This window comes from Xenia sp. Carnegie-2017, unplaced genomic scaffold (genome assembly GCF_021976095.1).
Source record: "Xenia sp. Carnegie-2017 unplaced genomic scaffold, XeniaSp_v1 HiC_scaffold_20, whole genome shotgun sequence".
NCBI classification, from domain to species: Eukaryota; Metazoa; Cnidaria; class Anthozoa; order Malacalcyonacea; family Xeniidae; genus Xenia; species Xenia sp. Carnegie-2017.
In genome coordinates this window covers 4,567,031-4,852,710 of record NW_025813483.1, presented here as the reverse complement: position 1 = coordinate 4,852,710, position 285,680 = coordinate 4,567,031, and the positions used below count along the sequence as shown (strand labels likewise).

Genomic DNA, 285,680 nt, shown 5'->3' with positions numbered 1-285,680 from the left:
ATACAAAAATGCTAATATACTTTTAAGATTCGTAATTAAATCTACTACACATAGCAATTAAAAGTGAACCTATTTTAATCCGATTTTATTGCAATAAAGTATAGTGTTGCCACTGAAATAGTTTAATTCAGGTTACACTAAACTTCATGCATCTTTTCGACGTCATAAGCCGTGAGTAAGAGCATGTTGCCCATAATTGGTGATAAACGACAATTTTTTGTGAAGATTCATGATGTAAGTTGTTTTACTAATGTGAAGTATATACGATAATATACTTTCTATTATTGCTGACACAATACTTGTTAAGACATATTAAAAACATAGTCATAAATTACAAAAAAAAATTTACTTATAAAGACATTTATCTCTATCTCATCCTGTAATAGTCGAATATTAATTAGTCCCCTGTATATAATTAGCATATATACTATAGGCAATAAATATAGACTGGAGGCTTTGCAGTGTTGCCAGATTATGAACAATGTTCATGAATTTATGGACTTTTGATTTTTATTTTGAATTTTTGCGAACAAAAAGAATTTGTGAGCATTTCATGAACTTTTACTAAAAATTAAAAACTTTTTATGAATTTATCAGTTATAAAGGACAAGGTTGTTTACAATGAATATACACTGGTTTAGAGATTCGAGACAAAGCATAATTCATTCTTCAATGTTGATGTGAAGAGAATTTTTTCTTCTGTGAATGCAATCAAAACTAAAGTAAGAAATAGGTTGAACACAAAGTCAGTCTGCAGTATTCTAAAAGTTAAGCAAGGAGTGAAAGAGTCAGGAGGCTGTGTCAAATATTCTTCTTCGACCAATGCTTTATGTCATATGACACCCGAGTTCTTTATGCTCAAGACTCTGACTCAAGCGACAAATCTGAATCGAACTAAATAGTTGTTTTTCATAGTTATTTTTTTGAGTTATTTTGTACAAATAAGCAGTGTGCGTCATTATAAATTTACGTGTGATTTAGCTTATTTCATTCATTTGGTGCAAATTATGCAATTTTTGTTGATTTGTGATCATTGAAGAATATTATGTGAACTTTTGAGCATACCGACATGAACTTATTTATAATTCATCTGGAAACACTGAGGCTTCGAGCCCTCCGGTTGTTGTGTATAGATCTCATTACATGGTGGCAGCGAATCCTAAAATTTTCAAGCAATCCTGCGTTATAAAGACGATTACCGTAACAGAATAGCTGCAAGAAGGCTTAAAAATTTTTTTTCAGTAAACATTTTTCTATTTATTATAGAAAATATGAGTCAACTAAAACCTCCCGACCCTCTTGTTTTCACAAAAGCTGACACTTGTTTGCGAGATTGGAAGAGACGATTTGAACGATATCGAACAGCAACTAAATTGTTCGAAGAAGACGAACACATCCAAGTGAGCACACTTATTTATACTATGCCTGAAAGCGAATATGTCTTTACACAGTTTGAACTAAGCGAAAAGGACGCAGGAAATTATTCACTTGTGGTTGGAAAATTCGACGGACATTTTAGACCCGAGAAAAATGTCATTCATGAACGAGCGATGTTCTACCAAAGATTTCAACAGACTGGCGAGTCAGCTTAGTCCTACATACGAAGTCTTCACGTGATGGCCGAATGCTGTGATTTTGATCTAGCAAAAGATGATTGTATTTGTGATAGATTAGTGAATGGCGTTCTTGATAAAGACCTATCAAAACGGTTACAGTTGAGAGAATATTTCACCCTTTGCTGAAAATAGTAAGATCATTAGACCAGCGGAAATTATAAAAGGTCAATTATAGACGCAAAATGAAACAGTGAAATCTATGGAAGACGTTGCAGAAGAAAAAATTCAAAGCAACATGGAGAAGCTTATCATCAAAAAAGAAGACGTGATTGGAGTCAGTCGAAAAAGAATCAAAAAGAATGCACTCGTTGTGGCTTGAAACATGGAACTTCATGCCCGGTAAAAGCCGCCAAGTGTAAGAAGTCCAGAAAGATTGGCCATTATGAAAGATGGTGTCGAACAAAGCAGTTAACCAAGATATGTTGCGGATATGGTAAAGAGCCTGAGTCTTTGGAAGGAGAACTTTTCATTGGAGCGATATCTGGCAATAAATCTAATCCAAATCACTCGGGATGGTATGTCAAGTTGCCTGTAAATGAGTATGCTGTGAAATTCATGATAGATTCTGCAGCTGACGTGTCGATCATGTCGCAGAGTACTTACGAAACGATGGCTAAACCACCGGATCTGCGAAGCAGTGCACATAAACCCAAAGGCGATGATGGAGCATTAAAGTGTAGGGGACATATATAGCCCATAAAAAATTCCACGGGAAAGCGTACACGTTTGAGATCTATGTCACTGATTCCGAAAGTAGTTTACGCAGCAGAACGATGGCAGAGAAAATGAATCTAATAAGATTCGAATTCCACGAATTACAAAAGAGAAAACAGTTTAGGTTAGTGAAAGGGGAAAATTTCCAGATACAATTGAAAGAAAAGGCTACTCCATTTCATTGTAACACCACTAGAAGTTACCAATACCACTTATCCCAAAAGTTAAACAAAAACTGAAACGAATGCAAGAAGCTGGTATCATCGAGAAGGTTACAGAGCCAAAAGACTGGTGTTCACCCATCATAGTAGTTCCAAAACATTGTGGTGATGTTCGAAAAAGTGTGGATGTCCGGCAGCTTAATCGGGAAGTTCGTCAGGAAAGATACGTCCTACCAACAATTGAAAATATAGTTACTAAGTTGGATGGTGCAACAGTCTTCACTCATCTAGATCTTACCTCAGTATACTACAATCTCCCACTTCATCCAGACAATACTAGATTAACAAACTTTATCACACCATTTGAAAGATATTGTTTTAAGCGTCTCCCGTTTGGAATTTCCTTTGCTAGTGAGATCTTTCAGCACCATATTAATGAGACATTGGAAAATATTAAAAGAGTAGAAGCATCCAAAGAGGATATCGTAGTTGCAGGTTGCACTATGGAAGAGCACGATGTAAAGTTGAAGAAAGTTCTGATGCTATCAATGAAACTGGTTTGAGGCTTAAGCTGGAGAAGTATGTGTGGAGACAAACTGAAATTGCTTTCCTAGGACACAGATTTGGAAAAAACAGTGTGCGTCCAGACCCAGTAAAGGTGAAAGCTATTGTTGACATGCCTGGACCGACAAATATCAACGATATCCAGCAATTCGTGGGATGATTAATTACGTTGGATGATTTATTCAAGATTAAGCAACCATGATAAATCCGATGAATGATCTCATAAAAAAGAATACGCAATGGATATGGGGTCCAGCACAATAGAAGCATTTTGCAAAGTAAAGGAATCTCTTGTTTCAGCAGTAACAATTAGCATATATTATTAGGCAATAAATAGACCGGAGGCTTCGAGCTCTCCGGTTTTTGTGTATATATTTCATTACAACTCTAGTTGGTTCTTGGTGTTGACTATTGTTTTGATGAAGCAAAAACTTCTTTTAAAGATTTTCGACAACATATTTTTTGTGAAAAAAATGTTATGGTATATAAACAGTAAAATATGTTGAATATTTCCAGCAAGAAAACTGCAAGGCTAAAATTATATTCATATTTGATATTGCTAAAAGTTTCATACGACTCTTAGTTAAAAGCTAGTTATTTATATGGTGTCGTTATTCAAATAATTGTCATTCAGTCACAAGCCCCGAATTTGACATTCATTGTCAAGACAAGGGCATTGAGTAAAAGTTACTAAGCAAATAATTTAATTTTTTGAATTTTCATATGCCAAGTTGAATAGTACTATATCTTATGAATTAAAGTATTTAAAGATAAAAATATTCACGTGATTATATAAAAAGGACTGAGGACAACAATATACATAATTTTTGTATTGTGGATACGGTTTTCTCTTCTGAAACTGTTATGTTTTATAGCATGTAATATATATAGACATAACAATTTTAACAAACTTTTAAGAGGTTACTTTTTTGTCTCTCAGGAAACAAACTGTGTTTGTTACAGTCTTTTAGACTTCTTTTAAAGATCATCAATATTTTTGTAATTTTAAGGAGCTTTATGGGGGATGATCAATATTTTAAGAATATTATGGTCACCCCAAAAATATTTAAAAACATTTAAAAACAAAAAACTGGCCAAAAATAAATTCATAAGTGTCATACGATTTTTAATATAGCGATTTAGATTTAGAATCTTCATATGAAACCATTTCATTTTAAAACGAATAATCGTTTTTTTCAGTAAATGTTCAATTGTCGTGAACAAAGTTTGATGCATAACACCTATATAGGCTATATAAAAATAGTAAACTCTTGGAAATCGTTATTTAAAACAAGACGAGTGCAGACAGAGCAACAACTTTTAGTTGATCAAAGTACTTTTCTGGTACAGCTGGCAATGAAATTTTAAAAAACGCATGATGTTTTTTACAGTGAAATATCCGCTGTTAAAAGTTCTTCAAAACAAGCCTTGCACACAAAAAATAATCATCGGACAAATAACTTAACCAACCTGAGTTTAGGTATGAACTGTGCTGTACAAGCTATCAAAATTTCAAGCAATTTAGGACAAGTGATGGCCAACGTTATATTTTTATTGTCGTTGGAGTTTTGTCCTCAAACTCGATTGGAAAAATAAAATTTTTTCGATAAAAAAATACAAGTAAACAGAACAATCACAGACTTCAAAAAATGCTTTGACTTCAAATTATTATAACGCTTGCATTCTCAAATTTTTTTCCTCTTTTCAAGGCATCAATAACATATATGTTAATTAAAATCTATTCGTACGTTAAACCCTGTATAAATCCCAGCATTTGATTTCAATACAAACGCAACATCACTAACTCACCCTTAATGTCGACAAAGATTTATACTGCCATACTTTGTGATCAAGTTTAATGCTTGTTTGTCGTTTATCTTTCACCTTTTCTAATGATGATGAATTAAACTTCCCATTTCCCTGACAAACTTTAAAAGAAAAACACTTTATAAGCATCTTTCACTTTTCTCTGTGATTTATCAAACTGCGCAATGGAATTTAAATCCTCCTAAGAATACATTGTTATGTAAATCAAAGATACACCTTATGATTTTAATTGTTTTTGTTCGTGATAGCTTTGATGTATAATGTAAGCAAATTTACAAAAAGTTTCAAAAACTTTATTTTCCTAATGCATTGTTACAAAATGCATGGTTTTCTTTCTATGAAGCGGATTCTATAAAACGTTTGTCTATGTCTTCAGTACTTTTATATTCTAGTGTTCTAATTGTATTAACCCAATTGCACAACACAGGAAGATTGAACGCAATAGAATGACAGCAATTAAACAATGATCATAGTGAAAATATTCCAACCTTTCAATGTAAAGCTCAATTCAGGTTGCACTAAACGTCACATGTTTTCAAAATCATAAAATTCGAGTGATTGTTGCCCACATTCCCAAAGATTTAATTATGTTAGAAATTGGTTTAATATTAAATATTTTTTATCACAATATTAAAGTGATAAGTGACATTACAGTGATAAATGATGATTATTTTCTTTTAGTATAGTTAATTAATACGATGATGTTTTCTTTTTTAAAACATTTATATTTTCAAACCATACTTTTTATGAAAAAAGACATTTTTCACATTTTCTTTCTAGATGTTCATTTTTGGTCTCAGAAGGCAGGTTATACTTTTTTGTCTTTTAAACTTCTTTCAAAGATTATCAAATCAGTTGAAAACATTCATTATAAAAAAACGGCCAAAAATATATTCAAGGCGCTAAAAGTTTCATATGCTTTTTAAAGTACCAATAATTCAAGGTATGTTTGGTGTCGTCATAATTCGTCAGCAAATATGACTTAAAATATTTTCGTTCATTTTTATAGTTCGTACTATTGATGATGACTTAAACCACCGGGAATCGACTCAGCATCATTTTTTTTCTTAAGATGAAGTATTCCCATAGTCTTATAAAAAACAAAGCCATTGACATAGTCTGTTTTAGCGAAGGTTTCTTTAACGTATCGCTATGGCAACAAACGCTGCGATTAAAAAAACATTCCGTAAAAATTATTACTCAATTCTCAACCGCAATTATTTACATTGTGAAAAGCTGCAATTTCATCTACCTACAGAAAATTGAGTAAATTATCTCATGGCTTACTCTGTTTTGCCATATCTACAACATAAAGCTTTAAAATTCCGACTAACTTGGGGTAAGGGTTTCATTGCATTATAATTACGTATGGTGTTGAAGGCAGAGAAACAACGATTTTAATGATTATAAAACATTTCCTAGTACTAAAATTTCTATCACCAGAAAACCCTTATTGCGGGCTATCTAATGGTGTAATTTATTTTACAAAAGCTTTAGTATTTAATGAGATATTTGTGATAAAACAATCACTTCCGGAAATATATAAGTTATTACAAAATTTTGCATAAATTTTCGCCGTCGACAACGAGTTAAAGTAATGTTCGATTGATAAATTATGTCATGCAGTAACATGCAAATTTAATTTTACCATGAAAGAATCTATTTTTATGTAAAGTATAAAAAACAGTTAATCATTTTTCATAATAAAATAAATAATAATGTTGATCTATATGTCGAATTGTCGTGAAAGAAATAAAATAAACAACAGTTCTGCTTAAAGTGAGTTTATATAACATTTAAAACAACTGTCAAGTAAGCAACCAAGAATAGCGAGAACGACGTCGTTTTCACAAAAACATTGCTCATGTCAAGACTTTTTATTGTTTCATAAGAAGTAAAAATTTAATTCCTTATCGACAACTTTGTCTTTCATGAATAATTTTTATTTCAATACAAACACAACGTTAATAACTCACCGTTTTTGTACAACGATATTTATTTATTGTTGTGTATTTTTTGTCACTTTATACTTCATGATTAGGTACATGTTTGTCCATCGTTATCTTAAACTTCACTTTCACAATAATCTTTGAAAATAAACTTTATACTTTGACCTTTACATTGATGTGACAAATTAAACTGCGCAACAGAATTAATTATTCTTAATGTTTTTAATTTTATTCATGCATTTTTCTTCTGTTTTGTGAGCAAATTATTAAGAAATATATAAGAACTTTAATTTTGCATTGCGCAAATTATAGCATGCTTGGTTAGAACTGTATAAAACGTTTTTTCTCTTCTCCAGTACTTCTATATTCATACGTTTTGATTATAAAGTCAATTTCGCAACACAGCAATAATTACCGCAGCAGTAACCATACACGTAATGTTCAAAATTGTGAAAATTCGAGCAATTGAACCAATGAATCGATATTAGCAGATATAGACTGCTTTAAACTGTGCATCTTTTGTGGATCATCTAAACCTCGTGTGATTTTTGATCATATCATTTCATATAAACTGTAATTTTTTGTAAAGATTTTCGTGAAGAATGGTTTACATACTTAAGCCAATCATGCATAAAAAGAGAACGACGACAAACACTAAAATGTTTTCTCTTTAAAATGAATACTTTGTAACTTAGTCTATAACTCTTGTAAATCAAAATTTTTTTATGTTGATAGAGACACTTAATACAAACTCACGTTTTATCCAGTGACTCAATTTGTTTCTTTCTGTAATATCACTGACTCACTTCCTCGTCTTAACTATATACATTATGAGCAAGGAAATGTATGTCCTCGATGGTTTAACAAATTTCGAATTCATGCACATTGTTAAGATAAAAGTGCACTTAACAATTCTCAAGTTGAAACAAACTATAGTTTTGGTCCGTATGTATATGCAATGCTTATGATTGAACATATTTTTTTGAACGAACTTTATAAATAACGAAAGAAACTGATTTATTTGTTGAAACTCTCAGCTTAATTTGAGTTGTGATTTTGAATTATAGCGAATTAATTTTTTGAGGAGACGTAGTTAGAAACACGTTTGCAATCTCGAAGTTTGTCACTTTGTAATGCATCAACTTTCATATGTCAGTGAAATTTTGTCTGACGACTTTGTGTCTTAATAAATTAACACTATTTCAAATTTCCAAATTTTACAGATCATAAAAACTTACCTTTTTTTGAAGACGATATTTCTTGTTCGTTTCAACCTCTTCTATTGATGATGAACTAATTCTTTACCTCAGATTCTAGACACGTTTTCTTGGAAGATGCGCTTAATGGCCAACCTTCATGCCGGTAAATGAGAAATTAAACTGCGCAATGGAATTTAAATAATCTGAAGAATGGATTGCTATGTAAAGCCATAATACACCTTGTGATTGTTATTGTATTTATTCATGATAGCTACTTTCGATTTGTAGTCAATATTATCAAACTCATCAAAAGATATAAAAATTTATTTTGCGATGTAAAATTACTGTTTTAGGACAAAATAGAACGTTTTTCCTTTTCTACGCGATGCTTCTATATATACATGTACTTTAAAGTCTTTGATTTTAACTCAGTTTGTACGTTGTAGCTGTGTTACCATGGTTGTAACCAAAAACTTTGTTTGGATATCTAAAGCTCGTTCGTCTCATGTCACAGTAGACCAAACTCAAATTTTTGTACGTTGTCGCTATACTAACATGGTCAGGTCCAAATGCTTTCGTTTGAATTTCTATCGCTCGTTCATAACAATCGTTTTGCTTTTTCGTAATTTCCCATGTCACAGTAATAAATAATAATGTTGACCTATATGTCGAATTGTCGTGAAAGATATATAATAAACAACAGTTTTTATAGTAATAAGGATAAACTAATATTGTCACGGAAATTTTCTGCTTAAAGTGAGTTTATATAACATTTGAAACAACTGTCAAGTAAACATCCAAGTATAGCGAGAACAACGTCGCTTTAACAAAAACATTGTTAATTTAAAACATTTTGTTGTTTTATAAGAAGTAAAAATTTAATTCTTTATCGACAACTTTGTGTTTTCATGAATAATTTTTATTTCAATACAAACACAACGTCAATAACTAACCGTTTTTGTACAACGATATTTATTTATTGTTGTATATTTTTTGTCATTTTATACTTGATGATTAGGTATGTTTGTCCAACGTTATCTTAAACTTTCACTTTTACAATAATCTTTGAAAATAAACTTTATACTTTGACCTTTACATTGATGTTGCAAATTAAACTGCGCAACAGAATTTAATTATCTTAATGTTTTTAATTTTTTTCCTTTCATTTTTGTTCTGTTTTGTGAGCAAATTATTAAAAAAATATAAGAACTTTAATTTTGCATTGCGCAAATTATAGCATGCTTGGTTAGAACTGTATAAAACGTTTTTTCTCTTCTACAGTACTTCTATATTCATACGTTTTGATTATAAAGTCAATTTCGCGACACAGCAATATTTATCCCAGCAGTAACCATACATGTAATGTTCAAAATTGAGAAAATTCGAGCAATCGAACCAATGAATCGATATTAGCAGATATAGACTGCTCTAAACTTTGCATCTTTTGTGGATCATCTAAATCTCGTGTGATTTTTGCTTATATAATTTCATATAAACGGTAATTTTTTGTAAAAATTTTCTTAAAAAATTGTTTACATATTTAAGCCAATCATGCATAAAAAGAGAACGACGACAAACACTGAAATGTTTTCCTTTAAAGTGAACATTTTCTAATTTAGTATATAACTCTTGTTAATAAAAATTATATTTATGTTAATAGAGACATTTATTACAAACTCACGCCCTATCTAGTGTCTCAATTTGTTTCTTTCTGTAATATCACTAACTCACTTCCTCATCTTAACTATATACATTATGAGCAAGCAAATATATTTCCTCGATGGTTTAACAAATTTCGAATTCATGAACATTGTTAAGATAAAAGTGCACTTAACAATTCTCAAGTTGAAACAAACTATAGTTTTGGTCCGTATGTATATGCAATGCTTATGATTGAACAGATTTTTTGAACGAACTTTATGAATAACAAAAGAAACTGATTTATTCGTTGAAGCTCTCAGCTTTATTTGTGCTGTGATTTTGAATTATAGCGAATTAATTTTTTGAGGATAACGTAGTTAGAAACACGTTTGCAATCTCGAAGTTTGTCACTTTGTAATGCATCAAATTTCATATGTCAGTGAAATTTTGTCTGACAACTTTGTGTCTGAATAAATTGATATTATTTCAAATTTCTAAAATTTACATATCATAAAAAACTTGCCTTTTTCTGAAGACGATATTCCTTGTTCGTTTCAACCCCTTCTATTGATGATGAACTAGTTCTATACCTCAGAATCTAGGCACGTTTTCTTGGAAGATGCGCTTAATAGCCAACCTTCACGCCGGTAAATGAGGAGTTAAACTGCGCAATGGAATTTAAATAAGCCAAAGAATAGATTGCTGTGTAAAGCCATAATACACACTGTGATTGTTATTGTATTTATTCATGATAGCTACTTTTGATTTGTAGTCAATATTATTAAACTCATCAAAAGATATAAAAATTTATTTTGCGATGTAAAATTACTGTTTTGGGACAAAATAAAACGTTTTTCCTTTTCTACGCGATGCTTTTATGTATATGTGCTTTAAAGTCTTTGATTTTAACTCAGTTTGTACGTTGTAGCTGTGTTACAATGGTTATAACCAAAAGCTTTTGTCTGGATATCTAAAGCTCGTTCGTCTCATGTCACAGTAGACCAAACCCAGATTGTTGTACGTTGTCGCTATACTAACATGGTCAGGTCCAAATGCTTTCGTTTGAATTTCTATCGCTCGCTCATAAAAATCGTTTTGCTTTTTCGTAATTTCCCATGTCACAGTAATAAATAATAATGTTGACCTATATGTTGAATTGTCGTGAAAGAAATATAATAAACAACAGTTTTTATAGTAATAAAGATAAACTAATATTGTCACGGAAATTTTCTGCTTAAAGTGAGTTTATATAACATTTGAAACAACTGTCAAGTAAACATCCAAGAATAACGAGAACGACTTCGTTTTCACAAAAACATTGCTCATCTCAAAATATTTTGTTGTTTTATAAGAAGTAAAAATTTAATTCCTTATGGACAACTTTGTGTTCTCATGAATAATTTTTATTTCAATAAAAACACAACGTCAATAACACTCCGTTTTTTGTACAACGATATTTATTTATTGTACAATATATTAAATGGTTTGAACCCGGGAGTATCGTTACATGTTTGTAGATGTAGGTCGTCCGGTGTGGTATAGTCCTGAGAAAGACTGTTTTTGTTGTTGTTGACTGACGTTTCGACAACATTAGCGGTAGTCATCTTTAGAGTCAAATGAGGAGTAAACGTCAGGTTGGCCGTACTTGTTATCTGGTTCTTCGTCATTGTATTGCGGGTATTTCCTGTACAACATTTCTTCAACATTTTCACGTTTTCACAGGTATGTCATCAAGGTAGAAGAATCTTTAATCTCAAAACTTCATCTTTACTAACTTTTACAACGTTTTTATCTACAGCAATCATCTCTCTTACACATAGCTCTTATTTTTCTCATGCCATCTTATCACACTTTTGTTATCTGTTATTAGATTTCCATCGTAAATCTAATTTATAGCATATCTTTTGCATCTCTATTTTTTACCTTGCGAATCTATATGAATCATTCTTTCCTTCTCTACAATCTTATTAATAAAACAAGTCATCATATACCTTATATTTTGCTTTTACCACTACGAATTTAACATCATGATATTGTACTTGTGCTCCAGTTTACTATCTTTAGCTATTTTGTTATATTCCACATCTTCTTTCCATTCTTTTTCTTATGACCCACACCTACACTTATTCATACTTCCACCGAACGTCCTTATGTACTTTACTTCCTCACAACATACAAATATTTTTCAACCCGTACTCCAGATCACATTTGCTTGAATAGCCAGTTCTCTGGAAGCACATCCTGATCACTTACAGCCTGTTTCAACTTCTCCACATAAACTACACAACACTCTTCATTTTTCAGTCTCTAATACTTTCTTCTTTTTAATATCTTTGTCTAATTTATCATCCTCTCAGCTATAGCTATCGCGCACACTATTATTTTGTACTGTCTAGCTACACGCCATGGCTCATCTGCCACCACATTCACCTGATGTTCGTCTCTCTTATGAAAAAATCTATTTAATGCAGCCATTTCTATTATTTTCGTAAACTTCCCCACCAACTGTCTTTCTATGTTCTTATTGTGAACGCAAAACCTGCTCATTATTTCTTCATCACCTCGGTTGCCTGCATCGACATGTCCTCTGAAGTCAGAACCAATAACTATCCTCACACTTCATCAAATTTTCTGTACCATTTCATCATTGGCACTAAAAAAATATCTTCTTCTAATTTGCATTCTACATTTGGAGCTCAATATGAACCACCTATTGCATTAAACATCAAACCTTTAATTTTTAACTTCACGCACATTACTGAATTTCTATTCTCTAAATAATGAAACAGAGACTTTCTCGTGGTGACAAACTTAAAGATGGATTTCAAAATAGCAAATACCATGGTGAATGGTAATAATAACAATGTAATAGTTCTTAAAAGGACTGTTTTAACCAGAACACTAACCCAACAATTTAAAGGAACCGTTATTTACAGCTAGAAAGAGACACTATGCATTTCGGCAGACTACTCGTCAGGTGTCAACGTCTGCTAAATGAGAACCTCCAAATCATGCTATATTTATAATGTTACAAATGGTCAATGTCATCCCTGTTTTTAGAGATGACACTTAAAACAGAGACAGATTAAACACGTAATCCTTTTGTCGGCAAAGGACAGGATTAGTCAATTTAATTAATACCGATTCCAGCTACGCGTCATAGAGTTAGATATTTACTTTTTCCCATTAAATTATCACCAACTGTCTAGCTTTTACTTACACTGTCCCAACATTTAAAGTTCTTACTTCATGCAGTGCTCGACACTGTCATTCGTCTACTTTTTCTTTGTGAAGATACGTTTTCTCCTCTTTGCAGACCTACAGTAATTCAATTCCATTTTCAGCAGGCTGTGCGACTGATCTGGTATGGAAGACAAAGAACTGATTTACATATTTTTAATGGCAATGGTTTTTAAGCCGGATGTTCTTCCTTAAGACGCAACCCTCTGCATTTTTCAGGCATTTGACTGGCACATGTAAAAAAATATTGATGTATAAATTTTAACTTTAATTAATTTCCTTAAGATCTTTCCTTCTACAAATTCATACAACTGCATGATATATTGTTATATATTGTATAAAAATATTTGAACAGCGAGTGAGTTAACTTCAAAACAAAAATGCAGCTCTCAAGAATTGTTTCATTCTTTTTTATTGCTAAAAGGGCATATAACTTTCCAGTTTTGATCCTCCAGTAACCTTGGACACAATACAAAAAAACAATTCTATATTTCAGTGATTAATCTATTATAATAAGTGTAAGGCTAAATATAAAACTCTCCTATATAAATTGGAGATGTTTTGAAATTGTCAATACGGGCGTGGTGTGTAATATACTTCAACAAAATATAAGTAAGATGACAAGATGCTTTCCAATCAAGCGCCATCATTGCATGGCATTAGCACATTCACGAAAACAGCCACAGCTCTCACAGTTTTCTTCACCAAATAACTTTTTTAAAGCCTTACTCAGTTTGAAGCATATATAATACCTATACTCTGGCTCGTAGAGTTCCTCGTGATAAACTTCAGCAATACCATAACCAAAGGGAATTCTTCGTCCATGCTCATCCCGAAAATATACTAGCACGCCAGACTCACCACTTTTAAGGAAATGTTCTTTGCTTTTCACTAGAACGGCATCCTGATACACGACCTTCCCTTCAGGATCATTACAGGAAAAAGAAACATCATAAATTTTCCCAATTTTATACCTCTCATACTTTTTTACTTCAACTGTCTCGTGCTCAACATGAACTCGTTTATTCAGCTCCCTCCATACATTATTCCATGAAGGTCTATGTATTTTATTTCGTCTGCAATTTTCTTTAAAATCTTCATTGACTTCTATTGACAAAATGTCCATATCAGTTTGTAAATTATAGTCGCTGAAATATCCTAAGTGAATATTGGGTTCTGAAGATGATGTGTAGTTGTATTGATTTGTATTCAAATGTGATTTGAATTCGTTTGGGTCATTTTTGTTTTGATTGAGCATTTCATAAAGTTTGTCATCACCATCTCCGTTGTAGCAAACATGACAACAGGTCAACGCGTAATGTTTCCCGTTCTGATAACAGAACATCGTTAATGTGCCTCTTGAAACTGTCCGACTGTTTCTTTCTACTGCAATCTTTGATAGCAGTTGAAGCTTTGGTGTTTTCGATGGTTTTGGACGAAATTCAAAGTACCTCGAAGCATTCGGTCCAAACATTTCATCGATTTTATCTTTCAATTCAGCTTCATGAACATTCTTGTAATCAACTGTGATAAACAAATGGAAATATGGTAGTTTCTCGTTTGGACCGACTTTTCCATAAATGCCCCGCATCCAAAGCAAACTGTAAAATAAAAGTGAAAAACAAGAAATTCGTCGTGCTAATAAATTTAAAAATGGCTCTGAACAGCGTATTTGTCATGGTGAATGATAACCCGTCATGTAGCCACCTGGCAGGAACCTGGCTTAAAAAGCACATAATTTCCGAAAAAAAAATAAAAACTCTTAGCTGCAAATCCGAATACACTCACTTTTGCCTCACCATCTTAGACACTGTCAACACTCAATTTTCTCTCAAACTTATAGATCTCTACACATACGCAAACACAAACCGATCTCAACCAACAAACGTGATATTTCAATTAGTGTTTATGACACTCACAATGCATGCCATGTAAATATTTATGACACTCACAATACATGTCATTTGACTCTGAAGATGCAAAACGTTTGTAGTCGTTAGCAAGTTGTTCGCTCTGTCATCCAAATGATCATAATAAAGTAAATGGTTTGAACACGGGAGTATCGTTACATGTTATAGTCTCTGAAGATGACTACCGCTAAGGTTGACGAAACGTCAGTCAACCACAACAAAAACAGTCCTTCTCAGGACTATACCAACCTGGTTGATCTACATTTACAAACATCTAAGACTTTATTATAAAAAATTATCCCTCTACTGATTACTACTCCATATGTGTCATATGCATGTCCTACTGTATATTTAACATTGTAAATACTCTCCTTCATTTATAAATTGGTGATGACTTAATGTTATAAGTCGATTGTCTATATTTTAAATGCTTAATTAATCTAGTACTATTAAGATCATACGGAATATCATCCTCTTTTACTAAGAGTAAGACCCTAGACGTGACTATCGAGAAAATAACCTTTTGAGCTTTATGTGCACATCTTCTTTAATGTCATATTCATCATCAAGAAACATCTTTTCAAATAAATGATCATCATCGGAATTAAAGAGATCATTTGACGCACCATAATCAGGGCCATTATTGATGAGATTATCATCACTAGAACTGTCATCTCTAGTAATGTCATCATCAGAACTGTCATCTCCAGTACTGTCATCATCAGAACTGTCATCATTAAAGCTTTCATCATTTTTATGACGACTAAGAGGACCTTTGAAAATTCAGAACAAATAATTGAATTGATAAATTAACGAAAGGAAATGCATGATGTATTAATAAACAAATATTACATAGATCAGAAAAAATTTTAAATCGTTTGAAGCCTAGCAACTTTATAAACTTAATATGCTCGCATATGATTAGCAAATTCAAAATGAAAAGCGCTTACGAATACCGATTATTTGGGTAGCCCATTGGGGTAGCCTCTCAAATATATCGCCTCAAAATGGACTAGAATAATGAGCACAGTTTGAATACTGTATGTGTTTTGTTATTAAAAGTACCAAACTTCTTCAAGGCTTGAAAATGAGCTTTTTGCTCATTGTTCAATTGAATGACTCAGTTGAACTGTCACAAACCCTTTCTGTATTTTCTGAAATTCCTCACTCAGAATGCGTAATACGTGACTGGGGTCACATCAAGGAAATTACAGCCCTTAAGATTTCTCCCCAAATTTTAATGATAAACTTTTGCCACAAATACTACATCGTCAACAGTTTGTTTTCAATCACTTTTCTAAGGTATAAGAGATGTCATTCTCTTTACTGATAAATGATTGATTAACGTATATACGACTTGTATTTCCATTTTGGGGTCAAAGAGCTATGTTTGCGTAATATTAAAGTAATAACATTTTGAACAAAAAGACTATATTTTTGACGATTTTATGCAAATAATGTTTAATCTTTGAAAATGAACGCTTGGTAAATCCATTCATTCAGACAATATTAGCTAGTATTCTGCCCTATATTTAACATACCAACAAAGGACTATGATCATGCAGAATCGAACTTCTTTTTATTTTGGTATTAACAGATGACCACATCCAGGCAATATAACTTCAAGTGTATGTTCTGGGTTTTATCTAATACTTTTCAACAACAGTACGATAAGATTAGGGCTCTTACCATTCTTTGCCGATTGCAAGTAACTTTTATTTGATCTTTGAACGCTGATGGAGCCTTAATATCATGCAAATATTTCATTGAGTTTATTACACAAAGATTAACAGTTGTCACGCGCTAAATTTGTTCTCGTTGTGACCTCACTTACTTCGACATGCAAAATTTAGTTTTGCCTCACAAAAGTTTAACGATGAGCTGTGGTCATGTGTTCGTTTATTTCAACAAATGCCAAAGAAGTTCATTGTAATGAGCTTCGCAATAAAATGACCCTAACAGTTTTCAACTCTCACACATAGCTGCGCATGCGCAGCAGCTACTAATGAAATTAAAAAATAATATGTATGTATTCAAAGCAAAAAGTGGTTTAAAACAACTATATAGCTACTATTGATTAGTAAATTACTTATTTAGACAGAGCGGTGTGCCGAAGGCAAATTATGAAAGTAGTTGGAAATAAGTCCTTAGCAATCCATTTATTTAAATATAATTTTAAATACCAAAAAACAGTGGTACATCTTCTGTACTCCTGTAAGTTTTCTGAACTAAAACCGCTTTCTTTGTTATAGTCAGAAAAATGTTTTTTAAAAAATTATCATGTGTGGTGAAAATATGAGCAAAAATATTGGAATATTTTCTGATGGATTAAAATATTTTACATATTATCTTACAAAACAATATACCTAATGTAGCTACTACAAACATGAATTTTTATTCATTTTTAAGAGTAAATCTCTAAAATATGAATTACCTGGTTGAATCTTAATGAATTACTTCAATTCATATGCTATATTCAGTGAAATATCTAAACAAGACGTACACATACCTTCTTTTCTGTTTTCTGCACCATGCATATGACTTAGCAGAACTTAAACCTTTACAGTGTGCTATCTATCGCCGCTGATAGTAAAATTTACTAACGAAAAAAAACATACCTCGTTTTCTGTTTTCTTTACCTTGCGGAGCTTGTGGAGTTGAATGACTTCCAATAACTTCATCTTTATTCAAAGCTATAATAATAATTATACAATATTATCTGGAGTAAAATTTCACAATATAAATGTTATATTTTTGATTTTCTGCAACCTAAAAACCGCAGGCTACAGCAGTGGGCAGTTTTTTACGATGTCTTGGCGATTGTCTGAAGGTGATGTTTTTTCGCAATAAATTTGTTTACAAAGTGAAATTTTAATGTATTCAGATGGTAATTGTTATATCGAAAGTTAATTTTACTATCTAGACGAAGAGAACGTTGTCAAAAGCTCCACTTAACAAGCTGCATCGGCCATTTTTCAATGTGAATTTCTTTATAATAAAAACATTATTTACCGTTTAGGTCAGTAAGTACTGACGTTTTAGTATTAACGTCCAATCAAGCCGTTAAATAATACATATATTCATGACAAACAATGCATTTAACGAAAAAGATATTTTCCTGATGGCTAATATGTACAACTCTGAAGCAAAAATGCAAGGTCAGAGAAAATTATTGGTTAAACGTTTACTCTGCATTTTATTGGTATTTATACAAAAACGTTTGCACGTTTCATCGCAGTAATTATATATAAATTGTGCATGCACCAACACGTTTACAATTACTTCAAAATATTAACATCTATATAGTAATACAATTTAGTTTGCTGTGCTATAAAGGCAGCGTGGAGAGTGATTTACATCTTATATGGAAAATGTTTTCCTCTTTTCAGCAAAATATATCGTTCATCATGTTGCTCATCCCTAATTGTCACGTCAAAGAATTCACAAATGTAATCATTGTTGACATTAAAAAACACTATAATGTCAAACAGACAAAAAAATGTGTAGAAGACTCGACTTTGTTTTAAAATCAATAGTTTCACATTTTCATCATTTTCAAAAAAGTCATCGATCAGATTTTTAAATTTCTGTAAAAAATATATGAAATCATCAAGATTTTATCATTATTACTCATTCAACTTATCTCACACTTACTTTCATCATCAGCAACTAATTTGTTTTTTACAATTTCAATCGCTCGTTCATAAAAATCTTTCGCTTTTTCGTACTCTCCCATATCATGGTAAACCAAACGCAGATTAATGTACGTTGCCGCAATATTAATATGATCAGCTCCAAATGCTTTTGTTTTAATTTCTATCGCTCGTTCATAAAAATCTTTTGCTTTTTCGTACTCTCCCATTTTACTGTAAACCAAACCCAGATTGTTGTACGTTGTCGCAATATTAATATGGTCAGTTCCAAATGCTTTTGTTTGAATTTCCATCGCTCGTTCATAAAAATCTTTTGCTTTTTCGTAGTCTCCCATATCTTTGTGAACCAAACCCAGATTGTTGTACGTTGTCGCAATATTAACATGGTCGGATCCAAATGCTTTTGTGTCAATTTCGATTGTTCGTTCATAAAAATCTTTTGCTTTTTTGTACTCTCCCATTTTACTATAAACCAAACCCAGATTGTTGTACGTTGATGCAATATTAACATGGTCTGGTCCAAATGCTTTCGTTTCAATTTCCATCGCTCGTTCATAGAAATCTTTTGCTTTTTCGTACTCTCCCATATCTCTGTAAACTGCACCCAGATTGTGGTACATTTTCGCAACATCAACATGGTCAGGTCCAAATGCTTTTGTTTGAATTTTCATTGCTTGTTCATAAAAATCTTTTGCTTTATTGTATTCTCCATTTTTCCACAGCAATACACCCAGCTTGTTGTACGAATATGAAACATCAATATGATCAACACCTAACACTTTAGTTTGAATTTCTGTTATTTCATAAAGTACTTTTGTTGCCTGTTTGTAGTAGCAGAATCTTTCCAATGCAGCCACAAAATATTTGGCAATTTTCCAATTTTTTTCATTAAGTTTTTGTTTCAATAATTTTACATCGATCAACTTATTTAAAAATTGTTCAAATGACAAATTTTTGATGAATTTAATTAGATGTGGAATTATTTTGATTTCATCTTCTCTGTCTTCAAAATGATATAGTGCCCAAGCAACGTGACCGGCAAGATCGGCAGAAGATATCGCAAATATGTTTTCTTCATGATAATTTATAATGGCTTCATGTACAACGCTGTGCAGGCGGATGTCGTTGTTTTTAGATTGAAGAAATATCGAACATTGCTTTAAATGAAGACAAACATCTTCGGCAGATTTTTGGGGATCAATGCTTCTAATAAATTTGATAATGATATCTTGTGGTAAAGGATCGAAAGATATTATTGAGAAAAGTTTAAAAAGATGTTCCAACAAGATGGATTCTTTAACACTTTTTTGTACTGCTAACTTTAAACTTTTTGCTCCTAAGTAAGCTGAATTTATTCTTCGAAAATTGACATCCATTTTCTGTCGCTTTCCTTCATTCAACTTATCTAAGTATTTCTCCACGTTTATGTCAGATTTGCACTTTTTACACTACATACGTTGTAAGCAGCTCTTGCCAGGACCAACGGTTGATGATCTAATTTTCCTAATAAATAATTCAAATAGTAACTTGTTAAGACGTTGGTGTCGTTAATTTTCATTTAAGGCAAATTTTGTCTAACATTTAGCATGCTGCAAACATTTATAAGTCTTAGATCATACAAAAATATAAGTATAGTTAAGATATTAAAAATTTGTCTGGTAACTTTTTCCAAAGAATTACACGTGTAAAATGTAAATATGGCAGACTCTTAGATTTTACACCGTGGTTTTAACTCAAAGATTTTGCCTTTCATGTATCTAATAAAGATTTATATCTTAGATGATAACAACCCTAATCGTAATATCGGAATATTATAACTGGTGACTCTACAATGCAATCAAAACAATATGTAACCGTACATTCTGTGTTGCAAGTGCAGGAGAATAACACGTCAACTATGATGATAGCCGGGAGGGCACATTGTTATACATGAAGTATAATACGCTTACTTCGCATACGCTGTTTGAACAATCTTGGATTGTGTTGAACGCCTCATAATAATACGTTCACCACATTTGTGATCTGCAAAACTCTCCGTCATAGGTTTGAGAAGTTCGACGAATTTGCAAATCAATTTCTGTGAAAGGCATGAATAATTTAAATTCTGTGATTATTTTGATACAGCCTTAATTTTGTAGCATAACTTATAAATAATATCCAAAACAATCTATTGGAATGTTAATGTGTAAAGGTCAGGATTGCTAATTCAGGATCACTATTCATAATGTATTTGTGACAGTTTAAAAATCCCACTAAAATCAACAAATGTTATCCATAATGTAAATGGTTTGAACACGGAAGTATCGTTAAATGTTTGTAGATGTAGATCGTTCAGGTTGGTATAGTCCTGAGAAGGACTGTTTTTGTTGTTGTTGACTGACGTTTCGATAACCTTAGCGGTAGTCATCTTCAGAGTCAAATGAGGAGTAAACGTCAGGTTGACCGTATTTGTTATCTGGTTGGTATTATTCACTTATAAGTTATTTACGACAATTAAATCACAATATTCAGGACACAAAAACAAAATAATTGATAAATGGACATAAAACATTCAATCACAAAATTAGAATACAGTATTACAATGACAAGTAAACTTAAAATCAACATACTTTCACAAGTTCAGAAAGATTTAAAAATACGCTACGTACTACATGATGTATTTGTTTCTCTTGCTTGATAATAAAGAAATTGAAATGTTCACTAAATGCTTAATTTTAATCACCTGCTGTTTTCATTGTAAAATATTCATATCTGTTCATAACAGCGAGACGATAGATTTAGAAATAAAAGTTTTATATATTTTATATACTGCATACACATGACACAAAAATTACTAGATTTTAAATGCTTTCTTGATGACAAAGTATACATGAATGATCTCTTTGAGATAAAATTTATAAGAATTTAGCTCAATAAAGTTTCCACTTTCCCTGTAGATTTATTTCAGTTTGTCAAGAAGCTCTAAAAGGACTTGAGGGCTATATAACTTCACTGCTATCTTTGAAGTCAAGACTAAAGCTTTTTTGAGGAAAAAATATTCGCAAAGCATTGTTTTTTCTCATCGTCACATCGAATTTGATCAAGAAACAGACGATGAACGAAGATTGATAGAGAGATAGATAGTTTATTTGCTGAAAAACTTTGCAATTCTGATATGGCTTTAAAGTAAACGGAGCGCTAATTACATACAAGTGAGCATTTCTAAAATCAATTCATGCACCTTGTCGGACATTAGTAAAAACTGATCCATCATGCTGTTGATGACGATATATGTAACCTCACACTTATTTTAAGTTAACTTTTATATTTCAATACAATTACATCATAAATAACTCACCGATTCTCTTAAAGACGATGTATTTAGTTATACTTGGCAATCAGGATTGACGAAGTTTGTTTGTAGCATAACTTACAACACTAATTCTACTGTCGATGACTATATATCTTCACTTCTACAGACAAAGTCGATACGTGGCCAATTATTTTGTGCAATGGAATTCAAAGCATCTCAGCGGATTGTCATGAAAGGCAAAATATTTACTTTATGAAATTTATCACATGATATTTTTGATCTGTAATGTATGAAATTGATCAAAAAGTATAAGAACTCAAGTTTGCGATACGTTTTTTTAGGATGATTGCTTTAGGATCTCATAAAACGTTTAGTTTTTTCTCCATTATTTGTACACGCATATGCATGTGTTTTAATTGCAAACTGTAGTGCATTGTATTGCACAGCAAGACTTAATCCACCAGTAATCAAAGCATCTGTACTCATGCAATTAACTCATGCAATAATTGCTCACTAACCTCACTTAATCCTCTTCTATCCCTCCTATTTTCCTCAAGTGATCCTTATTTATAATCATCTACTAACGATTTGACCGAAATTGTGAAAACGAGAATTGGTTTCTCGTTTGATTATAAATTAAAGTTAAATAAATTTGAACAATACAAGCAAATCGAACTTTTATCTCCAATGGTTTCAACTTACGGCTTTTAATTGAGTAAGAAAAGACCATCGCTCCGAGAAGATAAGGAACGGTTGCTGCTTTCACTATTCGGAAAAATTTACTTAAAAACATACACCAGTTTAATTCAAAGATTAAAGATTTGCTATATAAAATTTCAATGAGACAATGAATAACAGTTTTTCTTTCTTACTTTGATGTTTCATGGAATAATTCAAGTTCTGCCCATTGTAGTCTGCGAATGACACGTTAAAATGTTGATACAAAACTGTGGTGATATTTTTCAGAACTAAAGTTTCAAATAAGAAATAAGAGGCAAAAGAGACATTTTTCTAGGCAAGGAGAGCCCCTCTCCGCGGTTGCTTCTTTGTCCGGCGTACATGGACAAGATAGAGTTTTTGCTACACAAAACATGCAAGAAAAATTTTGATTTTAGCTTGAATAAACGTTGGTTGTATAAAATATCTTTTATTACATAATTCTCTGTGTATTTAAAAGAGCTATCCACTGTACCTTGATTCTACAATTTCTTGCCAGTTGTACTTGGAAAGCTTATCTCAAAACATTTTTAAAAAAATAATTTAACCAGAATGCTGAAGATGGCATGTTTAGAGTCGTCAAAATCTGTGTTAACCACAGTCAGTAACAACTTCATGATACAGAAAGTGCTTCCAGTCATTGGCAAAAGCTGCATGGTTTTTTAAGATGGCTGAAATCCCAAAAATTGATGTCACAACTCACGCACATGTTTTACTTCATTATATTTTTATTGTAGTAAAGAAGATAATGATGTATCATTATACTTAGTATTACATGAAGTTCCCTCCATTTTGTAACAGTGCAACCAAAACATCAACGTAAAAATTATTTTGTAAAGAAATGATCGAAACTGTAGAAAAATCATGTTTCTTTTACCGTACGCAACTCATATTGTTAACAGTTTACGACTTGGCATGCTAGAAGCATCAACGGCCAAAAAAGTTGTGCGAAAAATGTCAACAAGACCTCCTAATGTACTTATTTACACTGGGAAAGGAAAGAACTCTTCAGCTCCGTTTCAAAATCTCAAGGATTTCTTCGGGCGATGTTTAAGTCGGGATAAATATGTTTTATATCAGCTCAAAGATGAATCAATCTTGCGAGAGCCTTGGCAAGAAAACACTGAACTGTTGATAGTCGCTTCAGATTTATCTATAAACCTTGAAGAATCTCACAAAAAGTCGTTTGAAAAGTTCTTTCGTCACCAGGGAAAGCTGTTGGTATTTTCTAAGAACATTTCATTCAGTGATAACATCAGCTTGGGCCAACTTCCTATTCCTGATGATGAAATATGTTTTACTGAGAAAGTGAGAAAGAAACGATGTAGCATTGTGGCTGATGTAAATACGTACGTCAAAGGTAGGTTCAACAATGAACATAAAGGGATATTTATGGAACTTGTGATACAATGCGATAGTGAAATAAGTTGTGCAAACCATTTTGATTCTCCTCAAGAATTGTGAAAATTAAGATAAGTTGCATGAAACTAGTGGAATAGAAGATTGAGTTGTCCATTATAAAATTCAAGAACATCAAATTCTTTAATTCTTTAGAAATTTATAATTATGGCTACTAGTGAACACAATCCCATTTGCATACAGCACAACTGAATACGTGGACTGATAGTGCCATTGCATGGAACATTTACAAATATAAAATAAACACAATGAAACCCTTGCACGGATTGGTCTAGAGCTGTGTTTGCATTAGCCTATGCAAAACACATCTGAGCTCAACCAATCAAATCATTCATAACAGTCAATCAGTCAAAGAGAACTTGCAAATCGATCATGAAAACTTTTTAGAGTAAAAAGTAAAATGTTTACTTTAAATTTGTCTGTTTCACATTATTGTTAATTTATTAAAGAAATTAAAGATATTTTTCGTGTTTGCACTGGCTTATGCAAACCTCGGAGACATTTGTGAGAACTCTTGAGCAGGTGCAATCCTGGACCTTTGGTATCGGGCTTGCACTGATCTGCTCTCTAGTTCTCCCAAAGGTCTCCTTGGTTCGCATAAGCCTGTGCAAACACAGTAAACATCTTTTATTTCTTAAATGTAGAGTCTACTTTGTAGCATTTTGTGTGAAATGTTTTAAGTTCATCCATCATTTGTATGATGACTCTTAGTCAAACCTTGCAAAGACTTGGAAGTGTTGGCTGTCACCTCAAAAACATCTCAACCTGTTATCATCCAGGAATCTCGTGGAAAAGGCATACTGATATTATCAACAGTAACTGAACTGATCTCTAGTATTGCACTGAATGGAAGTACAGACAACAACATTGAAAATTAATGAAAATCCTATTTTGTAATCTTGGTATGATGTGTGAAGATGTCCCAGAGTGTCCGCTTACCCCTGCAATGTTATTGGTTGATCAAAAGGTAAAGGCTCAACTCCATTTTTACATCTCTTTCTCCTTGATTGAAATTAGTCATGCATCAATTTTTGTTAGTGAATTGGTTATATGTAAGTAGTCCATAGTTAATCTGGACAAAATAGTAAAAATATGTTATTGGTCTTCAAGATACTCCATAAGTTCTCTACATAGTTACATACATATAACCTTTGGAAGATCAAAATCATTACTTGGGGGGTGGGGAGGGGGAGGCTCGTATTCATTAATGAATGATATTCAAATTTATATATGTTCTATTGAAGTCCATTATTTTCTATGGATTATTACATTCATATATGAATATGAGTAACCTTTTAAATATCAATCTTTCAACAATCTTAGTATGAAGGTCTTCATGTACCATGGCTTTGTGTCTGGAGAAAACAATAATTTTGATCATATTGCTATTGAGCTCATTCAGACCATAGTTTAATATTTCATTCATTTTAATACCTAGAACAAAGACCTCTTTCTTCGTTGTATACAAGACCTTACATCTGATTATTCTTTCCATGGTAACGGTGTGAAGGTTTCATTCACGGAGGATCAAGATGCCATCGCTACTGTTGAAAATTTTTCAGTCATAACAAACCCCATTCCTGAAGGCTACAGTACTGTCAAATTTTCTCAATACAAAGAATTATTGAATACGAAACATTTGGGTCACGTGATGATCTATACTGACGTCATCACATCCACACAGACGATCGTGAATGGGTAAGGTAACAAGCTAAATTCGTGGTCTTAGTATTGCTCCAGTCTGAGTTTTCCCTTTGATACTGCAGTTGGATTGTGGGAATTTTCAGATCATACATAGTTTTAACATGATATCTTTCTAAATATATTACATGTTTTTTTATTTAACCATTTTTCCTGCCCAAACATTTTTCCCCAAAAAAGAAGGTTCGTTGTACTTTTTTAAAAAAAGGTTTCTTTGTTCCTTCTTTGTTCCTAGTTTTCAGTCTAGTAACTTCGTTAAATTCTTTTAAACCGTCCGAAGTCGAAAGAAACCATTATGTTTTCAATAAAGGCCCTCAGTTTAGGAAGCTGATTTTCGGTTGTTTTCATGATAAATTCAAGTTCAAAATATACGTACTTGCATAACTTTATTTCAGAAGTCTGAGATTACTGAAAGAATTACCTCATGGTCTTGGAGTTGTTGTTATTGCAAGACAACAGACTGTTGGAAAAGGTTTGTAATATGTTTTTGATATTTTCTTTTCAGTACCATTCCAACATCCCATTAGTTTCCTTTGTCTTACATTTTTTTGTATCTCCCAAAAACCATCCACCAATTATTGCTGTTCTTTGAGAAATAAGTGTTTAAGTATAGTGGGAATGATGTTTTTTCTGTAGGTCGTGGAGGAAATGCTTGGCTATCTCCGGATGGTTGTCTTTCATTTTCATTTCCTTTGGAAATTGAACTTAATTCTAATCTTGGTCAACGTCTTCCATTTGTACAACATATCGCAGCCCTAGCCATTGTTGATGCTGTGAGGGACATATCTGGATATCAGGTGATTTATTTTTGCGTTTTTCATGTGATATATTAGAACATAATGCATGGAATAAAAGGATCTGTGAGAGATAATGGAGGATTTAAATTAAGAACTCGACGTTAAATCTTTCCTAAAGAAGACTGGTGTCTTCTGTAGTAAATGCGAATTAAAGTTTGAACATCAGATCATTTCTGATGAAGACATGAAACATGAGTATTTAAAGATGTAGATCGTCCAGGTTAGTATAGTCCTGAGAAGGACTGTTTTTGTTGTTGTTGACTGACGTTTCGACAACCTTAGAGGTAGTCATCTCCAGAGTCAAAATGGCTACCGCTAAGGCTGTCGAAACGTCAGTCAACAACAACAAAAACAGTCCTTCTCAGGACTATACTAACCTGCACAATCTACATCTACAAACATGTAACGATACTCCCGGGCTCAAACCATTTACTTTAGTATTTAAAGAGTCGAGTTTCAACAACAAAATACTTTTAACGAAGTTACTAGACTGAAAAGTACTAAAGTTTTAGTGTTAAATCATTCTTGACAAAGAGGTTAGACTGGAATATTCAAATTCAGGGAATGAAGTTTGATGAAGGAAGATTTATGACTGAAGTATAGCACGCAACGCAAATTTATGAAATTCGTTCATAAGCAACCAAAGACAGTATCATAATTTCAGTCATATTCTTAGGATTTAGATTTCCGAATCAAATGGCCCAATGACATCTATTTTGGAAATAAGACAAAAATTGGTGGTGTTCTGGTCAACTCTATTATTCAAGGAAGATGTCTTTGGGCTGTCATAGGTATTTGAACTTTTCACTTGTCTTTTTTTGTGTCCAATGTTAAAGTAGATGTGTGTATGACACGCAATATCTTCTTGTCGCAAATAAAAGAAAACTATTTTCTAAAATGTGACTTTAAAAGGTTTTGTCTCTCATTCCGCTCGTTTAACGCGTGTTTATTTTATGTGATGCTCAAAATGAATTACATTTTGCAAGTCTTTTGTCTCATCAGCAGTTTCTAAACTGAGAGTGAACATAGAATTTATAGCATGACATCCGTTTCATTGAGTTATGACTGCAGGCTAATCGTGGAAGAAAATTATAATATTTCAGTGTTCTCAAAAATGTGATTTTTCTCAATCGCTGTCGAGACGTTTTTATCCAATTCTTTCCAAGACTTGTAAAAACATTTTCTCATACTAAATCCTTTCCATACTTAGCGTAAATGGTCTAAATACCCACAGTTGTAAACATGAGATCATTTGCAATATTTAGAAATCTATTATTTATACAGTGACAGAGTAAACACCAAACAAAATGACTTTGCAGACCAAACTTGTTGGCTGACTATGTAACAGATGCCTGCATTCTCCCACAATTTTTATCTTTTCAAACTTTTCAATTTTAGGGATTGGAATAAATGTTGACAACCATCAGCCAACAACTTGTATTAACGAAATCATCGAGCAACACAAGTTATCGAAAAAAATCAGCAAAGAAGAGCTTCTTGCTAGAATTCTTAACAAAATGGAAGAACTTGTAGAAGACTTTCAGCTCAATGGACCCGAAATGTTTCTTCAACAATACTACTCACGCTGGCTACACAGGTCAGTTTATGATTTTCTTCGACGATAAAAAACAGTGAGCTTTGTAAAGCATGAAAAAATTCTTCCGCCGAGCTAAGCTACAAGAAAAACTGCGGTTTCTGACTAAACCGATTCTCGAATTTTTTATGACCCCTCAGCATCGAAAACTGTGGCGTAGCAAGGCGAACCTTTTACTCCAGATATGGAAAAATTGTTAGGTAGTTTCACTGATTATATGAACAACTGAAGAAATGATTAATGATAAGGTACAATAATTTACATAGTACGACTATATCTGCTGGCTGGCTACGCTATTGATTGACTTAGAAGTTAGATTTAGTAAAGACAATCGCTTCGTCGCTTTGGTCTTTAAAAATTGAAAATTTGAAATCAACCTTGCAGGATATTTAACTGGCGTAATCATCAATCAGAGTGTTCATCGAAAAAAACAAAAGCAATGAGTTTGTGAATACGTAAATAATTTTACTTTTTCATCCCATTTTAGTGAGTCCAAAGTAAGACTGGATAACGAAGATGGTGAAATAGTTACAATCAAAGGTTTAGATGACATGGGTTTTCTCTGTGTAGTTAATGACTTGAATGAAGTTAAAACACTTCAACCTGATGGTAATAGTTTTGATATGATGAAAAACTTAATAACAGTGAAAACAAGAAAATAATTCAAATTATTCAAATAAGGTGTTTAACCAGTATAATTGTTGGTGATGACAGGGAGGAGTGACTTGAAGATGAGTGGCAGGGGGGGTGCTATTTTCTTATACTCAAATTCACACACCTCAGAAACTAACTTCAAAGTTTCAATGCATGCTACTTAGGAGGTGAAAAGTGCCAAAAATGTTTTCTTATTGGCCATTCACACACCGTAACAATATGATGAAACTACCATTAAGCAAAATAAGTTACAATACTGGTTTGAATTTAATATTATTTGCCATATAAGTTAGAAAAAGTCTATCCATGTATGATGTGCTATTAATGTTATGTGAATCTCTATTTTATCAATTAATATTTCATTTTATAGTATATCTACGTATTGAACACATTATAATTTATAAATAAAAAGGTATATTTATTAAATAAAGGCACTATAAATACTTTCTACTGACTGTCAATAAATATCTATAACATGAGCACAAAAGCTGTGTTAACTTAGCATAAACCTCACACTAATTATAACGTAAGTACTTTGTATTTGAACTTTAAAATGCTCTATTTCTACAACATGAATGTAGCCAGCACAATAATTGTGGGAGACATATATTCATTTATGAATGTTATTGTAGGTAAAAATGGATTTCAAAGGAACATAATATGTAAGTGTATGCATATTGACCCAACTATTGAGCTTCTATGTCTCTGCTCTATATTCTTTAAAAAATGCAAATTTTTTGACTTGCAAGTACACCATCATTCTCAAATGGACTGGTGATCAAACAACAAGATTTAGTCTTTCCCCATGTTGTATGGGTACATTAAAAGCTGGAATGAGGAACTGCCACCAACTTTCACGTGAATGCCAGAACATGACTTGAAATCGACTTTTCTTGCTTTTAAAAATTCTCTTAAGGATAAATTGTAGGAAATCTGTGAGATTTCGAGATCTTTGCATTTTGGTGAGAAGTTCAATAGTTGAGCAATTGGTTGCCAGAAGCAAAGACTGTAACAGGAACATTGAACCACAAAACATTGCCATGAATACTACAGGAATAAACAAGATGGCAAAGTCACCAAGCTTTTTGCAAACACCATTATGGTACCATGACAGGGTGTCCAAGCGATCACTTGTAGGTACCATGCATTGGTAAAATGGTTCATATGTCATGTACATTGCAAATAGTAAACCAACGTTACTATAACAGATAAATAGGAAAAAATATGAATAATTTTTGAGGCCAACACAGTTGCTTGTAAATGGACAGTGATGACACATCAAGGTAACGCATGTTCCACACGTGCTGCAGTGATGGGTATCAATTGATTTCATTCGATCGCATTTACAACAAAGGACGCTTCCTTCGTCCATTTTGAAACCGTTTTCTTCCATTTCGGACGCCGTTAACGGATATCCAGGAGACTTAAGCATCGCCGCGAAATAATTGAACGCGACATTTAACCAGAGGTAGCAAGCTGAAGCGATTAAAATAATCCCTTCTCTAGATGCGTACGGTTTGTCAACTTTAACTGGCAGAAATATTAGGAAAAATAGCCCAATAGCTGATAGGACCATTAGGATAATGGGACTGACAAGAATGAATCGGATGGTTTGTCGAAATGCTTTGTGCCTTGCTAGACCTGGAAAAGCTTTCTGGATTGTGCTGATAATAAATGAAAATTGAATTATACCCACTCCGCCAGCTAACAACATCACAATTGCCATTTTTTGACAGAAATTCGACTTTTCACTTGACAATAAATATGGATGTGTAGTAAACAAAAAGAATTATCCAGTTATATGTATACAGTTCAGTGACCATTATTTTGTTTATGACATACACTTTATTTGCCTTCAGTTAAAAACCAAATTTTCTTCAGCTAAGATGCAGCCAAACATTTCACATAACTTTCTTAAATAATTCATAGGATTTGGACAAGCCAGTAGAGAGGGAGCTCGTTTTATAAAATCAAGCACTTGAGTTACTTGGGCACCTGTGACGTGCCTTAAACCCATGTCTTGAAACTACGCCTGAACATCGATCATAGGAAAGCTATATGTATGAGCAATTAAAAGATTTCCTCAATCATTGAAGACAAGGGTTGAATTTCCACTTTTTTACACTCCTATAGATTTCAACTCGTTTTATATATGCTTTTTTCTTTCAAATTCAAAATTTCTTAGCGAAGCAGTCCAAATTTGAAGCACATCAGCACATGGCGAAGATTAACCAATGGCAACTATTGGCGCCTTGTGGTGTATGGAATAAATTTTGGCGGTAAACTCAAGTGGAATGTGGCATAAACATTTTCTGAATTGATGATTTGTTAGTTTGTCGGCAAAATAAAAATATGAAACGGAAAATCGACTGTGTGTCTAACTTCAACTACAAAAGGCGTCTACCAGCATTGGGCTTTCGCCATGTTCAATCTAATGGACGAATTTCAAATTTTAACAACGGAAATAAAACAAATAATAAAGTACATGATATTGATAAAATTTGCAATGACAATAATTCTACAAATGTACAGACAGATGATAAGTATTCCACAATATGCATGTTGGATAGTGACAGTAGCGATGATTTGAACGTGCGCTCCGTGAAAAGCAAGAAAAATTACAAAAATTTGCCTCTTGGGGGAAACTGTGGTAAAGATAAAGATGTCCATGGTGATAGTGTTAGGACGGTGAGCTCGAAGATGGGTAAACTCAGAAAGATGTTTGATGAGGATAGGAGATTGAAAAGCAGAGGAAAAAATGGTAAAACTTTTAAATCATTGTTTATGAAGTCTAGACTAAACAATGCTATTGGTATGGGCATAATTTGTTGTTATGTTTTATGTGTTTTGGACTAACTGTAAATTTTATTTTCTTAATACCATTGCATAATAGCAGCATTTGCATTTGTGGCTACCTAACTAAATGAGTAATGAGAATTGTTATACCAGTATTGGTTTGTGATTTATTTATTGGCAAAGCTTTTTTTATTTGTTTGTGTTTTTGAATAATTTTAAGTTTCATGATTAATGATAAAGTGATTTTATCTATTTCTTGTGTGTACTTGAATTATAAATTTGAAGTTCGCATAGAATATCTTGTTAAGAAGAACAATTAAGCTTTTCAGATTGGGTAAATGAGTTTGTAGTTGTATATCAAATGTTATATAATAAATATGTATTTGAGTATGCTAAATGAAAGGTTTATGTTGTACTCGTGTATGGCTTATATCATTTTTACAAAACAATAAATAATATTTTTTTGTTGATTTTTACAGAATGTGGTGAACCATTGTTGGTGGTTGTACGAAGTGGTAATCCTGGCAAGAAAAAGGATTGGGACAGAGTTGCGTTATTGGACAATGGTGACATGAAAGAAGAATTAGAGAATGGTTGGAGAATGGAGACAGGGTGGAAATGACAGGGAAAGTTGGTGACAGGCGGAGAATTGGAGAATGGTGACAGGTGGAGGAATTAGAATGGTGACAGGGTGGAGGGTGGAAAATGGTGACAGGGAATGGAAAATGGTGACAGGGTGGAGGAATTGGAGAATGGTGACAGGACAGAGGAATTGGAAAATGGTGACAGGGTGGAGGAATTGGAAAATGGTGACAGGGTGGAGGAGTTGGAGAATGATGGAATGGAAAATGATTATAGCAGTGATGAAGAAGAATTAGCAAGCTACTCTGAGCAAAAATCCATAATCAAATTTTTGAACTCAGCTAACATTAGCGATTTATGTCGAGTAAAAGGATGTTCATTGGTTAAAGCAAAGAAACTTTGTCACTTACGTCCATTTGATTCATGGAATGATCTGGTATGGGTTTTTTTATCTGATGATGATTTTTATAATTGGAGAGGCATTAGAAATGTTGTCTTTCATCACTGAGATGATAAATTTGTTTTATCTTGACTTATTTTTAATTCACAGTATGACAATCACAATAAAACAAATTAAGTGACTACATGTTTATATTTTGCACAGTGGCGAAATGACTTTGCACAAACTTCCACCAAACACAATGTAACAAATGTTCAAGTCTTTGCATAAAAGGCATTAAACCTGTTAATAATAAATTGTCTACAAATGAGCTAATATCTTAGCAAGTTAAGCTCTTATAGTAAACATTTCTCAGGAAAATTGTCTTGTTTTACATCCGATCAAACTAAGAAGAATTTTAACTCAGTAAAAACCCCTTTAACTTTTTAACAAATCACAAGATCAAGAGTAGTTCAGTACTTTGAAAAATTAGAGAATCCATGACTTGTACATACTCTAAATTCGACTGTTTTACAGATGGATAAAATATCACAGGCAAAGCACCTGACTATTGAGGTAAGAGATTATAAGGAAAGTCATTTAACCATTGACGTTACATTTTTTCTTTACGTCATATTTTTCTTTACGTCACCTTTCATTACGTCACCTTTCATTACGTCAGAAATTTTTTCCCAACGGTGTAATCACGATTTTTTTCACAAAACGATTCACAGGAAATATTTTTGTATCTCGCTGGAAATTTTTGCAAAACAGACTTAGAATAGAGAATACGGGCATAGTATTCTGTATTCTGTATAGTAAGCAGTGAATATACGAATTTGCTGCCTGGCAACCGCCAACTGCAATGCGCGAAGACTTGTTTTCAATAGTTATTAATGAAAAATTTTGCTGTAAAGATTTTATTTTTGAAATTTTTGCTGGGAAGTGAAATGCTTTAAACAGGTCTGAACTATATCACAGAAAAACCCAGTCTGACATTAGAGAATGCGTTAAAAAAACATATGGATTATTCATTCAAGAGAAAATTGAGGACTTGTGAGAAAGATTAATCTTTAAATTGCAGTGTGAGCTCTTGTTGATTGGAGAGGGGGGTCGTGGGGACTTGTGGTGTTTCGATTCCTAAGTCCCTCAATGACCCCCTCGACCCTCGTTGTTATACCGTTATATTGATATAAATAAGTCATAATTAGATTATAACATTTGTTTCTATAAATGTCTCCCCCATTTCTTTATCTCAAACATTAAGTTAAATTCACACATCATGCAACCGGAGCGTGTTTCTTCGTTGTACTTTAAGTTGAAATCAACGGCCGGTGATTAATTTTAATGTATGCGAGTAGTATAGGGACTACTATGCGTCTCTATACTACTATGCGTTTCTTTATTTAACTTCAGCTTGCCTTGGAGTGTCTAAATGTATTAAAACAACGAGAAAAGATGGAAGAACTAATAAAGAAAAGTGAATGTATCAGTAAAAGCATCGAAGGTCTCTTTGAAATGAAAAGATGTAATCACGAGGTTAATGTCGCTACCTTATATTTCTCTTTCTCAAATATTTGCTTTTTACAAAGCAATTTTTCTGCTAAAGCTTACCAGCAAAAAAAACACAAGTTTGTAGACAAGTGTTTCTATTTTATTTTTCGAAGTAGCTGATTAGGTTCCAACCCTCATTCCATCCCGCTCATTTTCTTTATATTTTCTTTATTGTAATGTTTCAGAATAACGGGAGTGACTCGACATCGTCCATGTTAGTTGTTAAAGAAAAATACGCTGTCTCTGAACCAAGTCTCGTGGCTTCTGGGTAATTTATATGTAGACTATGACATGATATTTCAAAACACAGTTGTAGTTTCTTTTATATCTTAATAACAATTAATTCAGTACATACTCGCTTGCTTTTGCGGAAATTATGTGAGAATATTAAGCTGATCAAACTTAATGCAATTAGTAATTTGTGAAACGCCTTAATCTTGTTTTTCTTACACTTAAGCAATCATAATATATTGAGTCCTCTCACTCCTTAGTACGTCATAGAGACACTTTATTCTCAGGAAAGACCTTCCGCGTCAATTGTAAAACGGATTTGTGCAAATTAATGGTTAATGAAACCTCTATTTTTTCAATTTACTAGGTTTAAACTCAAGTCTTATCAACTAACCGGTCTGAACTGGCTTATTGCGTTACACAAACGAGATGTTAATGGAATTTTAGCTGATGAAATGGTATTTGTTCTCCTCTGTATTTTTCACTCTGCTTCCACGTTTTGTCATCCATTGTCTTTTCTTATCAATGGTCTTCTCTTATAGGGATTGGGTAAAACTATACAGGCAATTGTCTTTCTAGCGTATCTAATCGAGCAGAACGAAGGACCTCATCTTATTGTAGTACCATCTTCAACACTTGGTGAGTTATAAGATAAAAAGTTGATATGTTGTGCCTAAATAACCACAAGACTTAGGGCCTGTTTATATGGAGCCGAGTTACCCGGCTAGGCGAGTAACTCGGCCCTTATATAAAATGAATGCATTTCCCGGTGAATCGTTTATATGACACATCCGAGTAACTCGCCTTGCCGGGTAACTCGGTTTGTGTAAGCGAGTTACACGGCTAGGCGGGATGAATTTTTCCATATAAACGCATTTGCCGGGTAACTCGGCGAGGCGAAAAAGTTGCCTCTGTTGGTACGCATGCGTACTAAGCCTTGTACTTGCAGCATTATTATACAAAAACATACACATATCATAATTTTCAATTTTATATTCACCCTTTCCATTTTTGCTGCGAAACTGTGAGGCTTTTTAAAATCTCGCGCCTTTACTCGAAGTTAGCATAGCCAAACTTCATTTAAGAAAATTGAACGGAAGTACTAGCCGAGTTACCCGGTGCCATATAAACAGATAACTTTTTCAAACCCGTTGAGCGAGTAACTCGCTTAGCCAGGTAACTCTGCTCCATATAAACAGGCCCTTAGCTAGGATCATTTACACATACAGCGGTCTTTTTGTTGTATTACCAAAAGTTCCATTTTCCACACATTTGTGACAAATAAGGTTGAAGTGTGTAGAATTTACAGCCCGGAAGTAAAGGGCTTCCTGTCAAAGTTTGACTCTCCCTCCCCTGGATCTATTTTTATTTGTTGTAATGGCTTACGGTGAAACATAAAATCGACAAAAATATTGGTGGGTATTACGCACTTCTAAAACGTCATTTTTTCTTCCTGAACTGATCGCAGATAATTGGAAAAGAGAACTGGAGCGTTGGTGTCCTTCAATCACGTGTTTACTTTATTACGGTAAGATTTGATTTGTATAACGGTATTAACGACTGAAGACGAGAAGAAGCTTTACACGAGGTCAGCAATGAAGCTGAACACACGAGTAAAATATCATACTTTACTTCAATGGGTGAAAGAAAACGAACTTTCGCACATGGGTTGATATTTTGCCTGATTTCAACCCGCCTGTTAGACTTCTTCTAATTTCCACATCATTTTTTCTCTACAGGGTCGCAGGCCGAGAGAAGAGCATTTAGAGACGAAGTGCTGTATTCCGAACGCAAATTTCAGATACTGCTTACAACGTTAGTACACAGGGGGTTGTTGCAGTATATTATTGACTGACGACGTTAGTACACATGGGGTTGTTGGAGTATATTATTCATTGACATCGTTAGTACACATGGGGTTGTTGGAGTATATTATTAATTGACATCGTTAGTACACATGGGGTTGTTGGAGTATATTATTAATTGATATCGTTAGTACACAGGGGGTTGTTGGAGTATATTATTGACCGACAACGTTATTACCCATGGGGTTGTTGGAGTATATTATTGACTGACATCGTTAGTATACATGGGGTTGTTGAAGTATATTATCAACTGACAACGTTAGTGAACATATACCGTTTCCAAAGCACACAGTTAGACTGGCAACGTTAGTCACGTAAAGAGGGCGGGTTGTTAAAGTGTATAATTGCGATTGCTATGTTGAATTATCGATTGTAATGCTTTCTCTTTTTTTTCTCTTTTTTATTCAGTTACAACATGGGAGTAAGTTCATCATTTGACTCAAATTTTCTAAGGAAATTGAAATTTCATTACGCTGTTTTTGATGAAGCACACATGCTGAAAAACATGAAATCTCAACGTTATCAACAACTCATGCGGATCAAGGTACATGATACTTTGGGAAGATTTTAATGATGAAATCATTGCAAATTATTAAACAAAACATTAAAACACGTGCGTTGATTGGTCTATAGCTGCGCTTCCATTAGCCTGTGTAAACCGTTATGAGCTCAATCAATTTGATCATCAAACAGAATTTGCAAATCAATCGTTTCAGAGAAAAAATCGAAACGTTTGTTTTCAATTTATCTGTTTTGCATTATTGTTGTTTTATAAAAGGAATAAAAGATGTTTTTCGTGTTTGCACTGACTTAAGCAGACTTAAATATTTATTCTGTAGTTGCGCAATGATAAACTGGAGGAATGGAGCGGTTAACAGTAAGATAATGATGTTCTCATCAAATTTTTTTTCTTTTCACACATTTATAGCCACGTAGGATGCTGTTGTTGACCGGTACTCCGATACAGAACAATCTTCTTGAATTGATGTCATTGCTGTATTTCAGCATGCCTGATGTATTTGCGCAGAGCATGGATGGAATTATTTTGTTGTTTGGTGAAAATCACAAGGTAAATAAATGTTGAAGTACACCCCTATTTAAAGTGAACGGTTTGAACACGGGAGTATCGTTACATGTTTGTAGATGTAGATCATCCAGGTTGGTACAGTCCTGAGAAGAACTGTTGGTGTTGATGTTGACTGACGTTTCGACAACCTTAGCGGTAGCCATTTTGAATCTGAAGATGACTACCGCTAAGATGACAACCTTAGCGGTAGTCATCTTCAGAATCAAATGAGGAGTAAACGTCAGGTTAGCCGTATTGAAGGAGTAAAGAGTAAGAACCAGATAACAAATACGGCTAACCTGACGTTTACTCCTCATTTGACTCTGAAGATGACTACCGCTAAGGTTGTCGAAACGTCAGTCAACATCAACACCAACAGTTCTTCTCAGGACTCTACCAAACTGGACGATCTTCATCCACAAACATGTACCACCCCTATTTAGTTAACCCTGTCATATCAAGAATAAACTTTAGTAGAATTGAATAAGAGATCAAGAGTACATAGAACTTAATAATACATTATTACATCAAATTTTAAGCTTTTATCGTCATGACATAAAAAGTGCATATTACTTGTCAATCACATCAACATTACACGTCACTACACCCAACATCAATGGCATTTTAAAAAGCGCAATTGCCATCGTGGAAGGCAAAATTATAGAGTTCTCAAAAGTTCTGAAAATTAAGAGAAACCCAAGAGTTCTAAACTCTAGAAATTTTTCGGCCATTCACCATGGCAATTGCGCTTTATTTGTCACCCCGACGAATTCTCTGTACATAATGTCACTTAAAATTTATGGTGTTATTTATATTTATCGTGCAAATGATATGAGGGAACTTGACAAGAAGCTACAAAAACTTTAATCGTGAAATTTTATTTTCGTGTATTTTAATGTGAAGAAAAAAAACATCGAGGATTCTCCGTATGAACAGGAAACAGTTGATCAAGTGAAGCGTATAATGGCACCATTTGTTTTAAGACGATTGAAAAATGATGTAAGTTGATTTCTATTTATATTATGTTATATTCTTTCAGTCTTTGTAAAAGTGTCTCCGTCTTTTCGATTCTTCAGGTACTTTATGACTCTCTACCTACCATAACATGACTACTGTTTTTTTGTTCTTCAGGTTCTTTGTGACTCTCTTCCTCCCAAAACATGACCACTGTTTTCTATTTCTCAGGTTCTTTGTGACTCTCTACCTCCCAAAACATGACCACTGTTTTCTGTTCTTCTGGTTCTTTGTGACTCTCTTCCTCCCAAAACATGACCACTGTTTTCTATTTCTCAGGTTCTTTGTGACTCTCTTCCTCCCAAAACATGACCACTGTTTTCTATTTCTCAGGTTCTTTGTGACTCTCTTCCTACCAAAACATGACCACTGTTTTCTGTTCTTCAGGTTCTTTGTGACTCACTTCCTACCATAACATGACCACTGTTTTCGATTTCTCAGTTTCTTTGTGACTCACTTCCTACCAAAACATGACCACTGTTTTCTGTTCTTCAGGCTCTTTGTGACTCTCTTTCTACCATAACATGACCACTGTTTTCTGTTCTTCATGCTCTTTGTGACTCTCTTCCTACCATAGCATGACCACTGTTTTCTATTTCTCAGGTTCTTTGTGACTCTCTTCCTACCATAACATGACCACTGTTTTCTATTTCTCAGGTGCTAGGTAACTCCCTTCCCCCGAAACATGACCATGTTATCGAATGTGAGCTCACTCCACGACAAAGAACTGTGTATGACAACGCATACACTGAACTTCGTAAGAATCTGGAGTCGGGAGAGGCATTTTCAGGTAACGTATATGTATGTGATTCATTTCATGAAATGCAAATTTCTAGATTGGATTATACTACGGTTCACATCAGTCATAGTTGTCTTCATAATCCACTATAGTCATGTTTTTATTTGACCAGGTACCTATGATATCTTGAATATCTTTGTGTACTCGCGTGTACTTTTTCATACCGTAGTGTACTAAGTTGTACTCAAGGTACCATCATGCACAATTAGTGGTACGCTCAGGAGGCCATTCATAACATTGTGTACTTTGATGTACCCTAATCTTGCCCTAAAATTATACTATTATTTTCTACTATTGCAGGCAGTAGCGGTTTGGGTTGTCTTACTGAGTTACGAAAAGCTGCAAATCACTCCCTTCTCCTTAGGTCCCATTACAATGATGAGATTCTGCATAAAATGGCAGTAAAATATTGCAAGGTAGCCTTTAACAAGTGTCCTGTTGATTGTTCGTTTTGTTCATTTGTCTCATTTCGATAGATCTTTCCCACAGGATCCATGTCATCGCGATTCTGAAGTGAAATTTGTTTTCGAAGATCTACAAGTTATGTCAGATTTCGAAATCAGCAGATTTTGTCGCACAGAACGGGTAAGTCAAAACCTACCATATTTAACCTGATTAACCATTGTTAAACCAAAATAAAGATGGCGATAACATTGAACGACACGATGCACTGCGGCAGACTTCTCCTCAGGGGTCACGTCTGCTTTGATGAAAACCAAATATCTACTTCTAGTCTTCTATTTATAACGAAGACAAGGAACAATGACATCAACCCCTAAACTGGATATTGACGTTTAAAATATGAACGTATCATGGAGAGCCCTAGTTCGGAATAGCTTCTACTAAATTGAGAAAAGAAGACATGTATTTTGAATTTTAAATGCCTGGTCACCATTAAAGAAGTTTGACATCACATAATAATGAAAAAGTGTAGCATTCCTTGAACTTATAGTTTGATGTATTGTATAAAACATTATGCAGGTCCTTGTAATTCAGCTTTCGGTCTTTTGAACGCTTTGCCGTGAAGTTGAACTTTGAGTTTCGAATCAAACTAGCACACTACAGCTATTTATTTTGTTTTTATTTCTTGTCGACCTATTCGGACGTCTCTGTCAGTTTTAGGTTCATCTGTAACGGGGGTCGCCACGTATTACAAAAAATAACCTATGGCAGTGCTTCGTGCATTGACATTATCTGTATAAAGTCGGGACTTTAAATTCTTTATCATGTAATATATTGATATAAAACATGATTAATATACATTTATGCTAATTCTTATCTATAAAAGAAACCAGTAGTCGTGTACATAGGTAGTAGTCTGACTGACAGAGTCAGAGACGTATCGAGAAAAATAAAGAATATTACATGGTGTCAGGAGTAGGATCGCAATAATGAACGATATGAAAGGACCAGGCGAACTCAATTTTGAAACGGCAAATCTATCAGAAGTTTTGTCGAAATGGAGGCGGAGTATACAGTATTACTTAACCGCGACATGTAAGAATAAAAGCGAAGAATAAAAAGTCACTATCTTCATGTGCATGATCGGTCGACAAGGACAAGACATCAGAGATACCTTTGAATTCGAATTAGATAAAGATGGCCTAGAAATAGTGACAGTACCAACACTATTTCAGAAATTCGAACAATATTGTAAACCACGGAAAAATTTAATCGTGGAGAGACATAGATTCTTGACAAGAAATCAGAAAAAGTCGGAAACCATCGACCAATATGTAACTGAACTTAAGACCTTGGCAGCAAGTTGCGAGTGGGGTGAGATCAAGGAGGACCTAATTTGCAGCAGAATTGTCAGTGGTATGATCTCAAAGAGTCAGAGAACGACTTCTTCGAAAACCTGACTCGAGCGATTGAAATCTGTCAAGCGGACGAATTATCATTACAACAATTAAAACTGTTTGATAACGACAAAGAAATCGATTCTATCCACAGTCCTCATCATCCTCGACGAGTAAACTTCTCTAAAAGACAGCACGTTGATAAGGCAAAAGGAAAATCGTGATGAAAATAGCATAGAAAAGAAATGCATGCATTGTGGAAACAAACATCCCAAACAAAAATGTCCAGCGTTTGGTCTGCAATGTAATAAATGCAAGAAATTCAATCATTACGCTAATATGTGTCGCTCAAGTGGAAAATTAAACTCAATTGAGACAAAGGGATCTAACAATGGATCTAATCAAGAAGAAGGAAGCGATGGTTTTCTTTTCCTCAATACAATACAAGCTCAGTTCAGTGGCCATTATTGTATTTATGACATACACTTTATTTTCCTTCAGTTAAAAAGCAAATTTTCTTCAGCTAAGATGCAACCAAACATTTCATATATTTATGCAATAATTATTACATAATAATTACAATTATTTAAGTAATAATTTATAGGATCTTGACAAGCCAGTAGAGAGGGAGCCTATTTTATAAATCAAGCACTAGAGTGACTTGGGCACCTGTGACATGCTTTGAACCCATGTCTTGAAATTACGCCTGAGCATCGATCATAGGAAAGCTATATGTAGGAGCAATTAAGAGATTTCCTCAATCATCGAAGACAAGGGTTGACTTTCTACTGTTTTACACTCCTGCAGTCAAAGCGTAGTGTTTCTTGTCTTTGTTACAAAATATTGTGACAGAATCTTTTGCCCTTGTTTCATGGATCACTCATTGGATTAGGACCGTTTTCTCTTGATGAAAACGAGCTCCAAGTCTTATTTCTTCATCCATTAAAGAATGATAATAATATTCGTTCTTGTCTGTTCTTTCTGTTGTAGAAATTGTCTCGTATATTTGCTTTATTTCCTCCCAGTCCTCGGAAAATTAAATTCGTAATTAACTGCTCGTCGTTCAGTGATACAGCTAGTGTGGAAGCAAGTCAAGGCGTAATGTTTGCTTTCTTTTCTACAAAACATTGTGACTGTACCTTTTCCTCTTGTTTCATGAATCTCTTCACTCATTGGATTAGGACCGTTTTCTCTTTTTACTACTTTAAGGTCTGATAACCATCGAAACTGCGATTTTCCTTTTGGTTCTGGTTCAAATTCAAAGTAAGGAGAAGTTTTCCATCCAAGAGTTTCATCAATTTCTTTTCTTTATGCATCTTCATCATTCTGTCTTTCAGCTGCCACAGTCACATACAAAGATAGATAGGGTTCCCATCGTACACCATATCCACCACATATCCAAGGAAAACTACATAATATACAATGATATTCAATAAATTGGGTACAACAAAAACAACATGTATTAATTAGATTATGTTTAACAATTTTCCTGTCATTCATAGAAAATGCTAAAATCAAATTAATGATAGAATAAGTAAAAGTTGTTCAGAGGTGAACGTAGCACTAAGTCATGTTGTTTTTAATGTTATTACCCACTGAAACTTGATTTTGAGCCTATACTCAGTATAGCAGCCCGCAAAAATTAAACCTCGTCAAGTTTACTCAAGGACTGAAATCACAAGTATCCGATGAGAGCGCGTCAAAGTCAACACAACATGCTTCTACAGATGAATATTCAGAACAAATTCGAACCAAATGTGAAGATGTATTTACAGGTCTTGGCTGCCTCTCAAAACTATATCACGTGGAAGTGGACCCTGATGCACAGCCGGTCATACATCCGCCACGAAAAGTTCCACATCCTCTGCGAGAGCATCTAGCCAAAACCATCGAAGATATGGTGAAGCAAGGATTTGGTAAAAGTCGATGAGCCGTCGGATTGTGTCAATTCGATGGTTGCTGTCAAGAATAAAGATGGAAGTTTACGCATCTGTATTGATCCTAAAGATCCTAATAAAGCTTTGAAAAGAGAACATTATCAGCTTCCGACTATCGAAGAAATCACTGCTCGAATGCCAGGTGCATGTTTCTTCTCCACGTTAGATGCAATCGGGCTATTGGCGAATACCTCTGGACGAAGAAAGCTCCAAGATCACGACTTTCAATACACCGTTTGGGCGTTTTAGATTACCCGAATGCCGTTTGGAATCCGAAGTACTCAAGAAGTGTTTCACAAAAGAATACATGAAATCTTTAAAGATGTAGCTGGCGTCGAAACAGACGTCGTTGACATTCTTGTTTGGGAGGAAACACATAAAGAACACGATGAGCGTCTCAAGGCAACGCTGGGTCGAACTAGAGAGTGCAATCCAAAGTTTAAGCTAGAAAAAAGTCACTTTAGAAAAAAAGTGTGGTGTATATTGGACATCAGCTCACACACAAAGGTGTCAAACCAGATCTACAGAAAATAGAAGCAATCGTGAACATGCTACAACCCGAAGACAAGAAGGGAATTCAAAGGCTTCTTGGTATGGTCAATTATGTTGGAAAATTCGTACCAAATTTATCGGCAATCACTTCACCTTTACGACAGTTACTTAAAAAAGACATAGCGTCTCACTGGACCGTGAGACATTCTCATGCTTTTGAAGAGATAAAGATCTTACTCTCAAGTCCACAGCCTGGCATCTTGGCATATGAAATCAGTTTATGTTCAAGTAGACGCCCCGAAATCGGGACTAGGAGCAGTACTTATTCAATCGAATAGACCAGTAGCATACGCTTCAAGATCTTAGACACAAGCAGAAACCGGATATGAACAGATAGAAAAAGAATTGCTAGCGGTCGTGTTTGAGTGTAATCGTTTCTATCAGTACATTTATGGCAGGCATGTTATAGTAGAATGGGATCATCAGCCACTGGAAACCATCAGCTAGAAATCGTTGGATAAATCACCACTTCGCTTGCAAAAAATGATCCTGAATTTACAGCGGTTTGATATTGAGGTAAAATATAAACCGGGAACTGAATTATACATAGCAGATACGTTGTCCAGAGCCCATTTGTCAAATTACAAATCAGAGGAAGGTACACTTGATTTGCATTATCAAGCGATTGCTATGATCTCAATGCTACCATTGTCTGACGGCAAACTAAGAGAAATTACAGAAGAAACTAAGAAGGATGAAATGATGAAAGAGCTAGTGAGAGTGATTACTGAAGGTTGGCCGAATGATAAGAAAAATCTTTCAAGCTTCTTAAAACCATTATGGAGCTACAGAGAAGAACTGACAGTAATTGAAGCTGTGCTTTTCAAAGGAGAAATGACCTTCATTCCACCCTCACTGCGAGAAAGTGTTTTAAATAAAAACCATCAAAGCCACATGGGCATTGAAAGACGTAAACAGCGTGCAGGTGAGCTGGTATACTGGCCAGGTTTAAATAAGGATATTCAGACAGTTATTGAAAATTGCTCACTTTGTGCTGAATTTAGATGCAGCAATAAAAAAGAACCTATGTTACCACATACAATACCTAAATACCCATGGCAGATTGTGGCAACAGACATGTTCTATTGAAATAATGATGATTACCTTCTGGTTGTGGACTATTACAGTAGATTTTTGGAGATATTTAAAACTACCAACACAAAGAGTCCTGCAATAATAGATAAAATGAAAACACTCTTTGCACGACATGGAATTCCAGAAATCGTTAAATCCGACAATGGTCCACAATACTCCTCAAAAGAGTTTGCTGAATTTGCCAAAACGTGGGGGTTCGAGCACATAACGTCCAGCCCAGGGTATCCACAATCCAACGGTGTAGCAGAGAAAAAGGTACAAACGGCAAAGTCCACTCTAACGAAAGCTCGAAAAGATAATCGAGATTTAAATTTAGCCATATTAGAGCAAAGAAATACACCAATTGATGACATTGGATCACCAGCACAATTAAGCATGGAAAGAAGACTCGATCAAATATGCCATCCTCGACAAAACAACTTATTTTAAAAACAGTGAATCCTGAAATCTTTCAAATAAAATTTGAAATGAAGCAAAAACATACTACGACAGATCGTCGAAATTTGTCGAAAACTTGATTGAAGTTGAAAATATTTATGTTGAAAGAGAAAGGAAATGGAAACCAGCCGTTATCATAAGCAAAGCGGACACCCCAAGAAGTTATAATGTGAAAACATCTGAGGGTGCAGAATATCAACGAAATAGAAGACATCTGAGGAAAACTAACGATCAAAATTTGCAGTCTCCCCTTCGTTCGCAATCAAAGAAAAATGAAGCAGACACAAAAGAACAAACACAACTTAAAGAAACAAGAGTAAAAGACAAGCAATCGACATGTTCTACTGGAACCACTTTATCACCAATGAAGACAATATCAGGATGTATCGTAAGTAAGCCAATACGATGAAAAGACCATGTTTAACCTTTAATATAGACATTTATAAAATCAGATCATTAGTTACATTACATAGGGAATAGTTAGTTAATCGTTTATTTAAACTAGAATGAAATTGATAGATAAATCAGACAGAAAAATACAAGGATACTAGTTTTAAAACAGGGGTTGTAACATATTGATATAAAACATGATTAATATACATTTATGCTAATTTGTATTTGTAAAAGAAACCCGTAGTCGTGTACCTAGTTAGTAGTCTGACTGACAGAGTCAGAGATGTATCGAGAAAAATAAAGAATATTACGGACTTTAATTTTTTATGAAATTTTTATGAAATATCGGACTTTAATTTTTTAACAACGGATTTTAATTTTTTATGAAGTTTCATCAAATAGCAAAATCATTAATGAACACCATGATGTGTTTGTACTGTTATAGAGCGTTAAAGATTATCACCTGTACGAAGACTTCCTGATGGAAAGTGGGAAATTACGCTACATTGACAAGATTCTACCGGATTTTAAAGAGAAGGTAATAAAGGCGAAACTTGTCTTTGCGGTAATGTGCAGGAAAAAGCGATGACGCGATCTACTTAACTTTCATCATATGCTGAGAGAAGATGATTGAGATACACACATCATATGTTTATTTGGAAATATGTAATTTGTGTGTAGAAGGTTGTAATTTGTTTGTTATTGATATTAACGTTTTACTATTCAGCCTGTGAGCTCCTCTTGGCGAATAAAGTCTTCGGATGTCCAACATGCAGGAGTAAAATATAACATGGTTGACATATCGCCCAAATGCACTGTGAATGATCACAATAGCCGATGTTTTATTGTCACATTATATCTGTGTAGGGAGATCGCGTTCTTCTGTTCAATCAGTTCACCTTGACGATGGATATTCTTGAAGTTTATTTGCGAATCAAGGGTTTCAAATACTTGAGATTTGATGGATCTGTATCTGTGGAAGAAAGGTGAAATTATTTAGGCCTCCTTTACACGACATATAGGATTCCCTTCTCACGAAATCTTTGTTTGTCATTGGAGAAATTTAGCAAACGCATCTTCTTCCTTACTTTATATGCGAGCCTTTTTAGTTATTTGTTTTACATATTCTTTTATCTTGGTGTTATTTGTTGTTTTTTATGAAACCGTAATATTCGTTAAGTATCATCTTTTCTCTCTTACTTTATAGGCAAACTCTTATCGATAAATTCAACGCCGATAACAATATATTTATATTTTTGCTGTCAACTAAAGCAGGTGAGAGATTTTGTTGGTAACTTTTGAAATATTTAGCGCATTTATTCTTTAGTGGAGAGGCGTCCTTCCGTTGTACCATAATTGAAATAGTTTAACCCGTGATGAATCGCCTCGTCTGTCAAAACGTCAGCATGAGCGCCAACCTGAAAAATCAAAGTCTACAATCATATGAAATAAAGTTTAACTCTTATGAAGCTTTACTTGCTACAGTTTTCAAACTTTGTTGACTTTTCGTTTAAACGGTGTAAACAATATATTTTCTCGACCGTAGGTGGCCTGGGTATTAATTTAACTTCGGCGAACGTCGTTATCCTCTTTGATTCCGACTTTAATCCTCATAATGACAAACAAGCGGAAGCTAGATGTCATCGTTTGGGACAGACAAGGTAAAATGGTTAGATTCAATGACTTAGAACCCAGTCTACTAGATATCTGACTCCACCAAAATTGCATAGTATTGAGTGAGGCGAGCCGCCATCTTGAAAGGAGGCAAAATTGACGATATTCACGACCAATATCTGCTTTTGTTGAGTTGATTTAGAGATGCAAAGTTGATTGTCTAGGTTTGATTCTTAAAATGTTTGATAGGATGGGTTTTTTAAACTTTGTTTTGACTTATTTTTCATTTTGAGTTTTACTTTTCGCCACCTTGAAACGGCAGTTAGACATCTAGAAGATTGGATTCTAAATCATTGGGTTTGATTCTATTCAAAGGGAGGTGTATATTGTAGTGAAGACCGTGAATGGAGGGAAACATTGACTGTACTAAAATAGAACCGTACGGTAAACATTGACGGTACGGGAAACTGAACCATATGGTAAACATTGACCGTACGGAAAACTGAACCATTTGGTAAACATTGACCGTACGGGGAAGTGAACGTTTTGGTAAAAAATGACCGTCCTAGGAACTGTACCATACGGGAAACTGAAAGTATAAAACTGAACCGTTTAAGAAAATCCACCATTCAAAACCTATTAGTATGTAAAGTTTACTTTTTAATTTTTTTTGTATCTTTCATACGTTTTCCCTTGTCTGCAGAGAGGTGAACGTTTATAGACTGATTTCGACAGATACCATCGAAAATACGATTTTGAAATGTGCCAATGAGAAAATACGTCTACACGAAGATGTTTCAGGTAAAACTGTTAAAGATGGATGGCTTCAATAGTGGCACATTTATCAACAAAGCGTACAAATTAACGTATAATGCCCTTCACGATGCTCAAACCCACGGGTTCATTAAATATTGGCAGCAAAGTGCATGACATAAATTATTTTACTTTGTCACTGGCACAAAAACAGAACATCTAACAACAAAACCTCTACTGTAATGCACCAATGAGAATAGCATTGGGACAAGGGATTGAAATTTCACTATAAATTAACATCAAGAGGTCTTTTTCTTTGACACATCCTATATGTATCCATGTTGTTTAGGTTATATATCAGGCTGTGTAATAGCCCGTCATGTATTTTGTTTGACTTTTTCAGGAAATCAGAGCAGTGATCAAAAGAGTATTGAGGGTTTTCTTACTTCGCTGTTCGGATCGACGAAAACTGAGAAAAAGAATATGTATGAATGAAATTACGTAAAATTTCAATAATTAAATATATAATAATGTAAAAACTTGACATTTTCAAAGAAAAACTTAATAATTTTTGAGGATTGAATTTTCTCAATGAAAGCAATGAATGTGAAAAACATACGATTGCTATTATGGATATAAGTATGAAAACACGCGATATTTATCACGGTTTGTGTATTTTAACACGTGATGGTGATCATAGAAGTATATTCACACGTGTTATTACTTTACTTAGAGGTATATGGACATTAGATTTTGTTATTATGACCCAGGCCTCTAAATGTCACCGATCGTTATCCAGTAATATTTTTCATTTTGACCAGCAAATGAAAATCTCATGATTATATACACGTTCCACATAGTATTTTTTCTGAATGTACTCAAGTTTTGTTTAGAACTTGGCATATTTAAATCATCTCTAAATAATTATCATTAATCATAGTAATCAAACCTGGAAATTTGAAATTACAGAAATTAAAATAGGTTACAAACAAAATCGGAAAATCTAAAAATTGAAAGGTGATCAAAATGAACTGTTTATGCTTTCAAAATTCACTTCTAAACCTGATATGAACAAAAGTTGATATTTATCCTGTAAGTTAAGCAGGCAGGCTCCTACATCGCTCAAAAATTTATTATTACACAAAATAGAAATAATTAATGTTAAATATTTAGTTATACAAAATAATTACCCACGATATATTATAACCACATGCAATGTGTGATATTCGCATCACACTAACTCAGTTCAAATGCGCTCAATTCATTATATTTCCAAGAAACATTAGTCTGTTAAAACGCAGACTTCTTTAAATTCGGCACGCTTTCATTTTTTGCCTCGTTTTCATTGGACGTTTGTTCTTTTCTTGTTACGTCATCAGGCATGTTACGTTCGAGTCCCGTTTTCCCATTCAATTGTATGTCACTATCGGAATTGCTCGTTGCTTCATCGGAAACGTTCGCCATGTCTTCAGTAGGTGTTTTATCGTCGTCTTTTAACTTTGGATTTCTTTTCGGTGGACTGGAATTTCTTTCGTGGGCGTCCGTCTCATCTTCGCAATCACTCAAATCTATATCGTATCCATTATGTTTTTTAGGATGGTGAGCTAATTTTTTGTGAAGATAATCAGAGAACTTTTGCAGGCGTTCCGATATATGAAGTCCGTTTGGCCAACGGCGTCGTGACTCGAGACCGGAATCCATCGACTTCGCGTTTACTTTAGTCAAGTTTGTTTTGTTGTGAGAATCACTTTCAACGTTGTTTTCGTGTTTACCCCTACGACTTCGACGAAATTTCTTGAACGGTGATTTAAACGGTAATTTGAAATCTCGATGTTTTTTTCTGGTGACGAACTTGATGATGTGCGTTCTTTTGCGTTGGTTATCCGATCTGAGGCCTCGTTGTCGTCCTTTGTTTCTTCACCCTCGGAAGTTTTCCGCAATTTAAACCCTGTCGTAGGACTGGGTAGTTTCCATCCGCCAGAGGGCTTTGGTGGACGTGCGGGCTTGACTGGCGAAGTCTGAGGTGTTTCTCCGTCATCGGAAAGGTTTTCATTGGTTATCTCTGTGTTCACTTCTATAGGGCCTGGTATTTTCTTGTTCAACTTGCTGAAGGGCTTTGGGGGAGGTGTCGGCTTTATTGGCGAGGTCTGAGGTGTTTCTGCGTCATCAGAATGGTTTTCATTGGCTATTTCTGTGTTCACCTCTTTAGGGCCTGGTATTTTCTTGTTCAACTTGCTCAAGGGCTTTGGGGGAGGTGTTGGCTTTACTAGCGAGGTCTTAGGTGTTTCTGAATCATCAGAAAGATTTTCATTGGCTTCCTCTGTGTGCAAATCCGTATGTTCCACCTTCGTGCTTTCTTCTTCGTCATCCTCCTTAATATCTTCAGATATGACAAAGTCAAAGTCCAGGCTAGCTTGAGACTTCACGAAGGCTCTTGATGGAGGTCGTCGCTTTGGTCTCATTTTCACCCTGTCTTTGTTGATATGCTCCAGTTGAAGTTTTGGTACTGTAAAGAAAGATATTCTAGACTATATGACGTTTGTTGGGTTAATTAAATTTTCACGTTTTTCAATATCAAACTGTTGAATCTAAGTTCAATTACCCACAACAGAACTTGTTGTGCTGCTAAATTTTCTTCCTGATAACTTCTAAGTAATGTGTGATTGAGTAGGATACTCATCTCCCCTACTTTTTTATTTCATCTTACTGTACATTTTGATTCGGGGGGGAGATTGGTTGAAACTGTTAAGAAAAACATTTCGCAATTTTGCCACCACATATTATTCCCCTTACAATGAACCATAGAGGCTATTTTATATCTTCATACCTTCCTCCATGAACGAGATCCCCTCTTCATCCATGTTTTCTGTTCGTCTTACCCACGTGCCATCCTCCATACTCCTTCTAAAGGAATCAATGAACATGTGAACTAGAATCTCGGGAAATGCTTACTTAGGGCTACCAAAGGTAATCTCAAATACGTTTTTTCCTATCGTGTCGGGAGATGACAAAAATCACGCGTGACTGACACGAAGTACGTAAACCAATCGAAATCTTTCTTGGATCCTTTCACACGTGATTTGTCACTAATTACACGCATAATGAACATGATCGACATGACATAATGCCACGTGTGAAATTACTTTGGACGGCATTTATCGTAAAGTGTTTGAAATTTTTTTTGCCAAAAATCGGAAAATTTAAGTATACCAAAACGGACTGTGACTACAATAATGAAATTCACACACACAAAAACTTAACTTGAAACAATCATTTTCTCTTTGTCCCTTGTCTAAGGAATTTTTTTTTATCACACACGATGCAACAAATATTTCAATAGTATATACACCCCCGGCCCTTTATCACACAACAAATTTGTGCATAAATTATTATTATGATAAGTCCAATTTACCGGCTCGATTACCAGATTATATATTTATCGATATTTTGTTTGATTGCTTAGGCTTGCCTTGGTGAAGTTTAAATTGACAAACATGAATGAAAGCAAGATGAGTGCTTGCCTTGTTCAAGCAACGTCTTTCCTGACCGCCCTTTCCCTCTTAAAAAAATCTTCCTAAGCCTCAAATAAAGATTCCTGTGCGCACGAGAAAGACGTAGTTGTCAATTTTCGATAAGTGTTTTTGAACTATGCAACAGGCCGTGTTAAAAATCAGAGAATTTCCGTCGTACCGTAGTGGATAAAAGCATACCTAAATTCACCCACTACACACTGATGCCCGACGCCATAAGTACAGGAATCATCAAATAAATACACATTTATACATATATATATAGCATGCGAAACTTACTCAAGCAGATTTGGTTCAGACATCCATTTTCTTGTCAAATTAGATTGAGCTTGTTTCTATACGAAGGGAAAGCTTCTTTATAATTATAACTATATGAAATATGAATGACTAGTATTGTTTAGATCACTACACAAGACATTAGTGTTCGCTGAAGTCGAACATGAATGTCAGGTATTTCACCATCGCTGCATGTTTCGTTTGCCATATGCAGCGTATTGTTTTGTAAATATTGCTTTGTTCGCTCTACCGCAGCGTTAGGCAGATTGCTATCCACCATATATACACATGGATCATGTCAAATTGTGGATTACAATGTGTACAAAACTTAGTTGTTGAACATATCAATGACAATTAGTTCGAGTATTACAATATTTTAATTTATGTGATAGCTTAATCCTTATAAGAGAAATTTAAAAGTTAATTTGATACATTAAGTCAACAAACATAATATTGTGTAGACCTTAGAATTAATCTAAAACAAATGCTTTAGTTACTACAGTTCGTCCTCGCCAACAGTTTTCAGTTAAAGCCTATCATTTGAATGCCACATTGTTCTAGCAAGTGTACAACTACATACAAACTCTCTCCTGTAATTTACATGCGGGGGATTATGGCATTCTTGCCAAAATCTGACAGTGTTTACTCAATACGATACTTTTACAACGTGTTATGTAGAACGGCAGTTTTCCTAGGAAAAAAAAAGACATTTCTATCGCAATTATTGTCACACACAGAGTCTCAGACACGTAATTGTTAAATATTTTCGCAATATTATGTTAACTTTGTATTTACAATGGCTATTTAACTGTAAGATTCGATGTCGTGAAAAGTCGCAGGTGCTTGAGGTTACGGCTAAACACAAATCTCGACGTATAAACTACATTTGCAAGTTTCACAATGGCAGTTTCACAAAATATAATAAAACACTTCGTCCGTCTTGCCTAGGTCTTGCCTTGCCAAGCTCAGATCAGACCGCTTAGCAACATTATCGCTTCTACATACAAGAGCAGATTTGTGAATAAATAAATGAAAAGGTTGCGTCGATAATCAGCTGACTTATAACTGTCATAGATTATTAATCTAAACGTTCTCCAATAACAGACGTCAACCGCGAGATTTGTGCATTACAATTTCTAGCTGTTCTATTATTCTTCTGTGTATACAGCATTATTAACATCAATATGTCATGTCGAATGTAATAAATTGCCGTCAAAATAAACATTAATATAAAATGAAAATTATCTGAAACAATGACTAGGAAATTAAAAACATATGGCGCACAAGAAACGAACAACAGATACAAATATAAATCCACACGGTTGCGTCGCAGACAACGTAATCTCTCGCTGATATTTGAAGTTTTGAAGTTCTTTCCCAGTAGCCTGCTGTTTTGTACTACATATACAATCAACAGATCCATTTCATAGCAATTGCAATGTGTAACTCAAAGTGAATACTGTGTTCATGCGTATATTGCAAACAATTACCTTGGGTGATCCGCTTTCAGTGTTTGAAACGTCAACCATTTTCATTTAAAGTTTAAACTTTCTTCTGTATGATTCGAAATCTTGCTTCAAATGACAGTGAATTGTTTTGCTGCCTTCGTTGTTTCCATTTCTTGGCGTTGTGTATCAATTTTCGTTTAAAGGCACACTGTTTTACATTCTCAACTTCCGTGATATTATGTCGCCAGTTTGCATTTCCTTCGCTCAAACCGTGTGCTTGTTTGTGTTGTAATGTCGTAATGACACCAGCTTGTGCGGTAACTGTTAAATTCTTTCTTTTGCTATTTGTTTTTTAATCTGTATATTACCTTACAGGTGGCATAGATAAACACATTGTCGATTTCTAACTCATAATGACCGACATTATTCATACGTCATTTGTTCCTACTCAAGCGTTTGCAGACAGCTGTAGTTCTTTGTTCACATAGAAGAAGGGAAATAAATTAAATAAAGATGTGGTTTTGTCCTGGCCACACTGACACATTAATATTTTACGGAAAATTTTTGCAAATGCCGTGAACATAAGGTCAGCTTCTGTGAACTTTGGTTGGTAGCAAGTTCAAGGATTTCCTTCATTCAATGTCCCATCAATTTATACAAGACCAATTGTGGACTATGAAGATATTTCAAAAAAAAGTTCTAGTTTCTTTCAGATTATAATATCATTGATAATAACATCACGTTGTTTTGATGCATGAGGATAATCATCGTCTCCTATGTTCTAAGTTTTACGGTTCTAATAACTTATGTGCAAGACCAACTACAAAATTGTACATTTTGTAAAGTGTATAGATATCTTATCCTCAATATGCAATTACTCTTATTAATGTACGTCAATATATTCTACTCTTCAAATCTTACAGATACTTTGTGTAATACCCAAAGACCTGATGAAAGAAATGTTTAATTTTATGTACGTAGCAAAGTTGTAGACCTTGAATTTCAAACAAATGTTTTGTTTAATATAATTCATATCTGGTTAATGATTTATTTAACGCTAAATGTTTAATAGTACGATGTGAATTTTATGATGGTCCCAAAACTTGCAAGTGAACTCAATTTCTTCACAGGTGATAAACAACAAACTCTTCTGAAATTTTTATTTTGAGAATGATAACTGGAGATTATACTTATGACGTTTAGTCTGATGCTTTCGAGTAATCAGATATTTTTCTCTTTCTAATCCCTGACGATGGAGAAAGTGACATTACAACACTTTGACAAGATTCGTCACCACAAAATTATCTCTAAACTTTTATTTCCACTTCAACCTTGAGGAAAATGTTATCATTTTTCAAAAAACCGCGTGTATGTAATTCTTCATGACTGACAAAATTGTCAAATCCTACAATTATCGATCTATCATCGCCTAGAGGACGGGGGATACCGTTGCCTGTTTTATCCTTCTCGTTGTTATCTCGTTTGATCTCGTGAACCTTACGGCGTCTCACGATGTCACTACGATGCATGTCGCCTCGATTCTGTTCGTAGAGTATGAACGTGAACTGAGGCCGTATGGGCCATTGCATGATGGGGTCATAATCTCCGGCCATCACTTTCCCGTAGACAGATATTGAATCCCTAGATAGTGTCCCCGACCGTTCAAATACACCCATACGCATAGCCTGTAACCAGGCAGTCCCGTGTAAAAAGGCTCACTTCTAATTGGATCATCAAGTTTGCCGGAGCGGATGCGCCTTAAACGTCTCGTGTAGTTTCTAATTATCCAAAGATGTTCTCCATACCACGGGCTATCCCTGAGATCAACCGTACTCTTGAAAGTGGCATATTCAATTAAAAACTGATCAAATTTATCGCTCAAATCTTCAAGCGTCTCCGAGAGATTTTTGTTCTGTTTTGTGTAGTCACACGTAGTTTGGAGACATCCTGTTGTACATCTTTCAAAGTTGCTATTTCAAGGTCTACATGCTTTTTTTTCTCGTCTAATTCTTCCTTGTATTTTTGAAGACGTTCCTCTACTCGAATAATGTATTGCTTTTGTTCTGCAATCTTCTCATTTAGTTCCTTTATCCTCGTCTCTTGATCTTTCACAATTGTCCGCAACATTGCGATGTGATAATTCAATTTCTTTTTCCGTTTTTGTCTCATTTCCTGTTCATCGTCCAGCTCCTAGAAGATTTGGAAAGAAAACTATCATCATTAGTTATCCTAGATATTTGGTCATCCGGTTATTAATCTTATCATCCTTATTTAAAAGTATTTGATCAGTTTCTTTCGGAAGAAAACGAAGTACTTGCTTTAACTGTTGCTTATTCTTGGTGGCAAAGCAGGGGAGGTAGGGAAGAGGATATTTTTTCTATTCTTTTTCTCCCCCTCCTTCTCGAGTTTTACTCAATGTATTTGTCCATTCACGGCTTAACGCGTTTAAACGAATTTTAAACTTACAAAACAAAACCTGTTTTAAACTTTACACCTGTCACTGACATTTTAATCGCTTCATAATGCCTGGTTTCCATATGATCGTTTCTGTCGCTAGAGTCGTTTCTGTCTGTTGAAAAAAGTCCCCTGCGGTGATCAAACGACAGAAGCGATTATTGCGATGAACTGGTTTCCATTAATCGTATGCATCGTATCTAATTTGAACTAGTCACCATACACTTACTGTATGATATATTCAAAATGACGGCAGTCAATCGAAGAGGAAGACTTGCAGCGTGTTATTTTCTTTTGCGTGTGCTGAGAAGAAGGAGAGAGCGAAAGAAAAAAAGAAAACATCGTTTTGGGTTTTAATATTTCGAAAATTTGTTATATAAACAATCATACTTTTGTACTTCTTCCATAAATGACATTCATACATCGCTAACGTAGTGTAAAGCTCAATTGAATAAGTTTGAACAATCTTGTGAATGGTGACTCCACCAGCAACTATGGTTTGATACATTGGCCAAAAGCTCTAATCTTACGTCCTTTTTCCAAGTACAGGAGTCACAAATTTACTTTGGAGATAACCGGGAGGACACATGGTTTATACAGCACATATATTTATTGTTTTTTTGCATATATGTCTTAGTAACAGTCCTTATGTTGATGACAAGGTATTAAATGGGATATAAATAAGATTAAAGGTGTTCATCTGTCTTTTGATATCCGGAAGCTGTTTAATAAATCTGGCGAGAGCGTGAAAATAACAAAGAAACGGGCGACCTTCAATCAGCTGGAGATCTAATGATCCTGGGAAATACAATTATACAGATCTCAATAGGAAAACTGGATCTGTTTAAGCGAGCCCTGAATCATACATTATTTATAGGATTCAATCTTCTCGGTCATTTTGATTTTTTACACATAAGGTTTTGATTTTAATTACCATTCTCCTTTCCGCATTGAACAAACCGACCGACCATCAAACGAATTCCAGTCATATTTTACGAGACTGATTCTCATAGTTTACTTCAAAAAATATTTGTACGAATTACTCTTGAAAGACGCAACATATGAATTCGTGAGATGGGCTAACGTATATTTGAATGTAAATATACAAAAAATAGAAGTTGATGTGGTGTATAAGGACTTTTGTCTCTGTTTTTCATTGATCCTTACAAACGTCATTGCGTGTTTTGATCATTAATCTTTATACTACATTCAAATACTAACGATTGAATCTAACACGTTATACAAAACCATCGAGATTCTAACAGCCCCATGGGAACGTCTATAAACTTCTGTGGGGAAGCAATTATTTTTAAAATAAAACTGCCAATTCCTCCTCAACATATACAACATCAAATAGTGCTATTAGTAATCTTACTCTGTCGTCAAGAAACAAGCTTATCTTCAACAGCCAATTGTCGCTATCTTCCATTTCTTTTTATCAAGTCTTTTACGTAATTTTAATCATTCTGGTCATTTTCTTTTTAGATTCTACACTTTGTGTTTATCCAAGGTCAACTTTCTCTGCCAAGTGCTGATCATTATTAAAGAGGGAAGCTGTGCAAGTGTTATAATCTTCTCTATCATTTATTAATTAACTTCTACTATTGTTTAACAATTGAGTGAAGTTTTAACAGCTTGATAGCTTGTTACTTTGCTGCGATTGTGTCATCACTTCTATCAACAGCTCTTTTTTCATCTCATTCAACTTTTGCTTTGAAGACTAATTATGTAGTACCTTATCTTCTCACAAAAAATGTTCTATATATCAGACCTTTACGAGCAATGTGTCAAAACAGATACTTTTGCGCTAAGAGGAGAATTCGTCGAATTCTCCTTCATTTCTGCTTGGGTGGCAGGAAAATGAAAACGTTTGTTGAGGCAAATTGTCTTGAGTCACTAAGGTTGACCCCGATTGACCTTTAGAATGAACAATTTCAAAATTGAAGGAGCTTCTCAAAGTATTACAAAATATTTACTCAGTTAAAAATTAAGTCTGAAGTCAACGATAATCAAATTTAAAAACATAAACACAAAAGTCTGACGGTAGATTTCACATTGATAGAGTCCACCAGCGTAACCAGGCCAGATTTACCGTTGGTTCTATTGAGTAGACACCAATGTTTTTATCAATGAATTAACTACTTTAGATTATCGAACATGCCGCTCTAGTAGATCCATAAACTTATAACGAAAAAGCTATTATGGATAAAGCTTTAAAAGCGTGCTGAATTGAGGTACTTGTTCCCTTCGTGTTTTTTTTATGAACATCAGTTTATACTCCTGTCCGGTTGATAGACCTTTGTCACTGAATATTTTAAAAAAACACTTGTTTGAAAACATTGATTTTACAAGATTTTTATAAGGAACTTGTGATTAAATTGAAAAGATTTCGTTGTTTTCTTCACCTCCCCACACAACCCTGTTGCTGTTTTAAAATTACCTGTCAGTGACGAGTCAAACCGCAAATTATAATCCTGCTTCCTGAGTGCCAGTTCGTAAATTAATTTATCTAAGCCAGCTATGTAAATATTGTTCATTTTCTTAAAAATCAATTTATTTTCACAAGGACTGCGTAAAAATATACTCCCATAACATGACTACAGGAGTGAGTAAACAAAGCTGTTAACAAATACTAATTAAATATAAATAAAACAGTTGGATCGTGGTGTTGTACTGAATTTTTCCATGTAACTTTTTGGGTAGAGATTATTTCTGAACGTTCGCTTAAAATTGAAGGACGGCTGTTTATAGCAATTTTATTAACATGCGTAACACTAGCCTTTAAGGATTACTAGCCATTGTTAAACATAATCTTTAAGCTGATTTCCTCCGTGCGGAAGATTAATATGAATTCCACCGAATCTGTCATAATTCCACAGCTCAAAATTAGTTTTAAAATCCGATCAAATCTATTTCGGTTGGGAAGTCATAGCGATATTTAGTGTAAATTTTTCATTGTTGGCAAGGACGAGTTTGCGTCGATAAACGGTAATTAATTTGACAATTTTTATCACGATCTATCCTGCCAATTTGTTGACGTGTTTGTCTGTGCTTCTCTCTAAAACCGTACACCTCTATGATAAGTGTTTTTTTTAACTTGTTCGTTAATTGCACTGAAATTTAATGAAGAAAAAAGCAAGGATTAGCAAGTACTTGCTTGTTTATTTAAGGAGCGCAGATATGTTTCTAATCTGAATTGGTATTTGCCTTTTTATTTATAACCAAAAATAGAATTTGCTGTCTTAAGTAATTTCCATAATCTGCGTAACCAAGACGCGTGTACATCGACGGGAGTAAATCCCCGGGATTTAACATCGTATTTTTGAAAGCGTTCCACGGTTGTCAATGTAATGATGTCAGACAGGAGAAAAGTAAAACCTCTCACAAAATGGGAATAGCTATTTCAAAACCAGGTTTGCTGTCGTGAATTCTTTGTTTGCTAGTTGACGCTTGCGTTTTTATTGCTTGTATTTTTGCTTTGTAACAGGAAAGCAAAGTTTTGTGCAAGAAAATCCGAAGTTCAAGATAGTCCTTGTAGGTCTGTAAAAATGTGCATGTCCCTTGCATGTATATATGACCTGCCTTTTTTACGTTTTTCTTGGCGGCAGATTAATACCAAGGGATGCAAGTATTGTTGCTAGTGTTGTCTAGAAGCATTCGAGTGACAAATCTGCCTGCCAATGCCAGAATAACGTAATTAAGTGCCAGGCATGTCGTCTATTGCAGCGTTACCAGACTTCCAGTCATGTACTAGCGTATGCTAGTAGTTACTTAGTCAAAACTGGAATGCCTTTAATTAAATATGCCTTTATTTGCATTAATCCAAAGTAAAAGTCTTCTATTTTTAACTCACTCTCATTATAAACTTCACTTGGCCACAAAAGAAAGAGAGCTTGTTGTATGTATTCTAGGCTTCAAATTTTGGCAGAAGTTGGTCATTCAGTTTTATGAAATAAAAACATTAAAACGCATGCTGTGATTGGTCTAGAGCTGTGTTTGCATTAACCTGTGCAAAACACATCCGAGCTCAACCAATCAAATCAATCAAAGCAATCCATCAGTCAAAGAGAATTTGCAAATCGATCATGAATACATTTTAGAGGAAAAATTAAAATGTTTGTCTTTTTCACAGTATTTTACTTTATAAAAGAAATTAAAGATGTTTTTCGTCTTTGCACTGGCTTATGCAAACCTTGGAGATGTATGTGAGAACTCTCGAGCATGTGCAACCCTCGACCTTTGGTCTCGGACTTGCACTGATCTGCTCTCGAGTTCTCCCAAAGGTCTCCTGTGTTTGCATAAGTCTGTGCAAACACAGTAAACATCTTTTATTTCTTAAATATTGAGTTCAATTCAATGGATGTGAGTTTTCATCTTAAACAAATTTTAATCCCGCAGGGGAACCTTTTGTTGGCAAGAGCAGTATATTCCTTCGATATACCAAAAACCAGTTTGACTACAGTTATCAACCAAGCGTATCTGTTGCAATTGGTAATGTGGTGAAAAAGGTCAATATACCATATCAAGAAGTGGTATCTGTGGTAATATGGGATATCCCAGGACGTGAGGAAATGGATCTGCGAAAGAGCTACTATAAAGATGTTGATGCAGCAATTGGTTGGTTAAATACAGTTTGAAAATGCAAATATTGAAATATTTAGTTTATAAGTTCAAGAAGTGTTTGTTTTACAATTGGCCTTAAACTTGCATGTCATTGGTTGTTCAATTCTATGAATGACCAATCATATAAAGACTTCAAAAACAAAGTAAACTAGTGTAGAAGAAACTTTAAAAGTTTGAAAATGAGCCTTCAAGACATTGTGCATACTAAATTTTGAAGGAAAAGGAATGAAAAAGGGAAATGCTGAACAAAATATTTGTTTTGTAAAATTCATTTGCAATAAAGAGGGGGACATGATTATATCGAATTTTTTACTCATATGATAATTTATATTTTCAACTGAATAGATGAATATACACCCCCCTTGCTAATTCGTATTCTAGGCATGGCATAATTATATTGATTTTCTTACTTAGATGATAATTTATATTTTCAACTGAATAAATGAATATACACCCCCCTTGCTAATTCGTATTCTAGGCATGGCATAATTATATTGATTTTTTTACTTAGATGATAATATATATTTTCAACTGAATAATATGAATATACACCCCCCTGCTAATTCACATTCTAGGCATGGCATAATTATATTGATTTTCTTACTTAGATGATAATATATATTTTCAACTGAATAATATGAATATACACCCCCCTGCTAATTCACATTCTAGGCATGGCATAATTATATTGATTTTTTTACTCAGATGATAATTTATATTTTCAACTGAATAATATGAATATACACCCCCCTGCTAATTCACATTCTAGGCATGGCATAATTATATTGATTTTCTTACTTAGATGATAATATATATTTTCAACTGAATAATATGAATATACACCTGCTAATTCACATTCTAGGCATGGCATAATTATATTGATTTTTTTACTCAGATGATAATTTATATTTTCAACTGAATAATATGAATATACACCCCCCTGCTAATTCACATTCTAGGCATGGCCCTGATCAATTTCCTCTGCTATTTGTAGTGGTAATAGATCTTCAATCCATAATCCGCAATTTCCTTTTCCAATGTATCACTGGATTGTAGTGTTTAAAAACAATTTTTTCTCTCCAGTTGTGGTGGATGTTTCACAAATAGACACCATTGGACTAGCTCCCACATGGAAACAAGATGTTTTAAATCATGCGCAGTTCACTGCATCCCACGATAGTTCAAAGTCTATCCCAGTATTACTCCTTGGAAATAAAGCAGACAAGTTAGAGGTACTTCATGTTATTATCTTCTTTGCTTCTTTGTCGTTTTGTTTCCACGTTTTGTGGGTCGGTATCTGTATGATCAAGGTGTATAATTGGTTCAAACTGCGTACAATAAAGAATCAATACAAATCTAAACAGTGAATTGTTTCTGTTCATCTCTATGACTTGATTAACCCAACCACCCATTTATATTTTCTGCTGGACTGACTCCCGCCAAAATTTAAAACTAGCAATGTAACTAGTTCTTGTCTTTTCACGCTCGACCAATTAAAAGATAGTTCATTATGACGAAAAATACATCAAGATATCAAGTTAAATAAATTTGTGGCTTTTAAAGTGAAACTTAAAGTTAGCATTTTTAAAACTGAGAAAAATTGTTTGCGTACGCGTCCTCTTTGAATTTGTGGCACCTTTCCACCCTAGAAATATCTTAAAACTTGCAATCCAAACTATACTTGGGTTGAAATCTAACAAAGTGGAAATATTTTAGGAAAGTTGTTTTTCATAAAATAATGTTTGCTTGTTTGAAATTTTTATATTGACCTTTAAAGGAACGTCCTTCGACAAATGAGGATGACAATGTTTCTTCAAAAATATCCTTGAGTTCTGTCTTAAAAGAAATGGAAGAGACGGCCGTTCAGCACGGTTTCATTGGAAGGTAATGTTATATGAAATGTTCATGTGCATGGAATGTATAAAGACTTGCAAAGAAAGAAAAAGCTATTTCCACTAAAGAAAGACCCAGTTTCCACGATACAGTAAAGCCTGTTTTCCACTAGCCACTTATCGTAACGTATCGTAGCAAAACGTAACATGGCGCATGCGTACTAATGAATTTGATGGTCAATAGGCGCAAGCACGCATGCGCCATGTTACGTTTTGCTACGATACGTTACGATAAGTGGCTAGTGGAAAGCAGGCTTAATACTTTGAAAACGGTACAAATCTATACCGTTTCCTTTGCGTTACGATTCGGCGAAACTTTTTTCTCTTCTAAAAATGACGCGATAAAATACTCGAACGTAGTTGCCACGGCGATGGATATGGTCAGCAAAAATAGATAGACTTCAAATAAATATAACTCAAATAACGTTAAAGCCAGCGTCAATCCGGGGTAGTGTGAACACGACGCCAAAACGAAACAAAACTCTTACGGTATCGTGTGAGCAATAGGTACAAAACGTTACGAAACTCTTCCGGTAGAGTTTATTACCGGTATTGTGTGAACAGTAGCTATAAAACGTTATGAAACTCTTCCGGTAGAGTTTATTACCGGTATCGTGTGAACAGTAGCTATAAAACGTTACGAAACTCTTCCGGTAGAGTTTATTACCGGTATCGTGTGAACAGTAGCTATAAAACGTTACGAAACTCTTCCGGTAGAGTTTATTACCGGTAATGTGTGAACAGTAGCTACAAAACGTTACGAAACTCTTCCGGTAAAGTTTATTACCGGTAATGTGTGAACAGTAGCTACAAAACGTTACGAAACTCTTCCGGTAGAGTTTATTACCGTTATTGTGTGAACTTTGTCTAAATGTCAATAATTATAAGACTTTATTCTTAACCCATTAGCGTAACTGTATCAGCGAAGGATGGAGACGGTAGTATATATACAGCAATTCAGACTTTGGTCCGTCATCTTTTAAATGGTAAAATGAAGAAGAAAGACAAGAAAGTGGTCCTTGAAAATTTCTTTAACGCGAAGAAAATGACTTCCAATGAAATGGACGATGTCACGGAGTCCTTTCAATCTTTTCCAAAGACTGGAATCAAGGAGGTACGTATGAGGCTGTAGTCTGTTTTATTTACATCACTAAATGTTATGCTTTTGTTTAAAAAAAATGAACAGGTTATAGCTAGTGCTGTGGCTTTTGTTTAAAAAAAAATGAACAGGTTATAGCTAGTGCTGTGGCTTTTGTTTAAAAAAAATGATGAACAGGTTATAGCTAGTGCTGTGGCTTTGTTTAAAAAATGATGAACAGGTTATAGCTAGTGCTGTGGCTTTTGTTTAAAAATGAACAGGTTATAGCTAGTGCTGTGGCTTTGTTTAAAAAATGATGAACAGGTTATAGCTAGTGCTGTGGCTTTGTTAAAAAATGAACAGGTTATAGCTAGTGCTGTGGCTTTGTTTAAAAAATGAACAGGTTATAGCTAGTGCTGTGGCTTTTGTTTAAAAAAATGAACAGGTTATAGCTAGTGCTGTGGCTTTGTTTAAAAATGAACAGGTTATAGCTAGTGCTGTGGCTTTTGTTTAAAAAAAATGATGAACAGGTTATAGCTAGTGCTGTGGCTTTTGTTTAAAAAAAATGAACAGGTTATAGCTAGTGCTGTGGCTTTTGTTTAAAAAAAATGATGAACAGGTTATAGCTAGTGCTGTGGCTTTTGTTAAAAAAAAATGAACAGGTTATAGCTAGTGCTGTGCAAACTGGCCTTTCATTTCGAGTTCACAGCGCTATTGCCTGCATAAAATTTCAGAAATAGATAAGCTCTAAAGATCGCAAATACCATGGTGAATGGTAAAAGTAGTAAGTTAATAGTTGTTAAAAGAACTGTTTTAAGTAAAGAGCACTAACCAATAGTTCTAAATTAAACGACACGATGCATTTCGGCAGACTACTCCTTAGTTGTCAACGTCTGCAAAATGAAAATTTAAAATCTACCGATATTATAATGCCAAGAAAAAGTGTACTTCATCTCCAAAATGGAGATGACGCTCAAAACAACGATAAATTGAAAACATAATTTCATAACATTTCTTTTAGAAGTATTTGTGTTGGTGCTCTTTACTTAAAACAGTTCTTTTAAGAACTATCACCTTATTACTTTTACCATTCACCATGGTATTTGCGATCTTTAGAACGATTTTCAGAATTGTCACCACGAAAATGTCTCTATTTTATTAAATAGATTAGCGTAAAAATATCCTTTTAACTAAGTTGCTTTTGTTGGTAGCTTAAAGTTACGACTGCTCTGTCTTAAAGGTTTAAATGAACTTCATATTTCCGTGGAGAAAGATGTCGTTGAAAAATATCATTGCAATCTTCCCAGTCCAAACTTGTAAATAGGGGAAGAGCAATAATACACTTACCCTCCCCTCCCTGTGTGTTTGCTAACAAATCTGTGTCATGGCATGGCATCATATTGCAGATTGATGACGTATTCAAACAGTGCGAAGAACCAATGAAACTTATTGAGGGAACTATACTAGAGTATACCCGAGCACTAATCATATTTCAACGAAGTTGTTGCATTGCCGATCTTACACCAAGTACTCGATCAAGCATTGAAGAATGCATTATGGCGCTGAAGGAAGTTACTGTGGATAGTGAAGAAAACAGTGGAATGAAGGTATGTTTATGGATATGTGAGGATATTATATGGTGCTTATAGGTTTGCAATGACTTTGCCTTTTTTTATTGCTTAGTGGAGTCGCCTTTAAGCAGTAACGCATCTAATGTAGCTCAGTACTTGAATTGTTTTTAGTTGTTTTGCATCAACAAAAGAATACCTAAAGTTTTTGTTGAAACCTTTAATTGTCCCAATCAAAAGTAAATATTCAAAAATCGCTTCAGCTTACAGTTTAAGGAATATGCAATAGGTTGCAGGTTGCAGAACTTTGTTGTGAAACTTGTCAGTGACGTAACCAGCCCGCAAATTCAGTCCTGCTAAGTAAATTTTACTGTGCTTACTCATTGTAAAAACAATAAATTTCTAAAGAAATGATTAATGTTAATGTGAGTAATTTACATAGCAGGACCAAAACTAGCTACTGTTTATTTGTACGGTTAGCAATCTCAGTGTTCCTATTGGTCAGAATATGTAATTTACTGACTGTTATAGTGTTATTCACATGCGTAATAAGATATGCGTAGCTCAAGAAAATTAATGGAGTGACCGTACTGTTTCTTTCCTTTATACTGAGATCTAGTCAGCCGAGATATGATGTTCAATGTTGAGCATGCTTGTGCGTATCTATATTAGTGTTCTGACCTGTACTTCGTGTAAGCGTTCTGTTCTTTACTTTCTAGGTATTAGTGTACTGATTTGTACTTTGCATAAGTATACTGTTCTCTACTCTGTATATAAATGATCTACCTTAACTTTGTACAAGTGTACTGACTTAGACATTGTATTAGTTTATTGACGTTAACTTTGTAGAAGTGTCGTGATTTGTGTATATTTTTTGTATTATTGTACTTCATTGTCCTCGTGTATTTTTTAAACTATTTGTTTTTAAATGTTTAGTGCGTAAATGACGGAGGTTTCGTAAAGATTGTCGTCCTGGATGATGTTATTGAGGATCTACCTGGACCAGTTAGCAAAATTCTGCGATTTTTCCACACAAAGGTTGGTAAAATTAGTTTAAAATATCACTGCTTGTGATTGCTCTTACGTCAGGGATATGAAAATATTACATTGCCTAGTTTTACTTTGGCAAGCTTTAATTGATTTGAGATGTTGAAGCTAGATGGAAGCTAGATGTGCGTCTATTGTAGTTGTAACAAAATGACGATTGTGAAAGTTACGTTCTGGCTGCTGTAAAACATTACATCAATCATGCATTTCTTTTTTCTATATTTCTGTTGTATGGAGAACACTTAATTTTATTTAGGCGTAGGAATTATGACGTTATAAAGATCGCAAATACCATGGTGAATGGCGGAAGTAATAAGTTAATAGTTCTAAAAGAACTGTTTTGAAACTAAAAGACACGATGCATTTCGGCAGCAGGCTACTCCTCAATTTTCATTCAGCAGACGTTGACACTTGACGAGTAGTCTGTCGAAACGCATCTTGTCTTTTAGTTTCATAACAGTACTTTTAGAACTATTGGGTAAGTGTTCTGTGCTTAAAACTGTTCTTTTAATAACTATTAACTTATTACTTTTACCATTCACAATGGTATTTGCGATCTTTAAAACGATTTTCAGATTTGTCACCACGACTAAGTCTCTATTTTATTATTATGACGCTTCGCTCTAGCAAGAACTACGTTGCGAATGTATAGTTGATAACCTGTTGTCTGACAAATCTAATGAATCGTTTGTGTCGAGTGAAATACAAATGTTGGAGCAGACTGCTCGTGCGCAGATATTTTCATTAGTAATGTGTGACTGAGCAAGCTTGTTAATCCAAACGCAGTGCAATTTGATCCGGTCGATCATTGCCATGACCATGAACTTAAACTGTTGGTCGTGTGGACTGCACATGCTCAGATAAGTTGTGATCTAGAAGCAAGCTACTGTACTCTCCAAACAATGCTAGGAGATACAGTTGATTGGTATGAGCTCCGTTAATTAGTCCAGTGGACTACGCAAGAATTCAGTCTTATATGCGTGTAGTCTGTCTTCTTTAACTTACTGCGACAAATACATTTTCAAAGTTGATACCTGATTGACCCTTGTTTGGCCAATGTGCCCCCCGCCCCATGCGCAGACTTCGATACAGTAGCATGGTTGTAGATTTATTAAAGATGTTGTGATTAGCCATTAATGGTACTCTGGCTTGGGGGTACATAAGTCAAAAGTAAAGAGACAAATGTATTTAACATATCTAAGGTTGATTCCAATTACAAATGGAAAAGGCAGTGTTTGTTTAACACTTAGCTTTAACCTAAGATACATAGTTGTTTATACTGTTTTTAAATTTTAGTTTATTGTTTAGGTTGCGCTAGCTGCCAAGGATCTTCTCAGATTATGTACATCCTCGATCGTCTCTCTTCAAGACAACGAGAATGAATTACGTCATCTCCTTGATACGTACGATGATCTCGCCGCGAATTCTGGACTGACCGCTAAACGACGACGTCATGTCTGGATTGATGTGGAGACTAATCGTTCTCGTGTTGAGGAATCGCGGCTTGCGGCTGTGAAAGGTTTGGAAGCAGTCGAAAACGATTGTGCGAAGATCAAGGCTGCAATGCTTTGGTAGTTGCATTTATTTCTATTACGAAGGTAGGTGATTTCATTTTTTGTGAGGGTTAGCCCGAGCCTTGACTTAAATTGTATTTTTTGGAAAAGGAGGCCTGGTATTGAAAGTGTGAGCACTGGCTCATAAAATTAAATATTACTTAAGTTGTTATGAAAATTGCTTCCGTTATGAAAAAAAGATGTTGTATTAAATAAGACTGTTTTGTCAAATTAGGAAATTCGTCATTCTGAAGGCACTAAGCAATAGGACTTTGACTAGCGGTTTTTTGCTATGTTTGCTTTAATTGTTTGGTATTAATTATCTTCACAATGTAACACAAACATTGTAAAGACAAACAAAATGTCTTCCTCCATAGTCATGAAATTTTACACTTTACGTATATCAAATTAAGTTCACCACATCTTTTTACACCATGATTTCAAACTGCGCAAGAGCCCAAGCTCCAAGCTTTTAACATTCACCTGCTATTATATGGCTATTACGACAAAAAATATTGATTTTGTGATATGAATAACGCCGGCCTTCCATAGCCACGCGGGGAATGAGAGGTGCATGTATGAGGAAGCAGTTGACCTGTGTGTATGTGTGTAACTTTACAAGCCATAGGGAGGAAGAGATGAAGGTGGAATGAAGCGATTGACTTGTGTGCTTGTGTGTAACTATAGCAGGTCATAGGGAAGAAGAGCTGAAGGTGGAATGAAGCGATTGACTTGTGTGTTTGTGTGTAACTATAGCATGTCATAGGGAAGAAGAGCTGAAGGTGGAATGAAGCGATTGACTTGTGTGTTTGTGTGTAACTATAGCATGTCATAGGGAAGAAGAGCTGAAGGTGGAATGAAGCTGTCGACTTGTGTGTTTGTGTGTAACTATACCATGCCATTGAGAAGGGGAGGTAAAGGTGGGCTGAAGCGGTCGACCTGTGTGTTTTTGAGTAGGTACAAACGATAGGAAAGGAAAGGTACAGGTGAGGGTAAACGTTTGAGCCATGTTTTTCATCCATCGACCACAACTCATGTTACCTAATACATCGTTTGTGTCTTAGCGTCTTCAATGAACATTTCGTTTGTTGTTTTTTGTACAAGATTGAAAGTCATGATTTTATTAGTGCAACGCATCAGTTTCTTAGGATTTACTGTTGATTACCTAAGATGAACAGCTGATGTCAAATTTAGTCGGTTTGATGAAGGAAAGCTATTGATTATTTTACTGAATTTAATGACTATTATTGATGATAAAATTTAACGTCAAGTCTACTGATTTCACCTTATGATGGCAATTTGAAGGTTTATATCTTTTTGGATTTCGTTTTCACGATGTAGTGTTATCTATTAGCAAACTACCGTGTTATGCTAGTATTATCGGTTCGAGATGAAATTATACTGTTTGCACTGCGCTGTTGCACACAGATAAAGTTTTACTGTTTGTACAGCGCTGTTTGTGCGCAGGTGAATGTTATCAAACTCCGTCCTTTTTTTCTTCAAAATTTGCATGATAATGCTGTTGTTTTTTTTCTACATTTAAATGTTGTTGATAAATGTTGTAGCCAGTACATTGAATGCATTGCTAGCTAAATTGATGTTTGTTTTAAAAGCGTGGGAAAGCAACATGCTAAGTTTCATGTTTGTTTGTCTGTCAATAAAAGTCTATATAGTTTTGTGTGTTGTCTGTTGGGAAATACGCACAAGTTGAGATTATATAACGTGTAAACTTTATGTATAATATGTATTGTCTTGCCTTCCACATTGTCATCAAAATAATCTGTTTAGGCAAACTATTTTTCTGTTTTTGTTATCGAAAATCTATGATCTAATGGAAGCGCAGCAAGATATTTTGTGAGTATATGTTTGTGAGAAAATCCATTTAGTATATTGGCTGAAATAATTGTGAACTAAATTAGATTTTCGTTTCATCTATATGTATGAAATGTGAAGATAAACCACTAATAACTCGTTATCGATTTAGCTATGGGTAGCTATAGTCTTTGCTTTTTGTTATTAAAAACTCTTGATAAGCGACAAAGTGTGTATAATATCTGACAAAATTTATCAGATAAGACTCGTATTTTTTTGGGTACTAAATCAAAATATCAATAAATATATTTCGAAAATGAAAACCCTAGTACTTAAGATGGCCGTAGAACGCTTAATATATTACTTTATATGCAAATACTATTCGGCACACTGTGATTAAATATAAATTTAATTTGGCTGCTTCACAGCTTTCTTGCTAATATCGAATGAATTTTTTCAAACATATGTCTTCTGAAAAGTTGGGCTTCGGCATTTGTCATAAATACTCATGTTCGGTAGTCGGTTGTAGAAAAAAAAGCGTTTTTAGCTAGCTAAGTATCTCTGTTAGTGTGTGGCTACATCCTTGATAGTAGTGTATAATTTAAGAGACACACATTACTCTGCAGGCGTCCTCTGAATTTTCACATCTTTAAAGTTTCTGAAGTTGAATAAATAGAAAGAACGCGGCAATTTTTAACTGCTTGCAGGTAGCTATGCCATTCATATAAATACATATATTTAAAAATATTGTGTGTATAGCATACGTTTTGTCTACACGAAAACTTTTTTACGACTATATATAAAATGAGTCGATTAAAAAATATGCAAAATCGAATCTACAAAGCCAAGTTCAGGTTAATTCATGATGGAAAATTGCAGTTTAATATGTGTACTTCGACGTCACGAAAAATAGACTGCATGCAATCAACACGCGTTGCTAGCGAAATGTTATGTTGATTTTTAAATCTATTATTGCGAACACGATTTAACTAAAAAATACGCAAATCGCCAGACAAGATTGCACAAAATGTTCTCTTTCTATTTACATGTATATGTAACTTCTATTTTTATGGACTTTGTAGTATTAGCGATTCTTTTATCTCTGTAAGTACAGTAATTAATTTTGGCTATTTTTACTTTTTCGTCGCGTCTTTATACGACATGTAAGTTTTGCAGAAACAGAATTGAAGAAAGACCTTTGCTTTGCCACAATTATATGAAATGTGGAAATTTATGTACTCAAGAAATGAAAAAAAAAATGGTCAAAATGGTGTAAATATGATTAATTCAGTAAATAAACTCCTTGGAGAAGGTGGAAGCTTCTTGAAGAATGAAGGATGCATGAAAGACTGAAAATGCCTGAAAGATGGAAGTTGCCAAAAAAAAATAAAGGATGCTTGAAGATGCTCGAAGGTTGATGATCGAAGAGTGCTTATGTTATGGAACATGCTTGAACGATAAAAGCTTTGTGGCATTGAAGATGCTTGAAGGATGAAATAATCACAAAATTGTCGAGTCAATCATCTTTTTTTTTTGTTCAATTTTTTTTTCACTACTTCATTTTGCCAACACTTAAAAATGAGAATCATTTGGTCAAAATCTTCTCCATGCAAAGCGATTTACTGTTTTTGCTAACTTTGCTAGCTTTATTAACGTTGTACGGTGCTAACTTTTTGCAATGCGTTATGAAGTGTTTTGATTTATGTTGTTTTAATATTTTTGCGTCGGTGGATACTATTTAAAGCTTAACTTTTTTCAATGCAAGCTGTTCAAGCCGTTTGTCTCATTATAAATCCCATTACCGCATGTTATACGTCTGGTTTTTGCATGTCAAACGGCACGTTGATTTTGATGATTGGCTGCTTAAATAAGACAAATGATCATTTTTAAATATTATTTCATTTCTCCGCAGCCTTCTTGTGATAGAACAATTTGAAATTTGATTTGCATTTCGAGGTAAGTTTCCATTTTATGTTGTACTATATATCGTAGTTTTTGTTGATTATATGAAAGTAAATTTTATCTGCAAGTGCTTTTTTTAGTAAAGTGAATGATTTGAACCCGGGAGTAACGTTACATGTTTGTAGATGCAGATCGTCCAAGTTAGTACAGTCCTGAAAAGGATTTTTGGTGTTGATACAGACTGACGTTTTGACAAACTTGGCGGTTGTAATCTCCTTGACTTTGAAGATGACTACCGCTAAGGTTGTCGAAACGTCAGTCAACAACAACAAAAACATTCCTTCTCAGAACTAATAACCTGGACGATCTACATCTACAAACATGTAACTGCTTTTTGTATTCATTATGTCGTGCAGATTAATTTAGCTTGTTAACTTGTGGAAACATTGCGTAAGAAATTTTTTCATCTCCTTATATCTCTGTCGTAGTGAGAATGTTACAAAAGAAATTAGTGTACATAATCTTTTTATATTCGAGTCATAGTGAGGATGGCACGTAAGAAATGAATGTGATCATGTCTTTATACTTATGTCATAGTGAGGATAGTAAGAAGTCAATGTATACTTGATCTCCTTATACTTATGTCATAGTGAGGATAGTACATAAGAAATCAATGTACTTTATCTCCTAAACTTATGTCATAGTGAGGATGGTACATAAGAAATCGTTGTACTTTATTTCCTTATGCTTATGTCATAGTGAAGATGTTCCATGAGAAATGAATTTCTTTTATTTCATTATACGCAATCTCTTTAATGTTAACATAATGGTTCTCATTCTCGGTGTTTAAAAATAGTTTGCAATCACTAACATCTCACAGATTATTATACTTTAACTCTTATCTTTGACAGCATTAATCTCGTTAGCCTCACTTTATTTTTAGATCTCATACGATTGTCTTGTCCTTCCATTAAAATGTCCAAAGGTTTGAACGCAAACGCTATGCGATGTTTTGGGGTGTGGCCAAACCCGGAAATATCCTTTACAAACGCTATTGTGTCGTCGCTATTCTCCGTGGTTACAATCCCCGGTAATCTTCTAGTCGTCATAGTCATCTTCAAAAATCCCAACGGTAAAATGCGAACGCCTTTCAACTGGTTCATTTTCAATCCGCCGTAGCCGACCTTCTCGTTGGCATGATTGTCGAACCACTGTCTATGGTCGTACACATCCGTGAGGACTGGGTCTTGCTATCAAATATGACGTATATCTGAAGCCAATCTACTTCACTTCCTGTACGGCATCCGTCTTTAGTCTGGGCATGTTGACGGTCGACCGCTACATTGCCATAGCAACACCAATGGAATATCGCGCAAAGCTGAGTAATAGCCGCGCTGTGTACAGTTCTTTGGGTATCTGGTTTGTTTCTATTGCACTTCCTTTTCTTCAAAGGGAAATCGGATTCCTTTGGTACTTTTCGTATTTGGCAACGCGTCTGTCTTGGTCACTTTTTTGTATTGCTTTTCACATACCTGCGCGTCCATTTCAAGTTGCGCTTGCAGATAAAGCAACTCGAAGGTGTCGTTATACCAACGAGAAAAATCAGCGGCGAACAACTCCTTCACATGGAAGCACGCATTACGAAAATACTCATGCTCATGCTTCTAGCTTTCATGTTTTGCTACACCATCGCTAGTCATGATATATTTAATGAATCTATGTACGATTTGTTCTTGTCAATGGATTCATTGGTTCCGTGATCTATCGTACATCTTTATCGTTCTCAACTCAAGCGTCAATCCATTTCTACGCATGGCGTTTACCGAATTTTCGTGAAGCCATCAAAACTCTTGTAACACGAAGTAATCGACGTCCCTCGACCACCACCGTCATTCCTACATCGCTTTCCTACTTGGAAAGTTGTCGTGCGCCCCCTGTTTCAATGGAGAACCACTGTCGAAAGATTTCTTCAAGTCAACACAATGAACGGAATGTTAGTGAAAATACGCGAAAGGATTCTAAAAACAACAATAGTCATGCTAGTGATATAGAAGGTGCTACGATCAACGAAGTTGCTATTCAGTTAGAAGAAAATTTATAACTTTTTTTGTTTTACTAAAGTTTGGCGCTGTTGTGGGCTGCTGTAGGTTAAGCCACCTTTGAAAGATACGAAAAGTTAGCAATTCATCTATTTGCAATATGTCGTAGCAATAATATAGGACAATATAGGATAATATAGGATAATATAGGATAATATAGCATTTATTTGCAATATGTCGGAGCAACAATCCCAAGTTTGTTGTCTGACCTCTCAATTTCACTCAGATCTCTCTGACTGGGAGAGTGCAGGACAGAAGTAGAATGCTTCCTTTACCAACAACACCTTATCATTTTAACTTTTTCTTTAACTTCCAAATACGTTTCCGAGTTAACTTGGCGCTAAATGATTTTTAATTTTTCCATAATTTTCTGTTGCATGTTTTTATTATTTAGTCATTTTATTCAAATGTTTCTCACTCTCTACAAAAATATGACACAAGAACTACACTTGAGAAGTGCTACTCTACCTATGTTACTGCACTGCACTCGAGACTGTGTGTAGTTTTTTTGGAAATAGTGCGATGGAAGGACAACAGTATGTTTATATCTAACTTATGAAAGGAAAGTTGTGTATTTATCCAAACTAAAGTAGTATGAATGTATTCATTAAATGTAATACTAATGTAATAATGTAAAGTAATGTTAAGAAAAACCTTTTAGTAGCTATAACAAAGTAAATAACAGTATTTGTTCATTGAGAAAATGCGCATTATGTACATACTCATGGCTGTTAGATGTGAATGTTTTTTTCCAGATAGTTATAACTTAAAGGTTAAAGAGTAGCAAAATTCCATCAGAGGGCAAAGCATCCAAAATATCTCTTCAAACGTAGCTCGAACTCCATGCATTAGTCCAGGATCATTAAAGATAATTTCCTCCCCCTTAGAAACTAATGGATTGTTTATCAATGCTTGTGGTTTTGTCTGTGATCGAGGAAGTTATTGTGGTAGATCTTGGGAAATTTCTAGAAGATCCAAGAACGAAGAAGACTGCGACGCCTATATGTGTCTATGACCTAGGCTACGCATCAGGCGTTCACTTGGGCTACTCAAGAACATTGTTTGGTTATTTGTGTACAATAAAGTAAATGGTTTGAACCCGGGAGTATCGTTACATGTTTGTAAATGTAGATCGTCCAGGTTGGTATAGTCATGAGAAGGACTGTTTTTGTTGTTGTTGACTGAAGTTTCGACAATCTTAGCGGTAGTCATCTTCACCTTAGCGGTAGTCATCTTTTGACTCTGAAGATGACTACCGCTAAAAACTTCAGTCAACAACAACAAAACAGTCCTTCCACTTATCAATATTACAATGATAGTTACTAAATTCCACAACAACGAAATTTGCGGCAATGCGATCTCACCTGTGGCACAGATTAAATATCATAACAGAAGGTCCACTCGTATCGGAACCTTTTAATCGTGAGTTATTAGTAAAATAGCATTCTCGTGCAATACTACTCCATATTGATTTTGTAAAAGTATCTTGCTGCGAAGTAACGCATGCGTAGTGAAAAAATACGCTACGATTTTAGCCGAGTGGGCCTTCTGTTCATGTTTCATTATTCATTATATTTGTCATTAGTGACAATCACGCGTGAAACGGTCTAAGAAAGATTTTGATTGGCTTAAGGTCTTCGTGTCACGCCTGCTTAGTGTATTCATCTGGTGTAATCTCGCGACAATACACGAAATATCCAAATATCAACCAGTATTAGCTGAAAATGAAAAATAGATTATTCACATGGTAATTCAAAGCATGTAATATATCATAGATCTATGTGAGAAGTGTATTAAATAAATCTTAAAAACTTTCCCAACTATAAGTCATTGTAAGAATGAAGGAACTTTTTGAAGTGAAATAGAAAATATCTTAAAATGTAGTGAAATGAAGAGAGATGAAAACCTAACCCCTAAAGTCCTAAACTTGTCAGGCAACATGTACACCCAATTGTAGGCGACGTAAACAAAATGTCCGCGAGGTTTGCTTGTTGCTAGATAACTGTAAACAATCAAAACAGAACAGTTAAAGTCCTTGTAAAAGCAATGCTGTAGTTCATACGCTCACTGGTAATGAGTTCCCCTTTTGAGAGTCTTAAAAACACAAAGAAAGTGCCTTTGAACGGTCCGAAAAGTTTTGGGAGGTACGGTCCTTAGGTCCTGTAAGATTTACTGTTTACTTGGTCGACTTTTTAGAGTTTTGAATACATTTAATTTTGACATATTCGTGAAAAATTGGCATCCACAGAATAAATGAAATTGTTAAGTTTATGATTCATGTTTAATAGATCAAGTAATGCACCGTACAGAAAGGCAACGATCAATCCAGGTCTGTTGTCTACAAGATTTTTTGGAAATTTTTCACCAAACTGGCGCGTGGTTTTCATACGTATATCTTTTATAGACGAGATCTTAAACAGACAGCTGAAAGAAGTGAAAACTGACAGAAATTGTACCACAAATGTCAAAGGTATCTTCATCATAGTATTATAGAAACAATTCATAAAATTTTGATTAAAAATATTTTCTTCCCTAGCACCATCTGATGTTGATTTACTAAGCAGCATGGCTTCAAGACTGTCTTGGGCAGAGCAACAGTTAGGACTCTCTACCAGGGAGATTATTGAGAAGGTAATTCGTATTCATAATAATGAAGTTTTAGGCCTCATGCAGTCTTAGTGAAAGTTTATTGTGGCTTTTTGGTGCAGTATTTTATCTTCTTGTTTGACTTGATGACTATTTCCTTTTGAAAATGATCTGTGTGAAGCTTTGAAATAACTTGAAGGTTCACAATTTAACTGTGGTGTGGTTTCAACTTTATATTAATTGTATCTTTTATCTTGTTCAAATTTATTTGTCTTATATCATTCCTGTACAATGTTCCAAACTCTGTATGTTCGCCTGTTCCTTAGCTGATACAGCAAAGATGTGTACATCATTCAGTTGTACATGCATATTATGTTCCCCTGGTCCTTAGCTGATACAGCAAAGATGTGTACATCATTCAGTTGTACATGCATATTATGCGGAAGAAGGACCTAAAGCAATCTTTGTTCAAGTAACAAAATGTGGGTGTTATCGTGATTTGAGTTGTGAGAAAGTACTCATGATCTTTTCCTGCATCCAACATGCCCTTTCTTATGCAATCTTGCTGTTATTTTATGATTAAATTTCATATTTTTTATTATAGAAAGACACTATTCTAACTTTAGATTTGTTATTTAATGGTCCGGTCTGTTCAACCCTCCAATATTATCTGCACAGCATTGTGAAACAATCCATTAAATTTTTTCGTGCCACATGTATCTTATTACGCATGTGTTTTTACCATAGTGGCAGCTAGTCAATTGCTTTTTTGACCAATAGGAATGATGAAATAGCTAACGGCAACCAGTAATCTAATTAAATGTACAGCAGTCAGCTGCACAGCTTAGTAGACTAGTATTTTAACCAGGTACCATCATATCTGGGGGGGTTAGGAAAAAGTTGGATAAACTAGACTAGTTGGGCAAATGGTTAACCACCTCCGAACAATTACTGCCCATTAAGGGTAGGGGGGGCTGTTGCAAAATGTTGGATAAACTAGACTACTTGGGTAAATGGTTAACCACCTCCGAACAATTATTACCCATTAAGGTTAGGGGGTTGTTGAAAATGTTGGATAAACTAGACTAGTTGGGCAAATAGTTAACTACCTCCGAAAAATTATTACCCATTAAGGGTTGGGGGTTTGTTGCAAAATGTTAGATAAACTAGACTAGTTGGACAAATGGTTAACCACCTCCGAACAATTATTACCCATTAAGGGTAGGGGTTGCAAAAAGTTGGATGAGCTAGACTAGTTGGGCAAATGGTTAACAACCTCAGAATAATTATTACCCATTAAGGATAGGGGGTTGTTGCAAAAAGTTGGATAAACTAGACTAGTTGGGCAAATGGTTAACCACCTCCAAACAATTATTACCCATTAAGGATAGGGGGGGTTGTTGCAAAAAGTTGGATAAACTAGACTAGTTGGGCAAATGGTTAACCACCTCTGAACAATTATTACCCATTACGCCCATGATCGAAGACAGTCAGACATTTTCATTCACAGACCAACTAACATCTACTACAACAAACAAGTTTCCACATCCTTTGCAAAATCTTGTCAAATCCATTCCTTGTTGTTTTGTTTTATTAAGTCAACATTGTGAGGCTGCTTTCCTCATAGGATAAGAAAATCAAAATTTTGGAAGAGAAAGTTTCATTACTTGAAAAAGCACGATGTTATGGTAATGATAATGTGAAAGATCTCGAGAGGAAATGTTTGGTTTTGCAACAGCAAATTCAAGAGATGGAGGTAGCCTTATGTCCTGTTTTTATTAACTACTCTAACATTCTTCCTTGTCTTTGCACATTTGATGTTAACCCTAACAACCATTCTACAGGATGTCTTAAACAGAAAATAACTCTTCGTTAAAATTAGCCGACGTTTAGAATTTGTATGTTCTCAGACATTTTTGCCTTTAAGAAAGACATTGATGCAAACGTTTTCATCACAAAATAATTTACTCGGCGACTAATATGTCTTTTTTATTATTATTTATTCTGCATATTTAATTTTAGGAGTTTTTGTCTGATTATGGAATGATATGGGTGGGTTCTCAAGGAGAAGATGAGCAGAAAGATGAAGGAACTGGGTCAGAAATTAAACAAGATACATGTAAAGTTTGGAATCCAGGTACAGAAAATTGGTTTAAATTGTATAAAATTTCAAAAAACATTTAACATTTTAGCATTTCCATAATTTATTAAAATAAGTAACTGTTTTTAATTCAAACCATTGTGAACGGCTTTGTGTTAACGCTAATTTAAAAAATATATAGTGGCACGTATAATTATATGTTTGACTCTTTCTCTCAACGGCAGAGGTCATTAACATGCCTTGGAATGATGATGAGTAGTGTGCTAAAAAAAACTGTAAATCCCAAAGGTTACAGCATATAAAAGGCCAAAGAGCAGCTGGTTTTGGTAGATTTATCCACGAGTCATGTTTAATAAACTACATTTTGGCAAAACTATGGAACACTTAGGATACGTGTAAAATTTTTTCAAATTTACGCAATATCAAGTAAAAAAGTTCTCAACTTAATCTTTCGAGAGCCAGCTCATATTTCATAAAAAGAAAACTTTTATCAAAATTTTTCTTATGTCCAGCACAATGACCATGACCGATGACCAGCGGTCTCCACCATGCGTTGACCATGACCGATGACCAGCGGTCTCCTCCTTGCGTAAATGTAAAGTTGAATGTTCAAGGTGATGCATGTTTAAATCTTTTCTATCACAGACTCTTCAATACCTCACAGACAATTCACTGTCAACTTTGATCAGATCATCAAGAATACTCAAGAGTTGAATCTCTTAAACGGAAGTGATCAAACTGTTGTGTCACGCACTAAAGCTGGAGCGACATTTATAGTATGAAAAATATAATACTTAACATGAGAAAACATTGCATGCAATGTAGATTTTACTAAACACCAAATCAACGAATTTCCATTGCTATGTACCAACCTCGCTGTACTACCATCACCAGACTCACCATACTAACATCATACTTTGCACTATATCACCACTACTAGCCTCACTTAGCCTCACCTTACCACCTTCAGACTACATATGCACGGTATCACCACTACTAACCTCATGCTAATATCAGACTAAGCACTGTATCACCACTGCCTACTTCACCATACTACCATCATACTATGCACTATATCACCACTACTAGCCTCACCTAGCCTCACCTTACCACCTTCAGACTACATATGCACGGTATCACCACTACTAACCTCATACTACCATCAGACTAAGCACTGTATCGCCACTGCTAACTTCACCGTACTATCATTATACTATGCACTATATCGCCATTACTAGCCTCACCTTACCACCTTCAGAATACATATGCACGCTATCACCACTACTAACCTCATACTACCATCAGACTAAGCACTGTATCACCACTGCTAACTTCACCATATTATCATCATACTATGCACTATATCACCACTACTAGCCTCACCTTACCACCTTCAGACTACATATGCACGGTATCACCACTACTAACCTCATACTACCATCAGACTAAGCACTGCATCACCATTAATGGCCTCATTATACATCCCCAACCATTGTATACTTACCAACACACATCACCGTATAAAATCTCTCAACCTCCATTCCTTAGTATGACTAACTACATCCATTCTCCATCAAAGGCATCTGATGTAGTTCCATTGACGTTGTATGCAAATGGTATTGTAATGTTTGCTGGACCATTTCGACCATACACCGATGTGACAACTAAGGTTAGTCATTTTTTACTTGTTGGCAAATATCAAAGTGACTTTCTTGAGAAGATATTCTTTTAACGGATCACATAGACCTGACTTATTTTTTTCTTTTATCATGTTGACCCAGTTTTCTTGTGAAGTTTATGTTGTCAGATAAGCTTATAAAATTTCTTTTCTAAAAATCAAAAATTCAACAAAGTACATGTGGGCGTTGTTAATAATTGAATTATAGACCCCTCCTGAACTTGATTTAATTTTTAGTCATATCAGGGGGGAATATATTTTGGTTAATAAGTTTCTCATTTTCAGCGTTGTATCAATGACTTGATGGATGGTTATTTTCCGTCTGAACTTCAAGACAGATACCCAGATGGCGTTAACATTAAGGTGAGTCATATGAAACGTTACCTTTATCATTCAGCTGTCACGTGCTTTTATGAATGATGTCATAATTATGACGTCATCAGGTTATCGATAGAAGAGATGTGGAGTACAAAGACAGACGAACGGAGCTCTTGTTTCCTGGCTCTGGTCAAACTCTAAATGATGTCGGTGGTCAGAATATTGCGGCTGATGCTCAAACACAATCTTCTAGAAATAAAATATGTTCACTGCATATAGATGGGAATAATAAAGGTATTCCCACCAAAATGTTGGGATACTCTGTGTTGAGACTTGATCATAAAGATTTCTTGTGTAGAGAATGTTGAAAATTTCCTTCATCGCTTACCTCCGTCTTTGATCGAGAATGGCAAAATTATCGATGTAAGATATGGTGTCGAAGAAACTCTGAAGGTTCGATGTATTATGATAAATATCTATTGATAATAAACACTGAAAAAATTATGCTTGTTGTCGTCACGTGGTCACTTACCCCCCCCCTCCAAATACAATGAAAATGACAATTGTAGGATTCCAACGAAAATTGATCTTTGGGGGTGGGGGGATATTTCCATTTGTTTTTGTGTGGTGAATCATTGACGCATAGTGATTTAAAAAAATTCAAGTAGATGATTTCTATTTGCTATTGTTCTGTAATAGATTTGAAATACTAATAATTTTGGTTTATTGAGCTACCTTGAATCGTTCTTAAATCATGATATTGCGGTTTCTTTAACTGATCTTATATCAAACCAAGTAATAATACAATTTGTGCTACCTTAATTTAGGGACCCTCCAATCTTTCTACCAAAAACGAAGTTCGTGTGATAAACACTCCAGTTGTTCAAGAGATCAAAACAAGGTACGAATACATGGGAAATGAGAAAGTATTTAGATGAAGCATGGATGGCAAAATGAATTTTAAAAGTTGGTATCCTATTAACGTCGTGGTTTGTGCCTAAATATCCTTCTGCTATCCTGTGAACTTAAAACAAAATGCACTTATATCGTTTTGCCTTCTTTCAGGGCTGAAAATATGGGTGGACGACCTGAATCTGCCCGCAACAATGTCACGACTTTACGTATCAAATCAGAAAGAGGTGATGAGGTAGTTACAGTAAGTTTATCATTCTATAGCCGAAAAAAGGGTCTGTATCGAGGTTCGATTTATATTCTTCTTCGTATGCCAAAATTACGTTTATTTATCAATTATGATCTTGTCATCAAAAAAATTCATAAACAAAAATTTATACTTCATCCAAATCTTTTCTTTAGACGTATATTTTAAAAATGAAATTCACAGACACGATTGACAAAGTTCGCTATTTTATCAACAAAGAAAGGTTATACTATTCAATTGTTTTATTTTACACAAGTTTAACGCGACTTGTTGGATCTTTTTATGCATTAAAACAATTTCTTTTAACATATGCAAACATAACTTAATCCTTGAGCGCACTGGTTCACCATACATCATGTAGACTTTCTTTTATCTTGTCAGACCCGAACTGCATGATGGGTACCGTATCAAAACGTCATTTCCAAATATGGTATATGATGACGTAATGCAGACCTTGGAGGAAGCGGGACTGGTACCAAATGCAATTTTACATATTCTTGTCTAAGATTTTAGCAACTGATTCTTTGGATTGAAAATTTAAAATGTCTGAAAGTATCGTTAACTTTCACCTCTGAAAGTTAACTTTATTATTTGATGACGTTACAATCGTATTGCGGCCATCTTAATTTATGAAATGACGTCACAATTGAGTGATTTTTTGAAATTGCCAATTGTTTTGGACGTTTAAACACGTATAACGTTGCGTTCGCTCGATATTCTTGACATTTGACAATTTTGACGGTTATTGTCTTTTAAAATTGTCGGCGTATTTTGGAGAAACATTGAATAGAAGCCTTATCATCTGTCAAGGTTGTAGTTGAAAAAGGCGGTAGTCTAGCCCGACTCTGGGAAAGTTTAGAAATATGAGTATAGTTCGAGGATGTTTCGGCAATGTGAATGGTTTCATCTCTTATTTATGGCATACTTTGTTATCAAGAAGATACGGTAAAAAACAGTCAACAGATGAGCTACTTCAAGATGATATTGGTGCCATTGTTGACGATAATTACTATAAACGTGACATACTAATTGTTGGTAAGAGAATGGCCTTGTCTACCAGCGTTGAAGAACGGATCAACGCTGTTCGTGATATTGGTCATATAGCATGGTTAGGTGGACCTGCTGTCGCCAGGTTGGCTGCCAATCATCTCATAGAGTTTGCACGCATGCTCCAAGATGATGAAGCGCCAGATGCTATGAAGATACAAATTTTATACACCATTAGCGAAATTTGTATGTGTAGCATTGATAATCAAAATACAGCACGATCCTACGGTCTACTTGATACCATTTACAGCCTACTTGAATCGGAAATACCGCTGATACGTTGTGGTGCAGTCGCATGTCTTGTCGTGCTTATCAACGAAAATTATGAAAATCACATATCTGTTCTACGTATGGAAAATATTGTAGAGAAGTTAATTGATTTGTTACAAGAAGACTGGAGTTCTTGGAAACGCAACGAAGCCAAGCGGTTGATTCTAATGCTGGGACTGAATCAGTCGGAGGATAACGTTGATGATGTCGATGAATTTGATCGCACTTAATATCTGGTCATGATTGTTGTCAGTCATATGTGATGTCGGGTATTAGAAAACGTTTGGAACCCATTATTTGAAAATTGTTTTTCTTAGAATCGTCTATATACTATCTTATGATTTGGAGATGTACATACATTTCATACTTATGTTTATTTCAAGGTTTATTTTGTAAATTAAACGTAAAACTTTGATAACTTATTGAGATTTGATGAATAAAGAATCCATATCTTTAACGTAAATTTTATTATCACATTTTATGTTTACAGTGAAGGTTGCAAGTTCGTAAAAATAATTATCAACAGTTTATTTTTGAATGAATTTGTTGTGTTTCAAAAAACTTTTAAAAAATTTTGTGTGATAGGATATAAAATCCTATTCGTTGTGAACTACGAATACTAAAATATATTTTATGCTGCAGCGCCTAAATATATTCGTGATAAGGCCAAACGCATAACTGACACTAACCAATCGCGTCGTTAGAAAATACTTTTAAATTTAAAATGGGCTTCTATAATTAATTTTGACCCACCCTATATCTACCACAGTGAAAACACAGGCTTATAACTACAGAACGCATTTTAAAAGACGGTAGCTACTTTTTGGGATCATCTTTTATTCTTGATTTGCACTGACTACTAAAAGAAATTTATTTTTTAGACATTTTTCATAAAAATTCGTAAAATGTAGCTAGTTTTGTTTTCAAAATCGAAATCAGATTTTGTCTACGTTTGACGTATTTCTTCCAACCAAGGATTAAAAACAAAGTAGGCAGTAGGTATACAAGGCAGGCATATGAAGCCATGAACTATTTTCCTTATGACACATTTTACTAGTACAGACATGCATGATATATGCAGCTGTCATATTACTAACAAAATACAAAGCGCATTACAAGACAATGCAGCAGTTGACCAATTTCTACCATTCTAAAGATCTTTATCATTTTTATGAGGTTTACAACGATGAACTTACTAAGATTGAAAATGAGCACTAGTAAACCTCACTAGTAAGGCATGCGGAGAGTATCTTTAGAAGATTAATGAAATTTGAAAAACTTTTTTTGCTTAATAGTTCTTATGGTCATCACATTACTGTAAAAAGTGTGAAGTAAAAGTACGAGTGTATAACAAGACACAGAAGTTTGCTAATTCTACCATTCTGATCTTTATCTTAAATTATTTTTTCTTGTTGTGCTATTAATTTTAATGCAATGGTTATTCAAGCAATTGATTTCAAGCAATTTCACTATATTCTGATTCGACAACGAGGCAAAACATTTAAAATTAAAATAACCAATTTGCCCTAATTTGAGAATTACAACCGGAATGACGTGTAGCAATTTGCAAACAGTTGCAATTTCTAACTTTGAAATTTTGGCATCTTTTAATCCCTTGAAATCATTGGGCTAGCTCGCTATCAGGGCCAGCTCGCCTCCATATTATTAGACCACTTTGGCTGTTTGTGAGGCAAAGAAACTTCAACGAGAGCTTAAACACCTAGAAAGCGCAAAAAAAGAAAAAAGCTATAAATATTTTTGTTTTTTTCTTTCCATTATGTACCTATTTTTGCGTCAAAACTCGCTGTTCAAGACGAGTTCTTTTAAATACAAAATAAATGTTCTTGAAATTGATATGACTGTCATATGATGTTTTTTTGACGGTGATACATGTACTTTTATTAATTAGTACTTAATATCATTGTTTATAAGATAACAGGCTTGTAAGTCATTGACGATTAGAAAACTGTCCATCCGTGCAGGTTATTTGTCATAATATTTTCCATTTTTTTCGATAATGCTTTATCTTTAAGGTTCTTAAGATTGACCAAGTCGTTGTTAAAGTTAAATGGTTTGAACCCGGCAGTATCGTTATATGTGAAGTTTGGGGTGTATTGGGGGAAACTCAGTCTAAAAGACTACAAAAACTTCAAAATAGAGCTGCAAAAATTATCATAAGCATGGGCATTGATGTCGATTATTGTAACGCATTACAAGAATTGATGTGGGAACCTCTTGAAATACTTAGAAAAAAAGCTAAAGCAAAGCTGATGTTTAAATTATTAAAAAATGCTGGACCAAATTCACTTACTAGATTGTTTACCTATAAAAAAGACATCACTGATTACAATCTACGCAATATTACAAGTTGTCTAAATGTTCCTATGCCTAGTACTAACTCTTTGAAGAAAAGCTTTGCGTATGATGGGGCTTCTGTTTGGAATTCAATTCCAGCAGAAATCAGAAATAGCAAAAGCGTGTCACTTTTTCAAAAGAAAATTGCTGCTTGCATTTTATGATTTAGTTTAACATGTAACTGATGGAATAAACTAAACTCTGTAAATATTTAAACTTCTCTTCTGTAGATAATTTATTTCTTAGTAAATTTTGTAATTGTTTTTGAACAAAAGCACGCCCCTTGTGGAAATCAACCCCAGTTGACAAGGCCAGCGTGTCAAAATAAAGATTTTCATTCATTCATTCATTCATGTTATATAACTTGGAACAAACCCCCCTAAACAGATCACAGCAATTACCGGCACCTTACAAACGACTTATTCACAATACAAACAAACGATCAACTAAAAACACCACACTTCAAACTAATTCACAATGACAATACACAATTGACACCCACACATTACAACTAAATATGTCACACCTAAATCACACATCGCAACTAAAAATAAAATATTTCACTTCACACTAATCCACAATGACAATACACATTTCCTGAACACACAATACAATGACGTAAGAACCAGATAACAAATACGGCTAACCTGACGTTTACTCCTCATTTGACTCTGAAGATGACTACCGCTAAGGTTGTTAAAACGTCAGTCAACAACAACAAAAACAGTCCTTCTCAGGACTATACTAACCTGGACGATCTACATTTACAAACATACAAGTCGTTGTTGTTATTCATCTTTTTGATGAGCAGCACAATAGTGCGTACACAAACAAATGTGATCATAGTTATTTATGTCTTTGATTTATAAATTACAAAATGTTACTAATCTTCCTAATAATTTGTCCACGTTTATGGCGGGAGATGGAGAGGTAGAATTGGCTCCGACGTTTTGAATATTTGATCTAGTGTTTGGGTCCTTTTAACGAAATAGCTCAAAAAGTTTATTGTTGGCCTATACAGGTATTTTGAATAAATTTTACCTCTCTCAGAAGAAAAAAAGTAACTGCTGGTTTGAGATGGCGCTTTGAAGCTATGAATTTTAGCAAAATATAGCAAGCTAAATCATTATTTCATTATGAAAAGATTATAAATAGTCAATGTAATATCAAGTTTGAAGCGTCTTTAAACAGCGGAAAAACCGTATTTTGATTCAGAGATTTAAATTTAAAATTTCATTGAAAAATGAAAGGTGGTGGCCAGCAAAGCGCAGGAAAGTCAAACAACGTGGACATTAAAAACCTTTGACTAAATACTTTACAGATGTGTTTTTATATCAGGAGTATTGCTGTTCTAGCATGATTGAATAAAACTGATTTGCCATGATCTTTTCTATCAAATTCTAAATCAAAAAAAGTTTTTCTATTTCTGCTATTTATAGATAGTTCATGCTACTTTATAGCTTTTGCAATATATATTTTAGTTTATAAAGAATAACTTTTTGAATTTTTGGCCCTTGAAATTAAAAATAGACCATTTTTATTGTTTGCATGACTGCCTGCGTAAAAAAGATTGTATCTAATAGTGCATTGACATCACAACGGAAATTTGTCTAATGTACTTTGTTTCAAATTAAATTTTTTAAACAGGCATGACACAAGATATCAGACTCGCGTGTTATGCGACAAAATTATTATGCTTTCGCGTAGATTGTGGGTAAAATACAGTATTTTCTTGAAGGAAGCCGGTCTCGCTTCTAGTTTTCTTCAATATGGCAAAAACTTCAAAACAACAATATGCAGTTGAAAAATAAATTTGAAAACTTCATGTAATGCTACTGAAATAGTCGGTACAACTCAATGACAGCAACCATATTGCTGTAATGTGTGAGTCTAAATACATTTTAATTTTTCCGCAAAATTCACCATTTGTTGGCAGAAATTAAATAGAACATTTCAGCCAGTCCAGACCACCTCATATGAATGCAAATACAAATTTGCCCAGCAAACTAGCTAGCACAACTTGAGCGGGCTGGCTCGTCTTCTATAAACATACCCTAAATCTCTTCTAGTTTATGGGAAAACAATTTTGTGGATGGGTAATTCATCAAAGATTTGAATGCGATAGCCAAGAAACATGTTGTGAATTTATTCCAAGAATACAACGTCGTTTTTATTGTTGCCCTCTTGCACGTGGAGTATTTTGTTATAACGGCAACTGCTGTCGACCTGGTGAAATTTGCCATGACCCTTATCTTTGTTTCATCAAGATAACACGACCAAAAACTACGATAAATGAAAGCCTTTTTTTCTTCATATCAAATTTTATGATTTGATTTCTAACTAATTGTAAAATGTTGTGAGTTGTTTGAAGTACATATGTATGAATACCAACATCTGATGGATGTAGCTACTTACGTATTTGAAGAAAGTTTAAATAAAAAGTGAAGATACTTGTTATAGAAATGAATCAAATTATGCGTTTCTGTTTTTGTTTGTTTTCTTTGTTTAAATGGTTTAAATTTGTTGGTCTTTGTTGCGCCTGCTTGCAACACCTGGCACTTTGGGATTGATTGCACTATACTTGCTTGTAATTGCATTTTTGTAGTTTGCAAACAAAAAACATGCAAGAAGTCTTGGATTCTTTGCCGATAAGCCAAAACTTATCGCAAAACTGCTGATAAAATTGGGGAAATTGGATATTTTATTATCTTTATTTGCGATACACGAAAACATGATACTTGAAATAGTTCACACGTACAGACATGCATAATGCATGCAGCTGTAAATTTACTAACAAAGTACAAAATGTTTAGTAAGACACAGCAGTTTACTGATGTCCACAATTCGAAAGATTTTTTGAATCGTATTATGATTTACACAGCTAAATATTTGTATAGATAATAGCCATCGAGCTAAAACATATGGAGCGCGCTACCTGCCCTAATAATTTTTTGAAGCCGTGATTTTACCGAGAAACTTTACCCCAGACACGTGTGTGTAGTCGTTGTTCACTCCGTGAGAGAATCTTGAAACAATACACACGCGTGTCTGGGGTAAAATCTCGCATGACTAATGTAAGATTTGGCTTCAATTATTTGCTTCAGGTAGCGTTCCATGTATTACAGTTCAGTGGTAATAAGATGGTTTCGAGTGCAACTGTACAATAGCATGATTTTGCACAAGTCTGCTGTAAACTCGTTCGCCAAAGAAAATCTACGAAAACTTACGCAAGCTTTTGTAATTAGTTTGTTTACAATAATTTAACCTTTCTCACTTGCTTTTGAAATGTTTTATTTTGTTGTATCTTAGATCACGTCTTTGTTTGACTAACGAATCTGGATGGCAATTTTCAAAAATAAATTACTCTGGTGTTTCAAATTTTTACACTGGCATTTACAAGAAAATGAAACTGCTCTTAACCAATCAGAATTAAGAAATTGTGTTCAAACATTCCAGGTGCACGAGCAATTATAAAGTATGTATTTCGTAAACATGCGATCTCACGAGAATTAAATGGTATTTATTGTGAATTTCGCTGTCTACAGACTATAAAAAGTTACATGGCCAAATACTTGTACAAAAAGTCACTAATAAAGTCAAATAAAGGGTGAACAAAAAGTAGGAATAAGCTCATTGTTCATGAAAAATGTTTCTCTGAATTTTATCAAAAAAATGCGCGTTAATGCAGTCTCAGCAGATTATAAAACTATATATTTCTAGATATCTTTATCATACAAAAAATGTGCTTTCCAACATTGAAAAAGAACAAAAACTTAAATAATGTGGTATTTAGATATAATTTTTATTTGCAATTCGAAATCATGAGATATGAAACAGTTCACTCTTTCAGCCATGCGTGATGCATGCAGCTGTCAGGTTACTAACAAAGTACAAAGTACGAAAAAAGACACAGCAGTTTGCTAATTTCTTCCATTCTCAATATCTTTATTATATTCAATCCTATTACGTATCAAATTTCTTTAATTTCTATAACGCGCCTTAATGCAGTTGCAGCGATTTATGAAACTTTATATTTCTAAAAAGTGTTTATCATATAAATGATGTGCATACTTTCATTGAAAATGAAGTAAAACCTTAATTATGAGAAATTTGAACATCATCTGTACACATGACATAAAACTTGCAATGTAAAAGCATGTGATATTAAGACAGAGCACACATACAATCATGTGTGTAACTGTAAGATCACTATAAAAAATTACGTTGTGTGATACAACAGAGTCATATGCATCACTCATATCCATGGAATTTGCGCATCACATGATCCAGTCTTCATAAATAACAGCAATCTTACAGTACCAGTTCAAAGCACCAGAGCTTCAAAGGAGGAATATTCTTGGAATAAAGAATACGAGGATATTTTCTACCATAGTCAGGTACACTTACAATTCTTACAAGGGAAACAAAAATAGGAAAGTGAAGTCAGATATTGCTACCTGAAAGTTCGAATGTAGGCAACATAAATATGACTTATCAAATTTGATAAAATATTGATTGTTAAACTTACGGACAGTAATTATTATTCTATTTACAACAACTTCATTTTCTAGAATTGATTTTACAGTGAAATGTGTCCGTTTGCATGCAGTGTATACACCTACTAACTAGGATATACATTAATTCATTTTGTTTTAGCGATGAAGACACTCTGCATTCTTTTGATTCTGATGGTTTGTTATAAATCTGGCAAAATGGAGCAAATGATAAATTCAATTTCGGAGATAAAACCAACTGAGGTTGGTGTTCTTGCTATATTTTGCCCAAATCTAGCTTATGTAAGAATAGTTCCGACTTCAGAGGATACTAATGTGTGTTTGGAAAGTTGATATTTTCAAATCTTTTATTTATTTGCTTTTTAATCATTAGATCAATGAGTGCAATTTATACAAAACAATCTCAAATTCACTTCTGTTATAGTTGTGAACAGGGTGTAAATGATTTAGTTACTTGCAAAAACATTGTTATATATTTATACAAAGACACAAACCAAACTTCACTAAAACATTATTTAAGTCTAACAGATATAAATTAAGACTAAAAAGCTGTACAATGCGTGTTTTAAACTAAATCCTTCAATCATTTTTAATTACTATGTTTTGTGTCATTCAATACTTGTTAGTACAGGTAATGGTTTCAAGTGCAATAGGCCTTAATATGAACATGAACAGGCCCTAAATCTCTTTTAGGGGAGGAGAGGACCATTTTGTGGATGGGTAAACCATCAGCGATTTCATTGCATAAATGGAGAATCGTGTTGTAGATTTATTCCAAGAACACCACAACGCTATTATTGCTGTCCTATTCGACCATCAGTATGCTGTAGTAACGGATTCTGTTGTCCAGTTGGTTCCATTTGCGTGGGCAATCATTTATGTTGGCATTATCCAAACATGACCAAAACCTACGTAAAATGAAAGCTTTTTCTCATCCATAGTACTTTTTATGATTAACTTTTTAAATAATTGTAAAATCTTGTGAGTTATGAGGAGTACATATGTATGAATACCAACATCTGATGGATAAAACTATTTCCGTGTTTGAAGAAAATTTGAATAAAAAGTAAAGATACTTGTTATAGAAATGAATCAAATTATGCGTTTCTGTTCTTTTTTGTTTTCTTTGTTTGAATGATTTGATTTCGTCGATCTTTGTTGCACCTGTTTGCAACACCTGGCACGTTAAGATTGATTGCACCGTACTTGCTTGCATTTGCATTTTTAGTTGTTTGCAAACTTTATCAGAAAGCATTTTTCATTTAACTCGGTGCGGGAGCTTTTGTTTACGTGTTCATTAAATTCGATAAATTCGTTGAAAAATACAGTCCCCATATAGTGATACTGAATCAGCATATGGAAAGCTAAGAGGAGTTTTAGAACATGGCCATCATCACATCATTTTAAAAAGTGTTGCTTGGAGCCAAAAGCTTTTTAACTCATCATTTCAATATTTTGTTAACAGTTCGACATTTTTCGCCCGTTGTAAAGCAAACTTGAATAGTGTATCACGCGCAACAATGTATCTGTCTATGAAGTTCTACTATTCTAAAGATCTTTGTCATATTTAATATTATACATACATTATTACGCGAATCCTACACAAAGTTCATCTAATTGCAACAATGTATCTGTCTATGAAGTTCTAATATTCTAAAGATCTTTGTCATATTTAATATTATACATACATTATTACGCGAAACCTAAACAATGTTCATCTAATCGCAACAATGTATCTGTCTATAAAGTTCTAATATTCTAAAGATCTTTGTCATATTTAAAATTATACATACATTATTACGCGAAACCTAAACAATGTTCATCTAATCGCAACAATGTATCTGTCTATAAAGTTCTAATAGTCTAAAGATCTTTGTCATATTTAATATTATACATACATTATTACGCGAATCCTACACAAAGTTCATCTAATTGCAACAATGTATCTGTCTATGAAGTTCTAATATTCTAAAGATCTTTGTCATATTTAATATTATACATACATTATTACGCGAATCCTACACAAAGTTCATCTAATTGCAACAATGTATCTGTCTATGAAGTTCTAATATTCTAAAGATCTTTGTCATATTTAATATTATACATACATTATTACGCGAAACCTAAACAATGTTCATCTAATCGCAACAATGTATCTGTCTATAAAGTTCTAATAGTCTAAAGATCTTTGTCATATTTAATATTATACATACATTATTACGCGAAACCTAAACAATGTTCATCTAATCGCAACAATGTATCTGTCTATAAAGTTCTAATATTCTAAAGATCTTTGTCATATTTAATATTATACATACATTATTACGCGAATCCTACACAAAGTTCATCTAATTGCAACAATGTATCTGTCTATGAAGTTCTAATATTCTAAAGATCTTTGTCATATTTAATATTATACATACATTATTACGCGAAACCTACACAATGTTCATCTAATCGCAAGTCTTGACTATCACTGGTGATGTCGTTTTATATTAGATTAACATCTTAGGGCGATAATCATGCAGTTTTTGATGAAAAGGATATTGAATTCATCGTTAAAATTTAAAATAAGTCTTAAGGTAATCAATATCTATATGACGTTAAAATAGTCATGTTACATGCAGTAAAGGTTAGTGGAAAAAGTTAGGAGTTACTGAGCAATTTGACTGAATAGTGAGCACAAAACACATTTCTCTCAAAAATTTATTTATTTGAAATTAATTTAATCTGACTATTATTCTGCTCTCAGACTTTTATTAAACCTCTTTCGGTTTGCAAAAATTCAACATGCATGCTAAGAATTTTCTCCACAATTGAACGATTTCACAGCGTGTGAGCACGTAAAGGTCTATGAGCTCAGTAAATGCTTTACATAGACATGCATGTGTACTTTCATAAATCATAGTAAATTATTTGTTATCTCACATGTAAAAGGTAATTTACCTGGGGATAAAGTTCGCCCATCTTCATCTGATAACGAAGAGTTATTTTACGAATAAAACGAAGATCATTGAGAGCTGCAAACCAAACAACATGCATGAAGTCTGAGATTCATTGCCGCCAAGCAAAGATTATTGCAAAGATTATTAACTGCGAATAAATTTGGGGAAATTGGATATTTTATTATCTTTACTTGCGATATACGAAAACATGATACTTGAAATAGTTCACACGTACAGACATGCATAATGCATGCAGCTGTCAAATTACTAACAAAGTACAAAATGTTTAGTAAGACACAGCAGTTTACTGATGTCCACAATTATAAAGGTTTTTATCATATTTAATCGTATTATGATTTACACAGCTAAATATTTGTATACATAATAGCCATCGAGCTAAAATGCATGGAGCGCTACATGCCTTAATAATTTTTTAAAGCTATGATTTTGCCCAAAACACGCGTGTGTATTGTTTCAAGATTCTCTCGCGGAGTGAACAATGATTGACTACACACACGAGTCTGGGGTGAAATACACCTATTATTGAAAATGAAGAAAATGTAAATAATGTGGTATTTAGATATAATTTTTATTTGCGATTTGAAATCATGACATATGAAACAGTTCACTCATACAGACATGCGTGATGCATGCAGCTGTCAGGTTACTAACATAAGAAAGATCAGACTAATAATTATAAATGCACAGTAGAAAGAAAAACATGTCATCATACTTCAGTAAAAATATACGTATCGAAGGCCAAGACATCTTGTTTATTCGGTCAAAAGATTTGTGAGAGTATATTTTGAACGATCATGAAATGGCCCAACGTGGGGCGAGTTGTATACGACGGTTTTCTAGAACAGCTTCATTCGAAAACCAAAGAAATGTCGAAGGGTAATATTGAACGACTTAGCGCCAAACGAGGCGGTTATCGTGGCGTGTGCACAAGGCTTGTAAAAGAAGCACTCGAGCTTCTGGATGCCACTGAAGTAGACATGGAAAGATGTAATGTCATCGCTGAACAACTCGAGAGTAAGATGAAGATCTTAGACGAAATAAACGACGAAATCATTGGGATATGCGATGTAACGGATAATGAACACAAATGGAAGAAGCAGCCGCCGTCTCGGATAGAATTCTAAGCACTACACGTAAAATCGAAGCAGCAAGAAAATCGGAGATTTGTCAAGAAACTATAAAAAGAAGGCAAAGTGCTACACCACAAGTCGAACAGATTCCTTTAGTGGTCGAAACAGCAAGAACGAGTAACACAACGATAAGCAACGATGAGAATAACACGAACACGAATGCGGTTAATACGAACACGATTGCGGTTAATACGAACACGAATGCGGTTAGTACGAACACGAATACGGTCTATACGAACACGAATGCTATTGATACGATTACGAATGAAGTGATTAATGCGAATTCTACCATTTTGAATGCCCCTACGAGAACAACACCAGCGATAATGATGCCAGAGCTTCCCAAATTGCCAAAATTCAGTAAAAGATCACCGAAGAAAACGCATTTTGGGACTTATACAATGCTACGATTCACAGCAACGAGAGTATGTCTAAGGTAAACAAATTCAATCATCTATTCTCATTAATTGAGGGTAGTGCAGCACGTTCGATAAAGGGACTTTCTCGAAGATAGATTCTGCAAGATAGATTTGGTCGAACCCAACAGGTATTGTCGCACATATGGATCAAATCCTTCAAATATCTGCATGTTCTGAAAATCGTACTGGGCAATTGAGATATATTTTCGATAAAATAAGTGTTCAGGTGCGACGACTTGATTCGCTTGGGGTATCTGCAAACCAGTACGGCAGTCTGCTAATACCAATAATTATGTCCAAACTACCGAGTGAAATAAGATTGCAGGTAGTACGAAAAGCTACTGGTGATGTTTGGCAAATTGGCAAGCTGCTCAAAACCATAAAGTTTGAAGTTGAGGCACGTGAAACGAGCGAGTCATCGCGTTTGATTGAAAAACCTCAGAAGAAAGATAAGCCCAACAAGCCATCGACAGCTGGAATATTTGTAGTGACAAAAAATGATAAAGACGGTGCCTGTAGCTTCAAGGTTAAATGCGTATACTGTCAAGGATCACATTATTCAGCATCTTGTGAAAAGGTAAAGGGAAGGGAAGCCCGAGTTAAAATTCTAAAGGACTCCAACCGTTGCTTTATTTGTCTGAAAGGGACACCAAGCAAGCAAGTATATTGTCACAAGAAAATGTCGACATTGTTCCGGGAGACATCACCAATCTATTTGCAGCAATCCTGCGACCAACAGTCAGGGTGTCCAAAATGAGAAAGCAATTGATAACGCCAATCCACAGAAAGTATTAGAAGGTGTAACCTCTCCAACCACAACAGCTGTCACACGAACTGTCAAGGGAAATGTTCTATTGTAGACGGCCAGAGCTCTCGTATAAAATGGATCAAAATCGGTTCCAGCACGAATTCTCTTTGACACTGGAAGCTAAAGGTCTTACATTCGAAGGTCACTTCAAGGCCGGTTAAGGTTAAATTCAATTGGTAAGGAGACATTTCAATTAAATACCTTTGGCCAAAGCAAGAGTAATGAGAAATCCGCGAAGTGTTCAAGGTAAGCTTTGCAAACAAGAGTGGAGGTGAGGCAGTAGAAATTAAGGCAATCGCATTTACAAACATATGTGCATCACTTCCTACAAGGATAAATATAGACGAATATCAACATCTCCATGGTTTAGAACTTGTAGACTTTGATTCTTTTGATGACAATTGTAGCTGTGATTCAATCGACATCTTGATAGGAGCTGATCATTATTGGGACGTAGTCTTAGGTGATGTCGTACGAGGAGAAAATGGTCCAACAGCGATGAGCCGCAAATTGGGATTCTTGTCTCCTTTTACGATAAGGCTCAAGATTGTGTTTCAAATCATGTGTTTGGATAGACTGGGATGGGACTGTGAACTGCATGGCAAGCTACGTGAACAGTGGAACGTTTTATTGTCAGAGTTATGGTTTCTAAATGATGTTCGTGTACCGAGGTGCTATTATCTACCCCAACCGAAATACTTTACTACACAAGTTCTTGGATTCAGTGATGCATCTGAAAGTGCAGTTGGTGCTGTTGTCTATGTAAGAACAGTCTATGAGAATGGTACCATCGACGTAAAATTAATCGCTTCAAAGACAAAGGTCGCACTAGTGAAAAAGCAAATGATTCCCCGTTTAGAACTGGTGGCAGCGACTGTACTAGCGAAGTTAGTAGAGTCTTTGTTAAACGCACTCAAGTGGAGTCTGGAAGTTTTTTATTGGGTTGATTCGATGACAGCACTTCACTGGATACGAAACGATCGAGCATGGAAACCATTCGTGCAGCATCGAGTGAACAAGATTCGAAGTATTTCGTTGACTGAATCTTGGAACTTTTGTCCTGGATCACTTAATCCTGCAGATTTACCCTCGCGAGGTATTTCTGGGCAACTACTTTCGAATTCTTCCTTATGGTTCAATGGACCCAAATTCTTGGCAAGGGGCGAGGAAGAGTGACCTAAACGTCCAGTTATTAACCTCTCACAAAGTGACGAAGTTCTAAGGGAAATTATAAAAGAGCATCCGAATGTCGTGAGATCACTAGTTTCGAATGAAATTGAACAACGAGCAATGCCAGATCTTAACAAAGCGATCGACATTACTCGCTATAGCTCCATGAAGAAACTTCTTCGAACGACTGCTTATGTAATGAGATTCATCAACATGTTAAAGAAGATGCAACGGTGCTAGCGAACAACAAACAAACTCACAACCTCAGAAGAACTAAGCTCAGACGAAATAAAGAAGGCGCAGCTGCTATGGATAAGGTCTATTCAACAACTATCCCTTGAAAAAGAAATATTATTCCTATTGTCAAAGAATGCGAATTCTTCAATACCTATTTATGTTAAGCATTTTGGGCTATTTCTCGACGGTGATTAAGTGCTGCGGTGCCATGGGAGACTGAAGAATTCATCGCTGAATCTGGAGAGCAAAAATCCTGTATTGCTTCCAAAGAAATCAAGATTTGTGGAGTTATTTATATGCAAGTTCACAACAATGTGAAGCACAGCGGGATTCGTGACATACTAACAACCATTAGAGATCATTGTTGGATAATCCGTTGTCGAGAGGCAGTAAAGAAAATCGTCAGGAAATGTGTTGTTTGTCTTAAAGCTGAAGTCCTTCATTATGTGGAACGCCTTCTCCAGATCTTCCTGTTAGCAGAGTGTCGGATGATCCCCCTTTCACAAACGTAGGTTTGGACTTTGCCGGACCGGTGTTCGTACGAGAGAGTTGCGAAAGGAATAATTTGTCGGATAATCCAACAAAAGTGTATATTCTATTGTTTACGTGTGCGTCTACTAGAGCCCTTCATCTAGAGCTCACTCCTTCCTTAAGCGTTCCAGTCTTTCTCCGCGCGTTCCACAGATACGCAAGTCAACGAGCACTGCCAGCTCTTCTTATATCCGATAATGCTAAGACTTTTCGAGCTGCATGCTTAGAAATTCGCAAGTTATGCCGTTCTGAGGAAGTGTTACGCTTCTTGCAAACCATCCCATCTTGCAAACCATCAGATTACATGGAAATTTATCTTCGAAAAGGCCTCTTAGTGGGGAGGCTTCTGGGAACGTTGCGAAAAGTTGTTGGTAGAACCAATCTAACCTACGACGAGTTGCATACTATTGTGGTTGAAATCGAGGGCGTAATAAATGCACGACCCCTAACCTACGTGTACGACGATGAAGAAGCTGTATCTCTTCCGCTAAGCCCGTCGCACTTGGTGTATGGAAGACGAATAATGACCATGCCAAACAGTGAGAACTTTGAAATTCAGAGCACTTATCAATCTTTCACGAGAAAGGCGAAACATCACAAAAATTTGCTGCAACGTTTTACTCTTCAATGGAGAAACGAGTATCTTTTAGCCTTACGAGAGCAATACACTTCAAAATCAAGAGGTAATCAAATCCCGAAATAGCAGTTGGAGATATCGTCATTATTTGCAACGATTAAACAAAACGTATCTTTTGGAAGGTGGCAAAAGTTGAACAATTGTTACAAGGGGACGATGGAATTACACGAGCTGCACAAGTCAGAGTCCTTCGTGGAGACTCTAGTCATTCACACTTGTTGCGACGTTCTATCTGGCAACTTTTTCTAATTGAGCCTCATCAGGAAGAAGACAGTAACGAAAGAGTAGAGAGCGATAAGAACGGCGAAGAAGAACAAGTGCTTCGTCCAACTGATCGACCACAACGCGGCGCGGGAATAACAGGACAGTTGCAAAAAAGTTGCAGAATACAAGCAAACTCTAAATAACTGTACATTCTTAGCTAAAAGCAGTTTTGTTTTTTGTTTTGTTTGTTGACAAAATTTTATTATGTCAACCCTGGGGAGTGCAAGAAAGATTAGACTAATAATTATAATGGCACAATAGAAAAGAACAACATGTCATCATACTTCAGTAAAAATATACGTATCGAAGGCCAAGACATCTTGTTTATTCGGTCAAAAAAGATTTGTGAGAGTATATTTCGAACGATCATTAAAGTACAAAGTGCGTAAAAAGACACAGCAGTTTTCTAATTTCTTCCATTCTCAATATCTTTATCATATTTGATCGCATTACGTATTAAATTTGTTTAATTTCTATAACGCGCCTTAATGCAGTTGCAGCGATTTATAAAACTTTATAATTCTAAAAAGTGTTTATCATATAAATGATGTGCATACTTTCATTAAAAATGAAGTAAAACCTTAATAATGAGAAATTTGAACATCATCTGTACACATGACATAAAACTTGCAATGTAAAAGCACGTGATATTAAGACAGCTCACACATACAATCATGTGTGTAACTGTAAGATCACTATAAAAAATTACAATGTGTGATACAACAGAGTTTACATCATCACGCACTGCATCAATCATATCTGTCTCACTTCAAACATCCCCGTTGAGCATTTATACACACTTCGTAATCATCTGATGTCACGAGAGTAGAAGGTCGTTGTTAATAATTTTGCCACCTATAGTTTTACAAGAGTTACACAGCTAAATATTTGCATAGGTAATAACCATTGAACTAAAATAAATACATGGAGTGCTACCTGCAATAGAAAAACCTAATAATTTTTTGAAGCCGTGATTTTACCAGAGACACATTGTGTATAGTCAATGTTCACTCTTGAAACAATACACAAGCATATCTGGGGTAAAATCTCGCATGACTAATGTTAGATTTGGCTTCAATTATTTGCTTCAGGTAGCGTTCCATGTATTTCAGTTCACTGGTAATAAGATGGTTTCGAGTGCAACTGTACAATAGCATGATTTTGCACAAGTCCGCCGTAAACTCGTTCGCCAAAGAAAATCTACGAAAACTTACGCAAGCTTTTGTAATTGGTTTGTTTACAATAATTTAACCTTTCTCGCCTTTGAAACATTTTATTTTTATTGTTTCTCAGACACGTCTTTGTTTGACAAACCAATCAGGAGCGCATTTTTCAAAAATAAATTTCACTGGTGTTTCGAATTTTTGCACTAGTTTTTCCCATTTTTGCGCTGGTATTTATGATAAATTACACTGCTCTTAACAAATCAGATTTGAGAAATTTTTCATGTATTGTCATTTTCTGGTACAAAAATTTCATTCCAAATGTCCTTGGATTTGTATGTGTTCAAACATTCTTGCTGTATAAGCAGAGTTGCAGTATCGCACATTGCATTACTCATATCCATGTCGTTTGAGCTTCATATGATCAAGTTTTCTTCAAAAGCAACGATCTTACAGTATGCATATCGTAAACATGCAATGTCACGAGAATTTAAGGTCATTATTATGAATTTCGCTGTCGACAATTTATAAAGAGTTACATGGCTAAATACTTGTACAAAAGAGTCACTAATAATGTCAAATCAAGGGTGAACAAAAAATAAGAATAAGCTCATTGTTCATGAAATACATTTCTTTGAATTTTATCAAAAAAATGCGCGTTAGTGCAGTCTCAGCGGTTTATAAAACTTTGTATTTCTAAATATCTTTATCATTCAAAAAATGTGCTATCTATTATTGAAAATGAAGAAAAAATAAATAATGTGGTATTTAGATATAATTTTTATTTGCAATTCGAAATCATGAGATATGAAACAGTTCACTCATTCAGCCATGCGTGATGCATGCAGCTGTCAGGTTACTAACAAAGTACAAAGTGCGAAAAAAGACACAGCAGTTTGCTAATTTCTTCCATTCTCAATATCTTTATCGTATTTATGAAACTTTATATTTCTAAAAAGTGTTTATCATATATATCATGTGCATACTTTCATTGAAAATGAAGTAAAACCTTAATAATGAGAAATTTGAACATCATCTGTACAAATGACATAAAACTTGCAATGTAAAAGCATGTGATATTAAGACAGCTCACACATACAATCATGTGTGTAACTGTAACATCACTATAAAAAATTACGTTGTGTGATACAACAGAGTCATATGCATCACTCATATCCATGGAATTTGCGCATCATATGATCCAGTCTTCATAAATAACAGCAATCTTACAGTACCAGTTCAAAGCACCAGAGCTTCAAAGGAGGAATATTCTTGGAATAAAGAATACGAGGATATTTTCTACCATAGTCAGGTACACTTACAATTCTTACATGGCAAACAAAAATAGGAAAGTGAAGTCAGATATTGCTACCTGAAAGTTCGAATGTAGACAACATAAATATGACTTATAAAATTTAATAAAATATGGATTGTTAAACTTACGGACAGTAATTATCATTTTATTTATAGCAACTTCGTTTTCTAGAATTTATTTTACAGTGAAATTTGTCCGTTTGCATGCAGTGTATACACCTACTAAGTAGGATATACATTAATTCATTTTTTTTTAGCGATGAAGACACTCTGCATTCTTTTGATTCTGATGGTTTGTTATAAATCTGGCAAAATGGAGCAAATGATAAATTCAATTTCGGAGATAAAACCAACTGAGGTTGGTGTTCTTGCTATATTTTGCCCAAATGTAGCTTATGTAAGACTAGTTCCGACTTCAGAGGATACTAATGTGTGTTTGGAAAGTTCATATTTCCAAATCTTTTATTTATTTGCTTTTAATCATTAGATCAATGAGTGCAATTTATACAAAACAATCTAAAATTCACTTCTGTTATAGTTGTGAACAGGGTGTAAATGATTTAGTTACTTGCAAAAACATTGTTATATATTTATACAACGACACAAACCAAACTTCACTAAAACATTGTTTAAGTCTAACAGATATAAATTAAGACTAAAAAGCTGTACAATGCGTGTTTTAAACTAAATCCTGCAATCATTTTTAATTACTATGTTTTGTGTCATTGAATACTTGTTAGTACAGGTAATGGTTTCAAGTTCAATAGGCCTTAATATGAACATGAACAGGCCCTAAATCTCTTTTAGGGGAGGAGAGGACCAATTTGTGGATATGTAAACCATCAAGAATATCGTTGCAGATCTGGACAAAAGTGTTGTACATTTATTCCAAGAAGACCACAACGCTTTTATTGCTGTCCTATACGACCAGCAGTATGCTGTCATAACGGCAACTGTTGTCCCGCTGGTACCTGTTGCGTGGGCGATCATTTATGTAGGCATCATTTAAACATTACCAAAACCTACGTAAAATGAAAGCTTTTTCTCAGCCATAGTACTTTTTATGATTAAATTTTTAAATAATTGTAAAATCTTGTGAGTTATGAAGAGTACATATGTATGAATACCAACATCTGATGGATAAAACTATTTCCGTATTTGAAGAAAATTTGAATAAAAACTAAAAATACTTGTTATAGAAATGAATCAAATTATGCGTTTCTGTTCTTGTTTGTTTTCTTTGTTTGAATGATTTGATTCTGTTGATCTTTGTTGCACCTGTTTGCAACACCTGGTACGTTAAGATTGATTGCACCGTACTTGCTTGCATTTGCATTTTTAGTTGTTTGCAAACTTTATCAGAAAACATTTTTCATTTAACTCGGTGCGGGAGCTTTTGTTGACGTGTTCATTAAATTCGATAAATTCGTTGAAAAATACAGTCCCTATATAGTGATACTGAATCAGCATATGGAAAGCTAAGAGGAGTTTTAGAACATGGCAATCATCACATCATTTTAAAAAGTGTTGCTTGGAGCCAAAAGTTATTTAACTCATCAATTCAATATTTTGTTAACAGTTCGACATTTTTCGTCCGTTGTAAAGCAAACTTGAATAGTGTTTCACGCGCAACAATGTATCTGTCTATAAAGTTCTAATATTCTAAAGATCTTTGTCATATTTAATATTATACATACATTATTACGCGAAACCTACACAACGTTCATCTAATTGTAACAATGTATCTGTGTATGAAGTTCTAATATTCTAAAGATATTTATCATATTTAATATTATACATACATTATTACGCGAAACCTACACAATGTTCATCTAATTGCAACAATGTATCTGTCTATAAAGTTCTAATATTCTAAAGATCTTTGTCATATTTAATAGTATACATACATTATTACGCGAAACCTAAACAATGTTCATCTAATTGCAACAATGTATCTGTCAATGAAGTTCTAATATTCTAAAGATCTTTGCCATATTTAATATTATACATACATTATTACGCGAAACCTACACAATGTTCATCTAATTGCAACAATGTATCTGTCTATAAAGTTCTAATATTCTAAAGATCTTTGTCATATTTAATATTATACATACATTATTACGCGAAACCTACACAATGTTCATCTAATTGCAAGTCTTGACTATCACTGGTGATGTCGTTTTATATTAGATTAACACCTTAGGGTGATAATCATGCAGTTTTTGATGAAAAGGATATTGAATTCATAGTTAAAATTTAAAATAAGTCTTAAAGAGTTCAATTATCTATATAACGTTAAAATAGTCATGTTACATGCAGTAAAGGTTAGTAGAAAAAGTTCGGAGTTACTGAGCAATTTGACTGAATAGTGAGCACAAAACACATTTCTCTCAAAAATTTATTGATTTAAAATTAATTTAATCCGACTATTATTCCGCTCTCGGACTTTTATTAAACCTTATTCGGTTTGCAAAAATTCAACATGCATGCTGAGTATTTTTTCCACAATTGAACGATTTCACAGCGTGTGCGCACGTGAAGGTCTATGAGCTCAGTAAATGCTTTACATAGGCATGCATGTGTACTTTCATAAATCATAGTAAATTATTTATTGTTGTCTCACATGTAAAAGTTAATTTACCTGGGGATAAAGTTCGCCCATCTTCATCTGATAACGAAGAGTCATTTTACGAATAAAACGAAGATCTTTGAGAGCTGCGAACCATACAACATGCACGAAGTCTGAGATTCATTGCCGCCAAGCAAAGATTATTGCAAAACTGCGAATAAATTTGGGGAAATTGGATATTTTATTATCTTTATTTGCGATACACGAAAACATGATACTTGAAATAGTTCACACGTACAGACATGCATAATGCATGCAGCTGTCAAATGACTAACAAAGTACAAAATGTTTAGTAAGACAAAGCAGTTTACTGATTTCCACAATTCTAAAGGTTTTTATCATATTTAATCGTATTATGATTTACACAACTAAATATTTGTATACATAATAGCCATCGAGCTAAAATGCATGGAGCGCTACATGCCTTAATAATTTTTTAAAGCTATGATTTTGCCCAAAACACGCGTGTGTATTGTTTCAAGATTCTCTCGCGGAGTGAACAATGATTGACTACACACACGAGTCTGGGGTGAAATACACCTATTATTGAAAATGAAGAAAAATGTAAATAATGTGGTATTTAGATATAATTTTTATTTGCGATTTGAAATCATGACATATGAAACAGTTCACTCATACAGACATGCGTGATGCATGCAGCTGTCAGGTTACTAACATAAGAAAGATCAGACTAATAATTATAAATGCACAGTAGAAAAGAAAAACATGTCATCATACTTCAGTAAAAATATACGTATCGAAGGCCAAGACATCTTGTTTATTCGGTCAAAAAAGATTTGTGAGAGTATATTTCGAACGATCATGAAATGGCGCCCAACGTGGGGCGAGTTGGTATACGACGGTTTTCTAGAACAGCTTCATTCGAAAACCAAAGAAATGTCGAAGGGTAATATTGAACGACTTAGCGCCAAACGAGGCGGTTATCGTGGCGTGTGCACAAGGCTTGTAAAAGAAGCACTCGAGCTTCTGGATGCCACTGAAGTAGACATGGAAAGATGTAATGTCATCGCTGAACAACTCGAGAGTAAGATGAAGATATTAGACGAAATAAACGACGAAATCATTGGGATATGCGATGTAACGGATAATGAACACGAAATGGAAGAAGCAGCCGCCGTCTCGGATAGAATTCTAAGCACTACACGTAAAATCGAAGCAGCAAGAAAATCGGAGATTTGTCAAGAAACTATAAAAAGAAGGCAAAGTGCTACACCACAAGTCGAACAGATTCCTTTAGTGGTCGAAACAGCAAGAACGAGTAACACAACGATAAGCAACGATGAGAATAACACGAACACGAATGCGGTTAATACGAACACGATTGCGGTCAATACGAACACGAATGCGGTTAGTACGAACACGAATACGGTCTATACGAACACGAATGCTATTGATACGATTACGAATGAAGTGATTAATGCGAATTCTACCATTTTGAATGCCCCTATGAGAACAACACCAGCGATAATGATGCCAGAGCTTCCCAAATTGCCAAAATTCAGTAAAAGATCACCGAATAAAACGCATTTTGGGACTTATACAATGCTACGATTCACAGCAACGAGAGTATGTCCAAGGTAAACAAATTCAATTATCTATTCTCATTAATTGAGGGTAGTGCAGCACGTTCGATAAAGGGACTTTCTCGAAGATAGATTCTGCAAGATAGATTTGGTCGAACCCAACAGGTATTGTCGCACATATGGATCAAATCCTTCAAATATCTGCATGTTCTGAAAATCGTACTGGGCAATTGAGATATATTTTCGATAAAATAAGTGTTCAGGTGCGACGACTTGATTCGCTTGGGGTATCTGCAAACCAGTACGGCAGTCTGCTAATACCAATAATTATGTCCAAACTACCGAGTGAAATAAGATTGCAGGTAGTACGAAAAGCTACTGGTGATGTTTGGCAAATTGGCAAGCTGCTCAAAACCATAAAGTTTGAAGTTGAGGCACGTGAAACGAGCGAGTCATCGCGTTTGATTGAAAAACCTCAGAAGAAAGATAAGCCCAACAAGCCATCGACAGCTGGAATATTTGTAGTGACAAAAAATGATAAAGACGGTGCCTGTAGCTTCAAGGTTAAATGCGTATACTGTCAAGGATCACATTATTCAGCATCTTGTGAAAAGGTAAAGGGAAGGGAAGCCCGAGTTAAAATTCTAAAGGACTCCAACCGTTGCTTTATTTGTCTGAAAGGGACACCAAGCAAGCAAGTATATTTTCACAAGAAAATGTCGACATTGTTCGGGAGACATCACCAATCTATTTGCAGCAATCCTGCGACCAACAGTCAGGGTGTCCAAAATGAGAAAGCAATTGATAACGCCAATCCACAGAAAGTATTAGAAGGTGTAACCTCTCCAACCACAACAGCTGTCACACGAACTGTCAAGGGAAATGTTCTATTGTAGACGGCCAGAGCTCTCGTATAAAATGGATCAAAATCGGTTCCAGCACGAATTCTCTTTGACACTGGAAGCTAAAGGTCTTACATTCGAAGGTCACTTCAAGGCCGGTTAAGGTTAAATTCAATTGGTAAGGAGACATTTCAATTAAATACCTTTGGCCAAAGCAAGAGTAATGAGAAATCCGCGAAGTGTTCAAGGTAAGCTTTGCAAACAAGAGTGGAGGTGAGGCAGTAGAAATTAAGGCAATCGCATTTACAAACATATGTGCATCACTTCCTACAAGGATAAATATAGACGAATATCAACATCTCCATGGTTTAGAACTTGTAGACTTTGATTCTTTTGATGACAATTGTAGCTGTGATTCAATCGACATCTTGATAGAGCTGATCATTATTGGGACGTAGTCTTAGGTGATGTCGTACGAGGGAAAATGGTCCAACAGCGATGAGCCGCAAATTGGGATTCTTGTCTCCTTTTACGATAAGGCTCAAGATTGTGTTTCAAATCATGTGTTTGGATAGACTGGGATGGGACTGTGAACTGCATGGCAAGCTACGTGAACAGTGGAACGTTTTATTGTCAGAGTTATGGTTTCTAAATGATATTCGTGTACCGAGGTGCTATTATCTACCCCAACCGAAATACTTTACTACACAAGTTCTTGGATTCAGTGATGCATCTGAAAGTGCAGTTGGTGCTGTTGTCTATGTAAGAACAGTCTATGAGAATGGTACCATCGACGTAAAATTAATCGCTTCAAAGACAAAGGTCGCACCAGTGAAAAAGCAAATGATTCCCCCTTTAGAACTGGTGGCAGCGACTGTACTAGCGAAGTTAGTAGAGTCTTTGTTAAACGCACTCAAGTGGAGTCTGGAAGTTTTTTATTGGGTTGATTCGATGACAGCACTTCACTGGATACGAAACGATCGAGCATGGAAACCATTCGTGCAGCATCGAGTGAACAAGATTCGAAGTATTTCGTTGACGGAATCTTGGAACTTTTGTCCTGGATCACTTAATCCTGCAGATTTACCCTCGCGAGGTATTTCTGGGCAACTACTTTCGAATTCTTCCTTATGGTTCAATGGACCCAAATTCTTGGCAAGGGGCGAGGAAGAGTGACCTAAACGTCCAGTTATTAACCTCTCACAAAGTGACGAAGTTCTAAGGGAAATTATAAAAGAGCATCCGAATGTCGTGAGATCACTAGTTTCGAATGAAATTGAACAACGAGCAATGCCAGATCTTAACAAAGCGATCGACATTACTCGCTATAGCTCCATGAAGAAACTTCTTCGAACGACTGCTTATGTAATGAGATTCATCAACATGTTAAAGAAGATGCAACAGTGCTAGCGAACAACAAACAAACTCACAACCTCAGAAGAACTAAGCTCAGACGAAATAAAGAAGGCGCAGCTGCTATGGATAAGGTCTATTCAACAACTATCCTTGAAAAGAAATATTATTCCTATTGTCAAAGAATGCGAATTCTTCAATACCTATTTATGTTAAGCATTTTGGGCTATTTCTCGACGGTGATTAAGTGCTGCGGTGCCATGGGAGACTGAAGAATTCATCGCTGAATCTGGAGAGCAAAAATCCTGTATTGCTTCCAAAGAAATCAAGATTTGTGGAGTTATTTATATGCAAGTTCACAACAATGTGAAGCACAGCGGGATTCGTGACATACTAACAACCATTAGAGATCATTGTTGGATAATCCGTTGTCGAGAGGCAGTAAAGAAAATCGTCAGGAAATGTGTTGTTTGTCTTAAAGCTGAAGTCCTTCATTATGTGGGAACGCCTTCTCCAGATCTTCCTGTTAGCAGAGTGTCGGATGATCCCCCTTTCACAAACGTAGGTTTGGACTTTGCCGGACCGGTGTTCGTACGAGAGAGTTGCGAAAGGAATAATTTGTCGGATAATCCAACAAAAGTGTATATTCTATTGTTTACGTGTGCGTCTACTAGAGCCCTTCATCTAGAGCTCACTCCTTCCTTAAGCGTTCCAGTCTTTCTCCGCGCGTTCCACAGATACGCAAGTCGACGAGCACTGCCAGCTCTTCTTATATCCGATAATGCTAAGACTTTTCGAGCTGCATGCTTAGAAATTCGCAAGTTATGCCGTTCTGAGGAAGTGTTACGCTTCTTGCAAACCATCCCATCTTGCAAACCATCAGATTACATGGAAATTTATCTTCGAAAAGGCCTCTTAGTGGGGAGGCTTCTGGGAACGTTGCGAAAAGTTGTTGGTAGAACCAATCTAACCTACGACGAGTTGCATACTATTGTGGTTGAAATCGAGGGCGTAATAAATGCACGACCCCTAACCTACGTGTACGACGATGAAGAAGCTGTATCTCTTCCGCTAAGCCCGTCGCACTTGGTGTATGGAAGACGAATAATGACCATGCCAAACAGTGAGAACTTTGAAATTCAGAGCACTTATCAATCTTTCACGAGAAAGGCGAAACATCACAAAAATTTGCTGCAACGTTTTACTCTTCAATGGAGAAACGAGTATCTTTTAGCCTTACGAGAGCAATACACTTCAAAATCAAGAGGTAATCAAATCCCGAAATAGCAGTTGGAGATATCGTCATTATTTGCAACGATTAAACAAAACGTATCTTTGGAAGGTGGCAAAAGTTGAACAATTGTTACAAGGGACGATGGAATTACACGAGCTGCACAAGTCAGAGTCCTTCGTGGAGACTCTAGTCATTCACACTTGTTGCGACGTTCTATCTGGCAACTTTTTCTAATTGAGCCTCATCAGGAAGAAGACAGTAACGAAAGAGTAGAGAGCGATAAGAACGGCGAAGAAGAACAAGTGCTTCGTCAACTGATCGACCACAACGCGGCGCGGGAATAACAGGACAGTTGCAAAAAAGTTGCAGAATACAAGCAAACTCTAAATAACTGTACATTCTTAGCTAAAAGCAGTTTTGTTTTTTGTTTTGTTTGTTGACAAAATTTTATTATGTCAACCCTGGGGAGTGCAAGAAAGATTAGACTAATAATTATAATGGCACAATAGAAAAGAACAACATGTCATCATACTTCAGTAAAAATATAGGTATCGAAGGCCAAGACATCTTGTTTATTCGGTCAAAAAAGATTTGTGAGAGTATATTTCGAACGATCATTAAAGTACAAAGTGCGTAAAAAGACACAGCAGTTTCCTAATTTCTTCCATTCTCAATATCTTTATCATATTTGATCGCATTACGTATTAAATTTGTTTAATTTCTATAACGCGCCTTAATGCAGTTGCAGCGATTTATAAAACTTTATATTTCTAAAAAGTGTTTATCATATAAATGATGTGCATACTTTCATTAAAAATGAAGTAAAACCTTAATAATGAGAAATTTGAACATCATCTGTACACATGACATAAAACTTGCAATGTAAAAGCACGTGATATTAAGACAGCTCACACATACAATCATGTGTGTAATTGTAAGATCACTATAAAAAATTACAATGTGTGATACAACAGAGTTTACATCATCACGCACTGCATCAATCATATCTGTCTCACTTCAAACATCCCCGTTGAGCATTTATACACACTTCGTAATCATCTGATGTCACGAGAGTAGAAGGTCGTTGTTAATAATTTTGCCACCTTTAGTTTTACAAGAGTTACACAGCTAAATATTTGCATAGGTAATAACCATTGAACTAAAATAAATACATGGAGTGCTACCTGCAATAGAAAAACCTAATAATTTTTTGAAGCCGTGATTTTACCAGAGACACATTGTGTATAGTCAATGTTCACTCTTGAAACAATACACAAGCATATCTGAGGTAAAATCTCGCATGACTAATGTTAGATTTGGCTTCAATTATTTGCTTCAGGTAGCGTTCCATGTATTTCAGTTCACTGGTAATAAGATGGTTTCGAGTGCAACTGTACAATAGCATGATTTTGCACAAGTCCGCCGTAAACTCGTTCGCCAAAGAAAATCTACGAAAACTTACGCAAGCTTTTGTAATTGGTTTGTTTACAATAATTTAACCTTTCTCGCCTTTGAAATATTTTATTTTTATTGTTTCTCAGACACGTCTTTGTTTGACAAACCAATCAGGAGCGCATTTTTCAAAAATAAAGTTCACCGGTGTTTCGAATTTTTGCACTAGTTTTTCGCATTTTTGCGCTGGTATTTACGATAAATTGCACTGCTCTTAACAAATCAGATTTGAGAAATTTTTCATGTATTGTCATTTTCTGGTACAAAAATTTCATTCCAAATGTCCTTGGATTTGTATGTGTTCAAACATTCTTGCTGTATAAGCAGAGTTGCAGTATCGCACATTGCATCACACATATCCATGTCGTTTGAGCTTCATATGATCAAGTTTTCTTCAAAAGCAACGATGTTACAGTAGGCATATCGTAAACATGCAATGTCACGAGAATTGAAGGTCATTATTATGAATTTCGCTGTCGACAATTTATAAAGAGTTACATGGTTAAATACTTACACAAAAGAGTCACTAATAATGTCAAATCAAGAGTGAACAAAAAATAAGAATAAGCTCATTGTTCGTGAAATACATTTCTCTGAATTCTATCAAAAAAATGCGCGTTAATGCAGTCTCAGCGGTTTATAAAACTTTATATTTCTAAATATCTTTATCATTCAAAAAATGTGCTATCTATTATTAAAAATGAAGAAAAAATAAATAATATGGTATTTAGATATAATTTTTATTTGCAATTCGAAATCATGAGATATGAAACAGTTCACTCATTCAGCCATGCGTGATGCATGCAGCTGTCAGGTTACTAACAAAATACAAAGTGCGAAAAAAGACAGCAGTTTGCTAATTTCTACCATTCTCAATATCTTTATCGTATTTGATCGCATTACGTATTAAATTTTTTTAATTTCTATAACGCGCCTTAATGCAGTTGCAGCGATTTATAAAACTTTATATTTCTAAAAAGTGTTTATCATATATATGATGTGCATACTTTCATTGAAAATGAAGTAAAACCTTAATAATGAGAAATTTGAACATCATCTGTACACATGACATAAAACTTGCAATGTAAAAGCATGTGATATTAAGACAGAGCACACATACAATCATGTGTGTAACTGTAAGATCACTATAAAAAATTACATTGTGTGATACAACAGAGGCATATGCATCACTCAATCTTACAGTACCAGTTCAAAGCACCAGAGCTTTAAAGGAGGAATATTCTTAGAATAAAGAATACGAGGAAATTTTCTACCATAGTCAGGTACACTTACAATTCTTACAAGGCAAACAAAAATAGGAAACTTAAGTCAGATATTGCTACCTGAAGTTCGAATGTGGACAACATAAATATGACTTATCAAATTTGATAAAATATTGCTTGTTAAACTTACGGACAGTAATTATCATTTTATTTACAACAACTTCGTTTTCTAGAATTGATTTTACAGTGAAATGTGTCCGTTTGCATGCAGTGTATACACCTATTAAGTAGGATATACATTTATTCATTTTGTTTTAGCGATGAAGACACTCTACGTTCTCTTGATTCTGGTGGTTTATTATAAATCTGGCAAAATGGAGCAAATGATAAATTCAATTTCGGAGACAAAACCAACTGAGGTTGATGTTCTTGCCATATTTTGCCCAAATCTAGCTTATGTAAGAATAGTTCGGTCTTCAGAGGATACTAATATGTGTTTGGAAAGTTGATATTTTCAAATCTTTTATTTATTTGCTTTTTAATCATTAGATCAATGAGTGCAATTTATACAAAACAATCTCAAATTCACTTCTGTTTTAGTTGAGGACAGGGTGTAAATGATTTAGTTACTTGCAAAAACATTGTTATATATTTATACAACGACACAAACCAAACTTCACTAAAACATTATTTAAGTCTAACAGATATAAATTAAGACTAAAAAGCTGTACAATGCGTGTTTTAAACTAAATCCTTCAATCATTTTTAATTACTATGTTTTGTGTCATTCAATACTTGTTAGTACAGGTAATGGTTTCAAGTGCAATAGGCCTTAATATGAACATTAACAGGCCCTAAATCTCTTTTAGTGGAGGAAAGGACCATTTTGTGGATGGGTAAATCAACAGCGATTTCATTGCAGATATCACGAATCGTGTTGTACATTTATTCCAAGAATACCACGACGCTTTTATTGCTGTGGGTTTCGACCAGCAGTATGCTGTCATAACGGCAACTGTTGTCCATATGGTTCCTTTTGCGTGGGCAATCATTTATGTAGGCATCCTGTAAACATGACCAAAACCTAAGTAAAATGAAAGCTTTCTCTCATCCATAGTACTTTTTATGATTAATTTTTTAAATAATTGTAAAATCTTGTGAGTTATGAGGAGTACATATGTATGAATACCAACATCTGATGGATAAAACTATTTCCGTATTTGAAGAAAATTTGAATAAAAAATAAAAATACTTGTTATAGAAATGAATCAAATTATGCGTTTCTGTTCTTGTTTGTTTTCTTTGTTTGAATGATTTGATTTTGTTGATCTTTGTTGCACCTGTTTGCAACACCTGGCAGGTTAAGATTGATTGCACCGTACTTGCTTGCATTTGCATTTTTAGTTGTTTGCAAACTTTATCAGAAAACATTTTTCATTTAACTCGGTGCGGGAGCTTTTGTTTACGTGTTCATTAAATTCGATAAATTCGTTGAAAAATACAGTCCCTATATAGTGATACTGAATCAGCATAGGGAAAGCTAAGAGGAGTTTTAGAACATGGCCATCATCACATCATTTTAAAAAGTGTTGCTTGGAGCAAAAAGCTTTTTAACTCATCAATTCACTATTTTGTTTACAGTTTGACATTTTTCGTCCGTTGTAAAGCAAACTTGAATAGCGTATCACGCGCAACAATGTATCTGTGTATGAAGTTCTAATATTCTAAAGATCCTTGTCATATTTAATATTATACATACATTATTACGCGAAACCTACACAATGTTCATCTAATTGCAACAATGTATCTGTCTATGAAGTTCTAATATTCTAAAGATCTTTGTCATATTTAATATTATACATACATTATTACGCGAAACCTACACAATGTTCATCTAATCGCAAGTCTTGACTATCACTGGTGATGTCGTTTTATATTAGATTAACATCTTAGGGCGATAATCATGCAGTTTTTGATGAAAAGAATATTGAATTCATCGTTAAAATTTAAAATAAGTCTTAAGGAGTTCAATTATCTATATGACGTTAAAATAGTCATGTTACATGCAGTAAAGGTTAGTGGAAAGAGTTCGGAGTTACTGAGCAATTTGACTTAATAGTGAGCACAAAACACATTTCTCTCAAAAATTTATTTATTTAAAATTAATTTAATCCGACTATTATTCCGCTCTCGGACTTTTATTAAACCTTATTCGGTTTGCAAAAATTCAACATGCATGCTGAGTATTTTTTCCACAATTGAACGATTTCACAGCGTGTGAGCACGTGAAGGTCTATGAGCTCAGTAAATGCTTTACATAGGCATGCATGTGTACTTTCATAAGTCATAGTAAATTATTTATTGTTGTCTTACATGTAAAAGTTAATTTACCAGGGGACAAAGTTCGCCCATCTTCATCTGATAACGAAGAGTCATTTTACGAATAAAACGAAGATCTTTGAGAGCTGCAAACCAAACAACATGCACGAAGTCTGAGATTCATTGGCGCCAAGCAAAGGTTATTGCAAAACTGTGAATGAAGTTGGGGGAATTGGATATTTTATTATCTTTATTTGCGATACACGAAAACATGATACTTGAAATAGTTCAACGTACAGACTTGCATAATGCATGCAGCTGTCATATTACTAACAAAGTACAAAATGTTTAGAAAGACACAGCAGTTTACTGATGTCCACAATTCTAAAGATATTTATCATATTTAATCATATTATGGTTTACACAGCTAAATATTTCTATACATAATAGCCATCGAGCTAAAATACATGTAGCGCTACATGCCTTACTAATTTTTTAAAGCTATGATTTTGCTCCAAACACGCGAGATTTTACCCTATACACGCGTGTGTATTGTTTCGAAATTCTCTCGCGGAGTAAACAATGATTGACTACACACACGAGTCTGGGGCCAAATATACCTATTATTGAAAATGAAGAAAAAAGTAAATAATGTGGTATTTAGATATAATTTTTATTTGGGATATGAAATCATGAGATATGAAACAGTTCACTCATTCAGCCATGCGTGATGCATGCAGCTGTCAGATTACTAACAAAGTACAAAGTGCGTAAAAAGACACAGCAGTTTGCTAATTTCTGCTATTCTCACTATCTTTATCATATTTGATCGCATTACGTATCAAATTTCTTTACTTTCTATAACGCGCCTTAATGTAGTTGCAGTGATTTATGAAATTTTATGTTTCTAAAAAGTGTTTATCATATAAAAGATGTGCATACTTTCATTGAAAATGAAGTAAAACCTTAATAATGAGAAATTTGAGCATCATCTGTACACATGACATAAAACTTGCAATGTAAAAGCATGTGATATTAAGACAGATCACACATACAATCATGTGTGTAACTGTAAGATCACTATAAAAAATTACATTGTGTGATACAACACAGTCATATGCATCACTCATATCCATGGAATTTGCGCATCATATGATCCAGTCTTCATAAATAACAGCAATCCTACAGTACCAGTTCAAAGCACCAGAGCTTTAAAGGAGGAATTTTCTTCGAAAAAAGAATACGAGGATATTTTCTACCATAGTCAAGTACACTTACAATTCTTACATGGCAAACAAAAATAGGAAACTTAAGCCAGATATTGCTACCTGAAAGTTCGAATGTAGACAACATAAATATGACTTATCAAATTTGATAAAATATTGATTGTTAAACTTACGGACAGTAATTATTATTCTATTTACAACAACTTCGTTTTCTAGAATTGATTTTACAGTGAAATGTGTCCGTTTGCATGCAGTGTATACACCTACTAAGTAGGATATACATTAATTCATTTTGTTTTAGCGATGAAGACATTCTGCATTCTTTTGATTCTGATGGTTTGTTATAAATCTGGCAAAATGGAGCAAATGATAAATTCAATTTCAGAGACAAAACCAACTGAGGTTGGTGTTCTTGCTATATTTTGCCCAAATCTAGCTTATGTAAGAATAGTTCCGACTTCAGAGGATACTAATGTGTGTTTGGAAAGTTGATATTTTCAAATCTTTTATTTATTTGCTTTTTAATCATTAGATCAATGAGTGCAATTTATACAAAACAATGTCAAATTCACTTCTGTTATAGTTGTGAACAGGGTGTAAATGATTTAGTTACTTGCAAAAACATTGTTATATATTTATACAACGACACAAACCAAACTTCACTAAAACATTATTTAAGTCTAACAGATATAAATTAAGACTAAAAAGCTGTACAATGCGTGTTTTAAACTAAATCCTTCAATCATTTTTAATTACTATGTTTTGTGTCATTCAATACTTGTTAGTACAGGTAATGGTTTCAAGTGCAATAGGCCTTAATATGAACATGAACAGGCCCTAAATCTCTTTTAGTGGAGGAGAGGAGCACTTTGTGCATATGTAAACCATCAAGACTATCGTTGCAGAACTGGACAAACGTGTTGTACATTTATTCCAAGAAGACCACGACGCTTTTATTGCTGTCCTATACGACCAGCAGTATGCTGTCATGACGGCAACTGTTGTCCAGCTGGTACCTATTGCTTGGGCAATCATTTATGTGGGCATCATTTAAACATGACCAAAACCTACGTAAAATGAAAGCTTTCTCTCATCCATAGTACTTTTTATGATTAATTTTTAAATAATTGTAAAATCTTGTGAGTTGTGAGGAGTACATATGTATGAATACCAACATCTGATGGATAAAACTATTTCCGTATTTGAAGAAAATTTGAATAAAACTAAAATACTTATTTATAGAAATGAATCAAATTATGCGTTTCTGTTCTTGTTTGTTTTTTTTGTTTGAATGATTTGATTTTGTTGATCTTTGTTGCACCTGTTTGCAACACCTGGCACGTTAAGATTGATTGCACCGTACTTGCTTGCATTTGCATTTTTAGTTGTTTGCAAACTTTATCAGAAAACATTTTCATTTAACTCGGTGCGGGAGCTTTTGTTTACGTGTTCATTAAATTCGATAAATTCGTTGAAAAATACAGTCCCTATATAGTGATACTGAATCAGCATATGGAAAGCAAAGAGGAGTTTTAGAACATGGCCATCATCACATCATTTTAAAAAGTGTTGCTTGGAGCCAAAAGTTATTTAACTCATCAATTCAATATTTTGTTAACAGTTTGACATTTTTCGCCCGTTGTAAAGCAAACTTGAATAGTGTATCACGCGCAACAATGTATCTGTCTATGAAGTTCTAATATTCTAAAGACCTTTGTCATATTTAATATTATACATTATTACACTTGAAACCTACACAATGATCATCTAATTGCAACAATGTATCTGTCTGAAGTTCTATATTCTAAAGATCTTTGTCATATTTAATATTATACATACATTATTACGCAGACCTACACAATGTTCATCTAATCGCAAGTCTTGACTATCACTGGTGATGTCGTTTTATATTAGATTAACATCTTAGGGCGATAATCATGCAGTTTTTGATGAAAAGGATATTGAATTCATCGTTAAAATTTGACATAAGTTTTAAGGAGTTCAATATCTATATGACGTTAAAATAGTCATGTTACATGCAGTGAAGGTTAGAGGAAAGAGTTCAGAGTTACTGAGCAATTTGACTTAATAGTGAACACAAAACACATTTCTCTCAAAAATTTATTTATTTGAAATTAATTTAATCTGACTATTATTCTGCTCTCAGACTTTATTAAACCTCATTAGGTTTGCAAAAATTCAACATGCATTCTGAGTATTTTTCCCGCAATTGAACGATTTCACAGCGTGTGAGCACGTGAAGGTCTATGAGCTCAGTAAATGCTTTACATAGGCATGCATGTTTACTTTCATAAATCATAGTAAATTATTTAACGTTATCTCACATGTAAAAGGTAATTTACATGGGGATAAAGTTCGCCCATCTTCATCTGTTAACGAAGAGTCATTTTACGAATAAAACGAAGATCTTTGAGAGCTGCAAACCATACAACATGCACGAAGTCTGAGATTCATTGCCGCCAAGCAAAGATTATTGCAAAACTGCGAATAAATTTGGGGAAATTGGATATTTTATTATCTTTACTTGCGATACACGAAAACATGATACTTGAAATAGTTCACACGTACAGACATGCATAATGCATGCAGCTGTCAAATGACTAACAAAGTACAAAATGTTTAGTAAGACAAAGCAGTTTACTGATTTCCACAATTCTAAAGGTTTTTATCATATTTAATCGTATTATGATTTAGACAGCTAAATATTTGTATAGATAATAGCCATCGAGCTAAAATACATGGAGCGCTACATGCCTTACTAATCTTTTAAAGCTATGATTTTGCCCCAAACACGCGAGATTTTACCCTATACACGCGTGTGTATTGTTTCAAGATTCTCTCGCGGAGTGAACAATGATTGACTACACACACGAGTCTGGGGTGAAATACACCTATTATTGAAAATGAAGAAAAAAGTAAATAATGTGGTATTTAGATATAATTTTTATTTGCGATTTAAAATCATGACATATGAAACAGTTCACTCATACAGACATGCGTGATGCATGCATCTGTCAGTTTACTAACATAAGAAAGATCAGACTAATAATTATAAATGCACAATAGAAAAACATGTCATCATACTTCAGTAAAAATATACATATCGAAGGCCAAGACTCTTTTATTTGGTCAAAAAGATTTGTGAGAGTATTTTCGAACGATCATTAAATGGCGCCCAACGTGGGGCAAATGGAGTATACGACGGTTTTCTAAAACAACTTCATTCGAAAACCAAAGAAATGTCAAAGGATAATATTGAACGACTTCGCGCCAAAAGAGGCGGTTATCGTGGCGTGTGTACAAGGCTTGTAAAAGAAGCACTCGAGCTTCTGGATTCCACTGAAGTAGACATGGAAAGATGCAATGTCATCGCTGAACAACTCGAGAGTAAGATGAAGATCTAGACGAAATAAACGACAGAAATCATTGGGATATGCGATGTAACGGATAATGAACACGAAATGGAAGAAGCAGCCGCCGTCTCGGATAGAATTCTAAGCACTAGACGTAATCGAAGCAGCAAGAAAACTGGAGATTTGTCAAGAAACTATAAAAAGAAGGCAAAGTCCTACACCACAAGTCGAACAGATTCATTAGTCAATAGTGTAACATTTAAAAAAATTGATATTTTGAATATGTGACCATATATGCTCATGTCCTGCTTGGCCCGGTTGGATTTGGATCAATCGTTCACATCGTAAATGTTGATATATCGGCATCTTGCATTACAAGCTCAATATCATTGGAAAATTATTTTTGTTTTAGGAAGCTGAAATTTTTAGTCAACTTGTAATAACCTTTTTTACTAATTCATTCCTTATTTTATAAATGATTCCAAAAATGAGCTGCAGTTATTTGTTTTGACGTAACCAAAATTCGTCAGATAAGCTTATAAAATTTCTTTTCTAAAAATCAAAAATTTACAAAATGCATGTGGGCGTTGTTAATAATTGAATTATAGACCCCTCCTGAAATTGATATCATTTTTAGTCATATCAGGGGGGAATATATTTTGGTTAATAAGTTTCTCATTTTCAGCGTTGTATCAATGACTTGATGGATGGTTATTTTCCGTCTGAACTTCAAGACAAATACCCAGATGGCGTTAACATTAAGGTGAGTCATATGAAACGTTACCTTTATCATTCAGCTGTCACGTGCTTTATTGAATGATGTCATAATTATGACGTCATTAGGTTATCGATAGAAGAGATGTGGAGTACAAAGACAGACGAACGGAGCTCTTGTTTCCTGGCTCTGGTCAAACTCTAAATGATGTCGGTGGTCAGAATATTGCGGCTGATGCTCAAACACAATCTTCTAGAAATAAAATATGTTCACTGCATATAGATGGAAATAATAAAGGTATTCCAACCAAAATGTTGGGGTACTCCGTGTTGAAACTTGATCATAAAGATTTCTTGTGTAGAGAATGTTGAAAATTTCCTTGGTCGTTTACCTCCGTCTTTGATCAAGAATGGTAAAATTATCGATGTAAGATATGGTGTCGAAGAAACTCTGAAGGTTCGATGTATTATGATAAATATCTATTGATAATAAACACTGAAAAAATTATGTTTGTTGTCGTCAATAGAACTACAAAATTTCAACGTACACGTGGTCACTTACCCCTCCCCCCCCCTCCCCTCCAAATACAATGAAAATGACAATTGTAGGATTCCAACGAAAATCGATCTTTGGGCGAGGGGGGGTATTTACATTTTGTTTTTGTGTGGTGAATCATTGACGCATAGTGATTTAACAAAAATTCAAGTAGATGATTTCCATTTGCTATTGTTCTGTAATACTAATAATTTTGGTTTATTTAGCTATCTTAAATCGTTCTTAAATCATGATATTGCGGTTTCTTTAACTGATATTATATCAAACCAAGTAATAATACAATTTGTGCTACCTTAACTTAGGGGCCCTCCAATCTTTCTACCAAAAACGAAGTTCGTGTGAAGTTGTTCAAGAGATCAAAACAAGGTACGAATACATGGGAAATGAGAAAGTATTTAGTTGAAGCATGGACGGCAAAATGAATTTTAAAAGTTGGTATCCTATTAACGTCGTGGTTTGTGCCTAAATATCCTTCTGGTATCCTGTGAACTTAAAACAAAATGCACTTATATCGTTTTGCCTTCTTTCAGGGCTGAAAATATGGGTGGACGACCTGAATCTGCCCGCAACAATGTCACGACTTTACGTATCAAATCAGAAAGAGGTGATGAGGTAGTTACAGTATTTCTATCATTCTATATACCGAAAAAAGGGTCTGTATCGAGGTTCGGTTTATATTATTTTTCGTATGCCAAAATTACGTTTATTTATCAATTATGATCTTGTCAGCAAAAAAATTCATAAACAAAAATTTATACTTCATCCAATCTTTTCTTTAGACGTATATTTTAAAAATGAAATTCACAGACACGATTGACAAAGTTCGCTATTTTATCAACAAAGAAAGGTTATACTATTCAATTGTTTTATTTTGCACAAGTTTAACGCGACTTGTTGGATCTTTTTATGCATCAAAACAATTTCTTTTAACATATGCAGACATAACTTAATCCTTGAGGGCACTGGTTCACCATACTTCATGTAGACTTTCTTTTATCTTGTCAGACCCGAACTGCATGATGGGTACCGTATCAAAACGTCATTTCCAAATATGGTATATGATGACGTAATGCAAACCTTAGAGGAAGTGGGACTGGTACCAAATGCAATTTTACATATTCTTGTCTAAGATTTTAGCAACTGATTCTTTGGATTGAAAATTTAAAATGTCTGAAAGTATCGTTAACTTTCACCTCTGAAAGTAAACTTTATTATTTGATGACGTTACAATCGTATGGCGGCCATCTTAATTTACCAAATGACGTCACAATTGAGTGATTTTTTCAAATTGCCAATTGTTTTGAACGTTTAAACACGTATAACGTTGCGTCCGCTCGATATTCTTGACGTTTGACAATTTTGACGGTTATTGTCTTTTAAAATTGTCGGCGTTTTCTGGAGAAACATTGAATAGAAGTCTTATCATCTGTCAAGGTTGTAGTTGTAAAAGGAGGTAGTCTAGCCCGACTCTGGGAAAGTTTAGAAATATGAGTATAGTTCGAGGATGTCTCGGCAATGTGAATGGTTTCATCTCTTATTTATGGCATACTTTGTTGTCAAGAAGATACGGTAAAAAACAGTCAACAGATGAGCAACTTCAAGATGATATTGGTGCCATTATTGACGATAATTACTATAAACGTGACATACTAATTGTTGGTAAGAGAATGGTAATGTCTACCAGCGTTGAAGAACGGATCAACGCTGTTCGTGATATTGGTCATATAGCATGGTTAGGTGGACCTGCTGTCGCCAGGTTGGCTGCAAATCATCTCATAGAGTTTGCACGCATGCTCCAAGATGATGAAGCGCCAGATGCTATGAAGATACAAATTTTATACACCATTAGCGAAATTTGTATGTGTAGCATTGATAATCAAAATACAGCATGATCCTACGGTCTACTTGATGCCATTTACAGCCTACTTGAATCGGAAATACCGCTGATACGTTGTGGTGCAGTCGCATGTCTTGTCGTGTTAATCAACGAGAATTATGAAAATCACATATCTGTTCTACGTATGGAAAATATTGAAGAGAAGTTAATTGATTTGTTACAAGAAGACTGGAGTTCTTGGAAACGCAACGAAGCCAAGCGGTTGATTCTAATGCTGGGACTGAATCAGTCGGAGGATGACGTTGATGATCTCGATGAATTTGATCGCAGTTAATATCTGGTTCATGATTGTTGTCAGTCATATGTGATGTCGGGTATTAGAAAAATTTTGGAACCAATAATTTGAAAATTGTTTTTCTTAGAATTGTCTATATACTATATTATGATTTGGAGATGTACATACTTATGTTTATTTCAAGGTTTATTTTGTAAATTAAACGTAAAACTTTGATAACTTATTGAGATTTGATGAATAAAGAATCCATATCTTTAACGTAAATTTTATTATCACATTTTATGTTTACAGTGAAGGTTGCAAGTTCGTAAAAATAATTATCAACAGTTTATTTTTGAATGAATTTGTTGTGTTTCAAAAAACTTTTAAAGAATTTTGTGTGATACGATATAAAAACTATTCGTTGTGAACTACGAATACTAAAATATATTTTATGCTGCAGCGCCTAAATATATTCGTGATAGGGCCGAACGCATAACTGACACTAACCAATCGCGTCGTTAGAAAATACTTTTAAATTTAAAATGGGCTTTTATAATTAATTTTGACCCACCCTATATCTACCACAGTGAAAACGCAGGCTTATAACTAAAGAACGCATTTTAAAAGACGGTAGCTACTTTTTGGGATCATCTTGTATTCTTGATTTGCACTGACTACTAAAAGAAATTTATTTTTTAGACATTTTTCCTAAAAATTCGTAAAATGTAGCTAGTTTTGTTTTCAAAATCGAAATCAGATTTTGTCTACGTTTGACGTATTTCTTCCAAACAAGGATTAAAAACAAAGTAGGCAGTAGGTATACAAGGCAAACATATGAAGCCATGAGCTATTTTCCTTATGACACATTTTACTAATACAGACATGCATGATATATGCAGCTGTCATATTACTAACAAAATACAAAGCGCATTACAAGACAATGCAGCAGTTGACCAATTTCTACCATTCTAAAGATCTTTATCATTTTTATGAGGTTTACAACGATGAACTTACTAAGATTGAAAATGAGCACTAGTAAACCTCACTAGTAAGGCATGCGGTATCTTTAGAAGATTAATGAAATTTGAAAAACTTTTTGCTCAATAGTTCTTATGGTATCACATTACTGTAAAAGTGTGAAGTAAAAGTACAGTGTATAACAAGACACAGAAGTTTGCTAATTCTACCATTCTGATCTTTATCTTAAATCATTTTCTTGTTGTGCTATTAATTTTAATGCAATGGTTATTCATACAATTGATTTCAAAGCAATTTCACTATATTCTGATTCGACAACGAGGCAAAACATTTAAAATTAAAATAACCAATTTGCCCTAATTTGAGAATTACAACGGAATGACTGTGTAGCAATTTGCAAACAGTTGCAATTTCTAACTTGAAATTTTGGTATCTTTTAATCCCTTGAAATCGATTGGGCTAGCTCGCTATCAGGGCCATATCGCCTCCATATTATTAGACCACTTTGGCTGTTTGTGAGGCAAAGAAGCTTCAACGAGTTTAAACACCTAGAAAGCGCAAAAAAAGCTATAAATATTTTTGTTTTTTTCTTTCCATTATGTACCTATTTTAGCGTCAAAACTCGCTGTTCAAGACGAGTTCTTTTAAATACAAAATAAACGTTCTTGAGATTGATATGACTGTCATATGACGTTTTTTTGACGGTGATACATGTACTTTTATTAATTAGTACTTAATATCATTGTTTATAAGATAACAGGCTTGTAAGTCATTGACGATTAGAAAACTGTCCATCCGTGCAGGTTATTTGTCATAATATTTTCCATTTTTTTTCGATAATGCTTTATCTTTAAGGTTCTTAAGATTGACCAAGTCGTTGTTAAAGTTAAATGGTTTGAACCCGGGAGTATCATTATATGTTATATAACTTGGAACAAACCCCCCTGTACAGATCACAGCAATTACCGGCACCTTACAAACGACTTATTCACAATACAAACAAACGATCAACTAAAAACACTACACTTCAAACTAATTCACAATGACAATACACAATTGACACCCACACATTACAACTAAATATGTCACACCTAAATCACACATCGCAACTAAAAATAAAATATTTCACTTCACACTAATCCACAATGACAATACACATTTCCTGTACACACAATACAATGACGTAAGAACCAGATAACAAATTCGGCTAACCTGACGTTTACTCCTCATTTGACTCTGAAGACGACTACCGCTAAGGTTGTTAAAACGTCAGTCAACAACAACAAAAACAGTCCTTCTCAGGACTATACTAACCTGGACGATCTACATTTACAAACATACAAGTCGTTGTTGTTATTCATCTTTTTGATGTGCAGCACAATAGTGCGTACACAAACAAATGTGATCATAGTTATTTATGTCTTTGATTTATAAATTACAAAATGTTACTAATCTTCCTAACAATTTGTCCACGTTTATGGCGGGAGATGGAGAGGTAGAATTGGCTCCGACGTTTTGAATATTTGATCTAGTGTTTGGGTCCTTTTAACGAAATAGCTCAAAAAGTTTATTGTTGGCCTATACAGGTATTTTGAATTAATTTTACCACTCTCAGAAGAAAAAAAGTAACTGCTGGTTTAAGACGGCGCTTTGAAGCTATGAATTTTAGCAAAATATAGCAAGCTAAATCATTATTTCATTATGAAAAGATTATAAATAGTCAATGTAATATCAAGTTTGAAGCGTCTTTAAATAGCGGAAAAAACGTATTTTGATTCAGAGCTTTTAAATTTAAAATTTCATTGAAAAATGAAAGGTGGTGGCCAGTAAAGCGCAGGAAAGTCAAACAACGTGGACATTAAAAACCTTTGACTAAATACTTTACAGATGTGTTTTTATATCAGGAGTATTGTTTCGCACAATCTGCGCGAAGTGCTGGTTCACTGTTCTAAAACTTCACACTAACGATGGGACTGTATTTTGAATATATAATTTTGACACTTCAATAAGATATTTACAGTGTTGTGCACGATTTTTTGTTCCAAGCGTTGGTTCTTCGCGATACGGAATGATTAAATTTGATCTCGTTAAGATTACGGACAACCGTCAATCCTAGAACTGCGTTTTGAAATTTATTGCCTTCTGCAATACAACTATAGTTCATCAAATTTGTATGACCAGTTCATACATCAACAACTACAACTTTTCCGAACCCCGAACCAACGCTTGCAAGCTCTTATTTATATTATAATTATTAGGATATGTTTTTTGGGCGTTTGCATGACTTGCAACTACGCCATTCCGTTCATAGAGTACCGTCATTACCTATATCCTACCGCAATGCCACATTGGGTAGAAAAAGTGTTCCTAAGTATTTTAAATTTACGTATAGGATTTCCACTGAAACCACAGTTTAATAACTATATACGTATTTTCCTATTTGTCTAGTAATATATGACTTAACATTTTACATAAACATAATATCCGTTATCTTAGTATCAAAAATATGACACAGTCACACTCTACATAACATAACATGACAATTTACAACATATTTCTGTTCTAGCATGACTGAATAAAACTGATTTGCCATGATCTTTTCTATCAAATTTTAAATCAAAAAAAGTTTTTCTATTTCTGCTATTTATAGATAGCTCAGGCTACTTTATAGCTTTTGCAATATATATTTTAGTTTGTAAAGAATAACTTTTTGAATTTTTGGCCCTTGAAATTAAAAATAGACCATTTTTATTGTTTGCATGACTGCCTGCGTAAAAAAGATTGTATCTAATAGTGCATTGACATCACAACGGAAATTTGTCTAATGTACTTTGTTTCAAATTAAATTTTTTAAACAGGCATGACACAAGATATCAGACTCGCGTGTTATGCGACAAAATTATTATGCTTTCTTGTAGATTGTGGGTAAAATACAGTATTTTCTTGAAGGAAGCCGGTCTCGCTTCTAGTTTTCTTCAATATGGCAAAAACTTCAAAACAACAATATGCAGTTGAAGAATAAATTTGAAAACTTCATGTAATGCTACTGAAATAGTCGGTACAACTCAATGACAGCAATCTTATTGCTGTAATGTGTGAGTCTAAACACATTTTAATTTTTCCGCGAAATACACCATTTGTTGGCAGAAATTAAATAGAACATTTCAGCCAGTCCAGACCACCTCATATGAATGCAAATACAAATTTGCCCAGCAAACTAGCTAGCACAACTTGAGCGGGCTTGCTTGTCTTCTATAAACATGCCCTAAATCTCTTCTAGTGTATGGGAAAACAATTTTTGTGGATGGGTAAATCATCAAAGATTTGAATGCGATAACCAAGAAACATGTTGTGAATTTATTGCAAGAATACCACGTCGTTTTTTATAGTTGCCCTCTTCCACGTGGAGTATTTTGTTATAACGGCAACTGCTGTCGACCTGGTGAAATTTGCCATGACCCTTATCTTTGTTTCATCAAGATAACACGACCAAAAACTACGACAAATGAAAGCCTTTTGTTGTTCATATCAAATTTTATGATTTAATTTCTAACTAATTGTAAAATGTTGTGAGTTGTTTGAAGTACATATGTATGAACACCAACATCTGATGAATGTAGCTACTTACGTATTTGAAGAAAGTTTAAATAAAAAGTGAAGATACTTGTTATAGAAATGAATCAAATTATGCGTTTCTGTTTTTGTTTGTTTTCTTTGTTTAAATGGTTTAAATTTGTTGGTCTTTGCTGCGCCTGCTTGCAACACCTGGCACTTTGGGATTGATTGCACTATACTTGCTTGTAAATGCATTTTTGTAGTTTGCAAACAAAAAACATGCAAGAAGTCTTGGATTCTTTGCCGATAAGCCAAAACTTATCGCAAAACTGCTAATAAAATTTGGGAAATTGGATATATTATTATCTTTATTTGCGATACACGAAAACATGATACTTGAAATAGTTCACACGTACAGACATGCATAATGCATGCAGCTGTCAATTTACTAACAAAATACAAAATGTTTAGTAAGACACAGCAGTTTACTGATTTCCACAATTCGAAAGATTTTTATCATATTTAATCGTATTATGATTTACACAGCTAAATATTTGTATACATAATAGCCATCGAGCTAAAATATATGGAGCGCTACCTGCCCTAATAATTTTTTAAAGCCGTGATTTTACCCCAGACACGTGTGTGTAGTCATTGTTCACTCTGTGAGAGAATCTTGAAACAATACACACGCGTGTCTGGGGTAAAATCTCGCATGACTAATGTAAGATTTGGCTTCAAGTATTTGCTTCAGGTAGCGTTCCATGTATTACAGTTCAGTGGTAATAAGATGGTTTCGAGTGCAACTGCACGATAGCATGATTTTGCACAAGTCCGCTGTGAACTCGTTCGCCAAAGAAAATCTTCGAAACCTTACGCAAGCTATTGTAATTGCTTTGTTTACAGTAATTTAACATTTATCGCTTGCTTTTGAAATGTTTTATTTTGTTGTATCTTAGATCACGTCTTTGTTTTACTAACGAATGAGGATGGCATTTTTCAAAAATAAATTACTCTGGTGTTTCAAATTTTTACACTGGCATTTACAAGAAAATTAAACTGCTCTTAACCAATCAGAATTAAGAAATTTTTTCATGTAATGTCATTTTTTTTTTTGTACAAAAAAATTCATTGAAAATGTTCACGTATTTGTATGTGCTCAAACATTCCAGCTGCACGAGCAATTATAAAGTATGTATTTCGTAAACATGCGATGTCACGAGAATTAAAGGGTATTTATTGTGAATTTCGCTGTCTACAGACTTTAAAAAGTTACATGGCCAAATACTTGTACAAAAAGTCACTAATAAAGTCAAATAAAGAATTGAACAAAAAGTAGGAATAAACTCATTGTTCATGAAAAATGTTTCCTGAATTTTATCAAAAAAATGCGCGTTAATGCAGTCTCAGCAGATTATAAAACTATATATTTCTAGATATCTTTATCATACAAAAAATGTGCTTTCCAACATTGAAAAAGAACAAAAACTTAAATAATGTGGTATTTAGATATAATTTTTATTTGCAATTCGAAATCATGAGATATGAAACAGTTCACTCATTCAGCCATGCGTGATGCATGCAGCTGTCAGGTTACTAACAAAGTACAAAGTGCGTAAAAACACACAGCAGTTTGCTACTTTCTTCCATTCTCAATATCTTTATTATATTCAATCGTATTACGTATCAAATTTCTTTAATTTCTATAACGCGCCTTAATGCAGTTGCAGCGATTTATGAAACTTTATATTTCTAAAAAGTGTTTATCATATAAATGATGTGCATACTTTCATTGAAAATGAAGTAAAACCTTAATGATAAATTTGAACATCATCTGTACACAAGACATAAAACTTGCAATGTAAAAGCATGTGATATTAAGACAGCTCACACATACAATCATGTGTGTAACTGTAAGATCACTATAAAAAGTTACATTGTGTGATACAACAGTTATATACATCACTCACTGCATCAATCATATCTGTCTCACTTCAAACATCCCCGCTGAGCATTTATACACATTTCGTAATCATCTGATGTCACGAGAGTAGAAGGTCGTTGTTCATATCCATGTTGCTTGAGCTTCATATGATCCAGTCTTCTTAAATAGCAACACCAGTTCAGAGCATCAGAGCTTTAAAGGAGGCCTAAGAATAAAGAATACGAGGATATTTTAGACCATAGTCAGGTACAATTATATTTATTACACATGGCAAACAAAAATAGGAAACTTAAGTCAGATATTGCTACCTGAAAGTTCGAATGTCGACAACATAAATATGACTTATCAAATTTGATAAAATATTGATTGTTAAACTTACGGACAGTAATTATCATTTTATTTACAACAACTTCGTTTTCTAGAATTGATTTTACAGTGAAATGTGTCCGTTTGCATGCAGTGTATACACCTATTAAGTAGGATATACATTTATTCATTTTGTTTTAGCGATGAAGACACTCTGTATTCTCTTGATTCTGATGGTTTATTATAAATCTGGCAAAATGGAGCAAATGATAAATTCAATTTCGGAGACAAAACCAACTGAGGTTGGTGTTCTAGCTATATTTTGCCAAAATCTAGCTTATGTAAGAATAGTTTGGTCTTCAGAGGATACTAATGTGTGTTTGGAAAGTTGATATTTTCAAATCTTTTTTTATTTGCTTTTCAATCATTAGATCAATGAGTGCAATTTATAAAAAACAATCTCAAATTCGCTTCTGTTTTAGTTGTGGACAGGGTGTAAATGATTTAGTTACTTGCAAAAACATTGTTATATATTTATACAACGACACAAACCAAACTTCACTAAAACATTGTTTAAGTTTAACAGATATAAATTAAGACTAAAAAGCTGTACAATGCGTGTTTTAAACTAAATCCTGCAATCATTTTTAATTACTATGTTTTGTGTCATTCAATACTTGTTAGTACAGGTAATGGTTTCAAGTTCAATAGGCCTTAATATGAACATGAACAGGCCCTAAATCTCTTTTAGTGGAGGAAAGGACCACTTTGTGGATGGGTAAACCGTCAGAAAATATATTGCAGAAATGGACAAAAGTGTTGTACATTTATTCCAAGAAGACCAGAACGCTTTTATTGCTGTCCTATGCGACCAGCAGTATGCTGTAATAACGGCAACTGTTGTCCAGCTGGTACCTATTGCGTGGGCGATGATTTATGTAGCCATCCTATAAACATGACCAAAACCTACGTAAAATGAAAGCTTTTTCTCAGCCATAGTACTTTTTATGATTAAATTTTTAAATAATTGTAAAATCTTGTGAGTTATGAGGAGTACATATGTTTGAATACCAACATCTGATGGATAAAACTATTTCCGTATTTGAAGAAAATTTGAATAAAAAATAAAAATACTTGTTATAGAAATGAATCAAATTATGCGTTTCTGTTCTTGTTTGTTTTCTTTGTTTGAATGATTTGATTCTGTTGATCTTTGTTGCACCTGTTTGCAACACCTGGCACGTTAAGATTGATTGCACCGTACTTGCTTGCATTTGCATTTTTAGTTGTTTGCAAACTTTATCAGAAAACATTTTTCATTTATCTCGGTGCGGGAGCTTTTGTTTACGTGTTCATTAAATACGATAAATTCGTTGAAAAATACAGTCCCTATATAGTGATACTGAATCAGCATATCGAAAGCTAAGAGGAGTTTTAGAACATGGCAATCATCACATCATTTTAAAAAGTGTTGCTTGGAGCCAAAAGTTATTTAACTCATCAATTCAATATTTTGTTAACAGTTCGACGTTTTTCGTCCGTTGTAAAGCAAACTTGAATAGTGTTTCACGCGCAACAATGTATCTGTCTATAAAGTTCTAATATTCTAAAGATCTTTGTCATATTTAATATTATACATACATTATTACGCGAAACCTACACAACGTTCATCTAATTGTAACAATGTATCTGTCTATGAAGTTCTAATATTCTAAAGATCTTTATCATATTTAATATTATACATACATTATTACGCGAAACCTACACAATGTTCATCTAATTGCAACAATGTATCTGTCAATGAAGTTCTAATATTCTAAAGATATTTGTCATATTTAATATTATACATACATTATTACGCGAAACCTACGCAATGTTCATCTAACTGCAACAATGTATCTGTCTATACAGTTCTAATATTCTAAAGATCTTTGTCATATTTAATATTATACATACATTATTACGCGAAACCTACACAATGTTCATCTAATTGCAACAATGTATCTGTCTATGAAGTTCTAATATTCTAAAGATCTTTGTCATATTTAATATTATACATACATTATTACGCGAAACCTACACAATGTTCATCTAATTGCAAGTCTTGACTATCACTGGTGATGTCGTTTTATATTAGATTAACATATTAGGGCGATAATCATGCAGTTTTTGATGAAAAGGATATTGAATTCATAGTTAAAATTTAAAATAAGTCTTAAGGAGTTCAATTATCTTTATGACGTTAAAATAGTCATGTTACATGCAGTGAAGGTTAGTGGAAAGAGTTCGGAGTTTCTGAGCAATTTGACTTAATAGTGAGCACAAAACACATTTCTCTCAAAAATTTATTTATTTAAAATTAATTTAATCTGACTATTATTCCGCTCTCGGACTTTTATTAAACCTTATTCGGTTTGCAAAAATTCAACATGCATGCTGAGTATTTTTTCCACAATTGAACGATTTCACAGCGTGTGCGCACGTGAAGGTCTATGAGCTCAGTAAATGCTTTACATAGGCATGCATGTGTACTTTCATAAATCATAGTAAATTATTTATTGTTATCTCACATGTAAAAGTTAATTTACCTGGGGATAAAGTTCGCCCATCTTCATCTGATAACGAAGAGTCATTTTACGAATAAAACGAAGATCTTTGAAAACTTCAAACCATACAACATGCACGAAGTCTGAGATTCATTGCCGCCAAGCAAAGATTATTGCAAAACTGCGAATAAATTTGGGGAAATTGGATATTTTATTATCTTTATTTGCGATACACGGAAACATGATACTTGAAATAGTTCACACGTACAGACATGCATAATGCATGCAGCTGTCAAATGACTAACAAAGTGCAAAATGTTTAGTAAGACACAGCAGTTTACTGATTTCCACAATTCTAAAGATTTTTATCATTTTTAATCGTATTATGATTTACACAGCTAAATATTTGTATACATAATAGGCATCGAGCTAAAATACATGTAGCGCTACATGCCTTACTAATTTTTTAAAGCTATGATTTTGCTCCAAACACGCGAGATTTTACCCTATACACGCGTGTGTATTGTTTCAAGATTCTCTCGCGGAGTAAACAATGATTGACTACACACACGAGTCTGGGGTGAAATATACCTATTATTGAAAATGAAGAAAAAAGTAAATAATGTGGCATTTAGATATAATTTTTATTTGCGATTTAAAATCACGAGATATGAAACAGTTTACTCATACAGACATGCGTGATATATGCAGCTGTCAGATTACTACAAAGTACAAAGTGCGTAAAAAGACACAGCAGTTTGCTAATTTCTGCCATTCTCAATATCTTTATCATATTTGATCGCATTACGTATTAAATTTTTTTAATTTCTATAACGCGCCTTAATGCAGTTGCAGCGATTTATGAAACTTTATATTTCTAAAAAGTGTTTATCATATATATGATGTGCATACTTTCATTGAAAATGAAGTAAAACCTTAATAATGAGAAATTTGAACATCATCTGTACACATGACATAAAACTTGCAATGTAAAAGCATGTGATATTAAGACAGAGCACACATACAATCATGTGTGTAACTGTAAGATCACTAAAAAAAATTACATTGTGTGATACAACAGAGGCATATGCATCACTCAATCTTACAGTACCAGTTCAAAGCACCAGAGCTTTAAAGGAGGAATATTCTTAGAAAAAAGAATACGCGGATATTTCCTACCATAGTCAAGTACACTTACAATTCTTACATGGCAAACAAAAATAGGAAACTTAAGTCAGATATTGCTACCTGAAGTTCGAATGTGGACAACATAGATATGACTTATCAAATTTGATAAAATATTGCTTGTTAAACTTACGGACAGTAATTATCATTTTATTTACAACAACTTCGTTTTCTAGAATTGATTTTACAGTGAAATGTGTCCGTTTGCATGCAGTGTATACACCTATTAAGTAGGATATACATTTATTCATTTTGTTTTAGCGATGAAGACACTCTACATTCTCTTAATTCTGATGGTTTATTATAAATCTGGCAAAATGGAGCAAATGATAAATTCAATTTCGGAGACAAAACCAACTGAGGTTGGTGTTCTTCCCATATTTTTCCAAAATCTAGCTTATGTAAGAATAGTTTGGTCTTCAGAGGATACTAATGTGTGTTTGGAAAGTTGATATTTCCAAATCTTTTATATATTTGCTTTTAATCGTTAGATCAATGAGTGCAATTTATACAAAACAATCTCAAATTCACTTCATTTTTAGTTGTGGACAGGGTGTAAATGATTTAGTTACTTGCAAAAACATTGTTATATATTTGTACAACGACACAAACCAAACTTCACTAAAATATTGTTTAAGTCTAACAGATATAAATTAAGACTAAAAAGCTGTACAATGCGTGTTTTAAACTAAATCCTGCAATCATTTTTAATTACTATGTTTTGTGTCATTCAATACTTGTTAGTACAGGTAATAGTTTCAAGTTCAATAGGCCTTAATATGAACATGAACAGGCCCTAAATCTCTTTTAGTGGAGGAGAGGACCAATTTGTGGATGGGTAGGCCATCAGACACATTTTTGCAGAGATGGAGAAACGTGTTGTAGATATCCAAGAGAACCACTACGCTTTTATTGCTGTGGATTTCGACCAGCAGTATGCTGTAATAACGGCAAATGTTGTCTAGCTGGTACCTATTGCTCGGGCAATCATTTATGTAAGCATCATATAAACATGACCAAAACCTAAGTAAAATGAAAGCTTTCTCTCATCCATAGTACTTTTTATGATTAATTTTTTAAATAATTGTAAAATCTTTGTGAGTTAAGAGGAGTACATATGTATGAATACCAACATCTGACGGATAAACTATTTCCGTATTTGAAGAAAATTTGAACAAAAAGTAAAGATACTTGTTATAGAAATGAATCAAATTATGCGTTTCTGTTCTTGTTTGTTTTTTTTGTTTGAATGATTTGATTTTGTTGATCTTTGTTGCACCTGTTCGCAACACCTGGCACGTTAAGATTGATTGCACCGTACTTGCTTGTATTTGCATTTTTAGTTGTTTGCAAACTTTATCAGAAAACATTTTTCATTTAACTCGGTGCGGGAGCTTTTGTTTACGTGTTCATTAAATTCGATAAATTCGTTGAAAAATACAGTCCCCATATAGTGATACTGAATCAGCATACGGCCATCATCACATTATTTTAAAAAGTGTTGCTTGGAGCCAAAAGTTATTTAACTCATCAATTCACTATTTTGTTACAGTTTGACATTTTTCGCCCGTTGTAAAGCAAACTTGAATAGTGTATTACGCGCAACAATGTATCTGTCTATGAAGTTCTAATATTCTAAAAATCTTTGTCATATTTAATATTATACATACATTATTACGCGAAACCTACACAATGTTCATCTAATTGCAAGTCTTGACTATCACTGGTGATGTCGTTTTATATTAGATTAACATCTTAGGGCGATAATCATGCAGTTTTTGATGAAAAGGATGTTGAATTCATCGTTAAAATTGAAAATAAATCTTAAGGAAATCAATATCTATATGACGTTAAAATAGTCATGTTACATGCAGTGAAGGTTAGTGGAAAGAGTTCGGAGTTATTGAGCAATTTGACTTAATAGTGAGCACAAAACACATTTCTCTCAAAAATTTATTTATTTAAAATTAATTTAATCTGACTATTATTCCGCTCTCGGACTTTTATTAAACCTCTTTCGGTTTGCAAAATTCAACATGCATGCTGAGTATTTTTCCCACAATTGAACGATTTCACAGCGTGTGAGCACGTGAAGGTCTATGAGCTCAGTAAATGCTTTACATAGGCATGCATGTGTACTTTCATAAATCATAGTAAATTATTTATCGTTATCTCACATGTAAAAGGTAATTTACCTGAGGATAAAGTTCGCCCATCTTCATCTGATAACGAAGAGTCATTTTACGAATAAAACGAAGATCTTTGAGAGCTGCAAACCATACAACATGCACGAAGTCTGAGATTCATTGCCGCCAAGCAAAGATTATTGCAAAACTGCGAATAAATTTGGGGAAATTGGATATTTTATTATCTTTATTTGCGATACACGAAAACATGATACTTGAAATAGTCCACACGTACAGACATGCATAATGCATGCAGCTGTTAAATTACTAACAAAGTACAAAATGTTTAGTAAGACAAAGCAGTTTACTGATTTCCACAATTCTAAAGATTTTTATCATATTTAATCGTATTATGATTTAGACAGCTAAATATTTGTATACATAATAGCCATCGAGCTAAAATACATGGAGCGCTACATGCCTTACTAATTTTTTAAAGCTATGATTTTGCCCCAAACACGCGAAATTTACCCAATACACGCGTGTGTATTGTTTCAAGATTCTTTCGCGGAATAAACAATGATTGACTACACACACGAGTCTGGGGTGAAATATACCTATTATTGAAAATGAAGAAAAAAGTAAATAATGTGGCATTTAGATATAATTTTTATTTGCGATTTAAAATCATGACATATGAAACAGTTCACTCATACAGACATGCGTGATGCATGCAGCTGTCAGGTTACTAACATAAGAAAGATCAGACCAATAATTATAATTGCACAATAGAAAAGAACAACATGTCATCATACGTCAGTAAAAATATACGTATCGAAGGCCAAGACATCTTGTTTATTGGTCAAAAAAGATTTGTGAGAGTATATTTCGAACGATCATTAAATGGCGCCCAACGTGGGGCGAGTTGGTATACGACGGTTTTTTAGAACAGCTTCATTCGAAAACCAAAGAAATGTCGAAGGATAATATTGAACGATTTCGCGCCAAACGAGGCGGTTATCGTGGCGTGTGTACAAGGCTTGTAAAAGAAGCACTCGAGCTTCTGGATGCCACTGAAGTAGACATCGAACGATGTAATGTCATCGCTGAACAACTCGAGAGTACGACGAAGATCCCGACGAAATAAACGACGAAATCATTGGGATATGCGATGTAATGGATAATGAACACGAAATGGAAGAAGCAGCCGCCGTCTCGGATAGAATTCTCAACACTAGACGTAAAATCGAAGCAGCAAGAAAACCGGAGATTTGTCAAGAAACTATAAAAAGAAGGCAGAGTCCTACACCACAAGTCGAACAGATTCCTTTAGTGGTAGAAACAGCAAGCACCAGTAACACAACGATAAGAAACGATGAGAATAACACGAACACGAATGCGGTTAATACGAGCACGAATGCGGTTAATACGAACACGATTGCGGTTAATACGAACACGAATGCGGTTAGTATGAACACGAATACGGTCTACACGAACACGAATGCTATTGAAACAATTACGAGTGAACTGATTAATGCGAATTCTACCATTTTGAATGCCCCTATGAGAACAACACCAGCGATAATGTTACAATAATGTGATAATGCGACAATAAAGCTTCTCAAACTTCAATTGCCAAAATTCAGTGAAAGATCACCGAGTGGTCGAGAAGCTGTAAAAAATACGTCAGGAAATGTGTTGTTTGTCGTAAAGCTGAAGGTCTTCCTTATGTGCGAACGCCTCCTCCAGATCTTCCTGTTAGCAGAGTGTCGGATGATGCCCCTTCCAGAAACGTAGGTTGGACTTTTCAGGACCGTTGTTCGTACGAGAGAGTTGCGAAAGGAATAATTTCTCGGATAATCCAACAAAAGAGTATATTCTATTGTTTACGTGTGCGTCTACTAGAACCCTTCATCTAGAGCTCACTCCTTCCTTAAGCGTTCCAGCCTTTCTCCGCGCGTTCCACAGATACGCAAGTCGACGAGCACTGCCAGCTCTTCTTATATCCGATAATGCTAAGAGTTTTCGAGCTGCATGCTTAGAGACTCGCAAGTTATGTCGTTCTGAGGAAGTGTTACGCTATCTTGCAAACCATCAGATTACATGGAAATTTATCGTCGAAAAGGCCCCTTTGTCTCATCCGATTTGGATTTGGATCCTAAAAACGGATCGTGTGAACACCTATAAAATGAGCTTCCGACAGTCGGATACTTCAGTCTAAAAACTCGGATGGAAATAGAACTTGCTCTATTTTCATCTGACAACATCAAAGAAAGCCGAACAGCCGAAGTACATAGATTTGAAAAAGACTTGGAACCAAGAACAAAAAATACGAAAAATATACAGTTAAATGTACTTGATAACTCAAATAGCTGTTCACACGACTATAAATATCCAAACGAATATAAATATTAGCAAAACTATCGAACCGTTTGAGCTAGCAACCGAAAGTCGGAACCGAAACAATCGGATCCGTCAAATTGTATCATGTGAACGTGCATTTAGATCACATTAAGCGAGTAAATCTTCAAAAAAAGTCATCATAAATCCACAACGGTATTGTTCCTCGCTTTGCTAAATTTGAAGTATTGAAGAAATGAGTTTGTTTTTCGTGGTTGGAGTACGATTTTGTGTCGAGCTAGAATGTGCATGTTTTCCACGAGATTCATTAGTCAAAAATGTAACATTTAAAAAAATTGATATTTTGAATATGACATAACTCATATATGTTCCTGTCCCGAATTTTTTGTTTAACTATTTTGGATTTGCATTCCTCTTTTTCTTATCTAATCAAAACACATCGTAAATGTTGATATATCATTGCAAAAATCTTGCATTACAAGCTCAATATCATTGGAAAATTGTTTTTGTTTTAGGAAGCTGAAATTTTTAGTCAACTTGTAATAACCTTTTTTATTAATTCATTCCTTATTTTATAAATGATTCCAATAATGAGCTGCAGTTATTTGTTTTGACGTAACCTAAATTCGCCGCTGTTAGTGGTCAAACAAAAAATTGTTTTGTACAAACAACCTCTTTAAGTTCTCAAGAGAAAATAGAGCAGATGAAAACAAATTTATGTTCATATTCATTTGTTCAGTAAAGAGCTATGAGTTTTGTTTGTTCGTTTTTTTATATTAATCTATATTGTTTTATCTTTTATCTTCAGTTCTTGTACTTACTTCGCAACTTGTTGGTCATTTAAATTAGTTTATATTGTTTTATCTTTTGTCTTTCTTTTTCAGTTCTTGTACTTACGTCACTACCTAATTGTGAGTCAGTAATAACTATGTGTCTTGTATAGTGTTTTATCTTTTATCTTTTTTCTGTGGTTCTAACACCACGTCACAACTTGTATATCACCAATGAGAAGCCCCAACTTTATTGTTCTATTGAATTTGCTAAATCTCTACTTCACCAATCAAAACTCGATATGAATTCTTTGATGTTAATGATTGAGGGTAATTAAAGGTACATATACGACAGATTTACATGCATGTATCATAGAGTCAAGAACATTACTTGGAAGGAGAATGCAGCTATCTTCAACAGGTGTAAGTTTAAGTATTTTGAGGAGAAGCAATAGGCAACTCTATAAAATCGAGGTTTTTTGCTTAACTTTTTGAGTAAAACTTTATCATCCTTCAAATGAATGAACCATTTTCAAATGAAAACGAAGTGGGTGTTTAAGCATTCTAACTCTAAAAGTTCCTCAGGGAATTTGCTCAAAACTTTCATAGACATCAATGGAACAAAAATCAACTGTGATGCATTTATTTTCTGTTTGAAACGAGATTTTTTTAATCCGCTTGAGTTCAAACGGCTATAGAGGTTCTGGTTGTGAAATGGTTCTGTTGTAATATAACTTTAGTCCTTTGTGTTTTGTATCGTGGTAAAAGTTTGGTACTTTTCTGTGATGTTTTAGAGAGTTCATTTAAAGTTGCAAATTATTTGGCGAGAAGAATATTTGTCTGTAGTTTAGATTCTCTGATGAATGCAGTTGATCGTACATTTGACAGTGATGGGCCCCACTGTTGTGCGTACGGTCATCTGTATTTAACTTTGAATTTATTTTACGGCAAGTGTTCTATGGAAATTGGGTCATCGAGGTAAAATGGATGTGAGGATAACAGTCTGAACGTTCTTCACTTTGATTGAAGTTGTGGAGATTCTTTCAATCAAAGTTCTAGTTTTACTTTGGATATGTGTTTGCAAATCAAACTCTGTCACCGGATATGCGATTAAGAAACTTATCTGTGTGCGACAATTTGATTTGTGTCTTATGTCCTGCTGGGCTTTGATCGCATTGCAGTTATAAACATCAAAGTATACAAGCTGAATACAGCTGGACATATTAAATGACGGTGATACGAACTGTGGCAAGTTATACTAGTACCAGCTAGGAGTTACTAAGATTCGTTCAAGTACGGCATTTGTGAAGTTTGCAAAATGGTGAGCAAGTGAAGAGGATGACTTGGAACTAGTTCAGGTTCATAGTTTATGGTTTGTTTGGATGATGCTTCACTATTGCGTATAATTGCACGTGCATGAAATGAATGTGATTGTGAATATCAGGAATACGGGGTTGTGTTGGAAAAATATTCCTTGTAGCATGAGCTTGTTTTACATGAAATCTGAGCTACTCAGTCATGCTATATACTTTTTTCCTAAAGCTAAGAAATTGGTAATCTTGACAATTCACTTTTTCGACATATCAAAAAACGTATTTAAACGGAGATATCGATTCTTTTTTAAAAATATCTTGTAGTTGGAGCTTTTTCTGATCAATCCAGGTAAAACAAACATTTGTTTTTATTTCGTCAATTTTTTGCCTCGTCAAGGTTTGTACAATAAAAAAGGACAGCTATCTTTAAAATGGGGAAACGCTTGAGTTTTCTAATACCATGCACATACTAGTTATAGCCAAAAAATTTTTTGTTTCGCATTACAATATTGCTTTATGATTTTTATGATGCTTTGGGATTGATGGATCATCATATGCTCTTAATGGAAATGCAACTGCTGAAGTAATCATTCCTGTTCATGAAAGGAAATGCAACTGTCGTGTTGATGATAAACGAAGCCAGCTGAGTACACAAATGAAAGGTTGTTCTTCTTTTTAATCATTTGGATAACGATCAGTCTAAAGCTACCACAAGAAAGAAAACATGTTTCTTTTTCTGAACGACGAAATTCTGCAAGAATCACTTTGTAATTCTTCAACTATAATTGTGGATTTCGATGATTTTCTCACAGAAGTCAAAGACAATTCAGAAGATCGTCACCTGCGCTCTTGGTGACATAGTTGAATCAGCTATCGAAGACGATACCAACCGAAGTTCAATAGTTTACAAACCTTCTCATCAGGTAATGTGTTTTTTGTTATGAAAATTATCTTCGTGGATACGTGAATAATTTATTTTATTACAATGTTTACCCATTTTAAAGATAGCCGAAACGAAATATATAAAATTCACATTAAATTCACAAAATTATAAATAAGTGCTATTTGACCCGTCTTAACTGGAATGATCAGTATCACTTCAACTTCAAATTAGCGGATCAAGACAGCTTACTTTTGATTTCAAATTTTGCAATATGGAGCGCTCAATTTTGTCTCCATCTGCATTTTATGACGTACCGTAATGTAGCTACAGCATATTTTAAACAACTGTTATCAAGAAAAAAAAGAAAAGTCATACAAAATAATCAAAAATTCTGATATCGTTTCCAAATAACGTTATATTTACAATTTCAAATAAGGTTTGTTTGGTTAGAAGGTTTTTTCCCGGATTCGCCGGTTTTCCTTCCTTTTCGTTTTGCCGTAAAAAAACTGTGTTCATGTTTTGGGGCCAAAGGATAGCTGCAACAATGTACAAATCGAATTATTTTCAATTTTATAATTCAGTCAGACTAATTAGTACGGAAGCTTCGTTTGGCTTCTGGGTTGAAATCCTAGAACACTACAAATTAGAGTTTTTATCGTCTAAAATCAATTAATAACTGGTGAAAAAATTTGCTTTCTTAGCTGTATTTACCGTGTAAGGAGCAAAATACGTAATATGATTCCCACCATTTTGTCTAACATATATATTTGTTAAGTATAAATGAAAAGAATCTTTGCGGTGTACGCCGTGCGCACATGTTTTTATGATGACCAGCACCTGAGTAAAGATGCAACGACTGTTTGAATCATTGAACTATAATAGATGGAAGGCTACCTGTAATAGAAAAGCCTAATAATTTTTTGAAGCCAAATTTGATACGGGTGTCCGGAGGTCAATTTACGTGTATCACACGCGCGAAGCTACACGTCACGCGAGATTTGTTAAAGAAACATATTTTTACCGAAGACTTTTTCTCATTTTGCTCAAAGAATAAACGTTGAAAAATATTGTGACATTAAAGGTGATGGGGCTTAATCGTTATTCAGTCAATTATCATGCTTTCTACTGAATACGTATTTTGAAATGGCAAGTACGGTGGAAACGTAAACAAACAATGATACATCGTTCATTTTATACACATCGGAAACGTTGCATCAAGTACTAGTTTAGTTCGAAAGAATTCAACTGGTTGTATTCAATTATTAACATGAGTTTCTCCTTGGAATATTTCGGGATTTGTATATAACCCTTTCTACAGAAGCCATTAGTTTTTGTAAAAAATGATGTTCGAAATCAGGTGGCATGTATGTTTTTCACAAAGCTAAATTAACTGAAGTTGTGAAAGGCGAAAAGTTATCAGATACATATAAAATGAAACGCTATGGGAGGATTTCCTTTGCTGGTGCATAAATTCATCCAACATATCATGGGTATAATTTAATTTATCTTTTAAAACCAAATCTCGTCTAAGTTCGTACTAAAAATTGTATTTTTTTCTAAAATTGTACGTCGAATTAATAATGATGGTTTCGTAGATCGTACAAGTTATTTTTTCGTTCTATACTATTGGCCGTGTGTTCACATTGCGTGGAAAGACTGGGCGCTACTGGCTTCAAAGTATCGACTGAGATAGCCTTCTTATCTATTTCCACATCCTACCATATCCACTTATATAGGTTTTATACAACAAACTGCTACTCTCGCATTATTTTGGATCATATGTTTTACTCCTGGGGCAAAAAAGAATTATTATGATGACAAGACTGTAATAGAACGGTTTGGTGCGAAAACTCATGTTTGCTAAATTTTATATAGAAATCTTCTCGCGTTGCTTAAAAATCATAATAATAGATTTGGCATGATTTCTGAAAGAGAAATTAACAAGAATACAAAATACAAGGAAAATTCATCATAAAATATATGCTAGAAGTGAATAGTCTAATATGGCCGCCGCTGTCAAAAATTGCCTTCAAAATTTTCTAGGCACCAGAATTAGTTTGCGTTTTCCAGTCTTTATATATATCAGTGGTCAGTTACAAATATAGAGAAGGAAAAATACTCCTGAAATTTGCATAAAACCGTGTTGAACTTTGCATAAACTTATCAAACTACACTGAAATGTATCAGAACGTATTTTAAACTATATTAGCTAATCCTTTCTTGAAGTATAGTTCTTCCAATAGAGTAGAAAGAAATGCTTTAAGAATCATAAGTTAACGGTCTTAGAGTAAAAAACGTTAACTGAAAATAACCAACTCTTTACAATGTAAAGAATCGCGAACTATTGGATACCTTCCATCATTTTTGATATTCTTTTTCATGATGTGCTTGATTTTGTTATTACTGGGTAGAATTTATTTCAAACGATTGAGTAAGTTGTGTTGCTTTTGAATCCCTACAGTAGTTATTGATGATAATTATTGTCATTCATTTCTTCATGTGTATATTTTGAATAAATCTAAGATCATTACATGAATTTAAATTTTCCATTTGAAATTATGCTATATTTTCAATATGTTTGAATCCATTTTATTTACGATAAAAACAATAATTTCTTGGCTTTTTTCGGGGCATGTTGGTGGCAATCTTCAAAAGTTGAATTCCTCATGAGGTACTGTAAGAAGAACAGTAATGGTAAACCACCTTTATTGTCGATCATTTATTTCTCTAGTTGTGTTTCTCTCTTTGTTGAGCAAAGCACTATAAATCTTGTATTCATTAGGACAACTGAAACCAAATTCCAACACCAGTAAAGCTGTAATCAAGAATATCACATGAGATAACCGTCTTGCTCTGGTGGGTTGCTTTTTCGCAGCAGGTGTCAAGGTGCGAAAAGAGCTATTCCTTCGTCATCAGCACTTATTTTCAATATTTTGCTGCTAGTCTATTTAAGTGATCAGTGACTTGAGCGATGAAACGATTTGCAATACCAGGAAAACGCGTGATCACTCATTTATGAATAAATTACTGAGGCTACAAACCACAAATGGAAAAGAAAAGTCACAAGAAAAGTTTGTTAAGATAATTACTTTGAAATGATATATTGAAGTAATTTTCAATCAGACATGAAAGTCATTCACAATGACAATCTCCTTTGATTTCCTCCAAATAGTCTACACTTTACCAAGATTGCAACACAGTTCGAAGAAATTCCATGTCCCATCTTCTTTGGAAGCTGTTTCCAGTGCTTTTCTTAGAAAATTAACACTTCTGATTAATAGAATTAAATTTGCTGTAATTAAACGTACATTTTAGCAGGAAACCATACAAGTTTATAAGTTAATGAAAAAAAAACGATCAAGGCTTGTTTCAGTGGAATTTATTGGAAAACAGTTGTATTATTGTCTGCTTTGCTTGCAAACGTACTAGCATTGCAGTACTTTAACTATCTCGAACAAGCACTGCCACTGTTCAAAAAAGCTGCAAGTTCATTGAATTAAAGCAAAAACAAGTTAATACAACTCATACCACTTGACAGTCATACAGAGGATGATCTGAGCAAGGTCGATAATAAAATCGTTAAAGTCAGGAGAGAAACAGGAAGACATGGCGACGAATTTCGATTTAAATTATATGACTTAACGGTTGGCAATAAAAAACGTCGATTTGCAATACAGTACGTTAAAGAGCCCTTGAATACCCTAAAAGAAATGTGCCTGATGAAGGACAGTCAAGCGGTGACACCGTGACACATGACAATCGAAACGAGCAAGTAAAATTATTTCAACGTACCTTGTTTGACATATTCAATCATCAACTCAGAAAAGTGTATAAAGAAGCCTGCTTAATTGTGTCATTTGATTACGAAGAACTGGAGTTTTCGAAGAATGGAGGCTTGACTAAAGTTATTATTGATAGTGTTGAAAATTCACAAGATGAAAGTGACAAAATTGATGGCGTTCCTGGGTTTGTTAAGCTTGAGAGACCTAAACAAACCGATGACGGAGGAAAAACCTTAAAAACGAAGAAAAGTGACTCGGATGTTTTGATTTCATCAAGCAAAAATAAAACAACACTTAGAAAAAGACAAAATTCACATTTAAGTGAAATAGTTATTGTAGCCGATCTTGATGGAGGTGATGTTGGGCAGTCAACGAAACATGGGGTAGAGAATAGTGACGTTTAATTTTTATAATTTTTCAGGGAATGTACAGCAAAAAGGGTGGAGGGCATGTTATTACTATTGCTATAACCCTCATAGTGATTTACAGGCATTTTTAATTTTTCTAATTTGCTCCCAGACCCTTAACTGCCGCCCACCATAAAAATGCTTCCCAACCTCTTTCATGTATTTCACATCAGAATTACAACTTTCTGGTTATCTTTCATCGTAAATTAAAATTGATTTAAACTTATTGAAAAATAGCGTACTTTCAAAATGGAAATTTAAATTTACATATTGATTTTAGATTTATTCAAAATATACACATAAATAAATGAATTATAATAATTATCGTTAATTGTGATTTATATGGAGTACAAAAACAACACGCGCTATCATTTATAATAAATTCTACGCAGTACTAACAGAAACAAACACATGCTAAAAATGAATATTAAAATCAATGAAAGGTATCCACTATTTTGTGATTCTGTACATTGTAAAGAGTTCTTTCTTTTCAGTTCATGTTTTTTACTCGAAGACCGTCGACTTCTCTTTCTTAAAGAACTTCTTTCCACAGTATCTGCCTGACTCTCAACTACATTTGTTTCATCTTGATTTGATACAATATTCTGTACGTTTTCACCTTCAACTGCATTGCCATGAGGAACATCGCCATTTTTCTCGCCATTGCTTTGCATCTTTTCCTCTGATTTTTTCTCGTTTTCACCCTAAAAAATGTTTCGAGAATCTTTCAAAAGCTCAAAACAGTTTTGAATTTTTGTAAGAAAGCAGTAATTCGGTTTATTCATAGAAATAAATCATACTTTGAAATTTATCTGTGAAGCTAGTTCTTTGTCTTCATTGCTTGTGCTTAAATCATTGTCACAATCCTCTATGGAGTTGAAATAAAGTCTTAAAAGACTGTAAACATTTGGAAAACTCTAACAATACATGTTCTTTTCTAACCTTTCAGGGAATCGGAATTACAACTGCCACAGACATTACAAGTCCAATTTATCGATCTGAAGGTACACAAATAAAGTTACTTAATGTTACAAAATATAACATAATTGGCATGGTTCTAATATTGCACAAACTCTCCATCAATCTACAAGCAGAATGAAAGTTGGTCATAAAATGTAAAATAAATTGATACTTTTTGGCCAAAATTTTTCTTTCATTGCTTGTATAATCCAAAGCACCAATAGCTCCTCCTCCTTTCGAAGGCATGAAACCAATGATGGCCAAAAGGACAGTTCGTACTAAAGTAACATGAATGTTTAAATCACATGCTAAAAGATGTCTATACATCTATAACAATGATAATAGATCTATGTTATGGAGTTCTTACTGCTCCACGAAGGTTGCCAGGTTTCAGGATGATGTGAAGACATACTTAGACAGATCTTTTTACCAAGTTCAAATCGACCATTAGGCTGCAAAAATAGAAATACTACACACTCTTGTCTAGACACTTTTAAAAGTCTTCTTTTTTATAAATGATGATGTGATAGTCCAAAGTTGCACAGTAACAGTTTAACAAATTTTCTTAAAAATCAAAGCTGTGTAGAAAATCCATTAATGATGACTTAAAATGGATGGCTGGTTGGCCAACTCCACCAGAAATATGAAGCCAGCAATTCAACTAACCAGTCTCTCTCCTCAGTCACTCTCCTTTCATGCACAGACCAGAGAAAGATTATTGAAACCAGTGGCATAAAAAACTTGATTATCTGAAGTAGTTGAGTCGTATTCATATATGCATGTTATGATTCCTAGCAATAAATTCATTTCAAAGGAACTTGATTTGGCAAAAGAAATATGAATCCCAATCATAGCTGGCTACGCTACTGTACTACTGATTATATGCTGGCTATGGTAAACTATGAAGTGACATGTGTATCCGGGTGCAATATTAGGCTTTAAGCAAGGACAAGCATCTTTACATAAAGTATTATGCATACATATGTATAAGTGGCATTCACTTGTCTACACACTTTTAAAAGTCTTTTTTATAAATGATGATGTGATAGTCCAAAGTTGCATAGTAACAGTTTAACAAATATCTTAAAAATCAATAAAGCCGTGTAGAAAATCCATTAATGATGACTTAAAATGGATGGCTAGTCGGCTAACTCCACCAGAAATATGAAGCCAGCAATTCAACTAGCCAGTCACAATCCTTTCGCACAGACCGAAAAAGATTATTGAAACCAGTGGTATATGTAAGAAGCTTGATAATCTGGGGGAAGTGAGTTATATTCATATATGCAGGTGACGATCACTTGCAATAAATTCATTTCAAATGAACTTAGTTTGGCAAAATAAATATGAACCCCAATTATAGCAAGCTATGCAACTGATTCTATGCTGGCTAAAGTGGCATGAGTATCTTGGTGCAATATTTGGCTTTGTGCAATTAGAAGCATCTTTACATGGAGTCTTATGCATACTTATATATAAGTTAAATCCACTTATAAAATTAGTTCAATGAGCAATACTTACAGTTAACAACATGATACTTGGGGGTTTCATGGGATATTCTGGTGGTAATATGATACGTCCATGATAGCGACCATTTTCAAAGTCACTATCAGCTGGACCTCGAACTGTGAAATGCCACTCAAAGAGATTATCCTGAAATAGATAAAACTTTATGTTCAAAAATTAGGATGAAATGTTTGTACAAATGGTCATACTTTACATACCTCAAGTGGTTGGGCATAATATTGAGCTGTCGGTTCTCGAAGTTCTTTGGCTTCTCGCATTAAACGTTTCACGGCTGTTGTCAAAGTTGAGCAAATATTTTAAACGTAAATTAGCACAAAGGAATGAAGGTTCAACCATGTACATTTTCATCACAATTTACGAAGAAGTACGACATAGTTTTAGAAGGAACAACACTTGACATCGTTATTGCAATCGGTTTATTTTTATAAGAGCAACGGAATAATCGAATTTTACGCTTAAACTTAAACTTTGTGATGATAATTCCAAATTAATAAGTCCGAAAAACATTTTCGTATATCCAGCGTACAAGAAACTGTATTGTGTGGAGAATTCTGTTTACATTTTTAATATTTTTACCTGGACTTTTTAAATTATATTTTCTTTCCATCGACTAACGGTAATCTCTTACGACAAGCCAAAGATATTATATTTATGACTAAAGAAGGAAGCATGTAGAAAATATTATGGTAAAATCCATCCAATGAACCAAATTACCATAAAAATATAAACAAGAAAGGAGAACCAACCAAAATATTACAACACATTATGTGTGGTGTCATCAGAGTTAAAAACGTGGATTGGATTGAGTTAAGACATGGATTATATTGACGGATTGCATCGTAGTTTAGATCACTGAACTATAATAGAGTTATAATGGTTTAGATAAAGACGAGTTAAGGATTAAGACTAGGAGTTACTAATTGAAAATACTGCTGCCAAAATTTTAGAGGAAAACCCGTGTTTCAAAAATCTTACATGATCTGATTGATTCCTCTCGAAATTTTGCTGCATTTACTGCTCTTTGTCTTTTTTCACTGCAAAATTAATGTAAGAACTATATTGATCTTTAATTGTAAAAATATCCAGGATGTATGATAAAGAACGTATGTTATATGTAATAAATTTATAGGCAATAAGAAGTTATGATAAACACTATGTTCCTACACCAATGGCTGCACGATACACAACAAATAAAAAATTATAAAAGTTAAAAAAATATTAAATACACTACAGTTTACCAAAGCAATTTCTGAAGAAAAGTTGCATACAAAGTAAATCGAGTTCGCTTATTTTTGAGCTGGTAGATCTCGTGGGTCGCGTGCTTTATTATAAACCTTTTTGTCGCTCATAAAGAGAATTGTAACATTCAAATTTTTCCATGCCCATATATGGTAATTTCTTTGGAATAGCTATCTCATATGCTCGTAGGAAAGCAGTCAGTCAGAACAAATATCTTCCGCAGAGGCTAGAAAGAGAGAATTGGTTAAATTTGCGGCCTTATCATCATAAAAACTCGAGATTACGTTTATGGCAAAGTTCTAAATGGCTAATGGCGAATTTTGGAAGGTCGTTTCAAAGAAGAATGTCAATGGCAACTACAGCGTCGCTTTAACCATATTGCTTAATGAGCTCTGAAAATGACTGTAATAGAACAAGAAAATTCACCGGTAATTTACACGCAGTTTACATCTCTTCCTGAAAAGCGAGGCGCGAGAGCCAAATACGTAACTTCTGTTTTATCTTTCGTTACTGCGTTAGTGGTGTTGATATTTTGTTTTATTTATCCCAATTACTTCGACGATGAGCGTACATTTCAAGTCATCAAGGAGGGAAACACGACGGGAAAATACGTCTTAAGCAAAGAAATTCTTGGATTCTCCTTTTCACTTTCAAGCGCATTAAGTTTGTTTGGTGTCGTACTTGGAACGTTTATTGAACGGCTTTCGCTCGTTGCTGAAGAATACAAGCATAGAAAACAGCGTTATGGCGGAATTTAGAAAGCGATGTTTAAAGCTTGTTTTAGTGGAATTTTTTGGCGTCCGGTATGTTTTCTTATGATATTGGCTGGTGTATTATTAGTATGGACTGCTATGGTCTTTATCAGACACTTCTACACAGGTAAGCCCATCTTTGAGATTCAATATCTTGTTTGTATCTTTGGTGGAAGTGCTGTTGGTCCTCTAGTCACGTATCTATTTGATCTTAACACGCAATCTGACGTTCATATTTCGAAGATTCTTGAAGAAAAACAAACATTCGTTGCAAGCGGGCTCGCATGGCATTACTACTTTAATCATCTCAAATTCGCACTGCCAGCCTTCAAAAAAGCTGCGGGTTCGTTGAAAAATTTAAACAGTGATAAGTTAGTATTGCTCATACCAGTTAACTTCTGCACTGATCATGAATTGGAAAAGATCGATAATAAAATTTATCCTGTCGGGCAAAAAAAGGAACGTGATTGTTCGTTTGGAATATACAATTTGAAAGCGGGCGATAAAAAACGCAAGTTTGCCATACAATTTGTTAAAGCGCCTTTAAACACTTTAAGAGAAATGTGCAAATTAGAGGAAATTTGCGCTGTAACAAAACAAACTTTTGAAGAGCAAGTTAAGTTATTTCATCGTACTTTGTATGAATTTTTGAGTAATCCACCGGACAGTGCCGGAAGAGAAGCGTGCATATTTGTGACTTATGATTACGAAAACTTAGATATTTTAAAGAAAGGAGGTCTTAATTAATATATAGACATTGCTGAAAATTCGTGTGATAAGATTGATGGTAGAATTCCTGGGGTCGTTGTAGCTAAGAGACGTATACCAACCGATTACAGAGGAAAATCTTCAAACGCGAAGAAAACTGACTTGGATACTTCGAGTTCATCAAACAAAACAGTTAGAGTAAGGAACAAGAACAGAACTCCTGTCCATGGAAGAATAGAAGAAATGCAAGCTCTTGATACAGTTAGGCAAGGAGCAGTTCAAGAAAGTCGGGCAAAGAAACGTTAAGCATTCATAACTTTTTACATCCTTTTGTGGCTCCATTGTCGTATATCGACTTAACTCTTTCAAATTGAAATCATGAATTGAAGTGGCATTTAAAAGTTTTTCACATAAATAAATGAATAAATTAGTATATTTGTCGTCATCTGTGTTACAGCTCAATTAGGTTTTTTCACTCTTAACGCCGTCAACGTCCTTTTCTCGGAGCATTTCTTTGTACCATCTCTGCCTGACTCTCACCTATATTTATTTCATCTTGATTTGGTACAAATTAAAGTCTTGTTTTAAGCATCATCTCTTCGTTTGTGATTGATTGTCATCTTTCCTTGTCTTCATTAAAAACATGCGGAAGTAAAATTTTTGGATTTCACCGAAGCAGAGTGGCATTTGATGATAAGTCTGTAGAAATGCATCGTACCATTTAATTTTATAGCTATCTTCATTTTGGTTTTTAACAGCTCTTTGAGGAATTACACAATTGTCATTCACCTTGACAAATAAGCTGTTCACAGAAATATTTAAGTTTGTAACCTTTTGTCCACAACCAAGTCTTTGTTTTACATACTAGCTGAAGTCAATTCTGCCAAAATTTTGCGTTATCTATATATATTGTCACACGTAAATTGTTTTAACGCAAAAAGTTTTTTTTATGTTATCTTGATGTACATACATTCTGATATAAATACATACTTTATGCACAAAGAATATTATCTTTTACACAAAATTATTTAACACACAACTAAATTATATATTAAGTATACTTATGTTGAGCAATTAGAATATTTCACAATACAGAATGTTTATCATATTGTTACGTTTGTACTCTCTTTTACATAAGGAACCGTACAGTAATTTATATCGTTTTATTGCATGGTGCAGTTGCCTTCTAAATGATTTGCTAGTTCTTCGGCATATTGATCTGTTAGAGAAACTTCAAAGAAGAGAAAACAAATAAGACATGCAGTTATTCATACAGCAATATTTCGAATTTATTGGAAATTAATCATGACATTGGATTTACAAGTTAACTGTGGGAATGTTTATGTGTGTAGTGACATTCTTTTGAAGGAAGAGTGAATATGTTGGGAAGGGTTAGTTGATTGTGTAGATGTAAAATCGAAGAATGATACTTCTTCGCTGTTAAATTTGTAAATTTGTTAATTGTGAAAAAGAGAATTGTTGATCAATCCTCTTTCCCATCGCCAGAAACGTTCCATGATGAAGGACAAAGAAATGAGAATGAACCAGTTAGGCATGAAAAAAACCTAAGCAACGCTTTCGAACAAGGGCTACTTCAAAGTATAATAGCTTGGAATGGTCATAAAATCAATGAACTGACCTGTTGTGCCTTACAGTAAAGATAATTCCAAATCTCTTTCGTTTTCTTTTGGTATAACCTCGTTCTATCTCTTAGTTTATTTACGTTATGTCTTAGCTTTTAGACTGCAAAATGGAAAATGAGACGTAAAATTGGAATCCCTCTAGCAAACACAAACTGCATATCTCAGAAACGTTTGGGAGAACTCTTCAGCAGTTGCAAACTGTCGACCTTCGGTCGCGGGCTTGGATTTATCTTCTTTCGAATTCTCCCAACGGTCTCCTTGCAAACACTTTAAACATCTTTTATTTCTTACATGATAAATTCAGTGAAAATATAATAAGCAATAGGAATGTTTGCTCAATGCTCGGAGCCAACACCCTCGCTAACTGCCTAAATTCACTGCATCCAACAGGGAATGCTGGCTCAAGAACAAATTTGGCCTATTGTTGGAATCCTGGGGCCGGTTGCACGAAGCGTTATCCATTGAATAGCAAGTTTTTTTAAGCTTTTATAAAACCTTTAAAAAACAAAAAGTATTAGATTCAAACTAAGCAATGACTGAAATAAAACATTGTTTCGAAAATTACGAAATTTCTTTGTGGTAAGAAGAATATAAGCACCTTTTTTACAAGTTTGAAAATTTTTGCTATCCAATGGATAACACTATTAAGGCTTCGTGCAACCGCCCCCTGGTTACTAGCCTTGCAAAACTGTTGGCCGCTCATGACGTGGCAGCTATCGTGTGTGTAATTGTATGTGTTGTATTGTAATGCGATGCAGGCTAAACGAAAACTATCTTTGAAAACAAATACTACATCAGAGAGAGAAAAAATTGTTTGAATTTTACGGTATTATATCTTTACCACATCGCGAGATTTCTTTGACGGCAAAGTTTACAATAATTTATTCACAAATTTTGGATTTTGCAATAATAATGTTGATGTCAATTACGGGCAAGTATTGCTGAGACAGGAAGTCGTAAAGCATTGAAAATGGCTGTCATAGAACAAGAAAATTCTCCGATGATTAAAACACACTTTACATCTCTTCCTGAAAAGCGTGAGACGAGAGCAAAATATGTTTCTTCTGTAATATTTTGTCTTTGGTTGCAGTGTCACTGGTTCTAATATTTGGTTTTATTTTGTATTCCAATGAGTACGACTTCGAGCGTACATACTATATGAAAGAGGGAAATACAACAGGAAAATACTTCACCAGGAAAGAAATTCTAACGTTCCCAATTATATTTTCAACTGCATTAAGTTTGTTTGGCTTCTTACTTAGAACATTAGTTGATCGTCTTTCACTCGTCGCTGAAGAATACAAACATAAAAAACAGCGTTATGGCGGAAGTTGGACAAAGATGATCGAAGCTTGTTTTGGTGGAGTTTTTTCGGGTCTAGTATTTCCACTGATAATACTGGGTGTAATATCAATCATTCTAACAATTGCCGTCCGTTTCGACAAGTCTTGGGTTGAGATTCAATATCTTGTGTGTATATTTAGTGGAATTGGTATTGGTTATTTAGTTATGCAGTTATTCAATTTAAATACGCAATCTGAAATTCATATCTCAACGATTCTAGAAGAAAATCAAAGTTTCGTTTCGAACGGACTAGCCTGGCATTACTACATCAATCATCTCAAATTCACTGCCAGCCTTCAAAAAGCTGCTAGTTCGTTGAAGAATTTAAACAGTGATAAGTTACTATTACTCATACCAGTTGACTGCTACACTCATCATGAATTGAAAAAGATCGATAATAAAATTTATCCTTTCGGGCAAAAACGAAGAAAATTTTCGTTTGGAATATACAATTTGAAAGCGGGCAATAAAAAACGCAAGTTTGCTATACAATATGTTAAAGCGCCTTTAAACACTTTAAGAGAAATGCGCTGGAAGGAAAATGAGGCTGTAAGAAAGGAAACTTTGAAAGAGCAAGTTAAATTATTCTATCGCAAGTTGTATGAAATTTTGAAAGATCCACCGGACGGTGGCTGTAGAAAGCGTGCATATTTGTGACTTATGATTACGAAAACTTGGATATTTTAAAGAATGGAGGTCTGGCCAAATGTATCATAGATACTGTTGAAAATTCGTATGATGAGATGGAAGGTAGTTTTCCTGGGGTCGTTGAACCTAAGAGACGTACACCAACCGATGACAAAGGAAAATCTTCAAACGCAAAGAAAACTGACTCGGATACTTCGAGTTCATCAAACAAAACAAATAGAAAAGGGAACAAAAACAGAAATCCTGTCCATGGAAGAATAGAAGAAATGCAAGATCTTGATACAGTTAGGCAAGGAGCAGTTCAAGAAAGTCGGGCAAAGAAACGTTAAACATTCATAATTTTTTACATCCTTTTGTGGCTCCATTGTCGTATATCGACTTAACTCTTTCAAATTGAAATCATGAATTGAAATGGGCATTTTAAAACTTTTCACTAAAATAAATGAATAAATTTTAATATTTGTCGTCATCTGTGTGTCAGCTCAATTAAGTTTTTCCACTCTAACGCCGTTAACCTCAGTTACGTTACTTTCTGAGACTTCTTCATAGAATTTATTGTACTGTCTCTGCCTACTCTCACCTTTATTAATTTCATCTTGATTTGGGACAATTTAAAGCCCTGTTTTAAACATCACCTCCCCGTTTTGGACGATTATAATTTTTCCTCGTCTTCATTATAAACAGAAGTATATAATTTTTGGTTTTCATCTAACCAGAGTGGCACGTGATAATAAGTCTGACGAAATGCATCGTATCACTTTTAATTTTATAGCTGGTTTTTAACAGTTCTTTGAAGAATCACACAATTGTCATTCACAACGACAAATACACTGTTCACAGCAATATTCAAGTTTGTAACCATAACTAAGTCTTTGTTTAATATAGTCTTACTAGCCAAGGATAATGCTGCCAAAATTTTTCGTTATCCATATATATATTGTCACACGTAAACAGTTTGAAGGAAACTGTTTTTATTTTAATTTCGTGTACATATACATTCTGATATAAATACATACTTTCTATACACAAAGAAAAATACCTTTTACACAAAATAATTTAACACGCAAGTAAATTATATATTAAGTATATTTATGTTGAGCAAATAGAAAATTTCAAAATACTCTCTTCTACATAAGGAACGGTACAGAAATTTATATCGTTTTATTGCATGGTGCAGTTGCCTTCTAAATTATTAGCTAGCTCTTCGGCATATTGATCTGTTAGAAACGTTTGAAATTCGTCAATATCTTTTGATAGTTCGTTCACTTCTTCAGTGAGCAGCTGTTCGTCGTGGTTTCTTAAAGAATCACCAGCACCTATTGAGTAGTTTGATTTTTTTGAAAACGGAGAAGCACCATCTAAAGTTGATTGCAGTATAGCATATAATTTTCTATGATTTGAGAACGATCAATGGCGGAATAGTGTACACAGTACAAACATATTTCACAAGAGATTATTGTGAAATGGGAAAATCATTGTTCAAGAATTTAATAGATTATAGAAGCATTGCTGATCAATTCTCCTTCCTATAGTAAAAAACATTCCTTTGCAAAAGACAATGAAACAGATTGAATCAAGCGCACATCAATTATACATAAAAGAGGCGCTTAAAAACTCCGGTTACTTTAAAATAAGACATCTTGGAATCGTCATAAAATCAAAAACCACTTGCAACTGACCTGCTGTACCTAAGAGTAAAGATAATTCCAAATCTCTTCCTTCTTTTCTCTGTTGGTACAATCTCATTATGTCCTTTAGTTTATTTACGTTTCGTCTTAACTGTTGGAAAAAAATCATATGATATGTTTAAGAAGAGGCATAATAGAGAACTGTTTGCCGATTAAACTCTCCTATCACCCTCGATCCTTTGATGTACCTGTTTGTATATTTTTCTATTAGTTTCAACGGTTTCTTTGGTATTAATGATTTGCATCTGTAAGAAAGAGTTAACTGTTGCGAAACACACTCGAAGAACACAAAATATAACATCAATATATTGCCTTTTTAAGCTTGTCGTTAATGTCCAACTTTTCTTCTACGAGATTCTGACATTGTGACGATAACTACAGAAAATAGACAAAAACTGTTGAAGGTTTTACTGTAAGGATATTTAACATAGCTTTAGATTTAATGCTTCTTTATATAGTTCAAATGCTTTGTTTGGTCAGGCCCTTCGTGTTGCATCATCCTAAGAAAGCTAAGGGTTCGGCTAATTTTCCGACTAAAATTTCAAGGACATTTCAAAGACCTTTTAAGTCAAACACATCGATTTTCAAGGAGTAAAATTCAAATTTATTCGGCTATATCCCTGAGGTAGTCAGCAAGCGTTTTATGCAGTTTCAAGTAATTATGTAAGACACGTAACATGCATATACGCTTACTAAAGACAGAGGAGTTCCAAATTTGCCATCATAATGAAAAATGGAAAATCACTATTACCGAATGAATATTCAAGTGGGTTTCAAGGAGTTTGACATTTGTCTATTTCAAGGGCTTTTCAAGTGCTCTTAACAAACTGCAATTTTGATTCAAGGGCTTTTTAAGGAGTTTAAAGCGTAGCGCGAGCCCTGAAAGCTAGTTTTAGACGATTAACTCTTACTTGCTTCATAGAACTTTTAAGTTCACTAATGTTTAATTCTTTCTTCGAAATCTCTTCACGCAAGGCGGCAACTGTATCCTTGAGATAATAAACAGCAACACAAAATATTTCATCAAAATTTATAAACGCTTCAAAGTTGCATTTAACGAAGGAGCCCAAATATACGAAATTATAATTTTTGAATTTTGTCCTACAGTATCATTGAACATCGCTCACTATCTCTCGCTTTCCTCAGCTAACCTCTTCTTGCGACAAACGTTGCTCTAATTTCTTCTGTGATTCTTGGGATTGAAGATAAAACTGTTTTTGTTTCCTCTGCTTTTCATTGATCAACTACAACAATATGAAACGATATAAGGAAGAGATTAATGATCAGAGCATGCGCAGTAGCCTTTATCAAGAGTAAGTTGATGAGCTGTTGGTAAGATAGAAAGAGCAAGTTGCAAATACAGTTACATATCATTATACTGTGTATAAGATGGCTATAAACGGCTTTACGTGATTTAGGGCTATTTGGGACGGTTTTAGATAGGAAAATTACGTAAGTCGGCGAATTGGATAAAGGTGGCTGATGGGAAAATCCTCGTTATAAAGAATGATTGAAAAACCTTTTCCATTTTTTCTATATCTGCCTGAAGTCTTTCATTTTCAAACATAACATGTTCCAGTTCCAACGCCTTGGAGTGAGCATCGTCGTTCTTCATTTTATCCTGAAGACTAAATACAACAACAGGAGCAACAATGAAATGAAACAAACCATACATAGAACCAAAAATATCTGAGTAAAATAAGGAAGAAAATGTGCAAACCTTTTCACCATGCGTCTTAAATCGAAGTTTTCTCTTTCAAATCTGTCGGCATTCAAAGCCTAAATTGAGACATTTAATATATCAACAGAATGCGTTAGCAGTGTTAGCTACACAGTCGTTTCAAATCTGTCGGCATTCAAAGCCTAAATTGAGACATTTAATATATCAACAAAATGCGTTAGCGGGGTTAGCTACACAGTCGTTTCCTTTGTAACAGCTGGCTGTTTTCCGACCTTTCTTCAAGATCTTTGCGACCGGAAGTAAATTTTTCTTCATTCTCCTTAATCTGTTCTTGAAGTTTACAACAAAGGTGTTTCCAATGTTTAGACTAGAGAAAATGACAGCGAAGGTTGAATTTCTTTCAATTGAAATTTAATACGACGATGTTTCATAACAAAAATAGCTCTAGAAATGATACTTTATTTCGTAGCTTCCTAAATTCGTCAGACGTCGGCAAATCCCCGACATATTTGTCCAGATTCTCGATTCTCATCCTAAAATCGAGAAAAATACGAATAAAATCCTAAGCATTAAAGCACAAACAAACAATCATTTCGTACGTTAGTTCACTCTTCTCTTCGGCCAGTCTTTTGATTTCTCTCTTCGTTTTTTCAAGTTCTAAATCCTTCGCATTTATCTAAATTAAAAGTGATTCCTCTTTTCATGATTACTTTCATGCAATTACATTTTTGTAGATTTAGATCGTCCAGGTTAGTAGAGTCCTGAGAAGGACTGTTGATGTTAACTGATATTTAACTATACTACCATTCACTTAACAGATGCAAAAAACTCATATTTTATAGTCAATATTTTACATTAACTTTAATAACTTGCCAGATCTTGATATTTTTTGTACCATTCACTTAACAGACGCAAAAACTCAAATTTTATACTCAATATTTTAAATTAACTTTAATAAATTGCCAGATCTTGATATTTTTTTGTACCATTCACTTAACAGATGCAAAAACTCATATTTTATACTCAATATTTTAAATTAACTTTAATAACTTGCCAGATCTTGATATTTTTTTTGCCTCGGCAGACTTCTCATTTAAAGTCTCTTGAAGAACTTTTTCAAACTTTTCCAATTCGTACTCGGCATCGCTGAACGAAGAAATTAATCGGTAGAAAGTAATTCGTCGAAAGCTAACCAAAAGTTAACTGTGCATACCCTAAATTTCTCCTTAATTTCTCAACTTCGTATTTTGGAGCAGTTTCAGCTTCAAGTCTTGCACGCAAATGCTCGACATCTCTCTCCCGATCCTGCAATTTCCTCAGGAGATCATTAGAATTTCTTTCGTCCAATTGTTTCTCAAGTTTCGCTATGTATGTCGACTGCCTGTAATTTTGTAAATGACGGAAAATTTTTGAGGTAAACTTTTCTCGGAGAATGCAAAATCAATGTACCTGTAAGCAGAGATACGTTTAATTGAAAAAATTCTACTAAAGAGATATTTCTGCTTCAGAATTTTCATATGTTCCAGTAAACTTTTGCCAAGTGCATATGGCAAAACAAACAATTATCATGCTTGATCTAAACCTGTTCTGTGACATATATGATCATATGAATATGATACAAGAGACAATCAAGATGAATTGTAAGAGAAGTTAAGGAATACATTTTTGCCAAAAGCAGAAATTTCTTGCTAGATTTATTGTGAAATCTGTACACACATATAGTATGGATTTCAATCTCAAGTTTCTATAGTGTCTATAGTAAGTTTCTATAGTGTCTATAAGAAGTTTTTTTATTGTCTATTTTTATTCATAATCAAATGCACTGTTTGGCAGGAGGTAGTATGTCATTGATGTGCAACAGTTCTGACAGGAAGGCAGAGGAAGTAGAAACCATTCCCCTCCCTTTCCCTCCCCTCCTCTTATGGTAAAATACATTCAAAGCTATGGGCTTCATTTTACAAGTCAAAATATTAAAAACAGTACTATCTAAGTATCATGTTCTGGCATCAACCCTCCCCCAAACAACAAATAAACCAGGTTGGCATTGACAATTGATAATAACATGTATTTTTTGGTTTTCTACATTTTCAGGACCAACACCTCCACACGCACATGTATCAAAAATCACTGCATCATTGACATTAAAAATTATATATATATTCTCTTGAAAGACAGAGACTTACTTTTCCATGACATCCTTGTTCTTCACGAGCAAAATGTTCTTCGCTTGGATCTGATCAATCAAAGTACTTGCAATGTTTGTATTGTTGACAGACCATGAAGGGTTGCTAGGGAAACCAGCTCGCTGGTTGAACATGGTGCCTGGTGTTGCAGCTTGAGGATGAAGAGGACGAGAATTGTAGATACAGTATTGCTCATAGTTAGTTACTGTTTCTTCATTTCGATTGCCGAGGTAAAAATTATGTGGATTTTGGCGATGCGTTGAGTCACCATGTACAGCTGAGTCTAAACAACCAGAGGACAACACAATTTGGTAATAAAAAAGACTTGAACAGAAAACTTGTTGACATACAGTTTTTGAATTAATTTAAATGAAAATGTTACAATTAAAGCGCAATTTTAAGCTAACAACTTATCAATTCATTTTTTCACAAAACATAGCAATTTTATGAAAACAAAACGTTAACTTTCAATTTTACCTAGATTCGCTAAAAGAGAGCGTTTAACTGCTATTTCATTCAACGATAATCAAAATATAATAAATGTTTGTTACATGATTACCAGCTCACGAAAAATAATTAATTTATATAAACGTAAACATTTAGTATAATAAGCATGACGTCCGATTGTCGGATGACCAGATTTTAAATCACTTGAGTTATAACATGAATGTTTCATTTAATTTGAGTTATTACACTAGCCAAAGAAAGAGATGAATAATCCTTACACATGTTAGACATCGTTCCATAGACTTTTTTCCGATCCTTTTCGACGTATCTTCCAATCTTATTGACATAAATAACTGTCGCTCTTATTCATTACCAAAGATGAATTGTAAACTAGATAATAAATTATAAATTGCGATTTGTTTTCGGGATAGCTCGTGATTGGTTCGTTTTGCCGGGAGTCTCCGACGCGCCATTTTCAAAATAGAGATCTTCAATATCTTAAATATAAATATCAAAATATGTATTTGTTTTCTTTATTAACTCAATGTTTTTTGTAGAAATATGGTAGAAATTTGCGTTGTGAGATGTTTTTCCTGTGAGACATTCCAAGGACAACAGGTACGTTGCTCAAATGAGCCATTTTAGCTGTCTTGGTCAATGGATATATTATGGAATGAGCGCTTTTAGCCTCTTGCTAAATCTTGACTTGTTAGAAAGCTCAAAACCAGTTCGCTTTTTTTATTTAACTGTTAAAATAGCACAGTTCTATTTCTAAAACTGTTCAAGAATCAACAGAAAAACATACTAGTACAATCATTCAAATAATCAACATTTCCACTCAGTCACTCTTGTGAACTCATCTACTGTCAAAAGTACATATTTCGTTTTTGTACAAGGTCAAAAAAGGAAAGAAATGGACATGTAAAGTTTGTGGTGAAAAGCAATCTTTCAAAAAAATCTTTGCTCAAGGAAATGGTAAAGAATGCAGACATGTTGTGCAGAAATTGAATATGATGAAAGGAAGTTTGGAGCAAGAAGCACTTGAAGAAGAATATGTAGAAAATAGTGGGGAAGTTTTATGTTTTGAGGAAGAAGCCACCAATGAATTCTTTGTCAGAAGGAAAGAAAGTAAATGGGAAAAATTTATTGGAGAGAAGAAGGCATCAATAAACACTAGTATGCTAATTTTGTTTGTTGTATAAATTGTCTTTCATGCAATAGTTCTTCGTGTAGAGGTGGAATGATGTTGAATGGCTTATTTCTAAATATATTTTAATTTGAAATACATCATAGTACTGTTATTTTACTTATTAGAGTTTCAAATTTCTATTTGTGAACTACATATGCACCTTAAGACTACCCCACCCCCCTCAGTCAAATTTAAAGAAACATCATAGGCCTTAGTGGTTTCAATTTTAAATTTTTACAGATATTGTTGAAGTGGAAGATGGAAATTTTGACGACAATGATCATTCTTTCACAACTGAACGGATGTTTTTGATAAATGCAATAGTAATCAAATAAAAGAAAAGAAAAGTTGAGAGCTAATGTGAATGAAAGGAAGAAAATTTCTCATTCAAATGATGACAACAACTTGGGAGGAGGGCTGAATGCAAAATGAATATTTTTATCTGGAAATTCTCGACAAAATGCTCTGAATTGTGTGAAAACGACAGTGGAAACACCACGTGAAAAAGTTCCCAAAGTTAATGTTTGTCAAAACAAATTTTCCAAGTGGTCAAAATATACATGAATTAAAATGAAATTAATATAAGCACGAAACGCTTCGGTGTATTTATCGGACTTATAAATTGGTTATTTTTCATCGAAATATTATTTTTAAAAAGTTTTGCAAAGTAAAAGTGGAACGCAAAGCAAACAAAACTGTTTGTGTGACGTCATACTCTCGTTTCTCTCGTGTTGGAGTAGGAGTCTGGGAACGACCAGGAATTTCAAGATGGCGAGTTTCACCGGCTTGAAAACTGTACAGAAAGCTGGATTAATTTCGGTAAAGATGGATTGTATTGATTGATTTGTGTATTATTTGGTAGTTAACGTTTTACATAAATTCGTGGTCTTTTGTTTGCTAACTTTTATACTTGCTTTCGTCGGAATTTCGTTCAATTTATCGCGTTGTTTATGAATTTATATTGAATTCACTGATTTGTCCTTTATAATTTTTAGCTGCGCTTATTCAGCACTAATGTGGCTAAAACATCACAAGTAAAGGTATGGAAGGATTCAATGCTCCGTTTTTGTGTTTTATATGCTTCATTGTCGATCTATACGCTTTATATACGCGACATTACAGACAGTACATTTATGATTTACACTTATTTAACTTAGAATTGTGACCATGGATATACCGGGCGGAAAGCAAACTTTAAATATAAATATCAAAGCCCAGCAAAGTGCTTTTAAAATAGCCATTTAATGCATAATAAAGAAATATTTATTTAAAAGTGTAACGTTTCGTCTTGACTCTCAAGACATCATCAGACAATATTGAATTAAGTGTATAGAGGGTTTGTGTGATGATGTCTTGAGAGTCAAGACGAAACGTTACACTAAATAAATATTTCATTTTATGCATTAAATGGCTCTTTAAAAACTTACTGGCTTTGATATTTAACTTAGTTGATTTTACAAATGACAAGTTATTACATCAAACACTGCGACAACAGTTAGAGCATGGTGCTTCTCCTTTAAAGATTATGCAATCAGTCTTTCTTATGACATGTTGTGTTTGAAAATTGAAAGTGTATCTTATGTCAGTATAAAATATTATTTTTGATAAATAGGCTCCAGTGAAGGTATTTGGTATTGAAGGACGTTATGCGCATGCGTTGTACTCTGCTGCTTCAAAGAGCAAACAATTGGAGAAAGTTGAAGGAGAACTTGTTAAGATTGAGGTACATATATTTTGCTTTGATTTCTATTTTGATGTTTTTATGTGAAGGTTGTGTTAAAGTTGTTGTGTGGTTGGTCGGTTGTGAAGCTCAGATTTTTTTACAAAATATTTTATTCATGTAAATTCCTGTTTTTGAAATTCAAAATCAATTGCAAAAGCAATGTACATAGTATTGTGGCTCATATTTGTTTTAGGGTTTACTTAAGACTGATCCCAAACTTTCTGCCTTTTTGAAAGATCCTACATTGAATAAAATCAAAAAGCAAAGTAAGTGAAAAAATGGCCAACCACCTTTTCCTCCATAACCCCCCAACCTCAAACTTTCCCTCACTTACCCCCAACCTCACCCTTCACCACTCCCTTCAGACCCACCATGCTCACCCTTCTCCCACCTTTTTTCTTGTCCAAAATGTGTGTTGTAATGATGTTGTTTTGTTTTAGGTGCGCTTCAGGATGCCTTCAAGAAATTGAAGTTCTCCGATCTTACTATCAATCTTTTTGGTTTGTATTGAATATATGTTCCTAATGTGTTCAAAAATATTAACCTTGTATTTGATGCTGCAATGTATTTTTTCATTCTCTTCAATTTCATAGATTTTGTCATTTATCATTAACATGTGTGATGCAGTCATCAATTGCAATTTAACCTTCAGATTATATATTCATACATGTTGAACTATTTGAGCACACTGGAGAGCCATTTTACTGAATTAACATAATGTACACTGAAATTTTTCTCTTTCTTAAAATATCCTCTCAAACATAAGCAACAGAGCTCTCAGGGTGTGAAATTTGAATTTAAAGTATACACATGGATGAATATCAGTGTTTTAGAATTTGGTATCTCTTCTGATGATTTACTATCCCAATTGTCCCTTCTGATAATCAAGCATCCCAATTATCCCTTCCGATAATCTAGTATCCCAATTATCCCTTCCGATAATCTAGTATACCAACTATCCCTTCCGATAATCTAGTGTACTAACTATCCCTTCCAATAATCTAGTATACCAACTATCCCTTCCGATAATCTAGTATCCCAATTATCCCTTCCGATAATCTTGTATACCAACTATCCCTTCCAATAATCTAGTATTGCAAGTATGGATACATAACAAGTTGGTTTTTCTTAGTTCAAAGTCAGATACAACATAATCTATGTTTGGTCTTTCGTCAGATTATTATTATCATAGAAGTTCCTTTCAGAATCTGCAAAGGAATTTCCACTCAGAAATTTATTTTTTACTGAAATGTTGTTTAATTATTACAGTTTAATTCTGTATCTGCTTATCATGGATACCTACCTACTGGACATGTGTTACAGCACTAACACATGATGAATCAAAATACGAGACCAGTAAAAACGTTAATTCCTGTCCCGTTATCGAAAATTGGGGTATCGGAGCATTGGGATACAAGCAGTGACGTAGCCAGCCCGCAAGCGTAGCCAGCCTGCAAGCGTAGCCAGCCCGCAAGTTTTGGCTGCGCTATGTAAATTTTAGATCATTGACATTGTTCATTTCTTTAAAGATCTGTTGTTTTACAGTGAGTGAAGACAGAAAAATTAACATAGTAGGACCAAATTTGCGGCTGGCTACCTCACGGGATACAAGTAAATTAAACTCTTGTGGATATCAGGATATGTTCATGCAAATTTCATACCCTGCCGCCCACTTGTTTACTATTTATTCTCAAGGGTATAAAAGCATTGTTAAAGTCTTGTGTTGTATTGTAAGACTTGAGTTTTATTCACCAGGTGCCTTGGCAGAGAATAACAGACTTTCATTGTCGAGCAATGTCCTCAAAGCTTACATGCAAATTATGTCTGCTCATCGCAAGGAGGTTCCTTGTGTGGTGACCACAGCTAAACCATTGGATGCTTCAAACATGAGAGAATTGCAGCAGTCCTTGAAGAGTTTTGTTAAACCAGATGAAACTCTTAAAATTGAGACAAAGGTTTGTGTATTACGTCAGTTTAGGATGTTGTGTTTTCATGTGTGTACAATTATTGCTTAAAGAACTGTAGAAAAAGGAAGAATATGAAATATTATATGGAAGAATATATTAGTTGAAATTGTTCAGGGAAGAGTAAAATTTACGTTTCTGCCAAAAAGATGTGAATACAACCTACCTTTCTGCTCTTACAACCTACCTTTCTGCCAATGACAAATGACAAATAGCTCCAATGACAAATAATTTGTACCTCTACATTCATTTCATGTATGCGTTCATGTACACATGACCAGAAATTTTTCTTCAATAAACACAACACTGTTTAGATATCACCTACAAAGTTTATCATATTTGACTTGTATTTGCTTATCGTACTTGTTTTGCCGGCTGTAGACATTACCTATACTCTGTGCTTTTGAGCGTATATTTCGAGGAAAGATGACGTCATACATGCAATCTTGACCAAACCCCCCCTCCCCCGCATGCTTCGTATGTATTAACGTCTTTTTGAAAGAAATGTGTGTTTCACTCATCCGTTACGACTAATGTATTATTTTCCGCCGACTGAGGAACAAAAAAGGCGGAAAATGTTTCACACACCCTAGGGAGCCGATTGTGAATCGGTGATGGCGGGTAGTGTAGGTTATATTTAGCACAATTTGTTGTTGCATCCGCACAGCTTGACTAGAGTACCACCCGTCCACCCGGGTGGAACAATATAGAAATATGTATATTGGTAACTAAGACTGTTCAGTTTTAGGCTGCAACTCTTAGGAGCAGGGACTCTTAGCCGATGTAATGATATCTGTATTAGCTGTTTTTTTATGAATGTAATAAATGTCAAGCTTGCTGCGGATTGGCTGCAAAAACTCCCGGATATGCGTGAGAAGATAATATTTCCTCAAAACTCTCACTAAATTCTGTCATTTTTACGAGCAATCCTGATGATTTTATTTTGCACTGCTAGATCGATCCGGCAATTATTGGTGGTATGATCGTTAACATAGCAGATAAGTACGTAGATATGTCTATATCGACAAAGATAAAGAAAATAACAACGGCCATGGAGGCTTCACTGAATTGAGGAAAGTACATTTGGATTTAATGCATTTTGGAAAAACCATTGCCTTCATAAAAAGACTTGTGTAAAAGTCTGTATGTTACCTCCGAGAGAATATTATTTCAATACATTCTATGTTTGTTGAAGGAGGTGTTGATTATTCTGCTTTGTTGACTGATCTTGTGATTCTATTTTCATCATAAAGCCTGTTTCAAACGTCTCATCTTACATTCGCCGAATGCATTTAAAACAAAAGAAAATGAGATTCTTTTTTATGTATTGTTTTGAATGCATTCGGCTCATGTAAAATGCGACGTTTGAAACAGGCCTAGATATCATCATTCTAAAATAATGCTACAAAATGTCGTTTGAAACAGGCCTACATATCATCATTCTAAAATAATACTACAAAATGTCGTTTGAAAGAGGCCTAGATATCATCATTCTAAACTAATGCTACAAAATGACGTTTTAAACAGGCCTAGATATCATCATTCTAAAATACTACAAAATGTCGTTTGAAACAGGCCTAGATATCATCATTCTAAACTAATGCTACAAAATGACGTTTGAAACAGGCCTAGATATCATCATTCTAAAATAATACTACAAAATGACGTTTGAAACAGGCCTAGATATCATTCTAAAATAATGCTACAAAATGCAAAATGGAAAGTTTTCAAAGAACACTAACCATAACACATAACCTGTCATCACCCATTATTTGAATATTCTCTTATTACATTTTGAGATTAAAGATCTTAAAGGGTAACAATGGCACGACAGCAAGTCTATCAGTCAAGTATTGAGTAAATTTATAACATTTAAAAATGGGGTAACAACATTTGAAAGGACAAAAAAAAAGGATAAAAATCACTTTGGACCATCTAACTATTTGTTTTCTCACGCAAAAGGATTTCGAAGAGGCCAAAATCATTTTTTTAAGGCCAACTGGCGAGTCTGTTAAAAATGTTTATTTGAGACTTTAAAAATTTATATGAGGTATTTTTACATAATTTTTTAAATAAATTATGACGCAGACGGTCATCGCAGTCTCAAATATTCTACCCCCCCTGACTTCGACTAGTAAACGATTGGTAATTCTCTTTCAAGAGAGTTTCATGTCCGTTCATTAAAATCGACGCTGTGGTAAGAACTGGTTAGCGGGAGAACTGTATAGTCCTAGTGGACGTTGATTGTTGCTAGTTCTATTGTTTTGTTGATTATTGTGGGATTGCTGGTGAGGATTGTGATTATTTGATGTCTGATAAGTAAACGACGCGTGTCCCTTTTGTCCATGATTACCCCCAGATGTACGCATTCTCTTGTTGGCTGGATGATCTTGATTGCCTTGTTTACTACCAGCCTAAGTAAAACGTAAAATCATGTAGCAAATGGCAAAATGTGTTAACTTTTAAAACCTAAATCTTGACTTTTAAAACCTAAATCTTGACTTTTAAAACCTAAATCTTGATTTTTAAAACCTAAATCTTAAGTTCTAAAACTTATCTATTTATTTGATTTTACTGTTAATCAGCCTGGCAGTCATAAAAAGATGCGTCTATTAAAATGATCCATAGAATACATAAGACAAAACAGACATGTTATAAGGATAACGTAGTCTAAATATAACGGCGTAAGTCCTGACAGTTTATGACAAGTTTTACTACATGAGCAAACGGATTTCCAAGTTTGCGGATCATCCACATCGTAAAACGTAAAGCAAAAGTTGTTCTACGTACTTGAATACAGCTTTGATTTCTACAGCTTTTCAAGATACAAGAAAATTCCTAACGGTACAGGGCATGTATGTCCTACGAAAGCTTTATAGTTTAACGACTTACCTTGTTTGATTTTGTTTCATCTTCTTCGTTTATAAATTCTCGCACGGGATACGGTATTGGATCTGGTCCAAATGCACTGAAAGGTAGAAATGATTACGTAGTTCACCACGTGATCAGAGAATAACACGTACATTGTCCATTATATTCAACGCTTTAGTGCAATATACCATCCATCTTTTTTCAGTAAATAAAAGGACATACTCTGAAAGTGGTAATGGTTCTTCCCTAAAGTAACCATCTTGTAAAGCTTGCTCGGCCGTCATTCGTTTATTCGGATCCATCACAAGTAGACGACTGAGCTATTACAAAAAAGAACATGTTTCAATGCTAGAGCCATTCCCCCATAGCTTTATCGCGACGCGCTAATTCTAAAGAGGAATCTTTTAAGTAGTGATGGGCGATACCGCTAGCATCGATACGATACGATACCGATTACTTTTTTTAAAAAGTATCGAGGTATCGATTACTAAAGCAATTACTTTCTCCAATTTCGAAAATAAACGTCTGAGTCACTTGATAAAGATCTGATAATGGATTTGCTAAAGTGTGGCCTTATATACTTCAACAATACGACGAAATCTTTATTTTTCTTGTCTTAAATTACAAACTGTCTTAACATTATTAAGCGTAACGATAAATTTTCAGAAGCTGTATAAATTCGAATTGAAAAAATTGGTTACATGTTATTACTCTGAAGGCGAGATCTCGAAGTGTATTGATTAGTAAAACTGAATAAAATATTAAAATAATAAAACAGAGAAAAAACAACATGTTTGTCAAAACCAATAATGAAAAGGAAGACAAACTTACATAATAATGAAATTTTAAAAGTAATCGAAGTCCTTTTCGATACGACGTAGTATCAACTACTTCAGGATTAGGCTTGGTATCGATACCAAGTAATCGATAATCGCCCATCACTTGTAAGATATAATGAGGAATTTCATCGCATTGTTTTTAAATGCATTCGGCTGATGTAAAGTTTGACGTTTGAAACATTCCAAAAGACATGTATATATGAATGGAAAAAGAGAAAAATTGATAGCAATGTAAAAACGGTTTTTAAACATATGTAATCATCGGTGAAGTAATGTGTCAAACGATAGCAAAGATGTCTTCAGTCATGAGCGTATTAAACGTGATTTGTGATTTCCAATCACACATCAGAAATCTTTTTAAGGCCTTTTCTAGAAGGTTGACACTCATACGATTTAACGAATATATTCCAGATTTATTTTCACCAATTGACAAATATTCTAGAAAGTGAAGCTTACCAACTGAAATGCTTTACTTTCTTGATGTACTTTGTATTTCTCCATGTAAGATGAAAGCTGAGATGTACTGTAACTACACAAGCACAATACGACTTGTGACAATGATGGCAGCTTTACAATTTACCATCGAGAGAGTGAAGGTTTACCTGTTTTTCTTGAAATCTTTCATTAACGTTGGATGTTCTGGCATTCGCTTTATATCTTCCCAATCTCTCTCTAAAAGTGAACGAATATCCTTCAATGTCATATTTGCCGTTTATCTATCACCTAGAGACCCAATGTATTATGGATGCTCTGGTGAAATCCTTGTGCAGGATCTTGTATGATCATACAAGATCCTACCAGCATCCTATAAGACCTCTACGATCCAGTTAGGATCCTAAACAGGATTCTAAGTACATAGAATTTTTAACCAGGTGTGCAAGCCAGCTTGTGGGGTACAAGTTAAATTTTATATGAACTTATATTGCATTATCATCTCTTACCTTGTGGAAAACCCATCACTTGAAATATTCTATCCAACTGTTCTTTATGGTAGGGGTTGCTTGTCTTTATGTCCTCTTGTCGACAATGAAAAATTGGCTCCGATGTCAAAAGCTCAGCAAAAATACAACCTATTGCCCATATATCTATGCAATCAAATGACAAAATGGAATCAATAATATTTCAAACAGTTTAATATCCAAAATTCTTATCATTTAACAATTTATATAGGTTGCAAGGATAACATGTAATCCCTCTATATACCTCTACACACCTATACATACCTCTACATATGCATATATACCTCTACATATGTATATATACCTCTACATACCTATACATACCTACACTACATACACACCAACACAATACAAACCTATACATGCCTATACACACCTATACATACCTATACATATCTATACATACCTAAACATACCTACACTACATACATACCAACACAATACAAACCTATACATACCTATACACACCTATACACACCTATACATACCTATACATACCTACACCACATACATACCAATACAACAATATAAACCTACACATACCTATTGCCTTGGTATAATGTCGTGCTCCGAGCAACAATTCGGGTGATCGATACCAAAAGGTGACGACGACTGGATCAAGATCAGCCAAAGGTTTTAGAGGATTGTTGAACAAACGAGCAAAACCCATATCAGCTAGACAAGACATCACATTAAATGTGAGAAATGAAAACTACAGAGAAGTTGCAATGAACTGTTTTACCAATCTTTACTGTCCCTCTTTCAGGGCCTTCACCCATAACAAGTATATTAGCTGGCTTCTATAAACACAAATGATATGCAACCCTTAACAGCAAGTTCTCCCAACCATGATGTCTTCAAAACATCCATGTCATAACATACCAAATCTCGGTGAAGGATCCAATTTGAATGAAGATAATGTATTCCGTCAAGTATTTGATACAGTAAAGATTTGATCGTTGCTTTGGCAACAGGACACGGTTTCTTTTGTGCCTTGTAACTGCGATGATACTTAATGATATGCTGAAAAAATTTAACCAAATCAAGCAACATGATTGGCTGGTTTGGCTAATCCAATGAGAATGTATTGTACCCATAAGTCATGTTCAGCATAGTCAAAAAGAAGCCAAACTTTACGATCACTGTGCGATAAAAAGACTCTTTGCAAGGATATGACATTTGGATGGTGGAGTTCACGTAATAACTGCAAGAGTGTAAAAGAAATTTTGAAATGCACATATGTTGTTCTTGTATGCATGATTTATAAAGGTGGTGCTGAATCCCAGGCACAAAATCATGGCAAAAAATTAGATATAGGAAATGATTTGATGATTAGTTTCATAAAGATTAGTTTCAGCCCTTTAAACTCTTGGCCGGGGGGTTTAGTATACTCAACTCATAAAGATTTAAAAGACAAAATCAATAACTAGTAATCAATAACATATTTCGTAATTTTTATAGTTCTGCTACAACATGGAACATACAGCAATTTCACGGCACGCTGACATCGAAATCCCTGTTCCTTCGATCAACTTCAAGGCGTATTCTTTTTCCGAGCTAAATGATTCAAAGACAAATCTCTCATTTATAAAACATCAGTCACAGACCAGTGTAAATCTTCTAACATTCGAATAAAAAGCATCAATATTTACAGCAATAGCAATAGAATGAAGAAAAAATGAAGGAATGGGGAGAATAGCCAAAGTCTTTAACTTACCTCGCTTTTTCGCCTTGTTTTGTTTTAATTTTGGCCTTGTAAACATGACCGTATGTCCCGCGACCAATTTTACAGCCTTCGTAATCAAACATGTCTTCAACCTTGTCGCGTTCTTCGCTCATCTGACGCTTGTATTCGTAATCCATTTCGGTAAGTGTTTTCTTTTATGAATTTAGTGTCCACCATTGATAATTGTACATTTCTAAACATAAACATTTCACGAGTAACCTTTGCCAGGGGGGTGGAAAGACTAAAGAGCTCTCTTCCCTTGCGGTGATTATGAAAAGAAAAAATGCAAAATTCATTCAATTCTTCAACAGTTTTACAACATTGCCACTACAGAATACATTTTTCACCCACATTGTATTAGGACAGACAAAAATCCTATATACTTTTTTTATAGAGATATTATAACGTTGGCGCGATCCATAGACAGACCATAGTCGGCAAGATTCCATCAGTTTGAAGGATGTAATCAAGTTTGTGATGTCGCATCGAAAAATATTGGCTGGCGGTGTAGAAAGGGCGGAATTATTTGTTTCGAAGCTACTCTTACCGAGAGGCAGTTTTATATTTAGACGGTGCTTTGGTAATTACCTTCCTATACATCACGTGTGAGTGCTATTTTTTACTTTCTGACCCAAGACTTCTTGCTTGCAGTAAAATTTTCGCAATTTATTGATGAACGACTTTATGTTGCAGGTTATTTGTTATGGTGGTCAGGCAGTGTCGTGGGTGTTATTAAATTGATTTAAAATGGGTCAAGGTAGCTCGGGGATGGTTGTTGGAAAACCCGAGCGAAGCACTGACTCAAGTTTGGAATTCCAACCTGGACACAAGAACTTTGCATCATCAGAAATGAACAAGCGATTGAGATGTATGTCTTAAATAATATTTTTGATGATTGTTATTGCTACGTAGATTTCATTTTGAAGAAAATGGCATTCGCTATGGTTATACGTTGATTCAGTACAGTACAAAGTTCTTGACAAGTCTTAATAATATCTGATTTTAATACTTTACTTAGCCAACACAGATTCGCAAATGGATTACCAATCATCTGATGACAAAGAGGAAGATATACCAAAATGTACTTCTGATTCAAGTATTTTACCACGTACTGTGCCCACAATGTTCAAGTGGGAGAATGGGGGAAATATTGTTTATCTTTCTGGGAGCTTTAATGAATGGAATTCAAGAATTCCTCTTCATGGAAGGTAGGATTGTTATCTTTATTTAAAGCATTTTTGGCAATTTAAATGTCTTAATTTTTGGTTGTTCTTGATTTCAGTAATGGGGAGTTTTTCACCATCATTGAACTACATGAAGGTGACCATGAGTATAAATTTTTTGTTGATGGCCACTGGGTTCATGATCCTAATGCGGTAAGGATTGCACACTGTTGATTTTTGTAGTCTGAAAACATTATAATTTTAAATCAGGCTGAAATATTTCAAGTTTTAATGTACAATCACTTGTGATGAAAATATTAGACTAGTGTATATAAAAAATCAAGTTTCAACGTCACTTGCATCGAGCAAGTCGTTCTTGATGAAAATACTTGGCTAGAATCAGCTGTACAAACCTTGAATGATTAAGTAAATTGACCTTGTGCTACTTTATGTTTTACAAACTTTACTTACTTTTAGCTTCACCAGTTTCATATACCATAAATTGATAAAAATCAAATGAACACTTTCCAATAAAAGGACTGCTACAAATCATGCAGTGTGTATAAGGATAACTATGTAAAACCATCAAGTTCATTTCCCGTTTACCACATTTCAGCCTACGACAAATGATAATTTTGGCGGTCGTAACAACATCTCAGTAAAGAAATCAGATTTCGAAAAGATGGAAGCGTTAGACGACGATGACCGACAATCTGGCTCAGGTATCACTGTCTCATCCCCCCCAGGGTCATATGCTCAGTTAATACCCTCGCACCATAACCCAGTTGTCATTCAAGACGGTATGCATGCAAGTGTGCCCCCCACATTGCCTCCTCATCTCCTTAATGTGATTCTAAATAAGGACGCCATTGATGTTAATGAACCATCTATTCTTCAAGAACCTCACCATGTCTCTTTAAATCATCTCTATGCACTCTCCATTAAGGTGAGTTATAATTTGTACTTGTGATTTCCAAGTGATTCTAGCCGTGTTTAACTCCACTAGCCGTGTTTCGCAAGAACTCGTTTTGTCCATCAAAATTGGACAGTAGTGAGCTGTTGGCAGAAATTAAGTCGTGATGAAGGTTATTACATTACCCAAGTTAAGAATGATGGCCAATCATATATTTTAACACTTACAGATGTTTTTCTATTATGCAACCCTAGACAAAAGTTTTGATTTATTGTACGATAGTATGTTGTAGTATGTAATTGTTATGATCAGGGGCAGACCGAACCCTGCATGACTCGCCGGTAAAACTCACGAAGGGCGCTGTTTGCAGGCTTAGCTGCTTGTAGAGGGGAGGAGGGGGGTTTTAAAAGTACACGTGCTGTTGACAGCCACGAAGTTACAGTTTAAAAACGCAAACTAGATGACTTATGAAACGACAAATAAGATTCTGCACATTCCGATTTTTTGCGAACTGCGACATGTTTTAAGCGCTAACCTAGTCCAAATCACTAGCTTACAACTAATGCTTTGGAATAAGATACCACACGTTTTTCACACGTTTTCGACAAATTTTTAACACGTTTTTGACACGTAGCATTTTTCACACGTTTTTCACAGTAATGTTTTTTATCGTAAGACCATCGCTACTGGTCAACATTTGTCTTCAAAAGTTAAAAAATACCCGCTACTGATACACCATACACTTTTGAGTTATGGCAACTTCAACTCGTCTAGTCGCTTGTTCTTAAAATAATATGGCTCGCTGCCTTTAACGAACACAAAACAAGGCTAAGATAAGCGTAAAGGCGTAAAGAATTAAGATAATGTAAGTAAGGGGTACACTGGGGAATTTCCCTGTGTACTTATAGGCCTGTCCGTCTCTGATGATGATACGTTATCATGGAGTGGCTTGCTTCTAAATAAATATTATGTATTATAAAATAAACACAATAAAACGCGTGCGGTGATTGGTCTAGAGGCGTGTTTGCCTTAGCCTGTGCGAAACATATCTGAGCTCAACCAATCAAAACAATTAATCAGTCAAAGAGAATTTGCAAATCGATCACAAATACATTTTAGAGCAAAAATTATAGTATTTGTCTTTTTCACATTATTGTTATTTTATAAAAGAAATAAAAGATTTTTTCGTGTTTACACTGGCTTATGCAAACCTCTGAGACGTTTGTGAGAACTCTCGAGCATGAGCAACTCTCGACCTTTGGTCTCAGGCTTGCACTGATCTGTTCTCGAGTTCTCCTAAAAGTCTCATTGGTTTGCATAAACCCGTGCAAACACAGTAAACATCTTTTATTTCCTAAAAATAGTTTTATTTCAGTGACCTGCTTAAAGGGTCAAAATAGACCCGTGTGTTCAAATACCATCATTATCGGTTATGAAAAAACAAAGATCTTTAAAGGTTGGAAGTGCAAATTAACACTTTGAATCGAGATTGAGGTGGACACTGGATAAGCCAATCTTGTATTAAACATCCATTAATCCAATCTTCGAACACAATCCAACTCACCTCCATACTTTGACAAATATTAAGCATAATTATTAAATGTTTTGTATTTTAGGAAGGGGTTACTGTTCTTAGCACTACTCAAAGATATCGGGAGAAGTATGTGACGACATTACTCTACAGGCCTATTCATCCTTAAAATATGAAATAATGTCAATTGTATTTAACGCAAAAAGTAATACACAAATATCTGTATCTATACTTAAAGTTGACCATTAACTTTTCTTTTAAACTGCACATTAGTGGCTGATTACATGAGCCCGCGGTAACCGGGATTCAGCGAAGCGTTAAATAATTTTTGCAAATGGAAAAGATTAAATACTTCACAGCAAAAAATGTTTGAGCAATTTCTCTATGCTCTGACTTTGTAAGTTTGCAAAACCTTTATAATGAAAGCAAATAATTTAGCCTGATTTGAAAATTACATCTAAAATGAATTATGGCGCTTGAGAAAAGGTTGTAATTTTTACGCTTGAAGTTTTGACTCCTTTCAACGACGCAAAATCATTTCACGCCTCGCTAAATCCTGGTTAGCCGGGCTCATGTGAACAGTCTCTTAATTTATAATAATTTTGAAAAGTTTTTTTTTGTTTTTATATACTTTTAAATGTTCTCATTGTTTTGATTATTTATTTTGTGTCTGCTGTTTACGTTTCCTTAACGTGAGAGCAACAATATCTCTTCGGAAAATGCAGAATTTCGTAGCAATTGGTTCGCCGTATGTTAGCCCGTCCGTGTATGGCAGCTGGGATGAATGAACGTCTTACTTCGGAACGAATTGTTGCCCTTGTCTATTTCATAAGCTAAGGATAAGTTCAAACGTCGAACTTAACATGAACCGAACGCATTTAAAACAAAAGATAATGAGGAAGTTCATCTCAGGTTCGTAGTTTTATAAATCTACTTAAAGCGCTTATGACACGAAAATTTTTATGTTTGCAATGACCAGAACTTTTGAAATGACAGTGTACTTTTTGAAACAGTTCGTGCATATCTCTTTTCCTTCTCGAGATATTGAAGATTTTGTGTTTTTCATTTTATCTAACTTGTGACGCCATATTGCATAATGAGTTTCCACAATGTTTTAAATACTCTTCAGTTTCCTGACAACTTTAAGTTGATACTAATAGGCAGCATTTTATACCATTAACCACGTCACAACAAAGGGAACTCTGTCCTTGTGAAGTAAAGTAGCATTAAATATACCTAATACTCCTAGTTCTCATTACGCAATTTGACGTCACGAGTTAGATAAATCGGACTAAACAAAATCCTCGATATCTCAAGAATTAAAAGTGATATGCATAAACTGTTTTAGAATGTCCATTGTCATTTCAAAAGTTATGGTCATTGCAAACATAAGAATTTTCATGTCATCGGCACTTTAAGCATTTTTTCTTGATAGTGCATGGCTTCAATTTAGAATATGACAATGGTTAGTAACTATTACAGCTTATGAAGAATGTTTTATGCAGTGCAGTGTTTGAAATTAAATGAAGATATGATCTTCGCACTTTGCTGGACAATTTAAGCAATTGTCTCATGAACCTGAAAAATTCACCTGAATTTTTGTAATATCTTCATTTATTTCAGCTTAAGTCGTTGTAAAAACTTTGAAGTCTAGTACTCAAATATTTATACAAAATAATTGATACGACAAACAGTCCATGAAAGAGTTTCGTGGTTGAAGACAGTATCCTTGGATGCTGTAGTTTATTTTGAGAAGGACTCTTGTAAAGAAAAAGACAAATTTCGAAAGCAAAAAACATCCGGTTTTCGGTCCATTCCTCCCACCCTAGGCAGTATCACTGTGATATAATTATGATTATAATTGTTCTAGCAATATAATGCATTCATATAATTTTATTAAATATACTTGTATTGTTATGTACTAGAAATTGCTGTCGCAAGGGGAGTGTTGCCCTGACCCCTTGTCTGGAAAAATTGCACGGTTCAGACCGTAGTCACAGCCATTGGAACCACCTCCGTGTACAGCATTGTAGGTGATTTCATACATACGTTATGATTGGGTGATTAGAATGATAGACAGAGAAATTTTACATGCGTGTGTCTTTAACTTTTAGCTTTCTATAATTGTTATACCAGATCACAGAATAGACATCTAACAGAAGGCCCACTTGGCTAAAATCGTGGCGTATTTTTTCACCACGCATGCGTGACTTCCCAGCAAGATACTTTCACAAAATCAATATGGAATAGTTTTGTACGAGAATGTTATTTTACTAATAATTCACGTTTAAAGCTAAAGTGTGCCGAAATTTTTATAAAATGTTATCATCTTGCAGAGAATATAAAGTTCCAAGCTTTTGGAGTGCAAAACAATATATTTGTAAAAACATCTATATTTTCTATTGCAATTTGGCGGAAGTACCTTGCTGGAAGGCGTGTCTGTTTAGAAATTGCTTCGGAAAGTGGGAGACACGAACATCAAAAGTTCCGACACAAGTGGACCCTCTGTTAAGATAACTATTCTGTGACCAGATGCCAGATGCTGGCCAGATTTGATAGTTAGACAATGGCGTCAAAATGATTTATATTTCAGATAATTCCGAAAGTTTTTGCAGATTTGTGTGTTTTTGCTGCCTTCTCATTTTACGGTAACACAAAGCTTTTGATCTTCGAGGGGGTTGGCCTCTAAATGGAGTCAATGATTTGTTGAACCTCATCAACTTATACAGCTGTTCACTTCATGGATCCTGTTTTCTATATTCATCCTTACCAGCTTACTGGCTGGCTGCCACTATGGTAATTACATGCGTAATAAGATATGTGTGACACTTAATACTTCAATAGAGTTGTGCGTTCTGTACAGTTTTTACAGCCTCTTGATTCTAGATGTTCGTTTAGTGTATCGTTCCAGCAACGTGCAGACTGCTTTAACTCATAAAGACTTTTCTTTAATTTGCATAAATAATCTGGTTTTTCTGCTTTACAAAACCTTCGGGTTGTTTTATGTAAATATCGTAGTCAATGCTTCCGTTCAAAAAGGCTGTTTTGACGTCCATTTGATGAATTTCTAAGTTGTACGAGTTTTCCAGTGCTATTTATGTTCTTATAGAGGTGAGTCTTGCAACAGGGGAAAATACTTCGTTATAATCGGCGCCTTTTGTTTGCGAGTATCCCAGAGCGACCAATCTTGCCTTATAACGATCGATTGACCCATCTTCCTTTCGCTTTACTTTCAAAATCCATCGAGAAACAACAACATTCGTTTTTTCTTCAGGAGGGACCAATTCCCAGGTTTGATTGTCCATCAACGATGAATATTCTGACATCATTGCTTTCTTCCATTACTTTGCATGCTTACCATTCAAAGCTTCTTGTACACTCAAAGGATCGTCGCTTTCTGTTGTTAATGATTCCATTATTGTACACGTATAATAATCGAATCTGACAGGAGCTTTTCGTTGTCTTCTTTGACAAAGTTTCGTACATCGTTCATAAATCTGTCTTCATAGCTAATTACATTTGGAGGATCTTCTCCCGCTCCCACTGGTATATTGTTCTCGGATTATTATTTGTCATATGTAATGCACAAACAAATCTCATGTCATTCAACAAGTGGCCATCGTCAGGTGAAGTTTGACAAAAAATCCACCCTTCCCTCCCTCCCTTCCTCTTGGTCGATTTTGCATGTACTATTTTAGATTTGTTTCCGTGGTGGCGTTTTTATCACCCCATTTTATTTGTGCTATACAGAAAAACTTTATTCGTGATGATTTTAGTTTAAATTGTGTAAAATAATTACTTTGAATTATTTTGTATTTGTTATTTCTATTTTATTAAATCGGCATGTGCTTTCACACATTGCTCCAAAGAGAGTACACTTTAATGTCATGCGCACAGAAAACAGAGCTCATCAGCTTCAGAACTTCCTTTAGATATTGATTTTGCTGTGATTAAGCGGAAGCAATAAATAGATATTAGCAAAAACTATATCTTGGAGAAAAGTGCAGATCTCCACATACCCCTTACCCCCATTTTGACACCGTACTTGTTTTGCAACTGAGATTTTGACAATAGTGACTTGAGCCTAATTACAACATATTGCAGCACTCAGTTCTAGTATCATGGACTTCGGCGAGAATGTTGTCACGCTATTATAGCCTGTTTACATATAGTAGATGCAGTAAGTGATGACCCTGCACACCGGTTACATATAGTTCATTCATTTGTTGCAATGTTCGGAGAACTTTGTCAACTTTTGTAGCAACCATCACAAAATTTGGCTGTCGATGAGCTCTTCATAAAATCTAATATAAGCATAGGTAAGGCGTTAGGCAATACATGAAAGACAAACCAATTAAGTATGGGTCATTACTGGCAGTCAGAATGATTGCAGGTTAGATTTTGATATTTACAAAGGTAAAAAAGCTGCCAGTTTTTTTCCTCGTTGGTATAATGTAGTTATGAAACTAGTTAGGCCATATTTTCATCGAGGCTACTATTTATTTTATCATAATTTTTCTCCTGGAATGGTACATGACCTGTTTGTGCATCCTCTTTTCAAGCACATGTTGGGTAAGTAAGTCAAAATTCCCTAAAAAGTTTAAAAAATCGTAGGGACTTTCAGAAATCTGAGAAAGGGGCCTTTAGATGGAGTTGTTGATCAAATATCATCGCAATGGCTTGATAATAATTAAGGTAGTTTCCTTTCACACTTCTATTGACAATCCTAATAACAAGATCGGCCATCTGTAAAACAAGGAATGGGAAATCTGGGAATGGAATGGAGGAATGGAAAAACTCGGGATGAGAAAAGCCGGAAGCTGTGAAACCCGGAATCTGTAAAACCCGGAATGTGAAAAACGCGGAATGATAAAAGCCGAAATCTGTAAAACCCGGAATGAAAAAGCCGGAGACTGTGAAACCCGGAATCTGTAAAACCCGCAATGAGAAAAGCCGGAATCTGTAAAACCCGAAATGAGAGAAAGCGGAATCTGTAAAACCCGCAATGAGAAAAGCCGGAATCTGTAAAACCCGAAATGAGAGAAAGCGGAATCTGTAAAACCCGCAATGATCAAAAGTATACGTCATTTATTATAACTTAGGTATACAACAACGATAACTCCAAATATTGTTTTGATTGTACGACTTGGCATATAATAAAGTGTTATTATAATTTATAAGCAAACGCATGCTTTCAGCAATATGCATCCGGAGATTATCTTAAAAAGATTTATAAAATTTGAAAAAATTTTTCGCTCAATTGTTCTTATGGCCATCACATTACTTCAAAAATTGTTAATTAAAAGTACAAAGTGTGTAACAAGGCTTAGCAGTTTGCTAATTTTCTACCATTCTAAAGAATTTTATAATCTTTAATCATGTTATGCTAATAATTTGCAACCATGTACTTACTGACAATGAAAATGATCGCTTAAACACCTCGATAATGCGGCATTCAGAGTTTATTTTTACAAGAATTGTAAGACTTGAAAAATTTGTCTCACTCACTATATCATATTGCTGTCACATTACTTTAAAAAAGTGTTGGGTAATGCTAAGAGTGGCAAAGAAACTTGCCAATTGTGATGAAATTATTTAATTTTATTGTCTTTAATGTTTGAAAAAAAATTGTCGTTCTCTGGTACAAAAATTTCATTGCAAATGTCCATGTATTTGTAGCTATGAGTTCAAACATTCCTGCTCATAAACGTGCGATACCACGAGAATTGAAGGTCATTGTCATGAATTTCGCCGTCGACAGACTTTAAAGAGTTGCATGGCTAACTCCTTGTACAAAAATCACTAAAAGTCAAATACAGGGTGAACAAAAAAGAATAAGATCGTTGTTCATGTTAAATGTTTCTCTGAATTTTATCGAAAAACGCGCGTTAATGCAGTCTCGGCGGTTTTAAAACTTTATATTTCTAAATATCTTTATCATACAAAAAATGTGCTTTCCAACATTGAAAAGGAACAAAAACTTAAATAATGTGGTATTTAGATATAATTTTTATTTGCAATTCGAAATCATGAGTTATGAAACAGTTCACTCATACAGCCATGCGTGATGCATGCAGCTGTCAGGTTACTAACAAAGTACAAAGTGCGTAAAAAGACACAGCAGTTTGCTAATTTCTTCCATTCTCAATATCTTTATCATATTTAATCGTATTACGTATTAAATTTTCTTGTTTCTATTTCGCGCGTTAATGCAGTTGCAGCGGTTAATGAAACAACATACTTCTGAAAATCTTCAATGATAGGCATACAATCATTGAAAATGAAGTAAAACCCTAATCATGAGAAACTTGAACATCATCTGTACACATGACATAAAACTTGCGTTGTCATGTTCAAACATACAGTAAAAGCATGTGATATTAAGACAGTTCACACATACAATCATGTGTATAACTGTAAGATCACTATAAAAAATTACATTGTGTGATACAACAGAGTCATGTGCATCACTCATATCCATGGAATTTGCGCATCATATGATCCAGTCTTCATAAATAACAGCAATCTTACAGTACCAGTTCAAAGCACCAGAGCTTCAAACGAGGAATATTCTTGGAATAAAGAATACGAGGATATTTTCTACCATAGTCAGGTACACTTACAATTCTTACATGGGAAACAAAAATAGGAAACTTAAGTCAGATATTGCTACCTGAAAGTTCGAATGTAGACGACATAAATATGACTTATCAAATTTGATAAAATATTGATTGTTAAACTTACGGACAGTAATTATTATTCTATTTACAACAACTTCGTTTTCTAGAATTGATTTTACAGTGAAATGTGTCCGTTTGCATGCAGTGTATACACCTACTAAGTACGATATACATTAATTCATTTTGTTTTAGCGATGAAGACACTCTGCATTCTTTTGATTCTGATGGTTTGTTATAAATCTGGCAAAATGGAGCAAATGATAAATTCAATTTCGGAAACGACAGTAACTAAGGTTGGTGTTCTTGCTATAGGTTGCTCAAAATCTAGCTTATGTAATAATTGTTCAGACTTCAGAGGATATTATGTGTGTTTGGAAAGTTGATATTTTTAAATCTTTTATTTATTTGCTTTTCAATCATTAGATCAATGAGTGCAATTCATACAAAACAATCTTAACTTAACTTCTGTTTTAGTTGTGGACAGGGTGTAAATGATTTAGTTACTTGCAAAAACATTTCATATATTTATACGACACAAACCATACACATTTAAAAGATTATTTAAGTCTAACAGATATACATTAAGAGTAATGAACTGTACAATGCGTGTATTAAACTAAATCCTGCAATTATTTTTAATTATGATTTGTGTCATTCAATATTTGTCCGTATATATAGATAATAATATAGTTTTTATTGCAATTACGTATAAGTCTGCATGGGTGAGTTTTTTAAAAACTGCAGCGAAATTTGAACGAGTTTTCGCAGTATTTCACAGGTTTCGCTAATAGTTTTGTATTAGATTTATCTTTTGAAAGGTCCATATTAAATGAAAAAAAAAACAATATTAATGTAGTAAGCGTGTAATAATAAAGACGTGAGTAAGAATTTCAGTGAGGTGCAAACAAGTAATGTTTAAAAAATAAACACTTTCGCAGCATCTTTCACTGCAGTTTCTATAAGATTTGCTATAGGAGCTTTTATATATTACTAAAAACCTTGATAATTAAAGCTTTAAGTACAAGTTATGTGTTTTCAGTTGTACGTCATTTCCGGCGTGGAGTCGCCTGTCTAGCTCTTGGCCCAAAATTTTCGAACTTTTAAATACAAAATAAATGTTCTTGAAATTGATATGACTGTCATAAGATGTTTTTTAGACGTTGATACATGCATTTCTTATTAATTGGTACTTATTATCATTGTTTAATTAAATATAGCATTTCAGCCAGGCCAGCCGCCTCATATAAATGCGAATACAAATTTGCCCCGCAAACTAGCTAACACTGCTTGAGCGGGCTGGCCTGTCTCATATTAACAGACTCTAAATCTCTTCTAGGTTTCCGGAAAAATAATGTGTGGATATGTAAACCGTAAACGATTCTATTGCAAAGAAAAAGATACATGCTGTGAATTTATTCCAAGAATACCACAACGCTATTATTGCTGTCCTTTACGTCACGGAGTATGCTGTTATAACGGCAACTGTTGTCCATTTGGTAACATTTGCCACAACCCTTTCATATGTTCGCCTATCATAAACACGACCAAAAACTACGTAAAATGAAAGCTTTTTCTCATCCATAATACTTTTTATGATTAAATTTTTAAATAATTGTAAAATCTTATGAGTTGTGAGAAGTACAAATGTATGAATACCAACATCTGATGAATAAAACTATTTCCGTATTTGAGGAAAATTTGCATGTCATAAGGCATGGCTTTTTAGCAGTGGCGACGAGAAAAGGCTTCAACTAGAGTTTAAACAACTAGAAAGCACAAAAAAAAGAAATAAGCCATCAATATTTTTGTTTTTTTTTTCATTTTTGTACGTATTTTAGCGTCAAAACTCGCTGTTCAAGACGAGTTCTTGATGTTGGGCTAGAATTTGCATGCAAAACAGAGGTAAAATACAAACCCTACCGGGAGGGCTAGCCTTTCCCCTGTGGGGCTCATATAAACAACCTTCCTTACATCTAAGTGACTGGGTTCTATATTTTATTTGAATACCCAGCTACGGTGCTTTCTTTTGGTTAGCTTTTTTACACGATACCTGGCACCTGTGATTATTCTTATTTAGCTAGATCATTTTCATTGCATGGCAGATTAGGTCTGCGGACAGTTTATAGCACACACATGAGATTTATTTAGTTTATCTTAGACTATAAGCTAATCTCGGACTATAAGTTAATCTCAGACTATAAGCTAATAAGAAAAACCATTTTCCTTTTTTCTGCACATTATTAGCGGACACATTTCAAACATTTTTTGATAGAGAGTAGTTTCCATAGTTGTCTTTTTCTCATCTTCCTCACGCTTATTCTCTTTTATTCTTTCAACTTATTTTCGTAGATTGAGTGCCACATAGTAAAGAAAGCTTAAGTTAGGAACATTAATAGTTTGTCGTTGTCTGGGCTTAGTTATGCGAATGTCATATTTTCACTGGAGTTACTTTCTCTGACAATGCCGAATTAAAGTGGGAGATATTTGCAATGGAGTTATGTTACAGAATCAATAAAGAGGCTTGTTTTAGTTGTCTTGCACTGTGGAGGCGTGACCTGATGTTCAAACTTGAGTCCTTATATTTAGTTCAATCTTGTATTTTCATCAGGAGTGATGTCATGTTGAAACCCGAGTTCTAGTATACTTCAGTCCTGTGATTTCATCAGGAGTGATTTGATGTTAAAATTTGAGTTTATATATATCCCCGTCTTGAGTCTTTATCAGGAGTGATCTGATGTTAAAACTTGAGTTTATATATATCCCCGTCTTGAGTCTTTATCAGGAGTGATCTGATGTTAAAACTTGAGTTTATATATATCCCCGTCTTGAGTCTTCATCAGGAGTGATCTGATGTTAAAACTTGAGTTTATATATATCCCCGTCTAGAGTCTTCATCAGGAGTGATCTGATGTTAAAACTTGAGTTTATATATATCCCCGTCTAGAGTCTTCATCAGGAGTGATCTGATGTTGCAACTTGAGTTCTTATATACTTTAGTCTAGTGCCTTCATTAGATGCTACACTTCATTCGTAACATATTCCAATGTAGTGTCTTTATTAAGAAACCTCTCGCGTTGGGAACATTTTTATGTTGGAACTTTTTATCAGAAAGGGTATTTTGTTAAAACATGAGCTCTCACTTAGCTACGCTCTTACACTGTCTTTATTAATACTGATCTGATGTTGAAGTATGCATCTTTAAACGTTGATCTCATTCAAAAATATTCAATGAATATTGTAACTCAAAGTAGTCATATTTACTTCTTCGTTTTGTATCTTAAGTGTTATTCAATTATGATTGCATTACCGGATGTATAGTACATATCTCTGTGCTTTTTACGACATTATTTATTTCATAAAAGGTTACAATCCAAATGATAGCCTTAAGTGATCTTCATTCAACTCTTCTAGGTAATATTAACTGGGTTGAACTTTGTTGAAGAATGGAACAACTTGTGGGTCATTTACATCAATGTATATTGTTTATCTTTTATCTTTTTTTTTCATTTCTTGAACTTACTTTACAACTTGCAGCTCATTTACATCAATGTATATTGTTTTATCTTTTATCTTTTCTCTTCATTTCTTCAACTTACTTTACAACTTGCAGCTCATTTACATCAATGTATATTGTTTTATCTTTTATCTTTCTTCTTCAGTTCTTGAACTTACGTCACTACTTAATTGTGAGTCATTAGTAACAATGTGTCTATAGTGTTTTATCTTTTATCTTTTTTCTTTGCTCCTTGCACTTACGTCACAACTTATAATTCACCAATGAGAATCCCCAACTTTATTGTTCCTATTGAATTTACTAAATCTCTACTTCACTAAACAAAACTCAATATAAATTGAGTACTCAATATGAATTGAGGGTAATTTAAAGGTAGGAATAAAACGGATTTATTTGCTTGTAACATAACCTCAATAAAATCACCCGAAGCCGAATGCAGTAATCTTCAACAGATGTAAGGGTAAGTATTTTGTGGAGAAGCATTAGGCGACTCTATAAAATCGATGTTTGTGACGTTACTTCGTGAGTAAAACTTTATCATCTTTCAAATGGACGAACCATTTTAAATTAAAATTCTTAATCTATGAGTTCCTCAGGGAATTTGTTGAAAACTGTCATAAACGTCAAAGGAACAAAAATCAACTTTGACGCGTTTACGATCTATTTCAAACGAGATATTTTAAACTGGCTTGTGCTCAAAGGACTATAATAGTTCTTGTTATATGAAGTCTTTCTGCTGTAATATAACTTTCATTCTTTGCGTTTGTCTCGTTGCAAAACTTTAGTACTTCTTTGTGTTGTTTTATAGAGTTTGGTTGAAGTTGAAAATTATTTGGCGTGAAGTATATTTTTCTGTAGTTTAGATTCTTTGATGAATGCAGTTGCTCGTACATTTGACAGTGATGGGCCCCACTGTTGTGCGTACGGTCATCTGTTCTTAACTTTGAGTTTATTCTACTGCAAACGTTCTATATGGAAATTGGATCATTGAGGAAAAATGGATGTAAGGATTACATTTTAAACGTTCTTCAATTTGATTGATTGGGATTAAGAAACTTGGCTGTATGCGACAATTTGATTTGTGTCTTCTATCCTGTTGGACTTTCATGGCATTGCGGGTAAAAACAATAAAATATACAAACTGAAGACATTTCGACAAATAATGGCACTTTTACGGAGAGTGGCAACTTGTACCAGTACCAGCTTGAGCTTAATAAAGTTTATATAAATACAGCGATCGTGAAGCTTGCAAAATGGTGAGCAAGTGAAGAGGATGACATGATAATAATTCAGGTTTATATCGTTTATCGTTCATAGTTTGAGTGGAAGATGTTTCTTCACATTCACAAAAGCGTATGTGTGAGATTGATGTTAATGTTAGTATCAGTAACACAGGGTTTAATGATTTAAATATATATTGTTGCTTGGGCTTATTTTGTTTCAGTATAAAATCTAAGCTACTATATCATGCTTCGTGCTTCTTTCAAATGCAACAGTGACATTTCGCATGTGCAAAAAAATGGTAATCTTAAGAATTACATTTTTCACAATTCAAAAAACGTATTAAAACTCAGATATCGATTGCTTTTTTTTCCAAATACGTTGGAGTTCGAGGTTCTTCGGATCAATCACAGTTAAAGGCAAACATTCATATATATTTCGTCAATTTATAGGCTCATAAAGGTTTGTACATAGAAAAAGGACGGCTATCTTTAAAATGGGGAAACGCTTTAGTTTCCAAATACCATAGAGCTACCAGTTAAAGCATACCAATTTCTTGTCAAGTATTATGATATTATTTTATGATTTTTATGATGCTTTGGATTGATGGATCGTCATATGCTCTTAATGGAAATGGAACTGCTGTGTTGATGACAAATGAAGCCAGCTGATGATACAAATGAAAGGATGTTCTTCTGTTCAATCATTTGGATAATGATCCGTCCAAAGCTAACAAAGGAGAAAAAACTGACAGAAGTAAAAGACAATTCAGAAGATCGTTGCCTGCGCTCTTGGGGACCCAGTATATCTAGCTATCTAAGGCGATTCCAAGCAAAGTTCATTGTTTTACAACCTTCGCATCAGGTAATGTGTCTCATTTTATAAAAATTATCTTTTTGTGGTTACGTAATTAACTTATTCAATTACCATGGTTACCCATTTTAAGGATAGCCAAAACGGAATAGAGAAAATTCACATTAAATTCACAGCTTCCAATAATTGCTCATTTGACCGCATTCTTAGCTGGGATGATCAGTATGGTTTGAACATCAAATGGCGGATCAAGACTCTTTACTTACAAAGCATTTTGTTTTCACATTTTGATATATAAAGCGCTCAATGTTGTCTCCATCTGCATTTTATGACGTAACGTAATGTAGCTACAGTATATTTTAAACGACTGTTAACAAGAAAACAAAGAAAAGTCATACAACATGATCATAAATTCTTATACTGATTCCAAATAACACTATATTTACAATTTCAAATAAAGTTTCTATTTGGTTAGAAGGTTTTTTCCGGATTCGTCAGTTTTCCTTCCATTTCGTTTCGCCATAAAAAACTGTGTCCATGTCTTAGGGCAAAAGGATGGCAACAATGTATGAATCAATTTTTTTTCAATTCCATCATGCAGTTAAACTAATTTGTATACGGATGCCTCGTTTGGCCTTTGTGTTAAAGTCCTAGAACAGAAGCTACAAAGACACTAGCTATATTTTATACATGGATGCGTTATCCAGTCTAATATACATATCAGTGTTATGTTTGTGTGTTTTCTCAGCATGAGTTGGGGAAACACCGAGTCAGTCTAATCGGAAAATACCTTTGAACAAAAACATCTATTATAGAATGAGGCAATTGGTTGAATTTACGGTTTTATCTTTATCGTAAGTTATGATGGAAGCAAATGAAACATTACTACCACTAAAAATGGAAGCAAATGTAGCAGAAAAGGAAAATTCTGCTATAGTTAAAACATGCTATACTCCTGTTCCCCCGAAGCGAGGTAAAGGAACAAGAAGAGCATATCTCGTGAAATTATTGATCGGTGCTTTAGTGGTGGTGATTTACAGCGTCCTTTACCGTGATGAGTATAATTATACGCGTGTCTACAACATCAAAAATGGAAGTACAACAGGAGAATACTTCACAAGGAAAGAGATTTTAACGTTCCCATTTTTATATGCTATCGTATTAAGCTTTTGTGGTGTCGTAGTTGGAACATCAATTGATCGTCTTTTACTAGTTGCAGAAGAATACAAACACACGAAGGAGCGTTATGACGGAAGTTGGAAAAACATGTTCAACGCTTGTTTTAGTGGAATTCATTGGAAACCGGTGTTACTGCTTTTAATATTAACTGCTTTGTTTGTCATATGTCTAACATTGTTCAGAGTTAGTGCCGGTAAGCGGTGGTTTGAGTTTAATTATCTTCCTTATGTCATTGGTGGTATTGGCGTCGATCATCTTGTAGATTACTTACTCAACCTGAACACGCCGTCTGATGTTTTTATGTCAACGATTCTTGAAGAAAATCAAACTTACGTTGCAAACGGAATAGCATGGCAGTACTTTATCTATCTCAAAAAAGCACTGCCAGTGTTCAAAACAGCTGCAAGTTCTTTGAATTTAAGCAAGAATAAGTTAATATTACTCATACCACTTGACTGTCATACAAAGGATGATCTGAGCAAGGTCGATAATAAAATCGTTAAAGTCGGGGAAACAGGAAGACATGGCAACGCATTTCGATTTAAATTATATGACTTAACGGTTGGCAATAAAAAACGTCGATTTGCAATACAGTATGTTAAAGAGCCCTTGAATACCCTAAAAGAAATGTGCCTGATGAAGGACAGTCAAGCGGTGACACATGACAATCTAAACGAGCAAGTAAAATTATTTCAACGTACCTTGTTTGACATATTCAATCATCAACTCAGAAAAGTGTATAAAGAAGCCTGCTTATTTGTGTCATTTGATTGCGAAGAACTGGAGTTTTTGAAGAATGGAGGCTTGGCTAAAGTTATTATTGATGGTGTTGAAAACTCACACGACGAAGGTGACAAGATTGATGGCGTTCCTGGATTTGTTAAGCTTGAGAGACCTAAACAAACCGATGACGGAGGCAAAACCTCAAAGAAGAAGAAAAGAGATTCGGATGTTTCAATTTCATCAAGCAAAAATAAAACGACACTTAGAAATAGACAAAATTCACATTTAAGTGAAATAGTCATTGTATCCGATCTTGATGGAGGTGATGTTGGGCAGTCAACGAAACATGGAGTAGAGAATAGTGACGCTTAATTTTTTAATTTTTCAGGGAATGTACAGCAAAGGGGCTGGAGGACATACCATTAATTTAATATACTCTGACAGTGATTTGAGGGCATCTTAAATATTTTTTGCTCCCAGACCCCTAACAGCCTCCCCCCCAAATATGCTTCATGCTTCCCGGCCCTGTATTTTAAATCATAGAATTACAACTTTCTGGTTGTATGGGGCGCCGTTTGTTTCAATAATACTTGTGTCGAAAATATGATACTTATTTAATTATATAATAGTTCCTATTACATTCATAAAACACTACTACGCAAACATAATACTTCATCACAATTATAATACTTCATCACAAATGTAATACTTCATCACAAATAAAAACTTGTTGCGCAATGCCAAACTATATCCATTACATTTTAAGTTACATAAAGTAGCCCGAACAATTCTTTAAAAATGGCCGACTAACGATCAAAGCCTTCAACGGATTCAACGCAAAATAATCTAGTGCAACAATTATGTTGGCTGGTAGAAAATCTACATGAACGAAATCTCACGTCTCAAAGACGGCCAATGGCAGATACCCGAGATTTCATGCCTGAAACTGTAGGGGAAGCCATTGGAAGATTATTTCCAAACGTGAATGGCAGACCGATTTTAAGCTCTTGTATCTTATAACAAAACATAAAATGGGCTGAAGAAAAATCCTTTGAAAATTTAAAAATTTTATGGCATAAAGATGGCTGTATATTTCCAATCGTGGCACAAGAAACGGAGAAATCACAAGTACACAAACAGTCATTGAACCGTGTAAGTTTTGTATATTTGAAATAATCTGCAAATGTTCTTACATACTTCATTGATTCTTAAACAGTATTAATTTTGTTCACTGAAATCTATCGCTAGGCTTTCTGTTCTGTAACACTGTCTCGCAGAAACGTTTGCCGTAATCGAAAAGACGAAGTGTAAAATATTTGTCTGCAACGTATTTATCTAACTTGACTCTTTGGTATTCTTCAAAACCAATCTCATTCATGCCGAGCTCGTGATCTTCAAAGAGATTTTCGTTTTCAGATCGATCAACATTGAAGTGGTGGCAGAGTTCAAGAATCAATTTACTACGAAGTTTGGTATCATGATTGATTTGATCTCCACCTTTCCTCACACAAGCTTTGAAGACTTGCTCTACATATTTGAGAACCAAATAAACAGACTTTGAAGGAAACTGTAAGCTGCCTCTACGTACGAAGTGCGTAAATGCTGCAACTGAGTCAGCTGAATTGCTTCTAACACCACTATAATCATGGTCAGAAAATTGAGATTGGTCACCTGAAACAAGACTGTTCCTACAAGCTGAGATGTTAAGCAACTTCGAAAGTTTTGACACAATGAATCCCCCAATGTAAAAAAGGATATTTTCAATGTATTCTGAATGTCCATCTTTATTCAAGTGCTCCATCATACATTCCCGTGGGGTGAAGCTGGTGGTGATTTGTTCATTGAGGCTGGGTCCTGTGATAATGGGTGAAGCGTGTTTGTTTTTGTGGAATGTTGGAATTATGTTAGTTGGACTACCATCACAAAAATGTGTGCAATTTGCATTCTTTGAGGCTGTTATTGCATTCCACATGAGCATCTTTCTTAGAGCATGTTTTAACTGAATGGTGTTTGGATTGTTGTTCCACCCGCCTTGTGACCGTATGCATAAAAATAATAATTCCAAATGGTCTTAGAGTATTAGTAAGTTAACATGTATTTGAATAGACTTCCAAGTTGAAAAACATTTCATTAGCCATCTCTATGATGGACTTAATGGTGGTGACAAAACCAGTAACAATGTTGTTCTTCCATGTGAAGTAAGTAAAATTCCATTGTTCGTTTGAGGTGAGAGCAAGTATTCCAATGTAGTTTTCAGTACTTCCTCTCATACGTCCTTTGAATTTGGTCTAAAGGGCTGCTTATACCCTTTGCCAATAGGATTTCTCTAATTTAACATATCAAAGAGCCTGTCAATTGTTCTTATAAAAATAATAGTTGGTTGACTATTTTGGAACTCAGGCATTTTCATTGATAGGTCTAGAAACTCCATGGCATCTGCAACAGAAGAATTTAGGGTTTGTGCATCCAACTAACATTCATCTTATTTTTTCTGAATTCAAAATGCTGTGTGGTAAGCCGGTTGCTAAGCTTCAAACCTTCATCTTGTTGAAGAACATGGAGATTGTGAAAGAAGTCTCACTTGATTTTTCCACCATCTTTGTCACTAAATGACAAAAGACTTCCCAGAACATTCTTAGCAAGTTTGAGCATGGGGCATGAATCCAATATTACGTACACATTGTAACCATTGAATGGATGTTTGAATTTGTTTTCATAGAATTGTATGTCGCTCCAAAGATGCATCCAAGCTGCTGGAATGTGCTAATGTTGACTGATGTTCCATCTGCTGTTATACTCAAGACTCGTAACCCTGCTTCTGCGGCCTATACAAGGGCCATTCTAATGAGCTGTGCTTGTATCTTTGCTGACATCTTATCGCACAAGAAGTAGGCAACTGGACACTTCCAATGTGTTCCTGTTCCAACCGGGAGGAATACAAGTGCCTCAGTAACTACAGTATCGGGGTCTTCTGGTGTTATGGGTCCATAATAGATAAATCCAACATACTTTTCTTTATCTTTTGGGTCAACTACAATTTGCTTACGAATAGGCATGGCATCAATCATTAGACAGCAGTCTTTTTTTGCTGGTTAGCTCTTTACCTCCTGTTCTAAGGACTTGAAAGCCTCTTCCAAAAAACCAGGTTCACAGTCCAAAGAGGAAGACCACTTTCTAATCATTGATGGCTTTGGCAATGGGATTATCGAACGAACATATTGGTAAGCTTTGGGGGAATAAAAATACGTAATGTGTAGTCATCTCTTTCAAAATGGTTACTAGATATGAAGCTGTGGTGTGTTGTTCTCTATTCTTCGTTATCGTTTTGTACTCTTTTAACAAATTCTTCCCATTTTTGCAGACGTTGCCCATATTTCAGTGGAAATCTGTTTTTGGTGATCATGTAATTGTTACATGTATATATTTTTATTTGTTCATCCTTATATAGTGTCATACTTATAGTAAATCTTAACGTAAATTGTATTATGAAGCTAAAACGATTTTCTGTCATTATGTTGCAATGTAAGCATTGTACTTCATTATTTATCAATGTTCTTGTCAATGGCTGTCAAAATTATACATAAAACTCGCCTGTGATATGCAGCATAAGGAGTATTCTCATTTTCCCTAAAATTTTCATTTGGTGTCTCACAGACCTTACAGGTATATGGCATAATGTATTACATAATTGTTCAAACAATTTTACAACTTTCAAAATGTTTTTTTTTTAATTTTTTTGCAATTGCTCAGTAAATAACAAATTATTGTGCGCTCTGTTTTGAAAACAAAAGCCTGGGAAGACTAAAAGTATAAACAATTTTACGGTAAAATTTTTTCCTTTTAAATGCTTATTTTTGGACTCTTAAAAAATTCGTGTGTGATTCAACAGCAGTTTTTTCAATTTAACTTATATTTTACTTCAAATATCGAAACAAAACATTTAAACTCTTTTTGGAAAGTCTTATAACTTAGAAAAAGCGAATATTTTTGCGCGGTTTCTTGCCAACTTTTATTTTTGTCAGATATTATTTCAGAAACTAAACGACCTTTGCACTATGTAGTTGCTTGAGTGAAAAATTTAATGCTTCTACTATAGACAAAGCTGAATATTGAAGGTATTAAACAAACAGAAAAGGGTGAAATTTAGCGATATAAAAAGTGTATTTTTGAAAAAAGTATTTTCTAGCTCAGAAAATTGCGACGAATCCACGCTAGAGGATGTATCGTCAACAAAAAGAAAGGGGGTGCAGGTGGATTTACATGTTGTGTACCCATAGGCGGCTCAAAAATCTGTTTTACTCTTTAGGCTTTACATGCGATCGATTTAAATAGTAAATATATTCTTAATTCATGCGCGATGTTTATCACGCACGCTATCTTGCGTGACTTCCACGTTTTTTTTGTCTAAACTGACTTTTATTTTCACAACGTAGGCAACTTCAACACAAAATTACCGACCGTTAACACCACAGATTCACAAATCTGTAAATACCTTATAAATACATAGTAAAACACGGAAAACAAATACATCTTATAAATAACGAATAATATTACTGAATTTTTGCAGGTTTTTAACGCTCAAATGAATTTCTATGCATATGAAAAACGCGAATGTTTTTAGAGTTTGGGGCAAATATTTTGCGAAACCTATGCTGGGGACACTCACCTTGTGATTCGTCATATTTTTAAATGCTCAAACGCACGGCAGATTGGCTGAATTTATGTGAAAATAATTGAAAAAACTGTAGCCAATCTAAATGTATGCGAAAATAACTTTAACCAATCTGCAGTGCGTTTAAGCCATAAAAAATAGGACGAATCACAAGGTGAGTGTCCCCTGCATAGGTTTTGCAAAATATGTGCCATAAACCCTAAAAGCATTCGCGGTTTTCATATGCATAGAAATAAATTTGAACGTTAAAAAACGACAAAAATATAGTAAAATTATTCGTTATTTATGAGATGTATTTATTTCTCGTGTTTTGTTATATATTTATAAGATATTTACGGTTTTGTGAATGTGTTGTGTTAACGGTTGGTAAATTTTGTGTTGAGAGTTGCCTACGTTGTCAAAATATAGACTGTTTAGACAAAACAAACGTGGAAGTCACGCGAGATAGCGTGCGTGATAAACATCGCATATGAATCAAGAATATATTTACCAATTAAATCGATTGCATATAAAGCCTAAACAGTAAAACAGACTTCTGGGGCCACGTGGTTGCCTACCAAACGACGAAAGAAACTCTGAGCTTTCTTTCTGTCTATATCTTCGAAAGAAATAGTAGCTTAGATCTAATCTTAAAATATTGAATATCTAGATATTTCGAAATCATAGGCTTCCTAGAATTATACGTTGTAAACAGCATAAATCTCTAATACTGACAAACCAATAACTATCGAAAATGCGTGCCTTCGATGACCTACATGTTTCCAACTGTTGTTATAAATTTCTAGCGCTTATACAAACAATAAATTAACTCATAAACTTATATACCTGGCCCTAGTTGACTGCTGAAATGTGCGATTAATTGCAGCAAATTGAATTCTTTGAATCAGAATTAATAATATTTTAAGAAAAGAGCAGGAAGCAGTAGATTAATAGCTTCAAAGAAGATCGGAAATGGAACCTCTTCAAATAGTAAAGATTCAAAAGTGGTGCGATCGTGGTAATTGTGGAGCAATTGCAGGAAATGAATGGAGATTTCCTTAATTGCTAGCAAATTATGTCAAGTTCAATTGATGTAATATATATTTGAGAAGTTGCTATAACTTGAGAGTTGAAAAAAAGCAAAATATCAACTACAGCATTGTTTATAATTATTTTCCTTTACACGATATAACAGATGATTTTAAGCATCCAATGTATACATGAGAATGTAGCTAAAATATTGTTGAATTTTTAATGATTCCGACAAATGTTTCATTTAAACTTATAAACGTTAAAATAATATTAACAATGAAGCTTTACCATACATGGTAAGTTGTGTGGGCATGTTTGCTCTGCATGTGCTGAGAAAGCAGTCAAACGTTAAATATTGCTAAACACAAATACCTATAAATGTACACTTATAAATCATTGTATAAGAGAATTTAATGTCTGAAAAATGCTTCAACGGCTACTCTCATAGTACTTTCAACGCAAATTTTTCTTGTGACTTCTTTCTCACACTTGTGATTTGTTCCTATGATTTGATAATAATTTATTCATAAATGATTCGTGACGCGTCTTCCTGGTGTTGACTATCGTTTCATCACACAAGTCAATGATCGCTTAAATTAACAGTATAACAGTGAAAATGAGCTCAGATAAAGAAGAAAATACTCTTCTCCCACCCTTAACTTCTGTTCCTAAGAAGCGAGGGAATAGAGCAAGATGGGCATCCGGTGTAATATTTTTGGCTACTACTTCACTGGTGTTGGCATTTGCTTTCAGCAGTCCTACAGAGAACGAATGCGTACGTGCCTCTCACAGCAAAGAGAGAAACTCGACAGGAGAATGCTTCACAAAGAAAGAAATTCTCACGTTCCCAGATGTATTTGCTACTGCACTCAGTTTGTTTGGTGTCGTTCTTGGAACGTTGGTTGATCGTCTTTCGCTCGTCGCAGAAGAATACAGACATAGGGAACAACGCTATGACGGAAGTTGGAAAAAGATGTTCAAAGCTTGTTTTAGTGGAATACGTTGGAGTCCTGTAATTCTGCTTATAATACTGGCTACTATATCACTTATCATTCTAATAATTGTCAGAAATTATAACGGTAAACCATGGTGTAAGATTCAATATCTTATGTATATCTTGAGTGGAGTTGGTGTTGGTCCTTTGGTGATGCACTTACTCAATCTAAACACACAATCAAAGATTCATATTTCCATGATTCTTGAAGAAAATCAAACAAACGTCGCAAACGGACTAGCTTGGCATTATTATATCAATTATCTCCAACCAGCACTGCCAGCCTTCAAAGAAGCCGTGCGTTCATCGAATTTAAGGTACAAAAAGTTAGTATTACTCATATCACTTGATTGCATTGTTAAAGATAAATTGAACGACGTCGATGATAAAATTGTTGAACTCCGTAAAACAGGTAACGAAGGAGAAAAATTTCGATTTACAATTTATAAATTGACGGTGGGCAGTGAAACATACGAACTTGCAATAGAGTACGTAAAAGAGCCCTTACATACTTTAGGAGAAATGTGCAAGTTGAAAGGCAATAAAGCTGTAGAAGAAGACGATCTGAAGGAACATGTAAATTTAGTACATCGTTCTTTACATGAAATTTTAAGCCATAAAACCCTCAAGGAGTGGAAAGAAGCGTGTGTATTTGTGTGTATCGATTACGAGGAATTTGGCAATTTAAAGAACGGACGTCTGGCTCAGTGTATTATTAATATGATCAAAAAGTCAAACGGCGAAGATAACACAGTTGATGGTTCTCCTGGATTCATCACACTTAAACAAAGCAATGATAGCGATAAAACGTCCAAAAGCGCAAAATACAAAGGTGAAAGTCTTGACAATAGGAAATTATTAGAAATTCCTGATCCTATAGATGATCTTGATGAACTTGAAGATAATCCAATAGTACAAGAAAGTGGAGTGTAGCGATGCCTTTTTAATTTATATTTTATGTTCAAAGCACGTCTTGTAATTATTTACTATTACACAACACAACTCGGAAGGTGTTAGGTTTTGTGATGTGGCCATCTACCTTCTTTAGTATATATTGACTTACACCAACAAATAGAGATATTACAGATAACTGTAATGATCACATTTAATGTTCAACGTCAATGTCTATTGTCTACGATCTATCGCACAATGGTTAAACTACTTCTATTTATACAAGATATTACACATGGATATATTTGTTTCTTTACTATATATGGTTTATTTACAATCGACGGAAAGATATTAGGAACTATAAAAAATATTGTGATTATTGCACATAAGTATCTCTTAAAATAATCATTTAGTTAGTTACACTTGACTTAATTATTTACTAATTACAGGAAGAATATGAGAGCATATCTTAACAGAAGGCGTTCAAATACCGCCACTCTCTAGTAAACTTATTGGTTTTTATGAATATGATAGAAAAGGTTTCTTCCACATGTTTTATAGTTGGCTATTTCTTAGCTACAAAGGCAGACGTAGAATTTCTTTTCGCTGGTTAATATAAAATTACCTGATTATCCTCGCGACGATGAGCTGCAAACAAAATTAGTTGTCGGGACTTGAAAGACTGTTCCCTGATCTTTCTAATATGACAAGCTCCGCTCTCGACTCTCATTGCCACGTCATTTAGATACAATCATACGCCCGCTTTACTACACTAACATTTAATCTTTACCATAAATGGTAACTTGTGTGAGTATGTTTGTATGTTTTCTCAGCATGAGTTGGGGAGCGCCGAGTCAGTCTGACCGGAAAATACCTTTGAACAAAGTATCTATTATAGAAAGAGGCAATTGGTTGAATTTACGGTCTTATCTTTATCTTAAGTTAAGACTACTTACTTAATACTTAAAAACGTTGGGGAAATTTGATTGCGCGTTTTCCAAGAATAATGTCGATGAAAATTATTTAAATTACTTTAGTCGTATGTCTCAGACAGGAAATCAGTAGCTTAACTACGGAAAATGGAAGCAAATGTAACAGAAAAGGAAAATTCTGCTATAGTTAAAACATGCTATACTTCTGTTCCCAAGAAGCGAGGTAAGAGAACAAGAAGAGCATATCTCGTGAAATTATTGATCGGTGCTTTATTGGTGGTGATTTATAGCGTCCTTTACCGTGATGAGTACAAATATACGCGTGTCAACCACATCGAAGACGGAAGTACAACAGGAGAATATTTCACAAGGAAAGAGATTTTAACGTTCCCATTTTTATATGCTATCGTATTAAGCTTTTTTGGTGTCGTACTTGGAACATCAATTGATCGTCTTGCTCGTTGCAGAAGAATGCAAACACACGAAGGAGCGTTATGACGGATGTTGGAAAAACATGGTCAAGTCTTGTTTTAGTGGAATTCATTGGAAACCGGTGTATCTAATTGTAATATTGAGTGCTTTGTTTGCCATGTGTCTAACACTGTTCAGAGTTAGTGCTGGTAAGCCGTGGTTTGAGCTTAAATATCTTGCTTATATCATTGGTGGTATTGGCGTCGGTCCTCTTGTAGAATACTTACTCAACCTGAACACGCAGTCTGATGTTTTTATGTCAACGATTCTTGAAGAAAATCAAACATACGTTGCAAACGGAATAGCATGGCAGTACTTTATCTATCTCAAACAAGCACTTCCAGTGTTCAAAAAAGCTGCAAGTTCTTTGAATTTAAACAAGAATAAGTTAATATTACTCATACCACTTGACTGTCATACAGAGGATGATCTGAGCAAGGTCGATAATAAAATCTTTAAAGTCAAGGAAACAGGAAGACATGGCGACGCATTTCGATTTAAATTATATGACTTATCGGTTGGCAGTAAAAAACGTCGATTTGCAATACAGTACGTTAAAGAGCCCTTGAATACCCTAAAAGAAATGTGCCTGATGAAGGACGGTCAAGCGGTGACACATGACAATCTAAACGAGCAAGTAAAATTATTTCAACGTACCTTGTTTGATATATTCAATCATCAACTCAGAAAAGTGTATAAAGAAGCCTGCTTATTTGTGTCATTTGATTGCGAAGAACTGGAGTTTTTGAAGAATGGAGGCTTGGCTAAAGTTATTTTTGATGGTGTTGAAAATTCTCATGACGAAGGTGACAAGATTGATGGCGTCCCTGGGTTTTTTAAGCTTGAGAGACCTAAACAATCCGATAACGGAGGCAAAACCTCAAAGAAGAAGAAAAGAGACTCGGATGTTTCGATTTCATCAAGCAAAAATAAAACGACACTTAGAAATAGACAAAATTCACATTTGAGTGAAATAGTCATTGTATCCGATCTTGATGGAGGTGATGTTGGGCAGTCAACGAAACATGGGGTAGAGAATAGTGACGTTTAAATTTTTAATTTTTCAGGGATTGTACAACCAAGGGGCTGGAGGACATAACATTAATTTAATATACCCCTGACAGTGATTTAAGGGCGTCTTAAATATTTTTTTTGCTCCCAGACCCCTAACAACCTCCCCCCCAAATATGCTTCATGCTTCCCGGCCCTGTATTTTATAACATTGAATTACAACTTTCTGGTTGTATGGGGCGTCGTTTGTTTCAATAATACTTGTGTTGCAAATATAACACTTATTTAGTTATATAATAGTTCATATTATATAGGACAAACAGAGAATGTGGCGGCTTCTCCGTAAGATTGTAGAAGGATCAGTTCACGTTCATTCACAGATAGAAACTTTCGATTATTATATGTGATAACTGTATGCATGCGTAATTAAACATGAAAAAAATGTGAGCAATTTTCGTTTAGTTCAATACATATATATAAAGACTTGTTATTTGCTATTTTTCTCTGATATTTGTCTTTAAGGTATGATTTAAGGTAAGTAAACGCGTTTCGACCTTTTTGGTTTTCTATCGTTACATTCTTTAGGTGTTTTCTTTAAAATGTCGACTAATTGTCAAGAAAAAAGAGTTTGGTTATTGGATACATTGAAAAGCTCGTTTTGAACTTGTAAGCTCCTTTTCATTGAATCGCAGCGTCATAAAGAATGTTATCCTTCTCGGTATATATTTTTGCTAATATAATGATAGCCATGCTTGAAAACTTCCACTCAAAGCTTCCACTTGAGAAAATGAAGATCATGAAGAAAAACAAGCATTAAAGTGACGAAGAATTTATAGCTAAGTCTTTAATATCAAATACTTTGTATAGATGTCTATATATACGGAAAACGTCAACCAATGCTTAGGACAGCAGCTTCTTGGACAGTTTTTTATCTCTCCAAATCCCATGTTGCACGGTTTAAGCAAATAACATCACTTCAGATTAGCTTGACGCTGAAAAAGATAATGGGGGAAGTCAAAATAGCTGTGCTTATGATGATGAGTCTCCTGATTTGATGCCTATTCCTTTCGGCTAGGCTGCGAGATATTCAAGACTTCGGAATGAATTTGAGGTGTTGCAAAGGCTTGGGAAAAGGAGGGTTTGCCTCAGTTGTCAAGGTAACTTTTTATTACATACATCGTTTAAATAGACGGTAATTTGGTCATGTGAAAGAAATTTTGTGCATGATTTGGAAAAGCTTTATATACGCTTAAGTACGTTATAAATTGGAAGGCTGTCTCTGTACAATCAAAAGACTTCCTTTGATTCCGAAAAGTGTGCAGCTTAATCGCAAAATTACTCGAGAAGAGAAGTTGCTTTCTTGATTGAATCATGAAAATATTGTAAGGTAAAAGAATATTACTATCCAAAATGAATCAAAATTTTATAACATAGGGGTTGAAAGCGAGGTTTAATTTAGATGACACAAATTGCTTGGCTTATTAAATGTTATCTTTGTAGAAACTATTATGAAAAAAGTAGATGATCCTTTTTTTCGATGAAGCACATGGATGCTTTCGTTCATAATGAGAAAAACATATTGTATAAGGAGGCTCTCGTTTATCACGAGAGAGTTATGAGAAAGTTATATTGTAAAAGGTAACATATAAATAAACGTATAAACATGCTTAGAGTTGGTTTAAATTATAAATCAAAAAAGCAGAAGTTGTTTGAACCTTTGCCGTGTCTTTGGATGTTCTAGTTTCTTTTATGAGAAGAACTCTTGTGAAGAAAAAAGAAATATTTTGATAACAAAAAATCCAGTTTTCGGTCCATGCCTTCCGATGCCCCGAGATAGTTGAGCACTAAAGCGTCGCAAGTTAATCAAGGGAACCAGATAATCCTACTTCGCCATGAAGCCCATGGATGGTTTGCTCGTGATACATGAGTAACAGTAAATGAGAGAGTTAAATCAGAAAGATGTAAACCAATAAAAATTGTATAAAACATATTTAAGTTTGTCTTAAATATAAGTTCCAGAAAAAGGCACAATGTCAGAAGAAGTTAATTGAAACATTGCTTGGTTTATTTATTTTATGAAAGAACTTCCGTAAACAAAAAGATAAAATTCGAAAGCAAAAAAACCCGTTTTCGGTCCATGCTTCCCGATACCCTCTTAAGCGCAAGGCAATAGAACGCCGCATGTTAACGTTTCGGTAGGAGATTTCGGCCCCTCCACGCTATCCTACTTGGGGATGCCAATAGCAAGCTTCCGTCCTTTGCTCGGGGTTCGCAGGGAGAGTGCGGTCGCGACCAAAGTCTGGGCTCCTAAGCCACTGCATACTATATCGCACCGAGCTTCCACTGCGAGTTGACATCTACTATACCAAGTATTGGCTTTATATATAGATATATGCATAGCCGGGAGGGCACATTGTTATACACTTTGTATATATATATGCATAAATTCAAAGGCTTACGAAAGTTGTAGTATTATTAAAGTCACTACTGCTCATACCCAGTTGATTTCTTCGATAATTTTTGACTAAGTGAGTTAATTGCCGCAAATGTAGTGCAAGTACATAAAGTTAGTCGTTGCCAAGACTATGAACAATTAATCGAGTGGACTGCCCTTGCTCGAGTGCATGCGCTGATGATTTTTCTAATTATCTGTTACTAAGCATGCTATTTACTTGCAATTGTTCGTTGTCCTGATCTTAAACTTGGGAAGCTGGTCAATTCGTTTGCCCATGCTTAAGCAGATTGCGCATGCGCAGGAGATTTATCTGAAAATTTTGGACTTAGCAAGCTAATTACCCCCTCTAATCGGTACTAGTTTATACAGTTGGTCGTTGCCATGACCATGAGCTTGGGCAGCTGGTCAAATCGACTGTCCATGCTCTAGCATACTGCGCATGTGCAAATGATTCATCTGAAAATTTGTGACACTTTGTTAAGGCACTCATAGTATCCGTTACAATGTTAGAGATGTTCTTATTGTTCTCTATAATTTTGTATCAGCTTATTATTTTGCATGAAAACTTGCTCTGATATTTATAGCAGATATTATAATTCGTGGATTGAGGAATTAGAAATACTTGAAAATGAAACTTCGAACAGTGAAGCAAAATAAATATGACAATTGCTAGTCTTGATTTCATAAGGTTATTTTCTTATGAGTCTTTAAATTAATTTTCTCTATCACATCGATAATTGTTCTTAACAGAGCCCTCTAGTTCTCTGATTCTTAATGGTATGAACTCCAAGCTATTCTCCATGCCTTTAACTGCTAGTCAAGTGAAATGACTCGCTCAGATGATTCTCCCATTTGTGATAGAACAAGATAGTTAATCTGAAATCAGTGTAATTTAATGCAATTGGCAGTTGGTCGTTGTTAGAATTTCGTACCTAAACTCATGCTCTCTCATGCTTATTTAGTGAAATATTGACGTTTGGTTTGTTTTCTTCAGCATGATAAATTGTCAAACTTTCTGCTTCATTAAACATTGCTGCCCAGGCATGCCCCCTCCTGCCTGACCCAACCTTGAATACCCCGATGGTCCCATCCTGCGCGAAAGCAAATTAGATAAGTACTATACAGTCAAACACTGCAACCATGGGCACTAACGTTATATAAATAATAAATGCTCTGTATTATCTATGGTTGACTCTAGGCCAAGGCACGGGGCCAAAGCTACTTTCGTGTACGCGCTGTATTGAACACAAATAGTCTGGCAACGAAGTAACCACAAGTAACTGACCAATGAGAACGAAGTATTTTAATTACTTGTTGGGAATTTATCAATTTAGTTTGAATTTACAATTTACACTAACGGCGCATGTTTTCTTTAGGAGGAGATGTAGTAATTCAAATGATCTCCAATGTATTTGCCTTCTCGAAATATAAAAACCTATACTTACATTTTGAAATTGTTTGATGATGAAAAAACTGTCTCAGACATGGCGACAACGTGCCAAATTTGTCGAAAAAACACCTTCAAATATAAAACGTACAAAACACGACGGTGAGTCATTTCAAAATCATGAAGTAGTCACGTAGCTTGTGTTGATATTTGTTGTTTGAATTCATTTGTCTGTGTAAGTATTGATTTTCCAACAACCACTGCTGCTATTTAATCTATTTCGTGCATCCACTGTTTGTACATGTCCTATTAATGTACATCATATTCAAATGATTGTATATTTTTGCAACAAGCTTATTGTCTTAAACAACTCAATGCTTTTGACTTTTAAGACAATGTAATGCTTTTATGTAATATCATTTCTTGACTTTTTGTGTTTAGGTCAGAGACAGGCTTTTCCTTCTGCTCTTGATGGTAATTCCACATCATGTAACAATGATGTGCCAGTTGATGATAAAATAGATCAAATGGTCTCTATTTGTGATGAAAAGGTGATTGCTACTGATTGTCTATATTTTTGATGATTTTAAGGACCTCTCATGGTTTTTGTTGACCCAGATTTTCCTGATAAGCAACTTTAAACTAAAAATCATGCTAAGTAATTTTTATTTTAATGTTTCTTGGCATTTTGTCTTTTTATTTTGGGGAAGGAGGATGCAGTTGTTTAGGGCATTGTCTCTCAGTAATGGTAAAAATTAAGGCTGAAGATATGAATCACAATTTAAGTCATGAATTGTTATAAAAGTGAAGTCATCTAGCTTTGTGTATTGCAGTTTTTCCTATTGACCACATTTAATGAATTGAAAGTCAATACACTTAATGTGTGTCACATTTTAAGAATTACCGTAACTGCATAAAAGCACTATAGATTATGCACATTTAATGAATATGATAAGTTTCTTTAAAAGAAACATGTTTTAAAATCTCAAGATGCCATCTTCAATGTAAGTGAGAATATTATGTATGTGATAAATATAAAGTAGTAATATGATAAAGTGATGGTTTATACAGCATTTTTGTTTTCACCCTTTATCTGCCATTGTATGTTGCCCTTACCAGCACAAAATAGGCAATGGCGTATAACGTTCAATAGAAAAAGGATCCATAATTTAACAGAATCAATTATTTTTCAATAGGTGGTGGAAATATCTCATGAAAACTCAACTCGATGCAGCCTTCTCTTCAATTCATTTGCTCTTGATTCACAAGCTCTGTTTGCTGTGGATGAAATGGAACAAGAACATATGAATTGTGTTTCAAAAACCTTGGATATTGCTAGTCTGTCCCCAATTATCCCTGATAAACCTCTTCCAACAAATTTATCTGGTGTAATTATGGATAATAATGATAAACTAGGTACAACTGCCAATAGAATTGATCAAGTTTATAAATGTGGTGATCAAAATAAATTCATTAGTACACCAAATGATAAATTTTTTGAAGAAGGTACATCTGGGGATAAGTGTGGTAAGACCAGTACATCCAGGGTTAAAGAAACAATAAGAATGACCAAAGGTGACGCAATTGGTATGTCAAGTAAAGAAGATGGATTAAAATCAAATATTGGTGTATGTGATGCAAAGACTTCAAAGTTGGATAATGAGGAAACATGCAACTCCACTCCATCCATGATCTTACATGAAAGCCCAAAAAAAAATCAAAACTGTAAAATGGACGGTGACAGTAATGATAGAAGTTCTAGTTGCATAAACTCTCAAGGCAGTACAACACAGGATTCCACAGGTCATTGTCTTACTCAAGATCAATGTACCCTGTCGTCATGGGGATTGCCTGCTAGCATCTTGGAACAATATGACAAGATCGGCATCAAAACTATGTTTCAATGGCAGGCGCAGTGTCTCCGCACTGGGAATGTCTTAAATGGAGGTATGACTTGAGATATTATAGTGAGGGGGCAGTTAGCATGTTTGAATTGAAATGGTGGTTTGGCTTTAATAGTATATTATTTCAATTTTCAATCGTCTATTTCCTTGCACATTCTTGCAAATGGTAAATTATAACATAAATTTTTGTGTCTTGCAGGAAACCTTGTGTACTCTGCCCCAACAAGTGCAGGGAAGACGATGGTCGCCGAGATTTTAATGTTAAAGCGAATCTTAGAAACAAAATGCAAGGCTTTGTTTATCTTACCATTTGTTAGTGTTGCTCGCGAAAAGATGTTTTACATGAAGGTATTATGACTCTGTCTTTCATTTTCTCTGTATGATGACAGTCATTAGTGCTGTGAACCGGAGTTAGGCCGCAGCTCCCGCCATTCTTGCCTGCCGGAGCCTGGCGTTTGTTCATCTCCGGCAAAACTCCGACAGCAGTTATTTGTGCTCCAAATTACTGTCAGATTTCGATAAACGTGTCCGATAAAAACATTTTTGTGTCAACGAACAATAATTATCGGTTAAAATTGAAAAACTTACATGAAAATAAAACGTTTTATACCTGACACAACATGATGCTAGATACCGTTCACACATGCTAAGTTATGATTGAAAATCGGATTGCGTAAAGTTAACTTCAATTATATAAATTTTACTAATGATATACCTTAAACAGTTAAACAGTCACTTGCAAAATTAACCAGCCACAACCAGATATTTGAGTTATAAAATAGCCGTAGCCGGAGTTCAGAATTGACAAGAGGCAGGAGCCGAAGCTGAAAAACTGGAGTTTGCACAGCACTAGCATTGATATAGTCAGTGAGGGGGGGAGGGGTGTGAGATATTTGAGGGAGGAACACATCGGGGTGTAATAAAACCCAATGATTATAACCACACCAAGTATTTTCCAAGCAACGATACATCCCTAAAATATCCCAGTAAAACAGTTGGCTTGAACAATTCGCTAGTAATGCTTACTTGACCAATAAAAATTTAGCGTATGTTTGGTGGGTGTGGTTTGACGATTGATGGCTATATGGGTAGTCAGGTGCCAAGTAAAGGCTTTGACTCCGTTGACATCGCTGTATGTACAATTGAGAAAGCAAACGGTCTTGTAAATCGTCTAATGGAGTCTGGACAGCTTCATTTGGTTGGTGTCATTGTGGTGGATGAAATTCATTTGATAGGTGATCCATCTCGAGGCTATCTCCTGGAATTACTTCTCACGAAGGTTCTTTACGTCACGCAAAGCATTATGGGTAAGTACCTAGTCGATGATTGTCTCTGAAGGTGAAAGGGGGAATTAGTTTTAGTGCGTTAACTGGTGGTGCTTTGATTCAATTTAATCCAGGTGGATTAACTGCTGCTTGGATTCAGTTACTAATCCGGCTGGTTACTAATCCACTTATAAAGCTATATTATCTTAAGAGTGGTAATGTCTTCTGACATTGTCTGCTTTGAATATTTCTCTTTGCACTACTTCAACCTGACCACTGTTGAAATTTAAACCAGAATCCACTGGCGGACACTTGGGGGCAACTGATTTAAAATCTTGCGTAAAATCCCTCAAATCACACCTACCTAACATAAGTGTGATGTTTATTTCAAAGCCATCATCAGAGATTATACATAATATGAATCCTAATCATTTAGGATTTATATTAAGTGTGATGTTAAATAATAACCATTTGATAGACTTCTGTTCTGCACACATACCAGCAGACATTGAACCGTGTGCGTGTAGGATTGTGTTTACGTAGGAATCACTAAAGTAAATTTCTGGAGATAAAATTTTAAAATTATACCTATAGGTATGCCCTGAAATCTCCCAGAATTCTCATGCCTTGAGGACGAGCCACCTCCTCCCCAATATTTCATAAAGTGTCCCTCACTGACTGGCAACATTTCAAATTCTTAGATCACAATGTCCAAATCATTGGTATGAGCGCCACTTTGCCTAACGTAAACACTCTTGCCACGTGGCTCAAAGCTGATCTATATTATACGGACTATCGTCCTGTACCTCTGACGGAATATTTTAAGGTCGGTACAGTTCTATACGATAGATCAGGCAACGTGTCACGTGAGTTGGACATGTCACAGCTAATCGACGGTGATGAAGAACACGTGTTATTGTTGTGTCAAGAGACCGTTGTTCGTGGTAACGGCGTGTTGATATTTTGCCCAACAAAGTCCTGGTGCGAGAAATTAGCGGAAGTAATTGCAAAGCATTTTAACAAATTATTCAGTACAACGGAACACGACCAAAAGAAGAGCCCACTGTACACAGGAATTTTGGATATTGACGCTTTGAAGGATGTGTTTGAGCAGCTTCGTAGTTGCCAAGTTGGCCTTGATGGTGTACTCAAGAAAACATTACGTTATGGCGTTGCTTATCATCATGCAGGCTTGACTTACGATGAAAGAGATGTCATTGAAGCCGCTTTTAGAAATGGCGTTCTTAAAGTTTTGGTCGCTACATCTACCCTGTCTTCAGGTTGTATAGATTGTATGAAAAATGATCATGTATAGGGATGCATATGGATAATATTGCTTACTAGGAACTAGAAAGGATATACGTGGATTGTTAAGAGCGTCATTGAAGCCGCTTTTAGAAATGCCGTTCTCAAAGTTTTGGTCGCTACATCTACCCTGTCTTCAGGTTGTATAGATTGTATGAAAAATGATCATGTATAGGGATGCGTATGGATAATATTGCTTACTAGGAACTAGAAAGGATATATGTGGATTGTTAAGAGCATTATCGGATGAGTAATACGAGATGTTGTTGTTATGGATTTGTTTTTGCTGTGATTTATAGCTTAGATCATTAAGTCTGTTCCCAGAATACCGTATTGCCAACGTAGTGTTAGACCATCGATGTAAGATTCTTAGAAATCATTAAGTCCTGTTCCCAGAATACCGTATTGTCAACGTAGTTAGACCATCGACGTAAGATTGTTAGAACTCATTAAGTCCTGTTCCCAGAATACCGTATTGCCAACGTAGTTAGACCATCGATGTAAGATTGTTGGAAATCATTAAGTCCTGTTCCCAGAATACCGTATTGCCAACGTAGTTAGACCATCGATGTAAAATAGTTAGAAATCATTAAGTCCTGTTCCCAGAATACTGTATTCCCAACGTAGTTAGACCATCGATGTAAAATAGTTAGAAATCATTAAGCCCTGTTCTCAGAATACTGTATTGCCAACGTAGTTAGACCATCGACGTAAGATTGTTAGAACTCATTAAGTCCTGTTCCCAGAATACCGTATTGCCAACGTAGTTAGACCATCGATATAAGATTGTTAGAAATCATTAAGTCCTGTTCCCAGAATACCGTATTGCCAACGTAGTTAGACCATCGATGTAAGATTGTTAGAAATCTTTAAGTCGTGTTCCCAGAATACCGTATTGCCAACGTAGTTAGACCATCGATGTAAGGTTTTTAGAAATCATTAAGTCCTGTTCCCAGAATACTGTATTCCCAACGTAGTTAGACCATCGATGTAAGATTGTTAGAAATCATTAAGTCCTGTTCCCAGAATACCGTATTGTCAACGTAGTTAGACCATCGACGTAAGATTGTTCGAACTCATTAAGTCCTGTTCCCAGAATACCGTATTGCCAACGTAGTTAGACCATCGATGTAAGATTGTTGGAAATCATTAAGTCCTGTTCCCAGAATACCGTATTGCCAACGTAGTTAGACCATCGATGTAAAATAGTTAGAAATCATTAAGTCCTGTTCCCAGAATACTGTATTGCCAACGTAGTTAGACCATCGATATAAGATTGTTAGAAATCATTAAGTCCTGTTCCCAGAATACCGTATTGCCAACGTAGTTAGACCATCGATGTAAGATTGTTAGAAATCTTTAAGTCGTGTTCCCAGAATACCGTATTGCCAACGTAGTTAGACCATCGATGTAAGGTTTTTAGAAATCATTAAGTCCTGTTCCCAGAATACTGTATTCCCAACGTAGTTAGACCATCGATGTAAAATAGTTAGAAATCATTAAGTCCTGTTCCCAGAATACTGTATTGCCAACGTAGTTAGACCATCGATGTAAAATAGTTAGAAATCATAAAGTCCTGTTCCCAGAATACTGTATTGCCAACGTAGTTTGACCATCGATGTAAGATTGTTAGAAATTATTAAGCCCTGTTCCCAGAATACCGTATATCAAACGTAGTTTGACCATCGATGTAAGATTGTTAGAAATCATTAAGTCATATTCCTAGAATACTGTATTGCCAACGTAGTTAGACCATCAATGTAAGATTTTTAGAACGCAGTTGTTTCATGTGAGAATAAATTAGATGATGTTTGAGGATATTGCAGTTGATTGCTGTGCAGTTTATTTGTAATTTCACTTTGGAAGTTTGTAGTTGCACTGTAGAAAAGCTGTACTTGCACTGTAAAGAAGTGTAAATTCATCGTAAACTGAAAAACAGTGAAAGCCAAAGGATTAAGCTCCATATATATATTAAGGTACGAATGGTAGCGACAATACATATTATAGATTTAAAATTGAAGCCTAAGTCCTCGTCTATTACGCGATCCGTACGTCAGTTCCAGTCCTTCAACGTCAGTTGATTTGAATATATGGAGTTTACTTGGTTGGAATTGTGGGCCATCTTTTTCTCGTCATTGAAATCTGAAATTCTCATCTTCAAATTGTCAACTTCTCAACAAACTACCGTTGTGAATATCATTGTAGGGATTTGATCTGTTATGCAAGTAGCTTTGAAAGTTTCACCTGTGATGTGTAAATATTACAAATGTAAATATGTGTAGCACCAACATAGGAGTAATAGTTTAAATAGATTTTGTACTGTTATATACATAATAAGCAACTTCCAATATTTCGTCATATAGCGCGAAGCACGCGTTGCATTTTGGTCTTAGTATAGTCACTCACATGAAAACATTGCAATATGAGCAAGAGCGAAAGTTAGTTTACTGCTGTTCTTAGTTACGTTTATGAGGCAAGAAGTGCAACTGAAGAACAAAGCTCTTTTAAAAACTCTTGCCTGGGTCTGCGGGAGACTTCTAGCTCAGAAAGTCGCGACGAATCCGCGCTAGACGATGTACCGTCAACAAAAAGAAAATGGGTGCAGGTGGGTTTATATGTTGTGTACCCATAGGCGGCCCAGAAATCTGTTTTACTCTTTAGGCTTTATATGCAATCGATTTAAATAGTAAATATATTCTTCATTCACATACGATGTTTATCACGCACACTATCTCGCGTGACTTCCACGCTTATATGTTCTAAACAGATATATATTTTGATAACATAGAAAACTCTCAAATCAAAATTACCGACCGTTAACACCACACATTCACAAAAATGTAAATATCTTATAAATACATAGTAAAACACGGAAAACAAATACATCTCATAAATAACGAATAATTTTACTGAATTTTTTCAGTTTTTTAACGCTCAAATGTATTTCTATGCATGTGAAAAACACGAATGTTTTTAGAGTTTGGGGCAAATATTTTGCAAAACCTATGCTGAGGACACTCACCTTGTGATTCGTCATATTTTTAAATGTTCAAACGCACTGCAGATTGGCTGAATTTATGTGAAAATAATTGAAAAAAACTGTAGCCAATCTAAATGTATGCAATAACAATTTTAACCAATCTGCATAGCGTTTGAGCATTAAAAAGTATGACGATCACAATGTGAGTGTTCCCGGCATAGGTTTTGCAAAATGTTTGCCATAAACCCCATAAACACTGCAAAAATATAGTAAAATTATTCCTTATTTATGAGATGTATTTCTGATATTTTCGTGTTTTAATATATATTTATAAGATATTTTCAGTTTTGTGAATGTGTTGTGTTAACGGTTGATAATTTTTGTTGATAGTGTCCTACGTTGTCAAAATATAAGTCTGTTTAGACCATACAAACGTGGAAGTCACGCGAGATAGCGTGCGTGATAAACATCGCATATGAATCAAGAATGTATTTACTATTTAAATCCATTGCATATAAAGCCTAAAGAGTGAAACAGACTTCTGGGCTACCTATGGTATACGTGGTTGCTTTCCAAACGACGAAAGAAACTCTGAGCTCTCTTTTTACAATCTCTCCGGAGGTCAAAGTAAGGAGTCTACATCTTCGAAAGAAATGGTAGTTTCGATGTAATGTTAAAATATTGAATATCTAGATATTTGAAAATTTTAGGCGTCCTAGAATTATACGTTGTAAACAGCATAAATCTCTAATTCTGACAAACCAATAACTATTGAAAATGCGTGCCTTCGATGACCCACATGTTTGCTACTGTTCTTATAAATTTCTAGGGCTTACAAAAATAATAAATGGACTCATACACTTATATAGCTGGCCCTGGTTCACTGCTGAAATGTGCGATTAATTGCAGCAAATCAATTCTTTGAATCAGTATTGATAATTCTTTAAGAAAAGAGCAGGAAGCAGTAAATTAGAAGCTTCCAAAGAAGATCGGAAATGGAACCTCTTCAAATAGTAAAAATTCAAAAGTAGTGAGATCGTGGTAATTGTGAAGCAATTGCAAAAAATCAATGGAGATTGCCTTAACTGCTAGCGAATTTTGTCAAGTTCAATTGATGTACTATATATTTGAGAAGTAGCTATAACTTGCGAGTTGAAAAAGTTCAAAATATCAACAACAGTATTATGTATCATTATTTTCTTTGACACGATATAACAGATGAGTTTAAGCATGCAATATATACATAAGAATGTTACAAAAATACTATTGAATTTTTAATGATTCCCAACAAAGGTTTCGTCTAAACATAAAAACGTTAAAATAAATATTAACAATGAAGCTTTACCATACATGGTATGTCCTGTAGGCATGTTTGCTCTGCATGTGCTGAGAAAGCAGTCAAACGTTAAATATCGCTAAACACAAATACCGATAACTGTACACTTATAAATAATTGTATAAGAGAGTTTAATGTCCGAAAAATACTTCAACGGCTGCTCTCATAGTACTTTCAACGCAAATTTTGCTTTTGTTTTCTTTCTTCAACTTGTGATTTGCTCCCATGATTGATAATAATATATTCTTAAATGATTCGTGACGCGTCTTGCTGGTATTGACTATCGTTTCATCACACAAGTCAATGATCGTTTAAATTAACAGTAAAGCAGTGAAAATGAGTTCAGATGTAGAGGAAATTACTCCTCTCACAGCCTTAACATCTGTTCCTAAGAAACGAGGGAAGAGAGCAAGAAAGGTATCCGGTGTAATATTTTTGGTTACTGCTTCACTGGTGTTGACATTTGGTTTCATTAGACGTAATGAGGATGAGTTTGAGCGTGCTTCTTGCAGCAATAAGCGAAACTCGACAAGAGAATGCTTCAAAAAGAAAGAAATTCTAACGTTCCCAAATATATTTGGAACCGCACTAAGTTTGTTTGGCGTCGTTCTTGGAACATTAGTTGATCGTCTTTCGCTCATCGGTGAAGAATACAGACATAGGGAACAACGTTATGACGGAAGTTGGAAAAAGATGTTCAAAGCTTGTTTTAGTGGAATACATTGGAGGCCTGTATTTCTTCTTATAATGCTGGCTGCTATAACCCTCAGCATTCTAATAATTGTCCGAGAAAAGGCTGGTAAGCCCGGGTTTGAGATTCAGCATCTTGTGTATATCTTGAGTGGAGTAGGTGTTGGTCCTTTGGTGATGCAATTACTTAATCTGAACACGCAATCTGAAATTCATATTTCATCAATTCTTGAAGAAAATGAAACAAACATCGCAAACGTACTAGCCTGGCACTATTACTTCAACTATCTTGAAAAACTACTGCGAGTCTACAAGGAAGCTGCACATTCAGCAAATTTAGGGAGCTCAAAGTTAGTATTACTCATACCACTTAAATGCAACAATATAGATGATTTCATAAAGATTGTTGATACAATAGTTTCTGATGATTCATTTAATTCCTTAGCAATTGACAGAGATAATTTTTCATTTGAAATTCAATTGTATATCTTGGGCAACAGTGAGTACCGAGTTGCTATAGAATGCGTAAAAGAGCCTTTAAATACTTTAATAAGAATGCAAGACAAGACTCCATTCTTAACAAAAGAAAATCGAAAAGACCACGTTAAGTTATTTTATCGTACGTTATGTGAAATTTTGTTTGAATACTTCGAGAAAGAGGATTACAAGGAAGTGTGCAAATTGATAGCTGTCGATTATGAAAACTTAGATGACTTAAAGAATGGAGGTTTATTGAAATGTATTATTCATAGTGTTAACATGGAATGCGATAAAGGTAAAACGTTTTTTGTTACGCCAGAGATGAAGAGTCCTGATTCAACAGATAGCATGCAATCTCGGGAAATGAAAAAACTTCCAGTGTCTCAAGTATGAGAAGATAATAGTTGTATGGTACAAGAAAGTAGTGTTAATTAATTTTCAACGTATGCATTCACAAAACAAACTTTTGTCCGATTTTTCTCCATAAAGAACTCGCTCTCGCCTAATAAGACCTTAATAATGTTTATCGTCAATATTTGAATGTAGTCAAAAACAGCAAAACGTAATCTATCATTTGAATGTTTTATGCAGTGCGGTGTTTGAAATTAAATGAAGATATGATCTTCGCACTTTGTTGGACAATTTAAGCAATTGTCTCATTAACCTGAAAAAATCAGGTGACTCAGCGGGATTCGAACCCATGACCTCTGCGGTGCCGGTGCAGTGCTCTGACCAACTGAGCTATGAAGTCACACAGTACCAACTGAGCTATGAAGTCACACAATACCAACTGAGCTATGAAGTCACACAGTTGGTCGGAGCTCATAGCTAAGTTGGTCAGAGCACTGCACCGGCACCGCAGAGGACATGGGTTCAAATCCCATTGAGTCACCTGATTTTTTCAGGTTAATGAGACAATTGCTTAAATTGTCCAACAAAGTGCGAAGATCATATCTTCATTTAATAATCTATCATTAGTATTTAATTCAGACTGAAGCACGTTGCACAAATGAATATTGAAGTCAATGAAAGGTGTCCATTAGTTTGTGATCCTCTACACTGTAATGAGTTGGTTTTTTTCAGTTTTTGTTTCTTACAAGAAGGCTGTCGTGTAAAGCTTGACATTTGAAGCAAACATTAGCAGGTTAAATTTTGCTTCAGATTTTTTCAAAAATATTTTTAGCTTTGAAGAACCTTTCTCTGGCAAAAGAACATCCTCAGGGGTTAAAAATTTCTTGATGAACTTTGAATTGCATTTTAGAATGTGTGTAAGAAATATGGAAAGCCAAAATTGTCTGTTGCAAAAATTGCAAAAATGAAACGTTAATCTTCTTTAGTTTGAAGCCCTATCTCCCGTGTATAATTATTGTTTGGTTGAATAGCTACTTCATTTAATGCTATGGAATAAACTTGAGATGTTTTTCCTCTGAGTATGCCAAAAAAGTTTTTATAAAATCAGCTACTCACACTGTTAATTTTGAAGTGCTAAATGTACAATTTCTAAAGCAATACCTAACTGATTATATAAGAAATATAAACTGATTTGGGCCGCCTATGTTCATACTGTTAAAAACTGGTTAAATTAAGCACTGCAATGTGTGTCTCGTCGAGAAACGTTTTATCAAAAAAAGTTTTCAATTTAAGATTCACTGCACTTAGCTGACAAAAATATTCACCCACCTAATGAAGTAAGCCATGAAGATAAACTATACACAGACCTGTATATCTTCGAGCGTATAAATGACACTATTTATTACAATTGATGTTATTTTAATCCTATATGGTCTACAAGTAAGTTCGTGCTATTTTAAACTCTCAAATTAATTCCTAATGTACAGTACGTCTTATTTTAACACCACCACTAAAAAAAAGACTCAAAAATGGTGTCATTCTGTACCTTTTTGTTTAGCACTATTTTTTCGTTGTAAACTAGAGAAACCAGGTCCACTTATGTTTGATGGTCTCGATTATGTATCAGTGTAGCAAATCCAGGAAGGTCATCAAACGCTCCACTTTTATCATCGTATGTATTTTCAACACTATCTATAATACATTTGGCAAGACCTCCATTCTTTATCCAAGTTTTCGTAATCAATACACACAAACATGCACTTTTCTTGGGAGTTCGAGTCCAGTCGGTCTTTGAGTATTTTGAGAAACGTATGATAAAATATTTTAACTTGTTTCGGACTTAAACTGTTGCACTACGCGAAAACATCTCTCTTAATGTGTTAATTAAAGTCCTTTGAATTTGAGAAAAAGTTATTATTACTCTTACCACTTAACTTTAATACAGAAGATGATAAGATTGTTAAAGTCGGAAACAGGCAGAAATGGCGTCGAATTTCGATTTGATATATATGACTTAACGGTTGGCAATAAGAAACTTCGATTTGCAATACAGTACGTTAAAGAGCCCTTGAATGCTTTAAAATCAATGTGCCTGATGAAGGACGGTCAAGCGGTGACACATGACAATCTAAACGAGCAAGTAAAATTATTTCAACGTACCTTGTTTGACATATTCAATCATCAACTCAAAAAAGTGTATAAAGAAGCCTGCTTATTTGTGTCATTTGATTACAAAGAACTGGAGTTTTTGAAGAATGGAGGCTTGACTAAAGTTATTATTCATGGTGTTGAAAATTCTCATGACGAAGGTGACAAGATTGATGGCGTTCCTGCGTTTTTTAAGCTCGAGAGACCTAAACAAACCGATAACGGAGGCAAAAGCTCAAAGAAGAAGAAAAGAGACTCGGATGTTTCGATTTCATCAAGCAAAAATAAAACAACACTTAGAAATAGAAAAGATTCAAATTTAAGTGAAATAGTCATTGTATCTGATCTTGATGGAGGTGATGTTGGGCAGTCAACGAAACATGGAGTAGAGAATAGTGACGCCTAATTTTTTAATTTTTCAGGGATTGTACAGCAAAGGGGCTGGAGGACATACCATTAATTTACTATACCCCTGACAGTGATTTAAGGGCATCTTAAATATTTTTTTGCTCCCAGACCCTAACAGCCTCCCCAAATATGCTTCATGCTTCCCGGCCACGTGTTTTATATCATAGAATTACAACTTTCTGGTTGTATGGGCGTCGTTTGTTTCAATAATACTTGTGTTGCAAATATAACACTTATTTAATTATATAATAGTTCATATTATATAGTATAAACAGAGAATGTGGCGGCTTCTCCGTAAGATTGTAAAAGGATCAGTTCACCTTCATTCACAGATAGAAACTTTCGATTATTATATGTGCTAACTGTATGCATGCGTAATTAAACATGAAAAAAATGTGAACAATTTTCGTTTACCTCAATACATATAAATATAAAGACTTGTTATTTGCTATTTTTCTCTGATATTTGTCTTTAAGGTATGATTTAAGTAAATGCGTTTCGACCTTTTTGGTTTTCTATTGTTACATTCTTTAGGTGTTTTCTTTAAAAAGTCGACTAATTGCCAAGAAAAAAGAGTTTGGTTATTGGATACATTGAAAAGCTCGTTTTGGACTTGTAAGTTCCTTTTCATTGAATCGCAGCGTCATAAAGAATGTTGTCCTTCTCGGAATATATTTTTGCTAATATAATGATAGCCATGCTTGAAAACTTCCACTCAAAGCTTCCACTTGAAAAAATGAAGATCATGAAGAAAAACAAGCATTAAAGTGACGAAGATTTATAGCTGTAGTCTTTTAATATCAAATACTTTTAATATCAAATTAATTTTCTTTATCATATCGATGGTTGTTCTTAACAGAGCCCTCTAGTTCTCTGATTCTTTATGGTATGAACTTCAAGCTATTCTCCATGTCTTTAACTGCTAGTCAAGTGAAATGCACTCGCTCAGATGATTCTCCCATTAGTGATAGAACAAGTTAGTTAATCCGAGATCAGTGTAATTTAATGCAATTGGCAGTTGGTCGTTGTGATGATTTCGTACCAAAACTCACGCTCTCTCATGCTTATTTAGTCACATATTGACGTTTGGTTTGTCTTCTTCAGCATGATAAATTGTCAAACTTTCTTCTTCATTAAACATTGCTGCCCAGGCATGCTCCCTCCTGCCTGACCTAACCTTGAATACCCCGATGGTCCCATCCTGCGCGAAAGCAAATTAGATAAGTACTATACAGTCAAACACTGCAACCATGGGCACTAACGTTGTATAAATAATAAATGCTCTGTATTATCTATGGTTGACTCTAGGCCAAGGCACGTGGCCAAAGCTACTTTCGTGTACGCGCTGTATTGAACACAAATAGTCTGGCAACGAAGTAACCACAAGTAACTGACCAATGAGAACGAAGTATTTTAATTACTTGTTGGGAATTTATCAATTTAGTGTGAATTTACAATTTACACTAACGGCGCATGTTTTCTTTAGGAGGAGATGTAGTAATTCAAATGATCTCCAATGTGTTTGCCTTCTCGAAATATAAAAACCTATACTTACATTTTGAAATTGTTTGATGATGAAAAAACTGTCTCAGACATGGCGACAACGTGCCAAATTTGTCGAAAAAACACCTTCAAATATAAAACGTACAAAACACGACGGTGAGTCATTTCAAAATCATGAAGTAGTCACGTAGCTTGTGTTGATATTTGTTGTTTGAATTCATTTGTCTGTGTATGTATTGATTTTCCAACAACCACTGCTGCCATTTAATCTATTTAGTACATCCACTATTTGTACATGTCCTTTTAATGTACATCATATTCAAATGATTGTATATTTTGCAACAAGTTTATTGTCTTAAACAACTCAATGCTTTTGACTTTTAAAACAATGTAATGCTTTTATGTAATACCATTTCTTGACTTTTTGCATTTAGGTCAGAGACTGGCTTTTCCTTCTGCTCTTGATGGTAATTCCACATCATGTAACAATGATATGCCAGTTGATGATAAAATAGATCAAATGGTCTCTACTTGTGATGAAAAGGTGATTGCTACTGATTGTCTATATTTTTGATGATTTTTATGACCTCTCATGGTTTTTATTAACCCAGATATTCCTGATAAGCAACTTTAAATCTAAAAATCATGCAAAGTAATTTTTATTTTAATGTTTCTTGGCATTTTGTCTTTTTATTTTGGGAAAGGAGGATGCAATTGTTTAATGCATTGTCTCTCAGTAACAGTGAAAATTAAGGCTGAAGATATGAATGACAATTTAAGTCATGAATTGTTATAAAAGTGAAGTCATCTAGCTTTGTGTATTGCAGTTTTTCCTATTGACCACATTTAGTGCATTGAAAGTCACTACACTAAATGTATGTCACATTTAATGAATTACTGTAACTGCATAAAAGCACTATTGGTTATGCACATTTAATAAATATGATAAGTTTCTTTAAAAGAAACATGTTTTAAAATCTCAAGATGCCATCTTCAATATAAGTGAGAATATTATGTATATAGTAAATATAAAGTAGTAATGAAAGAATGTTTTATGCAGTGCGGTGTTTGAAATTAAATGAAGATATGATCTTCGCACTTTGTTGGACAATTTAATCAATTGTCTCATGAACCTGAAAAATTCAGGTGACTCAACGGGATTCAAACCCATGACCTTTGCGGGGCAGTGCTTTGACCAACTGAGCTATGAAGTCACACAGTGGTGAGCAGGTCAATTTTGTTGAGCTCATGTTTTCTCGTGAAAGGAATGTCATATGAAAGAATAAAGTGATGGTTTATACAGCATTTTAGTTTTCAACCTCTATCTGCCATTGTATGTTGCCCTTACCAGCACAAAATAGGCAATGGCATATAACGTTCAATAGAAAAAGGATCCATAACTTAACAGAATCAATTATTTTTCAATAGTTGGTGGAAATATCTCATGAAAACTCAACTCGATGCAGCCTTCTCTTCAATTCATTTGCTCTTGATTCACAAGCTCTGTTTGCTGTTGATGAAATGGAACAAGAACATATGAAATGTGTTTCAAAAACTTTGGATATTGCTAGTCTGTCCCCAATTATCCCTGATAAACCTCTTCCAACAAATTTATCTGGTGTAGTTATGGATAATAATGATAAGCTAGGTACAACTGCTGATAGAATTGATCAAATTTATAAATGTGGTGATCAAAATAAATTCATTAGTACACCAAATGATAAATTTTTTGAAGAAGGTACATCTGGGGATAAGTGGGGTAAGACCAGTACATCCAGGGTCAAAGAAACAATAGGAATGACCAAAGGTGACACAATTGGTATGTCAAATAAAGAAGATGGATTAAAATCAAATATTGGTGTATGTGATGCAAAGACTTCAAAGTTTGATGATGAAGAAACATGCAACTCCACTCCATCCATGAACTTACATGAAAGCCCAAAAACAAATCAAAATTTTAAAATGGATGGTGGCATTAATGATAGAAGTTCTAGTTGCATAAACTCTCAAGGCAGTACAACACAGGATTCCACAGGTCATTGCCTTACTCAAGATCAATGTACCCTGTCGTCATGGGGATTGCCTGCTAGCATCTTGGAACAATATGACAAGATCGGCATCAAAACTATGTTTGAATGGCAGGCTCAGTGTCTCTGCACTGGGAATGTCTTAAATGGAGGTATGACTTGAGATATTATAGTGGGGTTGCAGTTAGCATGTTTAAATTGAAATGGTGGTTTGGCTTTAAAAGTAAATTATTTCAATTTTCAATGGTCTATTTCCATGCACATTCTTGCAAATCGTAAATTATAACATACATTTTTGTGTCTTGCAGGAAACCTTGTGTACTCTGCCCCAACAAGTGCTGGGAAGACGATGGTCGCCGAGATTTTAATGTTAAAGCGTATCTTAGAAACAAAATGCAAGGCTTTGTTGATCTTACCATTTGTTAGTGTTGCTCGTGAAAAGATGTTTTACATGAAGGTATTATGACTCTGTCTTTCATTTTCTCTGTATAATGACAGTCATTAGTGCTGTGAACCGGAGTTAAACCGCAGCTCCCGCCATTTTTGCCTGCCGGAGCCTGGCGTTTGTTCATCTCCGGCAAAACTCCGACAGCAGTTATTTGTGCTCCAAATTACTGTCAGATTTCGATAAACGTGTCCGATAAAAACATTTTTGTGTCAACGAACAATAATTATCGGTTAAAATTGAAAAACTTACATGAAAATAAAACGTTTTATACCTGACACAACATGATGCTAGATACCGTTCACACATGCTAATTTATGATTGAAAATCGGATTGCGTAAAGTCAACTTCACTTATGAAAATTTTACTAGTAATATACCTTAAACTGTTAAACAGTCACTTGCAAAATCAACCGGCCACATTCAGACATTTGAGTTATAAAATAGCCGTTGCCGGAGTTTGAAGCCGGAGTTCAGAATTGACAAGAGGCAGGAGCCGGAGCTAAAAAACCGGAGTTTGCACAGCACTACCATTGATAAAGTCAGTGAGGGGGGGAGGGGTGTGAAATATTTGAGGGAGGAAACATTGCCTACCCCTCACCTGCGTCCCGTCAGCAGGCTAACACGTCAGGGTGTAATAAAGGCCAATGATTATAACCACACTAAGTATTTTCTTATGCAGCGATACATCCCTAAAATATCCCAGTAAAACAGTTGGCTTGAACAATTCGCTAGTAATGCTTACTTAACCAATAACAATTTAGCGTATGTTTGGTGGGTGTGATTTGACGATTGATGGCTATATGGGTAGTCAGGTGCCAAGTAAAGGCTTTGACTCCGTTGACATCGCTGTATGTACAATTGAGAAAGCAAATGGTCTTGTAAATCGTCTAATGGAGTCTGGACAGCTTCATTTGCTTGGTGTCATTGTGGTGGATGAAATTCATTTGATAGGTGATCCATCTCGAGGTTATCTCCTGGAGTTACTTCTCACGAAGGTTCTTTACGTCACGCAAAGCATTATGGGTACGTACCTAGTCGATGATTCTGTCTGAAGGGGAAAGGGGGAATTAGTTTTAGTGCGTTAACTGGTGGTGCTTTGATTCAATTTTAATCCAGGTGGATTAACTGTTGCTTTGATTCAGTTACTAATCCAGCTGGTTACTAATCCACTTATAAAGCTATATTATCTTAAGAGTGGTAATGTCTTCTGACATTGTCTGCTTTGAATATTTCTCTTTGCACTACTTCAACCTGACCACTGTTGAAATTTAAACCAGATTCCACAGGCAACAGTGGCGGACACTTGGGGGGGGGAGGGGGAACTGATTTAAAATCTTGCGTAAAATCCCTCAAATCACACCTACGTAACATAAGTGTGATATTAAATAATAACCATTTGATAGACTTCTGTACTGCACACATACCAGCAGACGCATTGAACCGCGTGCGTGTAGGATTGTGTGTACGTAGGAATCACTAAAGTAAATTTCTGGAGATAAAATTTTAAAATTATACCTTTAGGCATGCCCTGAAATCTCCCAGAATTCTCATGCCTTGAGGACGAACCACCCCCCTCCCCAATATTTCATAAAATGTCCCCCGCTGACTGGCAACATTTCAAATTTTTAGATCACAATGTCCAAATCATTTGTATGAGCGCCACTTTGCCTAATCTTAACACTCTTGCCACGTGGCTCAAAGCTGATCTATATTATACGGACTATCGTCCTGTACCTCTGACGGAATATTTTAAGGTCGGTACAGTTATATACGATAGGTCAGGCAACGTGTCACGTGAGTTGGACAAGTCACAGCTGATCGACGGTGATGAAGAACACGTGTTATTGTTGTGTCAAGAGACCGTTGTTCATGGTAACGGCGTGTTGATATTTTGCCCAACAAAGTCCTGGTGCGAGAAATTAGCGGTAGTAATTGCAAAGCATTTTAACAAATTACTCGGTACAGCGGAACACGACCAAAAGGAGAGCCCACTGTACACAGGAATCTTGGATATTGACGCTTTGAAGGATGTGTTTGAGCAGCTTCGTAGTTGTCAAGTTGGCCTTGATGGTGTACTCAAGAAAACATTGCGTTATGGCGTTGCTTATCATCATGCAGGCTTGACTTACGATGAAAGAGACGTCATTGAAGCCGCTTTTAGAAATGGCGTTCTCAAAGTTTTGGTCGCTACATCTACCCTGTCTTCAGGTTGTATAGATTGTATGAAAATTGATCATGTATAGGGATGCGTATGGATAATATTGCTTACTAGGAACTAGAAAGGATATACGTGGATTGTTAAGAGCATTATCGGATGAGTAATACGAGATGTTGTTGTTATGGATTTGTTTTTGCTGTGGTTTATAGTTTAGATCATTAAGTCCTGTTCCCAGAATACCGTATTGCCAACGTAGTTAGACCATCGATGTAAGATTGTTAGAAATCATTAAGTCCTGTTCCCAGAATACCGTTTTGCCAACGTAGTTAGAACATCGATGTAAGATTGTTAGAACGCAGTTGTTTCATCTGAGAATAAATTGGATGATGTTTGAGGATATTGAATGAAATTTAAATTTTGTCAAACCTTCCATTCAACACTATTCGACATGCGCTAAATAATTTGGAATCGTTAAACGAGCCTTGTTGGTTACCTTAATAATATTTGATGATTGACTAGAAATATTAAAGAGTGTGTTGTTACATATTGAGGATACAAACAAGAAAGATTATATACTTTGAAGATGAAACATTTCTTTTTTTCTTCTTGTAGGTGTAAATCTTCCCGCACGACGTGTGATCATCAGAACTCCGATGTTTTACGGCAAACTTCTAGATTCTCTTGTTTATAAACAAATGTCGGGTCGAGCCGGACGGAAAGGCGTTGACTCCATGGGTGAAAGTATTCTTTTGTGTAAAGCAAACGAACGAAAGAAAGCTTTAAGTTTATTTGAAGATGGATTAAAACCTGTAAAGAGTTGTCTTGTTGGTGAGTATCTTTATTACTGCATAATCAGTTTTCGTCTTTGTTGTGTAAACTATGTTACTTTTTCTACATTTGAGAGCAACATGGTTTATCTTAATCGGTATCTTAAATCCTATGAGCTTTCTTTGAGGTCTCTTAAAGCTCTGTTTTTCTTTTTTAAGTTTTCTTAAAACTTTCTTAGTAAAGCTCTATTTAAGTTTTTTAAGGTCTTGTAAAATTCTCTTAAACTCCTCTCAAAGCTTTCTTAAAATCTTAAAACTCTCTTAAGCTCTATTTACGCCTTTTTCAAATTTTGTAAACATTCTCTTAAGTTGAACGTCTCCTAAAACATTAAAACTCCCTTAAAGCTTCATCTTCAAAAACTGATAAAGGTTGAAGATAGTTAATGTCTTACATGAAGTCTCCCTATAAAACATTTTAGTTAAGCGAAGTGATGAGGACGAAGGTAACGGCATCAAACGAGCTTTGCTCGAGGTCATAGCGAGCAGTGTTGCCGTTACTCCGACTGATGTTCAGAGATACGCCTCTTGCACGTTGTATGTATCGAGTAAAACGCAAGAGGATGGTGAAAACACTCAAACTATCATCAAAAACACGGTGGATTATCTAGTCAAGAACGAATTTATTTATCTGAGAAACAAAGAATCCACGGAAGATGAATATGTACCGACACAACTGGGTCAAGCAACATTGGCGTCTTCATTATCTCCTGATGAAGCTTTAGTGGTTTTTACCGATCTATTGAAAGCTCGTAAATGTTTTGTTCTTGAAAATGAACTTCATATTCTTTATCAGGTGAAAATAATGTCATATGCTAATGCTTTACGTTATATCTATCTCAATAACACATCTTTTATATGCCATATTTCATATCTTGTATTTTATATGTAAGGGGTTGTTCACATGAGCCCGGTAACCGGGATTCAGCGAGGCCTGAAATGAATTTGAGTCATTGAAAGGAGTAAAAACTTTAAGCGCGAAACTTACAACCTTTTTGTAAGCGTCATAAGTCATTTTAGTCGTAATTTTAAAACCAAGCTAAATTAATTGTTTTCATTTTAAAGGTTTTGTGAATTTGCAAAGTCAGAGTATAAAGAAATTGCTCAAATAATTTTTTTGTTATGAAGTAATTAATCTTTTCCATTTGCAAAAATGATTTAACGCTTTGCTGAATCCCGGCCACTGGGTTCATGTGAACAGCCCCTATTATATGTTATACATAAAATGTTATATGTTATTGTAGGTTTTATATAATATGATGGTATTTTCTAGGTCACTCCAATATATGTGCAAGATCAGTGGCCTAATCTAGACTGGTATCAATATCTTCAACACTGGGAAAGATTACCATCACATATGAAACGTGTCGCTGATTTGGTTGGTATTGAAGAACGTTTTCTCAGCAAAGCCATTCGTAGCCAACCTTCAACACGGACTCATCAACAACGACAAATTCTTCGTCTACATAAGCGTTTCTACGTCACATTGGCGTTGCATGATCTCATCCATGAAGTGGCGCTGGATGTGGTCGCCCGCAGGTAGAGCATAGGCTTGAGACAAGTTTGTAAGTTTGCCATTCAGCTAGTGTCAATCTTTTCACACACGGACATGAAGAAAATGTTCACTACTACAATACTATAAAAAAATGTGGAACTTGACATCTATATATAGGTATCTGGTGGTAAAATTTTACTTCATGCGATTTCAGGCATGTTTAGCTAAAGAATGCATTCCAGTTATATATCTATTTTAATTGTCCTGCAATACCGGCCGCCATTTTAGTTTTTAACTCCTTCATAATGACGTCAGTAAACTGTGACGTCATGTGTAACCACATCTTGGTTCATCCCTAAAGAGTTCGATGATTTTTATTTTAGATATGGTGCAAGTCGTGGAATGCTTCAATCACTTCAAAGTTCTGCTGCTACTTTTTCTGGTATGGTCACAATATTTTGTCATAAATTGGGATGGAGAAATCTTGAGATGCTTTTGTCGCAGTTTCAAAACCGTTTAACGTTTGGGGTCGAACAGGAGCTTTGTGACTTGGTTCGAGTTTCAACGTTGAACGCTTTTCGCGCGAGGATTATGTATGGCGCAGGATATCACACGATTGCCTCTCTAGCGGCTGCCAAACCTGCTGAAATTGAACGTCTTCTACGTAATGCTACCCCGTTTCAGAGCAACAAGAAGGCTGATGGGGAGTCTGAACGAGAGTTGCGTCGACGCATGCGTGCTAAGTGTGTATGGGTCAATGGAGGAAGAGCGCTGACCGAGTTGCAGGCGGCTCAAGAGATTGTAAGAGAGGCTTGTGTACTTCTTGATGAAGACGCGAAAAAGTTGGGAATGGGTTTGAAACTGGCGAAGACTTGGGAAGTTGGCGAAAAAGCTATTAACGACATGGATGAAGATAGCAGAAGTAAAGAAAGAGTTACTTGTGCAGAAGAAATTTTATTGGGTAAAACTGTTGAATGTAGCAAAAATTCGGAGTCTGGTGAGGTAGGTCGTAGTGAAGGTGAGATCCTGGGGAATACGAAGTATGGCACTAGAGCAGATCTTGTTTCAAGGGGAAATCAATACCAAGAAATCATGTATACAACTAAAACTACTTCATGTGGTCAAGACCAAGGAATCACGTGTACAACTAAAACGACTTCACGTTGTCAAGATGAAGAAATCACGTTTACAACTAAAACTGTCGATTCTCCATCTAATGGAAGCCCGGTTGAAGAAAGAAACACTGGATATCTTCTAAATTCAATAAAAGAAAATAAGGTTTGTTATAATGTTGTTCGTGATAACCAAAGAATAATTGAAGGAGAGCAGGAGAAAGGGCAGTGTTGTTTAGTAAATAATGAAATCGAAAAAGGAGACACACAAAAGACCCAAAAAGATGTTCCAGTTATCCTACATGATGAAAACTGTGACAATAAACTAAAAATAATCAAAGAAAAGACATATGCACTTGATAACTCAAACCTACAAGAAGCAAAAGTTCAATTCTGTGCTGCGTTTGAGAACCAAAAAGAACCAAATTTCGATAATACTAATGCCAAGGTAAAATCAAATGTTCGTGAGTATAAATCAGGAAAGCCATCAAAGGTTCGTCAAACTCCTAAAAGAAGAAGAGACAGTCGTTTAAAACGTAGACATTCCATGAGCAAAAGCCCTCCTGATAAAAATGGACCGAAAATAAAAGTTACAGATCCCAAGACGGGTGATTTGTCTTCTAAAAAACAGAGTGAACGCTTTCTAAAAACTCAATCGAAATCAAAATATGGGTTTAAAGATAAACAAGAAAAATTCTATGCCGATTGTTTGGAAAATTTTAATGTTACAGGGCAGGAAACACCGACGAGACGAAAAACTCGGTCTTTTCTTCAATTGCAGCCGTCTCCGTGTAGGGATAAACAGGAGGGAAATAATGCAAGAAACGGTAGAGTTCTTTTCAAAAACTTTCCCAGCGATTGTAAGGGTGATTCGGTTATAAAGTATGTGGATGATAGTTCTTCAAATAACTGGAAAACTGGTAAAAGTAAGATGAAGTCGGTTGATTTATTTGACGAATTTTTTGATGATTCATCGAAATCGAAAAAATGTGATGGTGAATCCACTAAAGATGAATCTGGTCTATGTCAGATGGCGCCATTATCCATAAATATACCTGTAGAAAATAATGTTGAACCAGAACATGTGAGTCCTGCATTAATAACATCAAGTGAACACTATGATTCTATTCCTATTGTATGTCCGACAAAAACGGATTGTGAAATATTTGATTCTAGTCCTGAGCTAAATACTGAAACCATAATTCCAAAATCATCGTTCAATTCATGCCAAGATGTGGTGGAATTTGATCAGTTTTCTGAATCTTTGAGTTTCAATGATCTAAGTGATACCAGCATGCTAGATGTAGATGCCCATTCGCAGGATGACGAGAAACTGCGTAAAGATGCTGTTAGATGTGAAACAAAAAAGAGTTTTGATGGAGTTAGTGAGCCAAAGAAAATATGCGACGAAACAAGACGTGTTTTAAATGAAGGAGAGGGCAGCGATGATCAATTTTTCACGTACAAAGATTTATTAACACCTGGATTGTTTGATTCGGAAATATCGTTTACACAATGCAATCAAGTTATATCGGTAAAGTCTGAGGTTATGCAATCAAACAATAACGAACGTTGCAAGTCTTCCATCGGTTATCACCGTCAGGGTGACTCTATACACGAGGAAAATATCGTTGAAAGTATTTGTAAGCAATCTACTGAGAAAGAAATAAAGCGTTTTAGAGAAAAGAACGTAAGTCATAAGAAAAAAATGATGTTTTCAGAGCAAGTGATGGAGTCTGGAAAATACTGTGTCGAGCCCGCAGAACAATGTCAGTTGTCCGCTGACCGATCTCAATCATCCCCAGACTCTTTCTCTTTGCGGTTGTCTCAAACATTAGACTGCTCTGATGATTCAGATCTAAGTTCAAAGACTCTTGCAGAGTTAGCAGCTCTAGAAGAAAAAGAAATGGTTGGTGGGGATGAACAGGGATGTGCTCAACATTATATTGGGAATGAAGGTAATAGGTGTGAATACAAAACAACACATCAGGAAATTTTGGCTGATCGTAGGGATGATAAATATAAAGAGGAGATTAGTAATGATGGAGATGGACCTCTTGCTAGTAAAGTTTTCACAAGTTTGGCTGAAAAAGGTTGTGTAGAATTAGAATTGTCGGATATTGAGTTGGTGAACAATGAGGGCTCTCTGGAGGCAAAACTTGATGATTTGGGATCTCAGGTGTTTCAAAATGTTTCGAACATAAGCGCGTCGACATTATCTGCAATCGACAAAGAGTTTGAGAAACTCGAAGGGAGAGTTTCTATGGGAAAATTGTCCACTTCATCGCCAGTGGTGACCACTCTATCACCAAAGGTAACCACTCCATTGACAAAGGTGACCACTCCATTGACAAAGGTGACCACTCCATTGACAAAGGTGACCACTCCATTGACAAAGGTGACCACTCCATTATCAGCGTTGACTACCCCATCATCAAAAGAAACAACCAATGAGAAACGGTATACTGGTATCAAGCAACGTCATTGTTCAATAGGATCCTGGGTTGATACGTCTTCGAAGTCTGCAAAAGAAAGATCATGTTTGAAAGATGAGACTTTGAACGAACATTTGTCAGATTTCCCTCTTCATATCGTTGATATTACGAACGAGAAAAAAAATTTTGAAAATTTTTTTCAAGAGTGTAAAACGAAATCGTTCAGTTTCTCGATTGCTGTAGAGAAGAACGTTCAGGGTGGCCATTCTATTGGAAGAAGATTCAACAAAACAGCGATAGTTTCCACGTCTAAACTGAGGCATCGTTTGACAATTGAAGAAGACAATCTTTCTGTTGTTGGAATTGCCGTTTGTCTTCAAAATAGTGATTCAGTGAATTATTTGTCTTTGGACGATCGAAACACACAGAGAGTGGCCTGGAACGAGAGGATAAAATGCTTGCAAGTTATCATGGGATTGCAGTCGGACGAACACGTAAAGATGGCTTTTGATGTTAAGGAAAACTATAAGGTGATTTAATGACTGTTTGTTTTGAGAAATTTGTTTTTTCTTACACATACCCACTGTTTTATTTTAATATGCACCAGCTGTCTGCTTTTTTCTAAAATTAATCCTTCTCGAGATTCAACGAAAATATTTGATCTACTTCTTACTACAAGGGTAAACTAGTGAACCTGACCTAAACTGAACAACGTAGCTGGATTGCTTTATCAAGTTCTGAACTCAGAAACTGAAGAATGTAACTGGATTGCTTTATCAAGTTCTGAACTCAGAAACTGAGACACTTGAAATAATCTTGAATCATGATGATTTCATCAATACAAGATAACTAATTCAAAAAATATCATGGATGCTTACAAGTACTATTGAGAGTCATATCGCTCCTCTCCGATTCCTACATCCCCGAATGATCCCCCTCATCCATTGTTTCTACTTACACTAAGTATTTCTACTGTAATACTCTGTCGATTTCTGTTTTCTTTCTTAGTTGTTCTGTCGTGCATGTGATGTTATCATGAAAGGAAAAGTTGAAGATCCTAAGGTAGCGGCTTGGTTGCTTGATCCTGGAGCAAAGGAAAAAAACTTGTTGCAATTGACACAACGGTTTCTACCAGAGAAAAGGGATTTATCTAAATGTAAATATTGTTCTCTTTAGAACTTTCTATTGGGATTTTTCTATGTTTTTGGACTGTGAATTTTGATGTTTTAGATCTTGACAATCGTTACATGCGAACCCCACGTGAAAGATCATGTGTTCAAGCTACTCTCGTTAAACTACTGATGGATCGCATGCGTCCAGTGCTACAGACGGATGGACTGTGGAATGCTTTTAATACGGTAATTATTAATTAATTACGGATTTTTTTACACATTTCCAGTTTGTTGCCATCTTCTCTTCAACGTAAGAAGGATATTAGGTACATTGATTTCTTATTATAAAAGGCAATAAAAGGCGTGCGGTGATTGGTCTATAGCTGTGTTTGCATCAGCCTGTGCAAAACACATCTGAGCTCAACCAATGAAATCAATCAAAACATTCAATCATTCAGTAAGAATTTGAAAATAGATCATGAAAATATTTTAGAGGATAAATTAAAACCTTTGTTTGAAATTTGTCTGTTCGCATCATTGTTATTTTATAAAAGAAATAAAAGATTTTTTCGTGTTTGCACTGGCTTATGCAAACCTCGGAGACGTTTTTTGAGAACTCTCGAGCATGTGCAACCTTGGACCTTCGGCCTCGTGCTTGCACTGATCTTCTCTTGAGTTCTTCCAAAGGTCTCCTCGGTTTGCTTAAGCCTGTGCAAACATAGTAAACATCTTTTATTTCTTAATTGACCTTTGACATACGTATAAGGAGATCAAATTCATTGATTTTTTAAAGACTCTTTGACTCAATAAAACTTTATACCTCCTAACAAGATATTTTCATCCTAGATTGAAATGCCAGTTATTTTCACCCTTGCACGCATGGAACTGAATGGTTTTGGTTTTTCCAACAACGAATGTAAACAAATTAAAAATGTGTTACGATCAAAACTTCAAACATTGGAAAGGAAAGCCTATCATACCGCTGGCCGACAATTTGCGCTTTCAAGCCCGGAAGATGTATCCCGGGTCTTGTTCTTGGAGCTCAAAATCCCTCCTGGTGGACATACGGAAGATGCTACCTCACCTAATAAACTCGTGCGACCCACGCGTGGAGGCAAACGTCGAAAGGTGAAATATTTCAGTACTTCCAAAGATGTTCTGGAAAAATTATTAAAACTTCATCCTTTACCCAAAATTATTTTGGAATGGAGAAAAGTTAACTCTGCCCTCACGAAGGTCGTGTTTCCTGTAGAAAAAGAGCAGGTTGCATGTGGTCCACCCCTAGGGATGTCTCGATTATTCCCCATCGCTTTGACAAACACCGCCACTGGACGAGTAACCTTTGTAGAACCTAACCTACAGAATGTACCACGTGATTTTGAAATAAACCTATCCACAGATATCCATACCAATAACCCGGATGTACATACCGGCACTTCTGTTGTGAGTGGTTCACCTCACGTGCCGTATTCAGTGAGCCTGCGCAGTGCGTTCATCCCGTTTTCCGGTGCATTGTTATTGGCTGCCGACTATTCACAGCTGGAATTAAGGATATTATCTCATCTGTCCGGGGATGAAAAATTGCTGAGATTGCTAAATACTGGTGGTGATGTCTTCCGAATGATTGCATCAGAGATGTTTCACATCGCTCAGAATGACGTTTCCGACGAGCAACGTCAACGATCGAAGCATGTGTGTTACGGCATTATTTACGGTATTGGAACGAAAGCTTTAGGAGAAGCTCTTCAAGTGGATGAAAAAGAGGCTGGGCTGTTTATGGATGCTTTTAAAGCAAGATTTACTGGTGTTCAGAAATATCTCAAGAACACAGTGAATGAATGTCGAAGATTGGGTTATGTTGTAACGATTTCTGGACGTCGAAGGTACCTTTCTAATATACGATCTTCAAATGCAGCTGTACGATCGCATGCTGAACGTCAAGCTGTTAATACGACGATTCAAGGGTCAGCGGCTGACTTAGTTAAACATGCCATGACTAATATCGACAACCGGTTGTGTAACGTGTTCCCAAATTGCTGGCGGACTCATCGGCACTGTGGTGCTAGTTCCCAGTCTCGTGCGTTGGCTACACAGTCTGGAGCGTACATGGTGTTGCAATTACATGATGAGTTGATGTTTGAGGTAGTTGAACAAGATCTGCTGGCGGTTGCCAATATTGTCAAGAAGGAAATGGAAGCTGCCATGATTCTGTCGGTAAAGTTACCCATCAAAATGAAAAGTGGTAAATCATGGGGCACAATGGTGCCTTATGAATGCCCTAGTAGTAATTAAAGTGGTACAATGGTACCTTTTAAAACCATTGAAAACGATCACAAGTGAATGAAATACCATGATGTCTTTTGAATAACATCACAACTTATTGACGTACAATGGTATTTTTGAAAACCATTACCAGTAATTGAAATACAATGGTACCTTTGAAAACCATCACTAGTGATTCAAATACAATGGTACCCTTTGAATAACCTCACTAGTAGTTGAAATACAATGGTACTTTTTGAATACCATTATTAGTGATTGAAATGCAATGATACCTTTCAAAAACCATTACCAGTGACTGAAATACAATGGTACCTTTTGAATATCATTATTAGTGATTGAAATGCAGTGGTACATTTGAAAGGTATCATTGCATTTCAATCACTAATAATGGTATTCAAAAGGTACCATTCTATTTCAATTACTGGTAATGGTTTTTGAAAAGCCATTACCAGTAATTGAAATACAATGGTACCTTTTGAATATCATTATTAGTGATTGAAATGCAGTGGTACCTTTCAAAAACCATTACAAGTGATTGAAATACAATGGTACTTTTTGAATAACCTTACATACTAGTGTTTAATGAAAATGCCTATGTACCTTTAGTATGTTACATCCGTAACAGAAGTACCATGTATCTTTTGAAACTGGGTGTTGTAAATAAAAATTCAATATTTAAATAATAATAATATGAACTAGAAATTTTGCAAAAGCAAAAAAAAATTTGTAACTATTTAATTTTTTAACTTAACTTATTGGAATCTTTTTAGATTAAAAATAAATTATCAAAATACTAATTATGGTGTTTCTGATCTTTTTAGTGACTGCAACAAGCGATGCCTATAGTCCGTAATTTCTTTATAACGACCTTTTGAAGCAAGATATTGGTTATTTTTTCTGAGTTCAACATGAAAACCGGAGCTTTTCATTTCGTACCATCGAGGTGATGGCCCACGGATTCTTTCTAGTTCAGAAAGTGTTTTTTTCTGAAGCAGTCTGTCTTCTTCGAGTTTCAAACTCTCCATTTTTAACATAGCCAGCTTGTATTGGTAGGGACTTGTCAAAGAAGTCAACGATCTTGATTTCATCATATCATATGCTGCATTACAAAACATGGAAATATCGAAGGAGTCTATTGGTATCTTTTCCACATCTTCCTTGGGAGTTGGGTAAAGAGAGCCTTGCCTTTCAGCTTTTATCACAGATGCTTGTAAAGGACTCTTTCTTTCAAGATCAACCATATCAAAATCATTATTTCGAGGTTTATGTAGAGGGTTGAGATACCAAGATGTTTCTAAAGGATGGACAACGTGAATAACATCATCTTTAAGTCGAACTAGTTCGGACTCAACCGTGTCTTTAAATTCATCCGTCGTGCTCTCAGATCCCTCGCCGATGCTGTCAAAGTTTTGATCTATATCTCCATTCAAAATATTATCCGTCTCCTTAAACGAAACGGATCTGTCAAAGGTCATTACACCGTTGGTTCGCTCTGACTTTCCTCTGGCTCTGAAGAATCAATAAACAATTCTTATAAATCGATTTATATTTGCCTGAAAAAACTATGACACTTTGGCTATAGAAATAATAATTTTCTGAATTTCAATTCAAAGATCCTAGTGAATGAATCATACTTACTTGATTCTACTTTTGATTCCGTTTAAGACAAAATCTTCGTCTGGATTTCTTCTGTATGTTCCTCTGGTCGGTAATGGCCGTAAACTGTATATATCCTTACGTTCAACCGGCGTCTTGCGTTTGGCACTGCTTGTGAACATTACGAAGAAAATTGCGGTTGCTATTAAAATATTATTGAAATTTCTCCCCCCAAATAAACCAAATGTTAGAAATGAACACAAAGTTTTCTAAAAATTTATTTATTTGATCTTTGTTCTCATGGTTACTAGCTACAGGAGAATACGATGTAATTAAAGTGCAGTTTGGAGTAACTAGGAACATGCTGGTGGCTTATCAAAAAACATCAATTACAAATGACGAGCAAATGTGAGCAATGGGGAATGTGGTTAGAGGAATAATTTTCTCGATGAGTGATGACCCTTTGTGTTCCCTAGCTCCCCCGAGAGCTTCCTTTTCAACTGTTTTGTCTTGCATCGACAGGCAAAATGAAGTAAGTCTTTTGAAATCCGTTCCAATCCAAGGAAACAGCCTAACGTTTTCGTTATTTTATGAAATTCTTGTGAAACTGGAACACTTTTTTCATAATTGAATCGATATTAGTGGTTATACGTCCAAGATTCTGTAAAAATCGGCGATTAAAACTTGTCGATTTTAATTGTTTTCGAAATATTCATAACCTTTCTTTAGAAATAGTCTTTACCAAAAGACTGCTATTATTACATCTTATATTTCTCATTTGTTCTTCCTAGTATTTGATGATTTCGTTGTTTTCTTTCAATTTCCAGACTCGAGGTGTGCAGCTACAGTGGATACAAGATCTACCCAGGTCATGGAAAAAGATATATACGTCTAGATGGAAAGGTACGTACGTTTACAATGTTCAACTTAAAAGAAATGCTTAATTTGTCTCTTCGTTGTTATAAAGTTATTTTTAAAACACACTTTAAAAACTTGATTGTAAAATCACATCTATATTATTTTGCCATAACCAATAAATGTTTTATACATCAATTTAATAGTCTTTCAATTTCCTGGACAAAAAATGTGAGAGATCCTTCTTGATGAGAAGAAATCCACGAAAGATTTCATGGACTGTCCTTTACCGTAGAAAACACAAAAAGGGCTCAGTTGAAGAGGTCTCGAAAAAGAGAACGAGACGAAATGTTAAATTCCAACGAGCCATCCAGGGTGCAACTCTTGAAACTATTTTGGCCAAACGCAATCAGAAGCCTGAAGTAAGAAAAGCACAAAGAGAGCAGGCAATAAGGTATTAAACACAACTGTCTGATGTCTTTTATCTAAAAAATTACATCTTTTATGCTTGACTAGAAGATTTTTGATTTTGTTTCTCAGTGAAGATTCTATTTTACCTACATTGTATGAGTCACAACTGTGAGAAAATGAATTATAATCAGAGAGAAACATTGAAAATCCTCAAAGTTAAACTGAATCAGATTTTGAGAATATTGATCATTTTGATGATTTAAAAACATTTAGAGCTGCTAAAGATAAAATCAGGCAAAAGAAGGAGGCTAAAAAGATGACAAAGGTATGTAAAGGCTATAGCAATTACTCAACTATTATAAAGTAAACTAGGTTGGCTTTCTTAGTGCAATTTCCTGTTGATAAACTGCTTTGAACAAAAATTTTATGTTCAAACATTGAAATTAATATTTATTAAAAACTTTGACTGTTTGTTTGTGGGTGGGCTAATTGTATGACAAACTTTTCATGACTAACTTTGGGCAAAATTATGACACATATTGTGAATTTAATTCCCACCCAAGTGAGTGATAAATTTCTTAATGAAGTTCAATGTTTATCATAAGTTCTCAATGATTTGATGAATCGTTGTCACTTTATATTGTGTATCATACAATAGAAACAGTTTAACGTATGCAGTTAGTCTATAGCTGTGTTTGCAAACCATTCAAAGCTCAACCAATAAAATCAATCAATCAATCAAAGAGAATTTGCAAATCAATCATGAATACATTTAGAGGAAGAATTAAAACTTTTGTTTAAATTTGTCTGTTCGCATTATTGTTATTTTATAAAAGAAATAAAAGATGTTTTTTCATGTTTTCACTGGCTTATGCAAACCTCAGAGACATTAGTGAGAACTCCCAAGCATGTGCAACCCTTGATGTTTGGTCTTGTGCTTGCAATGATCTGATCTTAATTTCTTGCAAGATCTCCTTGGTTTGCATTCACTTGTGGAAAACAGTAAACATCTTTTATTTACTTCTTACATGAAGTAGACCATTCTTACTAAGATATCTCAATAACACTCATCATTTATTCAAGGCCGCACAACAACCAGTGAAGACAAAAGCTCCAACAAAACAAAAAGGTGGAAGAAGTACTGGTCGTGTTGGTGGAAAACGTTGAATGTAAATTATCATGCATTTCACTATAATAAATGGTCATGGTTTAATGGTATTTGCATTTTTTTAGTTTTGTTTTAATTCATGCTTCATTGTTCAATGTTGTGTAATCTGGTTGTGAATTAAGAATGAAAATTTGAATCACAGTTTCAGATGTGAAACATAACCTCTCTTGACCCTCGTAATCCCCACCTAAACCTTCCCCTACCCCCTATCTGCCGAACAAATCAAATTGACCAAATCTTCACTTGTTTCATACAAGGCAAATACACAGAATTACTGTGTATTTGAAAATCTTAAGAGTATACAAAGTTTTACAGGCAGTCGAAATTTATTTCAACAAATTACTAGCTTTTGCTATTTACCACTGGTAACACTAGAACTAAACATTTAACTTGTAGACTGATCAAATCTTCACTTGTTTCATACAAGGCTGGTACCACTAAAACTAAACATTTAACTTGTAGACTGATCAAATCTTCACTTGTTTCATACAAGGGTGGTACCACTAAAACTAAACATTTAACTTGTAGACTGATCAAATCTTCACTTGTTTCATACAATGCTGGTACCACTAAAACTAAACATTTAACTTGTAGACTGATCAAATCTTCACTTGTTTCATACAAGGCTGGTACCACTAAAACTAAACATTTAACTTGTACAATGATCAAATCTTCACTTGTTTCATACAAGGCTGGTACCACTAAAACTAAACATTTAACTTGTAGACTGATCAAATCTTCACTTGTTTCATACAAGGCTGGTACCACTAAAACTAAACATTTAACTTATAGACTGATCAAATCTTCACTTGTTTCATACAAGGCTGGTACCACTAAAACTAAACATTTAACTTGTACAATGATCAAATCTTCACTTGTTTCATACAAGGCTGGTACCACTAAAACTAAACATTTAACTTGTACAATGTATATTTTCGTTAACAAATGTTGTGTGAAAGCATGAAAATATATTGAAACTCACCCTTTGTATCTACAGGGTGCATGCAAAATGCAACCCATTGAAATTAGCAGACATTTAACATATGCATGATTCAGCCGTAATCAACCTCCAATGAGACATAAACGTAATTGTAACGATAACACGAAATGATTTGATGATAGGCATTTTCAATGTGCTGTAGTTACAATTCATACGATCTCTTTACGCGTTGTTCCGTTTAGTCAACATGCAAACGACTGCAATTTAGCACAGTAAATACTTAGTAGGGAGAGACTTGCCGAGCGGAAATCGAATTCGTGTAATAAAAATTAATGCCCAACATAAAGTTTTAATTAGAGCCATAGAAATAGACCAAAAACTACAATTTTTAAATAATTTTACTGCACCCCAGAAAGTAAAATCTTTGTAATTCAATAGTTCGTGGTAAATTTGTAATATCATCATAAACGTGAGCACGTTATTTTTTTGCAACTCTCCATAGTCTTGAAGGGTTCATTCCAAGTGCAAAGTATAGTGAAGTAAGTTAACTGACTGTAAAATTCTAATTTCGTCGTGGATATGCAATTTGAGAGAGAGCGTACAGACAGTATAGAAAGACAAAGATCTGAGTCTTTTGACTGATTTTACACAATTCATCTTATTCACCTTGAAAGCAAAGAATAGAACCTTGTATAATATAGTTAGCATAAGTAATGTTTGTATAAATAGTATAAATAAGGTATGTATAATGACTAGTTAAGAGGGAAGCTCGTGTACATAAGAGAGCATTTCTCAAGTAAATACGCTTTTTTAGTCATCCTGGACTGAATAATATATTACACCTTGGAAGCTCACTAAACATATTTTCTAAAGTTTTTGAATGTCTTGTATATTTTATATCGTTAATACAGCGTCCATTCAAGGCTATCCACATGTACACAGTGCATATCTATTTTAGCCACAAGTATCACAGGCTTGCATTTTCGCTACAAGTATTTCCGTTGTACACCCATTTTCATCAGTGTAATTCAACTTTAAACAATTCAAGTATTCCCGCAGTAATCGATCTGAGTAATTGCTTTCCTCAGGTAACAAACAACGGACTTTCATAGGCTGACCATCATATTTCATTAATGAAACTCTCTCATTATTTTCTGCCATCACAAGTTCTGTTAAGTGTCCATTGTGATAGCCAATCAAAAGAGGGCTTTTGATACAATCCACGGAGTCTGACAGCAAGGGTAGGTATATGCCACCAAGGTTTACACCAGCACTTTGATCATCACAGTCACCATGATGAGAATCGTCACATATCACCAGAATTGGTCTTCGAAGAACATTAGCTAAGGCAAATATATGAATCTCCTCTAAAGAGTAAAAACTTGGTGTTGTTGGAAGAGCGACTGTTTTCTTCCAGTCTTTGCTCCATTGCTCTACACCAAATTCCATTGGCGTACCAGCATTTTGATCCTCCAACTGCCTTTCGACTTCCAACTGCCAGCGTTGTCGATAAGTGCCTAAAATGAAGTTGAAATAAATAAGGACTTGTTTGTAAGGACTTGTCTCGTATCATACGCGTATCGTTCTCGTATCATACGCGTACCGTTCTCGTATCATACGCGTACCGTTCTCGTATCATACGCGTATCGTTCTCGTATAATACGTTTATCGTTCTATGTTATACGCGTATTGTTTTTTGAATCTCTGACAACGGCTGATATAGTCTGTCTGCTTGCTTACAGGACAATTGCTCGATGCTGATTCGCGGCTAATTTAGTGTATTTTTTTCCTACCTTACTTAATATTAAAGTAAATGGTTTGAAAACGGGAGTATCGTTACATGTTTGTAAATGTAGATCGTCCAGGTTAGTATAGTCCTGAGAAGGACTGTTTTTGTTGTTGTTGACTGACGTTTCGACAACCTTAGCGGAAGTCATCTTCAGAGTCAAAAAATGACGAGGTTTTAATAAATCTGATTTGAGAAATACAATTTGTCGGCACTCGCAAGTATTTTATGAGTCTGTTTTCTTTGTTCGGTTCTCGTAACTCTAATCAAATTATTAAATAATCCCAGTCGATCACGTCGTTTATTAATTGAGTGAATCTAGTATCTTGCTAAATGCTTGCTTTCAACTTCAAAAGGAGTATCTTTTTGCCAGAAGACACCTTTTCTTTTTTGCTTGTTTTGTCACTGCAAAGGCTACTACATAGACACATCCAACAATAATACCTTTTACGTTTTAGCCAATCTTTGTAAACATGCGTGCAATTTTACGTCGTGTCTTACATGTATTTCGTGCACGAATTTTCGTTTTGTTTTCGTTTTCGTGAATATAGACGATAGTGTGGCCTTGGGCCTAAATCTTTAAAATTTACAGAGCACCGTTCTCAAACGATTTATATATTACATATTTCTTTTTGTCACTTGCGTATAAAGTCTATCAAGCGACAGTTGGCTATTCTGTATTTCTCGAGTCGACGAGGAACTTTGTTGTGAATGTGACCGAGTCGAAAATATCGCTTACAAGTATGCTATTGTCGAAAATATCAATGCAAAGGCAGGAAAATGAAATTCAGCATGTAACATTTTTTGTTTAAATTTTTGCATGTTAATTTGCAACTCAATCACATGTCGTGATTTGCAAAGCGTGATACATCCGGTATGTAACAAAAGCTTTTTTGTTTAAATTTTCCTCATAAAAAATTACGTGAAAAACAACTCAGAAAGTAAACTCTTTTTAATCTTATTAGAAATGTCGTGATTTGCAAAGCGTGATACATCGGTATGAAAGGTAAAATTAGACAGATTGTAGTCCTCGGCCTCAATGTACGTTAATATATTACAATGTACGTTGGTAAATTAAATGTAGACATGATCTACATTTTAAAACACCGCACTGCATAAAACATTCTTTCAAATGTACGTTAGTATCCGCTACATGTTGAAAGATGTAAATCGTCCAAGTTAGTAAAGTCCTGAGAAGAACTGTAACTGTTGGTGTAGGTGTTGACTGACGTTTTGACAACCTTAGCGGCAGTTGACTCTGAAGATGACTACCGCTAAGGTTGTCGAAACGTCAGTCAACAACAACAAAAACAGTCCTTCTCAGGACTTTATTAACCTGGACGATCTACATTTACAAACATGTAACGATACTCCCGGTTCAAACCACCCGATTTTCATACCTGTAACATCTTCGGTAAGAATTTGCCAGATTGTTTTTATAAGACAACCACAATTGAAAATAAGTGTACTGCAAATAATTTCCATTCTTTACTGCTTTTATCGTACAAACGTTCAACTGCAATCAAAGCTGTGTACAAATTTTAGCACTATGCCGTGACAAGAAACTGGAGGGGTTCCTCGACTGGTTCGACCGTTCGTACACGCTACATACACGCTTTGTATACGTGGGCCGGTTACTTAGACATTCAACAACACTCACTTCCACATCAAAAAGGTGGAGGAAGTACCGATTGTGTCAACGGGAAACGTATGTAAATTATGACGTATTTCACTTAATAAATGGTCATGGTTCAATGGGTATTTTCATTGCAAATTAAGCATGAAAATTTGCATCACAATTTCAATTGTGAAACATAACCAACATGCAATTTTTGCTAACTGCTCTCGCTAATAAGTTGGAAAATTAACTTATGGCTTAATTGGGTTAAATATTTACCTAAATTTATTCCGTTAAATACGCTGGGCGATCGCAACATTGGCTACATGTTTATGAGGTGTGATATCTGCCAATATTAATTTATTCACTTTTGAAGTTGAAAGTTTCCGTGATTAAATGCTGTCATTCATTATACTCTTTTAACTTCAATTTTGCAATGAAAACTCTCTTTTGTTGAGCATTTCATTCGACATTTCATTTGACATTGCATAATAATCGCTTATAATAATACATATTTCCCATTTCATGTTGGTGCAATCTCAATCGTGATTTTCTGACGTAAATCTTTATATGAAAAATTTAAACAAAAAAGCTTTTTACCTCACGATGTATCGCGCTTTGCAAATCGCGACATGTTAATTTGCAACTCAGAAAGTAAACTCATTTTAATCTTATTAGAAATGTCGTGATTTGCAAAGCGTGATACATCGGTATGAAAGGTAAAATTAGACAGATTGTAGTCCTCGGCCTCAATGTACGTTAATATATTACAATGTACGTTGGTAAATTAAATGTAGACATGATCTACATTTTCAACAACAACAAAAACAGTCCTTCTCAGGACTTTATTAACCTGGACGATCTACATTTACAAACATGTAACGATACTCCCGGTTCAAACCACCCGATTTTCATACCTGTAACATCTTCGGTAAGAATTTGCCAGATTGTTTTTATAAGACAACCACAATTGAAAATAAGTGTACTGCAAATAATTTCCATTCTTTACTGCTTTTATCGTACAAACGTTCAACTGCAATCAAAAGCTGTGTACAAATTTTAGCACTATGCCGTGACAAGAAACTCGAGGGGTGGCTAGACTGGTTCGACCGTTCGTTCAATTTACATACACGCTTTGTATAGGTGGGCGAGTTACTTAGACATCCCAACAACACTCACTTCCACATCAAAAAGGTGGAGGAAGTACTGATTGTGTCTGCGGGAAACATATGTAAATTATGACGTATTTCACTTAATAAATGGTGATGGTTGAATGGGTATTTTCATTGCGAATTAAGGATGAAAATTTGCATCACAATTTCAATTGTGAAACATAACCAACATGCACTTTTTGCTAACTGCTCTCGCTAATAAGTTGGAAAATTAACTTATGGCTTAATTGGGTTAAATATTTACCTAAATTTATTCCGTTAAATACGCTGGGCGATCGCAACATTGGCTACATGTTTATGAGGTGTAATATCTGCCAATATTAATTTATTCACTTTTGAAGTTGAAAGTTTCCGTGATTAAGTGCTGTCATTCATTATACTCTTTTAACTTTAATTTTGCAATGAAAACTCTCTTTTGTTGAGCATTTCATTCGACATTTCATTTGACATTGCATAATAATCGCTTATAATAATACATATTTCCCATTTCATGTTGGTGCAATCTTAATCGTGATTTTCTGACGTAAATCTTTACATGAAAAATTTAAACAAAAAAGCTTTTGCTATTTACCTCGCGATGTATCGCGCTTTGCAAATCGCGACATGTTAATTTACACCCCAGAAAGTAAACTGTTTTTAATGTTTGTACTTCCTCAATAATTCGTGGTAAATTTGTAATAGCATCATAAATTTGAGCACATTATATTTTGCAACTCTCCCTAGTCTAAAGGGTTCATTCCAAGTGTAAAGTATAGTAACGTAAAATTAGACAGATTGTAGTCCTCAGCCTCAATGTACGTTAATATATTACAATGTACGTTGGTAAATTAAATGTAGACATGATCTACATTTTAAAACACCGCACTGCGTAAAACATTCTTTCAAATGTACGTTAGTATCCGTTACATGTTGAAAGATGTAAATCGTCCAAGTTAGTAAAGTCCTGAGAAGAACTGTAACTGTTGGTGTAGGTGTTGACTGACGTTTTGACAACCTTAGCGGCAGTTGACTCTGAAGATGACTACCGCTAAGGTTGTCGAAACGTCAGTCAACAACAACAAAAGCAGTCCTTCTCAGGACTTTATTAACCTGGAAATCTACATTTACAAACATGTAGCGATACTCCCGGGCTCAAACCACCCGATTTTCATACCTGTAATATGAGGGTATTGGTAAAGGGTATGGATTTGAAACAGCAATGCGTGACGATGACGTTTTTTACTTAAAATGAAGCTCATTTCATTATACTGTTTTAAATTTGAAATTCAAATGAAGTTCATCAATTTCATATGTTAATTTCATACATGAAGTAACATGCTTGCATGAAGCAATGCGCACGTGGCCGTTGACGCTTTTATAAATTTATTTAATTCAGATTATTCAACGAAAACTAACTTTGAAGCGGTGTATCCTAAATTGAAAGATGGTGGAGGATTTGACATCTTTTGTAATTCACTTAATTTAAAGTGCAAGAGGGTATGGGTTAAGGGTACGGATATGAAACAGCAATGCGTGACGATGACGTTTTTTACTTAAAATGAAGCTCATTTCATTATACTGTTTTAAATTTGAAATTCAAATGAAGTTCATCAATTTCATATGTTAATTTCATACATGAAGTAACTTGCTTGCATGAAGCAATGCGCACGTGGCCGATGAAGTCTTGTATGGGGCGCCATCTGTGGTTTTATTATTTAACCGCATAACACTGTGATTTTTTTCCCTGATTTATTAAATAACCAATTTCTTATTTTGGTTATTTAATAAATAACCACTTTATGAAAACATCGAAAATTGGTTATTTATTAAATAACCAGTTTCTGCGCACGCGAAAAAATGGTTATTTATAAATAACCAGTTTCCGCGCACGCGGAAAAATGGTTATTTATAAATAACCAAAATAATTTCGCGACACTTGGCGTGCCAAATGACGTCAGCAAGCAATAAAATAATTTTCTCAGTCCCCCCCTGGATAAGCACTCATTTCCGCACTGTCGCGTTATTGAAGTTAGATCGCTTGTCCCGAAAAATTTCATTTTGTCTGTAAGTTTCCCGCTCGGCGTGTTTTCTATTTGTCTTTTTTGTCAAATAAATATGTCTCAAACGCACAATCTCCAAAGAGCAATTACCGAGGCCGTAGGAAGAGCAGTACACGAGGCACTGCGAGATCAACATGAAGAGGTAAGATACAAAGCAAAATATTCTCCGTTCATACTTGTAAATATTCCATGTGTGATATGCGTCGAATCACGAGGTCGTCGATTTTACGTGATAAAATTCTTACAATTTTAGTCCTCTGATGCAGCTACTGCCCACGAAAATAATAATGAACCACAGGTAACATTCTAGTGTATATGGGTGCATCCAAGTGAAAAACATCGTTAAATTTTGATAAATTTATAACTTTGCCAGAATTCCAACTCAAATGATGAAAATGAGGGGTAAGAAAACTTAGCAAATATTATGTGGTATTTCTATAGTACTACATTTGTATTGAACTCATTTCATTTTAATCAGTAACAATTCAGGAAGAGTTGGTCGACCAAAGAAAATAATTCCAAGGGATGTATTGGAAAATTTGCTTCAGTTACGACTTACGATTGTGGAAATTGCCAGACAGTTGAAAGTCGACAGGTCAGTGGTCTACAAAGCAATGTCGGAGTATGGGTTGTATCGAGAAAACTTTTCACAATTGTCACAAGACGAAATAGAGAAAGAAGTGGACGCCATTAAACAAAATCATCCTAAGGCTGGCGAGGTCATGGTTCAAGGGTACCTTGAATCTAGGGGTCTTTACATTCAGCGACAAAAAGTGAGAAAAGCCATTCATATGGTTGATCCATTAGGTGTCGAAGAGAGAAAAAGTAAACCAATAAAGCGTCGCATTTATACTAATCCTTTTCCCAACTATATTTGGCATATTGATGGGAACCATAAACTTGTTAGATGGAGACTTGCCATACACCATGGTATCGATGGTTTTAGTCGATTAGTGGTATTTGCACATTGTTCTTCAAACAATCGAGCAACTACTGTTCTATATCACTTCTTATGTGCTGTCTCGAAGTATGGGCGTCCTTATAGAATTCGTACCGATCTTGGTGGCGAAAATGTTGACATCTGGCACAACATGATTTTAACACGAGGCAATGAAACTAAGCAGGTTGTTGTAGGGAATTCAGTGCACAATCAGAGAATCGAAAGACATAACAGAGCACTAAATGAACAAGTTCTAACAAGTTTTAGATCTGAATTTTATGCACTTGAAAGTGAAGGTGTATTGAATGTCAATAATGACACTGATATATTTTGCCTCCATTCAGTGTATCTGCCACGAATCAACAAAATCCTTGACGAGTTTGTTGCTGCTCACAACAGCCATAAAATATCTACAGAAGGAAACAAAACACCTGAACAATTGTTTTGGGTTAACATTAGAAATGCATACCATGAAGATGATATGCTACCAAACACAAGCAATCTTGACATTGAAGAACTAGCGTCAAGTGATTTACCTCACGTCAATGTACCAGATATATCATGCCCTTTGCAAGGTGACTTACAGTTGCAAAATTTTAGTACATTCATTCAATCTCTTTCGGCAGTGAGCGGAAAAGCAGCATACCTTGAGGCTGTTCGTTTCTTGGGACAGTCAATGCTTGATGAGCAGAACCCTGAAGATTTGCATGCACAATAGATGACTTGCCTTGTTTACTTTTGCTAGCAGGCAGATTTGGTCTAGGGCTTTTGGAGAACATTAGCAACAATGGTCAACCTCTCTTGGGATTGATCTGCCAGCCAGCAAAACGTAAACAAGACAAGTCATATATGAGTAGTAAAAAAATATAGTCTTCACTTACTATTTTATACAGTAATGACATGCTAGGAGGAATATAGATACGTCAGTTAGAAATACGTTGTTTTACATCATTACCAAATCGTAAATTAAATCAACACAACTATTGCTTAGACTCTAACTTCAACAGCTTTCTTATATATGCATGTCTATGGAGCACCAAATGTAGGTGAGTTCAGAATCCCATCGTTCATCATTTCTTGAAATTCTTCATAACTAAGATCATCTTTATCATTATGAAGTGGCAAATACAAAATGTGAGCGCAGGTGTTGCTTTTGGGACGAACATCTTCCCAGAAACAAATAGTTGGTTTGTCATGAAATCCTAAGGGAGGCTCTTCCTCCAACCCAGTTGCAAAAATCATAATCATCGGCAAAGATACAAGAGGCTCTGAAACATTGGCAAAGCAGTTTGCTAGAGAAAAATAAATAAAAGTTGTACTTTTGAAATGGATTGTTCGTCAAAAAGCAATTATTTGATAACACGTTTGATAACAAGTGGTTCATTATTATTTTCGTGGGCAGTAGCTGCATCAGAGGACTAAAATTGTAAGAATTTTATCACGTAAAATCGACGACCTCGTGATTCGACGCATATCACACGTTGAATATTTACAAGTATGAACGGAGAATATTTTGCTTTGTATCTTACCTCTTCATGTTGATCTCGCAGTGCCTCGTGTACTGCTCTTCCTACGGCCTCGGTAATTGCTCTTTGGAGATTGTGCGTTTGAGACATATTTATTTGACAAAAAAGACAAATAGAAAACACGCCGAGCGGGAAACTTACAGACAAAATGAAATTTTTCGGGACAAGCGATCTAACTTCAATAACGCGACAGTGCGGAAATGAGTGCTTATCCAGGGGGGGACTGAGAAAATTATTTTATTGCTTGCTGACGTCATTTGGCACGCCAAGTGTCGCGAAATTATTTTGGTTATTTATAAATAACCATTTTTTCGCGTGCGCAGAAACTGGTTATTTAATAAATAACCAATTTTCGGCGTGTGTAGAAAATGGTTATTTAATAAATAACCAATTTTCGGCGTGTGTAGAAACTGGTTATTTAATAAATAACCAATTTTCGATGTTTTCATAAAGTGGTTATTTATTAAATAACCAAAATAAGAAATTGGTTATTTAATAAATCAGGGAAAATCACAGTGTTATGCGGTTAAATAATAAAACCACAGATGGCGCCCCATAGTCTTGTAAGTGTATTTTGTTCGCATTATTCAACGAAAACTAACTTTGAAGCGGTGTATCCTAAATTGAAAGATGGTGGAGGATTTGACATCTTAAGACGTGGTGTGCAAGCCAGTGAGTTGATCATGATATAGCCACCTCAGTCTGGACATAGTGTGCCATTTTTACGCGATTCAGGAGGACTTTGACAGGCTGTTGCTTTCATAAGACCAATCCAATGCAATTTAAATGTGACACCTTCCGAAATTATTGACTCAAGCGAAGTGAGTATTTTTTTAATGTTTATTTATGAAAAACGAGAAAGAAGTGCATGCTTGTTGTTGATTAGTTTTTAGACAAAAAAAGCACACTTATTCCATAAGTTTGTTTATGTATTTGTGTCATGTGTTTCATTGCTAATTTTTCATATTTGCCTTGTTCGTCAGGAAGATTGTGATCCTGTACCCACAGTCATGTGTTTTAACTGTAAACTTGATGTATCTGTCAACAATATCAGGGAGCATCAAGAAAGCTGCTGTGATGATGTTGAATTGTATGTACTATTTTTTATGTTAAAAATTTTAGCCTTGTCAATTAAAACAATTTATAAATGCAACTAACTACCATTGTGTTTCTTCAACTTGAATAAAAGGTGGTCTCGCATTAACATTTCTTAACATAACAGTAGTGCGAAAATATACTTTCATTTTAAAATGCTTTTAAGAAAATCCTATTGGTAGTATTTTTTTGTTTAAGCAATTTGTAGAAATTTCCAACCAACAGCTGTTGGTTACAAATTGTATATGTGAAGCATATGTGAAGCTAACCAAAAACATTTGAGTTAGAATTAAAAAGCTACTAATATATTTAAATTTTCTGATTTCATCATTTTGCTTATGATTAGAGTACAAACTGTTGAATAAGAAGTTCATGAAAAAAAGATTAACTTGGATGATAAGGCATGTGTTTTGAAGAAAATATAGCATACCTTGCTGTCATTGTTTATAAATGTATTTATAAAGCCTGTTTGCTTTACAGGAAGAACTGTTGAACATTGTGTACACTGTAAAGTGCGAAGGTTGCAATGAAACCATGGCAGTGGCTCAAACTAATGAACATGTTTGTTATGGCAAGACAACTGACTCTTGTGAAAATGATAAAGGAAGGTAGATTTTGGTTTAACCAGTGGCAGAGACTAAGAAGACGGCAGTTCTCCCCCCTCCCCCCCCTTTAATTTTTTTTTAAAAATTTTAACCAACTTTAAAAAACACAAGAACGTTTTCATTTCAGAGGTTTACTTATGAAATACAGTAATAAGCATGTAATTTAGCTAAAGGGGGAAACTCAGAGTTTAGGTTTACCCTGCAATGAAGTACATTGTCCGGATATATATGGTGTGTATTCGTAACGTACTGAAAATGTCAAAGTTTTATTAGTAATATTTTCTTGTGTGGTAGCATCAAGTTACTCAACAAAATGACATATTTCATCACTAATTCAAACCCTAACTTTAATATACTTCTTCATCTCTTAAGCTAAACAAGCAAATAAAACTAGTGAAGACTAGTGTTTTTGCCAAAAATATTTATTAAGGAAAACATCTTTTGTTAGAGGCTTAGATGTTATGGTTGGAATTAATTTTTATGTTTTACTAAACTTGGAACTGTTACTGTATCATTTATCAGCGCATATTTTTTATTTACATATTTTCTAGAAGCTGGTAATTTACCATTTATTAAGATTTGTTAGTATTTAGTCATTAAGACTTGACTTCTTTTAATGAATAAGCATTTGAACCTCATTGTTCAGGAATATATCAGTTTATTACTGGAATCGTTTTCGCCTGTCGCTTCCCAAATTTCGTCAAGTGTCCGCCACTGGGTATAACCTTGTGCTGCAGCAATTATCCTGATAAGAATATACCTTTAACTCTCATAATTTCTTACATAAATCATGTTGCCCACTCTTATGCTACATTCTTGTGCTATTGCTCAAATGTTAGAAAATTTTTAAATGTGATTTTTCCATCATTTTTTTCCTAAGGGAAAGTTATCGAACAGTTGCAGAGATGAGTAGTCCATTTATTTCTGGAACAGGTTATGATAATTAGCTATGATTTTGAGATTTTATCAAGTCAGTGAAGCTGTCTGAAATATTTTAGCGTCCATTAATACGTCAATTTATTTACTTATATTAGCTGTTGATGCGATAAAAACTATCTTTCCCTGGCATACTTTATCTAAAATTTCGTCAGCCCTTGAGATGGCCAATGGTAATACTGACGAAGCAGTGAAATTACTTTTGCATAGTTTCATGTTTGTAAATGTAGATCGTCCAGGTTGGTATAGTCCTGAGAAGGACTGTTTTTGTTGTTGTTGACTGACGTTTCGACAACCTTAGCGGTAGTCATCTTCAGAATCAAATGAGGAGTAAACGTCATGTTAGCCGTATTTGTTATCTGGTTCTTACGTCATTGTATTGTGTGTACAGGAAATGTGTAATCCGTGCTCGTATCAGTCGTCTGCTGGTGGATTTGACAATCTGAATAGCCTCTTGTGTGTTCAACGGGGTTAAGCAATTCTCAAAGAAGTTTAACACTTCTATGTATTTGTCAACACCATGATGATGTGAATCACGTTGTGGGTTGATTGTTCTGTTAAGTTCATCTTCATCTGCATTGTCGATAGGCATAAGGGTGTCAGGCACCACAAATCTAACTATCTTCGTTCGGGCATGGGCTGTCCCAATCGACTCCATAGTCTCCATAGTTCTACAGAATTAAAGAGCAAAATCAGACATTAGTATGTTTTTGAAATTTTGTTATCATTTACGGCAGATAAAAGCACTTAAATTTTCATACCTGACTTGCAAATTCTTCAGCAATTTTCCTACTAGGGTTCGAAAGCATTCCTCTCAACCACAATTGTTCAGGTGTTTGGTTTCCTTCCGTGCTAATGGTCCCCTGTTATGTCCCTCTGTGAATAATTGTAAATGCCGGTTGATAACTGGAAGATAGACGAAATGTAATGCAGCTATGTGCTGCTCATTTGATGGATCAAGAATCCCTTCATCTTCCATGTGGTAGAATAGCTGGTAAAAGAGGTAAGTACATCCTGTAAAAAGGTCCCTCCAAAGCCTTTCTATGCGTTGATTGTGAACGCTTTTTCCAGTTATGTGACTCCCTCTGTCTGGGCCTCTACGTGGATGCGACAGCATAAACCAAGCTACTTCTGTGTTTTCTCTTCCTTTATCTGAGAGTACGCGAGAAGGCAACTCAAACTTTTCGACTGCAGATTGAAATAACTGGTAAACTGTGGAAGATTTGTTATTTGTTGAACAGGTAAGATATACAATTAATCGAGAATAACCGTCGATTCCTCTATGGATCACGAATCTCCAGCTAATGTGGAAAAAACACGTTAATTGTTTCGAGGATATACATAAAGTTGTTATACACTAGTTTATTTGCATATGTCACAGTTGAACGTCGAACACATTTGTAGTTTTTACCGTATTAGCTTGTGGTTGCCTTCAATATGCTACAATGAAAGAGGCCCAGTAACACAATAACGCCTTCGAGAAATTACACGCATTTCAAGAGCTCGTAAAAGTGTTCTCTCTGGATCAGCTCTGCGCATCGATTGACGAATGCGTGTTTGTTGGACAAATACACCTCTGGATCGCAAAAGGCCTGTCGTTCTTTTCGAGCCAACGTTCGGAAAGTCTTTCTGAATGTTCGATATCACCTCGTCTTGTTCGTGATCTGTAAAAGCTGAGTAACAGTTTGCAGCTGATAATCCACATTCATTCATTTTCCTTTCTACAGTTCGTTTACTTGTACCAAATAATTCACCACTGAAGATTGTTTGCGTCGACACTATCCTTGAACTGTCTGGATTTCGGTGCTAACATTCCATGGCCAATTGTAAACAGTCAACAACTCTCGTCTACGATTTGCAAATCGACATATCGTATAACAATGTTGTATATCCAATCTAAACGTTGTTCAAGCCGATCATATTTTGATCAACATTCCCTAGCAAAAGCCGTATTGTTGAATTAACGAGTTTTGTAATGAATGATTGTCAAGAAACATGTCTACAAAACTAACATTCGAGTGAATTGTATATAAGAGTATCGCTTTATATAAGTGTACCACAATAAACACATAAATCATGCCTGCACAAGGAATTTCTTCATCTTTGTCAAATGCTTATATAAATGCCAATATTCTTCGTTGTTGTAACGAATCTGAGTCATGGTTTGTATACATGTCATTATACAGTTATAGAACATGATGATAAGCAATAAAGCAATTGCTAAAGTAGTTTTCTGTGAAAATGCCAATGAGTTTATCTTAAAATTATGTGACGTTCCATTTACAGCTTTTGCTTTTTTCTTTTCAACATTGGTTTGTTATATTTGTTATCACTGAATACACTCAACTGCAAATTTCGCTTTACTCCTTCATTAACTCTTGCGAAATTAGAAAAAAATATTCCTCTCAAATAAAAGGTCTTGAAATTGAAATTGCTGACGCTATGATAAGCTTGACTTCCACAATATTGCCAGTTCGTACATATGAGCAATTTTTCTTGCCTCTTGAATAATTTCTTTTGCCATCAATACAGATTTGCAATTATTCTGTTTAATAAAAAAAAAAACTTATAGCCAGTGAGTCTCATGTTGTGTATTAAGACCAAATGTAGTTCTTAAGAATCTGAACAAATTCATTATCAGTCCCTCAATGCAACAAAGTCGTCTTAAGATGAAATATGATGTCTGTGATTTGAGTAGTAGGGAAAACACAAAATCGTCTCAGGAAAAGACATACTCAGGTGGGTCATTACCATTACTAATATTATAACTAGTTTCTTTAGCAAGTAAAATTTAGGAAACCAACGTGGCCCCTAATTTTATTATTTATTACTGTTCTAGCACTTGATTATGGATGCTCCAGTTCATTGCTATTAATTTAGGATTTGCGATGTGATCATATTTTTTGAGATGATATAAAGAAAATGTACAAGAAATGAATAAGAAAAGATGGGAACTTTTATGAGGTTTGTCACATCTAATGTATACCAACATTTATATAAGTAAGTGAATACATTTCATTTAATAGCTACTTTATTAGTTACTAATATCGATACAATTATGTTAAACAACCACTGTGCCAATATAATGACAATACTTTTTTCATGTTTATTGAAACAAAAATTTGTTTAATCTTTTTATTGCACAACATGTTTTCTGTCATGTTTCATGTTTATAGATGTTGATTGTTTATCGTCCAGGTTAGTATAGACCTGAGAAGGACTGTTGGTGTTGATGTAGACCGATGTTTCGACAACCTTAGTGGTAGTCATCTTCAGAGTCAATTGCCGCAAAGGTTTTCAAAACGTCAGTTGACATCAACACCAACAGTTACAGTTCTTCTCAGGACTTTACTAACTTGGACGATTTACATCTTTAAACATGTAACAGATACTCCCTGACTCAAAACATTTATAACAAAAACCCTGATTTTCTTCTGTTCCAAAACATCCACAGCATTTGTGCTGGTGATGAAGATTCTGAAGCACTTTTCTCCTCAAAAATTGGCTAAAAAATAAAAAACCTTACTCTAGGTGAAACTGAAAAGTTGGCAAATAATTCCTTCTCCTGATAATGAAGTTCCTTCTCGTAATGAAACCTGTGCAAAGCATGGCTTGTTGCGTTATTTTCCTGTTCTTTTTATCTCGTTTTTTTTCTGTCTTGAGTCTTCTTTTCCGACTTTAGTTTTAGAGTCTTTGCATAACATTGTGAACACAAGTTTTCATTCTCTGGAGTACCAAAGAACACACATTTTTTAGTCAGACATCTTCTCTCGACCGTTTCTACTTTTCTTGAAATTGGCGAAATTTTCGCACAGTTTGGATGGGATACAACGTTAACTGAGCGCGTGGATGAACTTGCGTTAACAACATGAAATTTCTTTTCATCTTTCCTTCCACTGTTTGTTGTTTTTCTAGTTGTATTACCTTGCACATTGAATGTGGATTGTCCGATATCTTTTTTTCCTGAAGAACGACAGTTGAGAAACTTTTCTTTGTAGCAATCATAACACAGGCCATGTAAGTTGACATTTGCTTTGTTCACACAGTTATTATAACATCTATCATTAGGTGGTGCTGATGGGGTAACCATGTGAGGCCCCTCCTCCAATAATGCATGCAATTTGGTGAAACAGGTAGAACATAGGCCTTCATAATCTGGGTTGGCAGTGTAACCACAGCCAGTAGAAGTACAAATACGGGTGTTGTCTGTGTTTCTACATTGATGACAATAATTGCTTTCAGCACTGGCAATGTTTCTGCAGTTAATCTTTGCACATGGTTTATGCTCCTTACTATTTTTAAAATGGTCTTCATATTTTGTTGAATATGATGCCATTGTTCTCTGATCATTAAAATCACAAACCTGAAATTTTTTTCCATCTTTCCTTCCCATGTTGGTTGTTTTTCTAGTTCTATTGCATTGGACAACGGATCTGGATTGTCCGACGTCCTTTTTTGCTGAAGAACGATAATTGAGAAATTTCTCTCTATAGCAATCATAACACAGGCCGCGAAAGTCATCATTTCCTTTGTTCACGCAGTTATTGTAACATCTATCATTAGGTGACGCTGAAGGAGTTGCCGTCTTTGTTCCCTCGTGTAGTATAGATTTCAATGTTGTGAAACAGGTAGAACATAAGGCTTCATAATCTGGGTTGGCAGTATAATCACAGCCAGGAGAAGTACAAATACGGGTGTTGTCTGTGTTTCTACATTGATGACAATAATTGCTATTGATACTGGCAATGTTTCTGCAGTTAATCTTGGCACATGGTTTCTGCTCTTTACTGTTTTTAAAATGGTCTTCGTGTTTTGTTGAATATGATGTGATTGTCCTTTGGTCATTAAGTGATAGCTGATTCAATGTCAATGTTTCCAAATGTATATCTTCCATTGATTTAAAATATCTTTTTAACATTCCATAAACATGTGGATTTTGTTCACAAGCTTCCATTTCAGCGACGAGTATTTTCATTTCACACTCATTGTCAAATGTGTAATGTAACTTTAAATAGTTTAAATATTCCCGTTGTAGTCGACCAGAGTAATTTCTTTCCTCTGGTAACAAACAACGGAGTTTCATAGGCTGGCCATTATGTTTCATCAATGGTACTCCAATCACCATTTTGTGATCGGCCAATGTATGCCCTCTCTCATTATTTTCTGCCATCACAAGTGCTGTAAAATGTCCATGGTGATAGCCAATTATAAGAGGAGTTTTGATACAATCCACCAAGTTTGACAACAATGGTAAGTATATGCCACCAAGGTTTACACCAGCACCACGATGAGAATCGTCACATATCACCAGAATTGGTCTTCGCAGAATATTAGCTAAGGCAAATATATGAATCTCTTCAAGAGAATAAAATCTATGGTTATTGGTTGATTTTGCTGTTGATGCAAGAGCAACGGTTTTTTTCCAGTCTTCATACAATTGCTCTACACCAAAATCCATTGGTATACCAGAATTTTGATCCTCCAACTGCCTTTTCACTTCCGACTGCCAGCGTTTCTGATACATGCCTAAATTGAAGTTTAAATGACTAAGATATAGAGATTACTTCATAGTTATTAAGCGCGCATGGTTTTTGTAGTTGTTTCATTTAACAGTGAATTTATGTAAGATGTCAGACCATGGGAACGAGTTCCCTAAAGAACCAACTATGATGTAATTACTTGTTTATTTTAAGCACTATTTTTTCACTCAATGAAACATTTTAATGAATTATTATTCTTAAATCACACACTATATTTGCATTTACACTAACACGACTTCTTCATTTGCTTTAAAGGGGTAATTGTACGGAGTAAAAGCTTATTAAGCTAATAAATTTAGTCGATTTGATTGTGTTTCTGACGTTGAACAAATTCACTGCCTTTTAGTACAAAAGAAATTTAACCTGTTACGACTGCTACGATAGTAATCTGGTATAGTGTAAACGGAGCCTTATAGAATATATATTCTAATTATTTCTTTTGTGAATCGTTCATTTCATTGTGAATAAGATAGATAGCTCAATATATGAAATCATCATGTTCTTCTGGTTTATTTCTGAAGAAAGCTGCAGTATTTGGCCGAAAATTTAATAAAATATTTTTAAAAATAGTTTAAATCAAAAAAATGTAAGGTAGTAAAAAGAAGTTAAGTATAAAGAAGTTAGAAAGGAGTTTTGTTAACTAATTTCTTACTGAATGAATGAAAAACCAACGCTCCTTGTTTTTTAACACTTCGTTGTCAAGACAACGCAAGTGCGTTGCTACGAGCATCTGTCATCAAGACAGAGTTTCTGTTCATATTCATATAATTAGTACTGCTAACTAATTTTTAATAGTGATTTTTCACCGTTTTATAAAAACAGCATCATCAAATCCGTAAGCAAGATTTTCAAACCTGTTTGATCTTCAATAAGAACTTGATAGACAGTTTTTCTCTGCCTTAATTTTCGGTCATGAATACCCCACATACCAAGTGAAGCTGCATGCATCAAAGAATTTCCGTCGCCCAAAGTGTTTATAGGAATAAGCTTCGGTAGAATTTTACACCAGTTGAGAGACCTGTTGTTTTCCAACTCATTTTCAAGAGCAATGTTTACTAAGGTTGCGTACAAAAAATCTTGAAAATCTCTATTGAAACAAGAAAGATTCGGGAACAAAAAAGTGTATCGCGATGATGTTAATAAGAATCGATGTTTTCCCTGATCTGCAGGGATAGTGACGTCCCTATCAATTGAATCACGAATAATTTCCGAAGTGGCAACATCTATTGAAGAAATACTTCTATGCATTTCCATAACGACTTGGGTTCCTGTTATGAAAATCGTATAATATATTTTAAAATTTCAATTCAAAGTGTACGTAAAAGAACTGTTTGCATAATTGCATTTATAGTGAATATGGATTGGATTGTCATTTCATTAATATTGTAGTGTTGCTGTTGATACTAATGTGTTGTGGTGGCTGTTTTTTTTGTGAAAAGGTGGTTGTAATGGTTATTGGTGTTAGGGTGTTTTGCAAGTGTTGTGTTGTGCAGGTTGGTTTTGTGGTTGTAGCTGTAAAAATTTGTTGCATTTGTTGAGTTCTTGGATCGTAATGTGTCCGAGTATCGTGAAACACGAAGGGCTCTAAGGTCCGGTTGTGAATACTCCATTGAATATCCAATACATTGCTTCAATGTAGTGCTCTATAACTATTTTTGTAAGGGCTGTCACATATGTTTTTACGCATAAGAACATTTGTGACAGCTAGACAACTGTAATGGACGCTTAGAAGTACAAAAGTAGTACACCTTTGACAAACTTACGTCTGTGATTTTTTGTTTATTTGCGCCGTACAGAAGAACAAAAATGTCTTATGAAAAGGTATGCTAAATTTAAGTGAATCACTACTAACTGAAGTTACTTCTCTTGTACCGTAAAATTCAGGAAACCAGCGTTGTCTCTCATTGTTTAATTTACGAAAATGCAATAGCACCCTTGATTATAGAGCATTATCATAAATTGAGTATTTGTAATCGCTTTTAACATGATAATCGAAGAATAAATTATCAGTTAAGTGCAGAGAAGAAGATCAAAATTGAAGAAGAAAGAGCTAGAAGGAAATGGCAAATAGCACAACAGCAAAAGAATACAAATCATGACTTGCACATGCTTTATTATGTAAATGAACCCCACTATTATCAGGTATAAATTAAGGCATTGCAACTTGAAAACGCTTTTTTAGTCATCCTGGACTGAATAATTTATTACACCTTGGAAGCTCACTAAAAATATTTTTTAAAGTTTTTGAGTGTCTTGTTTATTTTATATCGTTAATACAGCGTCCATTCAAGGCTATGCACATGTACACAGTGCTTATCTATTTTAGAAACAATATGACAGGCTTGCGTTTTCGCTACCAGTTCAAATATTCCCGTAGTAATCGATCAGAGTAATAGCTTTCCTCTGGTAACAAACAACGGAGTTTCATAGGCAGAACATCATGTTTCATTAATGATACTCCTTCATTATTTTCTGTCAACACAAGTTCTGTAAAGTGTCCATAGTGGTAGCGAATCAAAAGAGGAGTTTTGATACAATCCACGGAGTCAGATAACAGTGGTAAGTATATGCCACCAAGGTTTACACCAGAAATTGGTTCATCACAGTCACCACGATGAAAATTGTCACATATTAAAAGAATGGGTCTTCGAAGAACGTTTGCCAAGGCAAATATATGAATCCCCTCAAGGGAGGAAAAACTTGCTGTTGTTGCAAGAGCGACTGTTTTTTTCCAGTCTTCGCTCCATTGCTCAACACCAAAATCCATTGGCGTACCAGCATTTTGATCCTCCAACTGCCTTTCGACTTCCAACTGCCAGCGTTCGCGATACATGCCTAAAATGAAGTTTAAATGAATAAGGACTTGTTTGTTCTTCGCGTGTTCCTGATCACACACCCGAGTTCCTTACCTGTAACATCTTTGATAAGAATTAGACGGATTGTTTTTATCAGACAACCACAAAGTGTGCTACAAATTATTTCCATAGTTTAATGCGTTTATCTTTTTCTTTCTATCAAAGTTCTTCCTCTCCAGCGTAGTGAAGTAGAGTAAGTGGTCAAAGTTCTTTACGTGGGCGGTTACGTTTTTTTAATATAAAAATATATTCTGTATCTCCTTTCCGTTCATTTGTCTTAAATGAAGTTTGGTAGTGCTAACTTGGAGAAAAGGCGCGAGATTTTAAAAAGAAATTGAAAATTATGATATGTTTATGTTTTTGAATAATAATGCTGCATGTAGAAGGCTTAGTACGCATGGGTACCAACAGAGCCAATTTTCTTGCCTCGCCGAGTTACCCGGCAAATGCGTTTATATGGAAAAATTCATCCCGCCTAGCCGGGTAACTCGCTTACACAAACCGAGTTACCCGGCAAGGCGAGTTACTCGGATGTGTCATATAAACGATTCACCGGGAAATGCATACATTTTATATAAGGGCCGATTTACCCGGCCAGGCGAGTAACTCGCTCAGCCGGGTAACTCGGCTCCATATAAACAGGCCCTTAGGAAAAGACATACTCAAGTGGTTCATTACCATTACTAATATCATAGCTAGTTTCTTTAGCAAGTAAAATTTAGGAAACCAACGTGGCCCCTAATTTTATTAATTATTACTGTTCTAGCACTTGATTATGGATGCTCCAGTTCATAGCTATTAATTTAGTATTTGCGATGTGATCATATTTTGTGAGATGATACAAAGAAAATATACAAGATATAAATAATAAAAGATGAAGACTTTTATGAGGTTTGTCACATCCAATGTATACCAACATTTATATAAGTAAGTGAATACATTTCATTTAATAGCTAGTTTATTAGTTACTAAGATCGATACAATTCTGTTAAACAGCAACTATGCCAATAGAATGGCAATACTTTTTTGATAAACATAATTTATTGATGAGGTCCGACAATGGGGAAAATTTTGTCAGTGGTGAGAAAGAACTTCGCATTGCGATATTAGCTTGGAATCAGGAACAAATACACCAATTTCTGATACTCTCTGGTACTCTTCTGGTACTGTCTGCTCTCCCGAATCAACAAACACTCGATGACAAGAGACTCGTAACGCCAGTGTGTGAGGTAAAGTTCATTATCAATAGTCGTCCATTGACAAAGGTATCATACGGCCCAAAATATCTAGAAGTTCTTACACCTAATCACTTGCTTCTACTTCTAACTTCTAACCACTACTTCTGCATCGTTACCACCAGATGTTTTTAGAAGGGAAAATCTTTATAGTCGTAAGAGGTGGAAACAAGTGTAAATAAATAAAATTGTACTTTTGGAAAGTGCAACTATTTACGATTCCGCTTAGTCGTTCAGTATATTATCTTTATGTTTCGTTCGAATTATGTAAATGTTTAAGAACATTTAGGGTCCGGAATGTTGCATTCAAAACGTTTCCGGTTCTCTTAATTGAATATGTAAATCATAACTTTTGTTTATTGAGCGAATGTGATGTCAGATGGGAGACCGGAGACGACGGACATTTGGCATCAAACTGTCTTCTAAAATAACATCAAATGAACTTCTCTGCAATTGTTTACAAATTGTTTACAATTTTCACATAAAGAATTACGTCAGCGAATCACGATAATAATACATATTTCAAATTTCTGACTGGGAAAAGCTGAAAATATGTCGAAGTGTATCTTCTCAAAAAGTTTACGAAATCATGGCAACGAGGAACTACCTCAAGGATATGTGGGGTCGAGGAAATTAAATGACATTCATTCTATTAATTTGAAAGTCGGCAATAATCTAAATGTTGGTGTAATTTTGTTTGTCCATGTTTTAAAATATGGGTTGTCACTTGTATGCTCAATTGTCACTTGGATGCTTCTTTGCTTGTACTCCCCGTGAATGTCCGTCGAGAAGTGTTGGCTATGATATGTCGTAATTTAGAAGAGGAAGATTAAAATGTTCTTTTATAGTTCACTTCTAAATTTAATAATCCCAGCACAACCGATAGGAAGTTGCATATATTTACACCTCTGTGCTCCAAATTATATTAAGTGTAACCATGATCTTGAGAGCTACGATAAGCTGGTAAAAGTTTAAGTAAACAATCTTAGGTGTATCAAAACTACAACCATTGAAATCAGCCGACGTTTAACTTTTGCATGATTCAGCTGTAATCGACTCTCAATAAGACATAAACGTATTTGAAAGGAATTTAATGCTTGGCACTTGCAATGTTATAGTTCCTATGATTTTGTTTACACTTCTTTCCGTTTAGTCATCATGTAAACGACCGCAATTTAGCACAGTAAATACTTGTTTTGTGTGTGCTTTATTAGGCCATTTGTTATCAAACCGGTTTGCATATGTAATAACAAACGCGTTGCATTATTTTAACTTTCTCAAATTACTGAATTACTGTGTATTTGAAAATCTTAAGAGTACACAAAGTTATACAGGCAGTCGAAATTTATTTCAAAGAGTTAAGTTATGGAGATTTGTGCGTCGTAGCTTTTGCTATTTACCACATTTATTACGCTGCGAGTCCTCAAAAGTGTATCGCGAATCGCGACATGTTAATCTGCACCCCAGAAAGTAAAATCTTTGTAATTCAATAGTTCGTGGTAAATTTGTAATATCATCATAAACGTGAGCACGTCATTTTTAAATTTGCAACTCTCCATAATCTGAAGGGTTCATTCCAAGTGTAAAGTATAGTAAAGTAAGTTAACTGACAAACTGACTGTAAAAAGCATAATGCTGACGACAGCTTCATTTTCAAAAAGATAGAAGATCATTTACGTTGACTTTACTGATGACAACTTGCTCATAGTTATACTTGATGTTGTATCAATAAATTATGTTTATCATACAGTATTTCCAATGACAAACAAAATTGATCAAATTACATTATAATGTAAAAAATTCTCTGCTGCTTAAAAAGTTGAGCTTGAGTTAACTTAGTATCACAGGCTTACATTTTCGCAAAAAGTATTTTCATTATACACCCATTTTCATCAGTGTAATTCAACTTTAAACAGTTCAAATATTCCCGCAGTAATCGATCTGAGAAATTCCTTTCCTCCAATGATAAACAACGGACTTTCATAGGCTCACCATCATGTTTCATTAATGGTACTCTCTCATTATTTTCTGCCATCACAAATTCTGTAAACTGTCCATGCTGGTAGCCAATCAGAAGAGGGGTATTGATACAATCCACCGAATCAGCCAACAATGGTAAGTATATGCCATCAAGGTTTACACCAGCAATTTGGACATCACAGTCACCATGATGAGAATCGTCACATATTACCAGAATGGGTCTTCGAAGAACATTAGCTAAGGCAAATATATGAATCCCCTCGAGACAGTAAAAACTTGGTGTTGTTGTAAGGGCGACTGTTTTCTTCCAGTCTTCACTCCACTGCTCGACACCAAAATCCATTGGCGTACCAGCATTTTGATCGTCCAACTGCCTTTCGACTTCCAACTGCCAGCGTTGTCGATAAGTGCCTAAAATGAAGTTTAAATGAATAAGGACTTCTTTGTTCTTCGCGTGTTCCTGATCACACACCCGAGTTCCTTACCTGTCTCATCTTTGGTAAGAATTTGACAGATTGTTTTTATCAGACAACCACAAGCGAAAATAAGTGTGCTACAAATTATTTCCATAGTTTAATGCGTTAATCTTTTTCTTTCTATCAAAGTTCTTCTCTTCTCTAGCGTTGTGGTCTGTACTTGTGTTTATGTGACGTTTTTTGTAATTGTGTGAATATCATAATGTAAAATGCTAACATTCCGATTGGTCATTGGTCATGAATACCCCACATACCAAGTGAAGCCGCGTGCATCACACAATTTCCATCGCCCATTTTATCGGAATAAACTTAGGTAGAATTTTACACCAGTTGAGAGACCTGTTGTTTTCCAACTCATTTTCAAGAGCAATGTTCAATAAAGCTGTGAAAATATATTCGCAAAGATCTTTATTCAAGCGAGAAAAAGCCGGGAATAGGAAAGTGTATCGCGGTGATGTTAATAGGAATCGATGTCTGTCTTGATCTGCAGGGATAGTGACATCCCTATCTGAGTCAACGAAACGGGAGTAGGAAAGTGTATCGCGGTTAGTGTAGATTAGTTAAAGTGTATCAAAAGGGGAAATCCCTTTCGTGAGTTATTCAGTTACTAGGGGAGTTTCGTTGGAGAGTTCGTTGTTATGAGATATTTCGTTGTACGTGGGCTGTTCCGGAATCTGTTGACAATGGCCGATCAACTATATAAGTGGTGCAAGTCCAATGGATATTGGCATTGAGCAATGGAGCGAAGACTGGAAGAAAACAGTCGCTCTTCCAACAACAGCAAAATCAACTACACACAACAGTTTTTACTGTCTTGAGGGGATTCATTTATTTGCCTTAGCTAATGTTCTTCGAAGACCCATTCTTGTAATATGTGCCGATTTTGATCGTGGTGACTATGATGAACCAATTGCTGGTGTAAACCTTGGTGGCATATACTTACCACTGTTGTCTGACTCCGTAGATTGTATAAAAACCCCTCTTTCCATTCGCTACCACCATGGACACTTTACAGAAATTTGGAAGACAGAAAATAATGAGAGAGTATCTTTAATGAAATACGATGGTCAGCCTATGAAACTCCGTTGTTTGTTACCAGAGGAAAGCAATTTCTCAGATCGATTACTGCGGGAATACTTGAATTGTTTAAAGTTGAATTACACTGATGAAAATGGGTGTATAACGGAAATACTTTTTGCGAAAATGCAAGCCTGTGATACTTGTGGCTAAAAGAGATAAGCACTGTGTACATGTAGATAGCCTTGAATGCACGCTGTATTAACGATATAAAATATACAAGACATTCAAAAACTTTAGAAAATATGTTTAGTGAGCTTCCAAGGTGTAATATATTATTCAGTCCAGGATGACTAAAAAAGCGTTTTTACTTGAGAAATGCTCTCTTATTTACACGAGCTTCCATCTATTAACTAGTCATTATACATACCTTGTTTATACTAACTATTTATACATACATTAATTACACTAACTATTTAAACATACATTAATTATGCTAACTATATTATACAAGGTTCTATTCTTTGCTTTCAAGGTGAATAAGATGAATTGCGTAAAATCAGTCAAAAGACTCAGATCTTTGTCTTTCTGTACTGTCTGTACGCTCTCTCTCAAATTGTACATCCGCGACGAAATTAGAATTTTACAGTCAGTTAACTTACTTCACTATACTTTACACTTGGAATGAGCCCTTCAGAATGTGGAGAGTTGCAAATTTAAAAATAACGTGCTCACGTTTATGATGATATTACAAATTTACCACGAACTATTGAATTACAAAGATTTTACTTTCTGTGGTGCAGATTAACATGTCGCGATTCGCGATACATTTTTGATAACTCGCAGCGTAATAAATGTAATAAATAGCAAAAGCTACGACACACAAATCTCCACAACTTAACTCTTTAAAATAAATTTCGACTGCCTGTATAACTTTGTATACTCTTAAGAATTTCAAATACTCAGTAATTCTGTGTAATATCATCATAAACGTCAGCACGTTATATTTTGCAACTCTCCATACTCTAAAGGGTTCATTCCAAGTGTAAAGTATAGTGAAGTAAAATTAGACAGAAATCTTGGCCAGAGATTTGCCAGGCGGAAAGCGAATTTTCAATATGAACATAATAGCCCAACATAAGACTTTGAAAAAAGCCATCACAATAATAAAATAGAGAAGGATTTATTAATAACGTTTTTATTTCTTCTTGTAACAATTTGTGTTGACATTGTCAATAGGCGCTAGAGGATCGCAATCTACGATTAGCAACCTTAAACCATAGGAATCTTGGTATTATCGAGCGCTTCTTACACAAAATAAGGAACTCTAGGTCGAGTTTGGCTTTTCCAAGCTTGAGTTCAAGACGCTGGAATTTCCTGAACGCTTCGAGTGCTTCGTTATTGTAGCGTTTATTTAAAATCGTGGCCAGAGATTTGCCAGGCGGAAAGCGAATTTTCAATATAAAAATAGCCCAACATAAGACTTTTACAACAAAATTGTTACAAATTGTTACAAGAAGAAATAAAAACGTTATTAATAAATCCTTCTCTATTTTATTATTGTGATGGCTTTTTTAAAAGTCTTATGTTGGGCTATTATGTTCATATTGGCTACATGTGTCTTATCTTGGTGCTTGCGAAATATATTAACGTACGTTGAGGCTGATGATTACAATCTGTCTAATTTTACCTACTGTACTTTACACTTGGAATAAACCCTTCAGACTATGAAAAGTTGCAGAATATAACGTGCTCAAGTTTATGATGCTATAACAAATTTACCACGAACTATTGAGGAAGTACCAACATTAAAAAGAGTTTACTTTCTGGGGTGCAAATTAACATGTCGCGATTTGCAAAGCGCGATACATTGCGTGGTAAATAGCTTTTTTGTTTACATTTTCACCACAGAATAGATACATACAGAACCGCCACTCAGCGAAAAGTCTGTCCCCTACTTGTACCCAGTTCTTAAGTGCGCATCTTTTGCGTCCGCCATTACTCCAGCCAGATAAACTGGCCAGAATGTATATAGATTAATATTATGAAGAGTTGTTTTTCGAAAATTTGACGAATTTAAATTCACTTATGGACAAAATTTTCAATGCCATCGGATAGGATACCAAGCATATGAGGTGAGAAACAGTTTTGTTGTAAAATACGTTCTTCAAATATAATTTTACGGGTTTTATAGTTTCTTGCCTTGAATTGTATACGAGATCCATGTTTAGAACGTCTCTTATATTGAACGGCAGTTGCCCTAAGAATTTATAATTTAGGACAAAAGTAATAAATATATTTAGTGTGATTCCATTTCTGTATTTTCTAGTAAAGAGTTTCCTATTAGAATGATCAACGGATTTGATAGAAGCGATAAAACGACCGACTGTGCGTAAAGAACGTTCTTCAGATGAAGACGTTATTAGTATAAAATTTGGACTAAACTAATTTATATTTGATTCTTGAATCGGGGCTTTTTATTTGCAATGTAGCTTGTCTGCATAATTGTAATTGAAAGTTTTTATTTGTAATTGTATATTGAGTTCCTGTGGCTATCATGTCTGTCAAATTTGTATTAACTTACAAATAAAGATGTTTTTTGTTGTCTTATTTTTAATAAACAATATATGAAATTACAGTAAATGGTTTGAACCCGGGAGTATCGTTATATGTTTGTAAATGATGATCGTCCAGGTTAATAAAGTCCTGAGAAGGACTGTTTAACGACGTCAGTCGTTGTTGACGTCAGTCAACAACATCAAAAACAGTCCTTCAATTGTTATGAAATAACAATTTTTTAAAGAATGAAGTTATTGATAAATTGTTACAATTAAATTAACAACTTTACCATTATGTCAAACATATTGTCAAGCTCCCACAGCTTACCTCTTTGGTTAAACTTCACTTGTGAGTTGTGACCAACAATTGTATGTGAAAAATGATTAGAATTATGTTTGATTCACCGCATTGATCAACCAGCAGAGAGAAATTATTGCAACAAAGGGCTCGAAAATTTAATTTTTGCTAAAATCCATAATCTTCATTCAGTAAATTAAAATTTTTATTGTAAGTAATCATGTCACAAACAGAACTTATTCTGACAAAAACCAGTTATAGTTACTCTTAATGCCATTATTTAAATCGTAATACTTTACACAGTAAAATGTTTACCAAAAGGTGAAACACAGATACACCAGAAAACTTTTTTAAAACATTTGACAGGGGAAACTGTGCCAAGCCAACACCAATCCAATTCACAAAAGCATTCAGGAAGCTTTTTTATGTTCACTTCTCACATCATAAATGAGCATCCATGTCAAATATATAAATAATCTCCTGATTGAATTTAAAAAGGCAGAAATAACAAAGTTAAGTCATGTGGACCATATGGCAGTATATGTTTTACAAATTGCTATTCAAGCACTTTATTGGTGGAGGCCAACATGTTGCTGCTTATGTTCCAACTTGCTCAAAAAGTCATTCAAGCTTCACAAGTCACAACTGTGATGAATACAAAATATTTTGGCATCAGATGACTTTCATAGTGGCCATGCAGCATCGCTTCTGATAGTTTAAAACACCTGGGTAGACAATTTTGGTGATTCGAATGTCCTGCCAAAAGTTGTTTGCAATATATAAACTTAACTGGAGGATAATTTGATTTGTCACTTGTTTCAGCCACGACCGAGATTTCAAATGTTAGAACAAATGTCTTCAAGCTTCTCTGCAGAATTCTTATATGATAAAATTAAAACTGACGACAAACCATATACCGAGTACGCATCTCGTCAGATACATATCTACTTTGTAAATATTCCGAATAAACCCTCATTTATCAAAACGGACGTCGAATTAATGATAAATTGTTGAGAGCTTGATGTGTTAACTGTATCCACACAAAAAAATATTAAAAAAATGGCCAATCTATAGAAATATTTGGGTTTATTTGCCAAAACCCATCCGTAGAACTATATATTATATTGCGATCTGGCTGCATTTATCTGGCTGGAAACATGGCCGCCGTGTGAAGTTGCCCGGATGCTGGGGACACGAACATCAAAGGTTCCGACGTCGAGTGGCGGTTCTGTATGCGGCAAAAGCTGACAAAACTCATCCTTTTTGGAAACGATTAAGACTCAGTTCAGTGTCAACACATATTTGAAGATTGAAAGAACGAATAGCATCTTGAAGTGAAATTTATGTAAAAAATATGAAGATTAATTTTCCCATCTTTTTGTATGTATTCAATATGATGTATTTCAACGTGGACGAACCAGTATGGGAGGTAAAGCAGACGAAATCCGTTTATTTTGGTGGACAAACGCCTCGAGACAACCAAACGACCAATTTACACATCACTTCGCAAGCGACATCTTCGCACGTATTCCAATAATAATTGTCCAATATGGCTTCAAAACATTATTAATAACGCTTTGTTTCCAATAAAACTTGATTGGAGGAGTTTGAAAACACTGAAACGAAGTAAACTGCAAAAAACAACAATTGCCTAATACAAGCCCTAAGTTTTTTGCCCGGTTCCCGCGCCATCTTGGATTTATCATGAATGTCACGCTGCCGTCTTAATAAGTCTTATATTACGTCACACTCGTTGGCAATCTAGTCCTACTATATCTATGATCTATTCTGTGATTTTCACATAAAGAATTACGTCAGCCAATCACGATCGAGATTGCACCAACATTGCATAATAATCGCTGATAATAATACATATTTCCCATTTCTGACTTGGAAAAGCCGAAAATATGTGGAAGTGTAGACGTAGAAATTGCCCATCTTCCTCTCAATAAATTGCGGTTGACGATTTACGAAAAGATGGAAACGACGAACTACGTCAAGAATGTGTGGGGGTTCGAGGACATTAAATGACATTCATTCTATTAAATTGAAAGTGGGCAATGATCTCAATGTTGGTGTAATTTTGTTTGTCCTTGTTTTAAAATATGGGTTGTCACTTATATGCTCTAATGTCACTTGGATGCTTCTTTGCTTGTACTCCCCGTGAATGTCCGTCGAGAAGTGTTGGCTGTGATATGTCGTAATTTAGAAGAGGAAGATGGAAATGTTCTTTTATAGTCCACTTCTAAATTTATTATTCCCAGCACAACTGATAGGAAGTTGCATATATTTACACCTCTGTGCTCCAAATTGTATGAAGTGTAACCATGATCTTGAGAGCTACGATAAGCAGGTAAAAGTTTAAGTAAACGATCTTAGGTGTATCAAAACTACAACCATTGAAATCAGCCGACGTTTAACTTTTGCATGATTCAGCTGTAATCGACTCCCAATAAGACATAAACGTCTTTGAAAGGAATTTAATGCTCGGCACTTGCAATGTTATAGTTCCTATGATTTTGTTTACACTTCTTTCCGTTTAGTCATCATGTAAACGACAGCAATTTAGCATAGTAAATACTTGTTTTGTGTGTGGCTTATTAAGCCATTTGTTATCAAACCGGTTTGTATATGTAATAACAAACGCGTTGCATTATTTTAACTTTCTCAACGTACAGAATTACTGTGTATTTGAAAATCTTAGGGGTATACAAAGTTAAACAGGCAGTCGAAATTTATTTTAAAGAGTTAAGTTATGGAGATTTGTGTGTCGTAGATTTTGCTATTTACCACATTTATTACGCTGCGAGTCATCAAAAGTGTATCGCGAGTCGCGACATGTTAATCTGCACCCCAGAAAGTAAAATCTTTGTAATTCAATAGTTCGTGATAAATTTGTAATATCATTTCAAATTCATTTTCAGACTCTAAGTCATACTCAAGTTGCAATGCCTTTGCATAACGTTGTGAACACAAGTTATCATTCTCTGATAAGCCAAAGTATTAACATTCTTTAGTCAGACATCTTGTCTTGACTGCTCCACATTCGATGTTGATTCTTGCCTCATAGGGCTACCATAACTGACCCCTCTTAAAATTTTGTATGTAATTTGGTGAAACAAACAGAACATAGGCCTTCATAATCTCGGTTGGCAGTGTACCTAGAGCCAGGAGAAGTACAAATACGTGTGTTGTCTGTGTTTCTACATTGATGACAATAATTGTTATCGATACTGGCAATGTTTAATAAATATTTACCGAAATTTATTCCGTTAAATACGCTGAGCGATCGCAACATTGGCTACATGTGTCATATCTTGGTGTTTGTGAAATATATTAACGTACATTGATTTGGATTCAAAACGTTTCCGGTTCTGATGACAGATGGGAGATGACGGACATTTGGCATCAAACTGTCGTCTGAATAAGATCAAATGAACTTCTCTGCCTAGTAACGCTGTAAATTCTGTAAGTAGTTAGATGAATTTATTCCTTCTTTTTTATGCATTTGTTAGAATTATTTGTAATTGTTTAGTTGAACCGTACGTAATAAAGTAATGCGCGTCTCAAAATATCAGAAACTTGGCAGAGAATGGTTGAGCCTGAAAAGCGTAATGAGTAATGAACAAACAAAGCAAACCACCCCAGCTCTCACCAGGGAAGAAAAACCTTCAACTCTCGAAACATCTGAACAACTGCGAAGAAAACAATCTGCTGCAAAAGGCGCAGTTACAAAAAAGATGAAGGAGTTAACCTAATCAAATAGAAGTTTCCAAACTTGAGCGAAGCAAATATTAATGCACAAGAATTGAACGAAGTTGTAAATAGATTTTACAACGCCCACGAGCGTCATCATGCTACAATAGAAGATGATTATGATCACCAAGACTCAAACAAATACCTTCAAATTGAACAACAAAGAATTGAAAATTTTCAAAGGACCTTAAACAAATGGCTGCGAGAGTTTACAAAACAACCATCGATGTCAGAAGTCAAGATAAACCAAGTGACTTGATTAGTAACGTCAGAGAGAAGAGCCGTGTTAGATCACGTGGTTCAACCACAATGTCACTACCTAACGCTCAAGTACCAACAATTGGTGGAAATCCTGTCGAATATTGTCATTTTGTACGATCGTTTGAAAATCTTATTGAAGCGAAAAAAACTAGAAGTAATACGTGTTTGTATTATTTAGTTCAATACACATCTGGTGAGTTTCAGGAACTTGTGCGAAGTTGCTTGTCAATGGTTCCTAAAAAAGGATATCTGTTCGCAAGGAAACTTTTGAAGGAGCACTATGGTCCCCGAAGATGGATATCTGGTCGCAAGGAAACTTTTGAAAGAGCACTATGGTCCCCGAAGAAGGATATCTGGTCGCAAGGAAACTTTTTAAGGAGCGTTATGGTCAAAATTGTAGAATAGCTACGGCCTACTTACAACGAATAATGGAGAGACCCCTAATCAGAGCTGAAGATGGCGAAGCACTCCGAATATTCTCTGTATTGCTTATCAGCTGCAAAAACACACTTAAAGAAATAGGTTATCTCAACAAACTTGACAATTTGGGTAGTTTGCGAAATATTATCCGTAAATTACCTTATTCTATCAGACAAAAATGGTGTGACATAGCAGACAATATAACAAGTATTATGGAAAGAGAGGTAACTTTCGAAGACATCTCAAGATTTGTCGAGGTGAAAGCGACATTTTTAAATCATCCTATTTTCGGCAGGATTAATAATGTTTGAAATATTAGAATTGCTCAAGATCCTGAATTTCCTCGAGGTAAGTATGCCTTCGGAACAATTAGAAAGGACGCTGGAAATGATGAATGATAAATATAGTTAAACTCGAAATTGGAGGTGGAAGTTTTCTTAAATGTCCAATGTGTCGTGGTAATCATTGGTTATCTCGATGTGATATGTTCAAGGAAGAAACTGTTGAGAACAGAAAAAGAATAGTGCGAAAAAAGGGTCTCTGCGAAAATTGTTTCCTACAAGGTCATATTGTGACCAGGGATATACCGGGCGGAAAGCGAAGTTTAAATATAAATATCAAAGCCCTGCAAAGTGCTTTTAAAAGAGCCATTTAATGCATAAGAAGAAATATTTATTTAAAAGTGTAACGTTTCGTCTTGACTCTCAAGACATCATCAGACAGGGTCATATTGCTAGAACTTGCCCAAAGGAGAGCTTTAGCAAGGTTTTGTGATGTCAAGAGAAGCATTCGACATTTTTGCATCCTATAGTTGAGAACTTTGCTGTGGAGAGCTGTTCATTGCATGAGGCATCGGATGGAGCCAGTAAAGGTCTCCAGACGATAATCAACAGCAACGGTTATGTCAGCGTTGATGTTTGTCGACGCCAGCCCAATGAAGCCGGAATCACCTCGACTGGGTTGGAGATAGTGCCAGTTAAAGTCAAATGTAGAGATTTGCGGGAGACAATTAAAAAATATGCCTTTCTTGATGCTTGATCGAACACTACATTTTGCACAAACGAATGGCTAGAAGAGCTTTGTAATTCTGGAAAGAAAACTATTGTTTCGCTCACTACCTTAAGGAATGAAAACACTTTAACAGAATGTCACGTTGTTAAATTAGAAGTGTTTGATTTAAAGGAAATAAACATAATTGAGCTTCATACGTTGTTTTCTACAGGAAAGCTTCCAGTCGACGAGTCTAGCATTCCAACGCAAGCAGACGTCGATCGGTAACCACATCTTAAGGGTGTTACTCTGACAAACATCAATCCTCTATTGGCATCATCGTTGGAAATGATGTACCTAAAGCGTTGGAGACTAAAGTAGTTAGAGAGTGCAAGGGTAAGGGTCCATATGCTGTGAGAACTATCTTTGGATGGACAATAAATGGTCCTCTTGGGAGAAACAAATGGACCAAACACTTCAATTATTACATTCAATCCGATCATGGGCTGAGTGAACAGTTTAAGAAGTTCTACTGTGCTGAATTCAATGATGCTTCATACAACAACAAGGTAGAAATGTTTCAAGAAGATATACGTGCGGTGAATATTATGGAATCCACAATTCGTCTTCGTAATGGGCATTATGAAATTGTTTTACCAGGGAAATCTTTTCCTCCTTGATTTCCAAATAATCGACCTTTGGCTGAACATCGTTTAACTCCTTTGAAGAAAAGGCTGTTGAAGGTCCCTAAACTATTCTTGAAGTATGCTAAATTCATGGACAACCTGTTTGAGAAACAGTTTGCACGAAAGGTCTCTGCTGATTCATTAAATAAGTTCCATGAAGCAATATGGTACCTTCCTCATCACCCAGTCTTTAGTTCGAACAAACCAGACAAACTTTGCGTTGTGTTCAATTGTGCTGCGGTCTACCGTCTGGAACTTCCCTCAATGACCAACTACTACAGGGACCGCACTTGACGAATAATTTTTTCGGTGTTCTGACTCGATTTAAATGGGAGCCCATAGCCCTAATGGCCGACATTGAATGTATATTCTATCTAGTATATGTTCATCATGAAGATTGCAATGCCCTGAGCTTCTTATGGTGGCCACAGAATGACTTGGGCTTAGAACCCGAAGAATTTCAAATGACGGTTCATTTGTTTGGAGTGACCTCTTCGCCAAGTTGCTCCAATTTTGCTCTGCCCAACACTGCAGACGATAACACAAACAAATTTGAAAACATAGTTACAGATACAGTCAAACGTAACTTCTACGTTGTTCATTGCCTTAAATCTGTAAAAGATGAAGATAAGGCAATAACATTAGCCAGTGATCTTCGAAAACTGCTTGCCAAGGGTGGATTTCGTTTAACAAAAGTGGATTTCGTTTCAAATTCAGCGACGGTGGTGGTATGCCGGATATCGAACGAGCAGAATCAGTTAGGGATCTTTGCCTTGACAAGGTATCTATCAAAAGAGCGCTAGGCGTTCTGTGGAACATTAGCCGTGATGAATTCGTATTTCGGATTCAGCTGAAGGACAAACCGCCTACTACAAGAGAGATATTGGCTATTATCAGTTCGGTATATGATCCGTTCGGCTTTGCATCGCCTTTCGTTCTACGAGCAAAGTTCCTAATGCAAGAACTCTGTAGAAAGAACCTTGGTCTTCGAAGATCATTAGTTAAGAAAAATATATGAATCCCCTCAAGACAGTAAAAACTGTTGTGTGTAGTTGATTTTGCTGTTGTTGGAAGAGCGACTCTTTTCTTCCAGTCTTTGCGCCATTGCTCGACATCAAAATCCATTAGGATACCAGCATTTTGATCCTCCAACTGCCTTTCGACTCGACGACTTCCAACTGCCAGCATTATCGATACATGCATAAAATGAAGTTGAAATGAATAAACGCATTTGCTGGACTTCTCGGCGGGTAGGTCACAAACTTCCATTAAAACAGTAAGAAACATCATTAAGCGCACAAGCTCAAGCGAGCAACATTTCAAACCTGTTCGATCTTCTATAAGACTTTGGCTGAAAGTCTTAGTGGTGGTCTTAGTAGTGGTTACGACGTTAGACGAATGATCCTCTAGTCGGTAATGTCCTCAAACTGTATATATCCTTACGTTCAAGCGGCGTTTTGCGTTTGGCACTGCTTGTGAACATTACGAAGAAAATTGCGGTTGCTATTAAAATATTATTGAAATTTCTCCCCCCAAATAAACCAAATGTTAGAAACAAACGCAAAATTTTCTAAAAATTTATTTATTTGATCTTTGTTCTCATGGTTACTAGGTACAAGAGCATAGGAGGTAATTAAGGTGCACTTTGGAGTAACTAGGAATATGCTAGTGGTTTCTCAAGAAGCATCCATTACAAATGAGGAGTAAATGTGAGTAATGGGGAATGTGATTAGAGGAATAATTTTCTCGATGAGTGATAACCCTTTGTGTTCCCTAGCTCCCCCAAGAGCTTCCTTTCAGTGTTTTGCCACATTGTGAACAAAGTTCATAGATTTATGAACTTTTCATTTTTATTTTGAATTTTTGTGAATAGAAAGAATTTCGTGAACAATTCATGAACTTTTATTAAAAATTAAAAACTTTTTATGAACTTATCAGTTATAAAGAACAAGATTGTTTACAATGAGTATACACTGGTTTAGAGATTCGAGACAAAGCATAATTCATTCTTCAATGTTGATGTGAGCAGAATTTTTTCTTCTGTGAATGCAATCAAAACTAAAGGAAGAAATAGGTTGAACACAAAGTCAGTCTGCAGTATTCTAAAAGTTAAGCAAGGAGTGAAAGAGTCAGGAGGCTGTGTCAAATATTCTTCTTCGACCAAAGCTTTAAGTCGTATGACAACCGACATTCTTTATGCTCAAGACTCTGACTCAAGCGACAAATCTAAATCGAACTAAATAATTGTTTTTCATTGTTTTTTTTTTGTTATTTTGTACAAATGTGCAATGGTAATCATTATAATTTTACATTTGACTAAGCTTATTTCATTCATTTGGTGCAGACTATGAAATTTTTGTCGATTTGTGAACATTGGTGGATAATATTTGAACTTTTGAACATGCCGACATGAAATTATTTAAATTTCATCTGGCAGCACTGTTTCCTTTTCAACTGCTTTGTCTTGCTTCGATCTGGCAAAAAGAAGTCTTTTGAAATAGATAGATAGATAATTTTATTTTAGCACGCTTACCATTGTCAACATACAAGTTGATTTCCACATGGGGCGTGTGCAAAAATGAAAATTACAATAGAATAGTGAACTACTTACATTTTACGATACACAAGACACTAAAATGTACATTAAATGAAGTATAGATTGACTAGAAAGATATTTACATATTGAGTACATATTGAGTACATAATTGAGTACATATTTGTTTTGGGAAAGTGGGAACCGATTTTTCTTTGAAAGGTCGCTAGAGAACTAATTTCTTTAAGTTCATTTGGCAATGAGTTCCAGACTTGATCCGTTCCAATCCAAGGAAACAGCAAAAAGTTTTCGTTATTTTATGAAATTCTTGTGAAACTGAAACACTTTTTTCATAAATTAATCGATATTAGCGGTATTACGTCCTAAATTCTTTAAAAATCGGCGATTAAAACTTGTCGATTTTAATTGTTTTGGAAATATTCATTAGTCTTTACCCAAAGACTGCTATTATTACATCTTATATTTCTCATTTGTTCTTCCTAGTATTTGATGATTTCGTTATTTTCTTTAAATTTCCAGACTCGAGGTGTGCAGCTACAGTGGATACAAAATCTACCCGGGTCATGGAAAAAGATATATACGTCTAGATGGAAAGGTACTTCCGTTTACAATGTTCAACTTAGAAGAACTGCTTAATTTGTCCCTTCGTTGATATAAAGTTATTTTAAAACACACTTTGAAAACTTGATTGTAAAATCACATCTATATTATTTTGCCATAACCAATAAATGTTTTATACATCAATCTAATAGTCTTTCAATTTCCTGGACAAAAAATGTGAGAGATCCTTCTTGATGAGAAGAAATCCACGAAAGATTTCATGGACTGTCCTTTACCGTAGAAAACACAAAAAGGACTCAGTTGAAGAGGTCTCGAAAAAGAGAACGAGACGAAATGTCAAATTCCAACGAGCCATCCAGGGTGCAACTCTTGAAACTATTTTGGCCAAACGCAATCAGAAGCCTGAAGTAAGAAAAGCACAAAGAGAGCAGGCAATAAGGTATTAAACACAACCGTCTGGTGTCTTTAATATCTAAAAAATTACATCTTTTATGCTTGACTAAAAGATATTTGATTTTGTTTCTCAGTGAATATTCATTTTGCCTACATTGTATGAGTAACAACTGTGAGAATATGAATTATAATCAGAGAGAAACATTGAAAATCCTCAAAGTTAAACTTAATCAGATTTTGAGAAAATTGATCATTTTGATGATTTATAAACATTAGAGCTGCTAAAGATAAAATCAGGCAAAAGAAGGAGGCTAAAAAGATGACAAAGGTATGTAAAGGCTATAACAATTACTCAACTATTATAAAGTAAACTAGGTTGGCTTTCTCAGTGCAATTTGCTGTTGATAAACTGCTTTGAACAAAAATTTTCTGTTCAAACATTGAAAATAATATTTATTAAAAACTTTGACTGTTTGTTTGTGTGTGGGCTAATTGTATGACAAACTTTTCATGACTAACTTTTGGCAAAATTATGACACATATTGTGAATTTAATTCCCACACAAGCAAGTCATAAATTTCATCATTAAGTTCAGTTTTTATCATAAGTTTTCAATGATTCTATGAATCGTTGTCACTTTATATTGTGTATCATAAATAGAAACAGTTTAACGTATGCAGTTAGTCTATAGCTGTGTTTGCAAACCATTCAAAGCTCAACTAATGAAATCAATCGATCAATCAAAGAGAATTTGCAAATCAATCATGAATACATTTAGAGGAAGAATTAAAACTTTTGTTTAAATTTGTCTATTCGCATTATTGCTATTTTATAAAAGAAATAAAAGATGTTTTTTCATGTTTGCACTGGCTTATGCAAACCTCAGAGACATTTGTGAGAACTCCCAAGCATGTGCAACCCTTGATGTTTGGTCTTGTGCTTGCAATGATGTGGTCTTAATTTCTTGCAAGATCTCTTTAGTTTGCATTCACTTGTGGAAAACAGTAAACATCTTTTATTTACTTCTTACATGAAGTAAACCATTCTTACTAAGATATCTCAATAACACTCATCATTTATTCAAGGCCGCACAACAACCAGTGAAGACAAAAGCTCCAACAAAACAAAAAGGTGGAAGAAGTACTGGTCGTGTTGGTGGAAAACGTTGAATGTAAATTATCACACATTTCACTATAATAAATGGTCATGGTTTAATGGTATTTGCATTTTTTTAGTTTTATGTTTTAATTCATGCTTCATTGTTCAATGTTGTGTAATCTGGTTGTGAATTAAGGATGAAAATTTGAATCACAATTTCAGATGTGAAACATAACCTCCCTCTATCCTCGTAATCCCCACCTAAACCTTCCCCTACCTCCTATCTGCTGAACAAATCAAACTGATCAAATCTTCACTTGTATCATACAAGGCTGGTACCACTAAAACTAAACATTTAACTTGTAGAATGATCAAATCTTCACTTGTTTCATACAAGGTTGGTACCACTAAAACTAAACATTTAACTTGTAGAATGATCAAATCTTCACTTGTTTCATACAAGGTTGGTACCACTAAAACTAAACATTTAACTTGTAGAATGATCAAATCTTCACTTGTTTCATACAAGGCTGGTACCACTAAAACTAAACATTTAACTTGTAGAATGATCAAATCTTCACTTGTTTCATACAAGGCTGGTACCACTAAAACTAAATATTTAACTTGTAGAATGATCAAATCTTCACTTGTTTCATACAAGGCTGGTACCACTAAAACTAAACATTTAACTTGTAGAATGATCAAATCTTCACTTGTTTCATACAAGGCTGGTACCACTAAAACTAAATATTTAACTTGTAGAATGATCAAATCTTCACTTGTTTCATACAAGGCTGGTACCACTAAAACTAAACATTTAACTTGTAGACTGATCAAATCTTCACTTGTTTCATACAAGGCTGGTACCATTGAAACTAAACATTTAACTTGTAGACTGATCAAATCTTCACTTGTTTCATACAAGGCTGCCACCATTAAAACGAAACATTTAACTTGTAGACTTATCAAATCTTCACTTGTTTCATACAAGGCTGGTACCATTGAAACTAAACATTTAACTTGTAGACTGATCAAATCTTCACTTGTTTCATACAAGGCTGCCACCATTAAAACGAAACATTTAACTTGTAGACTTATCAAATCTTCACTTGTTTCATACAAGGCTGCTACCATTAAAACTAAACATTTAACTTGTAGAATGTATATTTTGGTTGACAAATGTTGCGTGAAAGTATGAAAATATATTGAAACTCACCCTTTGTATCTACAGGGTGCATGCAAAATGCAACCCATTGAAATCAGCAGACGTTTAACTTTTGCATGATTCAGCCGTAATCAACCTCCAATGAGACTTAAACGTAATTGTAAATAACACGAAATGATTTAATGATTGGCATTTTCAATGTGCTGTAGTTACAATTCATACGATCCAATGATAGGCATTTTACGCGTTTTCTCTTTACGCGTTTTTCCGTTTAGTCAACATGCAAACGACTGCAATTTAGCACAATAAATACTTAGTAGCGAGAGACTTGCCGAGCGAAAATCGAATTCGTGCAATAAAAATTAATGCCCAACATAAAGTTTTAATTAGAGCCATAGAAATAGACCAAAAACTACAATTTTTAAAAAATTTTTCTGCACCCCAGAAAGTAAAATCTTTGTAATTCAATAGTTCGTGGTAAATTTGTAATATCATCATAAACGTGAGCACGTTATTGTTTGCAACTCTCCATAGTCTGAAGGGTTCATTCCAAGTGTAAAGTATAATGAAGTAAGTTAACTGACTGTAATATTCTAATTTCGTCGTGGATATGCAATTTGAGAGAGAGTGTATAGACAGTATAGAAATACAAAGATCTGAGTCTTTTGACTGATTTTACGCAATTCATCTTATTCGCATTGAAAGCAAAGAATAGAACGTTGTATAATAAAGTTAGCATAATTAATGTATGTATAAATAGTGATTATAATTAAGGTATGTATAATGATTAGTTAATAGATGGAAGCTCGTGTACATAAGAGAGCCTTTTTCAAGTAAAAACGCTTTTTTAGTCATCCTGGACTGAATAATATATTACACCTTGGAAGCTCACTAAACATATTTTCTAAAGTTCTTTTATGTCGTGCATATTTTATATCGTTAGAACAGCGTCCATGCAAGACTTTCCACAAGGCTATTTTAGCCACAAGTATCACAGGCTTACATTTTAGCTACAAGTATTTCCGTTATACACCCGTTTTCATCTGTGTAATTCAACTTTAAACAATTCAAGTATTCCCGCAGTAATCGATCTGAGAAATTCCTTTCCTCTGGTAACAAACAACGGAGTTTCATAAGCTGACCATCGTATTTCATTAATGATACTCCTTCATTATTTTCTGCCATCACAATTTCTGTAAAGTGTCCATGGTGATAGGCAATCAAAAGAGGAGTTTTGATACAATCCACGGAGTCTGACAACAGTGGTAAGTATATGCCATCAAGGTTTACACCAACAATTTGGTCATCATAGTCACCACGAAAAAAATTGGCACATATTACCAGAATTGGTCTTCGAAGAACATTAGCTAAGGCAAATATATGAATCTCATCAAGAGAGTAAAAACTTGGTGTTTTTAGAAGAGTGACTGTTTTCCAGTCTTTGTTCCATTGCTCTACACCAAAATCCATTGGGATACCAGCATTTTGATCGTCCAACTGCCTTTCGACTTCCAACTGCCAGCGTTGTTGATAAGTGCCTAAAATGAAGTTTAAATGAATAAGGACTTGTTTGTATGGAGTCGAGTTATCTGGCTAGCCGAGAAACTCCCTTAATTGGGTACGGTACCGCTTGTATATTTGTTAACATAATTTTGCGTATGATACGCGTATCGTTCTCGTATCATACGCGTATCGTTCTAGTATCATACGCGTATCGTTCTCGTATCATACGCGTATCGTTCTCGTATCATACGCGTATCGTTCTCGTATCATACGCGTATCATTCTCGTATCATACGCGTATCGTTCTCGTATCATACGCGTATCATTCTCGTATCATACGCGTATCGTTCTCGTATCATACGCGTATCATTCTCGTATCATACGCGTATCGTTCTCGTATCATACGCGTATCATTCTCGTATCATACGCGTATCGTTCTCGTATCATACGCGTATCGTTCTCGTATCATACGCGTATCATTCTCGTATCATACGCGTATCGTTCTCGTATCATACGCGTATCGTTCTCGTATCATACGTGTATCGTTCTCGTATTATACGCGTATCATTCTCGTATCATACGCGTATCGTTCTCGTATTATACGCGTATCGTTCTCGTATCATACGTGTATCGTTCTCGTATCATACGCGTATCGTTCTCGTATCATACGCGTATCGTTCTCGTATCATACGCGTATCGTTCTCGTATCATACGTGTATCGTTCTCGTATCATACGTTTATTACAATTCACGTATTAATCAAAAAAGTTTTCTGTAATAATTTACACAAGTTAGACAAAAGTTATTTTCCAACACATTAGCAAGTTGTGTGTACTAAAGCAGAGACAAATATCTTACTTAAAGTGCTTATCTCACAATTTTCTGATTGATGGCTTCGTTTATGAGATAAATGCGTTTCTTTTCTCAAAATCGGCAATAATGGAGAAAATTGCTGCGCGTTCAATTTGCTTGATGAGAGAAGTATGTGACGTAACATAAGGACAGGAAGTTTTTCTGAAGTGTGACTTTTGCTATAATTTCTACTTTATTTACAACGGCTCTGCATCAAAATGCCTGGTAGATGTGCAGTTTTCGGCTGTTCAAACCGAGCAAATTCTGCGGAAGGAATTTCTCTTCACCGTATACCATTTTATGGTGATGAGCGTCCTGAAGCGAAGCGAAGACGTTAAATCTGTGTAAATTTTGTTGCAAGAAAACGCGCTCGATGGACACCGACTAAGTATTCGGCTGTTTATTATTGTAATGGCAAAGTAATTTGGGCAAAATTCAAATCTTTCCTGAGTCACATAGTAGACAAGCACACCAATTTGGATAATCCACTGTTTTCAAGTTGTTTTCATGGCCCTGATATTAAACCAAGGGAATATTTGTTAGAAGGTTTGTGAAGGCATTATTTAAAGATAACTTCCCTAACAGTTTATCATCATTCTTTGTTGTAATGTTTAAGTTTCAGTTGCTCATGAAAATCTTTGTGCTAAATGGTTACACCCACAGCTGATGAAGTCAATTCACCAGGCTTCACTAGTTGCTCAAACAAGTTGTTTGGAAGGATTCCTTTCTGTCCTGAATCATTTTGCTCCAAAAATGACTCATTGTTCAATGTTGGAATGTATTGCAGGTGGGCGAAAATTTCCAATATGACAATGTTAGTTGTTTTGCAACTTCCACAAGTCTTTATTGTTTAAGACACATTTTGGCATCCATCCACTTCAACAACAACTTAAGGCGTGATGTAAAGATGAAGAATGATGGCACTTTCCAAATAAATGTGGTGTATCCAAAGTTCAAAAATGGTGAAGGAACTGTAAGGGATGTCAGAGTTAAGCCCAAATTTGGTAAGTTGTTGCTAAATGTGTTGCTTTGCATCATTTCATAGTATTGAATACGACAATAATTTCTTTTTAGAGTATGTGGATGAATTATTTGAGAGTGTGATGCTGTCAATAAAAGACAAAGATGCATTATCAAATTCACAAATCTTTTGAAAGAAATGTCCCCACCACCAATGAATATCATGTTGCAAAAGCAACCCAGATTTGAGGTGCTACTAAAACAGGTCCGTCGAAAATGCATTGTGGTCAATGATGTCCCCCCCTCAATTCCAGGTAATTAATAATGATTATACAACATGTTGTAGCTAAACATGGTTTGAAAATCATTTTAAATAATAAAAATGTTTTTGTTTCATGCCAGCAGCTACCAGTGTGCCATTCAGCTCTCAAAAGTGGCAGTTTCAAAAGAAAAAAGTCAGCCAAAATGTTTGACATGCAAGAAGCCAATGAAAGGTCACAAACATGTGGCAGATTGCCCAAAAAATAGGAAAACTTAATTTTCACATCACTCATTTGTTTCATTTTCTTCATACCCTCTAAATTCCAACTTTTTATCATTAAATTTTGATCTTATTGCATGGTATGCACATGCTGGTAATGGTCTTCTTTCTTCTCCTAAGCATCCATAAATCATAGATGTGAATTCTCTGTATGTAACACATCGTAAAAACCTGAATATAAAGCCAAATCGTTACTAATGTGTCATAACACTAAAATATACTTAAATACTGGGAAATAACATAATATGCTATCATACATGTTTTCAGATCCTGTTTCTCTGTATCGTCTTTGTTCTCTGGTTTTATATTTCCTAGCAGCCATTTTTAGCAACCACTTTTCCAAACAAACTGATCTGAAACCTGGGTGTAGAGTGACACAACATGGAATAGTTGACAGATCTGCCAGAACCGACTGGTGTGTAAACTTTCAGCTACAGACTTGAGTTCTTGGCAGCACCAGGCCTCTAGAGGATTATGAAGAAGCGTAACTTGACAAAAACCACACTTGCACCTGATCAATAAAGAAAATCACATTAAAAAATTGTAATCGAGCATCTTTTAACAATTTTTTACCCAAAAGTAAATAAAAAAGCGATGGTAATCTGGAATAGAAAATTGCAAGTTTATGTCTATATTTCATAACTTGAAACCTGAATTGAAATACATTTCATAAGTTGAATTGAAATTAGAAATTTTATTACTCACCAAGAACTCAACTGAACTGTGTTATCAAGTCTTTTTCGTAGCATTTCAAGTTGCTTTTTATGTTCATTTGACTTTTCCACGTAGTCTTCATACCATGCTCGTTCGGCCATTGGTTCATCAGCGTAAAGATAGGACTCGGACTCGCCGTGATTTTCATCTATTATATTATATTCCTGGTCATTAATGTTCCTTGTTTCATCTTCGATAACATAACCGGGAATATAATCATACTCCGAATCATATTGCGAACTATGAGAGCTTTCCGAATCAGAATTCAACTCCGCCATCTATTTGTTGATAACAAGCGCTTGACTTGTTCCTTAAGTTACGTCACAGAGACTTGATCCAGGCCCTATGCCAATTATCAACTTTTACTGTCAAATTTCGTATTTGATCAATAATAATTCAAAAACAATGCAGCGCATGAAAAAATTCTAATATAAGTTTTAGATTACTTTTGAAGAAGCAATATGAAAATTCAAAAAAAAAATTGTGAGATAAGCACTTTAAGCTGTAAAACTTATGCAATGTCAGTTCACGAAACTGTATGTACTAGCAATTTTCATTTTGGAGCCCATCATACGCGTGTTCCTATCACACACCCGATGATCTTACCTGTCACATCTTCTGTAAGAATTTGACAGATTGATGTTTTCAGACAACCACAAATTATTCCCATAGTTCTTTCCTCTTCTCCAGCGTTGTTGTCTGTGCCGAGGAGGTGTGTTTATGTGGTCTGCGCAACAAAATGTGCTATTAGTGTGCGTGAGTTACGTGGGCGATGACCTTTTGGTATGCGATTTGGTATAGTAAGTGGGTCACTACTAACTGAAGTTGTCTAACAAATGTCACATATGTTTCTACACATAAGAACATTTGTGACAGCTAGACAACTTTAATGGACGCTTAAAAGTACAAAGGTAGTACACTTTTGACAAACTTACGTCTGTGATTTTTTGTTTATTTTCGTTGTACAGGAGAACAAAATTGTCTTAAAAAAAGGTATGCTAAGTTTAAGGGAATCACTACTAACTGAAGTTACTTCTCTTGTACCGTAAAATTCAGGAAACCGGCGTAGTCTCTCATTGTTTAATTTACGAAAATGCAATAGCACCCTTGATTATGGAGCATTATCATATATTGAGTATTTGTAATCGCTTTTAACATGATATTCGAAGAATAAATTATCAATTAAGTGCAGAAATTTGATAAATGAGAAAAGACGTGGTTATTATGAGGCTATAGCCACACGTACGAAGTGCATATCTACATATATAAGTAAGCGAATATATTACTTTATTACTAATATCAAGACAGTTCTTTAGATATGAGGATTTAAGCCTTATAGAATGACAATATTTCTTGTTCATTTAAACAAAATTTGTTGAAAACCGTTCACACCAACTGTCTATTCTAAGAAAAGCATTTCTTTCTTCTTTAAACATTTATGACAAAGACCCTGATCTTCTTCTGTACCAAAACATCCACAACCTTTAGTTACACATGGTATTAACTTTGATGGTCGCCTTTATACTGGTGACGAAGGTGCTGAAACACTTTGTCTCTCAACAATTGTCTAAAATATAAACGACTCTTCTATACATGAGGTTGCAAATGTGATAAAAGATTTTTGGCGAAAATGAGTACAATTTATTGATTTTTAGAGATTGTGTGAGAAATTTTTTTGTTAAGTTAATTCAACAACAAATATTTACCTGATAATAGTGGGGTTCATTTACATAATAAAACATGTGCAAGTCATGATTTGTATTCTTTTGCTGTTGTGCTATTTTCCATTTCCTTCTAGCTCTTTCTTCTTCAATCTTCTTATCAGACTCTAAGTCATACTCAAGTTGCAATGCCTTTGCATAACATTGTAAACACAAGTTATCATTCTCTGGGATGCCGAAGAATTGACAATCTTCAGTTAGACATCTTGTCTTGACTGCTTCCACATTCGATGTTGATTCTTGCATGATAGGGCTACCATAACTGACCCCTCTTAAAATTTTGAATGTAATTGGGTGAAACAAACAGAACATAGGCCTTCATAATCTCGGTTGGCAGTATAACCACAGCCAGGAGAAGTACAAATACGTGTGTTGTTTGATAAATATTTACCGAAATTTATTCCGTTAAATACGCTGGGTGATCGCAACATTGGCTACATGTGTCTTATCTTGGTGTTTGTGAAATATATTAACGTACATTGTGTTGGATTCAAAACGTTTCCGGTTCTGATGTCAGATGGGAGATGACGGACATTTGGCATCAAACTGTCGTCTGAATAAGATCAAATGAACTTCTCTGCCTAGTAACGCTTTCTATTCTGTAAGTAGTTAGAGGAATTTATCCCTTCTTTTTTATGCATTTGTTAGAATTATTTGTAATTATTTAGTTGAACCGTACGTAATAAAGTAATGCGCGTCTCGAAGTATTAGAAACTTGGCAGAGAATGGTTGAGCCCTTAGTCGAATTCTACAAGAAGTTCAAAAAATTTATCCTTATCAACTGATATATCGACGAGGCCCTGTTTTTAATTAACGATCTTTCGAATGGCTAAATCTAACAACGAAGCGAAGAGCGTAATGAGTAATGAACAAAGAAAGCAAACCATCCCAGCTCTTACCAGGGAAGAAGAACCTTCAACTCTCGAAACATCTGAACAACTACGAAGAAAACGATCTGCTGCAAAAGGCGCAGTTACAAAAAATATGAAGGAGTTAACCAAATCAAATAGAAGTTTCCAAACTTGAGCGAAGCAAATATTAAAGCACAAGAATTCAACGAAGTCGTAAATAGATTTTACAACGCCAACGAGCGTCATCATTCAACAATAGAAGATGATTATGATCACCGAGACTCAAACGAATACCGTCAAATTGAACAACAAAGAATTGAAAATTTTCAAAGGACCTTAAACGAATAACTGCGAGAGTTTACAAAACAACCATCAATGTCAGAAGTCCAGATAAAGCCAAGTGACTCCGTTAGTAACGTCGGAGAGAAGAGCCGTGTTAGATCACATAGTTAAATTACAAGTTTATATAGATCCAAAGCCGGGTGAAATACCTTAAGTGGAAAACCAATGATGGCTGCAAAGAAAGCAGCTTCGATAGTCAAAGCAACTGCTTTGGAGGAACATCAATCTTTAGACGAACAAGAGCTTTACTTAAAATATTAAGAGTTGATTCACCGATAACGACAGGAAGAAGAAAAAAATGGGCCTCAAACAAAGGAGACACCAACTACAGCTGAAAGCTGAAATAGCGAAAGTTGAAGCAGAAGAAGTGGCTTACAGTGTAGCTGGAACTTATGGAGCTTTTGCCCGATTGTCCTCACGAGTAGACCAAACAGATTCTCATGAAATAGGGGAGAAGTGAGGCAGAAATAGGGCAGGAGGATGCTAACAGTAAACGTTAAATACAATAAAGTTCCATGTTGGCAAACAAACGGTGACAACCACACTTAACCAATACTGCCAACTTTTCAACCACTCCCTCAAGATGCTGGCGTAAATGCACCAACACGAGATGAAACGCATAAAGGTCTCATGTTTCGCAGGAACAACCAAAATCGGTCGTAACGCGGAAGTCTTCACGAATTAGACGCATCAAAGATTGGAAGTTTGGATGATTCACAAGTAGCAAAAAATTTCTTGCACGACATGTTGGATATGCAAAATGAACAGTAGCAGCAGAGTCAACTCATACTAAAAATGCAACAGGGACAATGATTTACAGGAACTGCTTGGTGAACACCAACAATAGGCTCTTTCAATGTCACTACCTAACGCTCAAGTACCAACATTTGTGGAAATCCTGTTGAATATTGTCATTTTGTGCGATCGTTTGAAAATCTTATTGAAGCGAAAACAACTAGCAGTAATACACGTTTGTATTATTTAGTTCAATACACATCTGGTGATGTTCAGGAGCTTATGCGAAGTTGCTTGTCAATGGTCCACAAAGAAGGATATCTGGTCGTAAGGAAACTTTTGAAGGAGTATTATGGTCCCCGAAGAAAGATATCTGGTCGCAAGGAAACTTTTGAAGGAGCACTATGGTCAAAATTATAGAATAGCTACGGCCTACTTACAACGAATAATGGAGGTACCTATAATCAGAGGTGAAGATGGCGAAGCACTCCGAAGATTCTCTGTATTGCTTATCAGCTGCAAAAACACACTTAAAGAAATATGTTACCTCAAAAAACTTGACAATTTGGTTAGTTTGCAAAATATTATCAGTAATTTGCCTTATTCTATGAGACAAAAATAGTGTGACATAGCAGACGATATAACAAGTAATAAAAAATGAGAGGTAACCTTCGAAGACATCTTAAAACTTGTCGAGATGAAAGCGAGAGCATTAAAACATCCTATTTTCGGCAAGATTAATAATGATTCAAAAATTAGAATTGCTCAAGATCCTAAAGGTCCTCGAGGTAAGCATGCCTTCGGAACAATTGGAAAGGACCCTGGAAACGATCAACAATCAAATATAGTTGAACTCGAAACTGGAGCTGAAAATTTTCTTAGATGTCCAATGTGTCATGGTAATCATTGGTTATCTGGATGTGATATGTTCAAGAAAGAAACTGATGAGAACAGAAAAAGAAAAGTGTGAAAAAAAGATCTTTGCGATAATTGTTTCCTACAAGGTCATATTGTGACCAGGGATATACCGGGCGGAAAGCGAAGTTTAAATATAAATATCAAAGCCCAGCAAAGTGCTTTTAAAACAGCCATTTAATGTATAAAAAGAAATATTTATTTAAAAGTGTAACGTTTCGTCTTGACTCTCAAGACATCATCAGACAGGGTCATATTGCTAGAACTTGCCCAAAGGAGATCTTTTGCAAGGTTTTGTGATGTCAAGAGAAGCATTCGACATTTTTGCATCCTGTAATTGAGAACTTTGCTGTAGAGAGTTCTTCATTGCATAAGGCATCGGATGGAACCAGTAAAGGCCCCCAGAGGATAATCAATAACAACGGTTATGTCAGCGTTGATGTTTGTCAACGGGATACTAATGGGGCCGGAATCACCTCGAGTCGGTTGGCGATAGTGCCTGTTAAAGTCAAATGTAGAGATTTGGTGGAGACAATTAAAACATATGCCTTTCTTGATGCTGGATCGAACACTACATTTAGTACGAACCAACAGCTAGAAGAGCATCGAATTTTTGGAGAGAAAACTATTGTTTCACTCACTACCTTAAGGAATGAAAACACTTTAACAGAATGTCGCGTTGTTAAATTAGAAGTGTTTGATTTGATTGAAATGAGCATAATTGAGCGTCCTACGGTGTTTTCTACAGAAAAGCTTCCAGTCGAAGAGTCTAGCATTCCAACGCAACCAGACGTCGATCGGTGACCACATCTTAAGGGTGTTACTCTGGCAAACGTCAATGCATCTGCTGGCATCCTCATTGGAAATGATGTACCTAAAGCGTTGGAGATTAAAGTAGTTAGAGAGTGCAAGGGTAAGGGTCCATATGCTGTGAGAACAATCTTTAGATGGACGTTAAATGGTCCTCTTGGGAGAAACTAATGGACCAAACACTTCAATTTTTACATTCAATCCGATCATGGGCTGAGTGAAAAGCTTAAGAAGTTCTACTGTGCTGAATTCAATGCTTCATTCAACAACAAAGTAGAAATGTCTCAAGAAGATATACGTGCGGTGAATATTATGGAATCCACAATTCGTCTTCGTAATGGGCACAATGAAATTGCTTTACCATAGAAAAGTTTTCCGTCTAGATTTCCAAATAATAGACCTTTGGCTGAACATCGTTTAACTCCTTGGAAGAAAAGGCTGTTGAAGGGTCCTAAACTATTCTTGAAGTATGCTGAATTCATGGAAAACCTGTTTGACAAACAGTTTGCACGAAAGGTCTTTGCTGATTTATTAACTAAGTTCATGAAGCAATATGGTACCTTCCTCATCACCCAGTCTTTAGTTCGAACAAACCAGACAAACTTTGCGTTGTGTTCAATTGTGCTGCGGTCTACCGTCTGGAACTTCCCTCAATGACCAACTACTACAGGGACCACACTTGACGAATAATTTTTTCGGTGTTCTGACTCGATTTAAACAGGAGCCCATAGCCCTAATGGCCGACATTGAATCTATGTTCTATCAAGTAAATGTTCATCCTGAAGATTGCAATGCCCTGAGCTTCTTATGGTGGCCACAGAATGACTTGGGCTTAGAACCCGAAGAATTTCAAATGACGATTCATTTGTTTTGAGCGACCTCTTTGCCAAGTTGCTCCAATTTTGCTCTGCTCAAAACTGCAGACGATAACACAAACGAATTTGAAAACATAGTTACAGATGCAGTCAAACGTAACTTCTACGTTGTTGATTGCCTTCAAATTCAGCGACGGTGGTGGTATGCCGGATATGGAACGAGCAGAATCAGTTAGGGATCTTTGCCTTGACAAGGTATCTATCAAAAGAGCGCTAGGCGTTCTGTGGAACATTAGCCGTGATGAATTCGGATTTCGGATTCAGCTGAAGGACAAACCGCCAACTAGAAGAGAGATATTGGCTATTATCAGCTCGGTATATGATCCGTTCGGCTTTGCATCGCCTTTCGTTCTACGAGCAAAGTTCCTAATGCAAGAACTCTGTAGAAAGAACCTTGGTCTTCGAAGATCATTAGCTAAGAAAAATATATGAATCCCCTCAAGACAGTAAAAACTGTTGTGTGTAGTTGATTTTGCTGTTGTTGGAAGAGCGACTCTTTTCTTCCAGTCTTTGCGCCATTGCTCGACATCAAAATCCATTGGGATACCAGCATTTTGATCCTCTAACTGCCTTTCGACTCGACGACTTCCAACTGCCAGCGTTGTCGATACATGCCTAAAATAAAGTTGAAATGAATAAACGCATTTGCTGGACTTCTCGGCGGGTAGGTCACAAACTTCCATTGAAACAGTAAGAAACATCGTTAAGCGCACAAGCTCAAGCGAGCATCATTTCAAACCTGTTTGATCTTCTATAAGACTTTGGCTGAAAGTCTTTAGTACGTGGTGGTCTTAGTAGTGGTTACGACGTTAGACGAATCATCCTCTGGTCGGTAATGTCCTCAAACTGTACATATCCTTACGTTCAAGCGGCGTTTTGTGATAACCCTTTGTGTTCACTAGCTCCCCCAAGAGCTTCCTTTCAGTGTTTTGCCAGATTGTGAACAAAGTTCATAGATTTATGAACTTTTTATTTTTATTTTTGAATTTTTGTGAACAGAAAGAATTTTGTGAACATTTCATGAACTTTTACTAAAAATTAAAAACTTTTTATGAACTTATCAGTTATAAAGGACAAGGTTTTTTACGATGAGCATACACTGGCTTAGAGATTCGAGACAAACATAATTCATTCTTCAATATTAATGTGGAGAGAATTTTTTCTACTGTGAATGCAATCATAACTAAAGGAAGAAATAGGTTGAACACAAAGTCAGTCTGCAGTATTCTAAAAGTTAAGCAAGGAGTGAAAGAGTCAGAAGGCTGTGTCAAATATTTACCATCGACCAATGCTTTAAGTCATATGACAACCGACTTTCTTTATGCTCAAGACTCTGACTCAAGCGACGAATCTAAATCGAACTAAATAGTTTTTCAATGTTGTTTTTTTTTGTTATTTTGTACAGATGTGCATTGTAAATTTACATTTGACTTAGCTTATTTCATTCATTTGGTGCAAAGTAGGCAATTTTCGTCGATTTGTGAACATTGGTGGATAATATGTGAACTTTTGAACATGCCGACATGAACTTATTTAAATTTCATCTGGTAACACTGCTTCCTTTTCAACTGTTTTGTCTTGCTTCGACCTGGCATAAGGAAGTAAGTCTTTTGAAATACGTTCCAATCCAAGGAAACAGCAAATTGTTTTCGTTATTTTATGAAATTCTTGTGAAACTGAAACACTTTTTTCATAAATTAATCGATATTAGCGGTATTACGTCCTAAATTCTTTAAAAATCGGCGATTAAAACTTGTCGATTTTAATTGTTTTGGAAATATTCATTGGTCTTTACCCAGAGACTGCTATTATTACATGTTATATTTCTCATTTGATCTTCCTAGTATTTGATGATTTCGTTATTTTCTTTAAATTTTCAGACTCGAGGTGTGAAGCTACAGTGGATACAAAATCTACCCGGGTCATGGAAAAAGATATATACGTCTAGATGGAAAGGTACTTACGTTTACAATGTTCAACTTAGAAGAACTGCTTAATTTGTCCCTTCGTTAATATATAGTTATTTTTAAAACACACTTTAAAAACTTGATTGTAAAATCACATCTATATTATTTTGCCATAACCAATAAATGTTTTATATATCATTTTAATAGTCTTTCAATTTCCTGGACAAAAAATGTGAGAGATCCTTCTTGATGAGAAGAAATCCACGAAAGATTTCATGGACTGACCTTTACCGTAGAAAACACAAAA

General features: G+C 34.8%; 30 protein-coding genes, 9 long non-coding RNA genes, 2 other non-coding genes and 1 pseudogene across 52 annotated transcripts in view; 32 read left to right on the top strand and 10 right to left on the bottom strand.

Annotated features, from left to right (window-relative positions):
• The window catches only part of LOC124442929 (tetratricopeptide repeat protein 28-like), a 14,651-nt gene extending 6,468 nt beyond the window's left edge, over positions 1-8,183 (bottom strand). Inside the window, exons 1-2 of one of the 2 annotated variants that reach the window (XM_046993439.1) lie at positions 8,070-8,183; positions 4,865-4,983 (exon numbers count right to left, since the gene is read on the bottom strand). The gene's annotated coding sequence lies outside the window, so the exon portion shown is untranslated. The remainder of the gene's footprint in view (positions 1-4,864; positions 4,984-8,069) is intronic. The other variant, XM_046993440.1, reaches the window with a different exon arrangement.
• Positions 8,184-12,964: 4,781 nt separating this feature from the next.
• Positions 12,965-17,793, bottom strand: LOC124441537. The gene is made up of 5 exons (XM_046992015.1): positions 17,778-17,793; positions 17,440-17,514; positions 15,342-15,594; positions 13,664-14,512; positions 12,965-13,032 (listed from the first exon to the last, which is right to left on the bottom strand). Exons 1-5 carry the CDS (start codon positions 17,791-17,793, stop codon positions 12,990-12,992), a joined length of 1,236 nt encoding a protein of 411 aa, XP_046847971.1. The 3' UTR covers positions 12,965-12,989.
• Positions 17,794-23,296: 5,503 nt separating this feature from the next.
• Positions 23,297-29,241, top strand: LOC124441389 (biotin--protein ligase-like). Its single transcript, XM_046991850.1, is given in 9 exon segments — positions 23,297-23,843; positions 24,614-24,771; positions 24,774-24,869; positions 25,341-25,600; positions 25,999-26,075; positions 26,240-26,400; positions 27,077-27,191; positions 27,799-27,997; positions 28,482-29,241. Coding segments are annotated over 9 exon segments (1,647 nt in total). The 5' UTR covers positions 23,297-23,437; the 3' UTR covers positions 28,657-29,241.
• A 1,699-nt stretch (positions 29,242-30,940) lies between these two features.
• On the top strand, positions 30,941-32,066 carry LOC124441536. Its single transcript, XM_046992014.1, has 2 exons — positions 30,941-31,409; positions 31,924-32,066. Exons 1-2 carry the CDS (start codon positions 31,001-31,003, stop codon positions 32,064-32,066), a joined length of 552 nt encoding a protein of 183 aa, XP_046847970.1. The 5' UTR covers positions 30,941-31,000.
• A 96-nt stretch (positions 32,067-32,162) lies between these two features.
• LOC124441535 (SWI/SNF-related matrix-associated actin-dependent regulator of chromatin subfamily A containing DEAD/H box 1-like) lies at positions 32,163-48,368 on the top strand. Its single transcript, XM_046992013.1, has 20 exons — positions 32,163-32,462; positions 32,943-32,981; positions 33,822-33,944; positions 34,145-34,227; positions 34,558-34,648; positions 34,733-34,829; positions 35,659-35,718; positions 35,930-36,005; positions 36,464-36,599; positions 36,984-37,124; positions 38,025-38,120; positions 38,793-38,925; positions 39,235-39,350; positions 39,424-39,519; positions 45,594-45,686; positions 46,016-46,134; positions 46,356-46,423; positions 46,695-46,809; positions 47,466-47,563; positions 47,919-48,368. Exons 1-20 carry the CDS (start codon positions 32,163-32,165, stop codon positions 48,008-48,010), a joined length of 2,172 nt encoding a protein of 723 aa, XP_046847969.1. The 3' UTR covers positions 48,011-48,368.
• A 30-nt stretch (positions 48,369-48,398) lies between these two features.
• Positions 48,399-53,157, bottom strand: LOC124441388 (pleckstrin homology domain-containing family O member 2-like). The gene is made up of 4 exons (XM_046991849.1): positions 52,812-53,157; positions 51,325-51,380; positions 50,343-50,419; positions 48,399-50,021 (listed from the first exon to the last, which is right to left on the bottom strand). The coding sequence occupies exons 1-4, from the start codon at positions 52,854-52,856 to the stop codon at positions 49,237-49,239; spliced, it is 963 nt and encodes a 320-aa protein (XP_046847805.1). The 5' UTR covers positions 52,857-53,157; the 3' UTR covers positions 48,399-49,236.
• Positions 53,158-53,769: 612 nt separating this feature from the next.
• On the bottom strand, positions 53,770-56,742 carry LOC124441390 (TNF receptor-associated factor 3-like). Its single transcript, XM_046991852.1, is given in 4 exon segments — positions 53,770-54,408; positions 54,411-54,739; positions 54,742-54,959; positions 56,599-56,742. Coding segments are annotated over 4 exon segments (933 nt in total). The 5' UTR covers positions 56,653-56,742; the 3' UTR covers positions 53,770-54,076.
• Positions 56,743-58,566: 1,824 nt separating this feature from the next.
• Positions 58,567-72,013, top strand: LOC124442549. The gene is made up of 11 exons (XM_046993051.1): positions 58,567-58,636; positions 58,711-58,761; positions 59,622-59,840; positions 60,930-61,078; positions 61,624-61,730; positions 62,648-62,852; positions 64,223-64,423; positions 65,321-65,422; positions 66,740-67,029; positions 70,709-70,752; positions 71,642-72,013. Exons 1-9 carry the CDS (start codon positions 58,612-58,614, stop codon positions 67,004-67,006), a joined length of 1,326 nt encoding a protein of 441 aa, XP_046849007.1. The 5' UTR covers positions 58,567-58,611; the 3' UTR covers positions 67,007-67,029; positions 70,709-70,752; positions 71,642-72,013.
• Positions 72,014-74,760: 2,747 nt separating this feature from the next.
• LOC124441818 (UBX domain-containing protein 11-like) lies at positions 74,761-81,448 on the top strand. 3 transcript variants are annotated; one of them, XM_046992285.1, is made up of 15 exons: positions 74,761-74,941; positions 75,086-75,126; positions 75,202-75,267; positions 75,334-75,428; positions 77,011-77,139; positions 77,406-77,520; positions 78,130-78,260; positions 79,064-79,153; positions 79,448-79,525; positions 79,606-79,774; positions 79,839-79,933; positions 80,308-80,381; positions 80,546-80,636; positions 80,795-80,862; positions 81,021-81,448. In XM_046992285.1, the coding sequence occupies exons 1-15, from the start codon at positions 74,871-74,873 to the stop codon at positions 81,142-81,144; spliced, it is 1,437 nt and encodes a 478-aa protein (XP_046848241.1). In that variant the 5' UTR covers positions 74,761-74,870; the 3' UTR covers positions 81,145-81,448. The 3 variants fall into 3 exon arrangements, with proteins under 3 accessions (XP_046848241.1, XP_046848242.1, XP_046848243.1); XM_046992286.1 differs by having other exon boundaries at positions 74,768-74,941; positions 80,546-80,627; XM_046992287.1 differs by lacking the exon at positions 77,011-77,139 and having other exon boundaries at positions 74,768-74,941.
• Positions 81,417-82,419, top strand: LOC124441819 (armadillo-like helical domain-containing protein 2). The gene has a single exon (XM_046992288.1). The coding sequence runs from the start codon at positions 81,503-81,505 to the stop codon at positions 82,184-82,186; it is 684 nt and encodes a 227-aa protein (XP_046848244.1). The 5' UTR covers positions 81,417-81,502; the 3' UTR covers positions 82,187-82,419.
• A 6,085-nt stretch (positions 82,420-88,504) lies between these two features.
• Positions 88,505-89,922, top strand: LOC124441820. The gene is made up of 3 exons (XR_006947002.1): positions 88,505-88,708; positions 88,968-89,068; positions 89,519-89,922. It is a non-coding gene; the product is annotated as an uncharacterized LOC124441820 (long non-coding RNA).
• A 9,337-nt stretch (positions 89,923-99,259) lies between these two features.
• LOC124441821 lies at positions 99,260-100,675 on the top strand. Its single transcript, XR_006947003.1, has 3 exons — positions 99,260-99,462; positions 99,722-99,822; positions 100,272-100,675. It is a non-coding gene; the product is annotated as an uncharacterized LOC124441821 (long non-coding RNA).
• Positions 100,676-109,666: 8,991 nt separating this feature from the next.
• Positions 109,667-114,512, top strand: LOC124441823. Of its 2 annotated transcripts, none has more exons than XR_006947005.1 (3): positions 109,667-109,804; positions 110,063-110,163; positions 110,614-111,017. It is a non-coding gene; the product is annotated as an uncharacterized LOC124441823 (long non-coding RNA). The 2 variants fall into 2 exon arrangements; XR_006947004.1 differs by lacking the exon at positions 110,614-111,017 and adding an exon at positions 114,142-114,512 and having other exon boundaries at positions 109,669-109,804.
• A 2,259-nt stretch (positions 114,513-116,771) lies between these two features.
• Positions 116,772-119,391, top strand: LOC124441534 (UBX domain-containing protein 11-like). The gene is made up of 8 exons (XM_046992012.1): positions 116,772-116,870; positions 117,349-117,426; positions 117,507-117,675; positions 117,740-117,841; positions 118,236-118,299; positions 118,464-118,545; positions 118,713-118,780; positions 118,939-119,391. The coding sequence occupies exons 1-8, from the start codon at positions 116,772-116,774 to the stop codon at positions 119,060-119,062; spliced, it is 786 nt and encodes a 261-aa protein (XP_046847968.1). The 3' UTR covers positions 119,063-119,391.
• A 7,259-nt stretch (positions 119,392-126,650) lies between these two features.
• LOC124442782 lies at positions 126,651-127,986 on the top strand. The gene is made up of 3 exons (XR_006947354.1): positions 126,651-126,771; positions 127,033-127,133; positions 127,583-127,986. It is a non-coding gene; the product is annotated as an uncharacterized LOC124442782 (long non-coding RNA).
• Positions 127,987-130,450: 2,464 nt separating this feature from the next.
• On the top strand, positions 130,451-131,785 carry LOC124442783. The gene is made up of 3 exons (XR_006947355.1): positions 130,451-130,565; positions 130,824-130,924; positions 131,374-131,785. It is a non-coding gene; the product is annotated as an uncharacterized LOC124442783 (long non-coding RNA).
• A 10,608-nt stretch (positions 131,786-142,393) lies between these two features.
• Positions 142,394-145,463, bottom strand: LOC124442722 (ubiquitin-conjugating enzyme E2 J1-like). The gene is made up of 8 exons (XM_046993210.1): positions 145,268-145,463; positions 144,889-144,962; positions 144,686-144,817; positions 143,532-143,616; positions 143,337-143,442; positions 143,147-143,202; positions 143,005-143,072; positions 142,394-142,908 (listed from the first exon to the last, which is right to left on the bottom strand). Exons 1-8 carry the CDS (start codon positions 145,296-145,298, stop codon positions 142,573-142,575), a joined length of 888 nt encoding a protein of 295 aa, XP_046849166.1. The 5' UTR covers positions 145,299-145,463; the 3' UTR covers positions 142,394-142,572.
• A 626-nt stretch (positions 145,464-146,089) lies between these two features.
• On the top strand, positions 146,090-147,835 carry LOC124442702 (annotated as a pseudogene).
• A 1,940-nt stretch (positions 147,836-149,775) lies between these two features.
• On the top strand, positions 149,776-151,494 carry LOC124442520 (stimulator of interferon genes protein-like). The gene has a single exon (XM_046993027.1). The coding sequence runs from the start codon at positions 150,192-150,194 to the stop codon at positions 151,032-151,034; it is 843 nt and encodes a 280-aa protein (XP_046848983.1). The 5' UTR covers positions 149,776-150,191; the 3' UTR covers positions 151,035-151,494.
• A 485-nt stretch (positions 151,495-151,979) lies between these two features.
• LOC124442519 (centrosomal protein of 85 kDa-like) lies at positions 151,980-157,409 on the bottom strand. Of its 2 annotated transcripts, none has more exons than XM_046993025.1 (15): positions 157,303-157,409; positions 156,578-156,860; positions 155,608-155,775; positions 155,449-155,540; positions 154,994-155,070; positions 154,852-154,927; positions 154,668-154,761; positions 154,434-154,494; positions 154,233-154,341; positions 153,865-153,957; positions 153,625-153,702; positions 153,026-153,088; positions 152,902-152,958; positions 152,705-152,804; positions 151,980-152,383 (listed from the first exon to the last, which is right to left on the bottom strand). In XM_046993025.1, exons 4-15 carry the CDS (start codon positions 155,485-155,487, stop codon positions 152,187-152,189), a joined length of 1,044 nt encoding a protein of 347 aa, XP_046848981.1. In that variant the 5' UTR covers positions 155,488-155,540; positions 155,608-155,775; positions 156,578-156,860; positions 157,303-157,409; the 3' UTR covers positions 151,980-152,186. The 2 variants fall into 2 exon arrangements, with proteins under 2 accessions (XP_046848981.1, XP_046848982.1); XM_046993026.1 differs by having other exon boundaries at positions 151,980-152,341.
• Positions 157,410-157,474: 65 nt separating this feature from the next.
• LOC124442215 (MRN complex-interacting protein-like) lies at positions 157,475-158,903 on the top strand. Its single transcript, XM_046992698.1, has 3 exons — positions 157,475-157,642; positions 157,921-158,200; positions 158,454-158,903. The coding sequence occupies exons 1-3, from the start codon at positions 157,586-157,588 to the stop codon at positions 158,546-158,548; spliced, it is 432 nt and encodes a 143-aa protein (XP_046848654.1). The 5' UTR covers positions 157,475-157,585; the 3' UTR covers positions 158,549-158,903.
• A 56-nt stretch (positions 158,904-158,959) lies between these two features.
• Positions 158,960-163,094, top strand: LOC124442275 (ATP synthase subunit O, mitochondrial-like). The gene is made up of 7 exons (XM_046992775.1): positions 158,960-159,032; positions 159,209-159,253; positions 159,826-159,936; positions 160,130-160,202; positions 160,377-160,436; positions 161,692-161,891; positions 162,856-163,094. The coding sequence occupies exons 1-7, from the start codon at positions 158,982-158,984 to the stop codon at positions 162,970-162,972; spliced, it is 657 nt and encodes a 218-aa protein (XP_046848731.1). The 5' UTR covers positions 158,960-158,981; the 3' UTR covers positions 162,973-163,094.
• A 657-nt stretch (positions 163,095-163,751) lies between these two features.
• LOC124442274 (cyclin-dependent kinase 8-like) lies at positions 163,752-168,567 on the bottom strand. The gene is made up of 12 exons (XM_046992774.1): positions 168,287-168,567; positions 168,054-168,126; positions 167,663-167,773; positions 167,452-167,592; positions 167,312-167,369; positions 167,113-167,244; positions 166,552-166,695; positions 166,213-166,282; positions 166,067-166,139; positions 164,994-165,091; positions 164,793-164,868; positions 163,752-164,314 (listed from the first exon to the last, which is right to left on the bottom strand). The coding sequence occupies exons 1-12, from the start codon at positions 168,430-168,432 to the stop codon at positions 164,081-164,083; spliced, it is 1,356 nt and encodes a 451-aa protein (XP_046848730.1). The 5' UTR covers positions 168,433-168,567; the 3' UTR covers positions 163,752-164,080.
• Positions 168,568-168,774: 207 nt separating this feature from the next.
• LOC124442683 (5'-AMP-activated protein kinase subunit beta-2-like) lies at positions 168,775-172,139 on the top strand. Of its 3 annotated transcripts, XM_046993175.1 has the most exons (7): positions 168,781-168,900; positions 168,989-169,163; positions 169,314-169,503; positions 169,578-169,671; positions 170,075-170,180; positions 170,358-170,404; positions 171,988-172,139. In XM_046993175.1, exons 2-7 carry the CDS (start codon positions 169,043-169,045, stop codon positions 172,069-172,071), a joined length of 642 nt encoding a protein of 213 aa, XP_046849131.1. In that variant the 5' UTR covers positions 168,781-168,900; positions 168,989-169,042; the 3' UTR covers positions 172,072-172,139. The 3 variants fall into 3 exon arrangements, with proteins under 3 accessions (XP_046849130.1, XP_046849131.1, XP_046849132.1); XM_046993174.1 differs by having other exon boundaries at positions 168,775-168,900; positions 170,075-170,404; XM_046993176.1 differs by lacking the exon at positions 170,358-170,404.
• Positions 172,140-178,411: 6,272 nt separating this feature from the next.
• LOC124441878 lies at positions 178,412-180,279 on the top strand. Its single transcript, XR_006947019.1, has 3 exons — positions 178,412-178,515; positions 178,775-178,875; positions 179,919-180,279. It is a non-coding gene; the product is annotated as an uncharacterized LOC124441878 (long non-coding RNA).
• Positions 180,280-192,080: 11,801 nt separating this feature from the next.
• LOC124441375 (stimulator of interferon genes protein-like) lies at positions 192,081-194,108 on the top strand. Its single transcript, XM_046991830.1, has one exon. The coding sequence runs from the start codon at positions 192,332-192,334 to the stop codon at positions 193,640-193,642; it is 1,311 nt and encodes a 436-aa protein (XP_046847786.1). The 5' UTR covers positions 192,081-192,331; the 3' UTR covers positions 193,643-194,108.
• Positions 194,109-194,345: 237 nt separating this feature from the next.
• LOC124441376 lies at positions 194,346-196,504 on the top strand. Its single transcript, XM_046991831.1, has one exon. The coding sequence runs from the start codon at positions 195,047-195,049 to the stop codon at positions 196,052-196,054; it is 1,008 nt and encodes a 335-aa protein (XP_046847787.1). The 5' UTR covers positions 194,346-195,046; the 3' UTR covers positions 196,055-196,504.
• A 3,311-nt stretch (positions 196,505-199,815) lies between these two features.
• Positions 199,816-206,711, top strand: LOC124441192 (DNA polymerase theta-like). The gene is made up of 6 exons (XM_046991623.1): positions 199,816-200,018; positions 200,298-200,407; positions 201,053-201,803; positions 201,960-202,108; positions 202,806-203,067; positions 203,727-206,711. Exons 1-6 carry the CDS (start codon positions 199,931-199,933, stop codon positions 204,338-204,340), a joined length of 1,974 nt encoding a protein of 657 aa, XP_046847579.1. The 5' UTR covers positions 199,816-199,930; the 3' UTR covers positions 204,341-206,711.
• Positions 206,712-207,836: 1,125 nt separating this feature from the next.
• LOC124441193 (stimulator of interferon genes protein-like) lies at positions 207,837-213,740 on the top strand. Of its 3 annotated transcripts, none has more exons than XM_046991626.1 (2): positions 207,837-209,686; positions 213,258-213,740. In XM_046991626.1, exons 1-2 carry the CDS (start codon positions 208,983-208,985, stop codon positions 213,268-213,270), a joined length of 717 nt encoding a protein of 238 aa, XP_046847582.1. In that variant the 5' UTR covers positions 207,837-208,982; the 3' UTR covers positions 213,271-213,740. The 3 variants fall into 3 exon arrangements, with proteins under 3 accessions (XP_046847582.1, XP_046847581.1, XP_046847580.1); XM_046991625.1 differs by lacking the exon at positions 213,258-213,740 and having other exon boundaries at positions 207,837-207,937; positions 208,180-210,382; XM_046991624.1 differs by lacking the exon at positions 213,258-213,740 and having other exon boundaries at positions 207,837-207,966; positions 208,180-210,382.
• Positions 213,741-214,194: 454 nt separating this feature from the next.
• On the top strand, positions 214,195-228,999 carry LOC124441191 (DNA polymerase theta-like). Of its 2 annotated transcripts, XM_046991622.1 has the most exons (14): positions 214,195-214,382; positions 214,661-214,770; positions 215,655-216,405; positions 216,562-216,710; positions 217,462-217,723; positions 218,330-218,908; positions 219,471-219,686; positions 220,105-220,478; positions 220,956-221,221; positions 221,561-225,254; positions 225,733-225,880; positions 225,955-226,082; positions 226,683-228,050; positions 228,941-228,999. In XM_046991622.1, exons 1-14 carry the CDS (start codon positions 214,295-214,297, stop codon positions 228,941-228,943), a joined length of 8,136 nt encoding a protein of 2,711 aa, XP_046847578.1. In that variant the 5' UTR covers positions 214,195-214,294; the 3' UTR covers positions 228,944-228,999. The 2 variants fall into 2 exon arrangements, with proteins under 2 accessions (XP_046847578.1, XP_046847577.1); XM_046991621.1 differs by lacking the exon at positions 228,941-228,999 and having other exon boundaries at positions 226,683-228,458.
• On the bottom strand, positions 228,822-230,009 carry LOC124441194. The gene is made up of 2 exons (XM_046991627.1): positions 229,758-230,009; positions 228,822-229,628 (listed from the first exon to the last, which is right to left on the bottom strand). Exons 1-2 carry the CDS (start codon positions 229,895-229,897, stop codon positions 228,917-228,919), a joined length of 852 nt encoding a protein of 283 aa, XP_046847583.1. The 5' UTR covers positions 229,898-230,009; the 3' UTR covers positions 228,822-228,916.
• A 183-nt stretch (positions 230,010-230,192) lies between these two features.
• On the top strand, positions 230,193-232,199 carry LOC124442548 (60S ribosomal protein L24-like). The gene is made up of 5 exons (XM_046993050.1): positions 230,193-230,247; positions 230,543-230,618; positions 230,777-231,024; positions 231,255-231,306; positions 232,065-232,199. The coding sequence occupies exons 1-5, from the start codon at positions 230,243-230,245 to the stop codon at positions 232,146-232,148; spliced, it is 465 nt and encodes a 154-aa protein (XP_046849006.1). The 5' UTR covers positions 230,193-230,242; the 3' UTR covers positions 232,149-232,199.
• LOC124443446 lies at positions 231,102-231,180 on the top strand. Its single transcript, XR_006947669.1, has one exon. It is a non-coding gene; the product is annotated as a small nucleolar RNA SNORD34 (small nucleolar RNA).
• Positions 232,200-239,602: 7,403 nt separating the features above from the next.
• On the top strand, positions 239,603-241,642 carry LOC124442701. Its single transcript, XM_046993193.1, has 4 exons — positions 239,603-239,846; positions 239,958-240,002; positions 240,078-240,106; positions 240,183-241,642. Exons 1-4 carry the CDS (start codon positions 239,760-239,762, stop codon positions 241,360-241,362), a joined length of 1,341 nt encoding a protein of 446 aa, XP_046849149.1. The 5' UTR covers positions 239,603-239,759; the 3' UTR covers positions 241,363-241,642.
• Positions 241,643-245,420: 3,778 nt separating this feature from the next.
• On the bottom strand, positions 245,421-246,519 carry LOC124441532. Its single transcript, XM_046992011.1, is given in 5 exon segments — positions 245,421-245,477; positions 245,568-245,668; positions 245,671-246,107; positions 246,218-246,246; positions 246,295-246,519. Coding segments are annotated over 5 exon segments (849 nt in total).
• A 1,924-nt stretch (positions 246,520-248,443) lies between these two features.
• LOC124441531 (tumor necrosis factor alpha-induced protein 3-like) lies at positions 248,444-250,330 on the bottom strand. Its single transcript, XM_046992010.1, has one exon. It carries the CDS (start codon positions 250,328-250,330, stop codon positions 248,444-248,446), a length of 1,887 nt encoding a protein of 628 aa, XP_046847966.1.
• A 9,532-nt stretch (positions 250,331-259,862) lies between these two features.
• On the top strand, positions 259,863-260,533 carry LOC124442360. Its single transcript, XR_006947223.1, has 2 exons — positions 259,863-260,044; positions 260,239-260,533. It is a non-coding gene; the product is annotated as an uncharacterized LOC124442360 (long non-coding RNA).
• Positions 260,534-264,112: 3,579 nt separating this feature from the next.
• On the top strand, positions 264,113-264,462 carry LOC124442400. Its single transcript, XR_006947241.1, has 2 exons — positions 264,113-264,233; positions 264,301-264,462. It is a non-coding gene; the product is annotated as an uncharacterized LOC124442400 (long non-coding RNA).
• Positions 264,463-269,937: 5,475 nt separating this feature from the next.
• LOC124442391 (60S ribosomal protein L24-like) lies at positions 269,938-271,601 on the top strand. Its single transcript, XM_046992893.1, has 4 exons — positions 269,938-270,027; positions 270,185-270,432; positions 270,663-270,714; positions 271,472-271,601. Exons 2-4 carry the CDS (start codon positions 270,227-270,229, stop codon positions 271,553-271,555), a joined length of 342 nt encoding a protein of 113 aa, XP_046848849.1. The 5' UTR covers positions 269,938-270,027; positions 270,185-270,226; the 3' UTR covers positions 271,556-271,601.
• LOC124443440 lies at positions 270,512-270,589 on the top strand. Its single transcript, XR_006947664.1, has one exon. It is a non-coding gene; the product is annotated as a small nucleolar RNA SNORD34 (small nucleolar RNA).
• A 4,156-nt stretch (positions 271,602-275,757) lies between the features above and the next one.
• Positions 275,758-276,759, top strand: LOC124442397. 2 transcript variants are annotated; one of them, XR_006947238.1, is made up of 4 exons: positions 275,758-275,789; positions 275,858-276,006; positions 276,077-276,276; positions 276,365-276,759. It is a non-coding gene; the product is annotated as an uncharacterized LOC124442397 (long non-coding RNA). The 2 variants fall into 2 exon arrangements; XR_006947237.1 differs by having other exon boundaries at positions 276,077-276,759.
• Positions 276,760-285,346: 8,587 nt separating this feature from the next.
• LOC124442393 (60S ribosomal protein L24-like) overlaps positions 285,347-285,680 on the top strand; it is a 1,657-nt gene continuing 1,323 nt past the window's right edge. Inside the window, exons 1-2 of the mRNA XM_046992895.1 lie at positions 285,347-285,422; positions 285,581-285,680. The exon at positions 285,581-285,680 is cut by the window's right edge and continues 148 nt beyond it. Coding sequence (XP_046848851.1) covers positions 285,623-285,680 — 58 coding nt within the window. The 5' untranslated portion in view covers positions 285,347-285,422; positions 285,581-285,622. The remainder of the gene's footprint in view (positions 285,423-285,580) is intronic.

Excerpts from the sequence above, each read along its gene's own strand:
- LOC124441537 (XM_046992015.1), bottom strand. Across the intron at positions 14,513-15,341 it reads GTGCACATAAAGCTCAAAAG|TTTGCTTTGGATGCGGGGCA; the intron begins GTTATTTTCTCG and ends TTTATTTTACAG. Across the intron at positions 13,033-13,663 it reads CTCTACGAGCCAGAGTATAG|ATCAGTCGCACAGCCTGCTG; the intron begins GTATTATATATG and ends CTTCCATACCAG.
- LOC124441536 (XM_046992014.1), top strand. The coding sequence starts at position 31,001 with ATGAAACGGAAAATCGACTGTGTGTCTAACTTCAACTACAAAAGGCGT. Across the intron at positions 31,410-31,923 it reads GAAAAGCAGAGGAAAAAATG|AATGTGGTGAACCATTGTTG; the intron begins GTAAAACTTTTA and ends TGATTTTTACAG.
- LOC124441535 (XM_046992013.1), top strand. The coding sequence starts at position 32,163 with ATGGAAAATGGTGACAGGGTGGAGGAATTGGAGAATGGTGACAGGACA. Across the intron at positions 33,945-34,144 it reads TGAAAAGATGTAATCACGAG|AATAACGGGAGTGACTCGAC; the intron begins GTTAATGTCGCT and ends GTAATGTTTCAG. Across the intron at positions 34,649-34,732 it reads GAATTTTAGCTGATGAAATG|GGATTGGGTAAAACTATACA; the intron begins GTATTTGTTCTC and ends CTTCTCTTATAG.
- LOC124441388 (XM_046991849.1), bottom strand. The coding sequence starts at position 52,856 with ATGAAAATGGTTGACGTTTCAAACACTGAAAGCGGATCACCCAAG. Across the intron at positions 51,381-52,811 it reads CTGAAAGCGGATCACCCAAG|AAACAAGCTCAATCTAATTT; the intron begins GTAATTGTTTGC and ends CCCTTCGTATAG. Across the intron at positions 50,022-50,342 it reads GATCTCGTTCATGGAGGAAG|TACCAAAACTTCAACTGGAG; the intron begins GTATGAAGATAT and ends CTTTCTTTACAG.
- LOC124442549 (XM_046993051.1), top strand. The coding sequence starts at position 58,612 with ATGGGAATAGCTATTTCAAAACCAG. Across the intron at positions 61,731-62,647 it reads CAGCACGGTTTCATTGGAAG|CGTAACTGTATCAGCGAAGG; the intron begins GTAATGTTATAT and ends TTAACCCATTAG. Across the intron at positions 64,424-65,320 it reads AAGAAAACAGTGGAATGAAG|TGCGTAAATGACGGAGGTTT; the intron begins GTATGTTTATGG and ends TTAAATGTTTAG.
- LOC124441818 (XM_046992285.1), top strand. The coding sequence starts at position 74,871 with ATGAGTTCCCCTTTTGAGAGTCTTAAAAACACAAAGAAAGTGCCTTTG. Across the intron at positions 75,268-75,333 it reads TTGTACCACAAATGTCAAAG|CACCATCTGATGTTGATTTA; the intron begins GTATCTTCATCA and ends TTTCTTCCCTAG. Across the intron at positions 77,521-78,129 it reads ATGTAAAGTTTGGAATCCAG|ACTCTTCAATACCTCACAGA; the intron begins GTACAGAAAATT and ends TTTCTATCACAG.
- LOC124441819 (XM_046992288.1), top strand. The coding sequence starts at position 81,503 with ATGAGTATAGTTCGAGGATGTTTCGGCAATGTGAATGGTTTCATCTCT.
- LOC124441534 (XM_046992012.1), top strand. The coding sequence starts at position 116,772 with ATGGAAGAAGCAGCCGCCGTCTCGGATAGAATTCTAAGCACTAGACGT. Across the intron at positions 116,871-117,348 it reads CAAGAAACTATAAAAAGAAG|CGTTGTATCAATGACTTGAT; the intron begins GCAAAGTCCTAC and ends TCTCATTTTCAG. Across the intron at positions 118,781-118,938 it reads TATTTTATCAACAAAGAAAG|ACCCGAACTGCATGATGGGT; the intron begins GTTATACTATTC and ends TTATCTTGTCAG.
- LOC124442722 (XM_046993210.1), bottom strand. The coding sequence starts at position 145,298 with ATGGAAAGAAAATATAATTTAAAAAGTCCAG. Across the intron at positions 144,963-145,267 it reads ATATAATTTAAAAAGTCCAG|CCGTGAAACGTTTAATGCGA; the intron begins GTAAAAATATTA and ends CTTTGACAACAG. Across the intron at positions 144,818-144,888 it reads ATTATGCCCAACCACTTGAG|GATAATCTCTTTGAGTGGCA; the intron begins GTATGTAAAGTA and ends TATCTATTTCAG.
- LOC124442520 (XM_046993027.1), top strand. The coding sequence starts at position 150,192 with ATGAAAGAGGGAAATACAACAGGAAAATACTTCACCAGGAAAGAAATT.
- LOC124442519 (XM_046993025.1), bottom strand. The coding sequence starts at position 155,487 with ATGAGAAGTCTGCCGAGGCAAAAAAAATATCAAGATCTG. Across the intron at positions 155,071-155,448 it reads AAAAAAAATATCAAGATCTG|ATAAATGCGAAGGATTTAGA; the intron begins GCAAGTTATTAA and ends CTTTTAATTTAG. Across the intron at positions 153,958-154,232 it reads ATATAGAAAAAATGGAAAAG|TTGATCAATGAAAAGCAGAG; the intron begins GTTTTTCAATCA and ends ATATTGTTGTAG.
- LOC124442215 (XM_046992698.1), top strand. The coding sequence starts at position 157,586 with ATGGTAGAAATTTGCGTTGTGAGATGTTTTTCCTGTGAGACATTCCAA. Across the intron at positions 157,643-157,920 it reads AGACATTCCAAGGACAACAG|GTCAAAAAAGGAAAGAAATG; the intron begins GTACGTTGCTCA and ends TTTTTGTACAAG. Across the intron at positions 158,201-158,453 it reads GAAGGCATCAATAAACACTA|ATATTGTTGAAGTGGAAGAT; the intron begins GTATGCTAATTT and ends AAATTTTTACAG.
- LOC124442275 (XM_046992775.1), top strand. The coding sequence starts at position 158,982 with ATGGCGAGTTTCACCGGCTTGAAAACTGTACAGAAAGCTGGATTAATT. Across the intron at positions 159,937-160,129 it reads GAGAACTTGTTAAGATTGAG|GGTTTACTTAAGACTGATCC; the intron begins GTACATATATTT and ends TATTTGTTTTAG. Across the intron at positions 161,892-162,855 it reads CTCTTAAAATTGAGACAAAG|ATCGATCCGGCAATTATTGG; the intron begins GTTTGTGTATTA and ends TTGCACTGCTAG.
- LOC124442274 (XM_046992774.1), bottom strand. The coding sequence starts at position 168,432 with ATGGATTACGAATACAAGCGTCAGATGAGCGAAGAACGCGACAAGGTT. Across the intron at positions 167,370-167,451 it reads GGATCCTTCACCGAGATTTG|AAGCCAGCTAATATACTTGT; the intron begins GTATGTTATGAC and ends TTGTGTTTATAG. Across the intron at positions 165,092-166,066 it reads AAAGTAAAGCATTTCAGTTG|CTCAGTCGTCTACTTGTGAT; the intron begins GTAAGCTTCACT and ends TTTTTGTAATAG.
- LOC124442683 (XM_046993174.1), top strand. The coding sequence starts at position 169,043 with ATGGGTCAAGGTAGCTCGGGGATGGTTGTTGGAAAACCCGAGCGAAGC. Across the intron at positions 169,504-169,577 it reads AGAATTCCTCTTCATGGAAG|TAATGGGGAGTTTTTCACCA; the intron begins GTAGGATTGTTA and ends TCTTGATTTCAG. Across the intron at positions 169,672-170,074 it reads GGGTTCATGATCCTAATGCG|CCTACGACAAATGATAATTT; the intron begins GTAAGGATTGCA and ends ACCACATTTCAG.
- LOC124441375 (XM_046991830.1), top strand. The coding sequence starts at position 192,332 with ATGAGCTCAGATAAAGAAGAAAATACTCTTCTCCCACCCTTAACTTCT.
- LOC124441376 (XM_046991831.1), top strand. The coding sequence starts at position 195,047 with ATGGTCAAGTCTTGTTTTAGTGGAATTCATTGGAAACCGGTGTATCTA.
- LOC124441192 (XM_046991623.1), top strand. The coding sequence starts at position 199,931 with ATGATGAAAAAACTGTCTCAGACATGGCGACAACGTGCCAAATTTGTC. Across the intron at positions 200,019-200,297 it reads AAAACGTACAAAACACGACG|GTCAGAGACAGGCTTTTCCT; the intron begins GTGAGTCATTTC and ends TTTTGTGTTTAG. Across the intron at positions 202,109-202,805 it reads AAAAGATGTTTTACATGAAG|CGTATGTTTGGTGGGTGTGG; the intron begins GTATTATGACTC and ends ATAAAAATTTAG.
- LOC124441193 (XM_046991625.1), top strand. The coding sequence starts at position 208,983 with ATGAGTTCAGATGTAGAGGAAATTACTCCTCTCACAGCCTTAACATCT.
- LOC124441191 (XM_046991621.1), top strand. The coding sequence starts at position 214,295 with ATGATGAAAAAACTGTCTCAGACATGGCGACAACGTGCCAAATTTGTC. Across the intron at positions 219,687-220,104 it reads TGTAAAGAGTTGTCTTGTTG|TTAAGCGAAGTGATGAGGAC; the intron begins GTGAGTATCTTT and ends AAAACATTTTAG. Across the intron at positions 225,255-225,732 it reads ATGTTAAGGAAAACTATAAG|TTGTTCTGTCGTGCATGTGA; the intron begins GTGATTTAATGA and ends TTTCTTTCTTAG.
- LOC124441194 (XM_046991627.1), bottom strand. The coding sequence starts at position 229,897 with ATGTTCACAAGCAGTGCCAAACGCAAGACGCCGGTTGAACGTAAGGAT. Across the intron at positions 229,629-229,757 it reads GGAATCAAAAGTAGAATCAA|AGCCAGAGGAAAGTCAGAGC; the intron begins GTAAGTATGATT and ends TTGATTCTTCAG.
- LOC124442548 (XM_046993050.1), top strand. Across the intron at positions 230,619-230,776 it reads ATATACGTCTAGATGGAAAG|TCTTTCAATTTCCTGGACAA; the intron begins GTACGTACGTTT and ends TCAATTTAATAG. Across the intron at positions 231,025-231,254 it reads CAAAGAGAGCAGGCAATAAG|AGCTGCTAAAGATAAAATCA; the intron begins GTATTAAACACA and ends AAAAACATTTAG.
- LOC124442701 (XM_046993193.1), top strand. The coding sequence starts at position 239,760 with ATGTCTCAAACGCACAATCTCCAAAGAGCAATTACCGAGGCCGTAGGA. Across the intron at positions 239,847-239,957 it reads TGCGAGATCAACATGAAGAG|TCCTCTGATGCAGCTACTGC; the intron begins GTAAGATACAAA and ends TTACAATTTTAG. Across the intron at positions 240,107-240,182 it reads TCAAATGATGAAAATGAGGG|TAACAATTCAGGAAGAGTTG; the intron begins GTAAGAAAACTT and ends CATTTTAATCAG.
- LOC124441531 (XM_046992010.1), bottom strand. The coding sequence starts at position 250,330 with ATGTATCAGAAACGCTGGCAGTCGGAAGTGAAAAGGCAGTTGGAGGAT.
- LOC124442391 (XM_046992893.1), top strand. The coding sequence starts at position 270,227 with ATGAGAAGAAATCCACGAAAGATTTCATGGACTGTCCTTTACCGTAGA. Across the intron at positions 270,433-270,662 it reads CAAAGAGAGCAGGCAATAAG|AGCTGCTAAAGATAAAATCA; the intron begins GTATTAAACACA and ends TATAAACATTAG. Across the intron at positions 270,715-271,471 it reads AGGCTAAAAAGATGACAAAG|GCCGCACAACAACCAGTGAA; the intron begins GTATGTAAAGGC and ends CATTTATTCAAG.